The following is a 232,085-nucleotide window of genomic DNA, read 5'->3' as shown; positions in this document are numbered from 1 at the left end:
TATATAGTGGTTTCCACATTTCCTAAATCATTAGGTGGTTTTGGAATGGTTAATGCAGTAATATAGCAATCCTAATGTTCTTAAGCAGGCTTAGGATCATATTAAGGTTGGTCGGGACCTCCCTATCTTACCTCACCTGGACCCAACCTGAATACCCCACATATAGGAGAAGTGTCCATACGTGCACACAGAACTCTTCCCCGGAGTTATCTTGGCAGCGACTTCCCTTTTAAATACCGCTACCAACATGCATGGCTACCTCTAGTCCTCAAATTCTACTAGATGGGATTATTATACAGCCATTGGATAGTGGCAGTGGTGGAGACACCCTATAAACTAGCCCTGGGCAGACTGCTTGTCCACGATGCATGCAGCCCAAATTCATGCACAGCAAAATATTCACCTTGTCTTAAAGTAGGAGTGGGGGTGGAGCTAAGGCTGGAGTTTAATACAGTGCTCCCTCAAGTTACAATATTAATTGGTTCCAGGACGACCATTGTATGTTGAAACCATTGTATGTTGAGACCATAACTCTATGGAAACCTGGTAATTGGTTCTGAAGCCCCAAAATGTCATCCAAAAATAGGAAAAAGTGTGGATTAAAAATAAGTAGATAACTAATATAGATAAAGCAAATCCTTACATATAAAAGTAAGAAAGATCTGCTGGAAACTGTAAATCACTGTCTATTTCAGTGTTTCCCAACCAGGGTGCCTCCAGCTGTTGCAAAACTACAACTCCCAGCATGCCCGGACAGCCTTCGGCTGTCCGGGCATGCTGGGAGTTGTAGTTTTGCAACAGCTGGAGGCACCCTCTTTGGGAAACACTGGTCTATGTAGAGGAAAGGCACTTCTTCAGGGTAATGTACAGAACACGCAATGTCCTAAAAAAAAAAAAAGTAACATGGAGTCGCCCTTACTTGGTGTCCAAAGGAGCAGCTAACTCTGGCACAGGTAAAGAGTACAGAACATGTAATACCTCCCTGTACTGTAGGGGGCGCTACCAGACACCAGTCAGTGCATACGCTTCAGTAATACAGGGAAATATCCATTCTGATTGGTCGGTTCTTCCAGCCATTGGCATGTTTTGCAGATTCCATAGCATTGTATGTTGAGTCTGGTTTCAAGTTACAATGGTCCAGAAAAGACCATTGTATGTTGAAACTATTGTACGTTGAGGCCATTGTAAGTTGAGGGATCACTGTAGTAAATTTTAATGAGAGGTTATGTTTGTATCAGAACTTCTTACACCCTTTTTTATTTTTTTATTTTTTTTGGACAGATAAAGATAACTCACCAGCAGTATTCCTAAAGTATGATTTGTTTCAGCCCAGCTCAGTTGCATGTATTCATATTAAGCCCTTTTTATTGCAGTTGAGTTATGTGACTTCCACTCAGGCCACCAGTAAATTACAGGCCCTAATGTGTAGACTGGCGAAAAATCTCTCCAGTGTGGCTGACTTCTAGTGCATTACATCATCACCTATCAAGTCCCTTTTGACAGCTGATAAACCCATCCACACCTCATCTAGCTCCACCCTAATTTTTCATCTTTTTGTCGTCCCCCCTGCATAAAACAGGGCTGAAGAAATAATTTTTTGCACTGTTTATGGTAGCAAAAATCCATACAATGATTTACTGCAGTGTTCTAAAACTCCCCTGACCCTTACTACATGTCTTTGCTGTGTGCAGATTCTCTATTGTGTCCTATAAGATGCAGCTTGACACCGCTTTCCTACTAACAGGGACAGTTAAAGTATCACAAGGAGACAGGCTGAAGCTGCATCACATAGGAGTACACTGACGGGAGATTTATCAAAACCTGTCCAGAAAAAAAGTTTCTGAGTTGCCCATAGCAACCAATCAGATCGCTTCTTTCATTTTTGAAAAGGCCTCTGAAAAATGAAGGAAGCAATCTGATTGGTTCCTATGGGCAACTCAGAAACTTTTCCTCTGGACAGGTTTTGATAAATCCCCCTCTGAGACTCTATAATTCACTTATGACCCTTAGGACTCCTAGTAAAGCAAGTGCAGCTATGAGATGCTGCCCCCTGTGTCTCTGCAATGCCATAGACAAAATGGGAAATATTAAACGGGAAAAGGAATCAAGATGACGGACAATCTATAAGTGGCACATAGGTAAAGTAAATAGGTAAAGTATAGGTAAGTAAAATAGGTTTACACAAAGCATAAGAGTGGTCATATTTTTATTTACTAATAGCCTATGCAAAAGATAATCGTCAGATTTCTTCTTTAATATTTAATATTTGGTAACTGTGAATGGAAGAGATCAAGGCTGGAGGGGAAACTCTATCAGAATAAGCAGATATTGTGTTGAAGATTCCCTTACAGGGAGCTGTTGACTAAAGCCAGCCACATATTGATCAGATATAGGACACAATAAAAGAATCAGGAGAGAGGCCTATTATAAGGGGGAGATATCAAGCACTTTTAACTATAATGAACACTTTCCTTAAAAAAAAACATCATATTTTACTTTTCCTATGGAAAGCGGGACATTGGGGTTTACAACTCAGGAGGTCCAGGGAGGGGCAGATGCATCACCACCAGTTTTGGCAAAGCATCTGTTGGTCTGTGGCCACCTTGCATTGTGGTTTGTAACTGCATCGTGCCAGTTTCCCATAGTAAGTAATGGAAAAATTGAATTGTTAAACCATTGGTGTGTTTCAGCATCCATGCTATTGGCCGCACGTTGCTTCTCCTGAACTGTGTGCGGTTGATGCATTATTCAAGCAGACACAGAAATACCACATTAAACTAAAGAGCAAGTTCCATAGGGTAAGAAGAAAACCGCTGCACTCTCCATCCATTATACTGTTCTTATTACCCCCCTTCCCCCCCCCCCCCCCCCATACTTTAATAATTTTGTACATTTCCTCTAGCCTCAAAAAATATTAAACAATTGAGTCTAGACCTTTGCGAGTCGGGTAGTTGAGGGCAGATTTCCATGATCTCAATAGAAAACCATTGCTTCTGTCCAAAGGTTTTGCCTTGCCGACTTACTGTAAACTCAGATATCACTGTTTTTATCTGTTCAGTATGCCTGGTATGTTTTATTTTTCAGGTATAGTTCATATTTATTTTTTGCATGTGATGGATAGTGCTTAACAGATTCCTAGGTTATTTATTAGTGGAAGAAATTAATTAAAGGTGGATGCTAAAAGTCAAAATGCTTCATACAAAGTCCCTGTCATTTAAAAATAAACTTTGGATATGTCTCAGAAACGTGAAAAGTTTTGATCGGTCTGAGTTTCAGTGTTCCTACTGACAGTTAAATTGAGCGGGGAGAAGCACCCGGTTCTGCGCTTCACTCCGAGTCACATCAATCTTTCTCCAGCAGTACTGGACGTTCCCATAGACTTATAATGGGGTCAGATGGAGATTGTTGTGAAGCGCAGAACCAGGTGCTTCTCCCCGCTCATTCTAATGATTGGTGGGGGTCTCAGCACTGACGCCCCAACTGATAAAAACTTTACATATCAAAACTTGTTTTTTAATGACAGGGACACTTAAATGGTAATGGATGAGCATCTCTTTATATACATACCAGCCTTTCTGCCTCTGATATGACAGTCGTGCAATCACTGTTGCTTGAAATGTGAAAAATGTTATAGGAAACCTAACATTGTTAAAAATAGTGTACTTATATAGCCTTTCCAAGAGATCTCTTCCATTTAGCATAGCCATGAGAGACCGTCTGCACCCAGATTAACTTGTAATATAAGAACTGTACAATGATTTTCTGGTTTTATGTAAAGGTTAGCTTAAAGGAGTAGTCCAGTGGTGAAAAACTTATCCCCTATCCTAAGGATAGGGGATAAGTTTGAGATCGCGGGGGGTTCGACCGCTGGGGCCCCCTGCGATCTCTCTGTACAGGGGCCAGGCTCTCCGGCCAGATAGCGGGTGTCGACCTCTGCACGAAGCGGCGGCCGACACCCCCCTCAATACATTTCTATGGCAGAGCCGGAGATTGCCGAAGGCAGCACTTCGGCTCTGCCATAGAGTTGTATTGAGGGGGCGTGTCGGCCGCCGCTTCGCGCGGAGGTCGACACGCCCCCTTCCCGCGGGCTGTCGGGGCTCCGTACAGGAGATCGCAGGGGGCCCCAGCGGTCAGACCCCCCGCGATCTGCAACTTATCCCCTATCCTTAGGATAGGGGATAAGTTGTTCACCACTGGGTCACCACTGGACTACTCCTTTAAGCAATCAGTTTTCAGATTTCTAGTTAACTTTCTTCCTTTCAACATCTCTGATTGCTGTCAATAATAAGAAACACCATTATTAGGTATAAGAAGTTTTAATACATTCAGGATCCTCCTTTAATATAATATTCCATAAAATCCCTTCTTTTAAAGGAGGTGTATAGAATTTAAATATTGAAAGCAGCTTTATTGCTTTCCAGGTACGGCACTGTACATATGTAGTGGCTGTGCCTTGCACTGTACTCTTCATTTTGCTAGGACTGAGCTGCAGTACCAGGCACAACTACTACAAAATGTACAGCACTGTGCCTGGTAAACAATGAAGAGGCCGCGGCACTGACGAGAGCACCATGGCGATGGTGGGAGCACCAGATCGGAACTCCACCTATCTGAGGTTAATGGCCTGTCGTAAGAATTGGCCATACGTCTGTGAGGTTTTTTTTCGTACCTGGTTCTCTTCAGAAGAAATCAAACCTCATTCTTACCACTTATTCCTTAATAAAGGGAGAACACAATTATTGTTCCCTTCAATTTGTAGCTTAAAGGGGTACTCTGCTGCTCAGCATTTGGAACACCACTGTTCCGAACGCTGGAGACAGCGCCGGGAGCTCGTGACGTCATAGCCCCCCCTTCAATGCAAGTCTATGGGAGGGGGCGTGGCATCTGTCACGCCCCCTCCCATAGACTTGCATTGAGGGGGTGGGGTGTGATGTAATGAGGGGGCGGGGCTATGATTTCACAAGCTCCCGGCTCCAACGTTCGGAACAGTTTGTTCCAAATGCTGAGCAGCGGAGTACCCCCGTGGAAATTTTTTTTTATTTTTTTAAATCAACTGGTGGAGAAACCCAAAAAAGAAATGCATTTCCTCTGATGTCACGACCACAGTGCTCTCTGCTGACCTCTGCTGTCCATTTTAGGAACTGTCCAGACAGAGCAGCATATGTTTGCTATGGGGATTTTCTCCTGCTCTGGACAGTTCCTAAAAATGGACAGCAGAGGTCAGCAGAGAGCACTGTGGTCGTGACATCAGAGGAAATGCATTCCTTTTATGGATTTCTCTTTAGTATACAGCCCCTAATAAGTACTGGAAGGATTAAGTTTTTTTTTAATAGAAGTGATTTACAAATCTGTTTAACTTTCTGCCACCAGTTTATTTAAAAAAAAAAAAAGTTTTCCACGGGAGTACCCCTTTAAGGAAAAAATTAAGCTAAAAATATTCAGCATGTCTGTATGCATTTGAGAAACGAGTGGCCCTGCAGTGTTTACTTTGCTAATATTCTTCATACTTTGCTTTTGCGTTTCATTACTAATGTAGATTATATAAGTAATTTGAAAAAGGCAACTTTTGCTGAAACGGAAGGGAACAAATAAAGAAAACAGCTTTAACACCGTTCTGCGCCTTCTATCTTGCTGTGACCCTGGATATACCTCGTATTGATATCTGAACTGGCTGTCTGGGTGGTCACCTGCATGGTGGATGGTTGTCAGTGCGGTCGTTCTTCCTCTCTGTCCTTACTACATTTATCATTAATGGGGGAGATTTATCAAAACCTGTGCAGAGGAAGAGTGGTGCAGTTGCCCATAGCAACCAATCAGATTGCTTCTTTCATTTTCCACAGGCCTCTTTAGAGGCCTGTGGAAAATGAAAGAAGAAATCTGATTGGTTGCTATGGGCAACTGCACCACTCTTCCCCTGCACAGGTTTTGATAAATCTCCCCCAATGTTGACTAGCATATTATTCTATTTATTAGTTTTTTACTTCCCCCCCCCCCCTCTATTTTTCTTATTAATTGACCAAAGGGAGATATTTATATCTCAGAGTTCCATTTTAAAATGAATGGCTGGGTCATATACGACGTGAAATCAGACTGAGAAGCTCCAAGATGGAAGTGGCTCAGGCATTTTAAACATTGTGCTCAATACTTTACCTCCGGTAAAAGATCAAAAGTCATAGGTCCAGATTTATGAAGGCTGCGCCAGGGCACAGACCCAACAAAAAGCTACAAGTTTCTGCACAAAAACTTCTGGACTTTTTGCCAGGTCTGTTCTACCCTCACAAAGTGGGCAGAAAGGGAGGTGTGATGTGGCGCAAAGGGCATGGTCTCCCCCTGCAAGCAGGTTAAAAGCTTGGCTCTGGCATAGCTTATTGAATTTATTAAGAGGTGTGGGCCTCTGAATAAATACGGTATGGGTGATAGGGGCCGCAATTTACTTAAAGCGCAAATCTAGAGCTACTCATCTGCATAGATCGAAGAAACTCAGATCATGCTGGCCGATACAATTGCTAAGGCAACTGTACTGCCCAAATGTAAAAAAAAAGAGGGTTTCAGATTAAAAAGCAAACCGCATACATCTCACATAGTAACCGACATGTTTCTGGCATGTCAACTGCACTTAGTCATGGTAAAAAGTTACAAATACATATTAAAGGGGTACTTCACTGGCCAGCGTTCGGAATATTTAGTTCTAAACGCTGTGTGCGTACTGCGGGGGAAGAAGGGGGGTCGGCCACACCCCCTCAATGCAAGTCTATGGGAGGGGGTGTGGCTGCCGCCATACCCCCTCCCATAGACTTGCATTGAGGGGGCATGGCCAACCCCCACAGATCCTACTAGAGGGATCAAGGGAAAACCATGTCTTCCCTTTCTGGACTCAAGCACAATCAGTCTGGCACACTTCTTAAATCAGAACGGGTGCTATGAGTCCTTTGATACACTCCTCACATGTCACTCATAATATTGGCCATGAAAGGAGTATTCCTATCTCATTAACTTGTCCTCTATCCGAGGGTAGGTGATAACAATCTAAAAATTGTCCCCTAAGAGAATGAACAGAGTGGAGAGTACATACAAGGTGCACTACAGTCAAGTTTGTCTCCGTTCTCAGGAACGGTGGTCCCATCGGTCTGACCCCCCCACCAAAGGACTGAAGGGTCGTTTGTTTAGGATGCTCATCTCTTGTCCAGAATGGAGAGCAGTTACAATGACCGCCACTCCGGAGAACCTGCCATCTCCTGCATTAGATAGACTATTTATTTATAATGGCAGTGCGTAATTCTTTATTTTCCCTGTGGTGGCGCTGCAGGGAAATAAAATGCTTACTGCCAGGATTCCCCGCAGATCACAGGTGATCACTGAGGTCCACTTTATGATTGGTTTATTGTTAAAACACCTTTCCAACCAGAAGAGAGAGTCTAAAGAATCCCTTAAAACGTGACCTGTTAGGGGGATCTCAGGATTAGGGTTGAGACTGATATAAGAAACTTTGGCTTTTCTGCTACCAACTGAGACTCCCTAGTTTCCCTACAGCAGTGGTCTAAAACTGTGGCCCTCCAGATGTTGCAAAACTTCAACTCCCAACATGCCCGGACAGCCAACGGCTGTCCGGGCATGCTGGGAGTTGACGTTTTGCTACATCTGGAGGGCCACAGTTTTAGACCAGTGCTCTACAGCTTTTTAGCAATACCTTATTCTTGTTCATAAAATACATTATACATTAAAGAGTACCTGTCATGATCTTGTTAAGTTTTATAATCCTCCCAGTTCACTGCCCTCATCATGATTAACCACCCCCTTTCTTTATTTTTATTATTTGTTAGTTTTCTACCTTGATATCACTCTGAATTTTCTGCCGAGTCTTCACAGACTGGGAAGGGGGGTTCCCCAGTAACATCATCTGAAGCCATACAGGGGAGAACTTCCTCCCTCACTCTGCTACACACAGCCCACAGCAGTTCAGTGTGAGATGAGCTATGATTGGCTAAGGCTGTACTGCCCCCCCTCCTCCTCCCCCCTCAGCACTTCAGACTGCATTTCCCGATTTTGGACTTCTGCCAGGCCAGGAAGAGTCCAAAGTTTTTGCAAGAGATGGGGAGAAATCTGCTCTGGAAAAGTAGGGAGACACCTAGTGGCAGCTTTTTTTAAACACAAATAAAACATAGAAAACTTTTTTTTTTTTTTAACGAAGTACATTAGAAAGATTTTTTATTTACCATCAGGAGTTCAATAGCAAAAATATGTTTTAATGACAGTGCCCATTTAAAGTGAAGGGGATACGTCGGTACAGTATGATCAGATGATAAGATCCGCTAACTTCCCACCACATCCTCCTGCTCTTTTATAGATCATTTCTCATTACATATTATAGGATTGTGTTGGGTTTTTTTAACCTAGAGAAGGTGTTGTATTGGAAACAATATGGGGTTTTCGGAGTTTGTCCGAGCTCATTTGCAAAACTTGTATTGTGAATTTAGCCACTGTGACATTTAGTAATCCAGATTCATTTCAATACTGGAGTGGAAAGGAACTCCACTCCTTCTGCCAGAATACACTGGATCCAGTTCCTGTTTTTACCTCTCACTATTGCGCAGTTTAATTTCCGATCACTAAGTCTTATGGTTTTGGCAGGAGGAATAAGCTACAAAGTGTAAAGGCGCTGCCGCTCACTTGTCTTCTGTATTGAGGGTATGTTCACACGGCAGAATTTGTGCAGAATGTTAGCACGAACATTTTGCTGCAGCAGAGTCCCATTCATTTGATAGGATTCTGCTGTACCGTTTACACGGAAGAATTTCCGCGCCAGATGTTTTTACCTCGGAAATTCCGACACCTGCAGACAGAATGGTCTTGTCTATTCTTCCTGCAGATACCGCAAGGAAATGCATTGCCGTCTATGAGATGGCACATTTCCGAGCGGTCCTAACGCCCGCCGGATCGGGCAAATCTGTGAAATGTCCACAGGTGTTTTCCCTGCAGACAGTCCGCACAAATTCCGCAGTGTGGACCCGGCCTGAGGGTCTGACGGAGGTGTTTGGTGCTAAAGTATTTTTGTGATGGGTGGAGCACAGTTTCAGTGGATGCCACAGACATAGGGATCCTCTTTTCTTTTCCCACCTACTATGGGTATGGAAAATATTTTCTAGGCAAAGGAAAACCTATTTCTAATATACTAATGTAAAATAAATCTAACCATGGCTCTTTACCTGCATTCTGTACTAGCTACAAGCTGGAATTGTACTTTTGTAGCTTTTAAAGAGCCAAAGGATGGAGACCTCAATCTGGATTTTTTTTTTTGTAGAAACAGCGCCACTCTTGTCCATGGGCTATATTGGATATTGCAGCTCCACCTTTTTCACCTGAATGAGCCTGAGTTGTGATACCAGGGACAGACATGAGGGGCACTGTATCTAAAAAATAATCTAACTTTGTCCTCTTTAGCTGATCGAGCAATCGTAGCGCAAGAGCAGGAAAATTAGTCTAGCTGCCTAACAATCCAAGTTGCGCAAAAGTCGGGGGCGCACACAGGTTTACGAACCTTGGTTAGTGGATCTCCGATCTCCACCAATATGATAGTAGATATTCACAGCACACTTATCCATAGATGAAAAAGTGAAAGTTTATTCCATAAAAAAGTGTTTACAGAGGAGCAACGTTTCAGCAGCCTGACACGTTGAGGCTGCTGAAACGTAGCTCCTCTGTAAACACAGTTTTTTATGGAATAAACCCTCACTTTTTTCATCTATGGATTAGTGAGCTGTGGATATCTACTATTTTTGCTTAACATTTTGGCTAGGATCACAAAATTACATGATTACGAAGATTGCAACGTCACATGATGGCATTGTGACATGCAACGTTATGCCTTTCTGGTCGCAAGCCGGGTTAAACGTTCCCAGTATTGACCTCAATGCAAGTTGCGTGCGACTACAACTTTCAAGTGATTTTTTTTTTTTTTCCATTATCAAATCGCAACGTAACGCAACAGCCGGTTGCAGACAAATCACAGAAATATTTTGGTCCCAGGAGGTTGATACAGTTTAGTTTGGCACGATCAAAGTCGCCGTAGAGCCAAAGCCTTAAGCTACAAAGACAAAGAGTCATGCATGGAGTATCTTTGGCGCAACTCTGGCGGAGTCAGTGTTGCTGGTCTGGCATTTTTCATGACGTTGTGTATGATTTCTATAGAGTTTTATGGGCGCACTACAACCTATGTGTAAATCAACGTTGCGGCAGTGTTGGTCTATAATCAATAATCGTGTTATCTTCAAGGGCTAGAAAAGACCTACATGGACCAATATTTTTTAGCATCTAGGAAAATTCGGTGTATGGGAATGAAGGTACACCCTGTCTGGTCATGTAGACCTCAGATTTTTTTTTTTTTAAGGATCACCATTTAATAGTATGATTTAATCATAATGGGCATCGTTAATCTTTTTGATGTCCTGCTTTAGGCCATGCACAAGGGAATCTGTTGTTAAAGGGGTATTGCGGGCAAAAACATCTTATCCCCTATCAAAAGGATGGGGATAAGGTGTCTGATCGCGGGGGGCCCGCCGCTGGGACCCCCCCCGCTATCTTCCTGCAGCAGCCCACATTCTATGCGTAGCTGCGTCTGAAGTTTCGGAAACCTCCGGGCTTCCGGGACGGGGATGTGACGCCACGCCCCCTCCATTCATGTCTATGGGAGGGAGCGTTGTGGCCATTACGCCCCCTCCCATAGAAATGAATGGAGGGGGCGTGGCGTGACGTCACGACCCTGTCTCTGAGACCCGGTGGTTTCCGAAACTTCAGACGCAGCTACGCATAGAATGCGGGCTGCTGCAGGGAGATCACGGGGGATCCCAGCGGTGGGCCCCCCGCGATCAGACATCTTATCCTCTATCCTTTCGATAGGGGTAAGATATTTTTACCCGGAATACCCCTTTAAGTCTATTGTTAAATCTCTGCTTTCGGTGGATCTAGGGTGAAGCATTTTGGACAAGGTTAAAGTGGAACTGAGAGGGGGAAAAAATGTTTTCAAATCAACTGGTGCCAGAAAGTTATACAGATTTGTAAATTATTTCTATATAAAAATCATAATCCTTCCAGTACTTATCAGCTGCTGTATGTGCCACATTAAAGGGGTACTCCCCTGGAAAACATTATTATTTTATTGTTTTTTATCAACTGGTGCTAGAAAGTTATGCAGATTTGTAAATGAATTCTGTTTAAAAATCTTAATCCGTCCAGTACTTATCAGCTGCTGTATGCTCCAGAGGAAGTTTTTTTCTTTTTTAATTTCTTTCCAGTCTGACCACAGTGCTCTCTGCTGACACCTCTGTCCATGTCAGGAACTGTCCAGAGCAGGAGCAAATCCCCATAGCAAAGATTTCCTTGCTCTGAACAGTTCCTGACACGGACAGAAGTGTCAGCAGAGAGCACTGTGGTCAGACTGGAAAGAACTACACAACTTCCTCTGGAGCATGCAGCAGCTGATAAGTACTGGAAGGATTAAGATTTTTAAATAGAAGTCATTTACAAATCTGTTTAACTTTCTGGAACCAGATTATTATAATGTTTTTGTGCCCTCTGGAGTACCTCTTTAAGGGTTGTTTTATTGATGGAATAGTTTGTAGGTTGCAGGATTACATGGTTTTGTTGCCCTTGTATTCTGATGGCAGATTAAAGGGGTATTCCAGGCCAAAACTTTTTTTTTTTATATATCAACTGGCTCCGGAAAGTTAAACAGATTTGTAAATTACTTCTATTAAAAAATCTTAATCCTTCCAATAGTTATTAGCTTCTGAAGTTGAGTTGTTGTTTTCTGTCTAACTGCTGTCTGATGACTCACGTCCCGGGAGCTGTGCATGATGGGAGAATTTCCCCATAGGGACGTGACATCATCATTGAGCAGTTTGACAGAAAACTTCAGAAGCTAATAACTATTGGAAGGATTAAGATTTTTTAATAGAAGTCATTTACAAATCTTTTTAACTTTCTGGAGCCAGTTGATATACCGGTATATAAAAAAAGTTTTTTTTACCTGGAATACCCCTTTAAGTAAACCATTAGGATTATAAAATACTGTTCTGTTAATAATAAATGGCGGTCGCTATCTCTACTGGTGCACCAGTCCTGTTTTAGGTTGGGATTCAAACACAGCAATAGGGAAAAGAAGGTACAGATGGCAAACAAATGAAGGTTTCCTGGTCATGGACATGAGACCATCTTCACTTGTCCGGCCTGGCTGAGCCCCGTGGAGCGTCTCTTTCTCTTGTGCCTACATCACTGTTGTTGATGGCTATTTAGTAATGTTCCAGTCAGATTCCGAGTAGTGCAAATAATACTTTGATGGTGCATATATAAAGTAGGGGAGAATCACACCATAGAACCTCATGGGTTGGGTAAGAAAGGGAGTAAGTGATTTTTTTCACTTTTATTTGCGTATTTACTGCAGTCACCTGCAATATATTCATACATTGGGTGGAATCATCCTTAGATTTCCTTTGTGGGTCAACTGCATGGAAATTGTTATTTCCTCTTCCACATGTAAAAGCTAAAAACAGATCTTTATTTTTCTTCCCTTTAGCCCTAGTACATTTCGTCCCACTTCCATATAACTGGTACTGTCTCATCATAGTGAATAACTTTTATTCTTTATATTGACATTTGCATGCTAAGTCTGAGAAATGATGATAATTTATTCAGGACGTCATATATTGCCGCATACGACTACTCAAGTGAAATCCTTTTTTTTTTTTATTATTATTATTATTATTATTATTTGCCTGACTGATGCTTTTGTGTTTGAGTACAGAGAATGTTTTGTAAGAACCTTACATCCATTTATCACTTATTTATAATGAACACGGTTTTTATTGGACTCTTAACTCTTCTACAACTGTGAAAATGTATATGCTTTTTCTTGTAAGAAAATAACTCCACACATTAGGATACTGGACTTATCGGAGGGGGAGATGTCTTTGGAATTTCCATTTGGAATGGATGGGACTGTACTTTTATTGCCCCTAACATTTATTTTGGAGCTTTGTATCCAAGCGTCTCACAAGGGGTTTTAAATTGGCACAAAAAAGTGAATAAAGATATATGTGAGTGCAACCTCTGCTGTCTTATTTATTTTACTACATACACTTTACATCCTCCTATATTCCTGCACAGGTTCTATAAGAAACCGTCCAGAGACAAAGCAGTGTTAGTGCAGAGTCTGAGGGGTTAAAAGAGGGAATTCCGGTATTATTCACACCCCGCCCACCATCACATAGCACTAGTCACAATGGCCTTGATTTACTTAAAGGGGTTCTCCACCATAAGGTGATTTTAGTACATACCTGGCAGACAGTAATGGACAGGCTTAGGAAGGATCTGCTCTTGTCTTGGGGCTAAATTACTATGTTGTGAGATTACCATAACACTGTGGCTAGCTTTCTGTGAACTGGTATTTCCTGTTTTCAGTTTTCTTCTTTGCCTACAAATCCCATGATACCATTTTCCTCCCTCCCACACATCAGCCACCCCACAAATTGAAACTAAATGAGCTGCCGACCTGTGGTTTCAATCAGGGTGCCTACAGCTGTTGCATTAGTTGCAGATTTATCCCTCCACCCATTGAAGCAGACAGGCTCCCTGACATCAGCTGACTAGTGAGTCAGGTCTCGGCCGCATTGCAACCTGGGAAAAAATCTGAGACAACAGTCATTTTGTATGCTGTTAAAAATAAATATTGGGGTGAAAATCACAGAAGAATTGTGAGAAAACCGTCACACACAGGTACAGACATTATATTATGAACTACACTAACATTACAGCCCCTGTAGCATAGTCAAATAAAAAAAAATCCCGGAATACCCCTTTAAACTCTTAGGCTAGGTTCACACTACGGAATTTCCGCCTGCAATTCCGCTTTGAAATTGCAGGCAGAAATTCTGCTTGCTAAAATGTACTGTATAGTGAATGGGTTTCCATTGACAAATTCACACTTCAGAATTTGTGAACGGAAAATCCGCTTGGAAATTTCCGCCTGAGGAATGGCATTGCTCATTCTTCAGGCGGAAATACTTGCAGAACACATTGCAGTCAATTGGAGACTGCAGTGTCTGTGCGGTTCTAGCACCGACTGATTCAGCCGGCTCTGGGCGCACTCGAAGTCTCCGGGCGGAAATTTTCTGCCAGGAGATTCCGCAGTGTGAACCTAGCCTAAGGGTCTATTTACATGGCAGAATTTCCTCTTGCAGAATTCTTCTTCAAATTAAAGCCCATAGACTTCTATGGGATTCTGCACTCCCATTCACACTTCTGAATGTCCGCTAGCGGACATTCAGAAGTGTGAATGGGAGTGCAGAATCCCATAGAGGCCTATGGGCTTTAATTTGAAGCGGAAATTCTGCCGTGTGAATAGACGCTAAGGCTTGATTCACACGGCAGAATTTCCGCATGCGGAATTCCACAAGGATTCTGCATCAAATGAATGCCCAATAGACTTCAATGGGATTCCGAAATTCCCACTCACACTTCAGAATTTCAGCATGCGGGTTCTCCACAGAATCCACTCCGATTCAGCATGAAATCCACGCAAGCCAAAATCCACCCAAATGAGTGCGGATGCAGAATTGGTGCGGATTTGCGGAAATTCTGCCGTGTGAATATACCCTAAGGGTGCGTTCACACGCTATAACTAGCAGTGGGTTGTGCATCAATATCCGTTTGATTTTTAAGTTTAAACGCATTAGTTTAAATAAAGACTGATCTTATTTGTTTTGTTTGAACACCTCAAAATGCACCAGGAGGCACATTGTAATAAATTGGGCTTCGTAATAAATATGTTGCGTTAGACTGTCTAGTCTAGGTTTAGACCAACTAGTAGTCGGCTTAAAGTGTACAAGAGTCTTGCACCAGAGTTCAAATTCTTAAGCTGCACAGCTTTAAAGAGGTGGTCTTATCCCTTATGCCAGTGTTTCCCAACCAGGGTGCCTCCAGCTGTTGCAAAACTTCAACTCCCAGCATGACTGGACAGCCGTTGGCGGGGGCCCTAGGTCTCAGTAAGAACGTGTTCTGTAAACAGCAATTATTTGTATGGGAGTGCTGGAGGTGCAGCACTCGTGCATCTCCGGCTCTCCTATACAAATAAATGGAGCGCATGCCGTCTACAGCTCACAATCTCACTGAGATCTGAGGTCCCGTTACAGAGATGTCGGACCCCCTGCAATCAGATACTTATCCCTTATCCTGTAAATAGGGGATAAGATCCTTTATAGCGGACAACCCCATTAAAGGGGTACTCCGGTGGAAAATTATTATTTTTAATCAACTGGTGCCAGAAAGGGAGGGCAAATAGATGGAAGACACAAGCGGGGGGTTACTCTCACATCACAGCGGGCGACAGCACTGTATCGCGCCTTGGCGCATCGTCAGGCCCCTTGACTCAAGGGGCCTGACGAAGCGCCAAGGCGTGATACAGTGCTGTCGCCCGCTGTGATGTGAGAACACCCCCCCGCTTGTGTCTTCCATCTACCTGCCCTCCCGCTGATGTCCTCATGTGTCCTGTAATCTGTGAGTCTCAATAAAAGTTGCATCTGTGTCCACAATTCGGAGGTGAGTGCTCCGTTTCTTTGTTCTTTGGAAAAGATTTGATATTGACTTTATCACCACGTGCAGCACTACCTATACTTGAAACAGTTCACACTCACCGGACACTTTATATAAGGACCATTAGACTGTGTTTTCCTAGCGGAGAGCGATCCTGCAGTGTGAATGGGACGCTTGCACTGAGCTGTGCTGGAGCTGTCTTTTTCTCTACATTTGGAATTGTTAGATTTGTAAATTACTTCTATTAAAAAATCTTAATCCTTCCAGTACTTATTAGCTGCTGAATACTACAGAGGAAATGATTTTCTTTTTGGAACACAGAGCTCTCTGCTGACATCATGACCACAGTGCTCTCTGCTGTCATCTCTGTCCATTTTAAGAACTGTCCAGAATAGGAGAAAATCCCCTATAGAAAACATATCCTGCTCTGGACAGTTCCTAAAATGGACAGAGGTGTCAGCAGAGAGCACTGTGGTCATGATGTCAGCAGAGAGCACTGTGTTCCAAAAAGAAAATAATTTCCTCTGTAGTATTCAGCAGCTAATAAGTACTGGAAGGATTAAGATTCACAAACGGTTTATCTTTCTGGCACCAGTTGATAAAAAAATATTTAAAAAAAAAAAAGTTTTCCGCCGGAGTACCCCTTTAACAGAAGCCTGTAGTACCTAAAAAGTTTCTAAAACTCATAAGTGTTGTGCAAATCATGTAAAAGGCTTTACAGTATTTTGGTCAGTATTTTTGACAAAACTAGGAGTGGAATAGATGCAGAGAAAATTATACTGGAAGCATTAACAGCTTTTTCTGTGTTTTGAAGCTGTTCCCTGTTTTCCAAGTGACCAAAATACTGCGTGTGAATCCAACCGAATACAGTTTCTTAGGGTAAGTTGCTCCAGAATTCTGGCACATTTGCAATAGTAAATCTGACCTAATATAAACAGTATTGGAAAATCTAATTGCTCAATGGACAAAAATATTGATGTGGGAATTACAGTCTTGGCCATAAATGTTGGCACCCCTGAAATTTTTCTAGAAAATGAAGTATTTCTCACAGAAAAGGATTGCAGTAACACGTTTTGCTATACACGTTTATTCCCTTTGTGTGTATTGGAACTAAACCAAAAAAGTGAGGAAAAAAAAAGCAAATTGGACATAATGTCACCAAACTCCAAAAATGGGCTGGACAGAATTATTGGCACCCTTAACTTAATATTTGGTTGCAAATCCTTTGGAAAAAATAACTGAAATCAGTCGCTTCCTATAACCATCAATAAGCTTCTTACACCTCTCAGCCGGGATGTTGGACCACTCTTCCTGTACAAACTGCTCCAGGTCTCTTATTGGAAGGCGCCTTTTCCCAACAGCAATTTTAAGATCTCTCCACAGGTGTTAAATGGGATTTAGATCCGGACTCATTGCTGCCACTTCAGAACTCTCCAGTGCTTTGTTGCCATCCATTTCTGAGTGCTTTTTGACGTATGTTTGGGGTCATTGTCCTGCTGGAAGACCCAAGATCTCGGAAGCAAACCCAGCTTTCTGACTCTGGGCTGTACAGTGCGACCCAAAATCTATTGGTAATCCTCAGATTTCATGATGTCTTGTACACATTCAAGACACCCAGTGCCAGAGGCAGCAAAACAACCCCAAAATATCATTGAACCTCCACCATATTTCACTGTAGGTACTGTGTTCTTTTCTTTGTAGGCCTCATTCCATTTTCAGTAAACAGTAGAATGATGGGCTTTACCAAAAAGCTCTATCTTGGTCTCATCTGTCTACAAGACGTTTTCCCAGAAGGATTTTGGCTTACTCAAGTTAACTAGATACATTAGGTAGTAGCAGGCTCCCCACATTAGATAGGCATTATGTCCCCCCCCCGACTCTCACACACAGACACACTTACCTGTCCTGCGCTGTGCTTCTCTCCGCCGGCGGCGTGATGTCACTGACGTCCTCCTATGCGGGTCTACAGAGGGACGTCACATGCGCGACGTCCCTCATAAGACTCAGGCCGGTGTGACCAACCGGAGACGGGGAGGAGGAGGGTGGGGTAAGTGAAGTCTTCCGGCATTTAGCGCTGCTTGTCCGAAGCAGGGCTAAATGCCTGAAGAAACCACCTGCCTGGTGCCCAGAACTGCATGTCCCGGGCGTCTGGCATTACAAATCACACATCCCTGGTGCGGGCCACAAACTTTCGATCCACGGGTCGCAAATGGCCCGTGGGCAGGGAGTTTGAGACCCCTGCTTTAAAGGCTTAAAGCGTACCTGTCAGTTCCCACTAACTAAAAATACATAATATGTTACTCAGTACCTAATCCGGACCATGTTCTAAGGCTGGACTGGCCTACCGGGATAGCTGTAAAATTCCCGGTGGGCCGGCGGCCATTGAGTGGTGAAGCTAAGACCTATAAGCTCCCAGCCCTGCTACTCAAACCAGTACTGGCCAGGAGGCTGCGCAGACCACTGGCATCATGAAATAGACTTTTTGTGGGGCCCGGATGGAGACGTTATTGGAGCAGATGGAACTGTTCTGCGTGGGTGTGGTGGCAAGGGGAGTTTTTTTGTTTGTTTTATTTTCAAATTTTTACAATCTACCACTTAGCTAATGGGGGGGGGGGGAGCTGCTTACCTAAGGGGAGAGAGAGAGGCCACCTACCTATCTAAGAGTTGAAGGAGGGATGAAGGAGCCACCTACCAAAGGGGGGAGGAGCTTAAGCCACCTATCTAAGAGGGGGGGGGGTAGCTGAAGCCACCTACCTAAGGGGGGGGGGGCTAAAGCCACCTATCTAGGGGGAGCTAAAGCCACCTATCTAAGGGGGGCTACAGCCACCTACCTAAGGTGGGGGGATGGAGAAACCACCTACCTACTGGGGGGGTAGCTGAAGCCACCTACCTAAGGGGGAATGGAGAAACCACCTTCCTAAGGGGGGCTAAAGCCACCTACCTACCCAAGGGGGGGGGCTAAAGCCACCTACCTACCTAAGGGGTGGGGGAGAAGCCTCCTACCTACCTAATATAAGGGGGTGGGGGAGGAGATAGACTTAGCTTATATTAAGGGAGGAAGGGGGAGAAGGCTGCGTACCTCCATACCTAATATTAGGGGGAGATCTATCTAGCTAATATTGAAATAGAAAGGGCAGAGAAGACTGCCTACCTACCTTATATACGCGGGGGGGAGTTCTACATAGTTAATATTGAAGGAGGGATGGGGGATGAGTCTACCTACCTAACATAAAGGAGGAAGAAATCTACTTAGATAATATGAAGGGAGGGGAGCTTGCCTAAGCAGGGCTAAATGCGTTGGGAAACGCTGGTCTATGTAGAGGACAGGAGCTTCTTCAGGGTCCTGTACAGTACACGCAATGTCCTAACACGCTCCGTGGACTGATTATAAACGGGGTGCGGCGCGCAAGATCACGGGGGTCCCCAGCGGCGGGACTCCCGAGATCAGGCATTTTATCCCCTATCCTTTGGATAGGGGATAAGATGTCTAAGCACTGGAGTACCCATTTAAACCTCTTCTCATGACAGCTTTTTAATGTATGAGTCTGCATACTGCTGTTCTGGTACAAATTTGTCAGATTTAAAGGGGTACTCCACCCCTAGACACCTTATCGCAGCCACTGGGACACCAGGCCCCCCAGGCCGGAGATCACGTGGGGGCCAGACCCCCCATGAAAAGACATCTGTCTAGGGGCTGAGTAGCCCTTTAACTTTGAACTTTTGTAGAAATGGGCCAGTGTTCCCCGCAGTGTGTACATTCAGTTGGAAAAAGGGAAATATCCACTACCATACCCCTCTGGTTGAGACTTATCTCCTGGGGAAACAAAGGATCCATACTGTCCAATCCCCCAACTATGGCTGTTACAGGTGAAATATATACTGGCTGTTCCAAATGTATACAGAGTGGCTCTCCCTTCTGTCTCATAAAGGGGTTCTCTGTCACTTCTGTACCCATATATCAGTACCAAATATACAAAACCTATAGTATTATAACTCTTCTCTGTTTTTCAGCCATTCCTCTGCGGCTGCATAAAGAAACCACAGACAGGCCTATAATATGATTTTTACTATAGGGTCAAATATTAATATTTCCATTAGGTAAACAAGTGAAAACAAAGGATAGCGTGCCTTTAAGAAAGCTAGAAGGCAGAATCATGGTTTGAAATTTGGTCCTTCTACAATGTTAGATGCATCCAGGATTGGAAACTCGGCCCATGAATACTACAGCATTGAGAGCTACTTCTCGGATGAAGACCAGGAAGGGTTTGTTGGCTCTAAATGTGATCCTGTTGGGTCTGAACGAGCGACCAGCCAGCACAACAGCAGAACTTGCGGCGGCCTCACTGCCCTCTTCGTTGACCTGAAAAATAAGACACTTCATTATGGTGTTGCCCGTTCCTATGGGCCAAGCTCTTATAACTTGTGGTTATTTTCTAGTGTGATCTTTTGTCCTATTATTAATTTGCTTATTATTTGTTTATTATATATTAATATAAGATGGTTTTACATAGAAGCAAGGACTTAAAGGGGTACTGCATCCATAGACATCTGATAAGACGTCTGATCGCGGAGGTCCCGCCGCTGGGGACCCCCACGATCTCGGCTGCGACACCCCAGACACCCGGTGCATGAAGCAAACTTCACTCCATGCCGGATGACTGGCGATGCGGGGCGGAGGCTCGAGATGTCATGGTCACGCCCACTCGTGATGTCATGGCCACGCCCCTCAATGCTAGTCTATGGGAGGGAGCGTGACGGCACAAGCGGAGCATGACCGCAACGTCGTGAGTCTCCGGAGCTGCACCTGATGCTCTAAACGAACGCTGGGTGCAGCAGCGAGATCGCGGGGTTCCCCAGCGGCGGGTGCCCTTCAATCAGACATCCTATCCACTATCCTTTGGATAGGGGATAAGATGTCTGGGGGTGGAGTACACCTTTAACTAGAATTCATGGGGCCTCCGGAGAAGCCGCCGGAGAAGTCGGAGAAGTTTGTGACGAATCGAATTTACTGTAAGTTCGCTCATCTCTAGATGTAACACCTATTGGCCATCAACAATATAATATACAACCATAACTGTATTGTAATAAGCCGTGTGTCCCCATCACATGACCAGGACAGATTTATATCAACTGTAAGTAAATAACATAAGTTCCTAATTAACCCCTTTAATCCTTAGCCTGTTTTGACCTAAAAGAAGTACTCTGCCCCTAGACATCATATCCCCTATCCCAATTGCTGGGGTACCGTCGCTGGCTACGGCATGATCACGGCTACGGCATCCCAGATATCCGGTGCACGGGGCAAACTTCGCTCCGTGGTGGATGACTGGCGATGTGGGGTGGAGGCTTGGGACGTCACAGTCACACCCTGCTCGTGACGTCACGGCCAAGCCCCCTCAATGCAAGTCCATAGACTTCATTGAGGGGGCATGGCCATGACATCACGTGCCTCCGGCGTTGCACTCTAAATGAACGCCGGGTGCAGCAAGGCGACCCCCGCGATCAGACATCTTATCCCCTATCCTTTGGATAGGGGATAAGATGTCTAGGGGTGGAGCACCCCTTTAATGACCAAGGCAAATTTTCTAAATTGGATGTGTCCAATTATTTGGTATTAACTGGAACGCTTTTACTTATGAAAGCGATTCTGAGATTGTTTTTCGTGACATATTGCACTTAAGTTGTAAATTTTGATTGATATATTCTGCGTTTTTTGTGAAAAACTAAAAAATTTTGCAAAAAAATAAAATTTCAAAGAATTAGCATTTTTCGAGATGTTAAATTTTCTGCTCATACAATAAATAGTCATGCTGCACCAAATTAATAATTAATTCACAATATGTTTACTTTATGTTCCCATCATTTGATAAACATTGTTTAATTTTTTTTCGAATGTTAGAAGGTTTAAAAGTTTTGCAGCATGTTTCCAAGAAAATTTCAAAATCAGATTTTTCAGTGACAAGTTCAATTCTGAAGAGGAATTGAGGGGCCTGTATGTTAGATACCCCCATAAATCTAAAAACTGCAAAGTAGTCAGAATGACTTCACAGAAATGAAAGCAAAATGGAGGCGGAATTTAAAAATGTCATTTTTTTGCAGATTTTCCATTTTAATAAAAAACATTTCTGTAGCACAGCAGGTGTTGACAGAGAAACGCAATTCAATATTTATTCCCCAAATTCTGATGTATTTAGAAATATCCCATATGTGGCCTTAGTGCGCTACGTGTCTCACACGCAGGCCTCAGACATGAAGGCGTGCTGTGTGGATTTTGGGGTACATTTGACACTGATCGGTTTTTACTTAATTTTTTATGAGGTGGTATAAATAAATAAAAAATCTATTCTACAGTTTTTTATTAATTTTTTTAGGTCGTTTGTCATGGGGTATAAATGACATATATAATATAAATATATATATATATATATATAATTTATTTTATTACACATTTTTTTTTCACCATTATTTTTTTCCACCTTTGTTTCATAATTTTTTTAAAACTTTTTTTAACACTTTTTTTTTTTTTTTTTTTTTTTACTATGATACACATAATTCAGTGGAGTACTCATCTGTACTCCACTGAATTATGCCTATGCCTGTGAGTTTTACACTGGCAGGTATAGGATTGCTGATTAGACTCTACCTTAGGAAGAGACTGATCAGCTTCTGTTGCCATGACAGAGGCCATTGTCAGGTCTCCGGTTGCCATGGCAACCATTGGCGTTCTGCTTTCAACGTGCAGAGCGGCGATCGGAAACAGAGTGACCGCAGCGTCTATAGGGTTAACTCCAGATCAGAGGTCAGCTCTGATCCTGAGTGCTGCAGGTGGCTTCCTCTGACGGGGTCCCCCTCTCCTCCCTGCTATTGGGCCGTCTGTACTGACAGACCAATAGCAGCAATCGCCGGCCGGCGACCGCTGTGATTGGTACCTAGCCGGCTTCAGGGACGCTATCAGATGCATGTACGTGGTGATGCGGGAAGTCAGCCCTAATCGCCATGTACATGGACCTGATTAGCGCGTACATGGACCTGATTTCGCGCGATCGGGTTAATGACTGCAAACAAACATGCAGAAAGTATCTATCTATTGTTCTATCTATATACATATATAGTCATTGTCTTGTTATTTGTTATTTACCAAAATCAGAAAACACCTTTAAAGTCTCTTCAGACAATGTAAAACAAAAATATTGAACAGAAATATAGCCGCAATTTCACAAACTAACGGGCTGTTATTATACATTTTGATGAAAAAGTACAAGCCCACTCGCCACGTCAAGGTCACCTATTCAGAGTGGGTCCCTAACCTGACACTGGCGTAGCGGCGGGCAGCGATTACTGCCTCCGCGACACCAAGCCCACCGGGGGAATGACTCAGTGCTGCCCGACCAAGCCCCTGGCTCTGGGCCGCACCACCCTACAGAAACAATGGCCGCCACAGAGAACCACACCAGTGTGAACACCTACCATGTACTCCCTTGCCAGAGAGCTAGGAGAATGCTAGGAGGAAACCCATATCTCTTCAGACAATATTTATTCTTCACTTCTCTTACCTCTAAAAATGCTTTGTGAAATGCATCTGACACAAACAAGTCTGCTCTTCCTCCAGAAACAATCCCTACGAAAAAAGAATATATGTTCACAAATAACAATTTAAAAGAAAAAAAAAAAAGCTTAGCTGTCAATATCTGGTATACAATGCATTTAGAAAGTTTTCAGACCCTTTCACTTTTTAAACATTTATGTTGGGGACTTGTGCTGAAAGGAAATGAAATCAAGTTTCCCCAAATCATTCTGCAATCATTTCCCCTATGAAAACGGAATTTTAGGAATCTTTGCTAAATTATTAAAAATTAGAAATTATAATCTTGCAGTGACATAAGTGTTCAGATTCTTTACTCAGGACTTAGTAAAAGCCCCTTTGGCAGTGATTCCAGCCTCCGGTCTTCTTGAGGATGAGGCCGCAAGGTTTACACACCTGGATTTGGGGATTTTCCACCATTCTTCTCTGCAGGTTCTCTCAAGCTCTGTCAGGTTGGATGTGGACCATTGGTGGAAGCCATTTTCAGGACTCTTCCAAGATGTTCAATTGGGTTCAGGTCAGCGCTCTGGCTGGGCCACTCAAGGACATTCAGAGTCGTCCCTAAACCGCTCCTGTGTTGTCTTGGCTGTGTGCTTAGGATCATTGTTTTGTTGAATGGTGAACCTTCACCCCAGTCTGAGGTCCAGAGCACTCTGGATAAGGTTTTCATTAGGGATCGACCGATTATCGGTATGGCCGATATTATCGGCCGATAATCACAATTTTGGGCATTATCGGTATCGGCAATTACCTTGCCGATAAGCCAATGATGCCCCGCCCCCCGCATCGTCCCCACCCCCCGAGCCGCACCGCGACCGCCCCCCCCCCCCCCCCGACGCACCGTGTCGCACCCCCCACCATAGTGCTGGGCGGTATACCGGTATGGATTTTTGCCCATACCGCTATACCGGTCAGGCCCCTCCCCCACCCTCCGAGTTAATAAAAAAAATTAAACTTACCCGTAATGGGGGTGCTCCGGGCCATCCCTCGTTTCTGTAGTGTCCGGGGGCGTTCCGGGTGGTCCTTCTTCTCCGGCGGTCATCTTCTCCACTCCGGGCAGGCTCCGGCCTAGTAGCTGCATAGACGCCGCTACGCCGTGACGTCAGGTGCGTCGCTGCGCACGGACGTCACTGCGCAGCGCCGTCTATGCATCGTACTAGGCCGAAGCCTGCCCGGAGTGGAGAAGATGACTGCCGGAGAAGAAGGACAGCCCGGACCAGTTCACCCTTCACCCGGAACGCCCCCGGACACTACAGGAAGGATGGATGGCCCGGACCACCCTGACAGGTAGGGGGAGAGAAGCGGGTGGTGGCCTATGGCACCGCAAAAGCCACTGCAGTGCATTGATTTAAAGCGCCCGCTTTAAATCAATGCACTGCAGCGGTGTCGAGGGGGGATAAATAGCCGATAACTTATACCAGAATATCGGTATAAGTTCTCAGCTATCGGCCCTAACCTCCACCGATTATCGGTATCGGCCCTAAAAAAACGATATCGGTCGATCCCAAGTTTTAATTATGAATAATTGATATCTCTGCACTTTGGTCCATTCTGCTTTTCATTAACCCTGAGCAGTCTCCCTGTCCCAGCCACTATAATACCCCCACAGTATGATGCTGCCCCCACCATGCTTCCCTGTAGGAATGGCATTGGGCAGGTGATAAGCAGTGCCTTGACCAGAGAATGTTGTTTTTCACAAAGTCTTTTAGTTGCTTTTTTGTAAACTCCAGTCAGCTTTAATGTGTCATTTACAGGGAAGATAGACAAGTAAGAATCCCAGCACTCACCATAAATAGAATGCAGACGTGATTTATTGCATTTCCTGTGTATAAACAGGACGCGTTTCGGCTCCTGGCCTTCCTCTGCTGTCATCAGAAAGCAGAGGAAGGCCTGGAGCTGAAACGTTTCCCGTTTATACTTAGGATTTTCAATAAATCACGTCTGCATTCTATTTATGGTGAGTGCTAGGATTCTTACTTGTCTATCATACTCTGGATTTAATCCATCCACTTACACCACCAACGATCTACGGAAGTGCGGACCCTCTACCAATTTTTACAGGAAAGAGGCTTCTTTCTGCCCACTTAAAAGCTTAGATTGGTGGAACTGAACAAGAGGTATAGTCCGGCACTGCTGCCCTATAGAGACCAGTCCCAGCAGAAATTCAGTAACAGTTCACACACAGACCATGCGGTGCCGGGGGTGCAATCCACTATGTAGCAGAAACAAATGTTCACCAGGAAGGTGTAAATGAAAGGATGCACTCACCCGGGAGTCTTGATAGGAGAAGACTTTATTGGATCATCGGTACAGCACACAGGCGGGTAGGCGCAGAGGAGACAGCCCGAAGAAGTGCACCTTGTGCGCAGGAAACAGCCTGTCGTGCGAGGTCGCTCCTCTGCGCCTACCCGCCTGTGTGCTGTACCGATGATCCAATAAAGTCTTCTGCTATCAAGACTCCCGGGTGAGTGCATCCTTTCATTTCTACCTTCCTGGTGAACATTAGATTGGTGGAGGCTGCAGTGATGGTTTACCTTGTAGAAGTTTCTTCCATCTGCACACAGAATCTTTGCAGCTCAGCCAGAGCGATCATTAGATTCTTGGTCACCTCTTTTACCCAGGCCCTTCTCCTCTTACTTAGTTTGGTGGGGCAGTCATCTTAAGGAAGAATCCTAGTTGTTCCAATCTTCTTCCCTTTAAGCATTATGGAGGCCACTGTGCACTTGGGAACTTTAAGTGTAGCAGAAATTGTTTTGTACCTGTCCAGATCTGTGTCTCTACACAATCCTGTCTCTGAGCTCTACAGGCAGTCCTTTTCTTCCCTAATTACTTATATAGGCAGGACTGTGTCTTTCCAAATCCTGTCCAATCAACTGTATTAACCACAAGTGACTCCAATCAAGGTGTAGACCAATGAATGAGGTTCAGATGTTGATAAATCCAATGAAGTTTATCCATTCAGTAAGAGAGACATAAATGGCTTCATAATAACCGATTGTACATTAAATTGCCACTAAAGTTTGAAATATATATCATAGAGACATATCAAAAGTTTTGATTAGTCATGGTTTGAGTGTTTAGACTCGACTAGTCGCTAGAAAGAGCTGAATGCATTAAAGGGGTACTCCAGTGGAAATCAACTGGTGCCAGAAAGTTAAACAGATCTGTAAATCACTTCTATTAAAAAAATCTTAATCCTTCCAGTACTTTTTAGGGGCTGTATACTAAAGAGAAATAAAAAAAAAAAAAAGAAATGCATTTCCTCTGATGTCATGACCACAGTGCTCTCTGCTGACCTCTGCTGTCCATTTTAGGAACTGTCCAGAGCAGCATATGTTTGCATATGGGGATTTTCTTCTGCTCTGGACAGTTCCTAAAATGGACAGCAGAGGTCAGCAGAGAGCACTGTGGTCGTGACATCAGAGGAAATGCATTTCTTTTTTTTTGGATTTCTCTTTAGTATACAGCCCCTAAAAAGTACTGGAAGGATGAAGATTTTTTTTAATAGAAGTGATTTACAAATCTGTTTAACTTTCTGGCACCAGTTGATTTAAAAAAAAAAAAGCTTTTCCACCGGAGTACCCCTTTAACCCCTTAAGGACCAAGGACGTACCGGTACGTCCTTGGTCCTGCTCTTCCGATATAACGCGGGGTTACACAGTTATATAGCGGCGCCGCGCGCTATTAACCCTTTAGCCGCGCGCTCAAAGCTGAGCCGCGCGGCTAAAAGTGAAAGTGAAAGTTCCCGGCTAGCTCAGTCGAGCTGTTCGGGATAGCCGCGGCTAATCGCGGCATCCCGAACAGCTGACAGGACAGCGGGAGGGCCCCTTCCTGCCTCCTCGCTGTCCGATCGCCGAATGACTGCTCAGTGCCTGAGATCCAGGCATGAGCAGTCATCCGGCAGAATCGTTGATCACTGGTTTCTTATGAGAAACCAGTGATCAACATAGAAGATCAGTGTGTGCAGTGTTATAGGTCCCTATGGGACCTATAACACTGCAAAAAAAAAGTGAATAAAGATCATTTAACTCCTCCCCTATTAAAAGTTTGAATCACCCCCCTTTTCCAATAAAAAAAAAAACACAGTGTAAATAAAAATAAAAATAAACATATGTGGTATCACCGCGTGCAGAAATGTCCGAATTATAAAAATATATCATTAATTAAACCGCTCGGTCAATGGCGTGCGCGCAAAAAAATTCCAAAGTCCAAAATAGTGCATTTTTGGTCACTTTTTATATCATTTAAAAATGAATAAAAAGTGATCAATAAGTCCTATCAATACAAAAATGGTACCGTTAAAAACTTCAGATCACGGCGCAAAAAATGAGCTCTCATACCGCCCCATACACGGAAAAATAAAAAAGTTATAGGGGTCAGAAGATGACAATTTTAAACGTATTAATTTTCCTGCATGTAGTTATGATTTTTTCCAGAAGTCCGACAAAATCAAACCTATATAAATAGGGTATCATTTTAATCGTATGGACCTACAGAATACATATCAGGTGTCATTTTTACCGAAAAATGTACTACGTAGAAACGGAAGCCCCCAAAATTTACAAAACAGCGTTTTTTTTTCAATTTTGTCGCACAATGATTTTTTTTCCCGCTTCACCATAGATTTTTGGGCAAAATGACTGATGTCATTACAAAGTAGAATTGGTGGCGCAAAAAATAAGCCATCATATGGATTTTTAGGTGTAAATTTGAAAGAGTTATGATTTTTTAAAGGCAAGGAGCAAAAAACGAAAATGCAAAAACGGAAAAACCTCCGGTCCTTAAGGGGTTAAGCGCATTCTCGCCCTGCTCTAAACAAAGTGACTGAGAGTCTCATAATCTCGGTCCCAAATACATAGAGCAGGGAGAAAAGTGCCCACCTGTGTCCTTCCCTCTCTTTAACATGTTAAAAGATTTTTTTTAAAGTCAAAGGTACACTTTAAAGGGTACCTCTCATCAAAAAAACTTTTGATATTTTATAGATTAATGTATGCAGAATAACTTTACAATTGCATGTTATTAAAAAATATGCTTCTTTCTATTTAATTTTCCACTTTGAAGAAATGACCACTAGGGGTCTCCCTACCAGTCCTGGCAGCAAGCATTTCAGACTCATGCTGGAGTCCTAAACACTACGAGCTGCCAGTCTGCTTTGTTCACAAAGGAGAACACTCAGAGCTGCCAGCCTGCTTTGCTCACAGCCTGTTTGGCTGTGAACAAAGCAGGCTGGCAGCTCTGAGTGTTAAGGAATCCAGCATGAGTCAGAAATGCTTGCTGACAGGACTGATCGGGAAAAATACAATAGAAAGAAGCATATTTTTCATTAACATGCTATTGGGAAGTTATTCAACATTCATTAATCTAAAATATATCAAAAGTTTATTTGATGAGAGGTACCCTTTAATGTTAATATCCATATAATAAACATTACTGCTATACCCATTCAGTATATGTCAGATATTTTATGCATTGTTGAACCATAGTTCACATGGGCATCTGCAGACTAGTTACCTGGCAGCCGTGCAGTATGTGGGTCAAACAGGTCCACCAGACCTAACTTCTGTAACTTCTCTTTGACGCTGAAATTGTCTTCGATCTTGAAGCGAGGGAGATGCAAGGATAGCTGGACTTCTTGAACTTTGTTCACCCAGTCGGAGAACTTCTCCAGAGACAGCGTCTGCTCCACTGTTTCAAGCGGCGTTCCTTCTGATGGCAGAACCAACACCATTGAGATGTCGTCACCTTTGTAAAGCATTTCAAGGACCTGGACCCCATCATCCTTATAGGAGCCGTAGCGGAACTTGCCCTCCTGATACATAGTTGGGACGTCACATGGCTCATTTCTGCCAGGAACATGAAAGTCTGCCTGTGCTGTATTCATAGCATCAAACTTTGACTTCCATAAGCCCTGAAGATCAGGAGAAATGTCAAATTAGATGGCATCACAATAAGAAAACAATTGCAGACTAGTACAGTGATACCTCAACTTACAATGGCCTCAACATACAATAGTTTTACCATACAATGGCCTTTCCTGGACCATTGTAAGTTGAAACCAGACTCAACATACAATGTACAGATCTGTGAAACGTGTCAATCGCTAGAAGAACCGACCAATCAGAATGGGCATTTTACTGGTAAGACACCTGTATTACTGAAGTGCATGCACTGACTGGTGTCTGGTAGAGCCCCCTACAATACAGGGAGGTATTACATGTTCTGTACACTTTACCTGTACCAGGGTTACCTGCTCCTTTGGACACCAGGTGAGGGAGGCTCCATGTTACTTTTTTAGGAAATTGCGTGCACTGTACAGGACCCCGAAGAAGCTCCTGTCCTCTACATAGACCAGTGTTTCCCAAGCAGGGTGCCTCCAGCTGTTGCAAAACTACAACCCCTAGCATGCCCGGACAGCCTTTGGCTGTCCGGGCATGCTAGGAGTTGTAGTTTTGCAACAGCTGGAGGCTCCCTGCTTGGGTAACACTGACATAGACAGTGATTACAGCTCCCAGCAGATCTTTCTTACTTTTATATGTAAAGATTTGCTTTATCTATATTAGTTATCTACTGATTTTTCTTTAAAGGGGTATTCCAGGTAAAAACTTTTTTTTATATATCAACTGGCTCCAGAAAGTTAAACAGATTTGTAAATTACTTCTATTAAAAAATCTTAATCCTTCCAATAGTAATTAGCTTCCGAAGTTTTCTGTCTAACTGCACAATGATGATGTCACGTCCCGGGAGCTGTGCATGATGGGAGAATATCCCTTGCATGATGGGAGAATATCCCCATAGGAGCTGGACAGCTCCCGGGACGTGAGTCATCAGAAAGCAGCTAGACAGAAAACAGCAACTCAACTTCAGAAGCTAATAACTATTGGAAGGATTAAGATTTTTTAATAGAAGTAATTTACAAATCTGTATAACTTTCCGGAGCCAGTTGATATATAAAAAAAAGTTTTTGCCTGGAATACCCCTTTAATTCTCACTTTTTTCCTATTTTTGGATGACATTTTAGGGGCTTCAGAACCAATTATAATAAATCTGGTGGCTCGTGACGCCATGCTCTGCCCACTTGGTGAGCAAACTGAGAAGTTATAAAATTTTTGTGCGAAACAGAGGTTTGCCATGAAAATGTTGCCCCCTTTTCACGGTCTTGTGCAGACATTGATAAATTCCCATCTCAACAAATAATTTTCATTGCATTTTTACATGTAGTTTTTGTGGATTTTTTTTTAAATAGAAAGGCCAATGGGAAATTGCCCCAAAAATTCAATAGCCAGAGCATGCTTCTTTTTGAAATAAAAAACAGGAAACAAAAAAAGCCAAAAAATAACATTGGAGAGAGTTTATTAAGGATAGTAAAGCCTTTCTTTACTCATAAATTGGTGACTTTTCTGTGCTTTAGTTGCTTTTGCACCTCCTCCACCAAAGGGGGTATGACTTACGTGTATTGAGTTATTAGTCATATTAATTATATGAAACTTTTAAAAAAAAGTCACAAATATTGTTACAACTCCACTTAATAGGTGGCATACAGACCAGGATAGGGGATAAATGTCTGATTGTCATGTAAAGGCTCTGCAAATGTGCACCAATCTACAAAGTGTGTTTGAATAATAGCACTAAATGTAGGAGTGGTTATGTCTGGCACTTCAACTTAAGTATACAGGGTGGGCCATTTATATGGATATACCTTAATAAAATGGGAATGGTTGGTGATATTAACTTCCTGTGTGTGGCACATTAGTATATGTGAGGGGGGAAACTTTTCAAGATGGGTGGTGACCATGGCGGCCATTTTGAAGTCGCCCATTTTGAATCCAACTTTTGTTTTTTCAATAGGAAGAGGGTCATGTGACACATCAAACTTATTGGGAATTTCACAAGAAAAACAATGATGTGCTTGGTTTTAACGTAACTTTATTTACAAGTTTCTGATCACTTATAAAATGTGTTCAATGTGCTGCCCATTGTGTTGGATTGTCAATGCAACCCTCTTCTCCCACTCTTCACACACGGATAGCAACACCGCAGGAGAAATGCTAGCACAGGCTTCCAGTATCCATATACACTGCTATATACTACTATATACACCGCAGGAGAAATGCTAGCACAGGCTTCCAGTATCCGTAGTTTCAGGTGCTGCACATCTCGTATCTTCAAAGCATAGACAATTGCCTTCAGATGACCCCAAAGATAAAAGTCTAAGGGGGTCAGATCGGGAGACCTTGGGGGCCATTCAACTGGTCCACAATGACCAATCCACTTTCCAGGAAACTGTTCATCTAGGAATGCTCGGACCTGACACCCATAATGTGGTGGTGCACCATCTTGCTGGAAAAACTCAGGGAACGTGCCAGCTTCCGTGCATAAAGAGGGAAACACATCATCTTGTAGGCCACTGGATATGCGAAATTGCTACATGATGATGAGTTTCCCTCTTTATGCACCGATCTGGCACGTTCCCTGAGTTTTTCCAGCAAGATGGTGCAGGGTATACAGCACTGAAAGTGTATATTCCTATATTCAAACCACATTATATAAGAAATTAGTGCTGGGGGTCCAGTGGCAGATGCAGGGGGGGCCAAGGGGCAATTGCCCCCCCCAGATTGCTGCCCCCCGCCCCCTAGCATGGTGGAGCTGAAGCTGTAAGCTCCCGCGCCACCATTCACTAACCTTTCACACACGTTGTGAGTACACAGCGTGCGGGCTGCGGGGATGCGATCCACTGCAGGCCGGCGTGATGACGTCACATCACCGCGCCGGCGCCTGCGGATCCCGCACGCATACTGTAAATGAGAAGAGTATGCTCAGGGCCCAGGGGATTAGGGGAACAGAATATGTGCCACTGTTAGGGGCACTATATCGTACAGGAGGAGGGGAGAGGGGGATTAAAAAACTTGGGGGGCAGAGAAAAGGGAATATTTAATGTGAGGGGCTGCAGGGCAAAGCACAGGGGGCATTATATGTGAAGAGCACATGACAGGGCCCCCCCCCCTGTGCTGTGCCCCACACATATAATGCCCCTGTGCTTTGCCCCACACACATAATGCCACCTGTGCTGTGCCCCACACATATAATGCCCCCCTCATATATAATGCCCCCATCATGCACCCCTCAAATATAATGCCCCCTGTGCTGTGCCCCTCACATATAATGCTCCTGTCATGTGCCCCAAACATATAATGCCCCCCTGTGCTGTGCCCCTCACATATAATGCCCCCTGAGGGGACAGGACAGGGGGCATTATATGTGAGGGGCACAGCACAGGGGGCATTATATGTGAGGGGCACAGCACAGGGGGAATTATATGTGAGGGGCGCATAATGGGGGCATTATGTGTGAAGGGCACATAACAGGGGGCATTATATGTGAGGGGCGCATAACAGGGGGCATTATATGTGAGGGGCGCATGATGGGGGCATTATATGTGAGGGGCGCATGATGGGGGCATTATATGTGAGGGGCGCATGATGGGGGCATTATATGTGAGGGGCAAAGTGCGGGGGCATTATATGTGATGGGCACAGCAAAGGGGGCATTATATGTGAGGGATGCATGATGGGGCATTATATATGAGGGGCAAAGAATGGGGGCATTATATGTGAGGGGCAAAGGACAGAGGGCATTGCATTTCAGAAGTATAGTGTAAATTATGAGGAATTTCTTGGGCGGTACGTTTTTTATGGGCCACAATACATATTACATACGGTATTTTATTCAGAGGGTGCACTGCACAGCAAGTTATATTCAGAGAGTGCAGTGTGTGGTTGTATTAAATTTAGAGGGAACAGTGTGTGGTAGTATTATATTTAGAGGGCACAGTGTGTGGTAATATTATATTCAGAGGGTGCAGTCTCTGATAGTATTATATTTAGAGGGCACAATGTGTGGTAGTATTATATTCAGAGGGTGCAGTGTGTCAGAATTATATTCAGAGGGTGTGTGCCAGTATTATATTCAAAGAATACAGTGTTTGGCAGTATTATAATAATAATTGTTTCATATAGAGGATCAGAATCCGCTGACATAGTGAGGAGCCATCTGGGCAGCAAGTTCTGCAGAGAGAATATTTAGCTGGAACAAATCCTGGCGGTATTTAGCATCTGAATTAGATAAGAAAAGAAGATGTCACCTGTAGTCACTGATATCATTCTGTATCCTCCTCATTATGTCCCATCAGAGCTGGAGTCACTTGTAAGTTCTGCAATTTTGATGAGTGAAACAACAACTCCCAGCATCCCCTTACCACTGCTTAGGTCATACTGGAAGCTGTAGTTTTAAATGGTAAAAACCTCTTTAGCACTTTCCCATTCTGTGGCAATTGGTATATTTGATAATTATTCTGACATGTGAACATGGCCTAAGAGTCTTAAACAAGGTTAGGACTGTATGATACATTTAATAATATTGTAAATTCCGTGAGCAACATCTTATTTTCTGTCCGCCAACACAAAATACTCTAATAGTGCCGCTCCCGAGAGTAGATTCTGGATCTGCCACTGTGGGGGGTCTATAAATAAATATGACAGTATAGCTCCATCAATAGCATTGAATACACTGTGGGAAAAATTAAAGCCATTGCTACTGATAAAAAATTATCCTTTATTGATATCAGAGTACAAATTACATATATGTGACTGTAATATGAAAAATAGTGCAATTTTAGAATTGTATCATGCAAAACAATGAATCTATTCAGGCTATTAAACCCAATATGTAGGTGGGACAGGTACAAAAATCAAAACCTTGTAACAAAAAGTATTCTCACATAAGTAGTTATGAGGTGGAACAGTAGTTAAAGCGCAACTGTCATGAAATTTTGGTGCATTAACCTGCACACAGCCTTTGTACTGTGTGCAGGTGGTGGGTATAGCAATATTTTTACCTGAAATTTGGCGGCTTTCATGACTGCAAAAAGAGGCTTTTATTCAAAGCCACTGACGGTCGGATAGGCGTGGCGCGAGGTACACGATGCCCCGCCGCCGCCACGCCTACCCCCACGCCTACCCCCACGCCTACCCCGTATGTCCGTGCTGGGACCTCTGTGTGATTGACACACAGGTCCAAGCGCATGCGCCCTTCAGCTAATCCAACCTGCACGCCACTGTGTGTCATTCCGCAAGCGCTCGCTCCCGCCGGCGTCTTCCTCCTCAGTGCACCTGCACAGTGCTAGGTGCAGAGAGCGTGCTTCCTCTCTGCACCTAGTATCGAGAACTAACCTGATTGCGCGCTGCTCTGCGCAGGCGCACTGAGGAGGAAGACAGCGGTGGGAGCGAGCGCTTGCGGGATGACACACAGTGGCGTGCAGGTTAGATTAGCTGAAGGGCGCATGCGCTGGGATCTGTGGGTCAATCACACAAAGTTCCCAGCGCAGACATACGGGGTAGGCGTGGGGGTGGGCGTGGCATCACGTACCTCGCGCCACGTCTATCCGACCGTCAGTGGCTTCGAATAAAAGCCTTTTTTGCAGTCATGAAAGCCGCCAAATTTCAGGTAAAAATATTGCTATACCCACCACCTGCACACAGTACAAAGGCTGTGTGCAGGTTATTGCACCAAAATTTCATGACAGTTGCGGTTTAAAGGCTCCTCATATGAGTAGTGTAGCTATAGTGGGGGTCAAAGACAAACCCTCTACTCAATATCTAGCTGTCCACTTCAGGCTGCTCAGGGTAGATGCCCTATGAACTCAATTGCATATAGCGTAAATAGCCACCTCACTTACCCATAATATGGACCCGTCTCCACCGCCCCAACATACGTTTCATCACCCAGAAATTCTTAAGGGACACTACCTCCATCAGTTGTGTGCTCCCTTATGTACCCTGCCATAGTGGCATAAATGCGTGCCGACCCTCATGCCACGGCGCATGCGCCGGGTCCTGACCTGGAAAAAACTCACCATCCCCTGCCGCGTCACCGCCACCGCACGCAGGTCACGGATACGTAATATCCGGACGTGCACACCGGCTCCTTGATGCCCGGAGAGTCAGTGCCAGGAATCGGACCCGGCGCATGCGCACGTGCAGGAGGTAGTGCTTAAAAGATAAGGTGATGTGCGCTGACAGGTAAGAGCCCTCGCCTCCTACTACTTGGATAGAATGGCATGTTAATACATAGAATGAGAGCCCATAACTACTGTTCACTACATTGGTAATTCATAGAAGTGAATATCAAATATCGGTATGACTCATAGTAACAAGATCCAGATAAGGAATACATTCATGAATAACATTGGAACATGCAAATAAATGTAAATAGAGTACATATTAGTGCCATGTTAGGTTATAACTAATACATTGCACATAGTGCATAATGGAAATAGTAATGGGGTTTCTGTGCTTTAGTTGCTTTTGCACCTCCTCCACCAAAGGGGGTATGACTTACGTGTATTGAGTTGTTAGTCATAATTATATGAAACTTTTTAAAAAGTCTCAAAAATTGTTGCAACTCCACTCCACTTAATAGGTGGCATACAGACCAGGATAGGGGATAAGTGTCTGATTGTCATGTAAAGGCTCTGCAAATGAGCACCAATCTACAAAGTGTGTTTGAATAATAGCACTAAATGTAGGAGTGGTTATGTCTGGAACTTCAACTTAGGTATAGTATCCCTTAAAGAGTACCTGTCATGATCTGTTAAATTTTATAATCCCCAAGTTCACTGCCCCCATCATGACAAACCACCCCCTGCCTTTATTTTTATTTTTTATTTTTTTCTACCTTGATATTGCTCTGTGTTTTCTATTCAGTCTCAGTAGATTCAGAGACTAGGAAGGGGTGTTTCCCAGCAGGCATGACATCATCTGAAGCCATACAGGGGAGAACTTCCTCCCTCCCTCTGCTACACACAGCCCACAGCAGTTCAGTGTGAGATGAGCTGTGATTGGCTAAGGCTGCACACACACCCCTCAGCACTCCAGACTGCATTTCCTGATCTTGGACTTCTGCCAGGCCAGCAGGAGTTCAAAGTCTGTGATAGAGATGGGGGAAATGTGCTCTGGACAAGTAGGGAGATACCTAGTGGCAGCTTTTTTAAATATACAAAACTTTTTTTTTTTAACAAAGTACATTAGAAAGATTTTTTATTTACCATAAGGAGTGCAATAACAAAATTTATTTTTAATGACAGTGCCCATTTAAACACCAGATGCTGGGAGGAGTGAAGACTGTCCTAGGTGCATCTGATGGTGGTGCTCAGCATTTGAGTATGCAGTAGATATGATATTGTAGCAAGAAAATAAAAGAAAGGCAATGCCGCACTCACCGTCGATAGTCAGACTTATTATGTAACTTAACTTAGATAAGTCTAACTATCGACGATGAGTGCGGCATCGTCTTTTTTATCTTCTTGTGTGTATTATTGAAATGTCTAATTTTTTCCTTATTTGTACCCTCAAAATTATAAAGTTCTGCGTAATTTTGTTGGCGATATATATATATATAATTATTAGTAGTATTATTATTATATCATTTCTCACCTTGAAGTATATGACGTTCACCAGAACCAGGATGGTATCTTCTGTAATGGAACCTTCTGGGATCACCTCAGTGATTTTTTTCTCTGTTTTATTAGCCACCCAATCATTAATCATTACACGAGACAGTTCAGGTTTCTCCTAATGCACAAAAAATCATCATCATAAAATATTTGGATATTATTAAATTATGTCAAACCCCAGAAGTAGAGATGAGCGAACTTACAGTAAATTTGATTCGTCATGAACTTCTCGGCTCGGCAGTTGATGACTTATTCAGCGTAAATGAGTTCAGCCTTCAGGTGCTCCGGTGGGCTTGAAAAGGTGGATACAGTCCTAGGAAAGAGTCTCCTAGGACTGTATCATCCTTTTCCAGCCCACCGGAGCACCTGAATGCTGAACTAATTTATGCAGGAAAAGTCATCAACTGCCGAGCCGAGAAGTTTGTGACGAATCGAATTTACTGTAAGTTCGCTCATCTCTACCCAGAAGCATCATCACATGATAAATATACTTATGTAGTCTAAATCTAGATGTGTATTCTATCACATATGGTGGACTCTTGACTCTCTCCTCATGGCAGGTGTCGGAGAGATAAGGTTTGTAAATGACTTCTATTAAAAAAATATCTTAATCCTTCCAGTACTTATCAGCTGCTGTATGTTCCACAGAAGTTCTTTTCTTTTTGAATTTCCTTTCAGTCTGACCACAGTGCTCTCTGCTGACATCTCTGTCCATTTTAGGAACTGTCCAGAGTAGGAGCAAATCCCCAAAGAAAACCTATCCTGCTCTGGACAGTTTCTAAAATGGACAAAGGTATCAGACAGAAAAGAAAGAGAGCACTGTGGTCAGACAGAAAGGAAATTCAAAAAGAAAAGAACTTCCTCTGTAGCATACAGCAGCTGATAAGTACTGGAAGGATTAAGATTTTTTTAATAGAACTAATTTACAAATCTGTTTAACTTTCTGGCACTAGTTGATAAAAAAAAAAATAGGTTTTCCATTGGAGTACCCCTCTAAATGCAGTCAAGTCTGCAAGCACCATGTTGTAGAGCAAGAGAAGCTGAGCAGATTGATATATAGTTTTATGGGAAAAGTTCCAGGTTAACCTGTTCTTTATTCATGTAAAGCTCCCTTCATTCTGGACTAAGTAGTCAAGTGGGCGGCCCTCTCATCTCACAGCTGTCTCTACATGCACATATACAGCTGTCAGTCACTAATTAGGGCGGCCCACTTGACTCCTTAGCCCAGAATGATCAGAGATTTATATGAATAAATGACAAGTTATCCTGAATTTTTTCCCACGAAACGATATCAATCTGCTCAGCTTTTCCTGCTCTATAACCTGATACCTGCAGATCGGACTACAATTACGATGTGACCGGTTCCCCTTACGAGTGGGACAATGATGTTGACACCAGGTGAAATACATTTTGATTTTGCATAGTAACTCCACACACCTTGAAGTTCAGAGGCCATAGTTTAGCTCCATAAACAGCTTCACTGATATCTTGATACGTCTGATTGAAGGTCAAAGACTTTTCTCCAAAGAGACGGTTGGTTGACACCAGTTCTGATGATTTGTTAGCTTTTCGGTATAGTCGACAGTTCAGTTTGGCAAAGAAGAAATGGATTTGATCGGAGGCCTTTTCAGAAACTTGGTCAAAGTGGAAAACCTATTATAAAGAGTAAAGGGATAGACATTATTATTATTATTTATTTTTTTATTATTATTTGTATTATTATTATTTATGGTATATAAGGATAGCTGAGGTTTAGCTGCAAAAAATATCTGCTAATCTGAATTTGAAAGGCTGTTGACAGCAACTTATTATTGTGTATCTGTTATATGAAAAATGATTATGCACAATAGTCATTGTTCTAAATTACTTCAAATTTGAAACCGGTGCCTAAATACCTGTAGGAATCGCCCATTGTCCCCACTCCCAGCTGCCCGTAACAGTGCATTAGGAAACAGCCTCCTGCTCCAGCTCTATAGCACTCCATATCCCATAATAAGAATTTGAAAATGGAATTTTAGAAATGTTTGCAACTTTATAAAAACAAAAATGTAACAGTATTCAGACCCTTTGCTATGACACTTTGGGGGATATTCATGAAAAGTGGAGTAGGTGAACGTCTTTTTACTCCATTAATTCATGTGGAGGAAACTGTACCTGCACCAAATTTATTTATCTACAAAAATCATGACTTGGTATGTTCTTTTTTTTTTTTCACTTTCTAAGGCAAAAGTCGCAATGAAAAGTCTCTAAACAGCATCTGAGACAAACTGTGTGAAAATGTTACCCTACAAAACCAGGGTAAAACCAATTGTAACTTCTTTAATATTTAGCTCTGGGGGCTCCAAATGGAGTCACCTGATTGGGCATGATTTGGAAAGAAACAGACGCATAAATTTGTTTTTCCTTAGTCCTAACAGCAGCACAAGTGAGGTGTTTCTGCCCCTGTGAAGCTGGCAGAACGGTGGAATTTTTAATTCCGCCAAAGTAATTAAATTAAATTACACCCCCTATATAAGGCCTCCTCGCAAAGGCCATGTTGCTTAAATAACAAGAAAAAATGATAAATAAGGGCGGGATATTTGTGTGCTGCTGTTAGGACTAAGGGAAAACAAATTTTCGTAAAAAATTTACGCTTTCCTGTCACCCTAACCAGCAGCACAAGTGGGGACTTAGGAAGAAACAAATACAAATAAGGAGGGACTAAGGAAGAGCAGCACTTAGGATGGATTGCCCAAAGGCCAATTCTTCCAAACATCTGGCATTAACCCTGTAATGATTAATAAATGTGCTATGCGTGCTCCAGGAGGCCAAAGGAACAGACTTTCTTTCAGCAAGAGAGGTAGCAACTGCCTGGGTAGAATGGGCAGTAACAAAAGAAGGAGGAGTTAACTCCTGGGCTACAAAAGCCTACCGGATTGCCTCTTTGACCCATCTACTCAGAGAGAGTTTAGAGGCTTTAAGACCTTTGTTCTTCCCAGAAAAAGACACTAGAAGGTTCTCGGATCTTCTGAATTCTCCAGTTCTTGAGATTTAAATTCTGAGGACTCTTGAAATGTCCAAGGTATGATCTTCAACTTCCTCGGGAGAGGATGGATTAGGGCACCTGATTGATCAGAGATGACCTGATTGATATTTGAAAAGGTTGGAACTTTGGGAACAAAGGTAGGTAAGTATTTCAACAAGACTCTGTCTTAGAGTAAAAGTGTGTAAGGCTCAAAAGCGGAAAGGGCCTGAAGCTCACCAATAATTTTGGCTGAGGTTATGGCCAATAGAAAGGTGACTTTAAGGGATAAATACCAAAAGTCTACCTCTTCCAAAGGTTCAAAGGGGGGTTAGCTTTGCTCTAGAGTGTGCAATAGTTCTCAAGACCTCCGAAGAAAGCCCACTACCTAGTAGGGTCCTGTCAATCTCCAGGCTGTCAGATTGAGTCTCCTTAGATCAAGGCAGGAGCCTGTGTTGTGAGACACAAGGTTCTGCATGGGGGGAAGCCTCCAATAACACGCTTGACTCACCCTCATGAGCTGGGTGAACCAGGACCTCTTCGGCCAGAATGGCTTGATGGCAATCACTGAGGCCTGGTCTTGCCTGACTTTCACCAATACCTTTGGTTTCATGGAAAGTGGAGGGATTATGTAGGCCAGCCTGAACCTCCATGGAATGGATATAGCATCTATCACCACAGAATTTCCTCTTTGTAAAGAGAGCAAAACCTGCTCACCTTGGCGTTTAGACAAGTTGCCATGAGATCTATCTCTGGCACACCCCACTGTAGAGTTTTCTTCTTGAAGATGTCTTCGTTCAGGGACCAGTCTCCTTGGACTGGAAGGCTGTGACTTAGATGGTCTGCAACTATGTTGAGATCTCCCTTGATATGGACTGCTGAAAGGTGGGTTAGGTTGGTCTCTGCTCAAGAGAAAATTAGTCTGGTCTCCTTGAGGAGAACTTGAGACTTCGTGCCTCCCTGTCTGTTGATGTAAGACACCACAGTCGTGTTGTCTGAACACACTCATTGCTTTCCCTAGAATAAGGGGTGCAAAGTGGTTGAGAGCTAGGTGGACTGCTTTCAACTCTCTCATGTTGGAAGAGAGAAGTCTCTCCTGAGGAGTCCAAGTACCCTGTACAGGATTCTCATCTAGATGGGCTCCCCAGCCTAGAAGGGAGGCATCCGTGGTCAAAGTGATCCAATGAGGTTGAATCAAGGACTTCCCATCTGTCAGATTCGTCCACCATCTGAGAGATGCACGGACTTCGGCAGACAGAGAGCACTTCTTGTCCAACCCTTTGGGGTTGCGATTCCAGACACTCAAGACCTGATCTTGAAGCGGTCAGAGATGCCATAGGGCCCAAGACACTGACATGTGACTCAATATCTTCATCAGGGTTTTGAAGGAAACCCTCCGAGGAACCATCAAAAACTCGGTGGCACTTGTAACCAGATCTCTTCTCTCTGGAGTCAGAGACAAGGTCATCTGAGAAGAGTTAATTACAAAACCCAGGAATTTCCTGGAGGTGAAGGGACGATTTTAGACTTGTCCCAATTTATAATCCAGCCTAAACTCTGGAGAAAATCCAGAGCCAGTTGAAGATGAGACTGAAGAACGTCCAGAGTACCGGCTTTTAGAAGCCAGTCGTCTAGATAGGGAATGATCTCTAGACCTTTTATTCTGAGAGCAGCTACAACCGGGGCCACAACCTTTGTAAAGGTGTAGAGAGCGGAAGTAATCCCGAAGGACGAAACAGCAAACTGAAGATGCTTTACCATACCCTTTATGGTGACAGCAACCCTCAAGAACTTCTTGTTAGCAGGATGAATAGGGACATGAAGGTAAGCATCCTTCAAGTCGATGGTGACCATTAGATCTTGAGCGTCCAGGATGCTGAAGACTGACTGAATGGTTTCCATTCTGAACCGCCTTTTCTTTATTAAACGGTTTAGGAAGCAAAGATCTATGATCATGCGCCAGTCACCCGATGGTTTTGGAAAGATTGGGGAATAGACTCCCGATCCCCTCTGATCGGGGGGGGGGGGGGGGGGGGGGACATCTTCTAACGCATGCTTTTCTATGTACTGGAGAACAGAGTCCTCTAGAATAGATTGTTTTGAGGAAGTAGTTTGTTTAAAAAAAAATTCCTTAGAGGAGGGGAAATTAAATCTATTTTGTACCCCGAATGACATCTAGAACCCAAGGATCCCGGATTTCTTGCATCCAAGTTGTTAGATATAAACTTAAAGGGGTACTCTGGTGAAAACCTTTTTTCTTTTAAATCAACTGGTGCCAGAAAGTTAAACATATTTGTAAATTACTTCTATAAAAAAATCTTAATCCTTCCAGTACTTATTAGCTGCTGAATGCTACAGAGAAAATTCCTTTCTTTTTGGAACACTGATGACATCACGAGCACAGTGCTCTCTGCTGACATCTCGGTCCATTTTAGCAACCGTGCACAGCAGATGTATGCTAAGGGCAGCATGGTGGCTTAGTGGTTAGCAATGCTGGCTTGCAGCGCTGGGGCCTTGGGTTCAAATCCCACGAAGGACAACAATAAATAAAGACTTATTATTATTATTATTATTATAACGTCAGCAAAGAGAACTGTGCTCGTGATGTCATCAGAGAGTATTCCAAAAAGAAAAGAATTCCCTCTGTAGTATTCAGCAGCTAATAAGTACAGGAAGGATTAAGATTTTTTAATAGAAGTAATTTACAAATCTGTTTAACTTTCCGGAGCCAGTTGATTTAAAAGAAAAAAGGTTTTCACCGGAGTACCCCTTTAAACGAGGGGTATTGGTAGATAACTTCTCTAAATGACTTTCTAGAAGGAAAGGGAGAGGGGAAATGTTAGTGGAACTTAGAGGAGAGTCATAGCTCGGCTTTGCGGTCTTTGCCATGGCCACGTCCACTACCACGTTTCTGATTGGACTAGCACTTTTGAGATCTGGAAGGGCCCTGGTACTTCCCCCCTCTACCACGAAAGGCTTGCACAGGTAAACATTTCCCTTTTTTATCGGCAAAGCCTTCCATGATTCGATCAAGTTCAGATCCAAAGAGCTGACTAGGCTCGTAAGGCATCCCACGAATTTTGAAGCAATATCTTCCCTAGCGACATTACCCTCAATGTCGGACCGAATATGGAAAATACACTCCTTAACAAACTTTACAACCTCACGGCTACAGAGTAGTGTTGAGCGGCATAGGCCATATTCGAATTCGCGAATATTCGCGAATATATGGACGAATATTTGCCATATATTCGCGAATATTCGCATATTCGTAATATTCTCGTTTTATTTTCGCAAATGTGAACATTCGCGTGTGCAAAAATTAACATATGCGAAAATTAACATATACAAAATTAGCATACGCGAAAATTCGCGTATGCGAAAATTTGCGTATGCGAAAATTAGCATTTGCTAATTTTCGCATATGCGAATTTTTGCATGCCAATCTCACACAGTAGTATTAGAGCCTTCTTTACATCACACAAGCTGGAAGCAGAGAGGGATGATCACTGTGATGTGTACTGTGAACAAAAAAACAAACAAAAAAAACCAATATTCGTAATTACGAATATATAGCGCTATATTCGCGATATTCGCAAATTCGCGAATATGCGATATTCGCGAATAATATTCGAATTGCGAATATTCGCGAGCAACACTACTACAGAGGCAGAAGCCGCAGAATAATTGCGTCTTAAAAGAGAGTCCACTTTTCTATCCAGGGGATCCTGGAGGTTGCTGCCATCGCCGGCAGGTACTAAGACTCTTTTAGATTGTTTAGTGACAGCCATATCAACTTTCAGAAGTGGGACCCAGGAATCCAACTCAGTTTCAGACAGCAGCTACATCAGCTTGAACCTTCTGGTAAGAACCGCGGGTTTGTCCGGATGTTTCCTCTCAGCACCCATCAATTTTTTAAGTGTCATCCACAAAACTCAGGGTCCTTTAGAGGTGGATGTTGAGGCTTCCCCCTGATCAACATCCTGATCACATGATTGGATGGATCTAAGTAGTCTTTGCGTTATTTCCTCAAAGGAATGTTCAGACTGATCTCCAACAGACATGACGGAATCCTCAACCATAGGGGCAGGACTAGAAGAAGTTCCTGGCCTTTTTGTAGAAAGGGAATTCTTGATCTCACTAATTGAATTCCCCATTAATTCCTTCATCCAGATGAACATATCTTGGACCATAGGCTCAGCAAGATTAGAAGGTGGATGACACCCAGGATACCAATTATATTCATAGGCATCAGGTAGCAGAGTATCGCAATCAGCACAAGTATGATGGCATCTCTTGGAGGCAGTCATGTGTACTCCAAAATATGGAGCGCCCAAAGGCGGAGTAGACATTATTCTGGAATGGAAAAAATAGATTAGAAAATAATAATAAAAAAAAAGAGTTTTGTTGCAGCGCAACAAGAAGAAAACTACCTAGAAGAAGATAATGCCCTGCAAAACAGTCACAACACACAGCTGGTACAACAGGTACAGCAGGGTCTAACAGAGACCAGAGCTGCCTTATATAGGGGAAAGGGTGCCAATTTTGAAATAGGCCCCGCCCCAGGAAGTGGCATAACATGCAGAGCAAGGAAAAAAATAATTAATAAAATATAGATTTTATAATGTTCCCCAGTTCCCATGGCAAAGGAGAAGCCAAAAAGTATTGCCCAATACTGAAATTAAGTTCAACACAGATAGAAAAACACAGATAGAAAACCGCCGGACCAGAAGTCATCAAATGATGTACTTCCAAACCCGGAACCCAGATCGGACGCCAGAAGAGACGGGGAGCCAAGGGGCGGAATCGCCCGCAAGAAAAAAAACAAACTAATGGTGCTGAAAAGGGAAGTCGTCAAATGACGTACTTCCGGTATCGCGGAGCTCCGGAGCCGTGAAAGCCACAGCAAGGATGCAGGAAACCCCGAGCAGATGCCGCAGAGCAGCAGAAAGGGCTGCAAATGTAAAAAAAAAGTAAGAAAAAAATCCCTTAGAGAAGGGAGAAAAAAGTATTCCATGCAGGCTCTTGAAAAATATAAGAGCCTCCACCGTCCTGCTGTCCAGCACAGGACAGAAAAAAAGCAACATGGCCTTTGGGAGGAGGCCTTATAAAGGGGGTGTCATTTAATTTAACTACTTGGACGGAATTAAAAATTCCACCATCCTGCTAGCTTCACAGTGGCAGAAACATCCCACTTGTCCTGTTGGTTAGGAAGACAGGGAACTGTCAATATACGGTTTCCCATGCTGACTAGTGTTGCTCGCGAATATTCGCAATTCGAATTTTATTCGCGAATATAGCACTATATATTGGTAATTACGAATATTCGTTTTTTTTCACAGTACACATCACAGTGATCATCCCTCTCTGCTTCCAGCTTGTGTGGTGTAAGAAGGCTCTAATACTACTCTGTGTGAGACTGGTGTGCGAATTTTCGCTTATGTTAATTTTTGTATATGCAAATTTCCGCATATGTGAATTTTCGCACACGCGAATATTCGCATATGCGAAAATATAACGAGAACATTACAAATATGCGAATATTTGCGAATATGACGAATATTCGTCCATATATTCGCGAATATTCGCGAATTCGAATATGGCCTATGCCGCTCAACACTAATGCTGACTATGCATGTCAGAGCAAAACCAAGATATGAGGGGGAAATAACTGCCTATAGAGCTCAGAGACTGGATAATGTGGAGGCACAGATATAGAGAAGGAGGCAAAGAAATTTCTGAGCACAGTGGCTTCCATAATTCTTAAATGGAAAAAGTTTTGGAATTGTAGTTCTGGATGCACACTTGTTGGGAAACACTGTTCTATTCAAATAATACAAGAAGCATGTGTTTGCCTCCAATGTGGCCGCTCCAAAGAGGTTTTTATAAAAGATTGTAACAACATTGAAAAAAAATATATAGACATTAAAGGTGTGCTCCGCTGTAAAAAAAAAAAAAGTTAAATCAACTGGTGCCAGAAAGTTAAACAGAGTTGTAAATCACTTCTATTTAAAAACCGTATCCTTCCAGTACTTATCAGCTGCTGTATGCGCCACAGGAAGTTCTTTTCTTTTTGAATTTCCTTTCTGTCTGACCACAGTGCTCTCTGCTGACACCTCTGTTCATTTTAGGAACTGTCCAGAGTAGGAGTAAATCCCCATAGTAAACCTCTCCTGTGCTGGACAGTTCCTGACATGTACAGAGGTGACAGCAGAGAGCACTGTGGACAAACAGGAAAGAAATAAAAAAATAGAAATAGTATACAGCAGCTGATAAGTACTGGAACGATTAAGATTTTTAAATAGAAGTTATTTACAAATCTGTTTAACTTTCTGGCACCAGTTGATTTAAAAAGAAAAAAACTTTTTCCAGCGGAGTACCCCTATAATTGTGCTGTCCTACAGTTCAGTTACATATGGTAATTTTTTTGGTACTCACCTCCATAAGCTGTTTCAAAGTGTTATCACAAGCCCCAAGCTTCGCCATGGTGAATGCCTGGGAGATGCTGAGTGGTGACATAAAGACGTTGTCTGCATTTGTCTTGGAGTCGGCTACAATTTTGAAGATGTCCATAGCAAACCTAGAATTTGCCTTGGAGAGTTCCCAGACCCTAGGATTGGTGTTCTCTGGGATCTTCTCGGGGATCTTCTCAGGAGTAGCCTCCTTTGCCTGTTGTTCTTCCACTTCTACCACTTCTTTCCGATAGATGCACATGGGGTTCAGAGGTATGTCTTTGGGTTTAGCAATGCAAATGTCTGGATAATGGGCTTGGGATGAAACCAAGCCCAAAAGGCTTAAGAGTATTACTGGGAGGAGAGTCATACCTACAATAGATGGGAGAAGAAAAAACTTTAAACATTAAAACTTTATTGAGAATATGCAATCTCACCAATCATTAATAGTCTGTGGGAGAACGTGGCCGTGTGTGTTCCTGCAGCGCCAACATAATTGACATTTTGACCATTGGGACTAGAGATGAGTGAACTTACTGTAAATTCGATTCGTCACGAACTTCTCGGCTCGGCGGTTGCTGACTTTTCCTGCATAAATTGGTTCAGATTTCAGGTGCTCCGGTGGGCTGGAAAAGGTGGATACAGTCCTAGGAAAGAGTCTCCTAGGACTGTATCCAACTTTTCCAGTCCACGGGAGCACCTGAAAGCTGAAAAAATGTATGCAGGAAAAGTCATCAACTGCCGAGCCGAGAAGTTTGTGACGAATCAAATTTACTGTAAGTTCGCTCATCTCTAATTGGAACCAAGAAATTCATAATGTGTTCTTTGCTGTTAGGATTCAGGTGGATGCATCTAGAATTTCCAATCATATCTCCACAGCAGTGGTCTCAAACTGTGGCCCTCCGGATGTTGCAAAACTTCAACTCCCAGCATGCCCGGACAGCCAGCGGCTGTCCGGGCATGCTGGGAGTTGAAGTTTTGCAACATCCGGAGGGCCACAGTTTGAGACCACTGCTCTCCAGTAAGTTACTCCCTACTCTATTGGTTACTTTAAATCTATTTTTATTAAATAGAAGGTGCAGTGAGATGTTTTAAAGGGGTACTCTAAAAACATTTTTTTTAAATAACTGGTGCCAGCACGTTAAACAGATTTGTAAATTACTTCTACTTAAAAATCTTAATCCTTCCAGTACTTATCAGCTGATATATGCTCCACAGGAAGTTCTTTTCTTTTTGAATTTCCTTTCTGTCTGACCACAGTGCTTTCTGCTGACACCTCTGACCATTGTAGGAACTACCCAACAAATGCCTCCAGCAAATCGCCAGGATCAAGCAAGGGGCTGGGACTCTTTCAAGATTAAATGGATTTATTAGCCATAATGCAACGCGTTTCGCGGTCTCCCGCTTCATCAAGTGCCTGATGAAGCTGAATACCGCGAAACGCGTTGCATTATGGGTAATAAATCCTTTTAATCTTGGAAGAGTTCCATCGCCTTGCTTGATCCTGACAATTTGCAGGAGGTGTTTGTTGGATTGCTGTCTATTGTGCCAGGAGCGGCTGCAGGGTATCGCATGTTTTATCTCATCATGCTTTTTTACCATTGTTGTACGTGGCTAGTACAACCACCGTTGGTGAGCACCAGTTTTATTGGTCTTTTAATTTATATTTTATCAACGTTATCACACTACGGAGCGCTGTCCTTCTGTTTTAGTTGCATTTTAAGGACTGTCTAGAGCAGGAGCACACCCCCATAGCAAACCAATCCTGCTCTGGACAGATCCTTAAATCGACAGTGGTGTCAGCAGGGAGCATTCAAACCTATCCTTCTCTGGACAGTTCCTAAAATGGACAGAGGTGTCAGCAGGGAGCATTCAAATGAGATTCGAAAAGAAAAGAACTTCCTGTGGAGAATATAGCAGCTGATAAGTACTAGAAGGATTAAGATTTTTAAATAGAAGTAACTTACAAATCTGTTTAACTTTCTGGCACCAGTTGATAAAAAAAAAAAAAAAAGTTTTCCAGTAGAGAACCCCTTTAAGTCATGACATCTCATCTGTGCCTTATAAATGATACAAAGGCAGAAGTGCAGACTTAGGTCGGAATCCTAGATCTTTTGTAGATCCTTTGTAAATGCTACATAGTAAAATAAAACATTAAGAAAAAAAGTCCCAAAAGAAGAAAATTGTTGCAGCACTCACCATGTCAGATTAACCATTAAGGCCTCGTTCACATTGCCGTTGGACTCCGCTATTCGGCAATCCGGCCAGAAGGACGGGAGTTTAGCGTAGAAAAAAAATAGTGCTAAATTCCTGTAACATTACCGGATCATTTATATCTCCACATTCCTCTCCAGTAATGAGATATAAGCCTTGCATACACCCACTCCCCCTCCCATAGACTTGTATTGAGGGAGCATGGTCATGATGTCACGAGCCTCCGCTCACACATCGCCAGTCATCCGGCACGGAGTGAAGTTTGCTCCGTGCACCGGATGTCTGGGGTGCTGCAGCCTGTGGAAAATGAAAGCAGCGATCTGATTGGTTGCTATGGGCAACTGCACCACTCTTCCTCTGCACAGGTTTTGATAAATCTCCCCCAGTGTGTGCAAGTTCAATAAATGTACATTGCATACTGTTACAATTCTCTGAAGACAGAAGCAAGGACAGAAGCACACTGTGACTTCACCAGGGCTGGTGCAAGGATTTTTGCCTTCCTAGGCAAAAGCAAATTTTGCTGCCCTTTTGACTCCACCCATTGGCCCGCCTTTCAACACTCCCCACATTACTACTGGGGCGACACACTATAAAAAAAAAAACCCTCCTCATGTAATCTCCTTACTACTGGGGTGACACTGTAACAAGCCCCCTCCTCATGTAATCGCCTTTCTGCTGACACACTGAGGCAGAGCGGCACCCCCTTCAGGAGGGCGCTTTAGGCGGCTGCCTATTTTGCCTATAGGCAGAGCCGGTCCTGGGCTTCACATGCAGACAAAACCACACCTATGGGCGTAGTCAATACCCAAATGATATTGAAGGAAAGACCGCAGTGTTATCAACAACGTCATGTTACCTTTGGCCATCGTATGTAGGCATCCTTATGGTCTCAGGTGGTGGAAGCCCTCTAGCCAAGATGTGTCTATGTATGATTGAAAACCACACTGATATACTGCTCGGCACAGTTTTCTGAAGACTAGTGGCCATGTGAGTGAGTAGTGGTTTTATGACTGAGGGTGCGTTCCCACCTGGTGTATACGAAGCGTATTTCATGCTGCGCAAAATTTGAGGCAGCAGCGGGAAATACTCTGCGTATTCCTCGCTCACTATACACACAGGGCTTTCCGGCGGCAGCCCTATGTGTGCAGTGAGTTTTGGAGGCGGAGCCGTGCGGTACAGTCACGCCGCCACACAGCCCCGCCTCTAAAACTCACTACACGCATAGGGCTGCCGCCGGAAAGCCCTGTGTGTATAGTGAACGAGGAATATGCAGCGTATTTCCCGCTGCTGCCGCAAATACGCTGTGTATACGCCAGGTGGGAACACATCCTTAAACTGCTGTTTACCTACAAAATCATGAATAAACTCTATATGGCAAATTTGTCAAAACCTGTGGTGAGAAAGTGTGGTGCAGTTGCCCATAGCAACCAGATTGCTTCTTTCATTTTTAAAAAGGACTCTGGGAAATGAAAGAAGCAATCCGATTGGTTGCTGTGGACAATTGCACCACTCTACCTTTTATACAGGTTTTGATCAATCTCCTACTATGGCTGCACAATTTGCAAAATCATATGGGGTGAGATTTATCAAAACCTGTGCAGAGGAAGAGTGGTGCAGTTGCCCATAGCAACCAATCAGATCGCTTCTTTCATTTTCCACAGGCCTCTAAAGAGGCCTGTGGAAAATGAAAGAAGCAATCTGATTGGTTGCTATGGGCAACTGCACCACTCTTCCTCTGCACAGGTTTTGATAAATCTCCCCCATGGTCATTAATAAGCAATAGAAAACAGAGTCTGCGATGGAGCTTCCCGGACAGAGCTCCGGCCTAAATGTGCCCTTAGCCTCACAGGCATGAAAACAGATTTCTATGAAACATTGTCCATATTGGGTAGAATATCATAATTTCTCACATAATGTGGAGTGAATGCTGGAACTGTAGGGTTTTACCAATAACACTCAAGAATATTTTGGAAAATGAGTATGTTTAGACAACTAAGCCTGAGATGATCTATAGTAATAAAAATAATGGTGTCACGCCATGCCCCCTCCATTCATGTCTATGGGAGGGGGCGTCACGTCTGTTTTTGAAACCCAGCGTTGCTGCATTGAGACCGCAGGGGGTCCAAGCGGTGGAACCTCCGCGATCAGACATCTAATCCCCTCTCCTTTGGATAGGGGATAAGATGTCTAAGGACGGAGTACCCCTTTAATCCCTGGATAGTGCAGTGGATTTGCAGTTGGCTAAATTATAGATATAGATAAGTGTACATTAGGGTAGATTTTCCTAGAGGTGTCTGAAATATGGAAAATTATTTACGGTAGCTTTACTAGGTAAGGGGACTAAACAATGAAAACTGCAGTTCATTGTTTTCAAAGTAAAAGAATAGAGAGAAGCCTCTTAGTAAAGTATCGTAAATTCTGTGTTTGCTAAGACTTCAGAAGAGAAGAATTTAGGAGCAGTGATTTCCGACAGCTTTAAAGGGGTATTCCAGGATTTTTATTTTTATTTTATTTGACTATGCTACAGGGGCTGTAAAGTTAGTGTAGTTCATAATATAGTGTCTGTACCTGTGTGAGACGGTTTTCTTGCAATTCTTCTGTGATTTTCACTCCAATATTTATTTTTAACAGCATACAAAATGACTGTTGTCTCAGATTTTTCCCAGGTTGCAGTGCGGCCGAGACCTGACTCACTAGTCAGCTGATGACAGGGAGCCTGTCTGCTTCAATGGGTGGAGGGATCGCTTGGTGGGTGAGAGATCAATCTGCAACAGCTGAAGGCACCCTGATTGAAAACCACAGGTCTTAGAATGGATGCAGCTCATTTATGTTTCAATGGGTGGGGTGGCTGATGTGTGGGAGGTGAGGAAGATGGAATTGTGGGATTTGTAGTCAAAAAAAGAAAAGTCAAACAGGAAATACCAGTTCACAAACAGCTAGCCACAGTATTATGATAATCTCACAACATAGTCATTTAGCCCCAAGACAAGCGCAGATCCTTCTTAACCTCTTAAGGACCCAGGGCATATGGATACGCCCTCACACCCTGGGCCTTAAGGACCCATACGCCCTGGCGTTTTCCGGTCTCCGCCGCTCGCCGGGCAGAGATCGGAACGGCATGCCTACTGATATCGTTCAGTAGGCATGCTGTGCAAATGCCGAGGGGGGTCCTGGCACCCCCGCATGTCGGCGATCTGCGGCGACTCCTGGTAACCAGATGACCCGGAAAAGGAAGGTGATCAGCGGTGTACGATACACCGCCAATCACCTCCAGTTGCTGGGGAGCGGTGACAATACTGTCACCGCCCGAGTAACGCTGCTATTGGCCGGCGATCGTCGGCCAATAGCAGTGCAGCAGAGGAGGGGTTAACGGTCCCCTCACGCAGCTTGGCCGCTCGCTGAGTTCAGTCAGCGGGCAGAGCTGTGTGAAGAGGACCGGGATCCCCCCTCGGAGTGCCGGAGCCCCCTCAGAAAGAAGAAGAGCCCCTAGATCAGGGTCAGCTTGTTGCAGGGAAAGGTAGGGTAAAACAAAAGTGAAAGTAAAAGTAAAAAAAAATAGGTCCCCAAGGGTCCGCCGTCCCCTAATCCATGTGACCCCGGGCCCTATTAGGGGTTCAGGGTGCTGCGTGTGCCACCACTTTTTTTTTTTTTCTGTTACAGTTACACCAAGCACCACACACTACATACTTCCAAATTTTTAGAGGCCTACGTACCGCTCAGGGACCTCTCAGTAGATGAGTCTCTCATCAGTCTTAAGGGGAGACTCATCTTCTGTCAGTATATTCCCTCGAAGTGGGCGTGATATGGCGTGAAGCTCTATAAACTTTGTGAGAGTACCTCCGGGTACACTTGCAAGTTTAGAGTATATGAGGGACGAGATTCCCGTATTGAACCCCCAGAATGTCCCCCCACTCTGGGTGTTAGCGGGAAAATCGTTTGGGACCTTATGCACCCATTGCTGGATAAGGGTTTCCACATATATGTGGATAACTTTTATACCAGTATCCCTCTGTTCAAATCCCTTTCCGCCAGATCCATGTCCGCTTGTGGGACCGTGCGGAAGAACCAGAGAGACCTCCCTCTAAATTTTGTTAAGACGCCTATCCCCAAGGGTGAGTCCCGTGCCCTGACTCATGATAACCTGTTGTTGGTGAAGTATAAGGATAAGGGGGATGTCCTTATACTCACCACTATTCATGGGAACGGCAGCACCCCTGTCCCTGTGCGGGGTACCGTGGGACCGGTCCTCAAACCCGATTGTATTCTGGACTACAATCGGTATATGGGGGGAGTGATCTCTCAGATCAAGTCCTCAAGCCATATAACGCCATGCGGAAAACACGGGCATGGTACAAAAAAGTTGCGATCTACTTGGTACAGGTTGCCATGTACAACACTTTTGTACTATCCCAGTACGCTGGCAACACAGGGACATTCCTCCAGTACCAAGAAGAAGTCCTAAGGTTCCTGATCTTTGCTGACCGGGAAAGATCAGGCCGGACTTCCCAAGGGTCTGGAGTTATAGGCGCCAGGATCGTCACTGGCCAGCACTTTCCAGGTGTGATCCCCCCCACTGGAAAGATGGGACGATCCCAGAAAAAATGCAGAGAGTGTAACAGGAGGGGGAGACGGAAGGACACCACGTATCAATGTGACACTTGCCCAGATAATCCAGGCCTCTGCATAGGCTGCTTCAGGGAGTATCACACTTCCATGGAGCACAAAATTTTCCATTTTCATTAAAATTTTCCATAATTTCACCAATGCACCAAGTCCATAGTACATTGAAAATTGTTAACCCCATAAATCACTAAATTGAAAAAATATGAAAAAAAACCTGATAAGACCTCTGGGGGTGTTTTTTCAGAAATGGGTCATCGGTCACTGAGTCACTATCATCGGGGACTTTTTATGTTGCCTCAAATGCGCAGCGCTCTCTCTCCACCTGAGCAGGTGCGCATTTGAGGCAACAGGTTAGGGACGGCCACACAATTCACCTTTTCAGAATGAAGATTCAGAGCAGAGGGTTTGGGGCAGGCATATTTTTTTTAGTTTTGGCTATGCTCTGGGTCATCATTCTGGGAACATATCCTGTTTTATTATTTTATGATTTATAGTTTTCTGGCCCACTGTACCCCACCTGTCTACCCCAGTTACGGCCCGTTGTCCCCCATAGTGTTCCCCTATTTTAGGGCTCAGTGCTCCCCCCCATTAACGCTCCTTGAGGGGGGGTCCCACATCCTGGCTGCTATAATAAGCTCAAGGCCCCTGACTGACCTCTCACTCCAAGACCTGGTGTGCACCCACAGAGCGAAAATCATCAAAAATTAAGGTATGTCCTTACTCCAAAAAAATGTACTTACAAATTTTGGGGGGTCTTTTCTGCTATTAACCCTTGTAAAAATGTTAAATTTTGGGGAAAACCCACATTTTTGTGAAAAAATTATTATTTTTTTTTACATATGCAAAAGTCATTAAACCCCTGTGGGGTATTAAGGCTTACTTTACCCCTTGTTACATTCCTCAAGGGGTCTAGTTTCCAAAATGGTATGCCATGTGTTTTTTTTTTTGCTGTCCTGGCACCATAGGGGCTTCCTAAATGCGACATGCCCCCCCCCCCGAGCAAAATTTGCTCTCAAAAAGCCAAATATTACTCCTTCTCTTCTGAGCATTGTAGTTCGCCCGTAGTGCGCTTCAGGTCCACTTATGGGGTACCTCCATACTCAGAAGAGATGGGGTTACAAATTTTGGGGGGTCTTTTCTGCAATTAACCCTTGCAAAAATGTGAAATTTGGGGGGAAACACACATTTTAGTGAAAAAAAAAAGAATTTTTTACATATGCAAAAGTCGTGAAACCCCTGTGGGGTATTAAGGCTCACTTAATTCCTTGTTATGTTCCTCAAGGGGTCTAGTTTCCAAAATGGTATGCCATGTGTTTTTTTTTGCTGTCCTGGCACCGTAGGGGCTTCCTAAATGTGACATGTCCCCCGAGCAAACTTTGCTCTCAAAAAGCCAAATATTACTCCTTCTCTTCTGAGGATTGTAGTTCACTCGTGGTGCACTTCAGGTCCACTTATGGGGTACCTCCATACTCAGAAGAGATGGGGTTACAAATTTTGGTGAGTCTTTTCTGCAATTAATGTGAAATTTGGGGGGAAACACACATTTTAGTGGAATTTTTTTTTTTTTTTTTTTTACATATGCAAAAGTTGTGAAACACCTGTGGGGTATTAAGGCTCACTTAATTCCTTGTTAGGTTCCTTAAGGGGTCTAGTTTCCAAAATGGTATGCCATGTGTTTTTTTTTTGCTGTTCTGGCACCATTGGGGCTTCCTAAATGCAACATGCCCCCCAAAAACCATTTCAGAAAAACGTACTCTCCAAAATCTCCTTGTCGCTCCTCACTTCTGAGACCTCTACTGCGCCCGCCAAACAATTTACATAGACATATGAGGTATGTGCTTACTCGAGAGAAATTGGGCTACAAATATAAGTATACATTTTCTCCTTTTACCCCATGTAAAAATTCAAAAATTGGATCTACAGGAACATGCAAGTGTAAAAAATGAAGATTGTGAATTTTCTCCTTCACTTTGCTGCTATTCCTGTGAAACACCTAAAGGGTTAAAATGCTGACTGAATGTCATTTTGAATACTTTGGGGGGTGCAGTTTTTATAATGGGGTCATTTGTGGGGTATTTCTAATATGAAGACCCTTCAAATCCACTTCAAACCTGAACTGGTCCCTGAAAAATAGTGAGTTTGAAAATTTTGTGAAAAATTGGAAAATTGCTGCTGAACTTTGAAGCCCTCTGATGTCTTCCAAAAGTAAAAACTCATCAATTTTATGATGCAAACATAAAGTAGACATATTGTATATGTGAATAAAAATTTCTTTTATTTGAAATATCCATTTTCCTTACAAGCAGAGAGCTTCAAAGTTAGAAAAATGCAAAATTTTCATCACATTTTGGGATTTTTCACCATGAAAGGATGCAAGTTACCACAAAATTTTACCACTATGTTAAAGAAGAATATGTCGCGAAAAAACAATCTCGGAATCAGAATGATAACTAAAAGCAATCCAGAGTTATTAATGTTTAAAGTGGCAGTGGTCAGATGTGCAAAAAATGGCCAGATCCTAAGGTGTAAAATGGCCGGGTCCTTAAGAGGTTAAGCATGTCCATTACTGTCTGCCAGGTACATACTAAAATCACCTTATGGTGGATAACCCCTTTATAATAAGTCACTATTGCGGCCTGGTGGTAGAAAAGGCAAGGTGAATGTTTGGCTCTATAATTAGAGTACCTGTAGTAAGAAGGATATCGTGATTGCTTGTGTAGAGCTCTAGTAAGACCACATCTGGAATACTTTGTTTGTAGTGTCCCAGTACCTGTGTGTGTTCTAGTTATCATCCCTAAAGAAAAAGTTATGTGGCTGTGAGAAAACTGTCTGTAGACTACATAAGAGTGTTTGTGGTGCTGTGGGTTTACTTGCAAAAAGAAAAAAAAGGTCAAAATGACAGTGTAAAGGTTAGAATTTACATGCTGTTCTATTAGATGATGCCATGGTCACGTGATGTTCTCTAGCCTATGTTTCTGCACAGAAACTTATAGCAGACTAGAATTTCGTAGTCCAAACTTCTTTCTCAAGAGAGCCGTGGACCCATAACTAGGGACCCAAAACCAGTCTAGGGGCAGAGTCACACAGGGCGTATCCGCAGCATATTTCCTGCTGCAGATGTGCCGGCGGCAGTCAAAGAGGGACTGCAGAGCGAGCTACCGACTCTGTGACTGCTGTCGGTGCATCTGCAGCATGAAATACACTGTGGATGTGCCCCGTGTGACCTTGCCCTAAGTCTGGCTTTTGCCAAAGCAACATATCCTACAGTGACCTACAGTCTGAGTAAGCGCTGGGTTGCTGTCATCTCAGAATCTAGGGCAGACGAATGTTTCTTTTCTGCCCAATCATTCTGTTTCTATGAAAGTTTCCTATGTACCTCCCTCTGTGTATAATGCCACAACCAAAGTTCATGTATAAAGTGTAAGTATTGCTTCACATTGAGCCAACCTGTGTAGATCCTCATCAGCAGAAAACAAGTTTATTGGCCTGTGTCCTGTCTGTATCCTGTTTGCAACTGCAACTACATTAGTAACTTCACGTACTCAGAGCGCACTGGATACTTATCATTCAGTAAATCTGCTGCAAAAGTAACTTTTAAAGAGACAGTGACAAAATACTCAATTTATTTGCACCAAATTGCTGTAACATTCTACACTATGCTGAAGCAACTACATTGATTGCATTTGCACAGAAGCCTCGGTAAAGGGTTTAAGTTGTGTTTTTATGTAATCCTAGTGTTCAGAGGTCTCATTCCTGAACTTTGCACTACAGGAAGAACTCAGCTGATAAAAGTGTTGTTGGACACACAGGGGAACATCAGGTTAGACACACAAACCTGCCATGTGACATATCTAAAGAACTTCTACCCCCAACTAGTCTGCACTGTTACACTCATGGGTACCACGCGTTAAGAGCCCAAGACCTCCCCTACAAAATTGCATTGATAAAGTCCAATGACAGGCTACACTAATTGTGGAAGGACTTAAAGGGGTTATCCAGAAAAAAACTTTTTTTAATATATCAACTGGCTCCAGAAAGTTAAACAGATTTGTAAATTACTTCTATTAAAAAATCTTAATCCTTTCAGTACTTATGAGCTTCTGAAGTTAAGGTTGTTCTTTTCTGTCTAAGTTCTCTCTGATGACACGTGTCTCGGGAACTGCCCAGTTTGGAAGAAAATCCCCATAGCATACCTCTTCTAAAATGGGCGGTTCCTGAGACACGTGTCATCAGAGAGCACTTAGACAGAAAAGAACAACCTTAACTTCAGAAGCTCATAAGTACTGAAAGGATTAAGATTTTTTTAATAGAAGTAATTTACAAATCTGTTTAACTTTCTGGAGCCAGTTGATATATATATATAAAAGTATTTTTTCCTGGATAACCACTTTAAGCATAGAACTATCATGAAAGACCTTAAGAGGTTCTCCACCCTAAGGTGATTTTAGTATGTACCTGGCAGACAGTAGTGGACATGCTTAGGAAGGATCTGCGCTTGTCTTGGGGCTAAATGTCATGAGATTACCATAATACTGTGGCTAGCTTTTGTTGGAGTTCGTTGCCTCAAACTACAAGTTCCATGATTCTTTGTTTGTAAGTGTGAGGTCACTTTTCTCCCTTCTACACATCGGCCATCCAACCTGTGAATCCTTCCATGCAATAGACCAGTGTTCTCTAACCACGGTGCCTCCAGCTGCTGCAAAACTACAATTCTTGCAGAATGATCTCCATCCCACCCAGCGGTCTCTTCACCCATTGAAGCAGGCAGGCTCCCTCTGATCACCTGACTAGTGATGTAATGTCTCCGGCCGCACTGCAACCTGGGAAAACCTGAGATGACACTCATTTTGTATGCTGTTAAAAATAAACATCGGGGCAAAAATCACAGAAGAATTGCAAGACCACCATCAAACAGGTACAGACACTATATTATGAACTACACTAACTTTAAAGCCCCTGTAGCATAGTCAAAAAAAATAAATCCTGAATACCCCTTTAACTTGTAAGGTCTGGAGGAAAGAAAGGAAATTTAGGACATGGTATGCATATGTTAAAGGGGTTATCCCACTTAGAACACTTAGTTGTGCAATGAGAAGAAGGAAAGGGGGTGGAAGCATGGGACCCACATTCTTGTGATCAATGGTCCCCTTTAAAGGTCTAAGATCAGAAGCAATGTGAGAATGCTTCTCTAAACATGAATGTTAAGTTAACCGACCGTCAGCTGAATAGATTATTTCAATAATTGGAAATATATACAGCGACCCCCCCCGACCTACGATGGCCCCGACATACGATTATACTCTCGGAGGCCATTTCATGTCGAAGGCAGCATCAACATACGATGCTTTTGTATGTCGGGGCCATCGCATAAACGGCTATCCGGCAGCGCAGACTGCTTCAGCTGCCACCGGATAGCCGCTTACGGTGCCCCGTGTGGTCCGCTGACGATCACTTACCTGTCCTCGGGGCTCCGGCGCGTCCTCTTTGGGATCCTCTGCATCGTCGGCGCTCTCCATCGTTGTCATCACGTCGCTGCGCACGCCGTCCCATCATCCAATAGGAGCGGTGTGCGTAGCGACGTGATGGCGGCGACGGAGAGCGAGTATGCCGGGGAAGCAGAGGCCTTGCCGGAGCGTCGGGGACACGGCGTCAGCGATGGAAGGTGACATCCAGGGCACCGGTGACGAGCGGTGATGGTCCGGAGCGGCGGGGACAGGTGAGTACAACCTTTAATACCAGTAGTCTTCAACCTGCGGACCTCCAGATGTTGCAAAACTACAACTCCCAGCATGCCTGGACAGCCGTTGGCTGTCCAGGCATGCTGGGTGTTGTAGTTTTGCAACATCTGGAGGTCCGCAGGTTGTAGACCACTGTCCTATACTTTACATTGCACGGATCCCTCAACACACGATGGTTTCAACAAACGATGGTTCATTTGGAACGGATTACCATCGTATGTTGAGGGACCACTGTGTGTATATATATATATATATATATATATATATATATATATATATACACACAGCAGTTGTTACACACCAAATGAGCCTATTTAAATTCTATTCCATCACTTTCTATGCTATGATATAAGCTATACAAAGGACAGAAGTGACCCCTGTGGCTGTAGTTATACATACTCCCTTGAGCTCACATAGGTCTTTTGTAAGGTCTGAAGTCCACTAAAGATAATGTCCTATATTTGTACAACCAAAGACCAAACAGTCCTAACTTCACATCTACAAATAAGCCCCGAGTCCCAAAACATATAGCAGGTCAGCTATGAGACCGAACCAGGAAGCTTCTTCATAATGTCAATTAGTATGAATAACTAAAGATAATATTTTCCTTTTTATGCACGCTAAAGAATGACCCAAAGTTTCCCGAAAAGTCTCTAGATTTAAATACTTGCCTTGAAAATGTCCCTATTTTTCCATGTTGGCCTCATGTCGAGCACTTTATACCTTGTTATACTGTATACATAGAGACAACTCTCAGTGCCTGGTCGTTTCCCCAGGGATCTATAAATTCCCATTGAAAACGACCAATAAAACTACACTGCTCAAAAAAATAAAGGAACAGTTAAACAACACAATGTAACTCCAAGTCAATGACACTTCTGTGAAATCACACTGTCCACTCAGGAAGCAACACTGATTGACAATCAATTTCACATGCTGTTGTGCAAATGGAACAGACAACAGGTGGAAATTATAGGCAATTAGCAAGACACCCCCAATAAAGGAGTGGTTCCGCATGTGTGACCACAGACCACTTCTCAGTTCCTATGCTTCCTGGCTGATGTTTTGGTCACTTTTGAATGCTGGCGGTGCTTTCCTTCTAGTGGTAGCATGAGATGGAGTCTACAACCCACACAAGTGGCTCAGGTAGTGCAGCTCATCCGGGATGGCACATCAATGCGAGCTGTGGCAAGGTTTGCTGTGTCTGTCAGTGTAGTGTCCAGAGCATGCAGGCGCTACCAGGAGACAGGCCAGGTCATCAGGAGACGTGAAGGAGGCGGTAGGAGGGCAACAACCCAGCAGCAGGACTGCTACCTCCGCCTTTGTGCAAGGAGGAGCAGGAGGAGCGCTGCAATAGCCCTGCAAAATGACCTCCAGCAGGCCACAAATGTGCATGTATCCACTCAAACGGTCAGAAAAAGACTCCATGAGGGTGGTATGAGGGCCCGACATCAACAGGTGGGGGTTGTGCTTACAGCCCAACAACATGCAAGATGTTTGGCATTTGCCAGAGAACACTAGGATCGGCAAATTCGCCACTGGCGCCCTGTGCTCTTCACAGATGAAAGCAGGTTCACACTGAGCAGTTGACAGATGTGACAGAGTCTGGAGATGCCGTGGAGAACGTACTGCTGCCTGCAACATCCTCCAGAATGACTGGTTTGGCAGTGGATCAGTAATGGTATGGGGTGGCATTTCTTTGGGGGGCCGCACAGCCCTCCATGTGCTTGCCAGAGGTAGCCTGGCTGCCATTAGGTACCGAGATTAGATCCACAGACCCCTTGTAAGACCATATGCTGGTGCGGTTGGCCCTGGGTTCCTCCTAATGCAAGACAATGCTAGACCTCATGTGGCTGGAGTGTGTCAGCAGTTCCTGCAAGAGGAAGGCATTGATGCTATGGACTGGCCCGCCCGTTCCCCAGATCCTGAATCCGATTGAGCACATCTGGGACATCATGTCTCGCTCCATCCACCAATACCACGTTGCACCAGAGACTGTCCAGGAGTTGCCCCCTCATCAGGAGCATGCCCAGGTGTTGTAGGGAGGTCATATGGGCACGTGGAGGCCACACACACTACTGAGCCTCATTTTGACTTGTTGTAAGGACATTACATCAAAGTTGGATAAGCCTGTAGTGTGGTTTTCCACTTTGATTTTGAGTGTGACTCCATATCTAGACCTCCATGGGTTGATAAATTAGATTTCCATTGATAATTTTTATGTGATTTTGTTGTCAGCACATTCAACTATGTAAAGACAAAAGTATTTCATACGATTAGTTCATTCATTCAGATCTAGGATGTGTTATCTTAGTGTTCCCTTAATTTTTTTTAGCAGTGTATATAATCCAGTGGTCTTAAACTGTGGCCCTCAAGATGTTGCAAAACTTCAACTCCCAGCATGCCCAGACGGCTGTTGGTTTCCCGGGCATGCTGGGAGTTGAAATTTTTCTCCCGCAATCATCCAAACGGCCGGTACACCGACGGGCACAAACGTCAGTGTGAAATTGAGAAATGGTGAAATATACTCACCGATCATTCCTTTTTCTGGAAGTCTCCATGACAGCACCCCTGAGATTAACTCCTCCTCCTGATTGGGACAGGAAAAAACACTTCCTGTCCACACAAGTGTATTTACAAAGAACACCGAAGGAAAGGAAAAAAGTGCATAAGACCACCACAATAACCAAAAACAAAGAGTGGGATATATGGGTGCTGTCGTGGAGACTTCCAGAAAAGGAATTATCGGTGAATATAATTCACCATTTCCCCTTCCGTCTCCACGACCGTACCCCTGAGAAATACCAAATAATTTTTTATGGAGGGACTATAGAGCTGAGGACTTAACATCCAAAGGCCGTATCCTCAGAAGACAAAGCAGCCTTACAAATTTGCTCTACAGAAGCTCCAGCTCTCTCTACCCATGAAGAGGAGATTGCTCTGGTAGAATGGGCTTTCATCTGAAGAGGTGGGGATTTACCTCTAGCCACATAAGCTTCTGAAATTGCTGTTTTAATCCATCTGGCTATGGAACTTTTAGAGGCTTTTTTTTACCTCTATTAGGACCAGCAAACTGAACAAACAGATTATCATCTTTTCTCCACTGACTAGTTCTTTCAATATATTGGAGAACAGCTCTTCTAACATCAAGAAGACTATATCAGACTAGATCATTTTTTGGATTAGAGCAGAAGGATAGAATTACGATATCCTGAGATATATGAAAAGCAGATACAACTATAGGTAAAAAATTTGGATCAAGCTTATAAAAATAATTTTGTCATCCAAAATCCTAACATAAGGCTCCTGGATAGAAAGGGCCTGAATTTCCCCAACTCTTTTTAGCTGTAGTGATGGCGACTAAAAACAGATTCAGCAGAAGCATCAGACAAAAAATTAGAAGCCATTTTAAGCAGAGGCAGGGATTCCAAAATCTGGCCTTTGGGCGTATCAGACTGAAGATGGAGTTCCAGTTGATCTAACCAGACTCTTAGAGTTCTGGCCACACAGGTAGAGGCTACACTGGGTCTTAATAGAGATGCATCAGCCTCCCAGGTCTTTTTCAATAAACTCTCTAGCCTTTCTATCCATCGGATCTTTTAGTTGCATATATGCAAAGGGAGAAAAAAACAGGGAGACAGAGGACAGCACCTCGTGTTTTACCCTTCGCACCAAAACGACCAGCACGGGACTGTGGTGACGTGGAGTGGTCGCTCACCGGATAGCGAAGAAAACAGGCATATCAACCACTTAAGGTTACTACAGCAAGGTAGGTAGGTGGTGGCAAGCTGCAAGGCCGAGGTCTTGATGGGAGAGGATAGGGTCTTCTCCCATAAACATGTAGACAAGAAACCAAGGAAAAGGTGTACCCTATGTAGGCGCTGCTCCCAACAAAAGTATACAGCACAAGGTGTAGAAGAAAAAAGTGCCGAGGCACTGTGTTTATTTGCTTCCAATAACGCGTTTCGGAGGGTATCTCCTCCTTCATCAGATTGCCAATCCCCCCCCCGATCCCCCCTGCAGCAGCCCTGTACCTCAGCAGCCCAGAGTTTTCTCAGAGGCTGATGACTGGCAGTGCAGGGGATAGGGCATCATGATGTCACGGCTCGCCCCCTCGATACAAGTCTATGGTAGGGGGCGTGACGCCCCTTCCATAGACTTGCATTGAGGGGGGGCGGACGTGACGTCACGAGAGGGCAGGGCCGTGACATCACCATGCCGCACCACCTGCACTGCCCGTTATCACCCTAGGAGAAAACTTAGCTACGGGCTGCTGAGGTACCAGGCTGCTGCAGGGGGACTGCGGGGGTCTCCAGTGGCAGGCCCACCGCGATCAGACATGTTATCCCTTATCCTCTGGATGGGGATAAGATGTCTAGGGGCGGAGTACCCCGTTAAACAAGAACCAAAGAACCTGCCGAATTCTTGTCTCCCTGAAAATACAAGGAAGAGAAGGATAAAATACCAAGCAATCGAAGATAAATCAGGGTAAAACAATTTAGGCCCTCAGTACTCATGGATCCAGGGACCGCTGGAGGATCTGGATTCTTTGCTGGTGAGCTCATGATGCAGCCTGGGAAGATCCAATGCTGGAATCAAGCAAAGCAGCTTCCATACAGGAGAGGGGCTCTTTATAGAAAAAGGCCGGTCTCCTGCATCAAATTTGCCGCAGAGAATTGGCAGAAATTATGTCGGACATCAGCTTCAATCCCTCCCAGCTGGAAGTTACATCATTCTGAACTGCTCGCGCGAGACTTGAAACTAGGATGCTGGGACAGTCCGCGAGTACCCGCCAGGAGGAGGCTGTTGATGTCTACCAAATTTATAACACAATGTACACACCTGCTATATCCAAAAACACTACACCCTTTGTAAAGCCTCGGCAGAGGACCCAACTTTATTTGGTTATATTTCATTAGTATATACCGGACCCATATGAGGTCTGTTATATCAACCCAGTCCTCAAGGCCAACCACCAACAGTCCAGGATTAGATTTTTTTTAAATGTTTTATTCCAATAATGTAACTCAAAAAACCCAGAATTATGGTGGGTCCTGAAGAATGGATTAGGGGGCACTGCGGTATATAGTGCAGGCAGAAGCCTCCTAAGCATATCTTAATGAAGTGATTGTGGTATTCCCCTCCCAGTGAACCTCCTCAGAAATCACCTATAGGGTACGTTCACACGAGCGGATTTACAGCGTATTTTACGCTGCGGATCCGCTGGTGAAGGCCCCGCTCTATGCTGTCTTTACATGTGCCTGCTCGTAGCGGCAATACACACTGCGATGTGCGAGTCACAGTATACTTGCACATAGCGGGAGCTCTCTGCCTAGCTCAGAGCAAGGAGAGTGGCCGTGATGTGCGAGTACGCCGCGCACATCGCTGCAGTGTGTCTGCTCGTCGCGGTGTATTGCCGCTACGAGCAGGCACATGTAAAGACAGCATAGAGCGGGCCTTCACCAGCGGATCCGCAGCGTAAAAACATCTGCACTATTTAAATCAATTTGTGTCATCAACCTGTACATTTAGGCTAGGGTCACAGGTAGCGTATACACTGCGTATTTGATGCATATGCGTATTTCAGTGCTAGCAAAATCTATGGGGGACATTTATCAAAGTCAGTTTGGGTGCACTAGTTTTATGTAGTTGGAGTGTACATGCACCAAATTTATTAATTGGTGCCAGGCCTGTGATAAATATGGGGCTAGTACATATTTTTGTGAAATTTCCCTTCAGAACACCACATTGCATGACTCTTTTCTCAGTGACTTTTGTGCGACTTTTTGAAAGCCAGTTTTGTAAGCCAGGTCTGCTCTGGTGTAGGTTTTTTTTGTGTGTAATTAAAGGCTGCGCGACACAAAAGTTGCACAAAAAATTTACAAATATACCCAAAGGGGGAGATTTGTCAAAAACTGTGCAGAGGAAGAGTTGCTTCCTTCATTTTTAAATTCTTAAGGACCAAGCCCATTTTCACCTTAAGGACCAGGCCAATTTTATTTTAGCATTTTCGTTTTTTCCTCCTCGCCTTCTAAAATCCATAACTCATTTATATTTCCATCTACAGACCCATATGAGGGCTTGTTTTTTGCATGACCAATTGTACTTTGTAATGAAACCTCTCATTTTACTATTTTGCACATTTTGGAGGGTCTTGTTTTCACACAGTACAATTTACGGTAAAAATGACATGTGTTCTTTATTCTGTGGGTCAGTAGTCAGTACGATTAAAATGATACCCATGGCTAGATACTTTTATATTTTTGTACAGCTTAAAAAAAATCTAAAACTTTTTGTACAAAATCAGTAATCTAAAATCGCCCTATTTGATCACCTATAACTTTTTCATTTTTCCATATATAGGGTGGTATGAGGGCTCATTTTTTGCGCCGTCATCTGTACTTTTTATCGATACCACATTTGCATATATAAAACTTTTATATCATTTGTTATTAATTTTTTTTAAATAAAATGTGACAAAAAAGCTGCATTTTTGGACATTTTTTTTAAATTTTTACATTCATGCCGTTCACAGTACGGGATCATTAACATTATATTTTGATAGTTCGGACGCACGCGACAATACCAAATATGTTTATTTAAAAAATTTATGCTTTTTGGCGAAAAAATGGGAAAAACTGACAATTTTCATTTTTATTGGGGATTTTCCTTTTTTTACTTTTTATTTTTACATTTTTAAATTATAATTTTATATATTTTTTTACACTTTTTATGTCCCCCTAGGGGACTATCTATTAGCAGGGGTCCTCAAACTACGGCCCGCAGGCCACATGCAGCCCTCCAAGGACATTTATCCGGCCCACCGCTGCCTAAGGACATCCCTGTGTCCTGAAAGATGTTTTTGGGACACAGGGATGCGCTCTCGGTGGCCCCGCGTTTACTTTAAAACCGCAGGGGCCGCCGGGAAGTAGCGCACGCAGGGACGTCACCAACGTCCATTGCTTGTGCCCATAGCAACGGAGTGCGGAGGAGCAGAGCAACGGAGCGCGGAGGAGCGAGCAGGACATGCGCTGGAAAGCTTGGTAAGTTTTACCAGTGGCACCTCAGCTTCGGTGCTCCGACCACCGCTCCTCCAGGCCCGGGAGGAGTGCTGGTCAGAGCACTGAAGTGGGGCAGTACACAGGCATACAGCCTCCAGCCATACACTGTATGGCTGGAGGCTGTATGTCTGTGGGGAACATACTGCACCTAATGTGGGGGAACTATACTGCACACCCTAATGTGGGGGAACTGTACTGCCAACCCTAATGTGGGGGAACTACAACCTAATGTGGGGGATCTATACTGCCAACCTAATGTGGGGGGGAACTGTACTGCCAACCCTAATGTGGGGGAACTACAACCTAATGTGGCGGATCTATACTGTCAACCTAATGTGGGGGGGGGAACTGTGCTGCGTACTTAAAGGGGTAGTCCACTAATAAGATATATAAGTGTGAATAGGAATTGGTTCATGTTTTTTTTAATCTATAGTCCGGCCCTTCAACGGTCTGAGGGACCGTGAACTGGCCCCCCGTTTAAAAAGTTTGAGGACCCCTGATCTATAGCAATCATTTGATTGCTAATACTGTTCAGTGCTATGCATAGGACATAGCACTGATCAGTATTATCGGCTATCTCCTGCTCTGGTCTGCTCAATCTCAGACCAGAGCAGGAGACGCCGGGAGACGGACGGAGGCAGGCGAAGGGACCTCCGTCCGCCAATACAGATGATCGGCAGCAACCAATCAGTTTGCTTCTTTAATTTTTAACAAGGCCTTTGCAAAATGAAAGAAGCGATCTGATTGGTTGCTATGGGCAACTTTTCCTTTGCACAGGTTTTGATGAATCTCCTTCTATGTGTTTTCTTATTACCCCCCCCCCCCCACCCCGTAGACTTTACCAGCACTAAAATACCCATGCACAGCATATACGCTACGTGTGACCTTATCCTTGCACTGTCCACCATGGTTTTTCCCCCATTGTGTTGAATTGTCAGACATACTGATTTAGTGCCATAAGGTCTAGGCACTCCAGAGAATATGAGGGCTTGTAGAATATTGAAGGTTCTGAAAGTATCTTATCCCTCATAGAGGGCAATTGAGGACAAACACTATAAACCATACACTGAAATGTTATAGGAGACATAAAAGCCTTGTAAAAGGGATCAGTCTTACCTAGTCCTGGTTTTCCTGCTCCTCAGTGACCGTCTTTGTGATGTGGAAAGAAAAATACCCAATGTCCCCACAGTCCAGGCACTGCACATCCCACTGCCCCCAGGTCAGGGACGCCGGGTGAAAGGTGCATGACCAGCCAGTTGTAGTCTTAGCCAGTCTTTTACTCTTTGCTTTGGGTGGGAATTATTTTAACTCCTTTGTTACCAAATGATCTAGGTCAGTGTTTTCCAAACAGGGTGCCTCTAGCTGTTGCAAAACTACAATTCCCAGCATGCCTGGACAGCCGAAGGCTGTCCAGGCATGCTGGGAGTTGTAGTTTTGCAACAGCTAGAGGCAATCTGTTTGGAAAACACTAGGGGAAGATTTATCAAAACCTGTTCAGAGGAAAAGTTGCTGAGTTGCCCATAGCAACCAGATTGCTGCTTTCCTTTTTTTTTTTTTTTTTTTTTTAAATGAAAGAAGCGATCTCATTGGTCGCTATGGGCAACTCAGCAACTTTTCCTTTGGACAGGTTTTGATAAATATCCCCCTAGAATCTTCTAAAAGAACACGTAATGCCTGACAAACAATAACATGTTGCATCAGTCTTTAAAGGGTTACTCCACTCCACAGCGTCCGGAACATTGAGTTCCGAACGCTGTGTGCGGGCTTCCCGGTTCACGCCTGCCCCCTCAATGAAAGTCTATAGGAAGGGGGCGCGATGGCCATCCCGCCCCCTCCCATAGACTTGCATTGAGGGGGCGGGACGTGACATCACATGACGGGGCGGGATTTCACGAGGGGGCGGAAGCCCGCACACAGCATTCGGAACTCAATGTTCCAGACGCCGGGTAGTGGAGTAACCCTTTAAAGTAAACAGAAAATAGAGGCAGATATAAACACAACATTTTAGTTGTTACGCCGAGCGCTCCGGGTCCCCGCTCCTCCCCGGAGCGCTCGCTACACTCTCGCTACTGCAGCGCTCCGGTCAGATCCACTGACCCGGTGCGCTGCGATACCGCCTCCAGCCGGGATGCGATTCGCGATGCGGGTGGCGCCCGCTCGCGATGCGCACCCCGGCTCCCGTACCTGACTCGCTCTCCGTCGGTCCTGTCCCGGCGCGCGCGGCCCCGCTCCCTAGGGCGCGCGCGCGCCGGGTCTCTGCGATTTAAAGGGCCAGTGGCGCAGTGGTTCTAATTAGTGTGTTCACCTGTGCACTCCCTATTTATACCTCACTTCCCCTGCACTCCCTCGCCGGATCTTGTTGCCATTGTGCCAGTGAAAGCGTTTCCTTGTGTGTTCCTAGCCTGTGTTCCAGACCTCCTGCCGTTGCCCCTGACTACGATCCTTGCTGCCTGCCCCGACCTTCTGCTACGTCCGACCTTGCTTCTGTCTACTCCCTTGTACCGCGCCTATCTTCAGCAGTCAGAGAGGTTGAGCCGTTGCTAGTGGATACGACCTGGTCACTACCGCCGCAGCAAGACCATCCCGCTTTGCGGCGGGCTCTGGTGAAAACCAGTAGTGACTTAGAACCGGTCCACTAGCACGGTCCACGCCAATCCCTCTCTGGCACAGAGATCTGCCAGTTGTCGCCGACCTCACCACGGTGGTCGCCCAGCAGTCACAACAGATAGCGCAACAAGGCCACCAGCTGTCTCAACTGACCGTGATGCTACAGCAGCTACTACCACAGCTTCAGCAATCATCTCCTCCGCCAGCTCCTGCACCTCCTCCGCAGCGAGTGGCCGCTTCAGGCCTACGACTATCCTTGCCGGATAAATTTGATGGGGACTCTAAATTTTGCCGTGGCTTTCTTTCTCAATGTTCCCTGCACTTGGAGATGATGTCGGACCAGTTTCCTACTGAAAGGTCTAAGGTGGCTTTCGTAGTCAGCCTTCTGTCTGGAAAAGCTCTGTCATGGGCCACACCGCTCTGGGACCGCAATGACCCCGTCACTGCCTCTGTACACTCCTTCTTCTCGGAAATTCGAAGTGTCTTTGAGGAACCTGCCCGAGCCTCTTCTGCTGAGACTGCCCTGTTGAACCTGGTCCAGGGTAATTCTTCCGTTGGCGAGTACGCCGTACAATTCCGTACTCTTGCTTCAGAACTATCCTGGAATAATGAGGCCCTCTGCGCGACCTTTAAAAAAGGCCTATCCAGCAACATTAAAGATGTTCTGGCCGCACGAGAAATCCCTGCTAACCTACATGAACTCATTCATCTAGCCACTCGCATTGACATGCGTTTTTCCGAAAGGCGTCAGGAGCTCCGCCAGGATATGGACTTTGTTCGCACGAGGCGTTTTTTCTCCCCGGCTCCTCTCTCCTCTGGTCCCCTGCAATCCGTTCCTGTGCCTCCCGCCGTGGAGGCTATGCAGGTCGACCGGTCTCGCCTGACACCTCAAGAGAGGACACGACGCCGCATGGAGAATCTCTGCCTGTACTGTGCCGGTGCCGAACACTTCCTGAAGGATTGTCCTATCCGTCCTCCCCGCCTGGAAAGACGTACGCTGACTCTGCACAAAGGTGAGACAGTCCTTGATGTCAACTCTGCTTCTCCACGTCTTACTGTGCCTGTGCGGATATCTGCCTCTACCTTCTCCTTCTCTACTATGGCCTTCTTGGATTCCGGATCTGCAGGAAATTTTATTTTGGCCTCTCTCATCAACAGGTTCAACATCCCGGTGACCAGTCTCGCCAGACCCCTCTACATCAATTGTGTTAACAATGAAAGATTGGACTGTACCATATGTTTCCGCACGGAGCCCCTCCTAATGTGCATCGGACCTCATCACGAGAAAATTGAGTTTTTGGTCCTCCCCAATTGCACTTCCGAAATTCTCCTTGGACTACCCTGGCTTCAACACCATTCCCCAACCCTGGATTGGTCCACTGGGGAGATCAAGAGTTGGGGTCCCTCTTGTTTCAAGGACTGCCTTAAACCGGTTCCCAGTACTCCTTGCCGTGACCCTGTGGTTCCCCCTGTAACCGGTCTCCCTAAGGCCTATATGGACTTTGCGGATGTTTTTTGCAAAAAACAAGCTGAGACTCTACCTCCTCACAGGCCTTATGACTGTCCTATTGACCTCCTCCCGGGCACTACTCCACCCCGGGGCAGAATTTATCCTCTCTCTGCCCCAGAGACTCTTGCTATGTCTGAGTACATCCAGGAAAATTTAAAAAAGGGCTTTATCCGCAAATCCTCCTCTCCTGCCGGAGCCGGATTTTTCTTTGTGTCCAAAAAAGATGGCTCCCTACGTCCTTGCATTGACTACCGCGGTCTTAATAAAATCACGGTAAAGAACCGCTACCCCCTACCTCTCATCTCTGAACTCTTTGATCGCCTCCAAGGTGCCCACATCTTTACCAAACTGGACTTAAGAGGTGCTTATAATCTCATCCGCATCAGAGAGGGGGATGAATGGAAAACGGCATTTAACACTAGAGATGGACACTGAGTATCTGGTCATGCCCTTTGGCCTGTGCAACGCCCCTGCCGTCTTCCAAGACTTTGTTAATGAAATTTTTCGTGATCTCTTATATTCCTGTGTTGTTGTATATCTGGACGATATCCTGATTTTTTCTGCCAACCTAGAAGAACACCGCCAGCATGTCCGCATGGTTCTTCAGAGACTTCGTGACAATCAACTTTATGCCAAAATGGAGAAATGTCTGTTTGAATGTCAATCTCTTCCTTTCCTAGGATACTTGGTCTCTGGCCAGGGACTACAAATGGATCCAGACAAACTCTCTGCCGTCTTAGATTGGCCACGCCCCTCCGGACTCCGTGCTATCCAACGTTTTTTGGGGTTCGCCAATTATTACAGACAATTTATTCCACATTTTTCCACCATGGTGGCTCCTATCGTGGCTTTAACCAAAAAGAATGCCAATCCTAAGTCATGGCCTCCTCAAGCGGAAGACGCCTTTAAACAGCTCAAGTCTGCCTTTTCTTCGGCTCCCGTGCTCTCCAGACCTGACCCATCTAAACCCTTCCTATTGGAGGTTGATGCCTCCTCAGTAGGAGCTGGAGCGGTCCTTCTACAAAAAAATTCTTCCGGGCATGCTGTTACTTGTGGTTTTTTTTCTAGGACCTTCTCTCCGGCGGAGAGGAACTACTCCATCGGGGATCGAGAGCTTCTAGCCATTAAATTAGCACTTGAGGAATGGAGGCATCTGCTGGAGGGATCAAGATTTCCAGTTATTATTTACACCGATCACAAGAACCTCTCCTATCTCCAGTCTGCCCAACGGCTGAATCCTCGCCAGGCCAGGTGGTCTCTGTTCTTTGCCCGATTTGATTTTGAAATTCACTTTCGGCCTGCCGATAAGAACATTAGGGCCGATGCTCTCTCCCGTTCCTCGGATGCCTCGGAAGTAGAGCTCTCTCCGCAACACATCATTCCTCCTGACTGCCTGATCTCCACTTCTCCAGCCTCCATCAGGCAAACTCCTCCAGGGCCAACGCCAACGCCTCGGAATCCTCAAATGGGGTCACTCCTCCCATCTCGCAGGTCATGCGGGCATCAAGAAATCCGTGCAACTCATCTCTCGTTTCTATTGGTGGCCGACTCTGGAGACGGATGTTGTGGATTTTGTGCGAGCCTGCACTGTCTGTGCCCGGGATAAGACTCCTCGCCAGAAGCCCGCTGGTCTTCTTCATCCTCTGCCTGTCCCCGAACAGCCTTGGTCTCTGATTGGTATGGACTTTATTACAGACTTACCCCCATCCCGTGGCAACACTGTTGTTTGGGTGGTCGTTGATCGATTCTCCAAGATGGCACATTTCATCCCTCTTCCTGGTCTTCCTTCAGCGCCTCAGTTGGCAAAACAATTTTTTGTACACATTTTTCGTCTTCACGGGTTGCCCACGCAGATCGTCTCGGATAGAGGCGTCCAATTCGTGTCAAAATTCTGGAGGGCTCTCTGTAAACAACTCAAGATTAAATTAAACTTTTCTTCTGCATATCATCCTCAATCCAATGGGCAAGTAGAAAGAATTAACCAGGTCCTGGGTGATTATTTACGGCATTTTGTTTCCTCCCGCCAGGATGACTGGGCAGATCTTCTACCATGGGCCGAATTCTCGTATAACTTCAGAGTCTCTGAATCTTCCTCCAAATCCCCATTTTTCGTGGTGTACGGCCGTCACCCTCTTCCCCCCCTCCCTACTCCCTTGCCCTCTGGTTTGCCCGCTGTGGATGAAATATCTCGTGATCTTTCCACCATATGGAAAGAGACCCAAAATTCTCTCTTACAGGCTTCATCACGCATGAAGAAGTTTGCTGATAAGAAAAGAAGAGCTCCCCCCATTTTTTATCCTGTAGACAAGGTATGGCTCTCCGCTAAATATGTCCGCTTCCGTGTCCCTAGCTACAAATTGGGACCACGCTATCTTGGTCCTTTCAAAATTTTGTGCCAGATTAATCCTGTCTCTTACAAACTTCTTCTTCCTCCTTCTCTTCGTATCCCTAATGCCTTTCACGTTTCTCTTCTTAAACCACTCATCATCAACCGTTTCTCTCCCAAACTTGTTTCTCCCACTCCTGTTTCCGGCTCCTCGGACATCTTCTCCGTAAAGGAGATACTGGCCTCCAAGAAGGTCAGAGGGAAAACTTTTTTTTTGGTCGATTGGGAGGGTTGTGGTCCTGAAGAGAGATCCTGGGAACCTGAGGACAATATCCTAGACAAAAGTCTGCTCCTCAGGTTCTCAGGCTCTAAGAAGAGGGGGAGACCCAAGGGGGGGGGGGTACTGTTACGCCGAGCGCTCCGGGTCCCCGCTCCTCCCCGGAGCGCTCGCTACACTCTCGCTACTGCAGCGCTCCGGTCAGATCCACTGACCCGGTGCGCTGCGATACCGCCTCCAGCCGGGATGCGATTCGCGATGCGGGTGGCGCCCGCTCGCGATGCGCACCCCGGCTCCCGTACCTGACTCGCTCTCCGTTGGTCCTGTCCCGGCGCGCGCGGCCCCGCTCCCTAGGGCGCGCGCGCGCCGGGTCTCTGCGATTTAAAGGGCCACTGCGCCGCTGATTGGCGCAGTGGTTCTAATTAGTGTGTTCACCTGTGCACTCCCTATTTATACCTCACTTCCCCTGCACTCCCTCGCCGGATCTTGTTGCCATTGTGCCAGTGAAAGCGTTTCCTTGTGTGTTCCTAGCCTGTGTTCCAGACCTCCTGCCGTTGCCCCTGACTACGATCCTTGCTGCCTGCCCCGACCTTCTGCTACGTCCGACCTTGCTTCTGTCTACTCCCTTGTACCGCGCCTATCTTCAGCAGTCAGAGAGGTTGAGCCGTTGCTAGTGGATACGACCTGGTCACTACCGCCGCAGCAAGACCATCCCGCTTTGCGGCGGGCTCTGGTGAAAACCAGTAGTGACTTAGAACCGGTCCACTAGCACGGTCCACGCCAATCCCTCTCTGGCACAGAGGATCCACCTCCTGCCAGCCGGCATCGTGACATTAGTTATGAGCAGATTTAAGGCCCCGGTTAGTTTCACATTTAAAGGGAACCAATAATCAGATTTTACTCTATATAACGCTTGGCAAACAGTTATATAGGGTAAAATCTGTATCCTCACCATCCCGGGGGACGCTTTGGCCCCCAGGGATGGTGAAGATATGAACTTATAAACTAGTCACCACCGCGGCCCTAAGTAGTCCCCTGGGCAGGGAGCTCCTCTTACCAGGTCCCGTTCTTCGGCTGGCAGCGACGCCCCCTCGGCTTGATTGACGGGCCCCGTCATCGCTCTGCTCCGTCTGTTCAGTGAGCAGAGCGATGACGCGGCCCGTCAATCAAGCCGAGGGGGCGTCGCTGCCAGCCGAAGAACGGGTTCATATCTTCACCATCCCTGGGGGCAGAAGCGTCCCCCGAGGAGGGTGAGGATACAGATTTTACCCTATATAACGCTTTGTCAAGCGTTATATAGGGTAAAAATCTGATGATCGGTTCCCTTTAATCATACTTGGAGAGATTTATCAAAACCTGTACAGAGGAAAAGTTGCTGAGTGGCCCATAGCAACCAATCAGATCGCTTCTTTCATTTTTCAGAGGCCTTTTCAAAAATGAAAGAAGAAATCTGATTGTTGCTATGGACAGGTTTTGATAAATCTCCCCCACACTGTAGCTACTTTCTTCCAAAAACAGCAACACCCCTGTTCTCAGGTAGTGTGAGGTATTACAACTCAGCTCCATTCACTACAATGGAACTGAACTGCAATACCCCACATAACCCGAGGACAGTTGTGGGGCTGTTTCTGGAAGAAAGTTGTTCTGTTTCTCTAATTCTGGATCACCCCTTTTATTTATTTTAAATTCTTTTTATTGATTTTTTTTATAGGCATTGAAAGGACTAAAATTAGTCCAACATTATCTAAATAGTTACAAGAAAATATATTTCTTAAAGAACCCATCCTAAGCATAATAATTCTAACACTTAATTAGGAATGAAATGAAAGAAAAGAAATGGAGAAGAGAGAGTAGAAAGGAAAAAGAGAAGAGAAGCATTGTATTTTACCCCTGGATTACCCCTTTAAAGTGGTACTCCGATGAAAACCTTTTTTCTTTTAAATCAACTGGTGGCAGAAAGTTAAAAATCTTTGTAAATTACTTTAAAAATCTTAATCCTTCCAGTACTTATTAGCTGCTGAATGCTACAGAGGAAATTCCTTTCTTTTTGGAACACTGATGACATCACGAACACAGTGTTCTCTGCTGACATCTCTGTCCATTTTAGCAACCATGCATAGCAGATGTATGCTAAGGGCAGCATGGTGGCTCAGTGGTTAGCACTGCTGCCTTGCAGTGCTGGGAACTTGGGTTCAAATCCCACTAAGGACAACAATAAATAAAGCGTTATTATTATTATAATAACGTCAGCAGAGAGAACTGTGGTCGTGATGTCATCAGAGAGCATTCCAAAAAGAAAATAATTTCATCTGTAGTATTCAGCAGCTAATAAGTACAGGAAGGATTAAGATTTTTTAATAGAAGTAATTTACAAATATGTTTAACTTTCTGCCACCAGTTGATTTAAAAGAAAAAGGTTTTAACTGGAGTACCCCTTTAATGCTGTCAGTGTAACTGGTCAGGTGGCAATATTTGTTATATACACACAACACCATATTTATAAGTCAAAGGAACCTTAAAAAAACATGCAGCATCTTGATAATTCCTTTAAAGAGTACCTGTCATGATCATGTTAAATTTTATATTCCTCCCAAGTTCACTGCCCCATCATGATAAACCACCTCCTGCCTTAATTCTTTTATAATTTTTCTGCCTTGATATTGCTCTGTATTTTCTGCTCAGTCTTAGTCAGATTCCCAGCAGGTGTGACATCATCTGAAGCAATATAGGGGAGAACTTCCTCCCTCACTCTGCTACACACAGCCCAGAGCAGTTCAGTGTTCGATGAGCCATGATTGGCTAAGGCTCCACACACCTCCCTCAGGACTCCAGACTGCATTTCCTGATTTTGGACTCCTGCCGGGCCAGCAGTAGTCCAAAGTCTGTGCAAGAGATGGGGGGGATGTGCTTTGGACAAGTAGGGAGACACCTCGTGGCAGCTTCTTTAAACACAAATAAAACATAAAAAACTTATTTAGAAAGATTAGAAAGATTGTTTTATTTATCAAAACAAAGATTTTTTTTTCTTTACCATAAGAAGTGCAAAAGCAAACATTTGTTTTAATAAGAGAGCCCATTTAAGCTTTATCTACAGCTAGGGAGAAAATAGAGAAAAAAAATGGCTCAAAAGAACATAACATAGCATAAAATGTGTCAGCAGATCAGAACCATGTGGCTAATCTAGTCTGCCCAATATTCAATCAATACTATGACTATACGTTGGCCCTATCTCATGCATGTTTAACCCCTTAAGGACCCGGGGTTTTTCCGTTTTTACATTTTAGTTTTTTCCTCCTTACCTTTAAAAAATCATAACTCTCAATTTTGCACCTAAAAATCCATATGATGGATTATTTTTGCGCCACCAATTCTACTTTGTAATGACGTCAGTCATTTTACCCAAAATGTACAGCAAAATGGAAAAAAAATAATTGTGAGACAAAATAGAAAAAAAACAGTTTCTACACAGTATATTTCGGTAAACATGACACATTCTCTTTATTCTGTAGGTCCATACGATTACAATGATACCCTACTTATATAGGTTTGATTTTGTCGTACTTCTGGAAAAAATTATAACTACATGCAGGAAAATTAATACCTTTAAAATTGTCATCTTCTGACCCCTATAACTTTTTTTATTTTTCTGCGTATGGGGCGGTATGAGGGCTCATTTTTTTGTGTCGTGTTCTGAAGATTTTAGCAGTACGATTTTTGCATTGATAGGACTTATTGATCGCTTTTTATTCATTTTTTCATGATATAAAAAGTGACCAAAAATGCACTATTTTGGACTTTGGGTTAATAGTCAGTGGCGCACACTATTAACCACCGGTCCTGGCAGTTGTTAGAGGCCGGGCCCCGTGTTATAGAACAAGAGCAGACTCATGACTTACCGGTACTTCATGGGTCCTTAAGGGGTTAAAGGGGTAATCCAGGAATAGAAAAACAGCCAATTTCTTCAAAAAATCACTCCCCATCTGTCTCCAGGTTGGGTGTGGTTTTGCAGCTCAGTTCCATTGAAGTGAATGTAGCCAAGTTGCAATACCACACACAACCTGGGGACAGACCTGGAGCTGTTTTTCTATTCCTGGATAACCCCTTCACTGTATTTGCAGCATCCACTTCTGCAGGAAGGCTATTCCATGCATCCACTACTCTCTCAGTAAAGTAATACTTCCTGCAGAATTGTAACTTGTAGCTTCTGGGCCCTGATGCAAAATCTGCAACAGGGTTCCATGTGCCAATTATAATACTGGTTTATAATGGGGGCAGATGTGCTTTGGGGCCCCCTTGGGCATCAGGGCCCTGGTACAAATGCTATCTCTGCACCCCCCAATAGCTACGCCCCTGGCTTCCTGATATTACTGCAGAAAACTTTGCCCCTAACTGTTCTGTGGTAACTAAAGATTAGGGCTCTTTAGGCATGTACACTCACTGACCAAAAAAACATAATGCAAATAAGGCAGATATATAAATGATTACGGGTGCAGAGGAATACACACTGGGCCTTGCAACAAGATGGTGGAACAATACTCAGAGGCTACTTTTGGGTAGTGTGCCTCTAGATGAGAGATTGATGACTGTAAAACATACATCTATGGAGGCACTAAAAGACATTTTGCCGAGTTGACAGACTGAGAGGGGGTTCATTGGATTGAGAGAAGTAAAATGGTCTTTTTGACAAACTGCCCACCATCTAGGCCGCTGTGACCAAGCTCTTTGGAGCAGTGGTTACATGAGGGCACACACAGAGAACAGGCTCCAGATTACCAGTAGAGAGGATCATTTCATCCACTGAAAAGCATGAGCAGCTCTTACACTTTCCTTGCCCACCATCAAGTCCTAAGTGGCCCCTTCATTATACACTCATGTCCCTGCCCGGACCAGTTACAGGTGCGTAGCAGAAGGAAATTTGGTGTCACCGTGCACATTACATTTCCTGCTATTGACAGCCAGCATTACCTTTGTTTGCACTGCTATCGTGAACAAGAAAGAAGGACTACTATGGACTGGATCTATACCGTCTTTAGCGATGAATCCAGATACTGTTTGGGATCTGATGACAATGAGGTCCCAAGATAAGTAGATTTTACTTTTAATAAAGAAAATTCTTCCTAGAACTAATAATATTTAAAGGGGTACTCCGGTGAAAAAACAAAATTATTTTTTTTATCAACTGGTGCCGGAAAGTTAAACAATTAAAAATCGTAATCCTTCCAGTACTTATCAGCTGCTGCATGCTCCACAGGAAGCTCTTTTCTTTTTAAATTTATTTTCTGTCTGACCACAGTGCTCTCTGCTGACACCTCTGTCTGTCTCAGAAACTGTCAAGAGCAGCATAGGTTTGCTATGGGGATTTGTTCCTGCTCTGGACAGTTCCTGAGACAGACAGAGGTGTCAGCAGAGAGCACTGTGGTCAGACGGAAAATAAATTTAAAAAGTAAAGAGCTTCCTGTGGAGCATGCAGCAGCTGATAAGTACTGGAAGGATTAAGATTTTTTAAATAGAAGTAATTTACAAATCTGTTTAACTTTCCGGCACCAGTTGATTTAAAAAAAAAATAAAAAAAATAAAAAATAGTTTTTCACCGGAGTACCCCTTTAAAAACACAAATGCAGCCAAAACAAAACGTGCATGCACATAAGGGTTTTTTGCAGTGCAATAAAATAAAACTGTGTGAATGTGCCCTTGCATTGACTTGTCTCTTCTGAATAACAGGACTGAGTGTAACGTGCCTACAAGTTTACCTAATAGTAATAACCACGTCCCATCGGACACTGACAGTGTAAATAACTACAGAGCAAAGCCTGGTTACTGAATAACAGAGGTTAGCCAGTAAACAGGTTAGCACAAATTCAGCTTCGTTCAGATCAAAGGGGTACTCCAGGTAACTAAGATGTATCCCAGAACTACAGGATAGGTGTCTGATAGTTGGGTGTCTGCCCTGCTAGGTCTCCGAAATGGCTACTCACCCGTTCTTGGGGCAGAGCGGCCCCCACTCTCGGAGTTGTGCTGGAGTGATAACCCGTTTAGCCAATTGGTCACTCCCGCACATCTACAAGGGTGGGGGAGCCATTCTTCTCAGATTACGGATAAATAGTAGGGACCTAGGGGGCCTCCATCAACTACCTTACCAGATGGCTATTTGGTGATCCTTTAGTGAGACCAAAACAGAGTAGGGGTGTAAATCCTTGGCAAAGAGAGGAGGTCTAGCAGTGACCAGCCTACAGAGGAAATGGTGAAAAAGATTAAGACAGTCCAGACTCATGTTTTGCTTACTCTTTAGTCTACAGAAAGCAATAGGCTTGGTGATTACAATAGGCACACACTGTATTCTTTAATGTTCTTAAATAATGAGGCACAAGTTAACAGTTCAATCTCAGTCACTATGTTCTTAGTCTACACAAGGAGGACCTTCTCATCTTCTTTTGTCAATCTGCTCCCCGCAGGTCTTCTCCTTTCTGAGCTTCTGATGCAGGCAACATGGCACAGAGCAGCCTCCGGTTGTCTCTTCATGTCCTCATTTAAAGGGGTAGTCTCATGGAAGCTTTTTTTTTAACCCCTTAAGGACTCAGCCCATTTGGACCTTAAGGACACAGACAATTTTATTTTTACGTTTTCGTTTTTTCCTCCTCCCCTTCAAAAAATCATAACTCTTTTATATATATATATCACTCGATTGCTAATCCTGTTCAGTGCTATGTATAGGACATAGCACTGATCAGGGTTATCGGTCATCTTCTGCTCTGGTCTGCGGGAAGGCAGATCAGAGCAGAAGACTCCCGGAAGACAGCGGAGGCAGGTGAGGGGACCTCCGTCTGCCGTGCAGGATGATCGGCTCGCTGCGGGCGATCCGATCATCCTGTTAAGTGACCGCGATGCTGCAGATGCCGTGATCGGTATTGATCACGGCATCTGAGAGGTTAATGGCGGACATCCGCGGGATCGCGGATGTCCGCCATTACCGGCGGGTCCCTGGCTGCGATCCACAGCCGGGACATGCCGCGTAAATGTACGTCCTGGTGCGTTAAGTACCACATCACCAGGACGTACATTTATGTCCTGCGTCGTTAAGGGGTTAATAAACTGGTGCCAGAAAGTTAAACAGATTTGTAAATTACTATTAAAAAATCTTAATCCTTCCAGTACTTTTTAGGGTCTGTATACTACAGAGGAAATGTTTTTATTTTTAGATTTCGCTTATGTCACAACCACAGTGCTCTCTACTGACCTCTGCTGTTCATTTTAGGAACTGTCCAGAGCAGCATGTTTGCTATGGGGATTTTCTCTGCTCTGGACAGTCCCAAAAATGGACAGCAGAGGTCAGCAGAGAGCACTGGCACCAGTTGATCTTAAAAAAAAAAAAAAAAAAAAAGTTTAAACTGTGTGTGTGCGTCTTAAAGGGTTATTCCAGGAAAAAACACACACACACACATATATTATATTATATTATATATATATTTATATATATATATTTATATATTTATATATATATATATATATATATATATATATATATATTTATATATATTTATATATATATATATATATATATTTATATATATATATATATATATATATATATATATATATATTTATATATATATATATATATATATTTATATTTATATATATATATATATATATATATATTTATATATATATATATATATATATATATATATATATATATATATATATTTATATATATATATATATATATATTTATATATATATATATATATATTTATATATATATATATATATATATTTATATATATATATATATATATATTTATATATATATATATATATTTATATATATATATATATATATATTTATATATATATATATATATATATATATATATATATATATATATATATATTTATATATATATATATATATATATATTTATATATATATATATATATATTTATATTTATATTTATATATATATATATTTATATATATATTTATATATATATATATTTATAGATATATATATTTATATATATATATATATATTTTTATATATATATATTTTTATATATATATATTTTTATATTATAATATAATATATATATATATATATATATATATATATATATATATATATATATGTGAACTGGCTCCAGAGAGTTAAAGAGATTTGTAAATTGCTTCTATTAAAAAATCTTAATCCTTTCAATAATTATCAGTTGCTGAAGTTGAGTTGTTGTTTTCTGTCTGGCAACAGTGCTCTCTGCTGACATCTCTGCTTGTCTCGGGAACCGCCCAGTTTAGAAGAGGTTTGCTATGGGGATTTGCTTCTAAACTGGGCGGTTCCCGAGACACGTGTCATCAGAGAGCACTTAGAAAAGAACAACTCAACTTCATCAGCTCATAAGTACTGAAAGGATGAAGATTTTTTTTAATAGAAGTAATATACAAATCTGTTTAACTTTCCAGAGTCAGTTGATATATTAAAAAAACGTTTTTCCCTGGAATACCCCTTTAAAGACACAAGGCACAGGTCCCAAGGCCTGGCCATGGTCACACACTGTAAATTTACAAATGGGCTTAGAGATTTACAGATTTCCATAAATCCACAAATTTTCTTTCTTGTTGCAATTTCAATGTTTAGGTGTGTACTTCTTAGACACTGGTCCTCATTTACTATTGCAAACCCGACATGTTTTGACGGGTTGTGCACCAGATTCTCGCGCATTGTGCCAGAATGTGAGCCGGAATTGAGAAACAAAAACGACTAACTCTCCATTTTACTGAGAAAACCCGAAAAAGGGGCGTGGTCGTATGGTTGCCACTGAAAAGGGGCGTTTTCCCGACATTTTCACAAAAACCTTACATATTTACTAAGGAGTCCACATAAAATGTGATGGATTTGAGCTGCGAAAACCCCACAGATCAGAGCATGTGTTAAAAAAATAAAAATAAAAAGCAAAATGTAGGGAAAAGTGCAAAATGTAGTGAAACCTTAGTAAATACCTTAGAAAAAAATTGTAGGGAATTAAACCCCACAAAGAAAACTACACAACACTCTTAGTAAATCAGAGCCAATGTTGATTTTGAAATGCTTACTGCATTTTAAAATTGCTAAGCACCATCTTGAAAAAATGATGTGAAGAGTCAGATGATGCTTTTACATATTGTACAGTTGGACAATAACACCAAATGAAATAATAAAACCACTGATACTAGGTGACTGTTTCTGACACTGTAACTTGTTACTGATTTTCATATGGTTTTCATTAATAATAATGATAAGTAGCAGGCTACTGGGAGTTGTAGTTTTGCAACATCTGGAGGTCCGCAGGTTGAAGACCACTGGTATAGGAAGTTGTACTCACCTGTCCCCGCCGCTCTGGACCATCACCGCTGCCCTGGATGTCACCGTCCATCGCTGTCGCCGCGTCCCCGGGGTGTCCCCGATGCTCCGGCAAGGCCTCTGCTTCCCCGGCATCCTCGCTCTCAGTCGCCGCCATCACGTCGTTACGCACGCCGCTCCTATTGGATGACAGGACAGCGCGCGCAGCGACGTGATGACGTCGATGGAGAGCGCCGACGATGCAGGGATCCCGAAGAGGACGCGCCGGAGCCCCGAGAACAGGTAAGTGATCGTCAGCGGACCACATGGGGAACCGTAAGCGGCTATCCAGTGGCAGATGAAGCAGTCTGCGCTGCCGGATAGCCGTTTATGCGATGGCCCCGACATAAAAAAAGCATCGTATGTTGATGCTGCCTTCAACATGCGATGGCCTCTGAGAGGGCCATCGTAGGTCGAGGGGGTCACTGTAGTTTATAATAAGTCACACTCCCCACCATCACGCACCATCACGCTTCACTGTGGATCGTATTGGGCAGACGATGAGCAGTGCCTGGTTTCCTCTAGACACAATGCTTACAACTGAGGCCAAAAAGTTAAATCTTGGTTCCATCTGACCTGAGAATGTTGTTTCTCATATTCAGAGTACTTTAGAGGCTTTTTTTGTAAACTCAAGGTGACTTTCATATGTCTTTCTTGCGGAGAAGAAGCATCTTTTTGGCCATTCTGATATAAAGCCCAGATTGGTGGAGGCCTCAGTGATACTGACCTTCTGGAAGTTTCGTAAATTTGCACAACAGATCTTTGGAGCTCAACCAGAGTGACCATTGGATTTTTGGTCTCCTTTTACAAAGGTCCTTCTCCCCCTGTAACTTAGTTTGGTGAGGTGGCAGCTCTAGGGAGAGTCCTAGTCCCAAACTTGTTTAATTTAAGAATTATGGAGGCCACTGAGCTCTTGGAAACTTTCAATGCAGCAGAACTTTTCTTTACCCTTCTCTAGATCTGTGCCTTCACACAATTCTGTCTGAGCTCTACAGGCAGCCATTTTCCTCCTCATGGCTTGGATTTTGCACTGGTATGTATTGTCAGCTGCGAGACCTTATATATAGACAGGGCAGTGTCTTCCCATATTTTAATCACCTGAATTTACCACAGAATTTGTATCTAAGGCTTCTTCCACACTGCCGATGTGACATGGCAGCATGACGTCCGTCGGGGGGAACCCGGGAAGAATAGCAGGAGGAAAAAAATACATCACGCAAAGTTTTTTTCCTCCCGCTACTCCCGTCAGAAAACAACGGTGCCTGAAAGACCCCATAATAGTAAATGGGATCTGTCAGGACCCGTTGTGCCCCGTCAAAAATAACGTCCATTAAGGCACAAATAAAAATAAAAAAGTGCCTGACGGACGTTTGCCCACAGGGCACATCGGCAGTGTGAAAGGGGCCTATGGTGTATGGTCTGCAGGACTGCAAGATCGAACTAACATTCTTTAAATGTTGGAGATAATCTCTAATGTTGAAATACCTTCTAGTATTGCAAAGCTAGTGGGAATATAGGGGGAGATTTATCAAAACTTGTGCAGAGGAAAAAATTGGTGCAGTTGCCTATAACAACCAATCAGCTTGCGTTTTTTTACAGGACTCTTTAAAAATAAAAGTAGTAATCTGATTGGTTGCTATGGGTAACAGCACCACTCTTCCTCTACACAGGTTTTGATAAATCTCCCCCATAAAGTATATACACAGTACAGACCAAAAGTTTGGACACACCTTCTCATTCTGAGTTTTCTTTATTTTCATGACTATGAAATTTGTAGATTCACACTGAAGGCATCAAAACTATGAAGGAACACATGTGGAATTATAGACATAACAAAAAAGTGTGAAATAACTGAAAATATGTCATATTCTAGATTCTAGCCACCTTTTGCTTTGATTACTGCTTTGCACACTCTTGGTATTCTCTTGATGAGCTGTAGTCACCTGAAATGGTCTTCCAACAGTCTTGAAGGAGTTCCCAGAGATGCTTAGCACTTGTTGGCCCTTTTTGCCTTCACTCTGCGGTCCAGCTCACCCCAAACCATCTCGATTGGGTTCAGGTCCGGTGACTGTGGAGGCCAGGTCATCTGGCGCAGCACCCCATCACTCTCCTTCTTGGTCAAATAGCCCTTACACAGCCTGGAGGTGTGTTCGGGGTCATTGTCCTGTTGAAAAATAAATGATGGTCCAACTAAACGCAAACCGGATGGAATAGCAGCCGCTGCAAGATGCTGTGGTAGCCATGCTGGGTCAGTATGCCTTCAATTTTGAATAAATCCCCAACAGTGTCACCAGCAAAGCACCCCCACACCATCACACCTCCACCTCCACACCAGCACACCTGTGAAGTGAAAACCATTTCAGGTGACTACCTCTTGAATCTCAACAAGAGAATGCCAAGAGTGTGCAAAGCAGTAATCAAAGCAAAAGGCGGCTACTTTGAAGAACCTAGAATATGACATATTTTCACACTTTTTTGTTATGTATATAATTCCACATGTGTTAATTCATAGTTTTGATGCCTTCAGTGTGAAACTACAATGTTCATAGTCATGAAAATAAAGAAAACTCTGAATGAGAAGGTGTCCAAACTTTTGGTCTGTACTGTACATGAATTGTAAATTAAAGGAGAACTCCTGCAGCCAAAATAAACTTATCCCCTATGCACAGGATAGGTGATAAGTAGCTAATGGCAGGGGGTCCGACCATCGACCCCCCAATGTCTGGAATGGGACCCCGGCTTAGTGAGGAGCGCATACGGTAGGCTGTGCCATTAAATTTCTATACGAGTGCCAAAGAGACCCTATGGATAGGGAATAAAATAGTTTTGGCTGGAGGAGTTCCTCTTTAGTACAACCTGCACATAAAACATTAAAAAGAAAAACAGACAAATGCTTTTTTTTTTTTTTATATATTTAATTTTATTAAACCTCTGCAGGGCACAGTCACAGAACAATCAATAAGATTGGTGAATATCACAAGCTCTTTTTCAAGCAAAATGCATCAAAAAGTTAAAAAGTTAAAAAAAAAAAAAAAGGAAAAAAAAAAAACAAACAAAAATAAAAATAAACAAAAAAACAACAAATTTTAACTCCACCCAAAAAGGTGATTAATAGCTGCAGAATGTCTCTGAGAGACTGGTATGAGCCAAAGAACAAGGAAATTATTAATAATAATAATCTTAAACTGAATCCAGCCTGAAAGAATATAATGCAGGTCGATATTAGGCGCAGATTGCGGCCTGTGAAGTGCAGAGGGCTTCTGGCTTTTATAGAGGTCACGTTATGAGAAGAAGGCAGTCGATGATATGTAACATGACGAGTTACACCTAACTTTGGGATTCACGTCTAAAAACGTGGAAAGTCAATGTTGGCCCAATTCCCTACTGGCACAGTATGCGCGGGGCAAAACAAAGCCGTTAAGGACAAAAATGGTAAAAACTGAAGACTATTTAGCTATATGTTGACAGATTTTTGTAAAATTGTTGGTTAATATGTTTACAGTCCTGATATATTAGTTATATTGAATACCGTTAGTTGTATTACTGTATTTTTTTTAAGCCACCAGTTAAAAGATGTATCTTTCTTCCAGCAAGGTGGCAAAAAATCCTGTCCTAAAGGGGTAGTCCGGAACTAGAATACAGAATCAGATTTTTTTCTCTCCCCCTTTTTCCAGTAATGGGGTCACACTTGTCCATGGGCTGTGTCTGGTATTGCAGCTCAGCCCTTTCAGGGCTGAGCTGCAATACCAGATACAGCCCATGGACAAGTGTGGCGCTATTTTCATTAAGTGCTGGGGGACAACTAATATAACAAGTCATTACAGTTGTCACCCTTTACCAGATCAATGAAAAACTAATTAAATTGGCCAACTTGAAAGAAAAAAAAAAAGTGCCCATTATCATTTTATATATATATCTCTAATTTTTTTTTAAGGTTTATACTGCCTTAAAGGATTCCGTACAATACACGTGTTCCTGTACAAATAGTTTCCAACCAGAAGCACTCTACAAATCACAGGCGCGTGATGGGTCTTTCTTTCTGCACAAGCCGATATAGCCAACAAATAGAAGTCAGTCTTGTGATGACTAAATAAAACTTTGCTACAAAGTATCATATTGGTTTCTGCATAAAATTAGCAGACGAACATTTTATAAAATCAAGGTTTGTTTAACCAAAAACTGGAAAAAAACAAAACAAAAAAAACAGCAACCATTAAAGGAGTAGTGCAGTGAAATATAACGTATCCCCTATCCAAAGGATGGGGGATAAGTTATAGATGGCGGGGGTCTGACATCTGGGAACCACTGCGATCTCCTGAAGGGGGCCCCGGCAGTCTGCCGGAAGTGGCCCATTCCGACCCCGCAGGAAGCCGTGGCAGACACGCCCCCTCCATGTATCTCTATGAGATACATGGATGGGGCTTGTTGGCCGCCGCTCCCTGCGGGGTCAGCACGCCACCTTCCAGCAAACTGCCGGGGCCCCGTTTAGGAGATCGCGGAGGGTCCCAGCGGTCAGACCTCCTGCGATCTATAACTTATCGCCCATCCTTTGGATAGGGGATAAGTTATATTACACCGCACTACTTCTTTAAGGGTGTATTCACACATACAGTATCCGGCGCATATTTGATGTGCAGGATTTGAAGCTGCAGATTTGATACTGTGTTCAGTCTATTAGTTTACATTAAAATCTGCAGCTTCAAATCCTGTGCATCAAATATGCGGCGGGTACTGTATGTGTGAATACACCATAAAAGGTAGGATCACACCTAGCGCATCCGCAGTATATTTCACGCTGTGGATACGCCGATGGTAGTCATAATAGCGAGTTCCCTCTTGCGACTGGGTAGCTCTGTGTCTGCTCGTATTGGCGGATTTCCTGCTGTAGACAGTGCCTGCTCATAGCACATGCACAGAGGGAAATCAGCCTATACGAGCAGACACACAGAGCTACCAGGCTCTTGTGACTGCCGTTGCTGCATCCGCAGTCTGAAGTACTCTGCGGATACGCTCTGTGCGACCCTACCCTAAAGTAACAAAAAGTGGCATTTACAAAAGTGCACCCATCAGAGGACGCACCGGAGGCCTGCCAAACTGCCTGACCGGCTCTTGTTAAAAGACAAATTTAAGCATCTTGGGAGTTGTAGTCTGACAATAGCTGTAGAGCAAAACCTGAACTAAGGTATTACTGTTGGTTTATGCTAAAGTTTAAATTCACTTCCAGGTTATAACCATATAGATTTTATTGTAACTTAGCAGATCTATTTCTTTACAAGGTTCACACTATAAGGGTTTTCTCACACTAGCAGGTCTATTTGCAGCTTTTCCGCTGCTTGTTTGAAAGAGGGCGGGCTCTCCGCAGCAGGTTTTCAGCTATGAAATTTCTGATGTGGAAAATCCGCCGCAAGCCCCATTAAAGACAATAGGGTCTGTGGCAGATTTTCAGCAGCGGAAATTCCAAAGCTAAAAATCTGCTACGGAGAGCCCGCCCTCTTTCAAACACACTGCGGGAAACGCGCAAATAAATCCACTCGTATGAACGAGAACTTAAAGCATTATTTCAGGTTATACTTCTCATTTAAATCCACTTAAGAAAGATTTGCCGTTTAGTGTTGCAATAGAGGCTTTTCATCCAAAACATCATAAGGGTGATGCAATATATATTTTGATAATCACAGCACCCACAATGCAGTGCTCACTTGTAATAAGAAATCTGCGGAGTAATACATTTTAAAGAGCTCTCCTATCTGAAGAGAGCTCAGGGATATGTGGTTTTCTAGGATTTGATTCAGTATTTTTATGTACTTGGCTGGTTATATATGCTGCCAGGACTCCTAAAGAAAGCCTGTGAGTCCTGCTTCTCCTGCCCACACAGAGAAAGCCTGTGAGTCCTGCTTCTCCTGCCCACACAAATAGCCTGCCAGTCCTGCTTCTCTTGCCTACACAGAGAAAGCCTGTGAGTCCTGCTTCTCCTGCCCACACAAATAGCCTGCCAGTCCTGCTTCTCTTGCCTACACAGAAAAAGCCTGTGAGTCCTGCTTTCACCATCCACATAGAGAAAGCCTGTGAGTCTTGCTTCACTAGCCCAAACTGAGTCAGTGACAGCTTTTCTTGTACACATTTGTATACAGGAATAGCTGTCAATCACTGTGTTGGCCAGGGATACAAGACTGTGTGTGGGTGGGGAAGCAGGATTCACAGGTTCCCTCTGAGTGGGCGTGAAAAGCAGGACCCTCAGGCTCTCTGTGTGTGGGCAGGGAAAGCAGGACTCAGGCTCTTTTTATGTGTGGGTGGAGAAGCAGGACTAAGGCTCTCTGTGTGGGTCGGGGGAAGCAGAACTCTATAATTCCCAGCATATAAACAGCTTTTTATATAAAAACACTGAATCAAATCATAGTAAACTATATATCTCTAAGATCAGCATTTCCTCTTCCTCTATTCTATGAAACCTTAGAGACAAAAATGACTAGGATGTAACTCAAGATCGAAGTTAAGGAAAAAGATAAATATTTAACAATAACTTAACACCACAATTTTACTCATCCATTTGCTAGATTGCAAACTACACAAAATGGCCATTGTTTATGAAAGGTGGCAAAAATGTATAGGGCGTGTGGATCCATTCCCTTGGTTTTAATGTAGATCTGTCACCCACAATACACGTTAACCAAGTCTGACAAGATAAGCATTAGCACAGGTAATATTGTCAGTCTCAGCTACCTTCTTGTATTGTAACCATAAAAACAACTCAGTGTAAAGAAGACATTAACCTGGTGTGATACTGGCCGATAGGCTGCTGCTAGTCAGAGTATTCTAAACTTACTGCGCTCCAAATGCTGAGTTCTACTAATATGGGTTGTTTGACTTAACAATGCTGACCTAGTCAAACTTTAATTCTTCCTAAGGGTACGTTCACACGAGCCGATCCACAGCGTATTTTATGCTGTGGATGCGCCTCTGAAGGACCGCCACATGGTGCCTTTACATGTGCCTGCCTGGAGCAGCAATATGTCGCTACGAGCAGACACCCTGAAACGCGGTGTACTCGCACACGATGCAGCCGCTTCCCCTGCTCCATGAGCTAGTTGGCTTGATGTGCGAGTATACTGTGCTTGCGCGTGGCGACAAGCACATCGCAGTGTCTCTGCTCGTAGCGGCGTATCGCTGCTCCGAGCAGGCACATGTAAAGGCACCATAAAGCGGTCCTTCAGCAGCGGATTCGCATCGTACAATACGCTGTGGATCCGCTTGTGTGAACGTACCGTAAGATAGGACAATATTCCTACCAGAAGTACAACAGCAAAGAGCCACACAACTACATCAATGCATGCAGCTTTGTTACACTGTGTAGCTGAAGTCTGCTCAGATAATCAGAGCAAAGACAGTCATCCCGACTGACACACAGGAAGAATCAGTATGATCTGTAAAGACTGCCTGAGGGTAAAGTCATGGGCAGAACCCCCCACTCTGTGCCACCCACCTGATTCCTAAATGTATATTGTTAGGTTGTGCTTTGGGCCTATAGCTCTGTTTTTTCCCTTTTTGGGCATCTTAGAGACTAAAAATGTTCTGCAGACCACTATTCCTCCCAATTCCCCCACTCGGCTCAGCTAAGTTTGCATGTGTTTTCAATGGACAAAGGAAAAAGAACTGGGGTGTTGAAATTCAACATGCCGCATCCTTCTCTCACCCAATGTCTAATGTCTATGGGGGGCTTAAAGGGGTACTCCCATGGAATTTTTTATTTTATTTTTTTAAATCAACTGGTGCCAGAAAGTTAAACAGATTTGTAAATTAGTGGTATCCGTGAAGAGAAATGAAAATATCGGCACTCACCAATGTGGCTGCAGGGTCTTCTTTATTGAGACATACTCACATGCGGGGTACAGAAGAGAGGGGAGTGGGGGGGACAAGTGGCCACCACTTGTCCCCCCACTCCCCTCTCTTCTGTACCCCGCATGTGAGTATGTCTCAATAAAGAAGACCCTGCAGCCACATTGGTGAGTGCCGATATTTTCATTTCTCTTCACGGATACCATGAACTTTGCTTGTATTATCTGAGCACCACCTGAGGCATTACAGCTACACCAACTCCCACCTGCCATTCCTAATCCAGCACACTCACGCAGTGCCGCACTATCTCCTAGGAGATTTGTAAATTACTTCTATTAAAAAATCTTAATCCTTCCAGTACTTTTTAGGGGCTGTATACTAAAGAGGAAACGCTTTACTTGTTAGATTTCTCTGATGTCATGACCACAGTGCTCTCTGCTGTCCATTTTAGGAACTGTCCAGAACAGGAGAAAATCCCCATAGCAAACATATGCTGCTCAGGACAGTTCCTAAAATGGACAGAGATGTCAGCAGAGAGCACTGTGGTCATGACATCAGAAAAATCTAAAAAGTAAAGCATTTCCTCTGTAGTATATAGCCCCTAAAAAGTACTGGAAGAATTAAGATTTTTTAATAGAAGTAATTTACAAATCTGTTTAACTTTCTGGCACCAGTTGATTAAAAAAAAAAAAAGTTTTCCACGGTAGTACCCCTTTAACCATTGCATGGTAGTTATGTAATTACCTCAAAAATGGGATCCAGTGGGCTGGTTAGACATGGCCTAGTCTATTAGTAGGAATCAGGTCATCTGTGGTTCCCTAAAGCTGGCCATACGCATATACAAATGATTATATGGCCTACAGGCCTCTCTCCCAATCCCTCATACACATGCACAGTCAGGCTTGACCAAGCGTACACATGTTCTCAGTGGAAGGAAGGCTACCGCCAAACTCTGCTGGAGGAATCCACACACAACATGATTGGCGGTTTCCATCCTAGACATGGGGTTCAGCCGACACCTATCTAATGTGCATGGCCAGCCTTAAAAATATTGCAAAAACTTCAGTCAAAAATTTTTCTTAGCGGTTAAATGAATCTATAATTATTGGTAAAAGTAAAGCGCGGGTTCACCACATATCTGGTGTTGGAGATACGTGCGAGCGCTCATCAGAGGTTATCAAGATAGTCTGTAACATTTACAGCATGTCATAAACCGGTTAAGCTTTACATTTCCTATAAAACCTGCACTGCAACCCTTACAAAATCAGGACCGTACAACACCACCTCTACCAAAACATGCAATTGTGTAAACATATGCACAGAAATCGGACAATTTTACCTCCATACAAAAATCTCTGCTATCTGCAGCTTAGCAATTGTTGACGCACCCAGCGGAGAGGCCTTTAGCACACGGCTTCATTAACCCCTCAAGCAGGTCTGCCGCTTGAGCGGCCATCGCAGTGCTCTACAGGTCTCCCTGATGCAGTAGAGCAGTTTTTCCCAACCAGTGTGCCTCCAGCTGTGGCAAAACTACAACTCCCAGCATGCCCGGACAGCCGAAGGCTGTCCGGGCATGCTGGGAATTGTAGTTATGCCACAGCTGGAGGCACACTGGTTGGGAAATGCTGAAGTAGAGGAAAAGTTCATCACAAGACTGGTGACTTCCACAGTTGTTATACGGCAATGTGCGAATCTTTATCCTACAGAGATCCCAACTATTGTGCACGGTGCCTACCAGTTGAAGGTTTCCCCACGTTTCTACATTATTGAGTTATAACACCATTAGAAAACAGCAACTTCACAGAAGTTATTTGCTAAACAAATTCGTCTGAATGCATTTTCATTTTATTTTTTTTTCTCTTCATAGTATTGATGAGGCAGCTTCTAGGGATAGAAGACAGTACGCATGTCAAGGAGATGGTAAAGAATTCGGAGATGGTAAAGAATTTGGAGATTCATACTAGCGTTAGGAGTGTCAGACAAACGGTTTGGTATTCCTTGGGTGCTTATCAGACTTATTCCAATAAAGAATCTTAACTCCATAAAAATGAAGTAGCAGCTTTAACTAAGCATGAAAACCAACAGAAGATAACACTGAAGCGGTAAAGGCTATGAAGACCTTTGAGATCTCTTACGGTTTTGTGTATCCGTCTAAAATACAGACCTGTGTCTCTATGGTTACAGACTACAAACAAGCTATGTGTAGTCTGATCCCACAGTCATGTTTAAGGGTGCGTTCCCACAGGGCGTATACGCAGCGTATTTCACGCTGCGCAAAATTTACGGCAGCAGCGGGAAATAGGCTGCGTATTCCTTGCTCACTATACGCACAGGGCTTTCTGGCGGCAGCCCTATGTGCGTAGTGAGTTTCGTAGGCGGAGCCGCATGACGGCGTGTCTGTGACGCACGGCTCCGCTTCCAAAACTCACTACACACATGGCGCTGCTGCCGGAAAGCCCTGTATGTATAGTGAGCAAGGAATACGCAGAGTATTTCCCGCTGCTGCTGTAAAGTTTGATCAGCGTGAAATACGCTGCGTATACGCCCGGTGGGAACGCACCCTTACTCCTTACTATCTGCCGACTTTTCTGGCTAACCAACAGAAGGAGAGGGGCAGATGGGGGAGACTTGGGGTCTATTTACACAGCAGAATTTTCGTTTGCGGAATTCCGCCTCAAATTAAAGCCCATAGACTTCTATGGGATTCCGTACTCCCATTCACACTTCTGAATTTCCGCTTGCGGAATTCAGGAGTGTGAATGGGAGTGCGGAATCCCATAGAAGTCTAGGGGCTTTCATTTGAGGCGGAATTCCGCAAGCGGAAATTCTGTTGTGTGAATAGACCCTTAAACGGCTGGATCAAACCACAGAACAGAAGTGGTTTGCAGTCAAAATATAGGGATGCACAGGTGGTGTGTATAGAAGCTGTAAACGCAAAATGGTAAAATATTCCTATGACTATTTGCAAAGTTGCTTTGCTTTTTTTTTTATAGATGTACTAGAGCAATAAAAACGGGAGTAAAAGCGTACTAAGCAGAGATCGGAGACTATTGGGTCCTCCCCTGACAGAATACACTGTCTGAATTCAATTGACAACACACAGGGGGAGAGCAGGTGTGGGGAAATGGCATTACCTGTAGCTGCACTCCTATTCGGCAAATAGCTTCCTCTTCAGCTAATTGTATGTATTAGGAATCTGCATGTTAAAAAATTGCTTTAAATGCAATCTGCCAATTCCTTAAACCTATACGTGAATAATACATATGTAAAACATGCTGTATAGAAGGTGTCAATTTGTACATGAAAAGGTGTGATGATCCCCAAAAGGCACAAAACTGCTAAACGTAACCTTAGGGGTCGGTTCGTACCAGCTCTTAAGAGGGATTAACCAAGTAGGGAATAAGAGGACTTTGGGAAGTATTTTCTTGCATTCCTATCTACTAAGGCAACCTCATAGCCTCAAGCCAGAAAGTTTGCATTAATGCTCTCCTTGCAGAATGGCAACGAAGCACTTCTTGGTAAGAGAAAATTAACATAGCACCAAGTCAATGTGGGTTTTAGATTTCATTTTTAACCTATTTCTATGCTTGAGGGCAGTGAATATAAAGAGTAAACAGCAACCAGCCAAGCTCCATGTCATTGTTAAGCAGATCTCCTTGCACCTAGAAGTTGCACTCATCCAAAAAAGAAAAAAGAAACCCTTAAAACAGATTATGTGTGCTTGCATATACTGGTAGACCTATACAAACACACATAACACTATGGTATTTTATTTAAATAAAAAACAAAAAAAAAAGTTAGCTTGAACTCCAAGCCAATACATGTAAATATCAAATGTGTGACCAGCAGGTCCGAAATGTTCAATTTAATTCAATGTGAAACAGTATATTAAACGCGGTGCCTCCTCCTGGCATTAAGGAAAATCAAACAGGCGCTCTTTCCAAGCACCTTCAGTATGGAAACCTCAACTGGTAGGCAGGCGAGGGACCTAAAACCCATCTCCCATTTATAAAAAATAAAATAAAAAAAAATAGTACACATATTGTACGATTCTCTTTTCACAATTCTTTCTAAATAGGATTCATGGAACGTTACGCTGAGGCGGACAATGACCCAGCAGGAGTTAAAGATTTAGGAGATACCAGAGAAGGGGACAGGGAAAAAAGAAAGGAGGAAAAACACTAAGAAAATACAAAGAACAAAAAAGTAAATTAATTCTCGCTTTTACCCCACCAAAACGATGTGGGAAGGTATTACAAAGCCAGTTGTCTGCCCATCTGTCTTACTTCCTTGAAAAAAAAGGAACCATTGTTTGCCCGCCAAATAAGATTAAAAATATATATATACACTTTTTTCCCCTTATTTGTGGGCAAAAAAATAAAAATAAAAAAAAAGAATAATTTAGTAAGTTTAACAAGTCACAACATTATCCCTCTGGGAGTTTTCACAATTATACTTGCTGCCCTTTTGACACAGCACGGTTCTGCTCAGAAGGCAACAATGAGCAGGGTTTTGTATTGGGGCAGTGGAAACAAGTTCCAGTTCAGCAACTATTTTTTTTTTTATTGCGCCAATGCTTCTAAAATGAACACTATTCACAAACAGTGTGGATTAAAAATATCCTAACATTACATGTCCACAAGTCTTCTACAGGTCTATGTGTCTCCATAGTAACAGACTACTAAGAAATCTGCGTAGTCTGATCCTGCAGTCCTATTGCTATCGATCTGCCCCAAGTTAGGTAACAAGAGAGTATGACTGCAGAATCAGACTTAAAGGGGTACTCCGCCCCTAGACATCTTATCAACTATCCAGAAGATAGGGGATAAGATGTCTGATCGATCTCTGGGCAGCACCCGGCGTTCCTTTAGAACGCATGGAGCGGCCGGCGGGGGTTGTGACGTCACGGCAGCACCCCTTGTGATGTCACGCCACACCTCCTCAATGCGAGTCTATGGGAGGAGGCGTGGCTGCCGCCACACCCCCTCCCATAGTCTCGCATTGAGGGGGTGTGGCCGTAATGTCACGACTCCCGCTCCATGCATTCGGAAATAAATGTTCTGAACGCTGGGGCAGCGGAGTACCCCTTGTAATACAGGGTTTTTTTTTGTAGTTGGTTACCATAAAGTTATAGGTCTGCAAAGGAGCTGTAGGCATAAAAGAATAGACTTTATAAATCAATTTTGCATAAAATTTTATTTTCCTTACATTGGAGCAATAAAATTAAAAAAAAGATGCAAAGACAGATCTATTTTTCCCCCCTACAAAACCTTGACAAGTAAGGTTAGTATTCCAAAAGGGAAAAAGTCAGTGAACTGCCCAGGCCAAGGAAAGGCATTTCCTGGATATCTGCCTGAAAGTACACAGATTCCATTTCCATCTTTTACCCTCTTGGGGCAAAATGTGTGTCTTTTACTATTGTAGGGCATAAACTATATAAAGTTAAACAGGGTAAACCAGCCTCGCCATTGAGGGACCAACGGCTTTACAGATGTCCTGGTAATGTAATACCATCCTAATAAAACAAGAAAAAATAAATGTAAATCTACAGCAATAAGATCGTACAATTAATCAAACAGAGTATATATATATAATATCTTCCTTTTTTTGTCTTTAAAGCCTTGCATCCAAGGCATTGAAAGGTATTAAAATTAAGTTCATTCACAGAACAAAAACAACTAATCTTGAATTGCTTGCAGATACTGCTAATTTTCATCTGTGTCTTTTTTTTTTGTTTTTTTTTATATATATTTTGTATTCTGTATATTTTTTTTTTATTAAAAAATGTGTTAACGTGAAAATATGTGCAGAGGTTGATCTTACTAGTGGTGTTTTCAATGCACATTTTATATGTAGTCTGTCATGCTTTGGAGGACAGGGAACAAGAGAGCAGGGTCACAGGTGCATCCCAAAACTGACCCCCAAAAACGGGGATATGTAGGCAATTCTTAAATAATAATAACTTCTTCTGATAACCCCAAAATGCTCTAAACTCTCCCTCCAAACACAAAAAAAAAAAAAATTTTTTTTTTGAACAAAACAATATAAATGCTGTTTCATATTTTTTTTTTACCACCCACTAAATAAAAATGCCTTAAGATAAAACTTATAAGGTTTAAGTGTGTGGGTAAAACAGCCCTTCGTGGGGTTCATGGAGCTGCTGTGGAATTGACTCCAGTTCTCAGGGACTCATTTTTATCCCCACCAGTTTGAGCATCCTCTGAAAGGGTTAAAGAAGCAGTCTTGCCAGATAGCATAGAGATGTCCTGGGCCAAGCTAGATCCATTTGGCACCTCGTTGCTGCAAGATAAGTAAAATGCATACAAATTAACTGCAATGAGACCAAGCAGCCATCTACATGCTGTTAGTATAACAATCACATTTAATGATCGGTGAGGCTACCCGATTACAGACCCCCCCTCCCCCAGCCTATGAATTAAAGGGCCGCAGAACCAGTTACACAATGTAGAGCCTTAACTTATTTCCCCTGTACACTGATCCATTTAGTAATTGTATGAGTTTTGTGTATTCCCCCCATAAACATGTGTTCAGCTCTATGTTTGTTCTTTTGGTTTTCTTGGTCGCTCTTCATTGGGGGACACAGTTACCGATGGGTATATGTTCTTGCCACTAGGAGGTGCTGACAATAAGGAAAAAAATTAAAAAGTCGTCTCCTCCCTGGAAGGATATACCCACCCACCGGAAGTGATGTTTAGCTTAGTGTCAGTAGGAGGCAGACACAGGTCTGGAGTTCTCCAGACCTGGTCTTTTTCTTGTTTTATAGATAGGGATGTCTAGTTAGTTTTTTCATTCCTTTTATTTTCCATTTTCAGGTGGGGTTCAGGAGCATGGCGCTACCTGTTCCCCCTTACGCGATAAAGGGGGCACAGGGCATAGAGTATGTGCTGTTAACCCCTTAACAACAGCCAGCGCCATCCATGGCTTCTAGGCCTCCCTGCCCTTCCACATGCATCAAAGGGGCACAGTTATTGCCTATGTGGCTGTGTCCCCTTATCACCAGCACCTGGAGGTGTATTTGTTTAGCCAGACCGTTGCCTGTAAGGTTTCCGCCGCCGTTGGTCTCCCACGTGCATGGCGGGGGCTTCTCATACCTCACTGTTGGTGTGATGAATCTGTACAAGGCTCCATGCATGTACAAGGGACCGATATCAGTAAGCCAGTCTTTCGTCTGCATGGCCTCCTACACCACTGGGTCACCCATCAGATCGGCCGCATTCCTGTGCCCCACTTCCTGTGGGAGGGTTCGTAGGAGTGTTCCTGTGCATTCAGGAATCCTATACCAGTCAGCCAGACTTCTTCATGGTTTACTGCTACGTCGGGTCCACTACCATACACTTACCACGCCGTGGAGGAAGTTCAGGAAACCAACTGCCAAGGTGTAGTTCTGAGTGAGTCACCCCATGTTGCTCCAAGGGCCCTATACAATGCACCACACGCTGGTTCGCGGCGTTCCCTACTTTACCAGGTCCATCTCCACATGCCTGCTGCTCTCACGGCTGAAAGCTGTTATCCCACCTTTAGGGTGTGGTTCTAAATGCGGGACCCGGTGTGGCCGCGGTCCCTAAGCCAGATGGCCAGGCTGTGTCAGCATGGCTTTCTCATCCACCAGCTCACCTTCCCCATTCCTGCCGCTCCCGTGACGGGAGTGTCCCTGTGGGTTCATTGGGCCTCTTTCTACCTGTAAGTCAGACTGTGTCGGCATGTTTCCTGCCCCACATACATCCTTCATCTCTTACATCTGCGACAGCAGTCTGTGTGTGGCTGCAGGTTCCACGGACATTCACAACAACAGCAGCACTCTCTCTTCCCCTTTCTAGGGTACAACGTTGGTCTGCTAGGGGCATGGTTGTGACACACCGTTGGGTGCTGAACCTGTCTTCAATATGGCCGGACTTTTGGATGTCTGCGGTTTCTTTCGTGTCTGCAGTCTTGGTACCCCACTACTATCATGAAGTCACCATGTCTGTGTCCCTACAAATGCTACGGCCACTCTGCATGTGTAGAGCTTGCCTCCCCTTCTTTTCAGTGGGGTGTGCCTCGGGCCTTCCTGTGACCTTGTTTCCTCAGGTCTGCAGCGGTTAAGCACTTTTGCTCTGGAGTCAGGCCTGATGGGGCGACAAAGCCAGCTCCCTTTTTTATGTGAGCATTCAGAAGAGCTTTTCGCAGTCCATGCTTGTGTGCTTACTGCCCACTTTTGCAGCCTGGCTCTCTCCTCTGTTGAAGCAGCTCATGCAATCATGCCTGCCTTGGCAACAACCGATTAAGCCACTGTCTGTTGTTGGGTCCTGCCATTGCTCTCCTCCTCATTGGGTGCGATCTCCCTGGATGGGTGTGTTCCTCCCTCCCTTTGACTGTGTCAGTTGCGCTATACTGACACTACAGTCTACTGGGGTAATCTTCATGTCCCCAGAACCTGGGAGCACTAGCCGGGTTCCCTTTTGTTTCCCCCTCCATTCCAGTCTAGACGGGTTGTTGCTTCGGAGTGCTCTGGTCCACTCAGTTCGCTGGTGTCTAAGACCGGTTGGTCTCCCTGTCTTGGACACCTTCCTAGGATGCTGTGGCATGCTTTCTTTTCTGGATCGGCCATCCTGGTTCTTTGGGCCTTAGTGGTGTTTGAGGTCTCGGGCATGTGTTGCGATCCTGCCCAGACTTCGCGGCGATCCCATTTGTGGGGCAGTCTTTCTGTACCGCACTACTTCTTGTCTTGACATGGATGTTTGTCACTGGGATGCTCCTTTTCAGGGCATTCCGCTCCTTTGGTAGGCTGTTTTTTTTTTTACTTACGTCTCCCTCTTTGGGGTCCATGTACTCACGAGATGGAGATCGTTTCGGTCATGTGGATTACACCAGTCAAGCAAATTTAGCCTCCCGGGTGCTCGCGGTGGGCCCTTGAGACAGTGTTTTTGGGTCTGCAGCTGTTCAGGTCATCGAACGTATGCACCATCTTGAGACAGTTTCTATCTCTTTCTTTTTTCCAGAGGTTTTCTGGTCTCTACCTTCTGTGCTCGCCTTCTGCTCAGGCATACGCTGCTCTCCCTGGCTTTTTCTGCCAGGTTCTCTTGATGTGGTCAACTCTGGATGGGGTTCTCTTGTTGTGCCCTTTTCCAATTTTTTGTTTCCCAGCTGGGCTAGCCCTCTGTCTGATTCGGTGTTCCTTGGGGTTGCTTTCCTACCTGCTTCCGGGATGTTTTCAGTCCGTCTGGCTTCCTAGTTGACTTTTTCTAGTCTCTCTTCGGACCGGAGGTTTAGAGTCTCTTTACAGGATGGACTCTTCCTTTGACATCCTAGTCCATCTCTAAGGACGGTGGGCTCTTCAGGGAGCTCAGTTTCTGGGCCTCTGTCTCTAGCCCGGGGTCTCGCCCGCTAGCCTTACGGACGGCTGGGTTTGGTCTCCGGACTGCTTCCCTTTCTCTAGTGGTAGTTATTCCCATCCGAGGGGACTGCTTTGGTACGTCCCATCAGTAACGGTGTCCTAAAAAGGAGATTTTTTTTGTACTCACCATAAAATCTCACCTTCACTGGGGGACACAGCACCCACCCTTTTCATTTTTACCCGGATGCTCTTTTCCGGTTCTTGTTTTTTCTATCCGGGGATTCCTTTCTAGGGTCCTTCAGACATATGTCCTTGTTGGCTTCTCCTACTGCTTTGTGACAAAACTCATTACCTCACTTCCAGTGGGCGGGTATATCCTGCCAGGGAGGAGCCAACTTTTTTATTTTTTTTCCTTAGTGTCAGCGCCTCCTAGTGTCAAGAGCATATACCCATCAGTAACGGTGTCCCCGAATGAAGGCTACGAGAAAGATTTTACGGTGAGTACAAAATATCTCTGCTACTTTCTGTAAGGGTCCATTTATACAGATCTGCCATCAGATAAAAGGTCCAAGCTATACACTAAGGCCTTGTTAACACTTTGCGGCTGCACTCCCATGCAAAAGAGAGGTGCTGCCTGTGGTAGAACATTATTATTACCCTAATAATAGGTCACAGGGTAAAATGAGCTACTGAGGATGGATGATTTAAATCTACTGTTCTGTATGACCCAAATATTGCCACACACTGTGCTCCTAAATATAATAATGCCACACACTGTGCTCCTAAATATAATACTGCCAAACATTGTGCTCCGGAATATATTACTGCGATACACTGTGCCCCTGGTGTAATGTTGCCACACACCGTGCTCCTGAATATAATACTGCCACACACTGTGTCCCTGGTGTAATGCAGACACAATGTCTCCCTTAAACAACGAACAAGGTATCTGTGCCCCATAATGAACCGTGCCACTATGACCCCCATGAACTGTACCCCACTATATGAACTGTGCAACTCTGCCCCCCCCATGTGAACTGTGCCACTATGGCCCCCCATATGAAATGAACAACTGCCCCACCTAAATCATTGTTCCCCAACCAGTGACTCTCCAGCTGTTGCAAACTACCAGTCAGAGACAGAATGGTATGATGGGAGCTGTATTGCAACTGGAGAGCTAAAGGTTGGGAAACACCTAAAAATTCTTACATGTCCCAGCTCCTGCTAGTCAGACCTGCTCAGAGCAGTATGATGCAGGCAGCACTATTCGAGAGGTCTGCATTATAGAGGAAGCACTCAGACAGCGCTTAGTTATTCATTTCTATTGTTGTCTTAAAGGGGTACTCCACTGGAAAACTTATTTATTTTTTTAAATCAACTGGTGCCAGAAAGTTAAATAGATTTGCAAATTACTTGATATAAAAAAAATAAAAATGTTTTCCAGTGGAGTACCCCTTTAAAGACACTTATACAAATGAATGCAGAGAAAGCTCTTGCCAGTTCCCTAACCCAGCTGAAGGTCCTGATGATTGGCCACCGCTGCCCAGATGTGGACTGCAGTCCACCGGTAGGGTACCACTACACTAGGTGATATAGATATCCATTTACCTGAAAGTCAAAGGGAGCTCATGTGTCAGAACCTTGGCCTGTGGCTCCAGCTGTCCATTTTCAACTTTGATAACATCAGATTTGCTTTTAACACCCATGGGATGGCTCTCCTTAGGAGAAAAAAAGTTAATAAAATAAGTAACCTAAAAATAAAATCAATCATCACAAGATGTAGTTGAATGTCCATGGCCCCACATACTGGAATGGACACAATTTTCAGTACAGATTCTGCATCTTATTTGATAGCAAACTACATTATTTGATAGCAACTACATAATGCTTCTGTAACACAGTACATGTTATTGAAGAGCTGCTTATACTTTTGGCAAACATGTAAAAATAAACAAAAACATTAAGTGACACACTGCATATAGAAATACGCATAAGATTAGAGGGCAGTGGGTTAACATTGATGCCAATAGGCTACATGCAGGGAACTTGCAGTGCAGCAGAAATCAGATTGTTCGCCATGGATTTATTGAAGTAAAATATGAGTTGGACTTGGGATGTGCAAATCCAATGCATTTTAATATACTAAGTATTAATTACTAATTATTACATATTTCCTATTGAACATCTCATCACAGGCTTTAGAAGACAGAACAGCAGAAGCTTAGGTGAGAAAATAATCGAATGAAACATTGTTCCTTTAGCTCTGAATTCTCACCATACTAAGTTCTCGAGTTCTTTTCCCAATCTCTCTCTCCACCTGATGCAGTTCCAGGCTCAGCTGTTCATTAGACAACATGGTGGACCATTTGGTAGGTGGTGGTGGAGGGGGCTGCTGTTGACTTGCCAGAGTAGAGGACTCTCTCTGCACTAGCAGACGGTTACTTGCAACCTATAGAATAATTGAACAGATCAAACATTTAATCGCTTAATATTAATGTGAAAATAATATTGCAACATATAGCAAATAAAGAGAGGTTCACACCACTAGTACAAATTCAAGTTGTTTTGCTCAGTCATTCGAGCAGAGCAACGGTAATAATGGCTGTGATAAATCCCCTGCATGCTGGTCCCTACTGACTTCAATGGGCTCTGTTGGGTTTCCATCACAGTGCTAGCATTTTACTAGACAAAACAGTGCTGCATTTTGTTTAGAATTTAAAGGGGTACTTCGCCACTAGACATCTTATCCAAAGGATAGGGGATAAGATGTCTAATCGCAGGGCTCCCTAGTAGGCACACCAGACCTCCGGTGCACAGAGTGAACTTTGCTCCATATTAGATGACTGGCGATGCGGGGAGGATGCTTGTGACGTCATGGCCACATGCCCTCAATCTAAGTCTATAGGAGGGGGTGTGATGGTCGTCACACCCACTCCCATACAATTGCATTGAGGGGGCATGGACAAGATGTCACAAGCCTCCAGCATGCCGGCGCTGCACCCTCAACACTTTAAACGAACGCCGGGTGCAGCAGGGAGATCGCGGGGGTCCTCAGCGATTAGACATCATATCCTTTGGATAGGGGATAAGATGTCTGGGGGCGGAGTACCCCTTTAAGGTGGAATCTACCAAAGAGGTTTGCAATGGAACTTCAAGGCTAAAACATTAGTCCTGGCCACTTTGCCCACATAAAAAAACTCTAGGCCTGAATGATTCTTCTCTTGTTCATATTAGTTAGTAAAGCAAATGAAAATGGATTTTCAAAAAGGTTAGTGGAAATCTCAATCTGGTGACAAAAACTTTTATCCCAGATCCCAAAAATCACTCATTGGATAGTAGAAATGATCTTTAGTGGAGAATAAAACTCAGAAAAAAAATGCAAATTTACATTAATAGGCCAGCAAGCACTAAAACCGTTGTATTTCTAGTCCATTTACCTGTGTCTGCTGACTGATTTGCTGGTTTAGCTGGTGTAGCTCCATCCTAAGCTGTTCTCTCTCAGACGTAGGTAAAGGCTTGGGCATACGATCTCTACAAGTGACAACATAGAAACAACTCAAATACTATAGTGCAATAGGTCTAAACACTATATTACAAATAGTATGGAGCAATAAGTCTAAAAGGTGTTTAGGGCAAGATGGCGGCGCCCATGTTAGTCTCCTGAATATCCTTTTGGGAACTCAAGCCAGACCAGCGCCATATCCAGTGGATTTTCTCCTTCTTGTGGATCGTCTATACAGGTTCCCACCAAGGATACCAGTCCAAGCACAGGTCATCATCTAGAACTAACCCAATTTAAGGGTGATATGCATGAACCTGAGCGACTTTCAAGATGAGAGTCCACTTGTTACTTGCAATTTGCCATTTGGGCTAGCACCCAAAGAGGCGCTGCCCTCTCGCTCTCTTTTTCTTGTCTTCCTTTCCAGATGAAAGGAAGGAAGACATACAATGATTTACTAAGCATACGAGTAACAGAAGTTTACAACTGCTACCATTAAAGGGGTTATCCGGGCAAAGACATCTTATCCCCTATCCAAAGAAAAGTGGATAAGATGTTTGATTGCGAGGGTCCCAGCGGATTAAATTTCCCTTTTAATGGTATTTCGTCAGGATATGGGCTCTCTATCATATTTCAAGGAAGCCGAGGAGTCATTAGAATTAGTGGAGGATACAGAGAGCAGCTCCAAACCAGCTCTCCCTTAACATTGATAGCATATCAAATTGGCATACAAGTTAGCTGTACTAGCAGATTTCATAAGTAGTACCAATAACCTTTGCACTGTCTGTAGTAAACAGGACCATTACATATAATAGTCATCGGTAGTTACCTTTCACTCAAATGTCCCTGAGAAGGAAGGTTCTGATGAGCAGAATATGGAGGAGCTCCCAGGCTGCTGTGACTACTGTAGAGACTGTAATCTAATAAAAGAAAAATATATTTTCAATTTGTAGCTAAAAATAGAAAAGCAACAAATAGTGTAAGTCACAAATCATCAGCACTGCAGAAAAAACAGTACAGCCAACCAGCACCCCTCCCCAATACCACGCTGACAAGACAACCCCATGATGAAAACTTATTGTTTTTATAGCCTGCAGGTCTTGAATATACAAGGCTTTATTTAAAGGGGTACTCCACTGGCTAGAATTCGGAAGTAAATGTTCAGAATGCTGCTTTCGCGCTGCAGGTGTCGGCCACGCCCCTCGTGACATCACGGCCACATCCCCCCCACAATGCAAGTCTATGGCCATCACTCTCCCTCCCCCCCATTGACTTGCCTTGATGAGGCATGACCATGACGTCACGAGGGGGCGTGACCAACCCCCGTAGCGTGAAAACAGCGCTGAAAACATTTACTTCCGAACACTGCGCTGGCCAGTGGAGTAACCCTTTAAATGCCTGCTTTAGCTAGTAGCATTACTATCTTTTGGAACATGTCGCATAGACATGACTAAAGTTTGCATGAGTCGGGGTCTAGATGTAGCCGGGAGAAGCGCTCAGCAGCTTATTCTGTTTGACTGCAGGAGATAGGCTGCATTGTAAGTTACCTGGCTATATCTAGGGCAGTGTATCCCTACCAGGGTGCCTACAGCTGTGGCAAAACTACAACTCCCAGCATGCCCGGACAGCCAAATGCTGTCCGGGCATGTTGGGAGTTGTAGTTTTGCCACAGCTGGAGGCACACTGGTTGGGAAACAGTGATCTAAAGAAATACTGACCCCAACTTATCAAAACTTCACATCAAAGGTTTTTCTAAATGACAGTAATGCTTTAACCCCTTAAGGACTGGGTTTTTTCCGTTTTTGTATTTTCATTTTTTGCTCCTTGCCTTTAAAAAATCATAACTTTTTAAATTTTGCACCAAAAAATCCATATGATGGCTTAATTTTTGCGCCACCAATTCTACTTTGTAATGACATCAGTCATTTTGCCCAAAAATCTACGGTGAAACGGAAAAAAAATTAATTGTGCGACAAAATTGAAAAAAACACGCCGTTTTGTAACTTTTGGGGGCTTCCGTTTCTACGTAGTACATTTTTCGGTAAAAATGACACCTTATCTTTATTCTGTAGGTCCATACAATTAAAATGATACCCTACTTATATAGGTTTGATTTTGTCGTACTTCTGGAAAAAATCATAACTACATGCAGGAAAATTAATACGTTTAAAATTGTCATCTTCTGACCCCTATAACTTTTTTATTTTTCCGTGTATGGGGCGGTATGAGGGCTCATTTTTTGCGCCGTTATCTGAAGTTTTTAACGGTACCATTTTTGCATTGATAGGACTTATTGATCGCTATTTATTCATTTTTAAATGATATGAAAAGTGACCAAAAATGCACTATTTTGGACTTTGGAATTTTTTGCGCGCACGCCATTGACTGAGCGGTTTAATTAATGATATATTTTTATAATTCGGACATTTCCGCACGCGGTGATGCCATATATGTTTATTTTTATTTACACTGTTTTTTTTTTATGGGAAAAGGGGGGTGATTCAAACTTTTAATAGGGGAGGGGTTAAATGATATTCATTCACTTTTTTTTTTCACTTTTTTTTTGCAGTGTTATAGCTCCCATAGGGACCTATAACACTGCACACACTGATCTTCATCATTGATCACTGGTTTCTCATCGGAAACCAGTGATCGACGATTCTGCCGCATGACTGCTCATGCCTGGATCTCAGGCACTGAGCAGTCATTCGGCGATCGGACAGCGAGGAGGCAGGTAGGGGCCCTCCCGCTGTCCTGTAAGCTGTTCGGGATGCCGCGATTTCGCCGTGGCTATCCCGAACAGCCCACTGAGTTAACCAGCAGCTTTCACTTTCGGTTTTAGCCGCGCGGCTCAGCTCTGAGTGCGCGGCTAAAGGGTTAATAGCGCGCGGCGCCGCGATCGGCGCTGCACGCCATTAGCGGCGGGTCCCGGTTTCACTATGACGCCGGGCCCGCCGTGATATGATGCGGGGTTACCGTGTAACCCCGCGTTATATCAGGGGAGCAGGACCAAGGACGTACCAGTACGTCCTTGGTCTTTAAGGGGTTAAAATGTGCCATTACCTTGTACCTAAATACATGTGCATCTACAACTTTTATTTTTGTGATAATTAAATGTAGTTACTACAACAAATAAAAAGACAGATGCAGGAATTTAATTTTTTCTCTCCAGGAAACGCACCAGCAATGCTTGATTTAGTAGCTGCACCTTGGCTTCCCAGTGCCGGCTGCATTAGACCGGATGGCTGGTACAAGTTTTTGGAGGTGCGGGAGATGGCACCAAAACGGGATACTGTGGGTCTGTCACCAAACGGAATAAGGTCATCCTCTCCTGCCTCTGGGGCTCTCCGCTGAAGTTCAAGGCGCTGATCCCTTAGGGATTTGCTGTCAACATTCTGTGGTGGGAAAAAAAACTTAATTAACTCCATTCTCTCCAACCAATTATACATCTTATTTAAAGGAGTACTCTGGTGGAAAACTTAAATTGACTGGTGCCAGAAAGTTAAACAGATTGGTAAATTACTTCTATTAAAAAATCTTTATCCTTCCAGTACTTTTTAGCAGCTGTATGCTACAGAGGAAAAATTATTTTCTTTTTGAATTTCTTTTTTGTCTTGTCCACAGTGCTCTCTGCTGACACCTCTGTCCGTGTTAGGAACTGTCCAGAGTAGCATAGGTTTGCTATGAGGGTTTTCAGCAGAGAGCGCTGTGGACAAGACAAAAAAGAAATTCAAAAAGCAAAGAATTATCTCTAACATACAGCTGCTAAAAAGTACTGGAAGAATAAAGATTTTTTTTATAAAAGTAATCTACAAATCTGTTTAACTTTCTGGCACCAGTTGATTAAAAAAAGGAGATTTTTGTTTACTTACGGTAAAATTTCTTTCTCGAAGGATCCATTGGGGGACACAGACTCTAGGAGGTGTGACACTATGGTAATAAAAAAAGTCAGCTCCTCCCAGCAGGATATACCCGCCTTCAGGCTCTGAGCTAGTCAGTTTAAGTTCCAGAGCAATAGGAGGAGACCAATAGGTCAAAGAAAAACCCCAAACTGTCCGAGAACTAGAAGAAAAAACATAGCTGAACACACCCTCGGACAGAGAACCAAAGGAAAATCCCAAAAAGGGCGGGAGCTGTGTCCCCCTATGGACCCTTCGAGAAAGAGATTTTACGGTAAGTAAACAAAAATCTCTTTTTCTCTATCGGCTCCATTGGGGGACACAGACCGTGGGACGTACCAAAGCCGTCCCTTGGGTGGGCAGATAAGTAATCAAGCAGATTGCCGATCCATTGCCGCCTGCAACATTTTACGACCCAGACTAGCATCAGCCGATGCGAAAGTATGAACTCTGTAAAACCTCGATAAAGTGTGCAAAGACGACCAGGTAGCCGCCTTGCAAATATGGGAGGCCGACGCTCTATTCTGGAGAGCCCAGGATGCCCCAACAGAACGTGTGGAATTGAGCCACAACCCAGAAAGGAGGAATCTTCCCCTTACAGCGATAGGCTTCCGAAATGGCGGACCGAATCCACCGAGAAATGGTGGACTTGGAAGCAGGTTGTCCCTTGCAACGACCTTCCGTAAGGACGAAAAAGGAATCACACTGACGAAACGAAGAAGTGATGCAGAGATAAGCCCGAACAGGCTGAACTACATCCAGCTTGTGTAGTAAGCGCTCCTTAGGATGAGAAGGAGCCGGACAAAAGGACGGTAGGACAATGTCCTCATTGAGATGAAAGGCCGAGACCACCTTAGGCAAAAAGGAAGGATCTGGCCGGAAAACAACCTTGTCCTGGTGGATCACCAGAAACGGAGAACGGCAGGAAACAGCTGCCAGTTCAGACACCCTCCGGATGGAGGTGATAGCAACAAGAAACGCCACTTTTCAAGAAAGGAGGCGGAGAGACTCCTCTCTAAGGGGCTCAAAGGGTGCACCCTGGAGGGCACTCCGAACCAAATTCAAGTCCCAAGGGGGAGAAGGTGACCGATAAGGAGGAACAGCGTGCGCCACTCCTTGCAGGAAGGTCCGGACATGAGTTAGAAGCCAGGGGCTGCAGGAAAGAACAGTAAGGGCCGAAACCTGGCCTTTAAGGGAACTGAGAGACAACCCCAGTTCCAACCCTGACTGCAAAAAGGAGAGAAGACGGGGAACCGAGAAGGTCACCGGGGAGAAGCCCTGAGCTTCACACCAACGAAAATAAGACCGCCAAGTATGGTGGTAAATTCTTGCGGAGGAGGGCTTACGAGCCCTGAGCATGGTGTGAATGACTTGGGAAGAGAACCCGCGGGCCCTCAAAACCGCGGTCTCAACCGCCACATCGTCAAATGCAGCGATTGTAAATTGGGGTGGCAAAGAGGACCCAGATAGAGTAGGTCCGGGAGGAGCGGAAAGCGCAGAGGAGCGTCGTACAGGAGCCTGACTACGTCGGCGTACCACGACCTTCGGGGCCAATCTGGAGCTACCAGAATGGCGGGGACGTCCTCTGCCTTGAGCTTCCTCAGCACCCTGGGAAGGAGCGGAAGAGGAGGGAACAGATAAGGTAGGGTGAACCCCGCCCAAGGAATCACTAGGGCATCCACGGCCAGAGCCTGAGGGTCCCGGGACTTGGACACAAACGGAAGGATCTTCCGATTGTGCCGGGACGCGAAGAGGTCCACGTCTGGAATGCCCCAGAGGTCGCAGAGCTGCACGAAGACCTTCGGATGAAGAGACCACTCGCTGGGGTCGGGTGAGGACCGACTGAGGAAGTCCGCTTCCCAGTTGAGTACTCCCAGAATGTGAATCGCCGAAATGGCCGGAACCTTGCTCTCCGCCCAGGTGAGAATCTTGGTCACCATGGCCATGGCTGCCAAGCTGCGAGTGCCGCCCTGTCGATTTATGTACGCCACGGCTGTGGCGTTGTCCGACTGAACGCGGACAGAAGGGGACTGAAGACGGGACTCCCAATGAAGAAGACAAAGAATTGCCCGTAATTCCAATAGGTTTATCGGAAGAAGGGTCTCTCGGGGAGACCAGAGTCCCTGAACCGTCCAATCCCTGAACACGCGGCCCCAGCCCGACAGGCTGGCATCCGTTGTAACAACCTGCCAGTGAAGGGGAAGAAATGACCGCCCGTGGAGAAGAAGGGGGGAGTGGAGCAACCAGAGCAGAGACTGACAGACCCTGCGAGGGAGAACAATCTGACGATCGAGGGACAGAGGAGACATGTTCCATCAAGAGAAAATCGCCAGTTGATGGGGGCTGTAATGAAACTGGGCAAAGGGTACGGCCTCCATAGTTGCCACCATCCGACCCAGGACTTCCATACAAGTGCGGATGGAGACTGACACCTGGGTCCAAAGGGAGCGGACCCCCGACCGGAGCGCCAGACGTTTGTCCGGCGGAAGACAAATTCAGGCAGAGGCCGTGTCGAATCGAAGTCCCAGGAAGGTTAGAAACTGGGTAGGACAGGGAATCGAAGTCCCAGGAAGGTTAGAGACTGGGTAGGACACAGTCTGACTCGCATCCACTCGAAGCGAGTCAGAGTGTTGAGAGTGATGTCCAGATTCTCCAGAGTCTGAGCTCTGGTCGGAGCCTTGATGAGAAGGTCGTCCAGATAGGGTATCACAGAGATTCCCCTCGACCGTAACAGGCCCATCACTGACGCAAGGATCTTTGTAAAGACCCGAGGAGCCGTGGCTAGACCAAAGGGGTGGGCTAGGAATTGAAAGTGCCGCTCCGGAACCGCAAAGCGGAGGTACCGATGATGGCCCGGAAATATTGGCACATGGTAGGCATCCTTGATGTCCACCGATGAAAGGAACTCCCCTTGTTCCAGGGACGCCACCACTGAACGGAGAGATTCCATTCTGAAGTGGCGGATGAGAAGGTGAGGGTTGAGACGCTTGAGGTCTAGGATTGGTCGCACAGAACCGTCCTTCTTGGGGACCACAAAAAGATTTGAATAGAAAATCCAAAAACGTTCCCCTGGAGGAACGGGGACGATAACACCCTGGAGAAGCAGAGACTGGAGAGCCGCTGGAAATTGCTTCACCAGAGGAGGAGACCGGGGGGGCCCGGGATCGGAAGGGAGACTAATTCGATCCGGTAACCGTTGGACACCACATCCCTGACCCAAGAGTCTTGAATGTGTGAAGTCCAGATGTCTCGGAAAAACAAGAGATGACCTCCCAACCGAAAAGAAACCGCGGGTGGGGGCCTCACTTTACGCAGAAGTGGGTTTGCGGTTTCCCGATTTGGACGCAAAACGGCCGGACCGGTTGGAGTCCGACTTCCAAGACGGGCGTGCCCAGAACGAGGGCGCCTGCCCCAAACCCTTTACTGGGGCCAGAGGTCCGAAAGGACCGAAAGGAAAAGGACTTCCTTTGGGAAGTATGGCGAGCCTTGTTTTGAGGTAACAAGGAACTCTTACCTCCCGTTGCCTCAGAGATAATCTCATCAAGGCGTTTGCCAAAAAGACGGCCCCCCGTAAAGGGAAGCTCAGTGAGAGACCTTTTGGAAGCGGCATCCGCATTCCAAGCTTTAAGCCACATAGAGCGGCGGAGAGCCGCTAGGTGACCCACAGCAAAGGCAGAGCAACGGGCTGAGTGCATGGAGGCTGCGCACAGAAAGTCCCCAGCTTTAGCGTATTGGAGAGCAAGAGCAGATAGATCCTCTGGGGGGGGGATCCCGCTACGATATCCTGATGGAGCTTTTGGCACCACTCCGACAGGGCCTTGGACACCCATGTCGAGGCGAAGATGGGAAGAAGAGAAGAGCCAGGTGCTTCAGAAGCGAAAAATCTAAAAATTCTACCTTCTTGTCCGTAGGATCCTTGAAGGCAGCAGCATCTGCCAGGAGCAGTGTAGTGGCCTTAGAGATCCGGGAGATTGGTGGATCCACTGAGGGAGGGGAAACCACCTTAGCGACAAAGTCCTTGTCAAATGGATAATGTTCTTGAATCGTCTTGATTCCCGGGAACCTCTTGTCTGGATGTTTCCATGCGGATTCCAGAATGTCGTCAAAGTCAGCGTGAGAGCTGAACCTTTGAGGTGCTGGCTTAGCATGATGAAAGGATACTCCTGGATTGACATCCGAAGATCCTGGGTCCACCAAGTGAAAGGTGTCTCTTATGGCTGTCACCAATGAGTTCACCATTGCAATTGAGTCCAAGCGGTCCTCTGAGTAAGATGCCGACTCGGAAGCCTCGTCCACCGGGGGAATGTGAATGAGTAGAGGCAGTCCTGGAGGGGGGCGACCCTGACCGGGTACGCGGCTCTGTTGTGGCACATCGGCGACTCCAAGAACATCATCTGGAGGAGCGACGTTTGCACCCAGATGATTGGGGGGAGCGGGACCCACGAGGGGAACTGAAGACTCAATGGAAGAGTGATGCGGGTGGCCGGAAGAAGTGGTCGGGCGAGACCTGCGAGAGGAACGCCTGTGCCTACCAGTAGACTCCTGGGAAGAGTCAGAGGAGACACCCCTATTACGCTTATGCGAAGCGTAGGGAGGAGGGGAACGGGTCCTTCTAGAGGGCCGGTGAAGGGTAGACCTCTGCAAGGCAGTCGCCAGAGAACTGGAGACCTGTGCCAAGTCGGATATAGACTGGGAGAGGGAGGAAACCCAGGCTTGAGGGGCGGCCGAACCCACCAGGTCTGAAGGGGCACCTGTATTAGCAATAGCAGGGGGGTCTGGGGGAGCAGTGGAGCAGGCAGAACAAATGGGTTCAGCAGAACCTGACATTTTTGCAAAGCAGCTTTTACAAGCTTATAGGTAACTAATATTCCCGGAATCTGCTTAGAGGGAGGAACAGTTCTGGGCACGGACATAGTCAAAAAATTAACAGTCTCACCCAGAGTCTGTGTCCCAAGGCAGCTGCTGTGAGGAGAACTCTGCACCGTGCTGAGGGAGAGAGAAAAGACGCCGGCCAATAGGAGGAAGAGGCCGGGTCAGGGCAAAAAGCTCTGTGACTGGCCCCTGCACGGCCCCAACGCGCGCACAGCGCCGATTGGTGGCCCTTTCCGCGCTGCTGAGGCGCTTATGCGGCCAGGTGGATGGAGCTAACGTCCACCGGGCCATTGAAGATATACAGCGGGACTCCTCTGTAATGGCACCCGCTCCGAACCCCGAGCGCACATGCCGTCTGTAGTGAGTCCTGTGCGCCCAGAAACGGAGCGGGCAAAGTGCCGTCGGCAGCAGGGGCTGCCAAAAGTGAAAGTAAAAAAGGCGCAAGCCGCCCGCAGGGAGAAGCCTGCGGCATGTACATTAAAACACATGCTTCTAATAAAGTGCCCGTACAGACAAACACTGCCCAAGAGCTCCACTGCCTCCCATATAATAAAAAATACTCCCCCTGCAGGAAATAAGTATCCCCCGGCCAGTCCCAGCTTCTGTAGGATAGGGCCAAAAAACAAAAGGGTCTCCAGCTGTTGCAAGACCTAGGGAGAAAAAAAGACTTCAGTCTTCAGTCAGCATTTTCACCTGCGGCAAGCCAAGCTCATAGCGAGGCGAACAAGGAGGTAGGGGGACCCAGACCCATGAGGTACAACCCAAAGCGCTGGCGAGAGGGGGTTAACGGTACATCCAAGATGCCTGCCGCCTCTCGCAATGGGGAAACAGTGAACATTGCGTTCCTGAGTCCCCAAATGAAAACAGAAATAAAAAGGCATAAAGAACTAACACATTCTCTAAACCTAATAAAATAAAAAATATGAGACTTGGTCTGGAGAAAATCAGACCATTTCCACCTCCTTAAGACACTAAGCAAAAACTGAATTGCTCAGTGGCCTGGAGGCGGGTATATCCTGCTGGGAGGAGCTGACTTTTTGGTTACCAAAGTGTCAACCTCCTAGAGACAGCAGCATATACCCAGAGTCTGTGTCCCCCAATGGAGCCGATAGAGAAAGATAATATTGTTCTGAAAGTGGACACAACCTTTACTAACCAACTGAGGACAAGTCAAAAATGTTTAGCATTAAACTTCCATATGCTGCCTTCATATACCGCAGCAAGCAGAAATACAGTATGACTTGTAAGGGCGACTTAAAGGGGTTTAGGAGGATAAGAAAAACATAGTTGCTTTCTTACAGAAATAGCGCCAGAAAAGCACTCAATTCAAATGAAGTGAATGGAATCAAGATGGAATAATACACGCAACTTATGGACAGGTGTTGTGCTATTTTGTTAAAAAGCAAATACATTTTTCGAATCTTGGAAAATCCCTTTAGGAGAAGAAAAAAATTCCTACTTACTGCTACTTCCACACAGCCACCAGCGGAAACATCTTTGGGTTTGGCGTCTTTGGTTCCAATGTAGGAACCGATAGTGTCACAGGACCAAGGAGAGTACTGGCTGTAGTCATTCCCTTTGTACTTCACAGATCCTTTCAGTTCCTCATCAAGATACTAAAAGAACAGAAAACGTGTGAACTGCAGGAAAACTAAGCAACCAGCATTTATTTACTGACAGTCCTAACAAAGATGACAAACTATGCAACAATTTCCATCAGACCTGTATCTGTGCCCAGTGCTTTACCTCGTCTGGATGGAAGGTTTGAGTCAGAGTTGGTGAAGGAGCAAATGGAGGCGGCGAGATCACTTTTCTCTCCTCTAGTTGGGCCATGATCTCTTTGCGACGGCGATGAAGATCATCCAGGCTGGGATGGGGCTGTGATGGATGTTGAGGTGGCAGACGGCTGTAGGAATCCTATATGGATTTGGAAGATTGAACAAGTTGAAAAACACATGAACAGGATTAAAAACAAGGTATTATGGCATTTACATAAAAAAAAAAAAAAAACTGTCCAAGATATATTTATTTTTGCTTATATGGTGTAACAAGGCTGTTGCAGAATAATTAAGTAGGCACTCGTGTACACCTTGTGTACACCAGTTTTAGCTAATAAGGTATGCATGGATTGTCGGCCATCTTGACTTCTATTTCCCTATTAATATGGTTTCAGAATACTGGCTAGATTTCCCATAATCAGGCTTTACAGAGTGAGGGGGTCGGGTTTCATTACTTCACTCTATGTCTTATCTGAATGCAGTAACGGATCAGTGATATAGAACTTCTGTCTCCAAACTCACACGTAACTATTATACTTTATGGAGGTAAAGCTGCAGCTTGTCTGCTTTCTCCCTGTTACTGTAGCCATTAGACCAGTGTTTCCCAACCAGGGTGCCTCCAGCTGTTGCAAAAAACAACAACTCCCAGCATGCTTGCATTGCAACAGCGGGAGGCACCCCAGTTGGGAAACACTATATTAGACATAGGAGAGTCAAACTACATCTCACAGAACACATTACATAATCTGTTCACTGCAAAAAGAGACAGGCAGTGTGATCAGGAGTGGTGTAAAATAACCCTACAGATGATGAGTGTCAAAACTCACATACTCTTGAATATCCCTGTCCCCTGAAGGCAGCATCATTCTAATAATGGAAACATGGAATTAGAGCAGGGTGACAAGTTGCCTGTGAGCTGCCAGTAATGAAATGTATGGATTCAGCAGAGCTGGGAAGAAACAGATGGCACTATAGTAAGGGTGGAATCGCACTGGTTTTGGTCTCAGTTTTACTGTCCCAGTAACAGTAGGTTTAATTTTGCTGTATACAAAAAAAATTTAGTCAACTATGCTATTATGCACGGCAAAAAACTGTATACCTTGCAATGCCTTTTATTATAATATAAATCAGTATTAAACAGATTCGGCTGTATGGCATGCAGCAGACTCTTTTCAGCATCAATTAATGTGAAAAAGTTCACAAATTTTGTAATCTGTCGGACGTCATGATTTGAATAATTTCTGGTACAGTTTATGCTAAAAACTGTTGTAAAATTCTCAGTAAATAGGGGCTAATGTTCAGGTAGTCCAGGTAGGGTATCACCGAGACTCCCCTTGACCGTAACAGGCCCATCACTGGCGCAAGGATCTTGGTAAAGACCAGAGGAGCCGTGGCTAGACCTAAGGGGAGGGCTACGAATTGAAAATGCCCCTCCAGAACCGCAAAGCGGAGGTACCAATGATGGCCTGGAAATATTGGCACATGGAGGTAGGCATCCTTGATGTCCACCGATGAAAGAAACGCCCCTTGTTCCAGGGACGCCACCACCGAGAGATTCCATTCGGAAGTGGCTGATAAGAAGATGACTGTTGAGAAGCTTGAGGTCTAGGATTGGACGCACAGAACCGTCCTTCTTGGGAACCACAAAAGGATTGGAATAGAAACCCTGAAACCGTTCCCCTGGAGGAACGGGAACAATAACCCCCTGGAGAAGCAGAGACTGGAGAGCCTCTCGAAATTGCTTCGCCAGAGAAGGAGACCGGGGGGCCTGGGATCAAAAAAAGCGATCCCTCGGAAGGGAGGCGAATTCGATTCGGTAACCGTTGGACACCACATCCCTGACCCAAGAGTCCTGAATGTGTGAGGTCCAGATGTCTCGAAAAAGTAAGAGACGACCTCCCCCACCCGAGAAGAAACCACGGGTGGGGGCCTCACTTCATGCAGAAGTGGGTTTGCGGTTGCCTGATTTGGGCACAAAACGTCCGGAACGATTGGAGTCCGACTTCCAAGACGGGCGTGCCCGGAACGAGGGAGCCTTCTTGTCCCGCAAAGGCGCATGCCCGGACCTTTTGCTGGAGCCAAAGGTCCAAAAGGACCGAAAAGAAGAGGACTTCCTTTGGGAAGTAGGGCGAGCCTTATTTTGAGGCAACAAAGAGCTCTTACCTCCCGTCGCCTCAGAGATAATCTCCTCAAGGCGCTTGCCAAAAAGACGGCCACCCTTAAAAGGAAGCTCAGTGAGAGACCTTTTGGAAGCAGCATCCGCATTCCAAGCTTTAAGCCACATAGAGCGGCGGAGAGCCGCTAAGTGACCCACAGCATAGGCAGAACAACGGGCTGACTGCATGGAAGCTGCGCACAGGAAGTCCCCAGCTTTAAAGAGAGCCAGTGCAGATAGATCCTCTGGGGGGGATCCCGCTAAGATATCCTGATGGAGCTTTTGGCACCACTCCGACTGGGCCTTGGACACCCATGTCGAGGCAAAGATGGGAAGAAGAGAGCCAGCTGCTTCAGAGGCAAACTTTGCTAAGGATTCTACCTTCTTATCCGTGGAATCCTTGAAGGCAGCGGCATCTGCCAGTGGCAGTGTAGTCGCCTTAGAGATCCGGGAGATTGGTGGATCCACTGAGGGAGGGGAAACCACCTTAGCGACAAAGTCCTTGTCAAATGGATAACGTTCTTGAATTGTCTTGATTCCCGGGAACCTCTTGTCTGGATGTTTCAATGCGGATTCCAGAATGTCGTCAAAGTCAGCGTGAGAGCTGAACCTTTGAGGTGCTGGCTTAGCACGATGAAAGGATACTCCTGGAGTGACATCCGAAGATCCTGGGTCCTCTAAGTGAAAGGTGTCTCTTATGGCTGTCACCAATGAGTTCACCGTTTCAACTGATTTCGAGCGGTCCTCTGAGTCAGATGCCGGCTCGGAAGCCTCGTCCGCCAGTTCACCAGGAGAATGTGAACGAATAGAGGCAGTCCTGGAGGAGGGGCGATTCTGACCGGATACGCGGCACAGGCATGGCAGAGCGGCGAATACGAGAACGTCCTCTGGAGGAGCGACGTTTGTGCCCAGATGACAGGGGGGGCGGGACCCACGAGGGGAACGCCCTCGTCTATTTGAAGACTCAATGGAAGAGTCGGACGAGGCACCCCTAGTACGCTTGTGAGAGCGTGAAGTATGTGGAGACGAGGAGCGGGCCCTCTCAGAGGCCCTGCGCAAGGAAGACCCCTTCAAGGCGGATACCACTTCCCGGGAGGCCTCAGAAACCCAGGCTGGTGGAGCGGCTGAATCCACCAGAACCAAAAGGGCATCAGGGGGTACCAGGGCGTCTGGGGGAGCAGTGGAACAGGCAGGGCAAGTGGGCTCAGTAGAGCCAGGCATCTTGGTATTACAGTGCTTACAGACAAAATAAGTCACTGACTAACCAGGTTTCTGTTTAGAGGGAGGAACAGCTCTGGGTACGGACATAATGAGAAGAGAGACAGGAACTTTCTCACCCTAGTCTGTGTCCCCTGGCAGCTGCAGTGAGGAGAATGTAAGAGAGGAGAGTGTAAGAAACAGGCTAGCCAATAGAGAGAGAGGGGGGTGCCTGAAGCAGAGGCACTAACTAATTGGCCCCTTCTAACTGAAAATCGTGCCCACGGCGCTGATTGGAGGCTACTTTGCGCCTCTGAAGAGCGCCAACAGCCCTGTGGGCGGAGCTATAGACTTGCCAAGAAGAAGCTGTAATGGCGCCCGCTCCTTGTCCCGAGCGCACATGTCAGCCGCATATGCGCTCAGGGAAATAGAGTGGGCGGCCTATACGCCGGCAGAGACTGCCGGAGAAAGTGAAAGTAAGCCGGCGTTGAGAGCGCCCGGCCCGTACCAGCGCTGCGGCTGTCAGCCGCCTATAAGGCGCTGCGGACACAGCCGCAAGTAACCACACACACACACACAGTGAAGTGCCCAATGTAAAACATAGATGACATGCTCCCTAAGGTGCCACTGCTCCTCCAGAATAAAAGTCCAGCCCCTCTATAAGTCAGCCCCATAACCTGAAAGGTGGGCCAAAAACAGGGGGTCTCCAGAGGTTGCAAGACCGTACCTAAGGAGAAAAGGGGGGAAAGTACTTACCTCAGTCAGAAGAACTTACCTAATGGAGTCTTCAGTGAAGTCTTCAGTCAGCTTTAGTTACCTGCATCACGCCTGGCTGCTATACGCGAGCGAGGCAAGCAGGGAAATAGGGGGACCCGGACCCATAAGGTACCAACCCAGGCGCTGACCGTTGGCGAGGGGGGGGGGGGGGTGAATAGCGCATATACGCAAGTCTGTGCCCCCTTACTCGCAATGGGGAAACCGGGAACCGGAGTCCCCACCTGAAAACAGGAAAGAAAAAGGAATAAAAAAAACTAACACGTCCCTATACTAGGAAAACAAAAAATCAGAAGACCTGGTCTGGAGAATTCCAGACCATATCCACCTCCTTCAGACACTAAGCTTAAACTGATTAGCTCAGGGCCTGAAGGCGGGTATATCCTGCAGGGAGGAGCCGACCTTTTTTATTACCATAGTGTCACACCTCCTAGAGACAGCAGCATACACCCACGGTCTGTGTCCCCCAATGGAGCCGATAGAGAAACTATATAAAATTTTTTACTGGAATCTCTCTGCACTTGATTAAAAACCTTGTAACTTATGAGAAAACACATTACAGTATACATTTTTTAAGAACTACTAGTTGTATGTTTAAAAGGATTGTCCCATCTCGTGAAACGGCTTTTGCCGGCTTGTTTGCAGCAACTGGAGAAGCTCGGGAAAGCTGAAAGCAGCAGAAGGGAGAGTTTTGCAATTTGCATAACTTCCATTGACTTTAATGGGAGTGATGCAGACTGTGTAGCCTTGCGAGCTACTCTTCTTAGGTAACGCTAAGAGTTACGTTAACAGCGTGGCTCACGGTCCTTCTCCGTTTGTATCAGTCAATGGAAGTTATCTAAATTGCTTAACTTCCCAGCTTTGGCTGCTTTTTGCTTTAGGGCCCAAAGTTGTCGACAACAAGCCAGAAGTTGCCAGAAAAGTAGATTTTTTATGCTTACCGTAAAATCTCTCTCTCTGAGGATCCATTGGGTGGACACAGATACCAAGGGTATATGCTGCTGACACTAGCCAGCAAAAGAAAGTTGGCCCCTCCCAGCAGGATATACCCCACCTAAATACTCTGAGCTAATCAATCAGTTTAGTCCCAAAGCAGTAGGAGAGGACCAACAGGGAAAGAAAAAAAAAACAGCAACTGTCCTAAGGTACTACAGATAAAAAAATAAACGGAACCAGCCCCGGACAGACAACAGAACCAAATTCACCAGAACAAATGGGTGGGTGCAGTGTCCCCCAATGGATCCTCTGAGAAAGATTTCACAGTAAGCATAAAAAAAAAAAAATCTACTTTTCTCGGTCGGCTGCATTGGGGGACAAGACCGTGGGACGTACCAAAGCAGTCCCCGGGATGAACTCAAGCAACTCAAGTGGAAGGCTGGGCAACAGCCGCCTACAACACTTTGCAACCCAAGCCGGCATCAGCTGATGCCAAAAGTGTGCACCTGGAAAAGGTACGGTGATAAATATTTGCAGAGGACTTACAAGCCCTGATCATTCAGATCACTTGGGGAGAGAACCCTCTGGCCCTCAGAACAGCGGTTTCAACCGCCACACCGTCAAATGCAGCAACAGTAAATTGGGGTGGCAAAAGAGACCGAGAGAGCAGGTCGGGATGCACTGGGAGAGACAGTGGCACGTCGGCCATTAGGCAAACGACATCGGCATACCACGCTCGTCTGGGCCAGTCCGGAGCCACGAGAATGGCGGAGATGCCCTTTGCTTTGAGCTTCCTCAGGACCCTGGGAAGGAGAGCAATAGGAGGTAAGAGATAGGGGAGGACGAAGTGCGACCAGGAAATAAATAAGGTGTCCATGGCAAGAGCCAGAGGATTACAGGACTTTGTAATGAAGCGAGGAACTTTTTGGTTGCGGCAAGACGCAAAGAGGTCTACGTCCGCAGTAACCCAGAGGTTGCAGATTTCCGCGAACACCTCCGGATAAAGAAACCACTCGCCAGGGTCGACAGAGGAGTGGCTGAGGAAGTCCGCCTGCCAACTGTCCACTCCCGGAATGTGAATCGCCAAGTTGGAAGGAACTCTGAGTTCCGCCCAGAGCAGGATCCTGGAGACCTCGGACATCGCCACGGGGTTGCCAGTGCCGCCCTGGCGATTGACATATGCCACAGCCGGTGAGTTGTCCGACTGGACATGAACAGGACGGTTCTGGAGAAGTAGCTCCCAATGGAGGAGGCAAAGGTAAACTGCCAGAATGTGGATGGGGAGAAGAGCTTCCTGAGAGGACCAACGGCTCTAGACCGTCCAATCCCAGAAGATTCCCCCCTCAACCGCTGAGACTGGCGTCCGTTGTGATGACCTGCCAGTGAAGGGGCAGGAAGGACCATGCCTGACGAAGAAGAGGAGACTTGTAGCCACCACAGGAGGGACTGGCAAATCCTGAGGGGGAAGAAGAATCCTGCGATCGAGGGAGAGCAGAGACTTGTCCCACCGGGAAAGAATGGCCAGCTGAAGAGGGCAATAATGAAACTGGGTGAAGGGTACTAAAAAGAATTCTTGGGTGGGGGAGTCTCTTCAGGTGGAGGGAGGCTAACAGGTGCCAGACCTGGCTGCAAAGTGGCCTGACCGGTTATCAGACTACCAAGGAAGGGCGTGCCTTGAAGGAAGGGATCTTCCCATCCTGTGAGGGCACCAGCTTGGCTGCCCGATCTGAGCTGGGACTTGTCCTGCGGTAGTCAGGAGCTCTTACCTCCAGTAGCCTCGGAGATCTCATCCAGGCGTTTTCCGAAGAGCTGGGTCCAGGAGAAAGGAAGTTCTGTGAGAGACTTCCGAGAAGCGGCATCGGCGTCCCAAGCCTCCAGCCACATTGAGCGGCAAATTGCCACCAGGTTACCTGTGGCAAAAGCCAAACAATGGGCAGACTGCAAGGAAGCAGAGCATAAGTAGTCTCCAGCATTGGAGAGTTGGAGTGCAAGATCCGTCAAATCTTCCGAAGGGGAGAGACAGGGAGAGAGAGAGACAGGGGGAGGGAGAGAGAGAGAGAGAGAGAGAGAGAGAGAGAGAGAGAGAGAGACCGGGAGAGAGAGAGACCGGGAGAGAGAGAGAAACCGAGAGAGAGAGAGAAACCGAGAGAGAGACCGGGAGAAAAAGACAAATCCCTAGAACAGAGGTGAAGGAGTGGTCCCAAAATAGGGGGAATCCAGAGGTTGATAACCCCAATAAAAAAAAATAGACCCCCAGGAAAAGGAGGGGGGGAGGGGAAATTATCCCCCTATCACGGGAAAACGTACCTACCGAAGTCTCCAGCCAGCTATTCTACACCTGCATCATGCCAGGCTGAGACACCGAGACTAGCAGGGAAGGTAGGGGGACCTGGACCCAAGGTACAACCCCAGGTGCTGGCCGATGGCAAGAAGGGGTTGACAATGCATAACTTGATGCCTGTGCCCCTTCTTTGCATATGGGGAAACAGTGAACGCTATGTTCCTGAAACCCCTCCTAAAAAGAAAGAAATAAAAGGGTGGAAAAAATCTACATACACGTCCCTAAACTAAAAGTAAAAGACCAAGTCTGGAGAACTACAGACCTGTGTCTGCTTCCTACGGACACTAAGCTAAAACTGATTAGCTCAGAGTCTGTAGGCAGGGTATATCCTGCTGGGAGGGGCTGACTTTCTTTTGTTGCCTAGTGGCAGCCTCCTAGTGGCAGCAGCATATACCCATGGTCCCTGTGTCCCCAAAGGAGCCGACCGAGAACAAGCAAATTCATGAGATGGAACAACCCATTTAAGTTAAAACTGTAGCAACTATTTAAGATCAGAATTCAAATTTAAAGACAAACCTACCCTGCTATATGGTGGTCTTATCTGCCCTGGGTGAGGTGTCACGGCATAATAACCTTCCACTTGTTGGTACCTCTCTCGAGTTTCCGGCACATAGGGTGACCCGGCAGCAGGTGCCATGTCAATGAGCTCTTCTCTCTGGTAAGACTGTGGAGCAGAAGGGTATACACGGCGGCCATCGTAGTGTTGGGGATACATAGGCTGGCTCATGGTAGAGTACTGTTGAGTGGGTGTTGTGTATTGTTGGCCAACCATCCTGTCTTGTAAATAGGAATAGTGATCGAGGTAGGTGGGGGAAGATTCAGGGGCTGATGGCTGAGGTCTGACAAAGCGAGAAACAGGCTGTTGGTAATAAACATCTGTAAAGGAAAAAACAAAAAAGGCACAGTATAAACACACGGTCAATACAGATTCTTCGATCAAATGAGTTATGTCTATCATAGACATGCCAGAATTATGATTTTAAAGATTTTTGGCCAAATCTAAGATTAAAAAGAGGGTTAACCAGGATTTCAACTTATTAGCTATCTACAGGAGGGATGATAAGTAAATTGTGAGAATAAGGGTCCCTTTTTTCACGAAAATGCTGGGCCACCACTCAACTCATTTGCTATAGGACAGTCAAAGCTAGAGTACAGCATATTTTTGCTCACTTGAAGGATAAGACAAACTAATTTTTGCAATCGATGGTGGTTCTAGCAGTTGGCTTCCCAGTGATGAGATACTTGTGACCTAACCTAGTGATAAGAGTTATCCACCACTCTTGTTGTTTTTTGAAGAAAAAAGCTGTGTTTTTTCTAATTCTGGAAATCCCTTTAAAAAATGTGCTAACCCCTAATGTATGGTCTAACTGCGTTATGTATGGTAAAAGCTCCTCTCTTCTCATCCCTGATAGATGTTGAGGTTATGAAGTTAGAAAGTCTCCACCACTGACCATTTAGTCCAATTAGAGGGGAGCCATACTCACCTATTCCCCATCTTCTCCAGCTGTAACCCCCCACCCCCCAAAAAAAAAAAACGGTCGGCTTGATTGATAGCCCGGGCACGGCCCACGTCACCGATCAGCTTCGTCTGCTTGGGAAGCAGAATGGTGATGCGGGCTGTCAATCCAGCTGAGGGGGTGTGAATACAGCCAGAGCAGCAGGACTAGGTAAGCATAGCTCTCCGCCAAGGGGGGAACACTTTTTAACTTCATATTAATATCCTCCGCATCCCTGCGGGTAAGAACAAATTCCTATGGTGTGGAAGAAGATTTTACCATATAAAACGAGGTGCCACACATTATATATACTAAAAACTCATGACAGAATCCCTTTAAGGATGCAGCGCGTACATTTAAGACTGTTGCCCGCTGTATAAGGCAAGCTCAGAGCTAAGCGTGCTTCATATCTGCCAGGTCACGGCTACTATGAATGATGTCCGTACAATTGGTGGTGCAAAAAACAAGCCCTCAAATGGGTCTTTAGGTGGAAAACTTAAACACAAAGTTATGGCTATTTGAAGGCGTGGAGAAAAAAATCTCAAAAAAAATAATTTGCCGCTTCCTTAAGGGGTTAAGCCTACAGAGAGAGTGGGCAATCAGACAGAACAAATCCAACCAGTCGCCTCTCCCATAGAGATACATGAAGGGCATGCTGTGGCCGACACGCCTCCTGCACAAGGAGAGCCGCGGCCCCATACAGGAGATCCTGCAGATGGGGGTAAGTTGCATTAGGCTGCAGTACTTCTTTAATCAGGACCGTGTATTAGAAAATCTGGCAACATATTACAGCTCAGCTCTAATTTTTTTAAGTACTCAGGAAAAATAAGAGCTGCACTGTGATCAGCTCCTATGGCAGCAAGGCCAGAAACAAGGGCAATTTATTCACACCCAATCCAACATGAGAGACAAGTGATCATGAAGCATGCAATGCAAGCATTTAAGACACTTACTTGGTGGGTAAGGTACAGGTTCAAATGAAGGTCCCCCACCTCTAGGGTCAGGGTAAAAGATATCAGTCTGAGGGGGAGCATATATCTGAGAGCCCCGTGGTACCATCTGTATCTGCTTAGACACAGACAGAGGTGGGAGATCACGCTGAGGAGGAGGGTGAGAACTGACTGGCAAGGCAGGAATGGAGGTCTTGGGGACGGAGTCAAGCCTATAAGTAAATAAAAAAATAAAAAAGCAAAATAAAATCACTTGCTAAACACAAACAAAAATATACAGGTTCTACAAATGCGAATATATAAAATGAGTATGCGTACATTTCTGGGGGAGAGCCTGGGGCACTGTTACTTAGATGATCCAACTTCACTGGCTTCATAACAGACTCATAGCCAGAGTCTGTACTCCGGGGAATAAGCTGGGTCACGGAGCTTCCCGACACAATGCCATTGGGAAGGGCTCCTGGTTTCCGGTTTGGTAAATCCATGGGCCCGTCATCTGGGTGCATTGCCCCAGGGGGTAACCCTACTTCATTCAGTTGACCAAGTGAGGCACTCAGTGGCCGCCTAGGAACCAAACGTTTGTTCATTTTTCTAAACCTAGAAAAAAAAAAAAAAGCTTGTTTTCAGACCAGAGTGAAACGCTCAGCTTGAATCAATAAGTCTAGTATTTTAATGGAAATATATATTACATATAATAGTGTACTATTCAGTGTAGGGTAGTGTTTTCCAAACTCTGTGCCTCTAGCTGTTGCAAAACTACAACTCCCAGCATGCCCGGACAGCCAAAGGCTGTCCGAGCATGCTGGGAGATGTAGTTTTGCAATAGCTGGAGACACACAGTTTGGAAAACATTGGTGTAGGGGGATTATCTCCTACAGGCAACGAAAAGCCAAATAGTTGCCATGTCTGTCAAAGTTATGTTAGGCCGGATTCACAAAGCTCTATGTCATCATACCAGTAAAAACATACACTGACGTACCCATAGGGGACCAATTTGCTTTAATGGACAGAAAAGGGCAACTAACTGTGTCGGGTCTATTTCCCTAATATATACTTTTAAGTCATTCACAATAAAAATATATTTTAGGGAAATGGACTGAGAGTAGGTCCATAAAAATGAATGAGCCGTGGATACACAGTCACCCCTTTTTTTCTGGCATCCTGCTACCAGCGACAGAACCTGAACGCAGTGTAAAGCCAATATTACCCCTTAAGGACAATGGAAGAAAATGTATGTCCTGGTGGCCCTGGTACTTTATGCACCAGGACGTATGTTTATGTCCTGTTCATAGAGAGACTGCAGGAGTTGCGATCGCTTTATGCACGGCAGGTCCTGGCTAATAGCAGCCAAGGACCCATCAGTATTGGCAGACAACAGCAGTCACACCGATGCCAACCATTAAGCCTTCAGATGTCGTGATCAATACTGACCAAACTATTAAAATATAATGTTAAAGGGGTAAAACTTTATTTATTTATTTTTTTTAAATCAACTTCTGCCAGAAAGTTCCAGATTTGTAAATTACTTCTATTAAAAAATCTTAACCCTATGGGTCATATTTGGTGGCAATGCCCCGTTGTTGCTGCTCTCTCGAAGCAAATCGTGGACCTTATCTCCTCTGTACTGGGCATGCATTGGCTGTTGCACCCCGTTGTTTGTCTCCTGGGCGCTAAGCGTTCTACTACGAAATATGCTCCTTTTAAATTAGCACAATTTATATTGTTGGCAACTAGTATCAACATTGCTTCCAGATGGCGATGCCCTCTTTCATCCTTTTCGGTGGTGGTCGCGTGGATTAATACAATTATGCTTTCTGAGAAGATGTCAGCGGTACGAGAGGACACCCTTAATTTATTCAATAAAGTGTGGTAGCCATTAGGGATCGACCGATCGGTTTCGCCAATATTATCGGCCGATAATCAAGATTTTGGGCATTATCGGTATCGGCAATGACATTGCCGATAAGCCGATAATGCCCCGCCCCCCGCACGCAACCCCCCCCCCCCCCTTCACCGCGATCCCGGGCTGATCCCAGGGCCCATGCTACTTCGGGCTCCTGCTACGTCCTGCGTTACGCTGTGTGCAATGACGAGTGACGTGACGTGCGCGATGTGACGTCACCGTCAGTGCGCACAGTGACCGCTCAGGATGACGCCACCGGAGCCATATGTAGAGTGGACCCCGGGCCCAGGTAATTATAAAACCGGGGATGTGGGAGGCAATGGGGCCGGGGCGGTGGGGGGCGCGGAGCAGTGCGGCGGTGGCGGGAGCGGTGCGGGGGTGGCGGTGATAGGACTCAGGACCCCCGGACAGGCAGGGGGAGAGTAGCGGGTGGCGGTCTATGGCACTGCAAAAGCCACTGCAGTGCATTGATTTAAAGCGCCCGCTTTAAATCAATGATCTGCAGCGGTGTCGCGGGGGGATAAATAGCCGATAACTTTTACCGGAATATCGGTATAAGTTATCAGCCCTAACCTCCACCGATTATTGCTATCGGCCCTAAAAAATCCCTAGTAGCCATGGCTTGACTCTTCGGATGTCTTCTACTTAAACCTTTGACTATATATTTTAGGTTTGCTTGTCTGTTTTTATCTCCCCCCTTTTTATTTTATTTTTTTTCTCTTGTATACATTCCCTGCTTTGGATTTGTGATGTATGACCTTTGGCACCCCATCCCTTCCCCCACCCCATCTCTTATGTCTTATCTGCCCAATTCCTTTTTCCCCTCCCTGGTTTGTTGGGGGGTTTTCATATTTAATGCTTGATGATTTCACTTGCCGCGCCCCAGCTTCAGGACGCTATGCTTGCCTGTAGTATCTATTTTCTGTACTTTCAATAAACTTCTGTTAGACACTAAAAAAAACTAACCCGTCAGGTACTTATCAGCTGCTGTATACTACAGAGGAAGTTGTGTAGTTCTTTTCTGTCTGACCACAGTGCTCTCTGCTGACCCCTCTGTTCATGTCAGGAACTGTCCAGAGCAGGATAGGTTTGCTATGGGGATTTGCTTCTACTCTGGACAGTTCTTGACAGAAAAAGAGGTGGCAGCAGAGAGCACTGTGGTCAGACAGAAAAGAACTACACAACTTCCTCTGGAGCATACAACAGCTGATAAGTACTGGAAGGATTAAGATTTTTTTAACAGAAGTAATTTACAAATCTGTATAACTTTCTGGAGCCAGTTGATATGAAAAAAAATGTATTGTTTTCCACCGGAGTACCCCTTTAATGATCCTGTAAATTTTTTAAATAAAATTATAATATATTATAAAATAATTATACATTTTACCGTAAAGTATATAGTGTAAAACATTTATATTTGTGGGGCAAGATTGAAAAAAAAACAAAACAAAAAAAAACAAACGCCATTTTGTAAATTTTTGCTGCTTCCGATTAGAGACTGTATCCACCTTTTCCAGCCCACCAGAGCACCTGAAAGCTGGACTAATTTATGCAGGCTAAAGTCAGCAACTGCCGAGCCGAGAAGTTCGTGACGAATTGAATCACTGTAACTTCGATCATTTCTACTTCCGATTCTACACAGTGCATTTTTCAGTACAAATGACACCATATCTTTATTTTGTAGGTCCAGTCAGTTACAAAGATATCTAATTTATATAGCTTTTATTTTTTTTTACTACTTAAAAGGAAATCTGTCACCAGTGTCACCTGCACTGTCGAGAGAAGGTAATCTCCTCCATTAGCTCCGCTCCGGGCACCCGGCTTAGGGCATGGGCGGAGCTTACTGACATCACCGCTGTTGTTCTGTCACAGCGGGACCCGCAGCAGCAGTGACGTCAGTAAGCTCCGCCCATGCCCCAAGCCCCAAGCCGGCTGTCGGGACTGGAGCTGAGGAAATTACCGAAGATCCCCGCCACAGAACGGGACAAGGTGAGTACCGTTGTCATCAGTGTCACCTGCACTGTGACAGATATTCCTTTAAAAAAAATTATAACTACATGCATCAAAATTAGTATGTTTAAAATTGTCATCTTCTGACTCCTAGAAATTCAGAAGGGCTCATTTTTTTGCGCTGCGATCTGAAGTTTTTATCGGTACCATTTTTTGTTTTGATGTGACTTTGTGATCACATTTTTTTTAGGGTATACAAAAGGGACCCAAAAATTTTTGGACTTTGGGATTTTTTTTTTTTACGTGTACGCCATTGACCATGCAATCTAATTAACCTTATATTTTTATAGTTCGGACATTTACGCATGTGGCGATACCACATATGTTTTTTTTTTTTTTACATATATATATATATATTTTTAATGGAAAAAGGGGGGTGATTCAAACTTTTAATACTGAAGGGGTTAAATCACATTTATTTATTTATTTATTTTTTACACTTTTTTTGTCCCCATAGGGGGCTATTACATGCAATGCTTTGATTGCATACACTGAAGAATGATATGCCATAGCATAGCATTGATCAGTGCTATACGTGCTCGATTGCTCAAGCCTGGATCTCAGGCTTGGAGCAATGGAGCGACTATCAGACAGAAGGAAGAAAGGTAAGCACCCTTCCGCTGTCCGGGACACCACGATTTCACAGCAGCAGTCCCGAAGAGCCCACTGAGCTAACCATCAACTGTTTTCTCCCGTTTTAGACTCCGTGATCAGCTTTGATCATGGCGTCTAAAGGATCTATGCCGGACATCAGCCCGATCGGCGATGTCAGTTATTAGCCGCGAGTCTTTCTTGTTAATAGCAACCGGGACCCACCGGGTATGATGCGTGTCACACAGCGGGAGCCCGCAGTGGACGTAACTATATGTCTATTTGCGGGAAGTTAAATGGAAGGTGTAGTAAAAGCCTGAAACTTATTTTTTTCTCAAATATGACCATTTTAGAGAAAAAAAAAAAAAAACAACAACAACATACGAATAGTAAAACAATTTCTGTCCAACTTCAGCAACATCTTACTTTTCCAACTCTTCTTGAGAGTGAGCGAATGTGCAGCTGGCCCCACGGGGGCATCCTCCCCGCTGCTTCATGTCCCTGCACATGTAAGTCTTGTACTTGCTGTGCTGCGGAGGCTGTGCCAAAAAATACAGAGAAGGTTATTACAGATGGCCACCAAAGCTACCCTGAAAATAAGCCAACACAAACACTAGTGGAAACTGTTTACATGGACCAAACTCACTATATTATGGAACAGCCTTAGTGACCATACACGGCATATAAAGGCCTCTGGCAACCAATTAAATTGTATACACATACACTTCACAACAAAAGGATAAAGAAAAAAGTCCAGCACAAACAGAATATCCATTAAATCTTCAATTTACTGAAAAACTTATGAAAAGCATTTAGACATAGAACACATATTTAATGGCTGACGGGTTTTGGGTGTCGATCCCTAGTCATAGTCTCTCACACACCCAGGCACAAATGTGGAGTTGGACACATATGTCAAATTGAAATTTAGGTCTTTTCCTAATGAAAGGTATCAATTGAGCCGCTAACAGATTTTCATGTTGTAACTCTACGAGCAATAACAAACTTTGGCAAACTGTCTTGCAGCCACCTCCACAGTCCAATTTTTATCCTGTCCAGTTGTTACAGGGTGTCTCCAGCTGTTACAAAACTACAACTAACTCACAGCATTGTAGTTTTGCAACAGCTGGAGGTACCATGGTTGGGAAATACTGGTGTAGATTGAAGCAAACTTGAAGTCACTTCTAAAGACAAGGCGTGGACCTCCTGTTTTCACTAATGAAGGTCACCCACAGACTGCTCACATCCCATTGGCACTGCTCTGACATTTCTAGCACATGGTTGATATAAACCGTCCATAATATTTTAGAATGCAAGCCAGAAATCTGATTACCTAAGATTTATGAGACATGAAATGTAACACTGTAAAATAAATAATAAATACTAGATGGGTGACCAACCTGCTTTCTTTATGCTTTTGGCTGCATATAGGCTATGATCACTGCATTTTTGCCGTATGTCACAGAACAGGATGCAGATGTATACTATGGCATACTGCAGTAGGCCCTATTCATTTTAATGGTCTGAACATATGCAGACTTATCGGCCTGCTTTCTGCTGGTATAAACTTATTTAACAAGCTTTTGAGGAGTTATCCAACTATAGAAAAACTAAGATATTATCTTCCAAAATAAAACCCACACTTTAAAAGGAGAACTCTGGCGATCTCTGGGATGGGACCCTGGTAGACGGCACACGCTCCATAAATTTCTACGGGAGCGCGGATGATGCCCGAGTGCTGTACTTGGGTCTTTTCAGCGCTCTCATAGAAATGAATGGAGTGCGTGCCGGCTGCAGCACACTCTTTACTGAGCACCAGGTCCTGTCCCGGAGATGGCGGGGGAGGCCTCAGCAGGTGGACCCCCTGCGATCAACTGCTTCTCTCCTATCCTATGGATAGGGGGATAAGTTCATTTTTGACGGAGATCTCCTTTAAATGATATGTGGTATTAGAACTAGGCACCATTCATTTCAATAAAGTTTAGGTGCAAAATCATACAGAATCTGAGCACATGTGTTAGTCACGTATACCAGTGGAGAGCGACCCGAGTGTAGAAGTCACTAGTACAGCAGAAGGTTTCATAATGGGGCTCGCTGCAGTGCATCACAGTACCTGGTTTTGACTTATGGCAAAAAAACAGCATGAATCTAGCCTTACCCAAGGCTGGAAATTCAGTAACTCTTCAATTCTGTAACCGTGCTCTAACCCCTCCTAGAGGACAGCATCTTAAAGAGGATATCCAGCAGGAGTTTTCTTTTTTTGTTCTTTTGTTTTTTGTTCTTTTAACTATGCCCATTCTGTAAGATTTTAATACAATAAACCTGTAATCCCCTTCAGTGCTCCCCCGGTGCCTCCGGTCCCCAGTGCAATATTCTTCCTGGGCCCTATAAGTCACAGTGCAGCTCAGCGAATCGGTTGCAGCGGTGTCATGATTTGACTGATAAGCGGTTAAATGGCACATTGGGCCCGGGCCTCAGTCTTCTTACTGGTGTCGGGACCAAAATGTCACATTGCCACTCATTGGGCAAAGCGGAAGAAGGATCACACTGAAGACCAGAGCAGGAAACTACAGGCACCATGTGGAATCCCTTAAATGTCATAAAAAATATATATTTTTTTCTTTTACTTTGTTCCTCTGTAAAGAAGAGTGGAAAAAAAAAACAATTACACACTGGCCCATTGGAGCTGTGCGGATGCCAAACATATACTCCAAATGCAGTGTGAATAGACCCCAACGTTTTATAAAGATTCTTTCTATATATAGGTTTTAAAATAAAGTGGATAGATGTTAAAAGAAGAAAAATAAAATTAGAAATTATACAACTCATCTAATAAAATCCAAAAACTGAAAGTTACTTCTGTGATTTGAAGTATCTGTTTTCTATAAACAGCAATTCTACAAAATATTCTCACTATAGCAAAAACACTTTCGTGTCTTATAGTCTGTTGGGAGCTGCAAACAGTGGTCTATAGGTTCCATCATGGCCCCACGGTGAAACATTATTTGCAGATAACGCAATTCTCGAAACATATAAAAGCCTGTGCTCCTCCAAACCGAAGATACACTATAAAAATAATTACAAAAGTAAAATATGTTGGTAGAGTTCTAGATATTTCCTTATCGTTCATCCAGACAAGCGAGCGCCAAAGCATCGCGGATTAAAGAATACCCTCCTCCTGTGAAATTTCCTTAAAAAGTCATTATTAGTGCTATATTAAACCATAAACTAGAGCAGGACAGTAAAAAAGGTGTCAGGAGGGAATCGGAAATTGCAGCTCCAGTTTTACGGTCATTAGAGAACACATTCGCCGTCATTTTATAACATTGCTAATACTCCTGCTAAAGCAAATGAAATAAAGTCACACATGGCTACAGCTTACAATTATTTCTTTTACTTGACTTCCCAAGAAAAACAGGTTCTTGGAGACACTTGTAGTTTATGGTGTGGTACCTGGATCATGTGGTAGCTCCGAGCCTCGCTCACCTGCTGCTGGTCAGTCCCCTTCTTGCTGTGGTTCTGGATGTAATCGACCAGCCCATGTACAACAGTCTTCACAGCCACAAGACCGTTTTCCAATTGCTCCCATGTTGGAGGTGGAGCATCTAGAATGGAAACGATTTACAGATTAAGTTTACTTTTTAAAGAAACATTGTCACCAAACAAAGCACCAAAAAATAAAATAAAATAGTGTACCGCTGAAAAGGCATAAACTATCACCACCAAACAAAATATATACAGCAGCACAGATTATTATAGATTATTATAAATCTTTATTAGACACGTGTCATAAAAACATCTTAAAACAAAATATAGGCACAGTGGACATCGCTGGGGGTAGAGGTCATAAACATTGGTACAAAAATATCAAGGTACATAGCTCAATACACAAGCACAGTATGAGAACCTAGAAAAGTATACATACAAGTCTTATAGGAAGGGACCAAAGTGTTTGAAAAAGAAGCTGCACAGATGAATGAGCCAATGCAGAGCCAATACCACGAGCACTTACCCCAACGTACGTTTCGCACGATTGCGCTTCGTCAGGGGGCGTGGCCACGCCCCCTGACGAAGCACGATCACACGAAATGTACGTTGGGGTAAGGGCTCGTGGTGTTGCCTCTTTGTTTACATTCTTCTGTGCAGCTTCTTTTTCAAACACAAGTCTTATAGGAAGGGACCAAAGTGTTTGAAAAAGAAGCTGAACAGAAGAATGTAAACAAAGAGGCAACACCACGAGCCCTTACCCCAACGTACATTTCGCGTGATCGTGCTTCGTCAGGGGGCGTCGTGCGAAACGTAGGTTGGGGTAAGTGCTCGTGGTATTGGCTCTGCATTGGCTCATTCATCTGTGCAGCTTCTTTTTCAAACACTTTGGTCCCTTCCTATAAGACTTGTATGTATACTGTTTTAGGTTCTCATACTGTGCTTGTGTATTGAGCTATATACCTTGATATTTTTGTAACAAAGTTTATGACCTCTACCCCCTGCGCTCTGTTTTGTTTTAAGATGTTTTTATGACATATGTGTAATAAAGATTTATAAGGTTTTTAAATAAAAACTAAAACGATCAAAAAAGAGCACTACTAGTAAATAGGAAATCATCTTGATCTATTTGTCAATTTGCAGGATATTCTTCATTTTTCCTGCAGCCGCCAGTCTTTTAGACCTGCTGCTCTGTTCCATTTCTGGCTAAAGACCATACAGAGCAGAGGGGGGAGGCTCCTGCTGCAGACAGCTGTCTTACAGCCAGTTACAGGACAATAAGAAGGAACAGGGGAAACGGCTAATCTCCTGGGTAACAGAGACAAAAACCTCTGTATATATTTCTTTCTACCATTCACTTCACTAGCCACGCGTAAAATGTGTGATATCTGCACAGTCGTAGATTGCTGGCAGACCCGTTGAAGTAAATGATAGTGTAACTCGCAGCAGGAAACGTACCCTAAAAATGGAGTTATGCAGCCATCAATATAGTGGATATGTTGCTGGTAACTTACCAGGACTTGGATCTATATTTGCCAGTAGTTCTAGATGAGGTCGTAATCTGTTAAGATTGGCAGGGTCTCCAGTCCTTTGCAGAGCAATGGTCAGTTCCTGGACACTCTGAGCAAATGAGGCCGGGGTCTGCAACTTAACAAAAACTTTCTTGTAATAAATTAACTAGTCTGATGGTTAGTCTATACATACAAGGTGAGAAAGTCTCATATCATTGAGCCCAGTCAGGGTCAAAATGTCTTATAAAGGGGGCAAGCTAAAAAAAAAAATAAAGGGAATTTCAAGACAAAGAGCAGAAATGAAGCGGTTACCTTGTCAATTATGGACTGCATATGGGATTTATGAGACTGATCCCCATAAAGAAGAGAGGACCACTGATCGGGGGCAATACGCAGGCCAGCCTCCATTGCGATCTGCACAATTTGAGAATCATGCTCTCGGCGCAATGCTTCATAAGTGCGAAACTCCTCCTTCAGCTGCATCAAGGAGGAATCTTCATCACGCTTTGTGACCTGGAATAATAAAGTATTTTATCTTACAAAGGTTTACACACAAGAATACAGTGATTCCCCCAACCTACGATGGCCCCGACATACATCATTTCAACATACGATGGCCTCTCGGAGTCCATCGCATGTTGAAGGCAGCATCAACATACGATGCTTTTGTATGTCGGGGCCATCGCATAAACGGCTAACCAGCAGCGCAGACTGCTTCAGCTGCCATCGGATAGCCGTTTAATGTGCCCTGTGTGCTCCGGTGAGTGTCACTCACCTGTCCCTGACATTGTTATATGGATTCATACATGGATAGGGGATAAGATATATATAGCAGCAGAGTACCCCTTTAAGTATGTGGAATGTCAATGTGGATGTCAATCCTTTTGTTCTCAAGGGAAATATAAAGCTGCCAGAAGTGTTTGGCAGAGGCTTACACCCCTTCTCCCCACTGAGAGCACATGCACGCTCAGCTTAACAGAGTTTGCACAGGTATGTTTGACCAACAACTATTAAAAGGTATATGACCAACTTTAACCCCTTCACATGAGACAATATAGAAAAATATTGCTTTATCTATATATTTTCTACTCATCTGCCAGTCATTGTTATGCATGGATGGACAGCTATACCACAGTGGAAACATCTGTTCTGGATTAGGGAAAGGTATTGATTGGGGGATTGGGTTGCGTACCCCTCCATGGCATTCATATGGCTTAACGACAAGGGTGGCCATAATTAACAACCCCTTTAGGTCTCTACATGCTGCTTCTTTCATGGTTTTGGGACAAGTGGAGATGTCAAAAGTAAAGAATGTACATCACGCAGGGATTGCTAAGCGTGTAAAAAAAAATATTGTACGATACTAAGCACCTCTGATCATATAAAGTGCTCTAGCTGCCAAAAATTAGGCCAATAGGTCTCATAAGTGAGCAATCTCTCTAATCAAGAGTAATACACATCCATAATAAATACTATCCATTTTAGTATTTCTACACCAGATCCATGTTGCAAATACAGAAAACCTGCAGAGAAACTGTTCATGATGAGGAAATATGTAGTAAGCGACCTGAACAAGCTTTCTTACCTTAAAGCAAGAGGCTCTATACAACAGCTGGACAACATGCCCAATGCTAGTTTTCGAGGCTTGAGGAAAGCGCGGTTCCAGTCTTTGCACCACAAACAAAACCAGGACCTTCCGTGAGAGTGCAGATCCGTCTTCCAAAGCCAGGAGGACAAGCTTTAAGGCTTCTTCCTGCATGGCTGAAAAGGAGAATAAAGAATGCGAGTTTATTCAGCCATATAATGTACAAAATTCATGAATTAATTTATCACAAATAAATAGCTAAATCGTTACATCCAGACATAGTCATGCACTTGGCCTGACATCAGGCACTGAAAGACATAACAACCTGTTGGGTAGTTTGGATGGCGAAACTACAGTCTGAAGCACACCAAGTCTTAGGCTGGGTTCACACCACGTTTGCGAAATACAGTTCCCGTATATGTTTTCAATTTGAAAATTGTACAGAACCGTATAGAAAACCGTATGCCAAAGGATGCATCCAGTTGTGTACTTTGTGTCTTGTACAGCTTTGTCTGTTTTTTATTTTCCCGTCCCCAAAACCGTACTCTACCACTGTTTTTTCTCCGGATGAAAAACTGTATTGAAACCGTACACTGTTCCTTTAACATGGGAGTCAATGAGAACCGTATGTGCGTACGGTGCCATCCGGTTTGCACAATATGTTTTTTGAGTTTGCACATGCGCAGCGCACACACCTAAAGTTCCACCCACCTTCTATAACTTTCTTTCTGGGAGCGGTTAGGGAATGAAAAGTTAAAAAGCAAATACGGTTTTGTTTTTAAAAACTGATGCAACCGGACATTATTTTTATATGGTTTAATATTTGTACACACGTTTTAGTCCGGTTTGAGGAATCCATTTTTCATCAAAAACCTGATGCGGAAACCCAGCCTAATACACATGGATCCTGTTAATCTGAACAGTACTTGTGCTCAATACTCACTGGGCGACGGGTGGTTGCATCATCATCTGACCAACCAGTGTGCAGATGCATCTTTCCACGCTCAATGTCAGATAGGGTGGGAGAGTATGCCTGGACAATCGCTTTAAAGTAACACATCATGAAATCCTATAATACCTGGTCCCAGGAACTGGCAACCTCGGGCACGAACAGCCGCCCACAGATTGGAGGAGAGTTGTTGTGGGTTCTGGTGCTGTAGTATAAGCTCAGTAACTGTTCTTTCTCCTAGCGACCGCGCTGCTCTCATTGCTCGGATCCGTCCTTCTTCTTCCACCAGTTGGCAATGAACCAGTGTCACCAGTTTTCGCTGCATGGGGCGGCTTAGCACACTTTGTGTGGTGCTGTTTAGACCAACACCTTAAAGGGAAAAGGACAAAAACAATTAAACTTTACCTCTTGCTTAAAGGGGTCATTTTACAAAGACAACCAGTCAGTATGATCTTTCAGGATATATGGATGTCATAAAGCAAGGTCCCCAGCTTGGGAACACCCTCTATGAGCCAATGTAGCACGAGCCATCCTTGTGTTACATAGATAGTCACTCATCTGGTTACCATGTAATGCCACATTTCCCTTAAAAATGGAAATGCATAGTAGTCCCTAAAAAAACGCCTGTGATCTAATCGCCCAATGGAAACCACAAACACTGCGTTTATCCACATATCTATATGTAAAAGCTTCTAGTACATATTATGGGAATGTGCGACCCCTCCATTACAGAGAGGTGGTCCACATTATTTATATAGCCTTTGCTTTGGTACCTGATCACATATGCACCCCTGTATGCAGCATTTAGTCAGATCATATACTCCCCTTTCTTATCTTACATATGCCTGAGACCCTAGGTCTCCAAACAGTGGACCTCCAACTGTTACAAAACTATAACTCCCAGCAGACCAGGACAGACCACATGTTGGGGAGCACGGCTCTAGACAATGGATACAGACCTAGGAGACCTAAAACTGTCATCCTGGACTTTTCCAGGCAACCAGAGCCCTTGGAAAGCTGAACTAATTTATGCAGTCTAAAGTAATCAACAGCCGAGCTGCAAGGTATGCTACGAGCCAATTTACTGTAACTTTGCTCAACTGACTGTCTGTTCATTTAGATGTATTACTTAAAGGGGTTCTCCGGTGCTTAGACATCTTATCCCCTATCCAAAGGATAGGGGATAAGATGCCTGATCGCGGGAGTCACGCCGTGGGGACCCCCATGTGACGTCACGTGTGACAGCTATCACGCCCCCTCCCATAGGCTTGCATTGAGGGGCGGAGCGTGACGTCACACGGGGGCGTGACGTCACACGCTGTCGGTAATCAGACGCGGAACGAACATGCTCTGGGGACTGATTATAAACGGGGTGCCCCGTGCAAGATCACGGGGGTCCCCAGCGGTGGGACTCCCGTGATCAGGCACCTTATCCCCTATCCCTTGGATAGGGGATAAGATGTCTAAGCACCGGAGAACCCCTTTAAATGGAGCCAATCATCAGATTTTACTCTATATAATGCTTGGCAAAGCGTTCTATAGGGTAAAATCTGTATCCTCACCATCCCCGGGAGGACGCTCCTGCCCCCAGGGATGGTGAAGATATGAACTTCTAAACTAGTCCCCGCCGGCTCCATAAGTAGTCCCCTGGGCAGGGAGCGCCTCTTGCCAGGTCCTGTTCTCCGGCAGCGACACCCCCTCAGTTTGATTGACTGGCTGCATCATCGCAGAGCGACGATGCGGCCCGTCAATCAAGCCGAGGGGTTGTCCCTGCAGGCCGAAGCAACGGGACCTGGTAAGAGGAGCTCCCCGCCCAGGGGACTACTTACGGGGCCTTGCTACCCTTGACAAAGCTGATCCGTTCAGCGAAATGTCGGGGAGGCTAGTAGTTGCTTTGTTTTAAATCAGCGGAGGATAATGATAGTGTAGGGATTGGGTACCAACAGCTGACGTGTGTTGGATAAGAGTCACATGACTACATAAGCGCACACTTGGACCCTTATATCCCTAATAAGTGTATAACAGATACTAGTTTACACACCATATCAAATCCACTGGAATTTTAAACGTTTCTTGAAAAAGGGATTTGCCCAAAACACGTGTCAAGGTGGGAGGAGCTCCCGGGGACGCATTCAGCATGTCGCAGACAGGTACAGTACTTGATGTGTATATAATATAATAGCATGCTGATAGGATTGTCAGATACAGCACAAACTTATTAATTAGGTTCCCCGTGATATCCTGCTATTTTGTGCGTGGGGGGGGGGGGGGGTATTTTTAATGGGGTTTTTCTACCTGGTTGTTATTGATTTGTGATTAATAAAGTGATGTTGGTTGAGATAATTTTTCTGGGCTAATTTTTTGTAGGTTGCATAATTGAGATTAATTAGCCGCTAGGCTTGTAGGTAATATAACAGATACTAGTTTACACACCATATCAAATCCGCTGGAATTTTAAACGTCTGTGTGGGGTATAATTTTAAAATACCAATAAAGGTTATATTTAAGGGGGGGGGGGGGGGTTTCTAGTAAAGGGGAGGCGGCTGAGCCGACAGACGCCCCAGCAGGCCCCATGGCAGAACAGAGGTGCTCAGCCGCCATGGAACTGCAGGGACCGAAAGTCCCTGGGCGCACTCACCGAGCAGAAGGAAGATGGCTCTAACCTACAAAGCGGTCCTAGCATATGTAGGACTCCAATACAACAGTGGCGTATCAAGACCGTGGACACGGGAAAAAATGCAGACATACAAAGGACCAGCAGGAAAGGAGGTATGCCCACAGCAGACCAACAGTGCAACATTAGAAAGAGGAACAGAGCTACGCAGTAGTTGCTGCGAAAAGCCCTGGAACCCACAGACAAAAAACCCACACCCCATCTCCTAGTGGTGCCAAACACCAAGGCTGCAGCCGCAAACACAGGAAATGAAGAAGGAGTGTGGAGCAGGAAAAAGTCCGACACCGAGTGACCTATAGGAAGCAAGGGTCCTAAGAACCCACATGTACACGCTCTGCAGGACTGCACCCGGGAGAGAGACATCGGAGAACAGCTGCAGTGGCAGCCGAATGTGGGAGGTGACCAGGTGGATTATAACACCGAGCAGACACAGTCTGGCTCTGGGGCCAAGAGACCGTGGGTACGTCTGGTCCCGCACATGGAGACACACGGTGGTGGAAGATGACCCAGGGTAGCAGTCTGGCTGAGAAGGGGAACAGCCGGACCGGAGATAACCGAGCACCTACGACAAAGAAGGAAGGGCGGGGAGGCCAATAAACCCTGCCCCCAGGAGAGAGATAGAGGGAAGCAAAGGGACTGCGGAATGCATCCCTGACATCCCGTATAGTGTCCGTGGGACACGCTGGGTCAGGTCCACGAATACCACGCACAACAGTGGTGTACAGAAAAACTAGCCGCCAAAAAACATCCGCCGGGGGGCACTCAGCAGAGGAAAACATGCAGACAACTGACTGGCCAACCGGTGTGAATCCCCAAGGGACAGCGAGTAGTCACGGCGGAAACCCCACACCGTATTGAGGTCGTAGAAGACCATCGCAGAAACAGTGGAGACGTGATGTGTAACAAGTGGCGCAGGAAACCAAGCAGACCACTACCTGGCTACAAGTGGGTATCGGAACTGCAGCCCCAGACACCTCAGCCGTGAAACATGTGATAAACGGCAGAGGAAACCATGCAGACCACCGTCTGGCCTACTGGTATGGGCCCGGAAGGCACATCGGGTCAGTTCACCATATACCACACTCAGCCGTGGGGCCGTGAAACAAGTGACAAACGGCAAAGGAAAGCATGCAGACCACTGTGACTCACTGGTATGAATCCTGAAGACTCATTGGGCAGACCTCCTTATACCGCACCCAGCAGTGGGGTATCAGAACTGCAGCCACAGGCATCTCAGACATGAGATGTGTGAGAAAAGGCAGAGGAAACCATGCAGACCACTGTCTGGCTTACTGGTATCAGTCCTGAAGACACATCGGTCAGTCCTCCAGATACCGCACTCAGCAGTGGGGTATCGGAACTGCAGCCACAGGCATCTCAGTCGTGAGACGTGTGAGAAATGGCAGAGGAAACCATGCAGACCACTGTCTGGCTTACTGGTATGAGTCCTGAAGACACATCGGTTAGCTCCTCATATACCGCACCCAGCAGTGGGGTATCGGAACTGCAGCAACAGAGACATCTGCTGTGAGGCGTGTGGCAAGCGGCAGAGGAAAACCATGCAGACCACTGACTGGCGCACTGGTATGGGTCCTGAAGACATATCGGGACAGACCTTCATATACCACACCCAGCAGTTGTACCGGCCCACAGGTATGGGTGAATCGGTCGATCGGACACCTCACAGCCATAATGTCTGAAAAGCTGCAGGATTTTTTAATTTTTTTAAATTTTTGCATTTATTTTTTTATTCCTAATTCCCGCAATCAGTGGGCAGCCTCAGGAGCGGCTCAAACACTTAGAAGCATTTGCTAAGCCGCATAGCTCCGAGGCTAGTAGAAGCCTTAGCTTATATACTATGCTTGGACACCAACATATCAGTTGTGTCAACTGGAGCTTTACCCCTCTGAGCCAACTCTCGGCCTAGAGGTGGAGGGGGCGGGGCTAAGCTCCGTTGGAAGGCGCCGACTGTGCCAGATAATTGAAACCGAAAGTGGCCCGGACAGGAGAAGTTCCTGCCGGGCCGCAGCTTCAGGAGGCCGGTGAAACAAAACGCCTGCTCCTCCCGAAGAGCTGGAGGGGGTGGAGCTAAGCTCCGCTGGAAGGCACCGCCGATGCCGGATAATTGAAAACGAAAGCGGCCCGGACAGGGGAAGCTCCCGCCGGGCCGCAGCTTCGGGAGGCTGGTGAACAAAACACTGGCGCCTCCCGAAAAAGGTGGAGGGGATGGAGCTAAACTCCGCTGGTAGGCACCGCTGGTGGCGGATGAGTGAAAACAAAAGCGGCCCAGACAGGAGAAGCTCTCGCCGGGCCACAGCTTCGGGAGGCCGGTGAACAAAACGCCAGCGCCTCCCGAAGAGCTGGTGCCGGAAAACTGAAACCGAATAGCGGCCCGGACAGGAGAAGCTCCCGCCAGGACGCAGCTCCGGGAGGCCGGTGCACGAAGTGGTGCCGCCTCTGGAAAGAGCGGAGGGGGCGAAGCTAAACTCCGCTGGCATCGTAGTTCCGAGTACTAGAAGGGAGCATGGGGCGCAGAGCGTCCTTAGAGAGGAGGAGCTGTCAAACCCAGCGGCTTGCGCCGGAATCAGGGGAAGAAGAAGGGCGGAGCTATGTGCCGCCATGGTTTCCCGAAATCCCGCCAGCCGAGTGCCCCGGAACGCACCCTGCCTGAACCGCATAGCGGACGGAGGGGGGACGGCTCCAGTCGGCAGGACGAGACGCAAGTCAAAAAAGTCACCTGAAACCCCCACCTGAAAAAGGGAAACAAAAAGGAATAAAGAACCTAACTAAACAGCCCTTACTAGAAAATAATAAAAAGACAAGGTCTGGAGAGCTCCTAAGTGACACTAGATAAAACTGATTGCCTCACTGCAGGTGGGCGGGTATATAATGCCAGCGAGGAGTCGACTTTTTTCTTTCCTAGTGTCAGTGCCTCCTAGTGGCAGGAGCATATACCCATCAGTTAAGTGTCCCCCAATGAAGGGCGACCGAGGAATTACTATCCCTACCACAGGGAGAGGTGTTCACAACTGAGATATATAGATATACACTACCTTTATTTTAAGACCATATTTACGTAATTCTCACATCCTCAGGGAATTGCGATGAATTTCCCCTTACACAACTAATGGAAACCTCACACTCCCACCTGACACTGCTCTGTAGACGTTACCTAATCTATCTAGAGTTTTCCAAACAATGTGAATCCAGCTGTTGCAAAACTACAACTCCCAGCATGCCCGGACAGCCGAAGGCTGTCCGGGCATGCTTGGGAGTTGTAGTTTTGCAACAGCTAGAGGAGCCTTGTATTAAAAACACTGATCTAATGCAATGGCAGCCCTTGGATACTCCAACATATGGCTCCTTCTTATCTGTGGGTACTGCCCAGTGTGAACAGTACACAGCTCTGCTCCCATTCAGCATACATAAGTCACATGCAGAACAGGGGTCTTACATGCACAGTCCCCTCCTCATAGTAAGAGGGATATCAAAGGCTGAGTATCTACTGGGGTCTTCTCTTTCCTTCTATATAATAGATAGTAAGTGAACAGTCACAGACAGAATGCGAGACCCCTCATTGGGAGGCTTTAAAGGACACGTGTACATCCCCAATGATCAAGGGACAGATGTCAGAAGTGAGAGCACCAGTATTGCTCAGTTCAGCGTAACCTTTCTTTATTTACTATAGGAAATGTAAAAAAAAAAAGCTGCATGATGTCCCATCCTACTTTCACTATTACTGTAGTAGAAAAAAATCTGTAAATTTCTTAAACTTTGCAAGAACTGAAAAAGTGAGAAGAGATTTTTAGTCAAAAAATACACAAAAAACTAAAAAAAAAAGTTACCAGGATTAGAAAAACATGGCAGCTGTGCTAACCACTGAGCCACCATGCTGCCCTAAGCATACATCTGCTATGTATGGTTGCTAAAATAGACAGAGATGTCAGCAGAGAGCACTGTGCTCGTGATGTCATCTGTGTTCCAAAAAGAAAGGAATTTCCTCTGTAGCATTCAGCAGCTAATAAGTACTAGAAGGATTAAGATTTTTTAATAGAAGTAATTGACAAATATGTTTAACTGTCTGCCACCAGTTGATTTAAAAGAAAAAATGTTTTCACCAGAGTACCCCTTTAAAAGGAGAACTGCGTGGTAAATTTTTTAAGTCCCCCTGTGCCCAGGCTGTAAAAACATTTAAAAAAAATCTTTAACTCACCTTCCTATGTGCCCCCATTTATGGAGATATCTGGGTCCCGTTCGTCGGGTGCTGCTGGCTTCTTAGGCTCGAAACGTCAAACTGCAGGAAGCGTATCGCTGGCCGCAGAGATGTCCCGCCTCGGCCGGTGATAGGCTGAGCGCACTTGTATGGATATGGAGCCCAGGGCCTGCCTTCTCCCTGCTGCCCATCACTGGCCGAGGTGGGACATCTCTGCGGCCAGTGATACGCTTCCTGCACTTTGACGTTTCGAGTCTAAGAAGCCAGCAGCACCCGACGAACGGGAAATCGATATCTCCATAAATGGGGGAACGTAGGAGGGTGAGTTTTGTTTTTTATGTTTTACAGGGGCGTTCAGACATTTTATCCCCTATCTTTAAAAGGAAAACTGTCAGCTTTCTCCCCCCACACTAACCAGCGGTACTGGCTGGTAGTGCGGGGGACGCTGATCAGTTTGGTCTTTACAGTGCCTGGATCTGCCACGCCGTTCGGACCTAATCTTCTATTTTTGTGATATGCTAATGAGGTGCTAAATGGCACCGGGCAGGCTAACTGGCACCCTGACGTCAGTGCCGCTCGCCGCAGCGCCGCCCAGCTAATCAATATTCCTCTCCTCCCTCCGCCTCTCCCTCTTCTCCCCGCTCTGTAATGAAGAGAGATGGGAGGAATATTGACGAGCTGGGCAGCGCTGCGGCACTGACGTCAGAGTGCCAGTTAGCCCAGCCGGTGCCAGTATGCACCTCATTAACATATACCGAAAATAGAGAATTACGGCCGAACGGCACGGTGGATCCGGGAACAGTAAGCATCAAATTGATCAGCGTCCCCTGCACTACCAGCGAGTACCAATGGTTAGTGCGGGGGGGAGAAAGATGACAGTTTTCCTTTAAAGATGCAATACCACACACAATGGCACAGATTTACCAAGATGGTCTTTCACATTCAATTAGATTTACTAACAGTACTTGTTTGTAAGTGTATTTGGTTGACTTTTCAGGTGCGACTTTCTAGAAATATGGTAAAAAAAAAAAAAAAAAAAAAAAAAAGGCACATGGCCCTTTTTAGGGAGTCTGAGCGGTTTTGTCAGTCTTTGTGCAAAATGAGTAAAAAACAGACAAATAAATCTGTAGGGAAAACTTAAAGGGGTAACTTTTTTTTTTTTTTTTTTTTTTTATCAACTGTTGCCAGAAAATTCAACAGATTTGTAAATTACTTCTATTTAAAAATCTTAACCCTTCCTGTACTTAGCTGCTGTATACTACAGAGGAAGTTCTTTTCTTTCTGACCACAGTGCTCTCTGCTGATACCTCTGTGTCTCAGGAACTGTCAAGAGCAGGAGCAAATCCCCATAGCAAACCTATGCAGCTCTGGACAGTTCCTGAGATAGACAGAGGTGTCAGCAGAGAGCAGTGTGGTCAGAAAGAAAATACATTTTAAGAGAAAATAACTTCCTGTGGAGCATACAGCAGCTGATAAATACTGGAAGGATTACGATTTTTTAATAGAAGTAATTTACAAATCTGGTTAACTTTATGGAACCAGTTGAATAATAAGTACCCCTTTAAAAATACACTTAAAACATTTGAAAAAACAAAAAACACAGACCAAAAACTATGCACCTATTTCTGCACAATAGGCAGTACATTAGTTTTCTTCTATACAGGCTTCTCTTACCTCGGGCAGTACTCAGGGGCTTCAGGTACAAAGCCAGCTCTTCCACACACTTTCTGGCCTCCTCATAGTGCTTGGTATCTTCAGCTCCACTAAACAGAGTAACTGGCTGCTGCTCAGGTACCTGCAAAACAAGCACAAGTATGAAATATCAGAGCAGACACTGTGACGTCCGTGATCACTAACATAGAACGCAAAGCCTCTAAACCATTGTTTCCCAACCAGGGGGACTCCAGCTGTTGCAAAACTACAACTCCCTTCGGCTGTCTGGGCATGCTGGGAGTTGTAGTTTTGCAACAGCTGGAGGCACCTTGGTTGGGAAACACTACTCTAAATTAAAGGGTTAATGTGCAATCAAAAATAACTAACTTTGTGGAATACACATAAGGGTGAACATGGGAGGCTTGTTGCTCCTGAGGACAGGCCACAAGTGATCAGACACTTTTTCACCCCTATTAAGATTTAAAGGGGTATTCCGGTGGAAAACAATTTTTATTTTATTTTTTTTTCATATCAACTGGCTCCAGAAAGTGAAACAGATTTGTAAATTACTTCTATTAAAAAAATCTTAATCCTTCCAGAAGTTAGCAGCTGCTGAAGTAGAGTTGCTCTTTTCTGACTGACCACAGTGCTCTCTGCTGACATCTGTCTGTCTGTCTCAGGAACAGTCCAGAGCAGGAGAGGTTTGCTATGGGGATTTGCTTCTACTCTGGACAGTTCCTGAGACAGACAGAGGTGTCAGCAGAGAGCACTGTTAGAAAAGAACAACTCAACTTCAGCAGCTGATAAGTACTGGTAGGATTAAGATTTTTTAATAGAAGTTATTTACAAATCTGTTTAACTTGATATGAAAAAACTTAGGCGGGGTATATCCTGTCAGGAGGGGCCAACTTTTTTTTCTTTGTATGCCTAGTTTTAGCGCCTCCTAGTGTCAAGAGCATATAACCACGTTTCTGTGTCCCCCAATGGTTCCAACCGAGAAAAAAAGTTTTTCACCAAAACACTGCTCCCTCTGTTTCAAGAACTATCTAGAAGAGAACAATGTTTGCACCTTCTCTGGACAGTTCCTGCCACGTACAGAGGTGGCCGCAGGGAGCGGTGTTTTGGTTTGTAAAGAACTACACAACTTCTTTCAGGGCATACAGCAGCTGATAAATACTGGAAGGCTTAATTTACAAATCTTTACAGGAATAATTTTTTTCAGGAGTACCACTTGAATTATTTTACATCTTTTTTTTCTAGACATTCGCAAAGCTAAGAGCCTCTGACAGTCAGCACCTTTTAGTGGGTTCGTGTCATGGAGTTACGGGGTGCCCAGGTTGTTGTGGCGATTATATAAAGTGATACTTGTGCAGTAAACACTTTCACTTTGTGGTTAAACTGATGTTTACGGATGCTACACAAACAACTTACAGCATGTTTGTCACCTTTATACTTCATTGTTTTCAAAGTAAAGCCACAACCACAGTTGTTACGTATAGTACCATGATCACAGTTTTCCATCAAAGCAATTACAAAATACATTACCTACAATTGTTGCTTTAAATAAAGATGAACAGGGTAAAAAAAAATTAATAATAAAAAAATTATTATATATAAAATAAAAAGTTATATCATTTTATTTTTATTATATTTATTTATATTTATTTGGAGGATTTGCCCTGCCCTGAATCACACAGACAACCCACATATAGATGTGTGTGTGTGTATGTATAAAATATATATATATACACATATATATATATATATATATATATATATATATATATATACACACACACACACACACACACAGTGACCCCCCCGACTTATGATGGCCCCGACATATGATCATTTCAACATATGATGGCCTCTCAGAGCCCATCGTATGTTGAAGGCAGCCTCGACATATGATGCTGCTGTGTGTCGGGGCCATCGTACAAACAGCTATCTGACAGCGCTGACAACTTCAGCAACTGACAGATAGTTGTTTAATGCCCTGTTCCTCACATGCTGTCCTGCTTACTCACACAGGCTTTCACTGTGAGCTCCGTGTAAGCCCCCCCCCCCCCCCCCCCCCCAGTGCAGCCATAGCCAATAGCCTGGAGCATCTTGCTGCAGGCATCCAATGAGCTGCTGGCTGCCCTCCCCTTCCTTTCCTATAGAGCTGTAGTCGGCAGGATCGTAATGGAGAACATTCTGTCCCCCCTGAAGGTATTTAAAGAACTGTACAGTACTGTATACACACAATACACCCCATACATCAATGTTTCCCTATCAGTGTGCCTCCTGCTGTTGCAAAACTATAACTCCCAGCATGCCCAGATAGTCAATGGCTGTACATGCATGCTGGGAGTTGTAGTTGTGCAACAGCTGGAGGCACCCTGGTTTGTTAAACACTCCCCATACACTCCACATACAATGGTCATCCCAGAACCAATTAGCAGTTTCCCATAGAGATATGTATTCAACATACAATGGTTCCGAGGCCCCAGAACCAATTACCATTTTTACATAGACATGTGTATTCGACATATGATGGTTTCAACATATGATGGTTCTCCTGGAACCAATTAATATCATATGTTGAGGGACCACTGTATTATATATATAAATAAATAAAGATATACGGGGACATAAATCATCGTTGCTTTGGTAATCAATAGAGATGCGCGAACTTACAGCAAATTCGATTTGTCACGAACTTCTCGGCTCGGCAGTTGATGCCTTATCCTGCATAAATTAGTTCAGCTTTCAGGTGCTCCAGACGGCTGGAAAAGGTGGATAAAGTCCTAGGTAAGAGTCTCCTAGGAATGTATCCACCTTTACCAGCCCACGGGAGCACCTGAAAGCTGAACTCATTTATGCAGGATAAGTCATCAACTGCCGAGCCGAGAAGTTTGAGACGAATCGAATTTACTGTAAGTTCGCTCATCTCTAGTAATCAAGTTCTGTAGGCATTTTTTTTTTTGCTTGTGTGTGACATTTATTATACTATCACTTGTAATGCTTACTTTGCCCTGTGGTGGCACTATCTCATTTACTGCTGGGTATCTCTACATATCGCTAATATCCCAGGAGAAAGGGAACTTTATGGTCATCATATTAAAAGGGCCCTTCTAATAAGCAGGGATTGGCCAAAGTGGAGAACCTCTTTAAAAGGGTACTCCGGTGAAAAACTCTCTTTTTTTAAATCAACTGGTGCTAGAAAGTTAAAAATCTTAATCCTTCCAGTACAGCTGCTGTATAATACAGAGGAAGTTCTTTTCTTTTTAAATATCTTTTCAGTCTGACCACAGTGATCTCTGCTGACACCTCTGTCTGTCTCAGGAACTGTCCAGAGCAGGAGAGGTTTGCTGAGGGATCTGCTCCTGCTCTGGATAGTTCCTGAGACAGACAGAGGTGTCAGCAGAGATCACTGTGGTCAGACTGAAAATACATTTAAAAAGAAAAAGAACTTCCTCTGGAGCATACAACAGCTGATAAGTACTGGAAGAATTAATATTTTTAAATCAAAGTAAATTAACAAATCTGTTTAACGTTCTGGCACCAGTTGATTTAGAGAACAATTGTTTTTCACCGGAGTTCCCGTTTAAGAACAAAAGAAAGAACACCTAGGGCAGTGGTCTTCAACCTGCGAACCTCCAGATGTTTCAAAACTACAACTCCCAGCATGCCCGGACAGCCGTTGGCTGTCCGGGCATGCTGGGAGTTGTAGTTTTGCAACATCTGGAGGTCCGCTGGTTGAAGACCACTGACCTAGTGAATTCCAATCCTGGTGACACATGTGGGACACCTTATTTCGTCTTATCGAAGACCAGTGGTTTTCAAACTGTGGCCCTCCAGAAGCTGCAAAACTACAGTAGTTTTGTAATATCTGGAGGGCCAGTTTCTTGTCTCCTTCAGTTACAGTTGTCAGTCTGTGGCACCCCTGCCGCCCCAATCATGAGGACTTATGTTTTTTGGGAACAGGAGGGGTGTAACTCACCATCTTTCCCTATAAAATAGGATATTAATGAGTTTTTCGGATTAGGATCCTGTCTTTTGACGTTACCACCTGAGGATTACCCGCTGAGTCAATCTATAAAGCCGGAGCTCGTAAAACAGTATTAGATTCTGGATTTCTGCATAAGAAGTTTATGTAGGGACGGTCACAGTGAGTTGTCACCAACTGAATCCGCTACGGAGACAACATTGTATTTCTAATAATTCTAGGAACAGAATGTAACGCAAAGCTACAATGTCCGCTGGGCCAAGGAGGGGTTGTTGATTTATGAAGTGCGACTTTTAAATAAGGCTAAATTCACACTGTCGCTCCATTCAAGAACCGTTGTGTTTTTTGTTTTTCGCTAAATGGCCACAAAAACGGGTTGGAGCACGGAGTCTGCTGGGTCTCGACGGAAATCACTGACTTGAATGCACAATTCTTTTTTCTCCGCTAAACTTCCGTCATTCCAACGCACTTGCCAACAGAGCTCAACGGCTCAACGGGGGGGAGGGAGGCTGTGGAGGTACCATCGCATCGTGTGTCTATTTAGTATATTTGGCATATAAACACTTAAAGGGGTACTCCGCCCCTAGACATTTTATCCCTTATCCAAAGCATAAGGGATAATATATTTGATCATGGGGGTCCCGCTGCTGGGGACCCCTGCGATCTCCTTGCTGCACCCGGCGTTCGTTGAGAGCGTCGGGTACAACGCTGGAGGCTCGTGACGTCACGGCCATGTTCCAAGAAATGCAATTCTACGGGAGGGGGTGTGACGACTGTCACGCCCCCTCCCATAGACTTGCATTGAGGGGGCATGGCAGTAACGTCACGGAGCAGGGCGTGACTGTGATGTCACGAGTCTCCGCATTGGCAGTCATCCAGCACGGAGTGAATTTTGCTCCGTGCACCGGATGTCTTGGGTGCCGCAGCCGAGATCGTGGGTGTCCCCAGCAGCGGGACCCCCATGATCAGACATCTTATCCCCTATCCTTTGGATAGGGGAAAATAAGTCTAGGGGCAGAGTACCCCTTTAAGGCTAGGTTCACATCAGCGTTGTGCTCTGACCCTTTCGGGGTTATATAAATTTTTTTCATATCGCAGGAGTTGAGTGGAGAAGAAATCACGGCTTGCAGTATATATATTTTCCCCACTCAAGTCCCATAGTTTCAACAGACATAAATTCGGCCAGTGGAGTACCCCTAACCGGAGGTCATTGCTGGTGTAAACACACCCTTAGCACCACAGAAACAAAAAAATAAAAACTGCGGGAAACACCACATTTCTCCCCACTGGTCCTTTAAGGAAACTAGAGTGATTTCTCCATCTCGTCTGTTTCCTTTCCAAGCAGAACGAGACTTTCAGGGTGTAGTTGGGTTGAACTAGACGAGTCAATGCTAGAATTGGCTTGGAGTTTTTATTTCATTCCCTCCACCCTAAATATAACGAGTAATCGGCCACTGCCTATTTCCTTGACTAGCCCTATAGATGTTTCCTACCTGTGGCAGGTCCTTAGGGTTATGGAACCAGCAATATAGCAAAGTGTCAGCTGATTCAATCTTAGGGTGGGTTCACACTGTGTTAAACGCTTGCAATTAAAAAGACATATACGGTAAATACATTATAAAACAGACTGCAAAATAAAACATTTTTTTTTGCTGTAAACAATAGTTTAGTTTAAGCAAAACTGACAGGCTGTTCACCCGTACTAAACCCATTATACGGAGTTATAGTGCGGGTGACCAACATTACAATGAGGGGGTCATTAAAGGGGTACTCCGCTGCTCAGCATTTGGTGCAAACTGTTCTGAATGCTGGAGTCTGCGCCGGGAGCTCGTGACCCCATAGACATTGCATTGCATTGAGGGGGTGGGCGTGACATCATGGGGGGGGGGGCTGTGATGTCACGAGCTCCCGGCGCCGACTTCAGCGTTCAGAACCGTTTGTTCCAAACGCTGAGCAGCGGAGTACCCCTTTAAAGTGAATTGATGAAGTATGGGCAGAGTTATATGTCTATTTTTCTAGCTCTGCGCAATGGAGGAGGGGAGTCGACTCGCCGCGCTCCCCTGCGCAATATTCCCTGCTCTGAGTGTCGAGGCGCGACAGGCTCTCACGTCCTAGCGATGTGAGAGTAAATACTTTTGCATACTCATTACTGGGGCGGGCAAAGCGGGATATATTGGAGGCGGCAGGGGAGCACCACAAGCCGGCTCCCCGCCTCCATTGTGCATAGCCGTGCAATGCAGCTAGAATAAAGCGACTTTACTCTGCTGATCAAGTCAAGTAAGTGATCCCTCTTTTTAATGCTGTTCACCCTCACTATAACCCAGTATGTTGGGTTTAATGCGGGTGAAGGGCCTGTCAGTTTTGTTTTAACAATATTTTTCTATACAACAAAATTGAACCTGCTGTAACACAGTGTGAACCCAGCCTTTTACAATGCAGTACTAATTTTCTGCACAGCAGCATGATCCTGGGAAGAATGCGGCATCCTTGCTCACTGTCCTATCTCAGACTTTGTGCGGTTGATGCCAGGAAGCGGTCGGCAGAGGACAAACTGCAGTTTCATTAAGCTGTTTCATAGATACTGAATGTAGAAACTTCTCTGGAATTGTCCCGTCTCCCACAGATCAGAGCACCGACCACTGTGACTGTGATGCTGAAAAGAGGGAGACTCCTTGAAGGGGGTAGGGACAATGTGTACTGATGAGAGCAACTAAAGTGATATATATGTGACACATGGCATACAGCAGGGGTCTCAAACTGGTGGCCCTCCAGATGTTGCAAAACCAACAGCTGTCTAGGCATGCTGGGAGTTGAAGTTTTGGAACATCTGGAGGGCCACCAGTATGAGACCCCTGGCATACAGTGTTAAGAAAGAACAAGAATGCCAAGTTTTACAGTATTTTCTAAGTGTTTTTAACAAACGGACTCAGATTTGAATTGAAAGAGCATTTCAATTCTGTAAGTTTACCTTACAAAACCACAAGATGATATTGGTAAATTACCTAAAATTTGTCCAGTTTACCTAAGATTGTCCAGTTTCAAAAAGCAAACTTATTAGGCAACAAAGCAGCCAAATTTGCAATATAATTTGTGTACAGTGACCCCCCCCCCCCCCCCGACCTATGATGGCCCCGACATACGATCATTTCAACATACGATGGTTTTGTATGTTGGGGCCATCGCATAAACGGCTATCCGGCAGCGCAGACTGCTTCATCTGCCACCGGATAGCCGTTTACGATGCCCCGTGTGGTCCGCTGACGATCACTTACCTGTCCTCGGGGCTCCGGCGCGTCCTCTTCGGGATCCCCTGCATCGTCAGCGCTCTCCATCGTCATCATCATGTCGCTAGCGACCTGAGAGCGAGGATGCCGGGGAAGCAGAGGCCTTGCCGGAGCATCAGGGAAACGCCGGGGACGCGGCAACAGCGATGGAAAGCGACATCCAGGGCAGCGGTGATGGTCTGGAGCGGCGGGGACACGTGAGTATAACCTCCAATACCAGTGGTCTTCAACCTGCTGACCTCCAGATGTTGCAAAACTACAACTCCCAGCATGCCCGGACAGCCGTTGGCTGTCCGGGCATGCTGGGTGTTGTAGTTTTGCAACATCTGGAGGTCCGCAGGTTGTAGACCACAGTCCTATACTTTACATTGCACGGATCCCTCAACATACGATGGTTCATTTGGAACAGATTACCATCGTATGTTGAGGGATCACTATACTAAAAGGGATTGTCCAGGATTAGAAAAACTGAGCTGATTTCATCCAAAAACAGCGCCATGTCTGTGTTCAGGTTGTGTGTGGCATTGCAGCTCAGTTTTATTGAAGTGAATGAAACCAAGTTGTATTAACACACACAACCTGGGGACAAACATGGTGCTGTTTTTAGAAGAAATTAGCTCAGTTTTCCTATTCCTAAATTACCCCTTTATTTCCTTTTTTCCCCATATCATGCACACTCATCATCACTAGTTGTAAAGAACTATTCATTTTACTCAAGCACAGCTCCATTCCACAGGCATTCCTGTAACCGGGTCATGTGATCACCAGTCTTACCTGCAGAAAATCACAATGCTTAAAGGGTTACTCCACTGCTAAGTGTTTGGAACAAACTGTTCCGAACGCTGGAGCCGGCGCAGTCATAGCCCCATCCACATAGGACTTGCATTGAGGGGGCGGGGCGTGACATCATGAGGGGACGGGGCTATGACGTTACGAGCTCCCGGCGCCAGCACCAGCGTTTGGAACAGTGTGTTCCAAAATTTGAGCAGCGGCATACCCCTTTAATGTTTCAGAGGAAGTAGTCTGTCCTGGGCCAGCTAGCTTCCTGCAAACTACAGGTTGACCATATTGCCAGAGTCTCCTGCTAGCGCCCAGACCCATCCCCAATGGGATCTGTATACTGCTGCTGCAATCTGAATAGTATCAGGATATACAGTATAGTAATACACAACCTCTGAGGCGGTGCTCACGCAGTTTGTTTTGATGTGATAGTTTTAAAACTGCAGTTAAATACTATTTTACTTTGTGATTATAGATCAAATTGCTTTCTCCTCATCCCAATATTACTCTCTAAATAAGAAACAAAACAAAAAGTACCATACTAGGTTTTAACTAGGGATCGACCGATATTGATTTTTTTAGGGCCGATACCGATAATCTGTGACCTTTCAGGCCGATAACCGTTAATTTATACAGATATTCCAGTATAATTTACCGGCTATTTACCGATAATATAGGCCAAACCGATAATTGGTCGATCCCTAGTTTTAACCCCTTAAGGACCACAGGCTTTTTTCCGTTTTTTGCACTTTTCCTCATCACCTTCTAAAAATCATAACGCTTTCAATTTTGCCCCTACAGACTCATACGATGGCTTATTTTTTGCACCACCAATTGTACTTTGTAGTGAAGTTTTTTTTTATGGCATAAAAAGTTACCAAAAATAAGCTATCTTGGACTTTGGAATGTATTTGCACGTATGCCATTAACAATATTTTTATAGTTCAGACATTTATGCACGCGCCGATACTACATATGTTTTTGTTTTTTGAATGGGAAAAGGGGGGTGATTCAAACTTTTATTGGGGAAGGGGTTAAATAATTTTTTCCCCACTTTTTTTGCAATGTTCTAGCCCCCATAGGTGGCTATAACATGCAATACACTGATATCTCACACTGATCAATGCTATGCCATAGCATAGCATTGATCAGTGTTATCACCACTTGACTGCTCCTGCCTGGACCTCCGGCACGGAGCAGTAATTTGGCGACCGGACGCTGAGGAGGCAGATAAGAGACCCTTCTCGTGCGTCCTAGCTGGCCCCGATCAGCCCGACTGAGCTGCCAGGAGGGCATTTTTGTAACTTTAGACACGGCCATCGACTTTGATCGCTGTGTCTAAAGGGTTAATAGCGTGCATCACCCCGATCGGTGACGCCTGCTATTAGCCACAGGTCCCGGCTGTTGCTAAAGGCCAGGCCCGACCCGCTAAGACGCTGGGTCACGGCGTGACCCCGCATTATAGAAAGGGAGCCGACGCAGGGCATACAGGTACGCCCTGTGTCCTTAAGGAGTTAAATAAGAAAACACATTAAAACTGTATATATGATATGAAATGACACCAACCAACTTTAGAGTCTCAGCTGCTGGAGTCTAGTCAAATTATTCAATCACAGGCTTTACCCCCCCTCTCTGCAAAATGAGGGGATTTACAGGTAATTGGGTAATCAGGATATCATTTCTGTGATTATGGGGGAGATTTATCAAAACCTGTGCAAAGGAAAAGTTCAACAATTGCCAATAGCAACAAATCAGATCGCTTTTTTTTTTCAGAAGCCATTTTTTTGCTATGGGCAACTGGTCAACTTGTCCTCTGCACAAGCACTCAGCAAAGGCATACATAAGATACTTCACACTACTCTGTAATAATAGCCTATGCTGCAATATAAAAGGAAAAATAGGTGATTAGTGTAGGATTGGTGGGTGGAATCAGACTACTAGGACAACCATTGATCACAACAACAGTGTTCCCATGTCCTCCAAGTAAGGGGGCATTCACACTACATTTTGAGCTTATGGGAACCGGATCTGGCTGGGAGAGAAGTGAAAACCAAGCGCTCCCATATCCCAGCCTGGCCCGTATCTCATCCATTTCAAACAGTGTAGGAAGCAGTAAAAAAAAAAAAAAAAGAGAGAAGGGTTGGGGCGCTCTCTCGTATGTGATGGGGGCGTAGTAGGATTGTAGGAAACCACTGCACTCTAGGTCATGTGATGTCCCGCTGAGGTTATCAACAGTGACAGCACCTCACCTGGGGAGTGTGAAGTGGAAGGTAGTAGCTTCAGTTGTGCTGCTCGAGACCCCCTGTCCGTATCCGCGGAAGGATACGGAGATGATTCCAGCCAGGGATATGGGATACCTTTGGACCCTGTTGGACATATATATTTTTTGAATATTTTTTGACTACTTTTCCCTATGAAATCTATGTAACTATGTTCTCCTGCATGTTTATTTCCATGTGCATACACCTGCATATTGTGTACTGACTGCACACCGGACCAATTCTTAATGCCCTCACTTTCATGTGTGAGAAGCAGGGGGCGGGTCCCATTCTTCTCCTCAGGTGATAACCACTCCCCCTCCTCCCTCACTCTCCTCAGTCACTGGTCTGGGGAGTGAGCATCTGTAACCCTTTCCTTTCTGGTTTTATGCTATACATACACACTGTGTTTACAGCTTTTGCAAAACTACAGCTCCCAGCATGCCCACCCATCCTTGGAGTTGTAGTTTTGCAACAGCTGGAGGCATAAGATTGGTAAAACTCAGATTTACAGCAGTGTTGCTGAAGACTGTGTTCCTCCTACTGTTGCAAAACTACAACTTCCAGCATGCCCACACATCATTTGGCTGTGCAGGCATGCTGGGAGCTGTAGTTTTGCAACAGCTGGAGGCATATGATTGTAGTCCCCCTGTATTAGATACACACACATTGACTTCATTTATTCATACACATGCACATTACCTAGACAAGACAGATTTACACACATACATATATATCCACACACACATAAATACATGCAGGGACACTTACTTTTTAAACTAAAAATCCTCCATTCAGTCCCCATCTTCAGTCACCAGCTTCTTTCATCATCTGCTCACAGGCAGCAGTGTACTCCCGCCCCTCCCCCCACACGAGGAGACTGAAGTAAACACAGACAGTGAGGGAGACGATCACAGCAGCTTTAGATCTGCAGACCTGTCAATCATGAAATGTGTCCATGACGTAGGCGATGATGAGTGGACACAGCCAGGCTGGTATGTATCCCAGGAGGCAGGGGGGCAGTTTTTTGACTGGCTTTTTCAGTATGAAATACAGATTTTTTTTTTTTTTTTAAAGCAATAGCAAAACCTATTGGTTTTGCAAGCTTTACAACATATCAAAAGTTTTTATATCTGACAGTGCCCATTTAAGCTCAAAACATAGTGTGAATGCCCCCTTAGCAAGCATGCTCAACCTTCACTCAATCCCACCTTCTATGGAAGTCTCAGGGAGAAAACAAAGCTGTGGGCATGATGCCACTCAAGGGACAACTGACATCTGTTTTCATAATCAGAAGTGGTCTCAACAGTCAGACCCCCACAACCAGCTAGTAAGCCCCCCTCCCCCCGAAAAGGTGATGAAGTTAAACCTGCAATCATTAAAAAAGAAACCTCCACTATTTACTACAGAGGATAAAAATATATCCTGATAACAATCACACATGTGCTCACTTTGTTCCAAAACAGGTCGTCTGGTAACAAGGTGAGTACTGTGAAGGTTCCTCTTAAGTGAATGTAAGCCGTGATATAGAAAACAGAATTAATATACAAAGTATATTTAGAGATTTGTATAACTTACTCGCTGAAACCAAAATAATTCCCTACATTTTTTTGTGCCTATGCTTAGTACTGCAGATTTCCAAAGCTGATTCCTATTCATATAAGTGAGACAAGAGCCGCAGTACCAAATACAGCCACTACAAAAAGCATGGCACTGTGCCTGGTAAACAATAAGGCAGTGATCCCGACCAGGGTACAAAAGGCTGTCTGGGAATGCTAGTAGTTTTGAAACAGCTGGAGGCACCCTGGTTGGGACACTGCAATAAAGTAACATGGCACTCACTAGAGTCCCTTAAGTCAGAGGCTTGGTGGGAGTCAAACCGCTAAAGATTGAATTTTCACCATCAATATCAAGATTTTAAAAAATTAACCTATTATAAAAAAAAAACTAATATATGTTAAACTTTTTTTTATTGACTTGCAGGGTATACTTCTAATGTACGCTGTATTAGTCGGCTATCCTACTTACTTTCACAAGTGTTCAGATATATGTAGACATCTATGTGAGAAACACCAAGAAATAAGCGCATAACGATCCCAATGAATGTTAATACAATATGTTATTAAACAAATAACTCCAAATGACATACATTTAAAAGCATATAAAAATATGACAAAGTGATGAAGTAGTAGCAAAGGTGCTGGAGGAACCGACTAGCAAGTGGAGACTACGCACTTAGCCTACAGCCTAGTAAAAAATATAATCAATATGCATCATAATAGCTATAGGGACCATAGTGATTGCAGTGCATTAGATATAGGTAAGGTTACACAGTGCATAAAGTAGATTATATATATACACATGTGTAAAACAGCTTTTGCCCACGGCTTCGCTCGCGTTAAATTTGGGGTAACATAGATCAACTTTTTACGATCCTATAGTAATGAGGCCGCTCTGGGTAAAGTCTACGGACATCCAAACAACCCGAATTCTAACAAACATTACATCTGCTGTTCACTGGAATTGAAGATCGACATCCTTTGAGGACTTCCTCAGAGTCTGCTCGCAAATACTGTCCGGGTGCATGTCGCATTTGTAATGAGGTGGCCTTCCTTCTTGCGCTGCTTATATACTGTCCGGGTGCATGTCGCATTTATAATGAGGTGGCCTTCCTGCTTGCGCTGCTTATATACTTTCCGGGTTCGTGTCGCATTTATGATGAGGTGGCCTTCCGTCTTGCGCTGCTTATATACTGTCCGGGTTCATGTCGCATTTATAATGAGGTGGCCTTCCTGCTTGCGCTGCTTATATACTTTCCGGGTTCGTGTCGCATTTATAATGAGGTGGCCTTCCTTCTTGCGCTGCTTATATACTGTCCGGGTGCATGTCGCATTTATGATGAGGTGGCCTTCCTTCTTGCGCTGCTTATATACTTTCCGGGTTCGTGTCGCATTTATAATGAGGTGGCCTTCCGTCTTGCGCTGCTTATATACTGTCCGGGTGCATGTCGCATTTATAATGAGGTGGCCTTCCTTCTTGCGCTGCTTATATACTGTCCGGGTGCATGTCGCATTTATGATGAGGTGGCCTTCCTTCTTGCGCTGCTTATATACTGTCCGGGTTCATGTCGCATTTATAATGAGGTGGCCGTCCTTCTTGCGCTGCTTATATACTTTCCGGGTTTGTGTCGCATTTATAATGAGGTGGCCCGCCTTCTTGCGCTGCTTATATACTGTCCGGGTGCATGTCGCATTTATGATGAGTTGGCCTTCCTTCTTGCGCTGCTTATATACTGTCCGGGTGCATGTCGCATTTATGATGAGGTGGCCTTCCGTCTTGCGCTGCTTATATACTGTCCGGATGCATGTCGCATTTATGATGAGGAGGCCTTCCTTCTTGCGCTGCTTATATACTGTCCGGGTGCATGTCGCATTTATGATGAGGTGGCCCGCCTTCTTGCGCTGCTTATATACTGTCCGGGTGCAGAACGTGCAAATTTTTTCATGTTTTGATAAATTTTTTAGAGGATTATTATTATGTAAATCCAGATACAGACAGAAGTTTTTATTTAAGAGTAACGGTGCAAATTTTCTAAATCAAAAAAATCAACCTAATCTTAATTCATACAAACTTTGAACCAGCGTTTCAGGGGTGGAATTTTAGATAATGTTAAAACACGTGTTTCTTTATCTCTAACTGTTAGCCTAAAAACAAAGTTTCAGGCCTCTAGCTTCAAAAATTACGACTTCCATACAAACTTTCAACCCTCTTAAGGGTTAAATTTCGAAAAATGCTTTATTTTATTCCTCGTCTACGTCTTAAAAACAACACATGTGAAAAAATTCAGCTTTCTAGGTCCAAGGATTTGGGGTGTGTGTGTGTGTGTATCACAGATGGGTAAGACACAGGATGCCAGTGTAAAAAGAAATGCAAAAACAGAACACAACATCATTACCACAATGGAGAGGAATAAACGTGCGAGCCTCCACCACCCAACTTTCGCTCAAGGATGAAGCCTTGAGCGAAACGTTGGGTGGTGGAGGCTCGCACGTTTATTCCTCTCCATTGTGGTAATGATGTTGTGTCAGGTTTTTGCATTTTTTTTTACACGTCTGAGATATTATATATATATATATATATATATATATATATATATATATATATATATATATATATATTATACACACACACACACTTTATGCACTGTGTAACCTTACCTATATCTAATGCACTGCAATCACTATGGTCCCTATAGTTAATATGATGCATATTGATTATATTTTTTACTAGGCTGTAGGCTAAGTGCGTAGTCTCCACTTGCTAGTCGGTTCCTCCAGCACCTTTCCTACTACTTCATCACTTTGTCATATTTTTATATGCTTTTAAATGTATGTCATTTGGAGTTATTTGTTTAATAACGTATTGTATTAACATTCATTGGGATTGTTATGTGCTTATTTCTTGGTGTTTCTCACATTGATGTTTATAGTGTAGATCTGCTACACCTTTGGGACTTGTGCTCCAAGTATTGATCATATGTAGACATATGTCACCTCCTTTGGGAAGTGCCATGATTACCTAACACTGCAGCCTAGGCAGTATAGAAAACCACAGGTACCACACTAATAGAGGCAACGGAGTGTGTAATGCTAATAAGGTTATGGACTTAATACTGCCTAAATAAAATTAAAAAAATGTAATCCTCTTGAACACCCTCCACACCCATATGCAAATAATAAATATACAGGTGAAACTCGAAAAATTAGAATATCATGCAAAAGTTCATGTATTTCAGTAATGCAATTCTATTCTAATTTTTCGAGTTTCATCTGTTGACTTAGTAGAGGGAAGTCCTCTGCTTGTTACCCCCACCCCCAAAACAGAAAGCCACTCTGTAAGAGCAGCTTCCAAACTAGTAAGCACAATCATTAGGAGTTCTACATGGAACATTGATTTGAATGGAGCTGCTGCAGGGGTAAAGGGTTGAAATTCTCCAAACATTGTTGCTCAGTACCCTCTAACTGCAATGGACACAATGCAGCAAGGGGTCATTAAAGGGGTACTCCGCCCCTAGACATCTTATCCCCTATCGAAAGGATAGGGGATAAGATGTCAGATGGCAGGGGTCCCGCCGCTGGGGACCCCCGGGATCTCGGCTGCAGCACCCACCTGTTGCGGCTTCCGGCAGCGCTGGAGGCTCTCATCCTAACGCCTCACGACCACGGTGACGTGAGATCGTGACGCCATGACTCCGCCCCCCGTGTGACGTCACACCCCGCCCCCTCAATGCAAGTCTATGGGAGGGGGCGTGATGTCACATGGGGGCGGATTCATGATGTCACGATCAGGGCTGTGGAGTCGGAGTCGAGGAGTCTGAGTGGGACGAAATTTTGGGTACCTGGAGTCAGGGTCGGCAAACAATGCACCGACTCCTAATAAATTTAGATTGGAATAAAAAAATTTAAAAAAAGCAAGTTTAAATGTCCCAATTCACAGAAAGTTATAATTAATGACTTCTCTACTTTAAGAATAAAGACCAATGCATGCAGTGCCTCACGTAACCGCAAAACGAACATGTTAAGTGACCGTGAAGAAGCATGCTTTTCATGTGCTTTACTATATGGCACACAACGCACAATTTGGAGCGGCAATACTTATACTTTCCATAGTGTTGTGTTCTGCTGTTACAGGGAACCCATGGGTAACCTAGCCTCTCACTGATAAGGGATTAAAGGGGTAGTCCAGTGGTGAAAAACTTATCCCCTATCCTAAGGATAGGGGATAAGTTTGAGATCGCGGGGGGTCCGACCGCTGGGGCCCCCTGCGATCTCTCTGTACGGGGCCCCGGCTCTCCGCCGAGATAGCGGGTGTCGACCCCCGCACGAGGCGGCGGCCGACACGCCCCCTCAATACATCTCTATGGCAGAGCCGGAGATTGCCGAAGGCAGCGCTTCGGCTCTGCCATAGAGTTGTATTGAGGGGGCGTGTCGGCCGCCGCCTCGTGCGGAGGTCGACACGCCCCCTTCCCGCGGGCTGTCGGGGCTCCGTACAGGAGATCGCAGGGGGCCCCAGGGGTCGGACCCCCCGCGATCTGCAACTTATCCCCTATCCTTAGGATAGGGGATAAGTTGCTCACCACTGAATCACCACTGGACTACTCCTTTAAGGAAATATGATTTTTGCAGGACTAGAGACACTTGTATAAGTGAAGGGAATGGAGGGTCAATAGTTCAAGACTGAAGCTGTAAACCATTGGAAAAACTGCTGCCATTCAGCTAAGGCTATAAAAACTTGTAATCTCGATTGTTAGCTTAAAGGGGTACTCCGCACCTAGACATCTTATCCTCTATCCAAAGGATAGGGGATAAGATGTCAGATCGCCAGGGTCCCGCTGCTGGGGACCCCCGGGATTGCCGCTGCGGCACCGCGCTATCATTACTGCACAGAGCGAGTTTGCTCTGTGCGCAATGACGGGCGATACAGGGGTTGGAGCACCGTTACGTCATGGCTCTGCCCCTCGTGATGTCACGGCCAGACCCCTCAATACAAGTCTATGGGAGGGGGCGTGGCGGTCTTCACACCCCCTGCCATAGACTTGCATTAAGGGGGCGGGCCGTGATGTCACGAGGGGCGGAGCTATGACATTACGCTGCTCCGTCCACTGTATCGCTCTGTATCCGTCCCCTGAACTCGCTCTGTGTAGTAATGAAAGCGCGGTGCCGCAGCGCCGATCCCGGGGGTCGCCAGCAGTGGGACCCCGGGGATAAGATGTCTAGGGGAGGAGTACCCCTTTAAACTTTAAACATGACTATGGGATTCTACTAAGGAAATCATGTTTTATAATAAATGCCCCTTCCTTGATCCTTCCACTGCCCTATCTTCAGCAGCACACAAACTGTTCAATACAGTAGACTGTTGGCTTCCCAGCCAGTAGTCCTGTGGTAATGACAGGTATGTTACCTTTCTTTCCTTCAAGGAATGTATAAAATACATTCGCATATTAATACAGAGGAGTCGGAGCAGGGGAGTCGGAAGTACAGAAAACTCCGGAGTCGGAACATTTATCTACAGACTCCACAGCCCTGGTCACGATCTCACGTCACCGTGGTCGGGAGCCGAAGCCTCCATTGTTTCCAGAAGCCGCAACAGGTGGATGCTACAGCAGCAGAGATCCTGGGGGTCCCCAGCGGCTGTACCCCCGCAATCAGACATCTTATCCCCTATCCAATCGATAGGGGATAAGATGTCTAGGGGCTGAGTACCCCTTTAAGAAAAAAACCCAGAGCTGTTTCCAGCAATAAAAAAAATAAACTATTTACATATCATATTGGCTTATGTTCCCATTGATTTTCTTGCTAATCTGTACTGATAGGCGCAGGATCTGTGCAGAATCAGTCTCCTTCCTCCTCTGGCAGCTCACAATAAAAAGCTCCCTACAGGAGGAGTCTCCTCAGATACACTGCCATGACACTGCAAAGGCTCTGCTTCTTCCCTAACAAGCAGTAAGCTATTTCTATTGCATGCCGTGCTGTGAACAGAGACCTGGCTGTGCAGGGCGTGACTAAGCATGTGTGTCCTCCACTACTCAGCGTACTAGGTGGTTGTGCACATTGCTATATAACTATGCATACCAGGTGGTGCTATACTACATGTCATAAATGTTCACTGGATATTTTTTTTTTAATAGCATCTGAATGGCAAACATTTATTTTTCATGCTTTAGACAACTGTTGAACCCAGTGTGCCTCTAGCTGTGGCAAAACTACAACTCTCAGCATGCCCGGACAGCCGAAGGCTGTCCAGGCATGCTGGGAGTTGTAGTTTTGAAAGAGATGGAGGTACACTGGTTGGGGAATACTGATCTAGACAATGAATATGATATTCCTTAGTAAGACAACCCCTTTACAGGCCTTTCCCATTCTGGAGATTAAAGGGGTATTCCAGTCCAAAACTCTGATTATTGTCCTTCAATGGAATTGCTGTTAGCTGTCTGGGGCATTGTCATCAGAAGCTTTTAATTAAAGGGGTATTCTAGTGAAAAACAATTTTTTTTTTCCCATCAACTGGCTTCAGAAAGTTAAACAGATTTGTAAATGACTTCTATAAAAAAAAAAAATCGTAATCCTTCCAGTACTTATCAGCTGCTGAAGTGGAGTTGTTCTTTTCCGTCTTACCAGAGTGCTCTCTACTGACACCTCTGCTTGTCTCGAGAACTGTCCGAAGCATTATATTTTTGCTATGGGGATTTGCTCCTACTCTGTACAGTTCCTGAGACAGACAGAGGTGTCAGCAGAGAGCACTGTGATCAGACAGAAAGGAACAACTCAACTTCAGCAGCTGATTAGTACTGGAAGGATTAAGATTTTTTTTTTTTTTTTTTTTTATAGAAGTCGTTTACAAATCTGTTTAACTTTCTGGAGCCAGTTGATCTGAAAAAAATAATAATTTGTTTTAACTAGAATACCCCTTTAAAAGCTTCTGATGAAATGCCCCTAGACACAGCAATTCCATTGAAGGAAGATAACCAGAGTTGGGACCAGAAATGTAAGAAGCCATAAGCGCCACACTCACCTGAGCTCCTACCAGCTGCAACAAGGCAGAGTTGACCGGCAGCAACTCAATGTCTGTGTTTATGGTGGTCTGGTCGAACGGACAAGCCTTGCGGTGGAGCTTGTTCAGGCACATCTTGCAAACTGTGTGCCCACAGCCCAGGCTGATGGGTTTCCGGATGGTTTCGTCGAAGGTCTGCGTGCAGATGGGGCAGGACAGGAAGTCGGTCCATTGTGGAGCTTGTACAGGCATGTTGTCCCACTTTAAAATAGGAGCTTGCAAAAGCAAAGGGGTAAGGGAGCTTAAGCACAGATTCCACTGGAATCAAAAAACCTTTCCAAAATAAAGTTTGTCTTTCTTATATATCTTCTGTAAATACAGACAGTCAGCACATAGTGGAGTATGTGACCTGGAAAAAAAGAGAGAAAAAAGGCGATTAGATCATAAAAACGACATTGTAAAGCAGAAGATCTGAAATAATACGGATGCCAGATAAAGTATGAGGAAATGTCTATATATTATAATAGGGGGTATGGGTACTAGATGACCCCGTGGTCAGAAATTATTATCATTTTTGTAGCGCAGTGTTTCCCAACCATTGTGCCATCAGATCTTCTAAAACTACAACTCTCAGCATGCCCAGACAGCCTGAAAAGTAGCGAATGAACATTTGGCCGAAAGCTATTTAGTCACCTATAGATCACTACAGAGCCATAGAGGAACTAGAACTACAGGGGCTCAGATGTTTGTATAAACAAGTTACTTACTGGGTCATGAATGGACACGGTCAGAATCAAAAACTTTTTATATGTCATATGTGTTGGCCAAACAATAACCATTTTAACCCCTTAAGAACGGACCCATTTTATTACCTTAATGACCAGGCTTTTATTTATTTATTTTTTTTCTACACTGGGTCTCTTTAAAGGGTTACTCCGCTCCCAGCGTTCCGAACATTGAGTTCCGAAAGCTGTGTGCGGGCTTCCATGTTCACACCCACCCCCTCGTGATGTCAAGTCGTAGGCCTGACATCACGAGGGGGCGGGTGTGAACACGGAAGCCCGCACACAGCTTTCAGAACCCAATGTTCCGAACGCTGGGAGCAGAGTAACCCTTTACATGGTAATAACTTTAGAACGCTTTTTTTGAGCGGAGCGATTCTGAGAATGTTTTTACATCACATATTGTACTTTATATAAGTGGTGCATTTTTTGTTGACACATGCAGCATTTTTTGTGAAAAACTCCAAAATATTGTGAAAAACTGGAAAATTTCTGGCGTTTATTTTTTTTTATGGTGGTGTTCACTGTGTGGTAAAAGTGATGTTATATATTCTGCGGGTCGGTACGATTATGGAGACACCCATTTTTTTATATATGTGTATACATTATATATATATATATATATATATATATATATATATATATATATATATATATACACACACACACACACACACACACACACACACACACGTTTACTTTCCTTTTCTGAGCAAAATTATTTTTCTGCCATTCCTTTTCCAACAGTCGTAACTTTTTAATTTTTCGTCCGTCGCCATTGAGTGAGGGAATATTTTTTGCAGGATGAGCTGTACTATTTTGTGGTATAAATTGCGATATGCGCTACCTATTGATCTTTTCTATTCCGTTATTAGTACCACAATTAGTGAATTTATCTTTTTTTTTATTATTATTATTATTTTTTTTTTTTATGGCGTTCACCGTATGGGATAATTTACATCATAGTTTTATAGTACACGTCATCACGGACGGAGCAATACCTATTATGTATAGGATTTGTGTTTTTATGACAATATGGGGTTTTATTGGGAAAGGGGCATTTTTTAATTTGTACTGCAGCACAATATAACCTGATCTGCTCAGATACTACAGTCTGTGGCTGGATATCACAGGCTCCCGTAACTGGCAGACAGGAGGCCATCAGCTGATCTCCTGCTGCCATAGCAACCCGTGATGGTATTGCTGCGCCGCCCCTGTCAACACCATAGATGCCATGATCAGGATTGATTACGGCATCTATGGGCTTAATGCTGCAGAAACCGGCGCAATCGGGGTCCCCATACAATCCCGAACATAACCCTGTTCGGCTGAAGCAAAGGCTAGGACAAAGTCCAGGAAGTGAGGATGGGACTAGCCTGTCCTATCAGACTGCAGCATGAAAGAGAGTAGGGGGTTACAAAGCAGCCTGCAGTGACTGGATTAAGAGACCCAGCACAGCAGACTCAGGGAAGTGAATGCATGATGAGTGAGTGCGGGCTCAGTGCTTGCCTCAGACAGGAACCTTCCTGAGCAGTGGATGTCAGAAAGAGTGAGCAGCAGAACAGAGGGATTTGTGAGCCAAATACAGAAGCTAGACAAATAAAAAAAGACATGTAAAGAATCTAGTAAGCATGATCTAGTAAGTAGCATATATAAGAATTTTTTTGGGTGATATGACAGATACACTTTCTAGCCATTATCACCGGATTAAAACGTCTCATCAGATTAAGTATTAAGTATCTGACCGCTGGGACCCCCACCTATTATGAAAATGGGGGGAGCCTTGTCATTGTGAATTAAGAAGCAGTTGAGCGTGATCGACTGAGATAGCATCTTCAGCACTCCATCAGCAAGTGAATGAAGTGGCAGTGTGCATGTCTGACTGCTACTCCTTTCATTAAAAGGGGTACTCCAGGGGAAAACTTTAAACAACTGGTGCCAGAAAATTACATATTTGTAAATTACTTCTATTTACAAATCTTAACCCTTCCAGTACTTAGCTGCTGTATGCTCCAGAGGAGTTTCCTTTCTGTCTGACCACAGTGCTCTCTGCTGACACCTCTGTCCATGTCAGGAACTGTCCAGAGCAGGAGCAAATCCCCATAGCAAACCTATCCTGCTCTGGACAGTTCCTGACATGGACAGAGGTGTCAGCAGAGAGCACTGTGGTCAGACAGAAAAGAAATCCAAAAAGCAAAGAATTTCCTCCATAGTATACAGCAGCTGATAAGTACTGGAAGGATTAAGATTTTTAAATAGAAGTAATTTACACATCTGTTTAACATTCTGGCACCAGTTCATAAAAAAAAAAAAAGTACCCCTTTAATGGTCTATTCACATGTACAGTATTCTGTGCGGATTTGAAGCGCAGGATTTTCTGATGCAGATTGCAATGTAAACCCAAGGACTGAACACAGCTTCAAGTCCTGTGCATCGAATCTGCGCAGAATACTGTACGTGTGAATAGACCCTAAGGGGACAAGAACCCTGCTGGTGGTGGTCTGGAGGTGAGCTATAACCGCATACAAGCCAGTCTTACTTATAACAACCATTTGGCGGTGTAATGTGAAAGACCCCTAAAAGTCTCAGTAAAGAGATCAGAACGTAATTCAGCCGGGTATGAAAGAATCAGATGATAGCGACTGTAGGCATCCAGCTCTAGTCTTCTGTACTGATGATCCAGCTCTAGTCTTCTGTACTGATGATCCAGCTCTAGTCTTCTGTACTGATGATCCAGCTCTAGTCTTCTGCACTGATGATCCAGCTCTAGTCTTCTGCACTGATGATCCAGCTCTAGTCTTCTGTACAGATGATCCAGCTCTAGTCTTCTGTACAGATGATCCAGCTCTAGTCTTCTGTACTGATGATCCAGCTCTAGTCTTCTGTACTGATGATCCAGCTCTAGTCTTCTGTACAGATGATCCAGCTCTAGTCTTCTGTACTGATGATCCAGCTCTAGTCTTCTGTACTGATGATCCAGCTCTAGTCTTCTGCACTGATGATCCAGCTCTAGTCTTCTGTACAGATGATCCAGCTCTAGTCTTCTGTACTGATGATCCAGCTCTAGTCTTCTGTACAGATGATCCAGCTCTAGTCTTCTGTACAGATGATCCAGCTCTAGTCTTCTGTACAGATGATCCAGCTCTAGTCTTCTGTACAGATGATCCAGCTCTAGTCTTCTGTACAGATGATCCAGCTCTAGTCTTCTGTACAGATGATCCAGCTCTAGTCTTCTGTACAGATGATCCAGCTCTAGTCTTCTGTACAGATGATCCAGCTCTAGTCTTCTGTACAGATGATCCAGCTCTAGTCTTCTGTACAGATGATCCAGCTCTAGTCTTCTGTACAGATGATCCAGCTCTAGTCTTCTGTACAGATGATCCAGCTCTAGTCTTCTGTACAGATGATCCAGCTCTAGTCTTCTGTACTGATGATCCAGCTCTAGTTTTCTATACAGATGATCCAGCTCTAGTCTTCTGTACAGATGATATCGCTCCAGCTCTCAGTAGGGGAGGGTGACGGTTTTCATTAAAGTCTATACAAACTAGATGGGATTTATTGATTTTTCTTCACTTAGGAACCGGCTGAAACAGCGGCTCCAAGACTCACTGAAGTATAACTCGTATAATCCATATATTATTCCCTGTAAATGGCGTACAGACACATTCCACCCTCTTCATTGGGAGTTATTCATACCTATAGGTAAATATAACCAGGTAAAGCTAAACACCAACTAAAACCTTGTACCCAGTACCCTAAGGGTGGGTTCACACCACGATTTTCTATACAGTTTTTAGATACGGTTTAAAAAAAAAAAACAACGTATGCAACTGTACAGAAAACTGTGCCATGGACTTTCCATTCAAAACCATATGCACCATATTGTATACGGTTGTCTCCGTTTTTCACACCATACGTTTTTAACTTTTTTTTCTGGACAGAAAACCGTGGCCTACCACAGTTTTTGGTCCGGGTGAAAAACTGTATTGACCCGTATAGGTTATTTTTTTTTTTTTTAACATGGGAGTCAATGGGAACCATACAGAACTGTATGTGTGTACGGTTCCATACAGTTTTTACCATATGGTTTTTGACTTTGCACAGTTTTTTTTGCTTGGAATTTCAATCAAACAAGTTAAACTTTATTCATAATGGAGTGAAAAGTTCAAAACATATGCTTTTTTTTCTTCTTAAAAAACGGATGCAACCGGACATCACTTTTCAAACAGTATACGGTTTTCAACCGTATACAGATAGAACTTTGTACACACGTTTTGATACAGTTTAGTCAGGTCAGGTTTTGAGGAAACCTGAAAAAAAACGGTATTGCAAAAACTGTATAGTGTAGTGAATGATTTTCCGTTCACAAATTCACACTTCGGAATTTGTGAAGCGAAATTTGTGAACGGAAAATCCGCTTGGAAATTTCCGCCTGAAGAAAGGGATTGCTCTTTCTTCAGGTGGAAATCTGCGCGGAACACATTGCAGTCTATTGGAGACTGCAGTGTCCGCGCGGTCCTAACGCCGACTGATTCAGTCAGCATTGGCCGCACTTGGAATCTCCGGGTGGAAATTTTCTGCCCGGAGATTCCGCAGTGTGAACCTATCCTAATACCCATTACAATATAGGAATCAGGGTAGGCAAAACATGTGGACTTGGCACATTATAAGGGTGTGTGCACACAATGGCCCTTATTTACTAAGAGTGTTGTGTAGGTTTCTTTGTGGGTTTTAATTCCCTAAAATTTATTTTCCACGGTATTTACTAAGGTTTCCCTACATTTTGCTTTTCTTTTTTTTTTTTTTTTTTTAAACACGTTTTCATCTGAAATCCACCACATATTCTGTGGAAACCTTAGTAAGATATGTTGTTTATTGTGAAAATGTTGGGACCACGCCCCTTTAGGTGACCACGAGAAGTTCGTGACGAATCGAATTTACTGTAAGTTCGCTCATCTCTAGTTTTCACACTAAAATGTGTGTGGTTTGTCGTGGATTAGCTGCTGCAGATTTTTTATATTTTTTTACTGTACATATCCCACTTTGGAACTGAAAAAATGGCAGAATACACGCTGCTGCTCAATTTACTTGGGGGGGAGGGGGAAAAGGGACCTCCATTTTGGGGGTCCCCGTAATAAGACCGCTGCTGATCTGGTAGTGATCACCTATAGCGGGGATTGGTGATCCAGATATCTCATTATGGAATAACCCCTTATAGCCAAAAATGGTTTGATGGTTAAAAAGGTATCAACCGGTGCCATAAAGTTTACCAAATTTGTAAATTACTTCTACTTAAAAATATAAATCCTTCCAGTACTTCTCAGCTGCTGTATACTAAAGAGGAAGTTTTATTTCTTGATGGAATTCTTTCCAGTATGATCACCGTGCTCTCTGCTGACACCTCTGTCCGTATGAGGAACTGTACAGAGTAGGAGAGACTTTTCTACAGGGACTTGCTTGTACTCTGGACAGTTCCTGACATGAACAAAAGATGTCAGCAGAGAGCACTGTGGTGAGACAGAAAAGAATTCCACAAAAAAATACAACTTTCTCTGTATTACACAGCAGCTGATAAGTACTGGAAGGATTAAGATTTTTAAATAGAAGTAATTTACAAATCTGTTTAAAGGAGTAGTCCAGTGGTGAACAACTTATCCCCTATCCTAAGGATAGGGGACAAGTTGCAGATCGCGGGGGGTCCGACCGCTGGGACCCCCCACGATCTCCTGTACGGAGCCATGACAGCCCGCGGGAAGGGGGCGTGTCCACCTCCGCACGAAGCGGCGGCCGACACGCCCCCTCAATACAACTCTATGGCAGAGCTGGAGCGCTGCCTTCGGCAATCTTCGGCTCTGCCATTGAGATGTATTGAGGTGGCGTGTTGGCCGCCGCTTCGTGCGGGGGTCGACACCCGCTATCTGGCTGGAGAGCCGGCGCCCTGTACAGAGAGATCGCAGGGGGCCCCAGCAGTCGGACCCCCCGCAATCTCAAACTTATCCCCTATTCTTAGGATAGAGGATACGCTTTTCACCACTGGACTACCCCTTTAACTTTCTGGCACCAGTTGATTTAGAAAAAAATAAAAAAAATAGTTTTCCTCGGGATTACCCCTTTAAAAAGGTTAAAAATTATAGAATCTAATTATAATAAATATATTCATAATGACAGACATTTATTAGTCTGGTATTTATTAACTGCGACAGTCGCAACTGGGCAAAAAAAAGTCGGAACAAGGTTAAAAATGTACTAAATTTACTCCAGCTCAAACGTGGAGCAGAAAAAGCTACAACCAAAGTAAAAAAAAGGGAAAAATTCCTTACGTGAAAGAAAATTATCAACAGGCTGAAACCAGTTGATAAATAAGTCTCACACAAGCAAAAAAATGTGTAAGGAAAAAAAGTACTAAAAAAAGGAATACATAAGCAAACATTGATAAATGTCCCTCATAATGATTATAATATATTAAAATGATTATATATATATATATATATATATATATATATATATATATATATATATAAATAAATATATATATATATATATATATATATATATATATAGATAGATATAAATATATATATATATATATATATAGATATATATATATATATATAAATAAATATAGATATACATACAGATATATATATATATATAGATATACATACATACATATATATATATATATATATATATATATATATATATATAGATATACATACATACATATATAGATATACATAGATATAGATATACATACATATATATATATATATATATATATATATATATATATAGATATAGATATACATACATATATATATATATATAGATATACATACATACATATATATACATAGATATACATACACATATACATAGATATAGATATACATATATACATATATATATAGATATAGATATACATATATACACATATATATATATATATATATATATACACACACACATATATATACACACACATACATACATACATATATATATATATATATATATATACATAAAGTTGTATTAGGGACGATGATTCAGAGACGTTATTATGTCACGCTAATCCGGGTGCATTAATATGAGGCCAAATAAAACGTACATGGCCGCAGATCAAAGGAATCCCCTATCCGTAACCACATACAATGTGAGCGCGAGCACCAAGCTGACTCACGAGATGACTCACGGCTACACACATTTATGTACATGTCCAATTGCTCCGGTTTCAGGATACTTAAAGAGGCGGCACACCTATCGCCCTACCTCATTAACCCCTAAACTCCCGGAGTTTCACACAGCGGCAAAGTGAATCATCAAAATAGGAAGATGCTACCGAAAAGGCATTCAGGGAAAAAAAAAAAAAATAAGATTGGGGGGGGGGGGGGGTCACGTGCCGTGTGTGACTCAAAGAAGGAAGTTGACGGCAGTGACAGATCTCCAGACAGAAGTGACACTTCTCTCTTGTGACCCCGTGGGCGATTAAGGTCTCCTTACAACTGGTTAAGAATAGAGCTCCAGTGACACCAGACAGCACGTGGGAGATACAAATATAGACGCCAGTAGGAAGGCGGCAAATGGATCAAAAAGCATGCCCGGCCAGGCAGAGATTGGCAGGATGCTATAGACCAGTGGTCTCCAACCTGCGGACCCTCCAGATGTTGCAAAACTACAACTCCCAGCATGCCCGGACAGCCGTTGGCTGTCCGGGCATGCTGGGAGTTGTAGTTTTGCAACATCCGGATGTCCGCAGGTTGAAGACCACTGCTATAGACCCTTGGTCTCCAAACTGTGAACATCCAGCTGTTGCAAAACTACAACTCCCAGCATGCCCAGACAGCCGTGGGCATTGCTAATTTCTGTGTTGGAGGTTCCATCACATCAGCTTTGGCTTCCAACATTTTTCTTTATAAAAAAAAAAATTATGGACAGCACAGCAGCAGAACCTAATGGACCCCATCTTAAAGGGTTCTTTGGAGAGGGGGGGGGGGGGGGGGGGGGGGGGGGGAGTTTCAAAATCAACTGGTGCCAGAAATATATACAGATCTGGAAATTACTTCTATAGAAAAATCTTAAAGGAGTTATACATACCCTGCAGATAGGATCATGGGGGGTCTGACCGCTGGGCCCCCTGCAATCCCCTGTACCGCACCCCACTCTTCTTATGAATGGAGGCATGTCTACCACTACGCCCCCTCCATGCATCTCTATGGGAGAGGTGGAGATACAGCATTCGGGGGATCTCCGGCTCTCACAGAGATACATGGAGTGACGTGTTGGCCACACTTTCCATTCATGAGGAGAGTGGGGCAGTATACGGGAGATCATGGTAGGTCCCCCCTGTTGGACCCCCCCCCCATGATCAGACACTTATTCCCTATCCACATGACTACCTCTTTAAAGGGGTACTCCCGTGGTAAACTATTTATTTATTAATGTTTTTAAATTAACTGGTGCCAGAAAGTTAAACAGATTTGTAAATTACTTCCATTAAAAAAATCTTAATCCTTCCAGTACTTATTAGGGTCTGTATACTACAGAGGAAATGTTTTCCTTTTTGGAACACAGTGCTCTCTGCTGACATCCTAACCACAGGGCTCTCTGCTGACATCTCTGTGCATTTTAGGAACTGTCCAGAGCAGCATATGTTTGCTATGGGGATTATCTCCTAATCTGGACAGTTCTTAAAATGGACAGAGTTGTCAGCAGAGAGCACTGTGGTTATGATGTCTGCAGAGAGCTCTGTATTCCAAAAAGAAAACCATTTGCTCTGTAGTATTCAGCAGCTAATAAGTTCTGGAAGGATTACGATTTTTTAATAGAAGTAATTTACAAATCTGTTTAACTTTCTAGCATCAGTTGATTTAAAAAATAAAGAAAAAAAGTTTTCCACGGGAGTACCCCTTTAAGCCTTCTAGTATCAATCAGCTGCAGAGAAAGTTGTGTAGTACTTTCCAGTCTGACCCCAGTGCTTTGTCCGTGATAGGCACTGTGCAGTGCAGGAGCAAATCCCCATGGCAAACCTCTCTTACTGCGGACAGTTTATGACATGGACAGAGGTGGCAGCAGAGAGCACTGGGATCAAACTGGAAAGTACTACACAACTTCTTCTGGAGCATACAGCAGCTTATAAGTACTGGAAGGACTAAGATTTTTAAATAGAAGAGATTTACAAATCTGTAGAACTTTCTGGCACAAGTTGATTTAAAAATGTTTTCCCTCCGGAGCATCCCTTTAAAGGATAACTCCGTAATGTAACAACTTTTCCTCTATCCTCTAAGTATAGGGGATAAGTGTTAGATCACGGTGGGTCTGACTGCTGAGGCCCCCTGCGATCTCCCGAACGGTGCCCCTGCTCCCTGCACTAAACAAGCATTTTTGAACACTGCACAAAACAACTACAGCCGAAGGCTGTCCGGGCATGCTGGGAGTTGTAGTTTTGCAACATCTGGAGACACACGGTTTAAAAAAAGAAAAAAAAAAAAAACACTAGTCTAGTGGATTTCCCTGCTGAGTTTTTATTCAGATTTTATCATCGACTTACCTGCAGAAAATCTTTAGCAAAATATACACGTGCATAATCTGCTGCAGATTTTCCACAGTGTAAAGTCCGCCTGTGTATTTTCTGTGATATTCCAGAGCCGAAGGCTCTCCGGGCATGCTGTGAGTTGTTGTTTTGCAACAGCTGGAGACACACTTAAAAAAAAGCACTGGTCTAGTGGATTTCCCTGCTGAGTTTTTAATCGCTTCCTATACGTTTTTAAGTAAACACTCCGATCAATGACTGTACAAACTGGAGACACTAATAAAGGACAACTAAACATGGAAAATATGCGAGCTGTTGCCCTGAGGTGGGCCAGTCGTGGAGAGTCACATGTGTCTTACATGATGCATCAACTTGTATAAATCCAGAGTGTAATTCACAGCCCACACCCACATACCGGAGACTATACAGAACCACCTAAATAACAAAAAACAACCCCCTACACACATCTAATACAAATGTTATCAGATTTCACATGAACATAGTCGATCATAGCCCAAAAGAGCAAGCTACCAAAATCACCCGCTGATGAGAGAGAGTTTAGAGAGGTTCTTCTAGTAAGGATCACGAGGCAGGGGTTTTTCTGGACTTTTTGGACTCCTTTAGACCAAACCTAGCTGCCAAAAGAGAACAATAGCTGCCACTTAAAGGGGTACTCCAGTGGAAAACATGTATTTATTTATTTTAAATCAACTGGTGCCAGAACGTTAAAGAGATTTGTAAATTACTTCTATTTAACCCCTTAACGACGAAGGACGTATATTTACGTCCTCCGCCGGCTCCCGCGATATGCCGCGGGGTCATGCGGTGTCCTCGCGTCATATCGGGTCGGTCCCGGCGGCTATCAACGGCAGGGACCCGCGGCTAATGCAAGAAATCATCGATCGCGGTGATGCCCTGCATTAACCCTTCAGACGCGGTGATCAAAGCTGAAGTGAAAGTATCCCGGCTGCTCAGTCGGGCTGTTCGGGACCAAAAAGGAATCACCCCCCTTTTCCCATAAAAAATATAAAAGTGTAAATAAAAATAGACATGTGGTATCGCCGCGTGCGTAAATGTCCGAACTATAAAAATATATCGTTAATTACACTGCACGGTCAATGGCGTGCGCGCAAAAAAATTCCAAAGTCCAAAAAAGCGTATTTTTGGTCACTTTTTATACCATTAAAAAATTAATAAAAAGTGATCAAAAAGTCTGATCAAAACAAAAATGGTACCGATAAAAACTTCAGATCACGGCGCAAAAAATGAGCCCTCATACCACCCCGTATGTGGAAAAATAAAAAGTTATAGGGGTCAGAAGGGGCCATTTTTTAAACGTATAAATTTTCCTGCATGTAGTTATGATTTTTTCCAGAAGTGCGACAAAATCCAACCTATATAAGTAGGGGATCATTTTAACCGTATGGACCTACAGAATAATGATAAGGTGTCATTTTTACCGAAATATGCACTGCGTATAAACGGAAGCCCCCAAAATTACAAAATTGCATTTTTTCTTTGATTTTCTCGCACAATGATTTTTTTTTTCCATTTCGCCGTAGATTATTGGGTAAAATGACTAATGTCACTGCAAAGTAGAATTGGCGACGCAAAAAATAAGCCATAATATGGATTTTTAGGTGCAAAATTGAAAGGGTTATGATTTTTAAAATTTAAGGAGGAAAAAACTAAAGTGCAAAAACTGAAAAATCCTGCGTCCTTAAGGGGTTTAAAATCTTTACCCTTCTAGTCCTTAGCTGCTGAATGCTCTAGAGGAAGTTTTTTTGAATTTCTTTTCTGTCTGACCACAGTACTCTCTGCTGACACCTCTGTCCATGTCAGGAACTGTCCAGAGCAGGAAAGGTTTGCTATTGGGATTTGCTGCTGCTCTGGACAGTTCCTGAAATGGACAGAGGTGTCAGCAGAGAGCACTGTGGTCAGACAGAAAAGACATTCAAAAAAAGAACTTCCACTGGAGCATACAGCAGCTGATAAGTACTGGTATGATTAAGGGTTTTAAATAGAAGTAAATTTCCACCAAAGTACCCCTTTAACTTCACATCTAACTCATAGGAGACAGGCTGTTATGGCAGCTCCTGGCAACTTCTTAATTCTGGAAGCTGGCGAAGTCACCGCTACTCACTGGGGAACGCTGGATCCAGGAATAACATATACACAGACATCCATGATGTAATACTTCCTAATAATGTATTGTAGAGGAGAAATGTATGATAAAATGCAGAAAACGAGATACAATTTGCTAGTGCTGGGCGGTATACCAGTTCATACCGAATACAGAATTTATTTTCCTGCAAGATATGAATTTTTGCCCATACCGCAATACCGGTTGGGCCCCTTCCCCCCCCCCCCCCTCCCTCGAATGAGCTGCGCTGTCCCCACATCATGTCACCCACAAGCGCTCCTCTGCTCATCCGCCTATGAGTTGCAGGCCGCCGGTGCTAGAAATCTGTTACTACAAATAACGTTGCTCGGGCTGCAAAAATAAACTTTAACTCCCCTTCCGACATTCCCGGCCTCACGGTCCCTCCGCTGCGGTCCTGGGGATGGAAACGTCACAGAGCCGTCAGCCTATCACCTGCCACAGCGATGTCCCACCTTGGCCGCTGATAGGCTGAGCCCACTGTCATGTAAGGAGCAGGCCAGCTCCATACATGACAGTGCGCTCAGCCTATCATTGGCCGCAGCGATGTCCTGCCCCGGCCGATGATAGGCTGGCGGCTCTGTGACATTGTCATCCCAAGTAAACAGTAAGAGGATCGCAGGACAGTGAAGACAGTACCAGAGCCCAGGAAACGTTATTTGTAGTACAGTACTGATTTCTAGCGCCGGCAGCCCGCAACTCATAGGAGGATGTGCAGAGGAGCGCTTGGGGTGACATGATGTGGGGAAAGCGCAGTTGACAATTCATTGGGGGGGGGGGGGGTTGGAAGAGAAGCGGCGCCAATGACAAATGGGGGGGGGGGAAATTCCGTTAAATACCATGGAACCGCCATCACTTACAAAAATACACGTTTTTGCTCACCGATCAGACATCTTATCCCCTATCCTTTGGATAGGGGATAAGATGTCTTTGGCCGGAATACCCCTTTAATGGAGTACTCTGCCCCTAGACATCTTATCCCCTATTCAAACAATAGGGGATAAGATAACTAATCACAGTGGGGGGGAGGCCCACTGCGGTGTTCTGAACATGGAGCTTGGGGCTTCCGTTTTTGTGACATTACACCATTCCCCCTCAATTCATGTCTATGGGAGGGGGCGAGACAGCTCTGTAATCTTACCCCTTTAAATTACCAGTTATCAGTAGAACCGTAACTAGAGAGGTTTTTTCGGTATGGTTCATATCAGTTCGGTCCAAATAAAAAATGTCCCTGAAAAGTTGTGTATGGCGCTGAGGTCTCCTAGGTTTCAGGTTGTGGAGAGTTGGGTTCCAAGAAGCAGCACAAGGGAAGAGAACATAATAGACAAAACAGGAGATGTAGTTGAGGGCTAGTAGTGGCTGCCTCCATGACAAACTAGTTTCACAGAATGGCTACATTACCATTTGGGCCCCTTTACACGTCTGGCGTCCAGCAGGGTTTCCCTTCGGTGCTTTTTCTACAGCGCCACAGGGAAACGCTGCTGAACGGCGGACATTAAATGGCCGGCCCTAAATGGTAATGTGGCCGTTCACAATAAAGAACAACGATGCTAAACAACTGATGCACTTTAGTCTTGGGTTGTGGAGAGTTTAGGCTGATCCAGATGCCTACATATGTAAACCAAGTTTTTTAGTCTGTATTTTCTGACAATTTTTGTTCCCACACCAGATTTCTTTTACTTTTTTTTTGCTTTCGGTCTGAAAAATGTGCCCAAAATAAAGTGTGGGCACATAGTCAAATCACTCTTCAAGTCCAGAGATGTTTAGTCCAACAGCAGAACCCCATTAATATCATTAAAAGGGGTACTCTGCTGTTCAGCTTTTGGAACAAACTATTCCGAACACTGGAGCCGGGAGCTTGTGACGCCATAGCCCCGCCCTCTCATGGCGTCACGCCACGTCCCCTCAATGCAAGTCTATGGGAGGTGGCGTGATGGTCGTCACGCCCCCTCCCATAGACTTGCATTGAGGGGGCGGGACGTGATGTCATGAGGGGTGGGGAGGGGGCTATGATGTCACAAGCTCCCAGCGCCGATGTGAGATTTCCAAACCTAATTGGCGTGGCTTAATTATCTCCTGCAGACGTGCGATCTCGGGCTCTGCCCCCGCTCCTCCCCGCTCTAGCTTCGGAAAACTTTGGAGAGGTGAGGGGAGGAGCTGTTCGACTTTTGCATGGGTTCGGAAATCTCACCTCACACCGGCTCCAGCTTTCGGAACAGTTTGTTCAAAACTCTGAGCAGCGGTGTACCCCTTTAAGAGGCTGCTGCAACAGAAATTGCAATGCAGCAAACCTACCTCCTTTGTCTATAATGTCCTATATTATGACAATAAAAAATAAGACAAGGTGCTCACCCTGTGAAGCCCATAAAAGATGCCCTAGTATAGTGTAAGAAATGTACTTCAGAGCACAACACCTATGCAGACATGTAGGTAAAGAGGAATTCACTGGGTCAGGTGCTTCGTGGTCCGTCCTGTACCCATGTACACAGGCCGGTGACTGGAATCAGAAATAGTGTTTCTCAACCAGGGTGCCTCCAGCTGTTGCACAACTACAACTCCCAGCATGCCGGGAGCTGAAGTATGGAATCAGCTGGAGGCACCATGGTTAGGAAAAACTGATGTAGCAGATGATTTACTCATCACAAATTGACTTTTCTGGGCGCATTTCCCAACAGATATATACACTGATCATATTAATATAGATTAAAGTTCATATATAGAGGTAGAAAAAACAAAAAACATTTAGAATCTGGACCGGGTTCTTTATCAGGCTGGTGATTCTTCTGCTACATTGTTCCCGCTTGTCTACAATGTGATCCTGCTGCACACTGCAGAATTTCTGCAGCGGAAATTCAAATTCCAGACTCCACCGAAAGAATGAATATGTTTATTTTTTGGGCAGAATTCCATGCGGACTGTATTGTAGTCAACCGTGACGGCACATGTCTACACACTCCTAGTGCTGTTGGATTTTTGCGGCGCTAGCAGCAGATATTCCGGTGGAGATTCTGTAGTGCGAATGGGCCTTAGTCTGGGTTCACACTAGGGATCGACCGATATCGATTTTTTAGGGCCGATACCGATAATCTGTGACATTTTAGGCCAATAGCCGATTACTTAACCGGAATATCGGTATAAGTTATCGGCTATTGTACCCCCCCACCACCACCCCACGCAGAAACCGCTGCAGATTAAGGATTTAAAGCGGGCGCTTTAATTCAATGAACTGCAGCAGCTTTTGCGGGGCCAAAACCGCCGCCCGCTTCTCTCCCCCTGCCTGTCCAGGGTTCCTCCCTAGTCCAACCACCACCGCCTCCCCCATCCCCGGTTTTGTAATTACCTGTTCCTGGGACCCTGGGAACAGGTAATTATAAAACCAGGGATGGGGGAGGCAATGGGGCAGCGCCGGTGACGGTGGTGGCCTCCGGCCGGGGAGGCGGAGCGGAACCATTATCGGCATATTGGCAAGGTAATTGCCGATACCGATAATGTCCAAAATCGTGAATATCAGCCGATATCGGCCAAACCGATAATCGATCGATCGATCCCTAGTTCACACTACAGAGATTTCGATGGCGGCTGACAGATTTAAAAAGTGGTACTCTACTGGAAAACTTTTTTTTTTTTTTTTTTAAATGAACTGGTGCCAGAAAGTTAATGAACTTCTATTAAAAAATCTTTACCCTTTCAGTACTTTTTAGCAGCTGTATGCTACAGAGGAAATTATTTTCTTATTGAATTTCTTCTGTGTCTTGTCCACAGAGTTCTCTACTGACACCTGATGCCAGTATCAGGAACTGTCCAGAGCAGGAGAAAATCCTCATAAACCTATGTTGCTCTGGACAGTTCCTGACACGGACAGAGGTGTCAGTAGAGAGCACTGTGGACAAGACAAAAAGGAAATTCAAAAAGCAAAGAATTTCCTCTATTTCCTATAGCATACAGCTGCTAAAAAGTACTGGAAGGGTAAAGATATTTTAATAGAAGTAATTTACAAATCTGTTTAACTTTCTGGAACCAGTTCATTTAAAAAAATAAAAAATAAAAATAAACAAAAAGTTTTCCACCGGAATAACCCTTTAATTAGTTGGAGCTAGGAAGGCACGGACACTGTTATCCCCATATTCTGTGCAGTATTCCGCCAGAAGAATGAAATAGTTCACTCTTTCGGCAGAGGAATTTCAGCAATGGGAAGCTCCACCGCTGAAATTTCGTAGTGTGCACTGGGCAGCAAAATACCATTGAACGCAATGGGTCTATGCTGCACTGAAATTTCGCAGTGGAGTTTCAAATGAATCAATAGGTAGCAACATAATCCACTTGCGGAATATCGGAAAATACACAGGTGGACTTTACATGTGGAAAATCTGCAGCAGATTATGCACCTGTATGTTTTGCTGAAGATTTTCAGCAGGTAAGTAAATGATAAAGTCTGCAGCAGAAAATTTGCAGCAAAATACGCACATGTGAACATGTAGTTCAACGTAACAAGAAGTTTGCAGCCATAGTGAAAAAAAAATGTATATAAATATATATATACACACACACACACACATATATACATACACACTTAAAAACACTAGTGTGTGTGTGTGTGTGAACATAGCTGTAGGTGCTCATGCCCCTTTAACATTAGTGCACCATCCATCAATGTTTCCCTGTGTCCATAACGCCGTTCCAGGTGCTTCTTTTGACTGAAACGGCTGTAACTACACTAGTTTTAGGTCTGGTGTCTACAGCTTTTAAGTTATTTTTGCACGAAAAATAAAAGGAATATATATATATATATATATATATATATATATATATATATATATATATACACACACAGATTGGTCTGCAGAAAAGAGCATCTCCCTTCAGTCTTCTATTGAATGCTCACAAATAAAAAGGGAGGGAGAGACAACACTACTAGGTGCAGAGAAGCCTATGCTCTTCAGTAGGGTAAAAGAATAAACAAAAAAAAAATGGCAAAAAAACCAAAACAAAAAAAAAAAAACGCACTAGACCTATGTCTACACCGATCCATTTACACAAAGAGTAAATAAATGCCGAAATAAAATAAAACACCCAATATGATCGGCGAGACCGACACATCACGACAGTCGACCCATGTAAAGAAACTTCATAATCGTTTTTGAAAACTAAAAATAGATAAAAGTAACAACTAGCACCAAAAATTGTAAAGCACCTCCATAATACATCTCCCTGTAGATGTGTCACCATCACTTGAATCACTAAAAAAAAAAAAGCTTAAAAAAAATAAATAAAATAAATAAATAAATAGATAGAGAAAAAAATAAAAATACATAAAGGAGTAAAAACACCAGGAGATCTCCCAGGCGGCTTGAAGAAGGATTCCTTACAGTGGCGCGACTTACGCCTGAGCCCTGACAATGCAGCGATTCATATAAAAGCGTGTAGGAGTAGAAAGCTGTCATACGGCATCTATACAACCCCAAGAGCTGCAATCGTCCACAGAGAGAAGGCTGGACCTGGTGCCCACAGAATGGGCAGACGTGACAACACAATGGTGGATGGACTAGCCAGTGCTCAATCCCTATACAATGCCGCATCACATGAAACCCCAGCTTTTCCTGTCAGAGGTTACACAATATCCCACACCCAGCATTGCAAAAATGACAACAAGCTGCTCACAATGTCAAATGGGGAGGGGAGGGGGGTGTTCGGTGCCACTGCCAGCCAGGATTTACTCACCAGTCTGCTGCCCCTCCATCAAGCTGCCAGATGCCCACCACGGGGGGCGAAAAGCCGTCTCTTCCCTGACCAGAGAGCACCCCGGTCTGCCATAAACTTACTGTATTCTCAGCCCTGCTTCCTCATTCCTGCAAGTTATTATTATTTTTTTTTTCTTGCAACGCCCTCCTTAAAGGGGACAGCGCGTCTTTCAAGAAAAGAGGAAGTGAGCCGTAATAATGTCACGGTTAAGGCTCCAAGAATGGGGACTGGTGATTTACATGGAGAAGAGGAGGGGGAGGGGGACGTTGTTTTCCAGTTAAAGCCAGTAGTGGGCACCCAGGAAGGCAGGTCGGGGAGGAGAGGTGGCTGCAGGATACAGCGGAGGGTTCCCCCAGTAAGAAAGGGGATCCAGTTAAGACTATTCAGGACTTGAATATCATTTCTATAGTCTAGTGTTTCCCAACCAGGGCGCCTCCAGCTGTTGCAAAACTACAACTCCCAGCATGCCCGGACAGCCAAAGGCTGTCCGGGCATGCTGGGAGTTGTAGTTTTGGAACAGCTGGAGATGCCCTGGTTGGGAAACACTGCTATAGTCAAAGGCTAATATAAATAGAGCTTCCCTTGCTCGTGCAGTTTCTCTCTTCCCACTTGTTTTTCCGCCCCCTCAAGATTGCTTGTTGCATATTTAGTTCTTTTTTATTGTATTGCTGTCATTGTGATAAAAACACAATGTATGGATGTATAATACATGAGGAGTGTGCAACAGGACACGAGAGGTATAAACCTCACATAGGCTTCATTCAATACACACCAGAGGTCACAGGGGTTATTTTAATGCTAATGGCCTTAAAGGGGTACTCCGGTGGGGGGGGGGGGGGGGGGGGAATCAAATCAAGTTCAAGTTAAACAAATTTGTAAATAACTAATATTAAAAAATCTTAATACATCCAGTACTTATCAGCTGCTATATGTGCCACAGGAAGTTGTGTAGTTCTTTTTAATCTGGCCACAGCGCTCTCTGGTGACACTTCTGTTCATGTCAGGAACTGTCCAGAGTGGGAGAGGTTTGCTATAGGGATCGACCGACTATCGGTTTGGCCGATAATCATGATTTTGGGCATTATCGGTATTGGCAATTACCTTGCCGATAAGCAGAAAATGCACGGTATCCAGCACGGTAAATGCCATAAAAAAAACATGAGCGCAAAATTCGCCAATTTTGGTACATATAGCGGAATTAAAAAAATAAAATAAAAAGATCAAGAGGTAGCACGTACCGCAAAAATGATACCAATAAAAGGTACAGCTCATTCCACACAAAAAAAAATTAGCCCTCACTCAAAGGTGGCGGACGTAAAATAAAGTTACGGCTGTTGGAAAATGAATGGCAGAAAAATAATTTTGCTCAGAAAAGAAAAAAAAGAACATAGAAAGCTCTATAAAATGGGTATAGTCACAATCGTACTGACTCTCACAATATATATATAGCATTACTTTTACCACACAGTGTGTACCATTAAAAAAAAAAAAACACCAGAAATTTTCACGTTTTTCACAATATTTTGGAGTTTTTCACACAAAATGCAAATGCACCACTTATATAAAGTGCAACATGTCACGAAAAAAAACTCTCAATTTCGCTCTGATCAGAAAAAGTGTTATTACAATTTGAAAAGAGACACGTCAAAAAAGAAAAGAAAAAAAAAAAAGAGCCTGGTCATTAGGGTAAAAAAATTTGGGTCCATCCTTAAGGGGTTAAGGGGGTCTGGCACTTAGGGCCCCCAACAATAAGCTGAAAGCAACAAACTCTTTATATGTATATATGCCGGTGGTCACCAAATTGTGGAGCTCCAGCTGATGCAATACTACAGCTCCAGGTATGATGGGAGTTGTACTTTAGCAACAGCTGGAGCACCACAGTTTGGAGGGAGACAACTGATCTATGCCATAGCAGAAGTCAACCATTGGCAACAATGTTAAAGGGGTTATCCAAAGATTACAACTTATGACCACTGCGACTCCAAGACGATCCCCTGTAGATCATCAATCACCTTAGTGACAGAGACAGCTTGGGGGCTCACTGGGGGTGTCCTCTTTAAGAAACCCTTCCTCTAAAGGACAATCCAATGTAACGCCACTATGCAGGAAATGGCCTATAAACAATGCCTGTGACTACTTCTGGTGCTATTTTTCAGGGACACATCATGGTAAATGACGGCACTAAAACTTCCTGGTTACTACAGAGAGTTGGTGAAAGCAGAAAAAAAATTCAGTTTCCTTGTTGGCGACTTGTCAGACAAAAAGGTCATTTGGCCTCATATATATTATATAGTATGGCAGTGGTCTCCTAAAATGCGGACCTCCAGAAGCTGCAAAACTACAACTTCCAGCATACCCGGCAGCTGGATGTCCAGAGTAATAAGGTACCGTATATACTCGAGTATAAGCCGAGTTTTTCAGCACCGTTTTTCGTGCTGAAAACGCCCACCTCGGCTTATACTCGAGTGGACTCTCCGCCTGTCAATCCCTTCTCAGTGGTCTCCAACCTGCGGACCTCCAGATGTTGCAAAACTACCACTCCCAGCATGCCCGGACAGCCATCGGCCGTCAGGGCATGCTGGGAGTTGAAGTTTTGAAACCTCTGGAGGTCCGCAGGTTGAAGGCCACTGCGGCCTTCGTCATCATTCAGACCCCTTTAGTTTTCTACTCGCCCCCCTCGGTGGGAAGGAAGGGTGAGCTGGTCCGGGCCATCTATGCTGCAGGGACCGTCCAGTGGGGAGGGTAAGTCGTTCCGGGCTGTCCATTTTCACCGGGAGGCCCTCTTCTCCGCTCTGGGCCGGCTCCGGCCTAGTGACGTTGCCTTGCATGAACGTCCCTGTGCGTCATCCTCAAGGCAACATCACTAGTCCGGGGCCGGGCCCGGAGCGGAGAAGAGGCCCTCCCGGTGAAAATTGACAGCCCAGAACTACTAACCCTCCCCACTGGACGGTCCCTGCAGCATAGATGGCCCGTAACAGCTCACCCTCCCTTCCCACCGAGGAGAGGGGAGTAGAAAACTAAAGGGGGTCTGGATGATGACGAAGGCCGATGGCTGTCCGGGCATGCTGGGAGTTGTAGTTTTGCAACATCTGGAGGTCCACAGGTAGAAGACAACAGATTGACAGGCGGTGATGATGAAAGGGGGGGGGGGGGGTGATGACAGGGTGATGATGAAAGGGGGGGGGGTGTGATGACAGGGTGATTATGACGGGGGGGGGTGATGATGACGGGGGTCTGGATGATGACATGGGGGGGGGGGGGATGATGTATTTCCCACCCTAGGCTTATAGTCGAGTCAATAACTTTTCCTGGGCACAACTCCATACATCATGCTCATTCCATTGAAGTGAATGGGATTAGTTGCATTACTAGATATAGCCCCTTACCAATATTTAAAGAAAAAAATTTCATATATCAACTGGTTCTAGAAAGTTAAAAAGATTTGTAAATTACTTCTATTAAAAAATCTTAATCCTCCCAGTAGTTATCTTTATCAGCTGCTGAAGTTGAGTTGTTCTTTTCTGTCTGACTACAGTGCTCTCTGCTGACACCTCTGCTTGTCTCGAGAACTGTCCGAAGCATTAGAAGTTTGCTATGGGGATTTTCTCCTACTCTGGACAGTTCCTGAGACAGACAGAGGTGTCAGCAGAGAGCACTGTGGTCAGACAGAAAAGAACAACTCAACTTCAGCAGCTGATAACTACTGGAAGGATTAAGATTTTGTAATAGAAGTAATTTACAAAAAACTGTAGAACCTTCTAGAGCCAGTTGATAGATATAGATATATGTGTGTTTATTTCCCAGGAATATCCCTTTAAAGCTGTACATGCATGAAGTAAATAGTGCTTTAGCCCCGTTAATAAGCCGGTACTAGGAGTCGGAGGCCTCAGTAATCATTAATAAAGAAAGCCTGGAAAAACACCATACTCCATGACTCCACCAGAGGGTAGAAAAGGGGGATCCTAGATCTACACCTGTGCATCACCCAGAACATGTATACAACGTGATAGGAATGGGGACAATTTCAAAGGGTTCAGACACAAGGGCCCTGATTTACTAAGAGTGGATTGTAGGTTTTGTTGTTTTTTTTTTTGCTATTCCGACCTTTTTTTCCCTATGATATTTACTCATTTACTGCGCTTTCGGAAACTTTATACATGCTTTAAAGTGTAGGGTTTTCTTCCCAGATAATTCACATTATTTTCAGAAAAGACGAGTGATTTTGGATAAAATGTAGAGAACACGTCCCTTTTCCCGAAAACCACTCCCATTTTGTATGGTTTATTTTTTTCAATCTGAGGCTAAGTTTCCACTTTTTTTTTTTTTTTTTTGGGGGGGGGGGGGGGGGGGGGGGGGGAACTTCAAGAAAAACGCCAACTCTGCCGCATGGCGTTTTTTCGGCCAAAAAATGCTGCGGCCAGATGTTCGCTGTAAATCAATGAGAAATTGCTATATTCTTTTTCCACTTTGCGTTTTTCAGTTTAACTTGATTTTAATCCTTTTGGTGTTTTTTCATTTTTTTGGGGGCATTTTTCAGCTCCTTGGCGGTTTTTCAAAGTCGAAGCATGTTGAGCCTATGGTGGCGCCTGAAATCGTGTTTATCTCCCATAGAAATCTATGGTAGTAAAAAAAACTCCAAGAAAAACGACATGTGGGTTTTAACTGGCGTTTGTGCAGGCGGTTTTTCTTCTATTATGGACTTTAGCGATCCAAAAAAGTGATGAAGACACCATTTTTAATAAAATTTTGTAGGGTACCATAAAAAAAAATATTTAAAAAGATACAGTAATAATGGAAAAAATTGTATTCAACAAAATCTATCTTTATTAGAACTAAATTTTAATAAATTTTTTATCCGAGATCTATTTATGTGGGAGGGCAGGGCACTAAAAATGTAGCCAACAATAATCAAAATTTAGTGTGCGTGGGTCTTAAATTTTATTTTTTAGGTAGCACTACTACTCCCTGCCTGGAACACACTGTTCTAATTGACAGATCGCCCATGTCACTTCTGACACCCGCTGTGATCCTCCTGTATAATGTATAGATGCGGCTGCCCACTCTTCTATGGTCCCCTGCACTGCCGTATATATACACCTATTCATATTTCCCGCAGAGAGCCGAGATTGGCCAGATGGTTCCAGCCAATAACAACTCTCTGTGATAAATATGAATAGGTGTATATATAGGTCAGTGCAGGGGACCATAGAAGAGCGGCCACATCTATACATTATACAGGAGGATCACAGCGGGTGTCAGGAGTTACACTCGCAGCGATCTGTTAATGCAGGTACTACAGCTCCCAGCATGGTGCCGAGTGTGCTCCATGTTGGGAGCAGTAGTACCTGCAGTTAAGGACAGATCACAGCAAGTGTTACTCCTTACACTCGCTGTGATCATCCTTCATCCCCGAGATGCGAAGCGGCTTTCTCCTGCACTCGCATCTCTGCTCAGTACTCCGGCCAGCCACTCACCATTCAAATTTCCTGCTGAGAGCTGTGATTGGCTGCCACCATCCGGCCAATCCCCACTCTGGGTGGAAAATATGAATGAGTGATGTGAATTTCTATTCACATCACTGGCCGGAGTATAGTGCAGAGATGTGAGTGCTGTATAGAGCCGCTCTGCATCTCTACTATATTATGGAGGATCGCAACGGGTGTCAGGAGTGACACCTGGGGCGATCTGTCTACTAGTACAGGAACTACTACTCCCATCATGGAACAGTGTGGTCCATGCTGGGAGTGGTAGTACTACCTAAAAAATATAAAAAAGAAAAAAAAAGTGAAACACACACACACACACACACACACACTACATTTTTATTATTGTCGGATACATTTTTAGTGCCCTGCCCGCCCACATAAATTGATCTCTTTAAAAATGTATTAAATTTCGTTATAAAAAAATATATAAATTTCGTTAAATACATTTTTTTCCAATCACTACTGCATCCTTTTTTCGTTTCTTAGTAACCAACAAATTTTTGGAAAAAAAAACACCAAACGGGCCAAAAATGCTATTTCCACGCTAAAACGAAAGAAAAAAAAAAAACACCAGAAAAACCATCAGGCGCAAGAAATTGCACTGGCGTTGTTTTATTTACACAAAAAAAGCAAGAAAAACAAACTGGTGGAAATTTAGCCTGAGTATTTCAGATTCTGTCAGGTTTTTTCTGTCGCACATTGGCCCTGATTTACTGAGTGTGGGGGTTATTTTCATAGTGTTTTTTTTTTTCTCTGACTATTTTTTCTCAATATGTATCAATGTTTCGCACAGGTCAGGAAAATTCGGTCGCGTGATATTAAATTGTAGCACGGGGAAAAGAAAAAAGTGTCGCACAGGAAAAATAAAGTGTAAAACAAATAAATAAAGCAAAGTAACTCTGCACCAGGACATAACTTTACATTCATGGTCGTTAATGAGTTAAACAAAAAGTAAAAAATTAAAAAGAATTAAAAAAGGAAATGAAAGCCAAGATTAAAAAAAAAAATAATAATAATAAAAAAGTTTACCATACAAAAAGCTACCATGGGGACAAAGTAACAGGATTTTCAAAAAACCCACACATTTTAACAGATTCCCCATACTTCAAGGCAGTCGGGTTTTCAAGTTCAGTATTTCACTATTATTCTGGTGGGTTTTTAAATACAACTGTCGGGTTTTCAGGAAAATGTCGGGAACACGCCCCTAATTATGCAAACCACGCCCCTTTAGTTGAGTTTTAAAAAAACAAATAGTAATCAGAAAACCGTCAGGTTTTTACCAGTAAAATGTGTCGCACAAAGTGTCGCAGAGGACATGCAACACAAATTGTGTCGCATAACCCGGTAAAATGAGTCGGGATCATGTTAGTAAATCAGGGCCATTCTGTTGCATGGTTGGTGGGACAGAATTTAGGCGCAAAACCTGACAAAAAGAGTAGGAATCCTGTTCGTAAATAAGGGCCAATGTGTATGGGGAACTCCTGACCCTGATGGCCTGCTACGGCTTTTAAAGGGATTAATAGTTAGATTTCAGCATTCCTGGAGAGAAATAAGGGAAGGGGGCACAATAGGTGTCTGGCAGCTGACTTCTCACTGTCCCCATTTAGGCTCTCAGAAGTTGCAGCTTTAGGTCTAACATTTTTTAAAGGGGTATTCCCGACCTCTGAAGTTATAGCGTATTGCAAGGACATGTCATTACTTTATGATCTGTGAGGATCTGTCCAAGCTCTGTGCCCCACAATAGCAGTGTTCATGCAAATGTGGCTGTGCTGCAAGTGCACAGCCAGGCCACCGGGAGTGCTGCTGTGCAGGAAAAATAGCAGTGGGGGCCATGACTACTGTAACATGACTATCAAACATGATTCAGTCGTCACTATTAGTCAATGAAAATGTGTGTATAATCACCATCTTTAAGAGGAGGATTACAACGGCCCATTAACCATTAGTGATACCTAATACCAGCCATTTTACATACATTTGGGTTGAATAACACCCCTGGTAACTATAGGTGACACAAGCATCATTCACTCTATAAAGTGGTATACAGTAAGGCTGCCATTACCGTGAGTTACCAGCCAGGCTCTTCCCATACACTTCCTCCTGTGCTGTAGAAACGCATCCTTTATTGCTCTGGTGATTACTCATTTACACCTCTATCTACAACCTCTCCCATCCAGCTTGATACCTATGATGTTTTCTAGAGAGTAAAACTACTTCCTAAAATAACACTGCCTCCCAAAAGGAGAAAAAAAAAGTACAGATTCACACGATGCGCCTCCTACTGGAGACAACAGAATTTTCCTTAAAGGGGTAATCTAGTGGAAAACTATTGACATTTTTTTTCAAATCGACTGGTGCCAGAAAGTTATACAGATTTGTAAATTACTCCTATTTAAAACTCTTAATCCTTCCAGTACAAATCAGCTGCTGTATTCTCCAAAAGGAAGTTTTTTTTTTTTTCTTTTTCAGTCTGACCACAGTGCTCTCTGCTGACACCTCTGTCCATGTCAGGAACTTTCCAGAGTAGGAGAAAATCCCCATAGTAAACCTCTCCTGCTCTGGACAGTTCCTGACATAGACAGAGGTGCCAGCAGAGAGCAATTCAAAAAGATAAGAACTTCCTCTGCAGCATGCAGCACCTGTTAAGTACTGGAAGGATTATGATTTACAAATAGAAGAAGTAATTTACTAATCTGTTAAACTTTCTGGAACCAGTTGATTTCAAATAAATAAATGATTCCCACCAGGGTACACCTTTAAGGGATTTTCTAAGACAAACTAGTATCTGATAGATCTTTTGTCACTATGAAGGAACTGGTAGCAGCTTTAGCTCCTATAGCCGCTGAAAATACAAGCATGCTTGGCCTCACTGAGCATGCATTTGCGTGTGGTATCATGAAGAAAAGCTGCTGGATGGAAATGTTAAGGACACCTTACGGGTGCGTTCCCACCTGGAGTATACGCAGCGTATTTCACGCTGCGCAAAATTTACGGCAGCAGCAGGAAATACGCTGCGTATTCCTCGCTCACTATACACACAGGGCTTTCCGGCGGCAGCCTTACGCGTGTAGTGAGTTTTAGAGGCGGGGCCATGTGCCGGCGTGACTGTGATACGCGGCTCCGCCTCCAAAACTCACTGCACACATAGTGCTGCCGCCGGAAAGCCCTGTGTGTATAGTGAGCAAGGAATACGCAGCGTATTTCCCGCTGCTGTCGTAAATTTTGTGCAGCGTGAAATACGCTGCGTATACGCCAGGTGGGAACGCACCCTAAAAGGATATCTATCATGCACAAAAACGTATCCGCTATCTGCATAATAGGGGATAAGTTTTAGATCATGGTGGGTCTGACTACTGGGACAATCCCCACCGCAATCTCCTGTGTGGGGCCAACATGCCCCCTCTCAGTTGCGGTTTCGTGCGGGGGGTCGACATGCTCAGTTTCTGAGGTCCCATACAGATCGCAGGGGGGGGGGGTCCCAGCATAAAATACACTGGGGATCCACTCGTGTGAACGTACCCTAACACATGGGCTCAGATCACCTAACATATGGCATCAGTCATCTATAGGGTCACATGTTAAATAAGAGATTGTAAGCTCTTGTGAGCAGAGCCTTTGGCTGTCCAGGCATGCTGGGAGTTGTAGTTTTGCCACAGCTGAAGGCATACTGGTCGGGAAAACCTGAATTAGTGTGGACCACCTAATAGACCCTTACACTTCAATACCTGACTGTCCACACAATGCCTAAATTTCCTAGCAGTATCACTCTGTTAAAGACTTCTTGCTCCTCTGGCCAACTCAAACTCACCACAAGACATCTGAATTCTTCACCCACCCACCTAAAGTTCAAACGCAAATAAGAGGAAGGGGACCGGCAGAGAAGTCCCCCTTTCTTGTTTTTGTCACAATGGCAGCTGAGCACGTGCGAATCACAACACCAACCTGACGTGACTAAGCGAACAGAACGGAAATCCTCACCGACCAGAAAATTACATAAAACTACGTTTCCCTCAAGCAGGTAAAAAGTCACACGAGGCGCCGCAATGTCAAACCCACTCATTTTATTACTGTAACAAGGCTAGGGGAAAAATATATACAATTTAGGTAAATTTCTAAGAATTTTCTCTAATAATTCAAGGTAAAGCTCAAAGATATTTGCGGTGGTTTTCTTATATACGTGAAGCGATGCGAAGGCTGCGTTCACACGGCCATCTAGACCTGTCCCGTTCTTCTCCCGTCAAAAGAAAAAAAAAAAACACGGACAATAATGGATGCAAACGGATGTTATCTGTTTGGATCCGTTATTGTTCAATTAATAAACAAAAAAAATAATTTTTTTATTCTCAGCATGCTCAGAAGAAAAAACGGATTGAAAAAAATGGATCACATTAAAGGAGTACTCCAAAGCGCTGGTACTTAAAAAAAAAAAAAGTTTACCTCATCTGATAGCTCTTTGAAAGACCTTTATAACAATACTCATTTGTCCAAATCGGTCCAGCCGTTCTCCGGTAATTGCTGCCCGAAGCAGTAAGCAGCCATGTCATAGAGACTACATTTCCCATAACTCCCTGCACCCTGCTTCCTGTAAGCTGCTGCCCTCCCCCCTAGGAAATTATAATAAAGTGACGCCCACAGCTCCTTCCCTTGTGGTTCTCCCCTGTCCAATAGGAAGAGCAATGTTGTCTATAATTATTGTAACACTACAACTCCCAGCATGCCCAGAAAGCTATGTGCTGTCAGGTCATGCTGGGAGTTGCAGCGGTGCCTCCAGCTGTTGCAAGACTACTACTCCAAGCATGCTCAGACAGCTGAAGGCTGTCTGGGCATGCTGGGTGTTGTAGTTTGGCAACAGCTGGAGGCACATTGGCTGGGAAACACTGCTGTAACTGCTCTGCATTTACTAAATGGCTTCAAGAATATCCCTGTTAGTTACGGCAGCGTTACTAGCAGGGATATAATTGGCCTGCTAAAGTCACATGTCCGGTCCCGGCTCTGTGGTGAGTGCGCAGGCGCGGACGGAAGACTGTGATTGGCCAGGGGTGTTTTTACTCAGAAAAGGGGGAGTAGCTGACTTCGACCAGGGAGGCCGGCAGAGCCCGCAAAGACTCATGGGAGCGATGAGTCACCGGGAGAAGATGGCACCGGATCAAGAAGAAGAAGCGGTCGGGCGTCATCAGAAGAGGGAAAGGCTTACGGGTTCCGGTCGGAGGAAAAAGTGCAGAGAACGACAGTAAAAGGACCATATGGAAAACATAAGTATATTGCAATGTTATATAACTTTGTTTAATACTTATTTTGCCCCCTAAAGGATTAGCTTCGGAGTACTCCTTTAAAGGCACATCCGTTTTCCCTAGATTTCAATGTTAAATTTACTGTATCCGTTTTTTTCACGGAAGAAAAATTGCTGCATGAGCCGTTTTTTCTGCCATCAAAAAAAAATGTAAATGAGTGCAGACGGGTACAAACGGATGTAAACTGACTGTAAAAAAAAAAAAATCCAAGTGACCTGAATCCGTTTACAGCCCAAAAGAACGGAACCAAAACGGGGGACAGACGGCCCCATAGACTCCTTCAGTATTACTAATATGAACAATAGCCGATCTTTTTCTCAGTCTGTGGCTCTTAGGCTGTTGGCAAAGTGTTCTATATGGTACAGTCTTCTACACCATGTCCAGGAGATGTTCCTACTGGCAGGGACAATGAGGATACGATGTTAGGAAGTGTCCACCGACTGTCTGTAAGTAGTCCCCTGGGCAAGGAGCTAGTTTCGCAACAGCTGGAGGCACCTTGGTTGGGAAACACTGTTCTAAGCAGGTGGAGTAGGGCAATGACATGGCGTGCTGTCAATCATGCTTGGTGGCGTGATTACAGACGGAAGGGACTAGGTAAGTATCGCTCCCCGCCCCAGAGGACTATTTAAGAGGATGGTGAGGGAAACTTTTTAAAGGGGTACTCCACCGGAAAACATTTTTCTTTAAATGAACTGGTGCCAGAAAGTTACAGATTTTTAAATTACTTCTATTTAAAAATCTTAATCCTTCTAGTACTTATCAGCTGCTGTATGCTCCACAGGAAGTTCTTTTCTTTTTGAATTTCCTTTCTGCCTGGCCACAGTGCCATGTCAGGAACTGTTCAGAGCAGGATAGGACAGTTCCTAAAATGGAAAGCAGAAAAGAGAAAAACACAGAGACGGCACTCCAATAGTGAAGATCGTGGGTGATATTTAGGAATGGTAGAATAAAGCTCCCCTTTAGGTGTTGTGCTGGCAGGCACAACACTGGTATGCGCTTTTAGATGCAAGTCTATTGGGATGCGGCCGGCCGTTGGTCCCGCTTGGCAAGTGGTCAGGAACAGGTTAACAGATGTGGAATCCGGGTTGCCTGGCAGGGCTAACCAGATGTCCGATGAAAGTCCGACTTGTGGCTGGATCGGCGCACGCCCGAGGATGGACACAGAGCCAAAATGGAGTTTTGAAGGCTTTATTTGGTGCAGAACAACGCGTTTTGGGGTCACCCCTCTTCGTCAGGTTCATACTGACGAAGAGGGGTGACCCCTCGAAACGCGTTGTAATGCACCAAATAAAGCCTTCAAAACTCCATTTTGGCTCTGTGTCCATCCTCGGGCATGCGCCGATCCAGCCACAAGTCGGACTTTCATCGGACATCTGGTTAGCCCTGCCAGGCAACCTGGATTCCACATCTGTTAACCTGCTCCTAAAATGGACAGAGGTGTCAGCAGAGAGCACTGTGTTCAGACAGAAAGGAAATTCAATCCTGTAGAGCAGTGGTCTCCAACCTGCGCACCTCCAGATGTTGTAAAACTACAACTCCCAGCATGCCCGGACAGCCAACGGCTGTCCGGGCATGCTGGGAGTTGTAGTTTTGCAACATCTGGAGGTTCACAGGTTGAAGATGACTGCTGTAGAGAATACAGCAGCTGATAAGTAGCAGAAGGGTTTAGGATTTTAATATAGAAGTAAATTTACAAATCTGGCACCAGTTGATTTAAAGAAAAATGTTTTCCAGTGGAGTACCCCTTTAACATCATATCCTTACCATCACTGCCGGTAGGAACATCCCCAGAGGATGGTGAGGAAGAAGATTTTATCCAATCTATTGTGTTGCCAACCGTTATATGGTAGAAAACTGATGATAGGTTCCCTTTTAGCCATGTTCACACATGGTATTAAAATTTAAAAAATAAATCTTTTTGCAGCGATACACTGCCTGCAATATGATGGCATGGAGACCTTGTGTGAATTTGGGCCTTATCCATGCAGCCACAGGCTATGTTCACAAAGTATTTTTCGTCTGCTATCGGGGGCTCAAAAAAAATAAAAACTACGGACAGATCATGTAAGGTCATACCACAAGAAACGGACACATTCTACCCTGACAGCCTTGTTTTGGGATAAACAATAAACCTACGGTCTGGATAAATAAAGGAGTAGACAAGGACGTTATGGGTGTGACCCAAAGGACAACAGATCCATGCAAATATAACAAAGGGTTGGATTACAAAACCTGCAAAGCCCCTATTCATGCATTGGCCATTACAATGGGAAAGGTAACAATAATATCAAAAACAAGTACATTTGGAAAAACAAAAATGTTATTGACCTTTTAAATATTGACCTATTTAAAGTATAGGGGTTAAGAGGTCAGATCACGGGGACCCCCATCATCTCGGCTGCAGCACCCTGCACGGAGCGAACTTCACGCTGTGCCTGATGACTGGCGATGCCCCACTTATGTCACGGTCACGCCCCACTCATGATGTCACTGCCACGCCCCATCAATGCAAGTCTATCACCCCCCCCCCCCCCCCCGGCCATCACACCCCCTCCCATAGATTTGCATTGAGGGGGCATGGCCGTGACGTCACGAGCCTCCAGGGCTGAACCCAATGCTCCAAACGTACACCGGGTGCAGCACGGAGGTCATGGGGAACACCCGGGATCAGACATCTAAACCCCTATCTTTTGGATAAGGGATAAGATGTCTAGGGGCAGAGTACCTTTAGGGTCTATTCACATGTACAGTATTCTGCGCAGTTTTGATGTGCAGGATTTCAAGTCATTCAGTTTACATTGAAATCGGCAGCAGAAAATCCTGCGCATCAAATCTGCACTGAATACTGTACGTGTGAATAGACCCTTAAACAACCAACCCAAAACTGGAAGGTTCGGTGAAATTGGATAATCCCACCACCTGAGTCAAAGACAGTACCAACAAGTGTTCAGCAACATGGCGAGTCGTGCCACTTTGTTACCTAAGAAGACAAAATGCAAACAGTCCAAGAGAGATGTACACTGCACATAATACGCCGCCCGTCTGTTTTTACCATGATCTACCAGTCAGAAAAATAATAAGGGGAGCTACATAAGAACTCTAGACATTTAAGATCCTAGCAGTAAATCTTAGGGGGTCTTCGAGAAGCCTAGTGAGTGGGTCGTCACCAGCACTGCTTGCTGAGCAGAGATCATATTGAGTGTTGCTCAGTAACAAAGTGATGCCTCCTCACCCACTATACGAGGGTTGCTAGTGCCACCTAGTTTTACCCCCTTTCCATTATAACTTAAATTCCTCATTGGATTTGAAGGGAAATATAAAGTAGGGATCGACCGATATCGATTTTTTAGGGCCGATACCGATAATCTGTGGCCTTTCAGGCCGATATACCGGAATATCGGTATGTTATCGCCTAAGTTATCGGCAATTTCTCCACCCCCCCCCCCCCCGACCCCGAAGAAGCGGCTGCAGATCATTGATTTAAAGCGGGTGCTTTAAATCAATGAACTGCAGCGGCTTTGTGGGGCCAGAGACGGCAGCCGCCCGCTTCTCTCCCCTGCCTGTCCTTAGTCCAACCACCGCCGCTGCCCCATTGCCTCCCCCATCCCCAGTTTTATAATTACCTGTTCCCAGGACCCGGGCTACTTCTAGCACCGGCGGTTTCCTGAGCTGTCACTGTGCGCACTGACGGTGACGTCGCGTTGAAGACGTCACTCGTCATTGCGCAGCGTAACGCAGGATGCCGCAGGTGCCAAAAGTAGCGCGGACCCCGGGAACAGGTAATTATAAAACCGGGGATAGGGGAGGCAATGGGGCAGCGGAGGTGGCAGGGGCGGTGCGGCGGGGGCATTATTGGATTATAGTCAAGGTAATTGCCGATACCGATAACGTGAATATCGGCCAAACCGATAATCGGTCGATCCCTAATACAAAGTCTACAGTTCTACATAAAGAGGAGTTGAATAGCTGCTACTTCACATCACATTTGTGCCATCCATTACACGGATATCTTGGAAAAATGTCAAACGAGAATGCCAATGTATGTGAACACAAGAGCCCCATTCCTTTCAATGGCTTGAACGTAGTCAGCTAGTGACTACATCCAAGTCATTTTCCAAACACATACAAGTTCTTCTTGGAATCAGTGAAGCAGTAAACCACACTTTGGAGTCCAAGATAAAACTCGCATATATTCGGAATATGATCCGAAAGTAGCCACCAGCTGACTATGTTCAGACCATTAAAAGTAATGGGGGTCGTACCTCTCAGACATATCCGTGCCATGGAGGACACCACCAAGTGATGTGAATCTTCCCTAACTCTTATTTTGGAATGGGATGAAAAATTTACGAATTTTTTTTTGAGCATAACAAATGTTTATTGGGGAATATTTAATAACCTTATTCAACTTATGTAACATTTAACTCACATTGGGCAGTTTAAATTACATTACTATTATTATAGGGGTTGATATGAACAGATTTGTGGTTTTTTTCTAAACACTTTGTTAAATAAAATTAACTTTTTCGAGAAATATATATATTTCTCTAAAAAGTTTTTTTTTTTTTTTTAACAACTAACAGGCTACCATGGCATCCCATTGGCAGCGCTGCCGCGGCGATCCGATCATCCTGCACGGCAGACGGAGGTCCCCTCACCTGCCTCCGCTGCCTTCCGGGAGTCTTCTGCTCTGATCTGCCTTCCCGCAGACCAGAGCAGAAGATGACCGATAACCCTGATCAGTGCTATGTCCTATACATAGCACTGAACAGGATTAGCAATCGTATGGTCCCTATGGGGACTATAAGGGACTATAAGAGTGTAAAAATAAAAGTAAAAAAAAAATTTAAAAACCCTCCCCCAATAAAAACGTAAATTGTGCCAATTTCCCTATTTTACCCCCAAAAAGTGTAAAAAAATAATTTTATATACATATTTGGTATCGCCGTGTGTGTAAATATCCGTACTATTAAAATAAAATGTAAATGATCCCGTACAGTGAACGGCGTGAACGTAAAAAAAAAAAATCCAAAATAGCTGCTTTTTTATAACATTTTATTCCCAAAAATTTTTTATAAAAAAAAATGTAATAAAAGTTTTGTATAAGCAAATATGGCATTAATAAAAAAATACAGATCACAGCGCAAAAAATGAGCCCTCATACCACTGCTTATACGGAAAAATGAATAAGTTATAGGTCTTCAAAATAGGGGGATTTTAAACGTACTAATTTGGTTAAAAAGTTTGCGATTTTTTTTTTAAGCGCAACAGTAATAGAAAAGTGTATAATCATGGGTATCATTTTAATCGTATTGACCCAGAGAATAAAAAACACACGTCATTTTTACCATAAATTGTACAGCGTGAAAACAAAACCTTCCAAAATTTGCTAAATTGCGGTTTTCTTTTTAATTTCCCCACACAAATAGTATTTTTTTGGTTGCGCCATACATTTTATGGTAAAGTCAGTGATGGCATTACAACGGACAACTGGTCGCGCAAAAAACAAGCCCTCATACTAGTCTGTGGATGAAAATATAAAAAAAGAGTTATGATTTTTTGAAGGGGAGGAGGAAAAAACGAAAGCGTAAAAATAAAATTGTCTGAGTCCTTAAGGTCCAAATGGGCCGAGTCCTTAAGTGATTCATTTGAGGTGAAATTCCGCAAGGGGGAAATTCTGCTGCGTGGATAGACCATATAGAGTAAAATCCGCAGCAAATCCACATCAGGATTTTCCCTATAGGCACATTTACTAAGTGTATTTTTTTCTGTTTGAAAAAAATAAATAAAAATCAGCCATAGAAAACTGAGCAGAAATTCAGATTTTTCTGCCACAGATTTTGCTACAATTTTGGATGAAGTTTATTCCCATGCAGTGAGGCTTATTCACACCCTGACTAACGCCGATTTCAGAAAAAAAACTGGCAAAAATGTTGCAATGAGATTTGCATCTAAAAAAAAAATCTGTGCAGTATAGAGGATTGCACAAATTCCAACAAAATATAATGTAAAGCTTTATTGGAATCGATGTGGATTTAGGTTTAGGCTCAGATTCTGCGCTGAAATGAGAGACGATTTCTAAGGCCATGTTCAAAAGGTGCATTGTCACATGTATTCCAACATGGAACATGCACAAAACAACATATAAGGGCTCATTTACATCCATAACACAGCAGTACATCAGAAGATATGTTTGAACAGTCCCTAATCCTATGCTGTGGTATACCAATAGACTTCCATTATGCCAACATACCGTATTTTTCGTCCTATAGGATGCACCGGCGTATAACACGCACCCAATTTATAGGTGCAAAATCTAAAAAAATAAAGATTTTGAACCCAATAGTGGTCTTCAACCTGCGGTCCGGGCATGCTGGGAGTTGTAGTTTTGCAACATCTGGAGGTCCGCAGATTGAAGACCACTGCATAGGAGGTAATACTCACGCGTCCCCGCCGCTCCGGACCCGTCACCGCTGCCCTGAATGTCGCTCCATCGCTGTTGCGCTGTCGCCGTGTCCCCTTCGCTCCGGAACGTCTCTGCTGCCGGCCGGGTATCCTCGCTCTCCGTCGCCGCCATCACGTCGTTACACACGCCGACGCACGTACGCGACGACGTGATGACGAGGAAGGAGAGCGCCGGCCATACAGGGGATCCCTGAACGGAGAAGACACCGAGGAGGCAGGTAAGGTCCCTCCCAGTGTCCTGTAAGCACTAACCCGGCTATTAAGTCGGGCTGTTCGGGACCGCCGCGGTGCAAACGCGGCGGTCCCGAACAGCCCGACTGAACAGCCGGGTTAGTGTCACTTTCCCTTCAGACGCGGCGGTCAGCTTTGATCGCCGCGTCTGAAGGGTTAATACAGGGCATCACCGCGATCGGTGATGTCCTGTATTAGCAACGGGTCCCGGCCGTTGATGGCCGCAGGGACCGCCGCGATAGGGGCGAAAAATACGGTAGTCAAAAGTATGTCACCTTTGGCTACTGGCCATATATTTATTTATTTTTCTTTTTTGTGGTATAAAAAAATTCCTTATGCTATGCTCTTCTGTACCAAAAAAACAAGAGACATATACAAAAAGTATATTTTTTCCCCACAGGCGTGTATTAGTGACGTATGGTGTGGTATAGGTCTACATATGTATATGTTTAACCCCTTTTCGACCACGGACATAAAAGTATGTCCTGGTGCGGCAGTACTTCGCACACCAGGACATACATTTACAACCTGAACATGACCGCGATCACGCTGATGTCCGCCATTCTCCCCTCAGTTGCCACAATCAATACAGATCACCGCATCCGTGGCAATGCGCATGTTTAACTGGATGATCAGATCGCCCGCAGCGCTGCCGCGAGGATCTGATCATCCATAATGGCGGACGGAGGTCCCCTCACCTGCCTCCTGCTGTCTCTCTAGTCTGAGATCGAGCAGACCAGAGCAGATCACTAATAATACTGATCAGTGATATGTCCGATGCATAGCACTGAACAGTATTAGCAATCAAAAGATTGCCATAAATAGTCCCCTATGGGGACTATTAAAGTGTAGTAAAAAATAAATAAATACATTTAAAAAAAAAAGGTTACAAAATGTCTAAAAAGAAAGGTAAATAAAATGTAAAAAATTCCACAATAAAAATGTAAATTGTACCTTTTTCCCCATTTTACCCTAAATAAGAATAAAAAATAAATAAAACATATTTGGTATCGCTGCATGCGTAAATGTCTGATCAAAATATAGTCTTAATGATCCCGTACGGTGAACGGCGTAAATGTAATATGTAATCCTGGGTATCATTTTAATCGTATTGACCCACAGAATAAAGAACACGTCATTTTTACCGTATAGTGTACAGTGCGAAAACGAAACCCTCTAAAATTTGCAAAATTGTTGTTATCATTTAAATTTCCTAACTAAAAAAAAAATATTTCTTTGGGTTCGCCGTACATTTTATGGTAAAACGAGAGGTGTCATTACAAAGTACAATTGGTCATGCAAAAAAACAAGCTCTCATATGGGTCTGTTGATGGAAATATAAGAGTGTTATGGATTTTAGAAGGCGAGGAGGAAACCCTAAAGGGGTACTCCGCTGAAAATCTATTTTTTTTTTATCAATTGGAGCCAGAACATTAAACAGATTTGTAAATTACTTTTATTTAAAATCTTAATCCAGTACTTATCAGCTGCTGTATGTTCCACAGGAACAGGAATTTATTTTGTCTGACCACAGTGCTCTCTGCTGACACCTGTCTGTCTGTCTCAGGAACTGTCAAGCGCAGGAGCAAATCCCCATAAAAAACCTATCCTGCTCTTGACAGTTCCTGAGACAGACAGACAGGTGTCAGCAGAGATCGCTGTGGTCAGACAGAAAATAAATTTAAAAAGAAATGAACTTCCTCTGTAGTATACAGCAGCTGATAAGTATTGGAAGGATTAAGATTTTTAAATAGAAGTAATTTACAAATCTGTTAACATTCTGGCACTAGTTATTTAAAAGTAAAAATAGTTTTTACTGGAGTACCCCTTTAAGGTGAAAATGGGCTTGGTCCTTAAAGGGTTAAAACTTTTATGTCTGTGGTTTTACAAAAAAAAAACAGATGCAGATATTTGCAATTGAACCCAAACGTATATGATAAAAACATATGCAATACCGCACCAAAGTGGACCTGTTTTTGTACATATAACTATAGTATATGTCAGACGTGTGTGTAGTACAGATGTGAACATATAAATCCGGTTGTTTTGTGTCATACTTTAAAATGTGAAATGCAAGACGGTAAATAAACAATTTATTTTACATGTATGCTACTAGGAAATCACATCAGATAGCCCAGACGCAAGTTAACTCTCGCAACTGGTGCTAATCTGTGTGCAGAACTGTGGTGTCCTAAATATGTCATTAGGATCTATCCACACATACAATATCCTGTGCATCTCTGTGAAGATGAAGATTTTATGCTGTACAGTTGTACTACTGGGAGAGCTAAGATTTTTAAAAAGAAGTATTATACAAATCTGTATAACTTTCTGGCACTAGTTGATTTCAAAAAAATAAAATAAAAAATAAAAAAAAATTAAAATATTCCACCGGAGTATCCCCTTAAATCTTGTTCATCAAACATGTGCAGGATATGGTACATATAAAAACTCCTTTAGGGTAGGGTCTAGGGATCGACCGATTATCGGTATCGGCAATTACCTTGCCGATAAGCCGATAATGCCCTGCCCCCCGCACCGCCAACACCCCCCGACCCGAGCCGCGACCGACCCCCCCCCCCCCCGACCCCATTGCCTCCCCCATCCCCGGTTTTATAATTACCTGTTCCCAGGGCCCACACTACTTCTTGCTCCTGCTGCATCCTGCGTTACGCTGTGCGCAATGACGAATGACGTCACCGTCAATGCGCACAGTGACAGTTCAGGAGGACGCCACCGGAGCCAGATGTAGAGTGGACCCCGGGAACAGGTAATTATAAAACCGGGGATGGGGGAGGCAATGGGGCCTGGGCGGTGCGGCGGGTCAGTCGCGGTGCGGTGGGTCGGGTGGGCGGTCGCGGTGCAGCGAGTCGGTCACGGTCGGTCACGGTGCGGTGGGTCGGATAAATAGCCGATAACTTATACCGGAATATCGGTATAAGTTATCGGCTATCGGCCCTAACCTCCACCGATTATCGGTATCGTCCCTAAAAAAACGATATCGGTCGATCCCTAGTAGGGTCACACATGCCTTATTTTGCTGCTGCATATTTTCCTACCCATTCAAGTCAATGGGTAGCAAAATCAGCTGCGTATTTTGCTACCTATTGACTTCAATGGGTAGGAAAACATGCAGCAGCAAATATACAGCAAAATATGGCATGTGTGACCCTAACCTTAGGGTACGTTCACACGTGCGTATTTTGCTACAGATTTTCTGCAGCTGACTTTGCTACCTATTTATTGACTACAGTGGGTAGCAACATCCACCGCAAAAAATCTGCCTAAAAAAAGAATCCCTAAAATCTTCGGATACGCTAAAATCCAAACCGGATCCATCCTGCTGCGGAAAATACGGTGCAGAAGCCTTCAAATGTTTTTAATAGGATTCGGTTGCGCCATGTCGGATCCCAATACCAGATCACAGAATTTAACCGAAATAATTAACATGTTCATTCATTAAGCCGAGAACGCTCTGAAATCCATTACGTCCACAGAGATTGTGCATTTCCGAGCAGACCTGCTAGCACCCGGGGAGATTCCTTAGTGTGAATGAACGAAACAAATTCTAATTTGTTCAGTCTCTACAGTTTCCTCACTACGGACATCCTGACTTTCAGTATCTACCACAATTAGGTACATTGGCTCATAATATAAAATAAAATAAATATCATTGTAAGGGTACATACAATCTCTCTAATGGACATGTGCCAAAGCAACACTTTTCGCTTTGCGTTTGCCACCTAAATTAAGCGTCGGAAATCACATTTCCATTTGCGGAATCTGAGCAAGAATGAGCATGTTTGTTTGTTTTTTGGTGGACATGGATACGTGACGGAAAATCTGCTGTGTAAACACGTAGTAGCCTCCCACTAAAAGAAATGAGAGGCTGCTGCGTGCGGAAGCAGCACTGAATTTCCACAAGGTTTTCCATTGTGTAAATGGGCCCTAAGGTTACGTTGACATGGAATATTTCCATGCAGACATTGCCCGAGCTAGGACAGATTGGGAATGCACCATCTCACAGACGGCAATACATCCCGTGCAGACTCTGCAGAAATAATTGACATGTCTATTCTTTGTGTGGTCACCGGACTTTAAATTTCCGTGCCAGATGTTTCCGGCAAGGAAATTCTGCTATATGAACAGCACGACAGAAGCCCATTGAATTCAATGGGACTCTGCAGCTGCAGAATCTCCATGCAGAATTCCCCAAGGAATTTCTGCTGTGTGAACATAGCCTTAAAATACTGTCACCAAAAGGAAATTCAGCGGATCTGTAATCTTCCGCATGACGCAGAAATGATCCGTAATTAGGGATTACCTCTGCGGCAATTTGTCCCGGACATAAGCACTGCCCTATTGAAAAATGCAAAATTTTCTGACAAAATGTGGGTACATGTTCTTTTGCCAGAATCCAATTTCTTCCCATTAGTTCCGCTACAGAACTTCTGACGTGTGAACTGAGCAGAAAACTCCCACTGAAATCAATAGGAGGCTGCTTCTGCAAACAGAATCGGTGTGAAATCTCTGTAGCATGAACAGTAAGTAACCTTCTCTAGAACCAGTAAGGCTAGGTTCACACGGCCGTTTGCATCCGACCCGTTAAGGGTCCAATCATTTATTTTTTTTTTGAGTCGGTCGAATGCAGACGGCCACTACCGGGTCACGACGGACCCCATTCACTTGCATGGGGCACGTTGGTGACCCTGTAATTTTATAGGATTTCAGCGGAGAAAGAAAAAGAGCTTGCATTTTTTTTTCTCCGCTAAACTCCAGTCCTTCTGGCCAGATTGCCGACGGAACTCCGAACAGCGGAATCCGACAGAAATGTGAATGAGACCTAACATGACATCCTAAAGCACATAGGCCCAGATTTATCAAGGAAAGCCTACGGTAGAGCTATTTTCCCACGTTTATTTGGGTGGTGGGTTTGACTAGCGTGCATCTTGTTTATCAAGAAGGGGCAGCAGGATGATGAATTTTGCGCAGATCTGCTGTGGTGGAAAAGCTCTACCACATACACTTCTTCTAGACGCTTGTGAGGGAGGGGAGTAGACACTTTCCCGGGTCCTGAATTTGGCAGGTTTGGTGTTTTTACTTAATCTCACAGAGCTGCCGGGACATTTTTACTTGCATTTTTAGATGCTACAATCAAATATGATTGCGGTGTCTAAGGGGTTAAAGCCTGGCAACACCATGATCGGTTATGTCTGGCATTAGAGATGGGTCCTGGTGGCAGATAGCAGTCAGGACCACCCAGCTATGACCCGCGCTCAGCTCCTGGGCACTTGTCACAGAAGGGGAGTGGGACGCTGTCATTCACAAGAGGTTAAAGGTTGAATTGTGGAAGGTAGAAGTGATTCTCACGCCGACTGGTAGGGGGTGTAGCTTTGCGCCTAAAAAAAATAAAAAATAAAAAGTACCTTTGCGCACAAAACAGAAACTTTTGACAAAAGTCGCAAATGATAAATACGTGACCACTGCATGGTCAGAAAAAAAAAAGAAAAAAGTTCTACGGATAGGCAAAAAGACTAAAACTGTCTATATCAAAAGACGCATAAATGTCGCTAAATATGCTGCTTGCGCCTGAACTGCGCCAAAACATAATGCAATGATAAATCTCCCCCATAGAACCCAGATACTATATCTAGCTGCTCATGGACCTGTCTCACAAACAGTCTACCTTCAGATGATGCAAAACTACAACTCCCAGCATGCCCGAACAGCCTTCGGCTGTCCGGGCATGCTGGGAGTTGTAGTTTTGGAACAGCTGGAGGCACCCTGGTTGGAAAATAACGCCATAGACAAAGATTTATTGAAATATTTGAAATGTTATTTGTAAACACACTATTAAAAAACAAACAAACAAACATGGAGTCTGGCAAAAAATAAATTAAGTGTGGAAATCACAAAAGATGCGGTTACCATAACAACCAGCACCACACTGTTGCTACCTGGAAATTCTTATGGGTTTTGTCCATTATTCACCATATTTTCATATAACAATCACAGGAATGGAGGCTACTTCCCCACACACACACAACGTTGTTTTACGTCTCCGGTTGCCAAGCACACAGCTCTACACGGAGGCCATGGAGACCCCATCTAAGCAGCTCCACTCCTCCCACCACACTGGACCTGAGAGAGGAGACAAAAAGAACAGCTGTCCCTAGCAACCAATCAGCTCGCAGCTCTTACAGACGCCCTGCCAGATCACAAAACGAAAGCGGCCCTCTGATTGGTTACCATGGGCAACGGCGGGCCTGATAACTGGAGCAGACAATGAAGAGAGCGTTTTGTTTTTTTTGTTTGCCCACAGCAGCCAATCAGATCGCAGCTCTTATAGACGCGCTGCGGGTGACACAAGGAAAGCGGCCGTCCGGTTGCTAGGGGCAACCGCTCCCGTCCGTTCGCTTCGGGTAGGCCCGCGGTATTGTTCCCGGTTGGTAAGCGGCAGGGCTGTGGTTGGGAGCGGACGGGAAGCGCTGTCTGGGCGGGGCAGGTGCCGAGTCACTCAGCTACAGGCCTCCGTGACCATCGATGAGAGAACCCCGGCCTTCCCGTTGTCACCCAGCAGCAGTAGCAGCAGCCATCTCGTCCATCCCCCACCTTCCCCCCGGGGAAGCTGAGAATAGCACACCCTCCCCTCCCCCCGAGAGCGGAGACGGCGGCTGAGAAGGCGGCGATCCCGGAACCCAGCCCCGAGCTGGAAACGAGTACTCACCGGCGATGGGTCTCAGCTGTCCGTGTCCCGGGCATTTCGAGCTGCCGGCGGGGTGCTCGCCTGGCGGAGAGCGGGGAGCATCGTGTCCTTCCGGCTGCTCAGCTCTTCTTCCTGCTCCCAGAATCCTCCGCGATCCCTCCCCTCCCCCAGTCCACACTCACCCCCCCCTCCTCCTCCTCCCAACGACATCTGCCCACTCCCCCCGATTGTCTTGTGTCACCCCCCCCAAATCCCGGGATCATCTGTTCCACATTCAACCGTGTGCACACTGTGCGGAATGCGATAGAGCGATCTGTGCGGTCACCGCCTCGTTATAGCCCGGTGCACACTGCAGAATGGCTGCGGATTTTCGGCCAGTCAATGTTACTGGTGAGGAAGCCTCCCAGTCTATAAAATGAGGGAAATACACATTATAGGCTAGTGTGTCCCCCAACCTGTGGCCATCCTGGTGTTGTAGTACTACAACTTCCAGCATGCCAAGAGAGCCTATACATCAACCTCTCTACAAGTGCTCTCCAAACTGTGGACCTGCAGGTGTTTCAAAACTACAACTCCCAGCATGCCCAGGCAGCCCATATCTCAACCACTGTACCAGTGGTTTCCAAACTGAGGACCTCCAGGTGCTTCAAAACTACAACTCCCAGCATGCCCAGGCAGCCCATATGTCAAACACTATACAAGTAGTCTCCATACTGTGGACTTTCAGATGTTGCAGAACTACAACTCCCAGCATACCCTGAAAGTCTATACATAAATCACTATGCAAGTGGTTTCCAAACTGTGTACCTCCAGATGTTGCAAAACTATCACTCACAGCATGCCCGGACAGCTGGGAGTGGTAGTTTTGCAACACCTGGAGGTCAACCATATGGAAATCTTTGCTACAGTGCTTTACATACGAAATGTCAGGGCATGCTGGAAGTTGTAGTCTTGCAATATCTTCAAGTCCTCAATATGGAGACTACTTGTACAGTGGCGGACATATGGGCTGCCTGGGCATGCTGGGAGTTGTAGTTTTGAAGCACCTGGAGGTCCTCAGTTTGGAAACCACTGGTACAGTGGTTGAGATATGGGCTGCCTGGGCATGCTGGGAGTTGTAGTTTTGAAACATCTGGAGTATCACAGATTGAGGACACAATGTTATTGTGCATATGCAAACATTGCAAGCAAAGAAAAATTCCACAAAAACAATAAAAAAAAAAAAAATATATATATATATTAAATGAAAGGGGGAAGGCCGGCACTGTAGAGAATGGCTTGTAGTCAGAGGTATGTTTCAGCTCAAAAACCTTGGAGTTTTACACACATATATATATATATATATATATATATATATATTTGCTTATTTAGGAGGAGAGACAGGACAGTAGAACATGGCAACAAGGGCAAATAAGTAGCGTTTCATATGCCGGTTAAACAATAAGACGTACATCAACAGTATTCTTAACATTTGCGGAATCGGTGCGGATTCCGCATGATTCTGCAGCTCACAATAAAGACAAACTTTATTAAATTCAACAGTCAAGGATTCCGCCTCAAATAGACTGTTATGGGATTCCGCACTCCCATTCACACTTCTGAATGTTCGCATGTGGATTCCAAACCAATTCCGCCCAAGCCAGAAACCACCCAAATGAATGTAGAAGCGGAAATAGGTGCGGATGTGCAGGAATTCTGCCGTGTGAAACCGGCCATAGTGCGGAAGCCGCACGCATTCCTCACAAATTCGGCAGAAATCAATCGATCAAGCCAAAGTCCAGAAAAATATAAGACAAGACTTCCGAACGGGGCAAAGTGGGATAATCAATCATTCAGCAGCAGTAAATCTGCTGTGTGAATGACAATGGGGAATTCCAATAAAGTTAATGGGCAAATCCAGGGTTATCCAGGAAAAAACTTTTTTATATATATATATCAACTGGCTCCAGAAAGTTAAGCAGATTTGTAAATCACTTCTATTAAAAAATCTTAATCCTTTCAGTACTTATGAGCTTCTGAAAGTTGTTCTTTTCTGTCTAAGTCCTCTCTGATGACACCTGTCTCGGGAACTGTCCAGTTTAGAAGCAAATCCCCATAGCAAATCTCTTCTAAACTGGGCGGTTCCCGAGACGCGTGTCATCAGAGAGGACTTAGAAAAAAAAGAACAACCTTAACTTCAGAAGCTCATAAGTACTGAAAGGATTAAGATTTTTTAATAGAAGTAATTTACAAATCTGTTTAACTTTCTGGAGCCAGTTGATATATATATATATATATATATATATATATATATATATATATATATATATATATATATATATATATAAGGTTTTTCCTGGATAACCCCTTTAATTCTGCACAGAAAACTGATGCGGAATTCAACAAAGATTTTCTGCCTTTTGAACCTGGCAGAATTTGTGCACTGAATTCTGCATGAAAATTCTGCATGAATTTATAGCAATTTCACTTCAATGGATTCACATTCACACAACAGAATTTCTGCAGCAGGAATTTCATGGAAGTGAATTGGCTATAAATTCATGCAAAATTTTCATGCAGAATTCAGTGCAGAAATTCTGCTGTGTGAATACGGCCTCACTGTCATTTCACACATTCTTATTTTATGCTTCAGATTTTCTGCAGCAGATTTATCTACCCATTTAAAGGGGTTATCTGGCCATAGACATGAACATGACTGGAAGGGGGGTGGCGTGACGTCACGAGGGGGCGTTACGTCACGTCTCCAATTCCGGAAAGAAAGCTTTCTGAGACTGGAGCACCACTCTGGCATAGAATGCGGGTGCTGCACGGAGATCGCGTGGGGTCCCAGCGGTGGGCCCCCCACGATCAGACATCTCATCCCCTATACTTTGGATAGGGAATACGATGTCTTTGGCCTGATAACCCCTTTAAGTCAATGGTCTGCAAAATCTGTTATGTGAACTGACTGATGCTATCTATGTTCACACATAGTATTTTGCTCAAGATTTTGCTCAGCATTTTAACCCTCGATGTACAACAATCACACCTAATTTACTCCCAATATTAAAATTACATTCACACCCATCTGACTGATTCCCTGGCAATGTTCACAGGGCAGAATTTCTGCTTTTCCAACCAAATTCTGCCCAGAAAAGCAGACGGCAGATTGTTCAGTTTGATGGAATTTGGACAGCATTAATATGAAGAGCTAGTAATTCAGAACTGAAATGGTAGTGAAGGGTAGTGTTGAGCGGCATAGGCCATATTCGAATTCGCGAATATATGGACGAATATTCGTCATATATTCGCGAATATTCGCATATTCGTTATATTCTCGTTTTATTTTCGCGTATACGAAAATACGCGCATACGAAAATTAACATATGTGAAAATTCGCATATGCGAAACTTAACATGTGCTAATTTTCGTATATGCGAATTTTCGCACGCCAGTATCACACAGTAGTATTAGAGCCTTCTTTACACCACACAAGCTGGAAGCAGAGAGGGATGATCACTGTGATGTGTACTGTGAAAAAAATAAAAATAAAACGAATATTCGTAATTACGAATATATAGCGCTATATTCGCGAAATTCGCGAATTCGCGAATATGCGATATTCGCGAATAATATTCGAATTGCGAATATTCGCGAGCAACACTAGTGAAGGGTCCCCGTTCCTGCCTTTAGCCACCGGATCAACGCTCGAGTGGTGCTACCTGGTTGAGCCAGACTGTATCAGTGGAGCATCGATCGCACTGTATAATGCTATGCAGTAGGCATTAGAGTACTGAAGGCAGTAGACTGCATATAAACGTCTCCTGTGGGGACATAAAGGGTTATTCAAGTTTTAGATTGCAAGGGGTCTGACTGCTGGGACACCTCATATTCTCCTAGATGGCACCCCTGCAGTCCCCAGGAAGGAAGCCTGTTGACTCCCACACAAAACGGCAGCACTACCTGTATCTCTATGGGAGAGCCAGAGATACCCTAACGCTGTATCTCTGGCTCTCTCCTATAGATACGTGTCGGGATGCTTCGTGTGTGTGTGTGCGAGGGGGGGGGGGGGGGGCTTGGGGGTTTCACTTTCTGGTGACTGCTGGGGAGCCATGCAGGAGATTGCAGGGGGTCCCATTGGTCAATCCCCCTACGATCAAAAATGTATCCCCTATCCTTTATATAGGGGTTAAAGGGGTTATCCAGGAAAAAACTTTTTTTTTATATATATAAACTGGCTCCAGAAAGTTAAACAGATTTGTAAATTACTTCTATAAAAAAAATCTTAATCCTTTCAGTACTTATGAGCTTCTGAAGTTTAGGTTGTTCTTTTCTGTCTAAGTAATCTCTGATGACACGTGTCTCGGGAACCGCCCAGTTTAGAAGAGGTTTGCCATGGGAATTTGCTTCTAAACTGGGTGGTTCCCGAGACAGGTGTCATCAGATATTACTTAGACAGAAAAGAACAACCTGAACTTCAGAAGCTCATAAGTACTGAAAGGATTAAGATTTTTTAATAGAAGTAATTTACAAATCTGTTTAACTTTCTGGAGCCAGTTGATATATATAAAAAAAAAAATTCCTGGATAACCCCTTTAAGTTTTACTGCGCTGGAATACTCTTTTAAAGGTGCATTATGGCCCAACAAGTTTCTAAAAATGCCATCTTACATATCCGTGTCATGAATGGTACTATGTTTGTCTGCATAAGGCCTAATGTTTCTGCTTTCTAACTTGCTAAACAGACTTACTCACTATACCAAGCATTAGTCTCCAAACTGTGGGACTCCAGCTGTTGCAAAACGACAATTCCCAGCATGCCCAGACAGCGATTGTAGTTTTGCAACAGCTGGAGTTACACAGTTTGGAGGCTGCTGAATTAGAGGGTCAATGTCATTTTATAGACCTTCTGACATGTCATCAGGTCTATATTAGGGTGCTCTGAGCTTCAGTGTATCTTGTGGACTTTGAGTGGATGAATAGCGGTATTGTTGACCATTGGTCCCATGACAGGATATTACTTTGGATTTGAAATCCTGTACAACTTGAATACATTTTTTCTGGTCTATGATAAGATAAATCTCTTAGGTTAGCTTTAAAGAAGACTTTTAAGTGAATCTGTCATCAGAATGAGCTCTTTATACAAGGAAATCCGCAGGGTAGAAAACCATCCATCATTTCTGGGAACGTCACATAGTGGATACTATTGGATACTTTTCCAGTGTCTCTAAAAACTTGATGAGTCTGTGATATTTTCTGAAGATGGAGAAGCTTGTGCAGATTATTAAAAATGTAATTATAATAATTTTACAGGCCTCAGATGCTGCTGTGTTCATATCAGTACATTGGAACCAAGGGCACTATAAAAATAAATAATAATAATGTTGATACATAATAATAATATAGCAACAGACATACAGACGTGGACAAAATTGTTCGCATACTTTTCTTAAAGACAGAAAACCCCATAATGCTCCTGAATTAACCTAAAATGACAAAAGTAATAATGAATAAAGATTCACTTAAAGGGTTACTCCCCTGGAAAAAACATTTTTTTCAATCAACTGTTGCCAGAAAGTTAAACAGATTTGTAAATTACTTCTGTTTAAAAATCTTAATCCTTCCATTACTTATCAGCTGCTGTATGATCCACCAGAAGTTTCCTATTGCCTGATCAGCAGCACAATGATGGGGTGATTCTCCGCCCCTGCGAGCTTCAAGACTTAGGAATTTGTAATAGTAAAATCAAAAGACAATGGGGCATACCTTTAGGACCTCGAGGTCTCTGTTGCGTCCCTTGTACTGTTTTGGCGGCTGCATGTTGACCGGCGTTCTGCGGAGGTCTGGGAGCTGGTCAGCGTCTTTTTTTTCTTTTTTCCTCTGTGCGTATGCTGTCTGGGCCCGCGGGAGCTGAGAGATCTGTTGGCGTCCCTTACTGCTGTGTCCGGTAACGGCGTTCAGGAAGTCAGCTGCACTTACTGCGCGCGTGCAGTACGCTGATTTTCTGTGTGCGGGGGCTGAGCTTGCGGTCATGTGATCGCTATTTCTCAAATTTTCTATTCTGCATTGAGCCTTCAGAATTTACAGCACATTCTACTAGAGCCTTATCTACCTCAAGCACTGAGCGAGGCTCAGTACCTCTAGAACATATATGCCAGAGTGCTTCATGGAGCACTCCTATGACTTTCTTTAAACATTATAAAATGGATAATGCATCTTCTGATAATTTTTCTTTTGTCAGATCTGTTATTGATTCTGCTAACTTGTGATCCCACCCTTTATTGTGCAATGTAAATCCCCATCATTGTGCTGCTGATCAGACGATAGGGAAGTTAACATTTAAGTAGTTAATTTGTTTTCCCTTAGTCTGTCAGCAGCACAAGGTTCCCTCCCTTTTTTCTTAATTTTTTTCTCTTGCTATGAATAACTCATGGTACCTCTGTGTGAGGGGTGTTTTATGCCCTGGGGGCATGTCTTATGATTTTACTATTAAAAATTCCTAGGTCCTGCAGCTCACAGGGGCGGAGAATCACCCCATCATTGTGATGCTGACAGACTAAGGGAAAACAAATTAACTACTTAAATTTTGACTTCAATATCGTCTAGTCAGTGTAACGCCGAGCGCTCCGGGACCCTCTCCTCCCCCTGAGCGCTCGCGGCGTTTTTCTCCTGTCTGCAGCGCCCCCGGTCCCCGGCGGGGATGCGATCCGCATGGCGGGATGTGCCCGCCCGCGGGTCGCATCCCGTTCTTCTCACCTGCCCCGTCCTCCGTCTGCTTAGTCCCGGTTCGTGCGGCCCTGCTCTCTAGGGCGCACGCGCACCGGGTCTCTCAGATTTAAAGGGCCAGTGCACCATTAATTGGTGGCTGGCCCAATCAGTTTTTTCAGTTCCCCAACACATATAAACCCACTTCCCCTTCCTGTCTTCGCCGGATCTTGTTGCCCTGGTGCCCTGAGAAAGCGTTTGTGTGTGTTCCTTAGCCTGTGTATCCAGACCCTTTGCCGTTGCCCCTGACTACAAACCTTTGCCGCCTGCCTTGACCTTCTGCTACGTCTGACCTCGCCTTGCCTTGTCCTTGTGTACCGCGCCTGTCTCAGCTGTCAGTGAGGTTGAGTCGCTATCGGGTGGAATGACCTGGGGGTTACCTGCCGCAGCAAGTCCATCCCGCTTTGCGGCGGGCTCTGGTGAATATCAGTAACCCCTTAGATTCCTTTCCCCTGGTACGGCCCACGCCATCGCCTCACTGACACAGAGGATCCACTCCCGTGTCCTCCCTGCATACCAGTCCGGATCCTGACAGTCAGCAGCACAATGATGGGTTGAATCTCCGCCCCTGTGAGCTGCAAGACACAGAAATCTTTAATGAAAAAAATAAAGAAAGACACGCCAACTAGGGCATAAAACCCCACACTTAGCAAAAAAGCCCTTGAGTTTTTTCTGTCCTGTGAGCAGGACCTAGGCTGGCCGGACACCCTTTTTTTTCCTTGTCTGGCTGTTTTTTTCTATCTTTTTAGTTTCACTTTGCTCCCCCCTTTTTTCTGTGGTCCTACCTTATGCTGCAGTGTAGCTCTGGACCACTCTCTCCCTGCTAGTGTGTCTGACCATGTGTGCTGGCGGCATGGGCGGGAGCTTGTTCGGTCCAGCGGCATCTCTAGTTCTGCTGTGTGGCACGGGCCGCGCTCTTCCTTCTAGTGCTCCGACAGTATTCTAGCCATGCACACTGGTGGCATGTGGGAGCTTGTTCAGCGGTATCTCTAGTGTGCGTGCAGCGTTTTGACGCCGGGCTTACTCTTTCGGTGGGCGGGGTTTGCGATCAGGTGATCACTCCTGCTGGTATTTCCATTATTTTTAGCCAATAGTTTTATTTTCCTTACCAGTGTTCTGGGAATGTCTTTTTGAAATGTTTTTATTATTTTCTTGGAAGTTTATTTTAACCTCCGAGTGAGCCTGTTTAATCCCTGGACTATCAGCGCTCTGCCTTTTCAGAGTTGCAGTAGCTGCTGACACCTTTGCCTTGCTGCACTATTCTGTTAAGCTTGCTGAGCTGGGTGGTTAACCTCTTGTTAACTTGCTTGTGGTGTGTTGCCCCCCCCCCCTTTTTTCTCCTTTTTCAAGTAAATTTATATTTTTTTCTTAACTTTCTCCAGATGTCTTCTAGAGAGTCCATCCTCGCATATCTTTGCAGAAATCAAGACATCTTGTAGGACGTGTGATGTTCCCCTTCCTGATGACAGTGATCTTACTACCTGTGGAGCCTGTCTTCCGCCTCCTCCTCTCCCGTCATCTGGTGAACCCAATATCAGAGAAATGTATGTCTGGGTGAAGGATTTTGTCACCGGATCCATTAATCCATAAAGATCTTAAGGATTCCATGAATGCACCTAAAAAGAGGTCACGTTATAGTAATCCTTCCCCAGCCCCTATAGAGGTGGACGATCTTGAAGATAGAGAGTCTGAGGTTGACTCTTCTGAAGAGGATGTAGTAGAGGATGTATCTAAATTATACCCATAAATTAATTCGATTTGTGCAGGCTGAGAGCCAGCCGAGTTCTAAAGGTGATACCCCTTCTACCTCTAGAGGGCTTAGAGCCTTTCAAATAGATGATGTCCTCTCCGCGCTTATGACTGTGGAGTGGGAGAAGCCGTAAAAGCTCTGATAACCTCTAAAAGGTATAATATGATGTTTCCCATTGAGGAATCTCAATCTAAGGCTTAGGTCAATCCCTCCAAAGTGGACATGGCGATTGCAAAGATGTCTAAGCATACTATCCTTCCTTCGGAAGATTGTTTTAATCTATGTGATCCTATGGACCATAGGATGGAAGTGGCCTTTAAACGTACCTACACATCTGGTGCTAGTCAGAGCTCTGTGGCTATTGCCTCTAACAATGCTGCCGTATCCCTTAGAAGATGGCTGGATAATATTCAGAAAGACATTAGTTCTGGAATCTCCAGAGAGGATCTTCTTGCTTCCTTTGGGAAAATGAATTCAGCCATGGATTTCTTGTGTAATGCCTCTTCTCAACCGCTGAAATTCGGCACTAAGACTATGGCCTTATCCACAGACGGTAGAAGAGCTATTTGGCTGCGCCCTTGGCTGGTGGATAGTTCTTCTAAATTTCAGCTCTGCAACATCAGTTTTTCCCCTGGCAAACTTTTTGGGTCAGAACTAGACACTTTAATGGAGGAACTCTCAGACAGAAAGGGGAAATCCTTACTCCCAGCTCTGCTAGGAGATATTCCCATAAGAACTCTCCTCCTAGTAGGAGAGGTAGGTAGATTAGATATTCTAGCCTAGGAAGGGGGTCTAGGACCTCTAGAAGAGGGGGTCAGACTACATGGAGAGAACCAGGATCTCTGTACAAGGAGGACCAAACTTGGGCAGTGGATGTGATGTCTATTCCATGGAACTTCAAGCTGGCATACATCTTTCCGCCGACTTCAATAATACCCAGGGTATTAATGAAAGTCAAACAGGATCTGGCCTCGGTGATAGCCGTAATTCTATTTTGGCCCAAGAGATCCTGGTTCTCTCTCCTCATGATGATGAGTCAAGGAATATTATGGAGACTCCCTCTGAGGCAGAACCTGGTGTCTCAGGGCACCCATCTTTGCCACAATCTGACGTCTCTCAACCTGGCAGCTTGGAGATTGACAGGTCCATACTGAACGCCAAGGGCTTTTCTGACCATATATTGGATACGCTTTCTCACTCTAGGAGTGAGGCTACCAATAAGTCATATGCCAGAGTAAAGAACATTTTTTCTAGATGATGTGCTGCAAGGCAGCTTGACGATTCTGATTCTACTACTCCGCAGATTTTAGAATTCTTGCAAGATGGTTTCGACAGAGGACTGTCACCAAATACTCTGAAGGTGCAGATAGCTGCCATGTCAGCCTTTCTAGGACAGAGACTTTTTTGGATCTGTGTAACAATCCTACAGGCTCACCTGAGTCAGAGGACCGCTGGCTGGAGGTAGGAGTGGAGCCCAGTGGCAAGGACCACAGGCAGGTAGTAAGTGCAGGAAGTCTGGCAGAGGCGTAGTCAGTAGGCAGGCGGTGGGTCAGGGCAGGCAGCAGTAAGCGTGGTCAGACAATCCAGATGGCAACGGTGGTAGCAGTTCGGTAAGTAGGGACAAAGCAGAAGAATAGTCGTTAGGCAATTCCTGGTCAGCAGTGGACTTCAGTAGTAGCAAGAGCAGTAGATGAGGAGAAGCTTGATCAAGGCTCAGGAGCTCAATAATCAGCAAGCTAGAGTGCAAGGGGCTGGACTTATATAGGGAAGTACCAGGTGTGGGGAATCAAGGGTGATGAGCAAGGCTTGGCAAAACTAAGGTTACATGATAGGTTTTCAGGAAGGAATGTCCAGAGAAGACGGTAGCCTAGTAAGCAGGGCTACTGCCTGGGATGTGGCTGGTCACAGGTTCAAATCCCGACAATCTGTGAAGTTGGGAGTTTTATTAAGGCCATCATCAGACTACACCCTAAGATTGGTCAACCAATTTCTACGTGGGACTTAGGCCTGGTCGTTAAACATCTGTGTTTACCCCCCCCCCCCCCCCCCCCATTTGAGCCTCTGCAAGTTGTGGATCTTAAGTTTCTCTCTATGAAGGTCATTTTCCTCCTAGCAGTTACCACAGCAAAAAGGATTGGAGAACTTCAGGCTTTCTCTTCTTCAGAGCCCTACATTTCCTTCTTACTGGATAAAGTTCTACTGAGATACTTACCAGATTTCTCTCCCAAGGATCCATCCTTTTCTAATCAAAATCAGTTGATTTCCGTGCTGAAATATGTTCCTGATGCCTCGGTTGGTGAAGAGAGTCATCTTAATAATCTGGACTTGGTGAGAGCTCTTCAGATTTATATTGAAAGAACCAGTTTTTTTAAGAAGGTTGAGAACTTGTTTGTTTTGTATCATGGCTCAAAGAGGGGAAAGAAGACTTCTAAGCCCACGTTGGCCCATTGGAAATGTGACTTTAACCGGAATGGCTACTGTGTTGCCAACCTTAAGCCTCCTGAATTCACAGCTCATTCTATCGGAGCTTTGCCAACCCTGAGCCTGGCTCAGTTACATTGGATCATATTTGCCAGAGTGCTTCATGAAGCACTCCTATGACCTTCTTTAAGCATTATAAGATGGACTGTTCCTCATCTGACAATTTTTCTTTTGTAAGGTCTATTATTAATTCTACAATGGAAAAGGGAGGCCGGAAGAAGGACGTTCTTACATCCGAAACTGCCGGCGTAGCCTCTGAGCGCCCCTTACCGTCCTCGTCTATGCCACGAGGATCCTGGACCTCGGGCCTGCAGCTGTTTACCCGCGGTGAGTGCACGCTACCCTTTTCCATTGTATTGTTTGATACTTTATCTAGTGTGTGCACCCCGCAGGTGCTGCGTATGTTATTTATTTATTTATTTTTTTTGATTGAAAGAGCTTTATTTTCCGTTCAGTCATTACAAGTCGTACAATAAATTACAGTCACACAAAGCATGATAGTACAATACACAGCAAAGGTTCCCTAAGCTATACATCGCACACCATGCTACTCTAACATTCAGCTCAATCCTGCAATAGAAAGGCACAAGAGATCAAACAAAAACCAAATAATACAATCTGTGATCGGGGTAGGGGTGTGGGCGACTATGTGGGGGTAGGGAGGGGGCGGATCACAGGGCCAAACTGTTGGGCTGTATCTTCAGGGAGACATGGGAGAAGGAGAGGGGTCTTCACTCCTCTTCTTCCTCATCAACGGCCGAGCTGTCCAAGATGGAATAGTCTCTAAGCAGGTTCTTGATGAACCTGCGGCAGTCCCGGATGGACATGTTTTCCCTGTTGATCACGAGGCGGTTCCTGGCAAGCCACACTGCGTCCTTAAAACAGTTCATAAGGCGCCAGGCCTCCTGGATGGCCTCCACGTCGTGGGTCCCAGGGAACAGGCCGTAAAGCACCGAATGGTACGATAGGCAGCTCCTGGGCACTGAGTCTCTGAGTTCATGTTCTAGGGCGTCCAACAGACCCTGTGCAAAGGGGCACTGCCAAAACACGTGGAAAGATGTTTCCTCCACGTAGGGGCAACGGGGGCAGTACCGGGTCTTGCACAGGTTGCGTGCATGCATGAATGACCTGAGAGAGAGACCTCCCATTTACGGCCATCCACGACAAGTCCTTGTGTCCATTGGTAAGCCGCTTTGAGGCCACATTGTTCCAAACTGTCTCTGCAGTGGCTGCGGGGAGTCCCGGAACCAGCTCGGTCAAGTCCTTAGCTCGGATGAGCTTGTGGATTGTCTTCGGCTTCCATAGGTCGGGTTTCAGTCCTTCCAGCTGGTGCTCCCTCACAAACCGGACAACATCCCCATAGAACCAGGGAGTGTTCCAGTTGTAAGGGATGGAGCTGTCCCACCTGTCCCAGCCCAGCTGTCTCCAGAGGGGCATGAGAAGCAAGCGAGACATGGACCTGCCCGCTGAGCCAGTCTTTTCAACAAGAGTCCGCTGCACCGTGACACATGCAAAGGAGGCCCTCAGCAGAGCGGGGATGTCGGGTATTCCCTTCCCACCCTTGCGGGGTTCCTTGTACATCACGGTCCTCTTGACTCTGTCCATTTTGCCCCAGATGAAGCCAAACACTGTCCGGGTGATGGCCTTGCAAACGGTGGTATGGGGAGGCCAGGCCTGTGCGGTATATTGGAGCACAGGCAAAACTTCACTCCGCAGGACAAGTGCCTTGCCTTCCATCGTGAGCTTTCTGGAGCTCCACAGTCCGATCTTCGAGTTTATCCTTCCTAGTCGGTCTTGCCAAGACTTAAGGGCCGCTCCTTCCTTCCCGAACCAGACTCCAAGAATTTGGATGAAGTCCGGCTTAACCGTAAAGGGGAAGGGGGCGGAAGAAGCCAGGTGCCATTCCCCGAAGAGCATGGCCTCCGACTTCCCGCAGTTGACTTTTGCCCCCGAAGCTCTGCCGAAGTCCTCGCAGGTCTGGACGAGTGCAGTCACCGAACGCTGGTCAGCGCAGAAGACGGTCACGTCGTCCATGTAGAGCGAGCACTTGACCTCGTGGCGATCTGGTCCTGGTGCGGTGATCCCTCTGATCTCTCCATTTTGCCGGATAGTCTCAGCGAAGAGCTCTATAACACAAACAAAAAGGAGAGGTGAAAGAGGGCAGCCTTGTCTAACCCCTGAAAGAATAGAAAAGGGGTCAGTCTTCCAGCCGTTCACCAACACCGTGCTGTAAATGTCAAAATACATAACGTTAACAAAAGAGCAAAACATCTTCCCCAGACCCAGCCTGCGCAAAACCCTGTCCATGAATGAGTGGGAGACACGGTCGAACGCCTTCTCCTGATCTAAGCTGACCAGGGCGGCGCGGCCCCCGCGGTCCTGGATGTAATGGACCGTGTCTCTCACAAGGGCAAGGCTGTCGGCAATCCTGCGGCCAGGAATGCTGCAGGTCTGGTCCGGATGGACGATCTGCCCCATGACAGGTTTCAGCCTGTTGGCCAGCACCTTGGCGAGGATCTTGTAGTCCACGTTCAGGAGAGAGATGGGACGCCAGTTTTTCAGGTCACATCCCTCCCCCTTCCTGCGTATGTTATATATCAGGTCCGGAGGCTGCCAGTGTTTACCAGTGGTATCGTATATTTGCATGCTTAAGCTATACGGTGTGCTCTCTCCTCCTCTAGTGGCTTAAGGCTATTATTACTGTAAATCCCCATCATTGTGCTGCTGACTAGACGATAGGGAAGTTAAAATTTAAGAAGTTAATTTGTTTTCCCTTAGTCTGTCAGCAGCACAAGGTTCCCTACCTTTATATTTTTTGCTTAGTATGTATTAACTCAAGGGGTTTTGGGTTTTTGCAAAGTGTGGGGTTTTATGCCCTGGGGTATGTCTTTCTTTATTTTTTCATTAAAGATTCCTGGGTCCTGCAGCCTACAGGGGGGGAGATTCACCTCATCATTGTGCTGCTGACAGACTAAGGGAAAACAAATTAACTTCTTAAATTTTTAATTCTTTTCTTTTGAATTTATTTTCTGTCTGACCACAGTGCTCTCTGCTGACACCTCTATCCATTTCAGGACCTATCCAGAGGAGAGGTTTGCTATGGGGATTTGCTCCTACTCTGGACAGTTCCTAATATGGACAGAGGTGTCAGCAGAGAGCACTGTGGTCAGACAGGAAAGCTGATACAGCAGCTGATAAGTACTGGAAGGATTAAGATTTTTTAATAGAAGTAATTTACAAATCTGTTTAACTTTCTGGCACCAGTTGATTAAACCCTTCCTGCTATAGGACATATGCATACATCCCAGCACCTGACACGTTCACACGCTGGGATGTATGTATACGTCCTAGCGATCTCTGGCACTGCCGCAGGCAGTGCAGGAGATCGACGGTGGGACCCAGCTGTAAATCAAAGCCAGATTCCCGCCGCAGCTGCCGGAGCCGCTCCAGTCCCAGCAGCATTAACCCCATAGATGCCGTGATCAATCCTGATCACGGCATGTATGATGTTGACCAACGGCGCAATACAATCGCGGGTCACTGTTGGTTGCTATGGCAGCGGGAGGTCAGATCATGACCTCCTGTCTGCCTGCTACGGAAGCCTGTGAGATCCAGCCACAGGCTGGATCACACAGCGTGTATAGTGTGCAGCTGATCGGGTCATACTGAGCTGCAGTACAAATATTTTGCAGCATAGTATAACCTGTAAAAAGTGTAAAAAAAATGTTTTTAAATGTTCCTTTCCCATCATATACATAATTGGTTTTGCCACGTCCGTAATGACGTGTACTATAAAACTATAAAGTAAAATTTGCCAATTTGGTACAAATAGCGGAATAAAAAAGATCGAAAGGTAGCACATATCGCAAAAATGATACCAGTAAAAAAAGTAAAAAATCTTTTCCAGTGGAGCACCCCTTTAAAATTAAAGCTAGTGTGGGGGTGGGGGGGGGGTGCACTATGCCAGATCAGCATCATCCAGTGAGGAGGATCAATGTGAGCTGATGCTGATAGAAGACATGTCTGCCTCTTCAGCTTGCTATGAATCCTTCCTATTTGTGAGGGTAAGGTGGCGCAATGTCACGAGGGGCGTGGCCGACCCCCGCAGTGCACACGAAGCGTTCGGAACTAAATGTTCCGAATGCTGGCCAGTGGAGTACCCCTTTAAATAAACAGGGCTGCATACATGTATAGTGGATGTGTGCTGAAGAGGTATTAAAAAGGTATACAGCGAGCTCAGGAGCTGATACAATTCCACACACAGTCTAATCCCTGTCATCCAGGAAACACTAACTTATGCCCTATCCACATTATAGGGGATAAGTAGCTGATCACGGGGGGGTCCGGCCACTGGGACCCCCTGCGATCCCTGAAACAGGACACCGGCTCACAGTGAGGAGCGCATGCAGTAGACCGCATGTGATCCATTTATTTCTGTGGAAGCCCCAGGGATTCCTGTGTCCTGTTCCCTGCGGTCTCACCCTATAATCAGCTATTTATCCCCTATCCTAAGAGATGGTTGTCGGATGAAGAAATGTTTGGCCACCTTTAGAGTGTCTAGTCTAAGTCTATACTGTCTAAGTAGTAGACAATTTTAGTAAATCTGCCCCTATGTGTCTTGTTTCAGTTGCCTGTTCAGCTGTGTATTTCAGCTTCATGTGTCTGATGCCCTCTTGTGATCCATAGTAATATTACAATCTTTTAAATTAATTGACGAATGGCCTCTAGCTTTGCTATCTTCGGTATTTCAACGTAAATGTCAATCTGAAAATAAACACATATCTCAGTAAGGAAAAATGTATAATGGAGAGGTTGTGCTTTAACCACTTAAAGGGGTACTCCTGTGAAAAACTTTTTTTTTTTTAATCAACTGGTGCCAGAAAGTTAAACAGATGTGTAAATTACTTCTATTAAAAAATCTTAATCCTTCCAGTACTTATTAGCTGCTCAATACTACAGAAGACATTTTTTTTTTTTGGAACACAGAGCTCTCTGCTGACATCACGAGCACAGTGCTCTCTGCTGACATCTCTGTCCATTTTAAGAACTGTCCAGAGTAGGAGAAAATCCCCATAGCAAACATATGCTGCTCTGGACAGTTCCTAAAATAGACAGAGATGTCAGCAGAGAGCACTGTGCTCATAATGTCAGCAGAGAGCTCTGTGTTCCAAAAAGAAAAGAATTTCCTCTGTAGTATTCAGCAGCTAATAAGTACTGGAAGGATTAAGATTTTTTTTATAGAAGTAATTTACAAATCTGTTTAACTTTCTGGCACCAGTTGATTTAAAAAAAAAGTTTTCCACTGGAGTACCCCTTTTAAGCACAACCTCTCCATTATACGTTGACATATATTTGCATTGGGTGGGAAAGTATGGAGAGTATCAAGAACTAAGCCCACTCCATACACGGCAGGTGCTGTCTGCTATATGCAGTTTACAGTCTGTAACTCCCTGGATGCCTCATATAGGCATATAGTCTATAGGGATTTAATTTACAGCTGCTGCTCCTGTCCCAATGCTGTTCAAGACCCTCGTGGCACAAGCATAGGGAGCTAATCAGTTGTCATGGCAGACAGAGGCCTTATGCCATGTTGTATCTGCTAGTATAGCCTACAGAACTATGTTTTTGGTCACCATACATCCCAGAAAACAAAATGTGAACAAAAAGTCCCATCTTCCCCAGAATGTTACCAATAAAAACTACAAATCCCCCGCCCTACTTAATGGCCCACATAGTAAAAGTAACATTTCTTTCTTACTACACAAAGTTGCACAGTGCCTTTTTCTTTTCTTTTTTTTTTCTTTTTTTTTTTCAATTTCACCCCACAAATATTTTTTTCCTGGTTTCCTAAAATATTCTATGTAGGTTAGAAGAGATCCAAGAAAAGGGAGATGAATCGCGCTGTTACAAGCAAAATGTATAAAGGTGAATCATTTATTGCACAAATAGGGATCCACGCAACGTGTTTCAAAGCCGCTCTGGCTTTTTCATCAGTCGTGGTAAAAATAAAAGTGATATAGCTCTTAAAAGTGGTGATATAAGAGATGTAAGCAAAAAAAAAAAAATTATAATTACCCCAAAAATCATAAATTGCTGCAGCGGGATAAGTTTAAAAGTAAAAAAGAAAGCATGCTCACCTGGCCTGATCACCCTTAGATGTCGATCAATTCTTGCAGAGACAACACATCAGAGGAAACAGGGAACAATGGTAAGCAGCAGGGACCAGGAGCCATTGGAACGGCAGTTGTGGGTGATCAGAGTAGTAAAATATCGGACATGTCAAAAGTTTTTATCAGTCAGGGTCTGAGTGTTCAGACCCCGACTGATCAATAAAAAGAGCAGGGAGAGAAGCACACATCTCCATACTCATCTCCCCACTCGGTGTCTATGGGAGCAGTCTCATAGACTTACATTATGAGACTGTCCTGGTCTTGTGACACAGGAGGACTGGGAGAGAACATGCACTTCTCCGGTTTGTTCTATCATTGATCGCACGAATATACACATTTAAATTAATGTGTTACATGTTATAAGCCTTAGAAACTTCAATAAACATAAATTAAATTAATAAAAATAAATTAAAGTAAGTTAAAGGAAAACTGTCAGCCTGTTCACCCACACTAATTCTTATACACTGGGTTATAGTGTGGGTAAACAGGAGTCCAACGAGGGGTGACTTCCTTAAATATGTCCTGTAGGTCCTGAGATATGTCCCCCAGAAGATGCACTGCTCAATTCAGTGAATTGAACACTGGGGGCAGGGCTTCACAGGGGGCAGTGATTCACGGCCCAATTTACATATTCATGGTCTGTGGCTCCACATCCTAGTGAAGTGGAGTCACTAAGCCCCTCCCCCTGTGAAGCCCCGCCCCCACTGCGTGATTCACTGAATTCCGCAGTGGATCTTCTGGGGTACATATCTCAGGACCTACTGGACATATGTGGTGAGGGTGTGATGAGGGCAGATGTTATTACCCTAGGGGCAGATGGAATTAACCCATTATATTCGTGACACCAGGGCGTGGTTTAACCTCTTCACAACCTGAAGGTATACCGCTGGATCCTGGGCTAGGCTCGGGGCAAATACTGACTCTGACCCCAAGTTACGGAACAATGGCAGCTTTACTGAGGTAGACAGGTGTAATAGTCTTGACAGCTCAGGTAGTTCCAAGGAGGTGACAAGTGATTTCAGAGACCTTAGGGCTTGCTGGAACTTGTAGTGGATTTTGACAATTTGCTGCAAGCCCACGCTGACTGTATACAGACTGATCTTGACTGACTTGACTAGACTGACTTCACCCCATATGTAGCTTACCAGGTTTTGACGTTCACCTGTGGGGTACTGGATTTGTGGAAGTGGGGCTGCGTAGTAGGCTTTAGGCCTCCTCAGGACACCAACACTCTCTCAGGACTTGACCTCACTGTTCCTCAGCAGCAACTACACAAGAGACTGAACTAGTTCCCAGGGTTTATATGGAGGAGACTCTGGAGGGGTCCCATAGGTCACCCTATTAGTCATGTGATCACTGGTACCTTCCTTGGTTACAACACATGGCAACAGTATTTAAAGGCACATAACAGTATAATGACATTATAATAGAATATAACACAATGTATAATTAACCATTTGTATTACATACATAGACTCAGAGGACACCAAAATAGAATACGCCTGACAGGACAGCAAGGGTACAGGGGTGCAACTCCTGTACTGGGCTACCACACATATAGTGACCCCTCGTTGGACTCCTGTTCACCCACACTATAACCCAGTTTGTAAGGTTTATTGTGGGGGAACAGGCTGACAGTTTTCCTTTAAAGAAAGTTCAACATCACAGGAAATGCATCCATCCTGCTGTGGTGTCACCTGTCACTGCACTTGGCTGCTCCAGACGCAGATGCAGAACAATAGAATGGTGGAACCGCAGGAGCAGTCCGCTCCCTGCTTCACCTTTCACTGTCACAGGCTGCAAACAGTTCAGGTCTGCATCTTATGAGCCACTACTATGCGTTCCCCTAAAAAACCTGCACAATGACATCATTGCGCCAGATCTGGATCCTGTTCCTTTTGGCTCATAGGCTGCAGACCTGAAGAGGAGAGAGGAGCTGCTCCATACATCATGGGAACCTGGACACGGTAAGTTTTTACTGTTTTTTTCTTTTTTCCCCCACAATGGAACACTATGAGCATTTGAAGTACAGTATATGAAGCTTTAGACTTTATTAGAGGGGCATTATGTTATATCAGGGGGCATTATTACTTTATCAGGGAGAATTATTACTTTATCAGGGAGAATTATTACTTTATCAGGGGGCAATATTATATATCAGGAGGCATTATTATTGTTGGGGCGGGGGAGCATTATTAATATATATGGGGGCATTATTATATATATTAAAGGGCATTCATAATTTATCAGGGAGCATTATTAATATATCAGCGGGTATTATTACTGTATCACGGGGGACATCATTAATACCTTAGAAGGCATTATTACATACAGTGGGGACAAAAAAGTATTTAGTCAGCCACTAATTGTGCAAGTTCTCCCACTTAACCCCTTAACGACGCAGGACGTATATTTACGTCCTGCGCCGGCTCCCGCGATATGAAGCGGGATCGCGCCGCGATCCCGCATCATATCGCGTGGGTCCCGGCGCTAATCAACGGCCGGGACCCGCGGCTAATACCACACATCGCCGATCGCGGCGATGTGCGGTATTAACCCTTTAGAAGCGGCGGTCAAAGCTGACCGCCGCTTCTAAAGTGAAACTGAAAGTATCCCGACTGCTCAGTCGGGCTGTTCGGGACCGCCGCGGTGAAATCGCGGCGTCCCGAACAGCTGATCGGACACCGGGAGGGCTCTTACCTGCCTCCTCGGTGTCCGATCGACGAATGACTGCTCCGTGCCTGAGATCCAGGCAGGAGCAGTCAAGCGCCGATAATGCTGATCACAGGCGTGTTAATACACGCCTGTGATCAGGATGAGAGATCAGTGTGTGCAGTGTTATAGGTCCCTATGGGACCTATAACACTGCAAAAAAAAAGTAAAAAAAAAGTGTTAATAAAGGTCATTTAACCCCTTCCCTAATAAAAGTTTGAATCACCCCCCTTTTCCCATAAAAAAAATAAAACAGTGTAAAAAAAAAAAAAAAATAAACATATGTGGTATCGCCGCATGCGTAAATGTCCGAACTATAAAAATATATCATTAATTAAGCCGTACAGTCAATGGCGTACGCGCAAAAAAATTCCAAAGTCCAAAAAAGCGTATTTTGGTAACTTTTTATAACATAAAAAAATGAATAAAAAGTGATCAAAAAGTCAGATCAAAACAAAAATCATACCAATAAAAACTTCAGATCACGGCGCAAAAAATGAGTCCTCATACCGCCCCGTACGTGGAAAAATAAAAAAGTTATAGGGGTCAGAAGATGACATTTTTAAACGTATAAATTTTCCTGCATGTAGTTATGATTTTTTCCAGAAGTACGACAAAATCAAACCTATATAAGTAGGGTATCATTTTAACCGTATGGACCTACAGAATAATGATAAGGTGTAATTTTTACCGAAATATGCACTGCGTAGAAACGGAAGCCCCCAAAAGTTACAAAATGGGTTTTTTTTTTCGATTTTGTCGCACAATTATTTTTTTTTCCGTTTCGCCGTGCATTTTTGGGTAAAATGACTAATGTCACTGCAAAGTAGAATTGGCGACGCAAAAAATAAGCCATAATATGGATTTTTAGGTGGAAAATTGAAAGGGTTATGATTTTTAAAAGGTAAGGAGGAAAAAACGAAAGTGCAAAAACGGAAAAACCCTGAGTCCTTAACGGGTTAAAAAGAAGAGAGGCTGTAATTTACATCATAGGTATACCTCAACTATGAGAGACATAATGAGAAAAAAAAATCCATAAAATCATATTGTCTGATTTTTAAAGAATTTATTTGTAAATGATGGTGGAAAATAAGTATTTGGTCACCTACAAACAAGAAAGATTTCCAGCTCTCACAGACCTGTAACTTCTTCTTTAAGAGTCTCCTCTGTCTTTCACTCGTTACCTGTATTCACCCCTTCCCGACCCATGACATACATGTACGTCATGGGTCGGGTGGATGGACATGACAGGGTCCCGCGGGTCGGGTCCGCGTCATGACGGGGAGATGTCTTCAGCAATCGCTCCGATATCCGTCATTTAACTGGCTAAATACCGTGATCTATACAGATCACGGCATTTAAACATGAAATGCTGCTCTTCCCTGGTGTCTAGTGGTTCCACAGCCCCCCTATTGCTTAGGGCTCCCTTTGGCAGCCCTTAGCAATCAAGCACAGATTTCATAGATCAATGCAATGTGATAGCATTAGATTGATCTTTGTAAACCATCTGATGATGGCTTATGATAGGCCCCTGGGGGGGGGGGGGGTGCAAAAATTGTGTATAAAACAAGTATAAAAATAAAAAAATATATATAAAAAATCCCTTCCATAATAAAATTTAAAATCACCCCTCTTTTCCCATTTTTTTTTATTAAACACTGTACAAACAAAAAAAATACACATATTTGGTATCGCGGCGAGCGTAATTGTCCAAACTATTAAATTACAGTGACCCCTCGACTTATGATGGCCTCGACATATGATCATTTCAACATATGATGGCCTCTCAGAGCCCATCGTATGTTGAAGGCAGCCTCGACATATGATGCTGCTGTGTGTTGGGGCCATCATACAAACAGCTATCTGACAGCGCTGACAACTTCAGCATCTGACAGATAGTTGTTTAATGTCCCCGTGTGCCCCGTTCTGCCTCCTGTTACTCACATGCTGTCCTGCTAACTCATACAGGCTTCCACTGTGAGCTCAGTGTAAGCCCCCCCACCCCCCCAGTGCAGCCATAGCCTGTAGCATCTTGCTGCAGGCATCCAATGAGCTGCTGGCTGTCCTCCCCTTCCTTTCCTATAGAGCTGTAGTCGGCAGGATGGTAATGGAGGACATTCTGTCCCCCCTGAAGGTATTTAAAGAACTGTACAGTACTGTATGCAATGTCACACATCACATACAATACATATACACACTATACATCAATGTTTCCCTATCAGTGTGCCTCCAGCTGTTGCAAAACTATAACTCCCAGCATGCCCAGACAGTCAATGGCTGTACATGCATGCTGGGAGTTGTAGTTGTGCAACAGCTGGAGGCACCCTGGCTTGTTAAACACTCCCCATACACTCCACATACAATGGTCATCCCAGAACCAATTGGCAGTTTCCCATAGAGATATGTTTTCAACATACAATGGTTCCGAGGCCCCAGAACCAATTACCATTTTTACATAGACATATGTACTCGACATATGATGGTTTCAACATATGATGGTTCTCCTGGAACCAATTAATATCATATGTTGAGGGATCACTGTATTATGTTTCTGATCCTGCACAGTGAACGGCATAAACACAAAAAAATTCCAAATGCCAAAATTGCAGAATAAATGTAATAAAAAGTGATCAAAAAGCTAGAACTACACATACGTGGTACAGTTAAAAACTACAGCTCATGGCGCAAAAAAGCAAACCCTAATATAGCTCCGTAGTGGAAAAATAATAAAATTATAGGGGTGTAAACATGGTAATGAACAAAGTTTCTGTTTTATTTTTCAGGTTTTAAATGTTTTTTAAACCAAGGGGGAAAAAAAAGTATTCAAGTTTGGTATCATTGGAATCATACTGACCCATAGAATAAAGTTGGCATGTCAGATTTACCGATTTTGAACTCCAAAAAAATATTTGCCAAACAAAATTGTGCACTTCCATATTTGTTTCAATTGTGCCCTACATTTAATTTTTTTCTGGCTTTGTAATACATTGTATGATTAAAAAAAATTAAAGAAAAGAAAAAAAATAAGCCCTAAAACAACTTTGTCAGTCGAAAAATAAAAAGTTATGGGTTTTAGAAGGTAAGGAAGAAAAAAATTTGAGCCATAATTTTTTTTTTTTGCAGGGTCATGAAAGGGTTAATGGCACCTGTTTGAACTTGTTATCAACATAAAAGACACCTGTCCACAATCTCAAACAGTCACACTCCAAACTCCACTATGGTCAAGACCAAAGAGCTGTCAAAGGACACCAGAAACAAAATTGTAGACCTGCACTGGGCTGGGAAGACTGAATCTGCAAAAGGCAAACAGCTTGGTGTGAAGAAATCAACTGTGGGAGAAATTAATAGAAAATATAAGACATACAAGACCACTGATAATCTCCCTCGATCTGTTGCTCCACGCAAGATCTCACCCTGTTGTGTCAAAATGATCGGTGAGCATAAATCCCAGAACCAGACGGGGGGACCTAGTGAATGACCTGCAGAGAGCTGGGACCAAAGTAACAAAGGCTACAATCAGCATCCTACACTACGCCACCAGGGACTAAAATCATACAGTGCCAGATGTGTCCCCCTGCTTAAAGGGTACCTCTCATCAAAAAAACTTTTGATATATTATAGATTAATGTATGCAGAATAACTTTACAATTGCATGTTATTAAAAAATATGCTTCTTTCTATTTAATTTTCCACTTTGAAGAAATGACCACTAGGGGTCTCCCTACCAGTCCTGGCAGCAAGCATTTCAGACTCATGCTGGAGTCCTAAACACTACGAGCTGCCAGTCTGCTTTGTTCACAAAGGAGAACACTCAGAACTGCCAGCCTGCTTTGTTCACAGCCTGTTTGGCTGTGAACAAAGCAGGCTGGCAGCTCTGAGTGTTTAGGACTCCAGCATGAGTCAGAAATGCTTGCTGTCAGGACTGATCGGGAAAAATACAATAGAAAGAAGCATATTTTTCATTAACATGCTATTGGAAAGTTATTCAACATTCATTAATCTAAAATATATCAAAAGTTTATTTGATGAGAGGTACCCTTTAAGCCAGTACATATTTGAGCCCGTCTGAAGTTTGCTAGAGAGCATTTGCATGATCCAGAAGAGTATTGGGTGAATGTCATATGGTCAGGTGAAACCCAAGTAGAACTTTTTGATTAAAACTCAACTCAACCTGTTTGGAGGAGAAAGAATGCTGAGTTCCATCCAAAGAACATTATACCTACTGTGAAGCATGGGGGTGGAAACATCATGCTTTGGGGCAAAGGAACCAGGACGACTGATCCATGTAAAGGAAAGAATGAATGGGGTCATGTATCGTGAGATTTTGAGTGAAAAGCTCCTTCCATCAGCAAGAGCATTGAAGATGAAACGTGGCTGGGTCTTTCAGTGTGACAATGATACCAAACACACCGCCCAGGCAATGAAGGAGTGACTTCGTAAGAAGCATTTCAAGGTCCTGGAGTGGCCTAGCCAGTCTCCAGTTCTCAACCTCATAGAAAACCTTTGGAGGGAGTTGAAAGTCCATGTTGCCCAGTGACAGCCCCAAAACATCAATGTGATTTTATGGATTTTTTTTTTCTCATTATGTCTCTCATAGTTGAGGTATACATATGATGAAAATTACAGACCTCTCATCTTTTTAAGTGGGAGAACTTGCACAATTGGTAGCTGATTAAATATTTTTTTGCCCCACTGTAAGTCCCACTAATCAAAACAGGGCTTGTGCATGGAACTCGCTAGGTGTTGTACGATTGCCAACACGTTATATATATGGTAAAATCTTTATCCTCACCATCCCCGGGGGATGTTTTTTTCCTCAGAGATGGTGAGGATATGAAGCTATAAACTCTCCCCCGTCACTACGTTAGTAGTCCCCTGGGTGGGGAGCTATACTTATCGGGTCCTGTCGCTCCAGCCATAGTGACACTCCCTTGGCATGATTGGTGGCCCGCGTCATCACTCTGCTGCATTAGTAGAAGGAGCAGAGCGGTTACACGGCCGTCTATCATGCCTAGTGGGGGACTTGGTAAGTATAGCTCCTCATCCAGGGGACTACTTACATGGCAACAAGAGAAAGTTTATAACTTTATATCCTCAATCTCCCTGGGGGAAAAAATGCCAGAAATGAAAAGGATAAAGATTTTACCATATTTAATGCATTGCCAAGCATTTTATATGGTAAAATCTACTGCTTGGTTCCCCTAAAACAAATCCCATGTCATCTACATTTTGTTAACACTATTTTTACAAACAGAAATATAATAAATGACTCGGACAAATCAATGAATGGTAAAAAATTTGAAGTTTATTATAATTTATGTGTGTATGTATGTGTAGTAACCTCCTATTACTCACAAAGAGTGTACAGTAACACGCAGAACAGGAAAAACCTCCAGAGGGGAGGAAACCTGTAGGGAATCCATGGCTACTGTGTTACTCTGGGCATACTTAAGGAGGTGATGTCTATAACATGATGCAAATGAGTGTATGGGGGGGGGGGGTGCAGGGCTTTGTCTTCATCTTCTTTGTATAACATCTAAGTGATAAAAAAAAAGAAAAATTATTATCATGTTAATTTTAGGAATGTACATGAACTTTTGAAGCACAAGAAATTGCATCAAAGACCTATTAAAATAAATTTACACTAATCTTCCCTGAAACCCTTTTGCCACCCCAATGTTACACTTACCTGTTAGGTGTGTGAATCTAGTTTATTGGAATCCTGCATTGTAGTCTTCTTCCTGTAAAAGGGGAAATAAGATTCTGTAAAAAAAAAAAAAAAGGCATTACACGATTTTGCAACATTCTATGATATACTTATCCTTTATAGCAGTTTTCCCAACCAGTGTGCCTCCAGCTGTTGTAAAACTTCAACTCCCAGCATGGCCAAACAGCCAAAGGCAGTCTGTGCATACTGGGAGTTGTAGTTTTGCAACAGCTGAAGGCACACTGGTTGGGAACCACTGCTTTACAGGGAACTACGATACAGATGCAGGTCCTCCTTGGATGCTGCTCCTGGCTCTGGGTCTTCTCCTCCTTCTGGGATGAAGAATGATCAGGAGCAGCCGTGCACAACTATTCATGCTCAGTGCTGCCCTCTGGTGGATCATGACATCACACATGTGACACACTATCTCCTCCTGGGAGTTCTATTTGAGCAGTGCTGCGCTCTGATTGGTTGAAATCCACAAAAGCTTTTTACCATCATATTCTGCATGATGTTACCTGTGAGATTTTTCTATAGGGTTAATAAAAATGGTGCCACTCTCTGATTGATGGAAATTTAAAGGGAACTTCATCAGTCAGCTTTACTATCACTGTGTGATGTGTTATATTTATTTTTCCCAACCAGACACTCAGCTGGGGGGGGGGATTGAACAAAATCTGTGTATAAGAAGAGCGGTGCAGGTGACCATAGCAACCATTTATATATTTTAGAAGCCTATTCAAAAATGAAAGAAGAAATCTGATTGGTTGCTATAAGCAACTGCACCACTCTTACTCTACACAAGTTTTGATAAATCCCCTTACCCCCACCCTGTATATTTAATGTCCTCTTGTGCCCTCAGCAGCCTATGATCCGTACAATACAGATTCTGTGGCTTCAGAAAATAAAGGTTATTCTGTGTAAAATGAAAAGTTATACACGTTCCCAACATACGTTACGATTGTCTGACAGTTGAAGATCTGTGCTTGCAGCCCGCGTTCTAATCCTTTGGATAGGGGATAAGATGTCCGGGGGCGGAGTACCCCTTTTATAGAGTTTACCTTTTTGCACATAAGGAGAGATCTATTAATCAAGGCAGGAGGGGTGGGTGACCACCCTGATGACTCCTAGTTCAGGCAACACGAAGCATACTGTGGTACCCGGGTGTTGTAGTGCAGGTAGTAGTAGGGGCAGGTGGTAATAGCCCAGGGACAGATGGTAGTATAATCCCTTGTGGTGTTCCTGACGCCAGAATTTAGTTGTATGGTGTAGGGCACTGCCGACAACCAACCCAGAAACTGCATATATTAAATAAGAGTCCAAAGCAGGTTTTGATGCAACTGGAACCTTACTGAAGAAGGCAGTATAACAGTTCTTACCGATAGCCAACTTCCACAGAGGTGACCGGGACACAGGGGACATCTCAGGCTTGGACTTGTAGTGATAATAATGATGATGCGGCCACTGTGCTACTGTTATCACTTTGATAGGGACAGTAGAGATTTGTCTTGTAGACATAGATGAGACTTACAGATTAGATGTGGCTGCAGACTTGTAGGCTTTGGCCTAGCTGGACTGAACTTGTACAGGACTGGTGCTTGCTTTACTGTCCAGGAACCAAGAGAGCAGGAAATTAAGAGACCTAGGGGGAGATTTATCAAAACCCGTGCAGAGGAAGCGTGGTGCAGTTGCCCATAGCAACCAATCAGATCGCTTCTTTCATTTTTCACAGGCCTCTTTAAAAATGAAAGAAGCCATCTGATTGGTTGCTATGGGCAA

The 232,085-nt window shown here is 44.4% G+C and overlaps 2 protein-coding genes and 1 long non-coding RNA gene across 16 annotated transcripts; all 3 read right to left on the bottom strand.

Moving 5' to 3' along the window:
• Positions 1-19,648: 19,648 nt before the first annotated feature.
• SERPINC1 (serpin family C member 1) lies at positions 19,649-73,592 on the bottom strand. 7 transcript variants are annotated; one of them, XM_056532050.1, is made up of 8 exons: positions 66,877-67,131; positions 48,324-48,434; positions 46,111-46,496; positions 38,109-38,324; positions 36,652-36,789; positions 28,676-29,072; positions 23,136-23,200; positions 19,649-19,942 (listed from the first exon to the last, which is right to left on the bottom strand). In XM_056532050.1, exons 3-8 carry the CDS (start codon positions 46,492-46,494, stop codon positions 19,766-19,768), a joined length of 1,377 nt encoding a protein of 458 aa, XP_056388025.1. In that variant the 5' UTR covers positions 46,495-46,496; positions 48,324-48,434; positions 66,877-67,131; the 3' UTR covers positions 19,649-19,765. The 7 variants fall into 7 exon arrangements, with proteins under 7 accessions (XP_056388025.1, XP_056388024.1, XP_056388022.1 ...); XM_056532049.1 differs by lacking the exons at positions 48,324-48,434; positions 66,877-67,131 and adding an exon at positions 73,538-73,592; XM_056532047.1 differs by lacking the exon at positions 48,324-48,434.
• Positions 73,593-92,486: 18,894 nt separating this feature from the next.
• On the bottom strand, positions 92,487-204,907 carry RC3H1 (ring finger and CCCH-type domains 1). Of its 8 annotated transcripts, none has more exons than XM_056532036.1 (20): positions 204,765-204,907; positions 162,375-162,762; positions 143,512-143,632; positions 135,080-135,319; positions 134,002-134,177; positions 132,729-132,929; positions 132,420-132,552; positions 130,873-131,024; positions 127,846-127,958; positions 123,234-123,512; positions 122,919-123,127; positions 120,990-121,345; positions 113,035-113,205; positions 112,752-112,904; positions 105,699-105,912; positions 103,347-103,437; positions 102,456-102,549; positions 101,294-101,467; positions 100,627-100,736; positions 92,487-95,984 (listed from the first exon to the last, which is right to left on the bottom strand). In XM_056532036.1, the coding sequence occupies exons 2-20, from the start codon at positions 162,603-162,605 to the stop codon at positions 95,834-95,836; spliced, it is 3,369 nt and encodes a 1,122-aa protein (XP_056388011.1). In that variant the 5' UTR covers positions 162,606-162,762; positions 204,765-204,907; the 3' UTR covers positions 92,487-95,833. The 8 variants fall into 8 exon arrangements, with proteins under 8 accessions (XP_056388011.1, XP_056388018.1, XP_056388017.1 ...); XM_056532043.1 differs by having other exon boundaries at positions 130,906-131,024; XM_056532042.1 differs by having other exon boundaries at positions 132,420-132,546.
• A 25,388-nt stretch (positions 204,908-230,295) lies between these two features.
• LOC130282977 (uncharacterized) lies at positions 230,296-231,986 on the bottom strand. The gene is made up of 2 exons (XR_008846574.1): positions 231,838-231,986; positions 230,296-230,362 (listed from the first exon to the last, which is right to left on the bottom strand). It is a non-coding gene; the product is annotated as an uncharacterized LOC130282977 (long non-coding RNA).
• Between the last annotated feature and the right edge of the window lie 99 nt (positions 231,987-232,085).

Source organism: Hyla sarda, chromosome 7 (genome assembly GCF_029499605.1).
Source record: "Hyla sarda isolate aHylSar1 chromosome 7, aHylSar1.hap1, whole genome shotgun sequence".
Classification (NCBI taxonomy): domain Eukaryota; kingdom Metazoa; phylum Chordata; class Amphibia; order Anura; family Hylidae; genus Hyla; species Hyla sarda.
The sequence above is the reverse complement of the archived record's forward strand: the minus strand, read 5'-3'. Positions and strand labels throughout refer to the sequence as shown.

What these genes read in the sequence shown, in the direction of transcription:
- RC3H1 (XM_056532036.1), bottom strand. Translation starts at nt 162,605, where the DNA reads ATGCCTGTACAAGCTCCACAATGGACCGACTTCCTGTCCTGCCCCATC. An exon ending in TTGCCAGTTCCTGGGACCAG is followed by an intron (nt 134,178 to 135,079) that starts GTATTATAGGAT and finishes TCTCCTTTTCAG; the next exon opens with CCATGCAGGAAGAAGCCTTA. An exon ending in TCTCAAGAAGAGTTGGAAAA is followed by an intron (nt 123,513 to 127,845) that starts GTAAGATGTTGC and finishes TTTTTTTTCTAG; the next exon opens with GTTTAGAAAAATGAACAAAC.
- SERPINC1 (XM_056532045.1), bottom strand. An exon ending in TATGGCCTCTGAACTTCAAG is followed by an intron (nt 36,790 to 38,108) that starts GTGTGTGGAGTT and finishes TTTGTGCATTAG; the next exon opens with GAGAAACCTGAACTGTCTCG. An exon ending in TGAACGTCATATACTTCAAG is followed by an intron (nt 29,073 to 36,651) that starts GTGAGAAATGAT and finishes CCTGATCTTCAG; the next exon opens with GGCTTATGGAAGTCAAAGTT.